Source organism: Cinclus cinclus, chromosome 3, assembly GCF_963662255.1.
Source record: "Cinclus cinclus chromosome 3, bCinCin1.1, whole genome shotgun sequence".
Lineage (NCBI taxonomy): Eukaryota > Metazoa > Chordata > Aves > Passeriformes > Cinclidae > Cinclus > Cinclus cinclus.
The window spans coordinates 95,930,145-96,209,365 of NC_085048.1; the positions used below are offsets into that span (position 1 = coordinate 95,930,145).

The 279,221-nt window shown below is 39.4% G+C and overlaps 2 protein-coding genes across 5 annotated transcripts; one reads left to right on the plus strand and one right to left on the minus strand.

Moving 5' to 3' along the window:
• The first annotated feature begins 7,179 nt into the window (after window positions 1-7,179).
• COQ8A (coenzyme Q8A) lies at window positions 7,180-37,714 on the plus strand. Its single transcript, XM_062489339.1, has 14 exons — window positions 7,180-7,356; window positions 9,554-9,964; window positions 10,933-10,999; window positions 18,710-18,784; window positions 25,124-25,246; window positions 28,879-28,964; window positions 30,005-30,145; window positions 31,247-31,328; window positions 32,729-32,822; window positions 33,643-33,784; window positions 35,233-35,340; window positions 36,068-36,133; window positions 36,873-36,959; window positions 37,427-37,714. The coding sequence occupies exons 1-14, from the start codon at window positions 7,180-7,182 to the stop codon at window positions 37,712-37,714; spliced, it is 1,947 nt and encodes a 648-aa protein (XP_062345323.1).
• Window positions 37,715-46,401: 8,687 nt separating this feature from the next.
• On the minus strand, window positions 46,402-221,917 carry CDC42BPA (CDC42 binding protein kinase alpha). 4 transcript variants are annotated; one of them, XM_062489341.1, is made up of 40 exons: window positions 221,722-221,917; window positions 165,077-165,168; window positions 158,815-158,898; window positions 154,449-154,544; window positions 149,832-149,980; window positions 120,348-120,441; window positions 119,380-119,580; window positions 118,549-118,797; window positions 114,824-114,903; window positions 113,634-113,800; window positions 113,061-113,183; window positions 108,647-108,780; window positions 106,769-107,011; window positions 106,409-106,519; window positions 101,614-101,861; window positions 96,863-96,968; window positions 94,987-95,111; window positions 88,200-88,305; window positions 87,466-87,614; window positions 86,254-86,345; window positions 83,622-83,698; window positions 82,414-82,461; window positions 78,603-78,641; window positions 75,391-75,510; window positions 74,600-74,680; window positions 72,473-72,578; window positions 71,591-71,727; window positions 70,806-70,945; window positions 69,871-69,952; window positions 68,498-68,714; window positions 67,614-67,676; window positions 66,147-66,740; window positions 64,150-64,247; window positions 62,625-62,709; window positions 60,990-61,113; window positions 59,561-59,678; window positions 53,366-53,551; window positions 48,572-48,689; window positions 47,690-47,847; window positions 46,402-46,533 (listed from the first exon to the last, which is right to left on the minus strand). In XM_062489341.1, the coding sequence occupies exons 1-40, from the start codon at window positions 221,915-221,917 to the stop codon at window positions 46,402-46,404; spliced, it is 5,568 nt and encodes a 1,855-aa protein (XP_062345325.1). The 4 variants fall into 4 exon arrangements, with proteins under 4 accessions (XP_062345325.1, XP_062345327.1, XP_062345326.1 ...); XM_062489343.1 differs by lacking the exon at window positions 53,366-53,551; XM_062489342.1 differs by lacking the exon at window positions 82,414-82,461 and having other exon boundaries at window positions 221,722-221,899.
• Between the last annotated feature and the right edge of the window lie 57,304 nt (window positions 221,918-279,221).

Consider the following 279,221-nt stretch of genomic DNA (forward strand, 5'->3'; position numbering starts at 1 on the left):
CTGCTGCTCACCGTGCTGACAGAGGGATTGTTCTCAGCCCAGGGGGTGTGTTTGCCATCCAGACAGACCTGTGGGAGCACCACTGACCAACCTGGTAGCAGCCACTCGGGGTGTGCTGTGCAAGGGTCTGTCCTGGTGTACGCAGAAGGTGGTAAGCAAAATGCCTTCTCATACTTGAGCAACAACAGGGGTACAGCACAGTTACAGGTTGTGTCTAGTTCTTAGGTTCTGGCTAGAAGCCACTGCTTAAATGCACATTAAATACTTGGCATTTAATGGTGACTGTTGGCAACACATTGTTTAGGTGGTCAGCAAACCAGGTCTAAATCTTTGTTTGTCTTTGATCTATAGAGGTGGATATTTAGATGACTCTTAGGGACAGGCTGTGTGCTGTAAGGATCAGTGTACTATGGAGAGGCTGGGATTCTCTTCCCAGCCCCATGCCTAACAAGCAGTGTAAGTTTGGGTAGATCACCTGTTCTCTTCCTCTAAAGTAGACAACTGTGATATCAGTCCCCTTTCCTGAGGTTTTTGAGAGTTATAGGTGAAGAGGGGTATGTGTTTAAATGCAAGAGGAAGAGCTGCTTTTTTTCTCAAGACTTTTGCTTTAAGTAGTGGTGTGTTTGAGTCTAAAGTAATCCTGCACTTGTTTGTGAGGCTTAGCACTTTATCGGTTTCCAGTTCCTAAATTGGACTTGGTGTGCTTTTGGAAAGTCAAAACTTCCAGTAAAAACAATTGTAGCATAACAGTGTATGAAAAAAAAAAAGGCTGCAAGATGATAATGTCCTTCATTTATTACTAATTCAGAGTACGTGTCCAGTGGGGAGCTCTGTTGATGTTGGTGCAGAACTGTGTATCAGAAGGAGCTGAGCTTTGGTGGTCTCTTCTGCTCTAAGTGGTGAAGTGACTGAGAGAATAGGAGTTCCTCTGCAGACTTGGGGAAGGGGTTTGTAGTGTTCAGATTTGGTTTGAAGATCAGTGTTTGGGTTTGATGAGTGAAGAGCTTTAGTATAACCTTTTTATAAATACTGCTAGGTAGAGTTTTCCATATAGATGTGGGGGATTTGTCTTCTCAGGTAATGCTGTATGTTACTGTTGATGGGGTGACTTGGAACTAGTGAACTGTGCTTTCGTGTAAACTTGCCATAAACCTAAATAAAGGTTTCATCTTGTAGTAGTTCTCTTTCTTAAGTACATGCTTCAAATATTGCATCTGCCAGAATCTCATATTAATCTATGTGCTTGGAGCTCATGCTCTGTTTTGATTTTAATATACTGTTGTCCTTGTTGCTGATTGAATGATCTATGTGCATGGAAAGCAACATTAATCCAGAGTTTATCAGAATTATTCATGAGATTAAAGTTACACTTAAGGCTTTTGAACTATTCAGAAGATGCAGTGCAAGGCACTTAAAAGCACAGCCCACTGCATAAACAGAAGAGAAACTTTTTTTTTTGTCATCTTACCCTTTCTTCTTTTCCTCTTGCTAACAGAGGTAATACAAAGGTTGTGTGTTGGGTATAAATACAACTCCAGATTGAAACCCATCCCAAGGGCCCAAAATTTTTTTGCCTTGCAAATGAGATTAATGTTTTTTTTCTTTGGGGGGGGGGGGGGGTTTGGGTTGTTTTTTTTTTTTGACCCCCCAACTGCAAAGACTTAATTCTCAGGAGCAGACAGAGATCACGTTCTTGGGGAAAAGTGAACGAGCAGTGACCTTAAAATGACAGTAACTGTTTCGGATCTACCTCAGTGTAACAGCAAAGAATGTGTGCCCAGGACAGGATATGTTAGTGTACTGTGTCTAGGCATATGAGAAGTGACCTGTTATGAGGCCTGCACTCTCTTAATTGTGGTAAATCTTAATCTTGGCTAAATTATTTCTAGATCTGTGTAGATTATTTCCATCTGTGGCTAGGAGGATACTGTGTTAATTCCAGGCATGTGGGCTGTGACTATGCTATTGCATGTCCCCAGACATTGTCCAGAAAGAAGTAAACAGGTCTGTTGGTCCAGAGCATTCACTTTGCATGGATATATCTGTGCCTAAAATAAAGCAGGCTGTGCTTACTTTTAAAGTGTCCAAGCATTCTTTTTACTCTTATGTGTGTCAAACCATTTATGGGGAAAATTGGGTTTTGAACTAGCTGTCATTTGCCAAAAATGAGTGCTAAGCCTTCTGAATTTTGGTGGAAAGAGGCATTTGTCTTCCAAGCAGCCCATTTTTATAAGTGTGTGTACTGCTATTGTAGTGATTAGGGAGCAAACCAGTTCTGCTTGCCCTTCAAAGGTGTTTATTTTAAATGGCATTGGCAAACTGCTTTGTGGAGGGGTGGTTGTAAAGCAGCTTTCAGAGACTTGATGAATTCAGCTTAAGGGGGGCTTGAGTGCAAGCCACGGGGCAGGATCAAATATAGGGGTCCTTACTTCTGTTACAGGTCACATCTTTAAAGACATTTCCTTTGGAGCTGTAATGTATAGGAGTTAGGGAGAAGGGAAGAATGAAGGATAAGCAAGGTGGATTTTCAGTTTGATTTAAAGGTTGATGGCAACTTCTTCCTTTTAAAATGCTGGTTTTATGTCCTGCATAGTTAAAATTTGGGTCAGTTGCAACCCAAGGAATCCAGCTAATGAAAATACATCTAGGCAGAGACCTGGCAATCTGGTATCAAAGGAACTGGTGGGGTGGTGTGTGATGGAACTGAAAAAGGCTGTGAATGAAAGGATCTCATGAAAGGGTTGGTATGGCAACAAACATAAAAAGAAATGGAAAAATCTGTAAAAGAACAGTTACAGAGAAGCTTAATGAATAATAGTTATACTGAACTTAGTCTGTTGTTGGTTCATGGCCATGGAACAATGTCCTGGTAATCAGGCCTTTTGCATCTTGTTTGTGGTGTTTATTATTTTTATTTCAGTAGACTCTTGCCACACTTGCTCTGATGGTGTGGGTGGTTATAACTGAAGCCAGGGTTTTAGTCCTTGTTTAGATACAACTAAGATAACAGTGATTGTAAGAAAGGATAATGGAGAGAGGGAAGATAATAGAGGCTATTTTCTCTTCCTCATATGTAATACCTAATTATCTGCCTTACTACCTGTCTAAGCTAGTATTATTATTTATTTTCATTTATTTAGACTAAAAGTTGAAGGTAAAGAAGGCAGCTAAAACTGCAGACCTGAGAGGGGGAATATGGTCTGCTGTAAACCTGCTCTGGTTTTCTTTGGGGGATTTTTCAATGTTTTTTAATTTGGTCAGTTATTTTGTGTTATTTTGTTTTTTAAATTATTCAACAGTGCTTGGGTGTTTAGCAAAGTGTTGATAGCAGAAGTAGTTCCCATAAACTGAAAGAGGCTATGTTGTCGTGCACAGAAAACTTTCAGATATGTTTCTGCTATTTGTATGATTAGAAATTTTGTGTTTAAACTTGGCCCATCGTTTATATATCTCTTTATATATATATGCATGTGCATATATATATATCTGAGTAAGACCTCACTGTACAAGCATCTGGAAGAAAGTTCATGGAGTCTGAAGCAGATCTGTGTGTAGGAAGACATATTAGCACATGGAAAAGAGAGAGAAAGAATGGAAGAATGTGTTTTTAAAGCAGGAAAAGTACATGATTTCTTCTGTTGCTTGTAGCAAGGCTCTTGGTTTTTGTTATTGGCCTCTGATAAGCTGAGTATCTTGCTACACTTGCTTAAACCTCCAGTCCAATAATCCAAAATAATGTTGAAAAGGGGAGGAAACACTTGGCAGCCAGTCACTCTAGAGAATGATGGGTTGTGAGGCTCAGGATTGTTGCACACAGGAGGCATTGGTTTAGTTTTGCTGTTAAAACAGGGCTCTGAATCAGGTGACATCTAACCTGTAGAAGCCCCTCTGCCTCTGTGCAGACCTTGCATGGTGTCAGAGGATGACTTGGCTCAAGCTTCTTCATGCTGGAAGGTGTGGGGGTTTTCCAGGGGTTCGTTCAACTGTGAGAACCTTACTAAGCCAAATCTGTGACCCTGCCTATTTTTGGAAAAGGGCTCACAGTCAGCACTTGTCAGCCCTCTTCAGTCCAGGCTAGAGGCACTCTGACAGCCTATGTAGACATCACTGGCTTGTTCATGCTCTGTTGGTAACAGTGCCCCACTTTGCTAGCACTAGATAAAGAATCCTCAGGGAGCAAGTCAAGTGTCAAAAGTCAAAGATACAGACTTTGTACACTTGGACTCATTCTGTTTGGAACCACTCCCTAAATCTCCTTCTGACAGAGCTTGCTTATGCTGCACTTATTGATTTAGCAGGGTATGAATAGAACTTTTCTTCAGGGGGGAAGAAATGCTTTGCCTGCTGTCTGTGCTGGTTATTAACACAAGTGTAGTTGTTGGGTACAGTACCAGCTTTCTCAGAAGTATGTGCTTCCTGTCTCAGGTTTTTTTTGTCCTTGCTTGTGCTTACTGCTTTTTCATTGGAGAAGAAAAGGTACTTTTCTTAATGCTTGGTTATTTTTTTTTGTGTAGTCTTTTACCTTCTTGATTATCTAGCATATATTTTATTTAGAATGCTTCTGAGCTATCAAACCACTTAGCTGGTACCAAGGTGGTTATAGCTGCTGTGCAGAGGGAGTGGGGCTGATAACATAGGAAGTCAGAGAGAGATTGGTAAGAATTTGCCCAGTGCAATGTCTTGTAGCCAAATCTGTGCAGGGCAATAGGTCCTCTTTGCTTGTTGATATATTTAGCAATGGAGGGTTGAATGAGTGTTGTGCAATGTAAGTTTTCTACTTCTGGTTGCATTAGCTTCTCTGAAATTTTGTTTGGAGATTTATTTCTTTTAAAAAACATGTATTTAGCATATCATAACTGTCTCTTCATGACAATGTCTTTGGCTGTTTTTGGATGAAAGGGATGTATAGTTTTACTACTGTCGATTAGTGAAAATGCATATTAAAAGTGGATTTGTGTGTGTGTGTTGTCCAAATGTGGGCTTACCTTTTGTTGTTCTTCTTGGGATGGAGGAAATGAACTTTTTTTGCACTCAAGCTTTCCTTGCTGCTAATACTTGTGATCACAAAAGCACTTATTTCTTAATAGAGGCAACCTCTGAATGGTCTCGTTTCAGCTGGGACAGTACTGGGTTGTTGGCTGGTTTCTTTGCCTGACTGTGAATTGCAGGGACAGCCTGCAAATAAGTGCTTTGAGTGAGATCCATGTGGAAATTTCCAGTGTGAAGATGTAGGGATGGAAAAACACTTCCTGTTGACAAAAGTAGATTTCCTTACCTGAAAGGCAACTTTTGAGTTTAAAAGTGCATTACACAGGATTAAAACAGGTCATAGTGGTTAAATGCAGAGATGCAGGAGTAACACTTCTTAGAGGTCTGGAGACTATGGATAGGTCTTTTAATGAGAACCACAGAATAATGACCTAGGTGTGCTTGATTTTTATTTTACAGCTAACCTCTTATGCCCAGATTAATTGTAAGCACTTGACTGTCTTTTTAATTTACACATGTAAGTGTAACACTTCCTGGCTGCAGTGCTTGTTCCTTATTTTGATCAGTGATAAAAGTGGTGGGACAAATATCCCAGTAACTGGGCTTTATCCTGTATTTGCATAATATTGTCTCCCTGAAGTTCAGCTGTAGTAATCCATGCATTTCATGTGTGATTTCACCAGAATTGTGTACTTAGACACAAATTTAGCTTTAGCAGTCCATTCTTCTCCTTCATGACTAGTACATGACTAGCAGACAGGGCTTGTGTTTCCTGAGAGGGTAACTGCATCCAGCTACTTGTGGTGTGCAGGTGGGTGTAATGCCTTGTGTGCTGTTGACTCAGGACCACTTGTACCACATCAGTGTATTAACATTTATAGTTGAGTATATGTGTATATGTTGACAGGTTACTTTCTAGAAATGGATTGATACCTGATTGGTACTTACCTGGGAAATTACTTAAATACGTGGCCTTAGACTAGTGCTCTGCACCTATTGCAGTCAGAACATTTATTTTCTCTCTGGATTATTACAGAGAATGCTTTATGGGCAAGGGTGGACCTTAGTCAATATCTTGTTCCAACTACATGCCTCTGTCTTCTGTGTCAGTAAAGATGGGAACATGTGCAACTGAGCCATGGAACTCTCCTGGCTCTTAAGGAACTCTCGTGCAACTTTCCTGGAACTGTGACCCTGTCTGTACTTTAAAGGTGTAGCAGATGAGTGAAACAAGCAGGTGAAAATATCCCCTGCAAAATAGTTTTGCACCCCAGCCACTGGATTTCTTTTACATGAACCACAGTGACATTGGAGAGCCAGTGTCCTGAGCCTGAGCTTGGTTCTAAGCTGAGCCAAAAGATTTGATGGAAATTACTCTTGTCAGACACACTGTCCTGCATCCTGCGGTGCCCAATTTGTATTTGAAGACACTGAAATGGCACGGGCTATTACGGGCTGTTATAAATCTGAGATGGAATGCCTTGAAAAGGAAGGGGGGTTGGGGGGGGCTGAGTCAAAATTTCGCTGTAGCACTTTGCAAATGCTGTGGTAGGTAGGTATTCTGAGCATGCATAAATTTCCAATTAAACATAGCAGAGTGAGATACAATTTGAGGATGGAACAGATTGTGGAGCAGGCTACCTTTGGAGGATGGACGAAGCTTAATCATTGGTGTGGGAGTAAAGAAATTCAGCTATGTAAAATGAGCAAGCACAGCTCGAGAGCAGGAATGGAATGTGGCAGTGAACTTGATCAGTGGTTTCAGGGCCTGAGAACATGTTCCAAGGCCCCATAATAATTAAAGGTCAAATGTTAATGTGTTTAATCCATTTCTAACATCTGGAAGGAATCAAGTGAGTCTTTGCAGTGTTTTCTGACATTTACCTGTTTTTACTTGCCCTGGTCAGTGGTAACTTGGATATTTGTATGGAGTCCTGGAAAGTCATCCTAACTCGTAACATCCTAATGAAGACAGGGAGAGTTCTCTTTTCCTGGTAAGATCAGCTAAAGAGGCACTCCAGCTGGGCTGCAGACAAGTTCCCATGGTGCCTGCTTGCCAAAGCAGGAAGAGATTTGCTGGGGCATGCTACCAGCTCTTAGGGGATGTGAAACTTGTTGCAAGCCATTCTTGACATTTTGTCTCCCTGCTCCCTCTCCCTTTTTATCTTTCAGCACAGAAAGGCATCAGTCATGGCAGGTGATGCCATCATGGTCATGAGGGGCTTGACCAAGCTCAGTAAAGCAATCCTGGAAACCCAAGCAGGACAGCTTCGGCAGGTGCTCCTTGGGGGAGATGTAGTCACCATTGCCAAGACTCTCCAGGCTGCTGCTGAGGAACAGTTCAGTTCTGCCTTGGGAAAGGTGCAGGTAAGCAAAGCTCTTTGTGCAGTCTAGTCTCATGTTTTGCTTTTTCTCCAGGTACTTTTTTGGTTTTGTTGTGTGAGTGTCTGGAAACTCACATCTTGAGTGAGAGCCTAGTTCTGAAATGCAGGATTGATAATAGTAATAATATTGCAATGCTCTGGGAATTTTTTGGAATCTGTGTGGAAGGTGCTTGGACAGCAATGGGAGGGAAATTTTAGTGTTTTCATTACTGGGTGTTGAAGACATTCTGAATAAGAAAAGTGCTCTGTTCATCTCTTCTTGTCAAAGATCAAGCTCTTGCTAAGACTGGTCAGCAGCTTTGTTGTTTAGAATCTCTTTAAACTTTGAGCACTGATTTGCCTCTCTTCTACAGTGCACTGGATGAAGGAGCTCTTTTAGAGTGCATTGGATTTATTTCAGTGCTGCTTCCTTTCTTGGCAGAATTGCTGCACGTGATATTTTTCAGAGTGGCACAGGGTCAGGTGTTTTCATGTTCCCCACTTACAGCCCAGGCTGGATTTTTCAGAACTAGCTTTCAAATGAGGAACATAAGGAAAGCCAGACAGCACCTTCTCCCATCAGAGATGGGGATAGATTTGTAAGAGCTTCACATTTGCTGTGCTGCTATCTTTTGAAAGCAAGGGGCTTATCTGTGGTACTTCTCTCATGATCCTTTAGAAAGAGTATGTAGCTCATTTTTGAAACAGAAATGAATGGGATTTTGATGATTTTTATGCAATGAGCTTAGACTACCATGGCAATCTATAGCTTCGGTCCTAGAATCTGGGCCTATGTTTTCTTGGTTCTGTTTAAGCTTGCAGTAGAACTAACTTGTGTTTTTATGGGGATAGTGCTTTGTCTTGTCATTGTGCTCCTCTTGCACTTAAGAGGAAAGAGATGTTCTGTTCCTGTGCATGTTTCTCTGCACAAGAGAACCCCAGTGAGCACAACTGCCCTGCTTTCTGTAAATAGGTTGCAAGAGAAGCTGCTGCCAAAGCAGGGCTCAGTAAGAAATCTAAATGTACAGAATTCTGATTTGAAGAGAAGAAGATACTTTACATTAAGTGATGGGGTTTTAGCTGTCTGGCATGTTTCGAAAAATCTAAATATAGAAGTAAGGTGGCTTTCTTGCTTGGTAAGTATTGTGGGCCACGGTCCCCATGTGTAAATATTTCTCCTCTCCTCCCCCACTGTGATGTTGAGGTTCATAATAGCATGAGACCTGCTGAATAACAGGAAAGAGCATGTTCTTGTTTTCTTCTCTAAGGAAGGGAAATTTAATTAGTGTTTAGGAAAGAGCCTGAAATATGCTGCCTGCTTGCCTGACCACAGCAGGGTTTAAAATCCTCTTGATTGTCTGTAATAGTCATCATTTATTTTATAGTATTGCCACTGCTGAGATAGGCAACTAGAATATGTCAAGGAATAAGTGAACAGGAGATAATGCTCTGCTGTTGATTTTTGTTTATGTATTTTTTTTGACTGAAAAGTATTAAGGAATATCTGGACTTTGTATGGCAGCTTTTGCAAGGTTAGGACAGAAAAAAGTGTCAGGAGAAGCTTGCCTGGAGTGTTGCTGTGTGCCCAAAGCTGTTATCCTTGCTCCAGGCACAGAATTTTATTTATTTTGGGATGACAACACATAGTTTAGTGGTTGAATAATGGAATGTGTTTTGCAGTTTAGGTTATGCCATGGCTGTGAAAGGCTGAGCTTACTCTGCCTCGAAGAAGGTGTCTGGTATTGCTTCAGGTGGCTTTGGGCTTGGAATTGCTCATGTTGTGTGACTGAAAACAGGATGGGAGAAGGGAAAACAATGTTAGTCTTATGTGGTATTGCATCTCCCATCACCTGTTGTTTCTGAGCAGTGCATTGCTTCTAGTGAGCTCCATATTTAGTGACCCTTTCTGGCAGTGTATGTAAAAACAAGGTGTCTCCAGTTATGGATATTTCAGAAAATGTTTAAGAATTTGTCCCATCAGTGGAGTTAAAAGGTTGCCAGAGATTCCAGGCATCCTCAGTGTCTCTTCCTTTATTTTTTGACTCTTTCTGTGAATGTCTGCTGTGCTGAAGTGTCTAAGTCTTTATAATTGCTGCTGTGGAGACATGACACCTAGCTGCATGCTCATCTCTGAGGACCGTGGGTAGGTAGGAAGCAACGTTTAAGATCTTTTCTTAAAGTATTTCAATTATTGTTTGCAGGAACTAGGCAAACAGCAGGAGAACTTTACTGACCTTGGTGAGGATTTTGGGAAAGACTATGACTTCTCAGCCAAAGAGCCATCAGATGCTCCAATGGACTTCTCCACTGCCCCTGGCAAGCCTCGAGAACACAGCGCTGAAGGCCCTGCTTACTCCTACACAACAAATGGACCTTTTAGAAATGTTGATGAGACTGGAGTTTCTGGCATGGGTCAGAAGCCTTTCCCTCCCAAAATGGATGCGAGGTTATTTGGAGGCATTAGGGACCCTGGAAATCCTTTTGCTACTGCCTTTGGACAAAATAGAGCTTTTCACCAAGACCATTCCTCTGTTGGTGGATTAACTGCTGAAGATATTGATAAAGCCAGACAGGCCAAAACAGGTTCAGGGCAGAAACCCTACAAACAGATGGTATGTTGTTTTAATTAAGGATACTCAGTACTGTGGTTTCTGTACTAGATTGCCCTTACTCATCTTCTCCTATGTTTGCCTCCTTTCTTCCTCTTCCACTATTTCCTTTTGTGGGGGCAAAAGAGGGAAATGTCAGTGCTCATTAACTCCATGGTACTTGTTCTGTCAATAGCTTTTCAGTCTCTTTTTCACACTTACTTCCTCTATATCAGATAATCTGATGTGAGAGGATGTTTAAGCAGTGTACATAGGTTTAGAATTTGACCCAGGATCCTCACAGTGGAGACAGTGGCTTCCTGTGTGGCATCTTGCAGTTGTAGAGGTGGAGGCAATGCTGCCCTGAGCATAGGTAGATTGGAGAGTAGCATAGCTCACAGTTGTTGCTTTAGTGCTTCATGCCCTTGTGTGAGTGTGCAGAACCCACAAGTGCAGATACTGGTCACATCTCTGACCTTGTGCTCCTTCCCCACATCCAGTATCAGATGCCACTGTGGGCTCACTCAGCATATTTGATGAAACTGTATACTTAGCTGCTCCTGCTGTTGTGTGTGGAGGAAGTGTCTACAGTCCTGTGAATCTGGTGACCTTCCATGAGTTCTAATTCCCTGTGTGGAAGGCAGTTTGGGTTAGCGTTGTGCAGCTTCTCCAAGTTCAAAATACAAAGGGCTGCTGAGTTGAAATTGAAAATTTCAATTTGGGGTTTGCAAACATGGTTATCAGCTCTTCTATCTTTCCTACTCTCCTTCCCTCTCCTCTGCTCACTGTTTCAGTTCATGACTTGTCCATTCTGCTCTGTATTCGCTTGAAAATCTCCCAATAGATAGAAGGCTTGGGTTCAAGGAAAGCTTTCTGCAGCATGGAGTTGTTCAGGTGCTCTAGCTTGTGCTCTGGATTTGCAGGTGTCTCACCATGTTCCCAGTTAATTTGTGGATTTCTTATTTTGTTTTTCCCCTCTCTCTCCTCTTCAGCTCAGTGAGAGGGCCCGGGAGAGGAAGGTTCCTGTCACCAGGATTGGCCGACTCGCCAACTTCGGAGGTCAGTTTGCACTCCCACATTTGCTGTGGCTGGTTACTGGCTGGCTGTGACAGGGCTCCTGCTCTGCAGCATTGGGTGGTTTCATTTGCCAGTCCAGCTTGCTAATAGGAAAGTGCTTTCCCACAAACAGCTTGATTTAGTTCAGAGCTCGATTTGGGCTTTGTCATTGCTCTTAAGAGTTTGGGGCAGATGGTTTGGGAGTGCATAGTAGAGCTGTATGTCTTCATGGTGACACATACCATGTGAGCTGTGTTGTTTTAGTGGGAGACTGAGGTGCAGGTTGTTCCCCAGCCTGTGCGAATACCCTGGTCTTGCATGTGTGATTGCACTTTTAGGAAACTCCCAGTTCTTATAGTGTGCTGTTACTGTCAAACAGAGACAGCTGGAGCAGCTGTTATTTTAAGAAATCTTTTCCCAACCTTACCCTTGCTACTTCTTTGAACGGTGTTTAAATATAAAACATATCCTCCTGTTTTTCCTTTTTGAGTACAGGGAGATGATAATAGTCAAGGTTTGATTTACTTAGCCATTGATTATAGACCATTTTCTCCCAGGGAAGATGTAAATTTTGAGCTTGTGAGATCAGGAGAGCTGAAACTTAAATGAATTTGACATGCAGAATGGGACTTACTATATCAAGAAGCTGCTCAATATCTTAAGTAATATTGACAGATGATGCTTATTTAATGTCTTGTATCCAAAGCCATCAAAGGACTTAACATGTTGCTGAAGAAAAAGGGACCACAGTATTGCAGGTGGAGAGATGAACACAGGTAGTGCTACGTAGGTAGTAGGCTGTGGTTGGGTTTTTTTGTGACTGTACTGTTTTGAGATGATAGTGTCCTATCTAGGTTGTGAACAGTCTCTCTTGTGGCTCTTGTGATTCTCTTCCACAAAATTTGATAGAGAAGCACACATACAAGGTAAACATCCTTGTGTTACAGATCCCAGAAGAAAGAAAAATAACCTGTCAAATGCAATTCAAATCAACCATTTTATAAAAAACAATAGTTATTCTTTCTCTGTGTCCTTTTGTCAGACTAATACACACACTGGGAGGAGCTGGGGCAGGGGCTGATCCTATGCAGTGAAGGAATAAACAGCAAGTGAATTTTGTGATGTTTTTCATGCTTGTCAGATCTCTTTAACCCTCTAGTCTGTTGCAGGCATCTGGCCTCACATCATGCTTAGTATTCCTTAAGGGGAAGCAGGGTTCATGATCTGCATTTTAGAGTAACAAGACATTACTTTAAAACTCACCTGAATATGCTCTTAAGCTCTAGTAGCACACCATTCTAACCTAGCCTTTAATGTTATGAGAAGTATCACAGCACTTTTATCTGCCATCTTCTGCGTTCATCTTTTGCTGCTTGCTGACAGCTGGTGGATGTGAAGTGGCAGATGACCAAATTTTCTGTGAACTTTGGGTTCCAGTGCTCTTGCTTTATGTTCCAGCTTTTGGCACCCAAGGCTGTTGTGTGAGGGAAGACTAACTTATGCTTCTAGGGGAAGTATAACCTGTCCTCTCCTAACCTCAAGGTAAAAAACAAAACAAATAGCCCCAGCAGACCAAAACCACTAAGAAAGAGTAGGAAAGAGGGGGATGGCTTATAAGCAACATCACCAGACATCTGTATGTATTTTTTTTTTTTTTTTTGGTCTTGCTACTTGCCTTCAGTTGTCAGCTTTATATGATTTAAATGGCTGGCAAGGCAGACTGCTTGCTTTTAGAGGGCTTCTGGGGGAAAATTCTTCTGCAAAAATTTTTCAGATTCTCTGGCCTCTGCAATAATGTTAACATTCATTGCTTATCTTTCCCTCTGCATTTTAATTTGCAACAGCAAAGAGAAACAGTACTGTCAGTACAGTGGCTTAGCAAACAACAGATGTGATCTATATGTAGTTTATTTCAGTTTAAGATACCCCTTGGTAATATTTTGGGACATTTTACAAGGGCCTGTGGTAACAGGATGAGGGATACTGGCTTTAAACTGACAGAAGGCAGGCTTAGATTAGTTGTTAGGAAGAAATTCTTTATTCAGAGGGTGGTGAGGCACTGGCACAGCCTGCCCAGAGAAGTTGGGGATGTCCTATTTCTGGAAGTGTTCAAGGCCAGGTTGGATGTGGGAGGGTGAAGAAATATTGCAGGAAATGTCACTGTTAACCTGTGGAATATTAGTGAGCCAGCTATGTCCTTGCTTCCTAGGACATTCAAATGATTAGAATCAAATAGGAATGGCAGAGGTGGAGGGTGATTATTTCCTGCTCTACTGCCTGGTTCTTTACATTGTCTTAAAAATAATTAAGGGCAGGAGGCTGCTCCATCTCTGTGAGGGAATGTAGCTTAAAACAAGTAAACCTTTTGTGCTGGAATTTTCTTGTGTGCTTTGGGAATGCCATCTTCATTTGAAGACCACAAGAAATCATTCTGGGAAATAAAGTGGTTGAGGTGGAATCTTTTCCTACCATCTCTACACTAGTCAAACTAGCATTTGATTCTTCTTTTAACACTTACTTTTTTTAATAAAACCCACTTTCCCCCTTTATTTCTGTATTAAAACAGTATTTTAGGGTTGGATAAGATGGAATGATGTTGAGTAGGTCAAAAACAGAGTTCATGTAACTATTTCTGGAGTTCAGATAGCTGAATTTCCCATGCTGTTGGTATGATCCCATTCTTCCTCCTGTCTTTGCATATTTTCTTTTGTCCCTTCCAGTGTTATAGGGAGCGTAACATGGCTGTGTCTCAGCCATGATGTCAGGACACTCTGGTGGGTGATGGAAAAGCTAATAACAGGACATAATACTTGGACTGCTGAGTCTGCCTAGCTTCCTACCTCTTCTGTGGGTAAGAAGAGGAAAGATTGAACGATTTTACTGGAAGGATTGAACATCGTGTTTTCCAACACTTGCATGCAATACTGCTCTGTGATCAACACAAGATCCTCTAGTGAACTTGTTAGTCCTTTATATGTATTTCTGTATGCTTCTTGCAGCAGCTGGAGTGGCTGCTGGTAAGTGTATTTTTAGTACTAAACTGCATCTTTGATTTTTATTTGTTCTTCCCAGGACTGCAATTGACAAAACAGATTTTTCTGCAGTTTTCTTGTTCTCATGTTTGTTTTGTAGCCTGATCGGTCATCAGTTCAACCTATTCAGGTCTTGATCTTTTTTTAATTTCAAGTCTCCCTTCCTTGCCTTATTTGACTTTTCTAAGCTGTTCCTGCCTCCCTTAATCATATTCCTGGTTTCCAAGTTTATTATTTTAATGATATAATAAGATTCTTTTGCAATAAAGAAAATTCAGGAAGCTTGTGGTGAAGTCTAGATTTAATGTGATTTTAACAATTTTGAAAACAAAAGAAGCAATAATGTAGTCTGTTGAGGTATGTTAGTGAAGTATATCCAGGCCTGACAGCTGCAGGATTCTGATTGTCATGTGAGTGGCAAGTGAATGTACTGGGTTTGCTTGTCAAGGGTTTGGCTGCGGGGTGACGTCTGTCAGAAGCTGCCAGAAGCTTCCCCTGTGTCTGACTCCAGGATGGATCCAAGCCAAGGCCATCGGCGACAGTGGCAGCGCCTCTGGGATGAGAGTTAAGAAAGGGGAAAAAACCTGCACAGTTGCAGCTGGAGAGAGGAGTGAGAGAAACAGCCCTGCAGACTCCAAGGTCAGGGAAGGAGGAGGTGGAGAAGGTGTTCCAGATGCTGGAGCTGAGATTCTCTGGCAGCCTGTGGTGAAGGCCCTGGTGAGGCAGCTGTGACCCTGCAGCCTGTGGAGGGCCACAATGGAGCAGAGTTCCACCTGCAGAACGTGGAGGAGCCCACAGTGGAAGAGATGGAGGCTTGAAGGAATCTGTGTGAAGCCCCCACTGGAGCAGGTTTTGCTGACAGGGCTTGTGACTCTGCAGTGGGCCCGTGCTGGAGCAGCCTGTTCCTGAAGGATTGCACCCTGTGAAAGGGCCTGTGCTTGGGCAGTCTGTGAAGAACTGCAGCCCATGGAAAGGACTCATGCTGGAGAAATTTGTGGAGAACTGTCTCCTGTGGGAGCAACCCCATGCTGGAGCAGGGGAGGAGGAGGAAGGAGCGGCAGAAAGAGCCGCTGGGGGACTGACTGTAACCACCATCCCCTTCCCCCTGTGTTGCTGTGGGGAGGGCAAGGAGGTAGAGAATTTAGGAGTAAGTTTAAACTCGGGAAGAAGGGAGGAGTAGGAGGAATGTCGGTTATGATTTACTATTAATTTCTCATTATCCTACTCTGATTTGACTGGTAATAAATTAAACTAACTTCTCCAGGTCAAGTCTGTTTTGCCTGTGATAATGATGCTGAGTGATCTCCCTGTCCTTATCTTGACCCATGAGCCTTTCAGTATATTTTTCACTGCCCTGTCCAGCTGAGGAGCTTTCAGTGTGTGCTGTGTGGTGACCGAAAGCAGGGCACAGGCTGCTCCAGGGGAGAGTCTTGCTCCCTCTGTGCTTGGCAGCCTGAGCAGAGTGATAAGAGCCCATTCAGCTCCTTTTTGTTTCGTTGTGTCAGGTGCTGAGCAAGAGGTCTTGTCCTGAACAAAACTGGTTCCAGAGCATCTCTAGATAGGCTTGATTTGAAGTGTACCAGATGCTGCAGATGCCTGGAAAATATTCTAAGAGCTACTCTGCTGGTATAGAGCCAAGTGGCATTTTCCAAGGCTGAAATAATCTGCATGAAGTGCAAAATGCAGGAGAATGACTGTATAGAGGTACTTAAGGATATTATTTTTTCAAGGTGCTGAACAATGTCTGTTGAGCAATGCTGAGAACTGTCTCAAAATTACTAATCTTGGAGGAGATACACATCTTGCAGACAAGGAAAGTGAAGGACATCTGGAGTGACCGTGCAAGTATATTAGTGGCCGAGGGGAGGAGAGTGCTTTTGCAGCACTGCAGGTTCTTTGGAGGGGTGACTTGTTCCTGGTAACAGGTGAACAGCAGCAGCTAAGCCCCATGTAGCTGCTTACTCATTTCTTCCCACTGCAGGAAGGAACAAGAAGGAGTAAAAGGGAGAAAACTTGGGATCTGAGATAAAGACAGTTTAAGAGGGGAAGCAAAGAAAGCACCGTGTTCAAGCAAAGCAGCAAGAAGACTCCCTCTGGCAGGCAGATGTCCAGGTACTTCCTGGGAAGCAGGACCTCAGCGTCTGTAGTGGTTACTTGGGAAGGCAAACACCTTAACCCTAAACATCCACCCTTACATCTTCCTTTTCTGCAAGCTAGACTGCTGAGCAGCAGCAAACACTGTGATTAGAGTTTGAGGAAGCTTTGAGGCCTTTGTTTTAACTTTAGATCTTTAAAGCCTAGCAGCTGTTTAACCATGGTCTTGGTTTTGCCTGATTTTAATTTATTTAAAACTGTTGTTGACTGGTGATTGGAGTTCATTTTTTTTCAGAAATTGGATAGAGTGGAGCAGTGAGGAAACTGTAAGAACACCTATTTAAAAAGCTCTTTTTCTAGTGCAGTCTACAGTATTAGTGCATTTGTTCAACTGTGTACATCCATGAGAGGGAAGGTGCAAAACACATTCATTTATAGTTTGATCTTGCCCACACTGATGTAAACCCAAGCTGCTTTTAAACAAGCTCTGTAACCTTTCTGGCTTTTTTCTGCAAGACCGATTAGAATCTGGTTCCTAGTGTTTCATTTATCTTAGAAGTGGTTTGTGTCTTAATGATGAAGAGATTAGAAACTTCAGATATGGTTTCTTTTATATCCGGGCAGTAAATCTGGTAATTTTTAATTTTAGACATTGTACATAGAGCCTTTAGAAGACATTGTGATGTTTTTAATTTGAAACCAATTACTGCCAGTCTAGCTCTGATAATGACCAAGCTGATTTATGGTGGGGAACATTGTTTTAGAGGTGGTGAAAGTGGGATCAAGGCCAACAGAAATATTTTGTGAGTGGCATTTAGTCTAGGAAATGACACCTTGTTGATGAGATATGTCTTTATTGGCTTCCTGTCTGATTTGGTACTGCTTGCTCCAAGTTACTCTCCTGCACGTGGGATCTGATTGGAAATGATTGTCTATCAGCATTTTAGTAGGTGTTGTTTATGCTGTCTTTGAAAAGCTTATTTGCTTGTTTTCTGTGAAGCCTAGGGGTATTTTTCTCACTTTGTTTAGCTAATAAAATCTCTGGATTTCTGGTGCAAAACGCTCATTGGTGATGAATGATTTGGCACAATTGAGGGGTCTGCATAAGTAAGTTACTAACATCAGACTTCGTTCAGTGCAACTGCATAGAAAAAATTGCAGAAAATACAGAAAAACTGTAAAAAGCCCCAAACAGAAACCATCCCACAAAAACCCCCCAAAATACCCAACCCCCAACCACCTTGTAATGTCACTGATGCCTCCTGTGCTTCACCTTATGCAGGATTCTCTGGCCCCAGTGCATATAGTGTGTAAGATTGAAAGTGGAGTTGTTTGTGAAGCAGACAAACTATACAAGCCTGAAATTGTACTGGGAGAGGGAGTGTTGTAATTGCCTGATGGGAGAGAGGAAAAGCTGCCATGTGAGATGAGGGTCACCTTGTTTGTGGCCAGGCTTTCTCACTTGAGTCTGTAAAACCTGTGCATGTGGTTCTTCCTGCCCATGTGCAAAATGCCATGTGCTGGACAGCTCTGCTTGCTTCATTGTGCTGACTTTGTTGCCTGGTTGTTTTAGCTGAGAAATTTTCCAGTAGTGCCTTGAGGAGGGCTTGGGGTGCTTGGAAAGCAGGTGCACCCAGTACTGTCAGCAGTGTGGGAGCGCAGCAGGATGCACCACTGCTGAGGAGATGTGGAGCTGCACCATCTGTTCTGGTTGCCCATGTCATGTATTATCCAGAAAAATAAATATTTTGATATTGGGAAGGCAGTGAGACCTTTGGTAGTACAAATTGCTGCATGATTAGTTCTGTGCCTCATTTAATCTTCAGTGCCTTTGCTCTGGTTATCAGAGGTAGATAACACTGCTTTTGTAGATGTAGCTTCACCTGTGGCTGTCAGACAGCACCCTGGAATTCCCTGCTTGTCAGGGTGATAGTGCATGTGGAGTGCTGGTGCTTTGTCTCCTGGTCTTACTGTTGCTGTGTGGGATTACTGCCCAGCCCAGCTCTTTGGGACTGCAGGTTGCAACACTGCTGAGGTGAGCCTCAGGAAAGAAGTGTTCTGTTCATCACAGTAAATGAGCACATGGAAGGAAGAGGCAGCTAATGAGAGCAATTAAACCTAATGCTTTGACAGCAGGGTTGCAAAACTTTGCACTCTATTGGCAGTGGCTTCATCCTAAATACGGTTTTTCCTCCTGCTATTGTGGCATGGTGGTAAATGAGAGGAATTCTGTTCATTCTTGAGAATTGTACTTTGAGAACCATCTTTAAGAGAGTTTTGGCTTATTTTTTTTTTTCTTTCTTGAAACTCCATGATTTGAGTCTACAGCAGGACATTAGCCAGAGCATAAAGTTCTGAATAACACTTGTGACATGCTTTACAACAGCCAGATGTCCCAGACTGGCCTAGCCCATGATTCTTGGCTGGCATGCTGAGCTGAAGGAGAGCTCTTTAGTATCGAGTGAAGATGACTCCATTGCAAAAGCCAGGATGTTCTAATAGAGCTGTTGTTACTAAAAATGCCTCTGTATGTGGCTTGGAAGGTTTTTTTCATACTGACTTGAGTCTTTTTCTTCTTATTTTAAAGGACTAGCTGTTGGTCTTGGCATTGGGGCGCTGGCAGAAGTGGCGAAGAAGAGCCTTAGACCTGAGGAACGCAGTGGTAAGCCCTTTCTATATACTTCCATTTTATTTTCTTCCTCTTTATTTTATCCCCACAGTTTACCTGCATTTGCCAGATTTGTATTATTTTGAAGGCTGAGTAGTGGGACAGAATAATAGGGGATATGGGTAGTTATTTTATTTTCATTATTATTCTTCATCTCTTACCTCTTCCCCATCTCAATATTCCACAGCTTCACTACATAGACAGAGGTCAGAGGAATATTCCAAGGAATGTGTTTGTGCCAGCACAATTTGTACAGCTTTACTTTCCCATAGCCAACCTTGAGATTGAATACTATCCCTGTGCCCCATTCTTGGATTGTCTTGACTTAACAGTTATTTTTAAACTGTTCAGTGAAACCATGCATTTCTATTAGAACAGAAACTTTAGATGAGCCTGTATGTCTGAAAATTTTGTTGGTAGTTGCATTCTGTTTGAAATTCATTCAAAGATGTTCTGCCTAGGAGGAACTTGGAGGATGGCTGCTCTCTTGTAAGATTGACAAAGCACTTCATGTCCCTGTTAAATGGAAATTATCTATTTCCAATATGTCTTTTGCTGCCTTCTAAAGGATTCTCATAACATGCAAAAGGCTGTGCAAATTGAACTGATCCTCTTTCCTTTTCAGCATATTTGAAGTAGGAGGTAAAATGTTCCTAAGTTGTACCTTATCATGTCATGGTGGCTTTCTTGTAAGCATGTGTGTTAATAAAATATTGTGGGGAGTGTGTGGGTTAATGGTTTAGGGCGTAGAAAATTCAGGTGCCAGAAAGCATAAGATTGCTCTGAAGTTTATGGTTCCATTCACTTGTTTGTTATCCAGGAAAAGCTTTGGTGGGATACTGCAAAATGTCAAGGTCTGTTACATTTGCTGCAGGCTGTTTGGTTTTCAGCTGGTCTCTCTGGTTTGGTATGGTTGTGTGTTTAGGTTACTTCCAGTGACTGGAGGGAGCTGATGAAAACTTGAGGTACTTGTAGCTAGAAGTAAAAATGAAGTCTAATTGTTCCTGGTTTAGAAGGTTTACTTTCAGATAATGACAACTGCTAAGTCCTTGTAATTGTACTCAGTGGGTGGTAGTATTCTACTACAAAGCCAGTCTTTGTGTCTTTGTCCTGGTCTTCTTTGGGGGTGGAAGAAGGCTGAGAACTGAACCTCTGTTTCAGGAGGTACTGTGGAGTGACTGAAGAATGAAGACATTTGCGGGGACGGGGGAGAGATTAAAAAAACAAAGCAACTGAACCAAAAAAATCCCAACTGAAAGAAATTCCCAAACCATAAAGCAACACTTCAGGATATGAAGCACATTCCCATTAGTAGAAGGCAGGGGTTGTGGATGACCCAGGACTCTGCTTTTATTTGGAATACCAAGATGCAGATATTAACAGCAAGGTAATACAGAGCAGCCCAGCAGAGAAAAAGTATCCTTGGCAAAGAGTTCTTGTTTCTCTCCAAGACCTGAGGTGTTTGAGGATGGGTGGGTTTCTTTGCTTTGATTTAAAAACATGCACTCAGGCAAACACAGCTCATCCTGTAGAGAATCCTTCAAGGCTTTCTGCTTTCAGCACTTGGGCTGTTTGACAGGTTGTTGATACCTGTGGGAAGCTGATAATTTGTGTTGTTTTTAGAAGAGGTGGAATTGCACAACTGTTGGTATTTTTCTGCTTGCCAGAGTATTTTCTAATTGGGTACACCCCAAGTGAAAACATGAGCTTGCAGAGCTATGAAATTTGAGGGAACAACATGAGCTTTCTCAACATAATCTCTCTTACAGCATGAGAAGGATTACCTTTTTTTTATTTCAAGGGCAGAAGACACTTTCCCCTTTCAATAAAGCAATTGCCCCTCTAAACTTTTATCTTCTTGATGGGGAAACTACTATTTTTCTCAAGTCAGAAGCCTGTTCTACAGTCTTGAATCCTCCTTTGGAAGAGTGATTTTCTTGAACAAAGACTGATTAAAAAATAAGGCAATGAAAACTGCCAACTTCAGTGCCAGGCAGGGAATTAGGAAATTACCTGGCTTTTATTTTTAGGTGTTTGTTTGTCTTTTCTTGTTGCTTTCCCTCTTGCTGTCAAGTCTGCTTAGATAAGATCTTGGAGCATTAGTTGTGCTGTAAAGAAAAATAATACCAATAGTGGAACTGAAAATGGGCAAAGAGCAGCAAGTGTGGGGGTGAGGCAAAAGTGAAAGACTTCCATCCTTTGTACTCTTCTGCAGCTTCTCAGGCCAAAGACACAGGTTTGCAGGTGACTCAGCTATAGCCTTTAACTAGTGTCCTTGGATGTGTGTTTTCCACAGTATTTTAGAGTGGTGAATGAGAGCTCTCTCCATGGGCTCTCCATTCCTGCAGAAATGCACAGCACAGGTACACAGTGGAAGTCCAAGATTCCATTTTCTTACTGTTTTTCTGACAGTACCAGCCTGAGCTATTCTTGGGGAATTCTCATGATATAAGTATCACTACATTTCTTTAAAAATACCTCTGCACCCCTTTGCAGATTTCAGATTAAGGCATTTGTTTCCAAGTTTTGTGGCTGGCACAAGCTCAGTGCCAGGAGTTTGGGCTGAGACCGGTCTCTTTTGAGAATGACATATTGTACTGTTCCTGGGAGGCTGCTGGAGGATATAATTTCTCTCCCTACTGTTGCAATATTAATAGTAACTTCTTAGCACTCCAGACTTAAACAAGTGGAACGTGTGTGTATGCCCAAAGGCATTCCTAAGAATTTCACACTCTCACTGGTGTCCAGGAGTAATGAGGAAGAGCTTTCTCTTGGTTGCCTTCCTCTTGCCTAGTTAGTACAGACTAAAGTGTCTTCACACCTTTAAAATGGAGTTAGGAACACTGGTCCTTTTGTCCCACCTCCTTAGCCAGACACTCCTGAGCTACGCATGATCCTGACAGCACATCTTGTACTTCTTCTTTCCATTGCTGTTACCAGAGGGACTGCAAATTCCTACTCTCCTGCACTTCTTTAGCAGTTGAGCTAATGCTGATCTGTCTTTTCCTGCTCAGCTTCCTCATCTTTGCTTAGTAGCCACAGGATGCTTCTCTCCCTGCTTTGGAATGTCTGTTTCCATGAACAATTCACTTCTTCAGGGACTTAGCCTAGAACAAATACATCTGGTACAAGAGTTGGTGAATTTCTTCCTTTTCCATCCAAGCCTGATGTCCTGGACATAAATTCATTCTGCTGCCAAATTCTTCTAAGAAGGTGCAGGTTTGGATTTTTAAAAGTGCTTAAGGCCCTAATGCTGCCATCTTTAAGTGGTTTGGCTCATCCTATTTTGTTAAAAAGAGGATGACTGACTTGATTGCAAGTTTGAATTTTCCTGGTAATAGGAAAGGCTGATAACCTTCTCTGTCACTGGTGACCTTGATGGCAGCCTCAGTATTTAAAGTGTGTATGTAAATACACACTTGTATGTAAATACAATGTAAGGCCCACACAGGGTAGGAGTGGGAAAGTAGAATAAATTCGCAGGAATTAGAATGAGAGTGCCCAAATAAACAGCTGCTGTTACAAGTATAGAGACTGGGTTCAAGGACAACTTTGTCACTTATTAATGATCTGTCCTGGGCAGTTCTTCAGGCACTGCACAAATGCCAGGCTGCACAGAGCCCTGACAGGCTGGCACTTGGCCTGGATTTGAACACAGAGGGATTTTCTTATGAAAGGCAGTAATGCAATATCCTTGGGTTGTCAGTGTCAAGTGCTTAGGCCATATTCTTGAATATTCCCTTGCCCCAAAGTTTCTGTGGCAGATGGTTCTAAAGCAAAGTCCAGTCACTAGTTTTCCATTTGACAGTGGCAAAGAATGTGGAAGAGGAGTGATGCAGCAGTGAGTTGCACACAGATTTGGAAAGGTTCATGCTGATTCTGAATTTGGAAAGGGAAATAAAAAAAAGTGGGTCAAGTACTAGTGAGGGTGTCTGCCTGCTACCTGTTCTGTGGAAGAACTCACAGGCCCAGGCACTGTGACTGCAGGAGCCTTAATTTCTGAGGTGTCCACGTTGCCACAGCCTGTATGTGACTTCTGTCTGCCTTTTTTTTTTATTTCCCTGATGAAATAGGTGAATCCAGCTTTGTGATCTGAAGATGGGGAGGAAATAATGTGAGGCACCAAAAGGTGCCAGTCATCTTTGGGTAAAATGTTAACTCACTGAAAATTGGTATATTTTTTAGTGAACTTGGGGTGGGTTTTATCCTCACTCCCTTTCCACTCAGCCTTGGAAGCCTGTGTCTGTTTTCTCTCTGCTTGCCATTGACATAGTACTGCTTTTCACTCTTGCTTCCAGGTCACTTTGTTGTTCATGCACACTTGCAGCGAAGCACATGAGCAAGAGCTGCTCATGTGCTGTTGGGCTGCCTGGTGATCAGGTATTGCCCCTGGAGGCTTGACTTAAATGAGAAGCCTGCCAGGAGAAGAGGATTTGGGACTGCCTGTGTTGGTTCTTTCTCTGATAAGAGTTGAAATTGCCAGGGTTCACTGGCTTCTCAATGTGGCTTTAATCATTAACTAACCCCTTTATTCTGCTGCTGACTCAAAGGAGCATACTTTTGTGTGCAGTGGTGAAGATTTTGATTCATTGCTTTCCCTAGCTCCTGTTTGTCATCTCATACAGGGATTTGCCTCATCATTGCTAAGACAGTTTTCCTGATAGGACACTTTAGAGACAGCTTTTCAAGTGTGCAAAGCCAGATCCTTCTGCCCCGGGTAGCTCTACCTGTTTAGTTTCTAAGTCTGCTTACATCCATTATCCAGAGTTAAATGTGCTCCAAGGATTGCAGTGTGCTGAAAATGGTGAATTCTGGACCTATCCTGCTTTTCTATGTCCTGCTCTCAAGAGCAGGATGGCTGTCCTGTGTAATCCTTGTGTTTTTATTCCACTTTTTCCTGTATATTCTTGACTTAGGGCAGGGATTTGTAGAGAGAGATGTCCCACATGCAATGCCATCTTGCTGCTATCCCACAAAACAGATGAAGGAAAGAGGGGGGATGAAGAGCAGGAGAGTAGCCTGTACCTGACACATCTGTGCTCTGCCAGTGGAGAATTCTGTGGAATCACTTCTGCAGGGAAGGTCTGTAAGCATCCCAGCTGCTTGCATGGACTGAAGGGTGTCTGTCAGATCAGTAACATGCTTGGCACCTGAAGAAATGGAAAAAGTTGTGGGAGCTACCAGAGTTTAGACAGCAGCTACTTCAGTCTGTCAGTGTTGTTTCTCCTGTCCCCCTGGCCAGTCTAAGTCCCTCTTTTTACCTTCCTGAGAGCTACCAGGTGATGGAGGATCTCTGGCTGCTCTAGTCAGCATGTGACACACCAGTAATTTCCATCTGCTGCCTGAGATCTGCAGGGCTGTTTTCATCTGCTGTGCCTTTTTGGGTGCTGCTTATTGTTTATGGGGACTTCAGGTGTTCTCTCCTGTTCCTCTTAAGTATTCTAAAAACGATGTAGCTGCAAGATCAGCATATTAGCTGTGAGCTCTGCAGCCTGGCTGCAAGGCCTGACCTTCCTCCTGCCTGGCTCTCTATCAGCAAGAGCTGATCTGCAGTCTCAGCAGAAGAGGTGGGTGGGTATCTGCCTGCCCTCTCTGTCCCTGGCATTGCCCTGGAAGGTAGTTCTGGGTTGCTTCTCCCAAAGGGACCACAGACTAGAATCAGAATCTCTTTCCCCTCTCCCTTAATAAAAATTGAAGTGGAGGGAAAGTGCTTCTTATGCCACACAATCCCCCTGTTGCGTACTAGGAATTGTGACGCTGGTGTGTACTGGGCTGAGTGACCTCTCTGAGCCTGTCAGGCTTTAGACATGCTTGGGGACAGGAAAGCATGTGTTTGAGTGTGTATATTTTGGCCTTGTTCTGTGCAAGCTCTCACAATAAGAGGTGGGAAGAGGCCTGTTGGTCTGTGCCAGCGTGCTTCCAAGGCTTTTGAGGATTCCCCCTTGCTGTGGCTCACTCCCACTGCCCTTCTGAGGCTATGGCTGTGCTGCAGCCCATGTTGGGGGACTCAAGACGCCTTTGCACAGTGTTTTAGGCTGTGCTGGCTGGCACAGTGAGTTTGAGCACCAATGTCTACCCAGGATCCCAGACAGCTTGCAGAGCAGCACAGACATTCTTGGAGGCTGTGACTTGCTGCTCCTGGCCCTCAAGCCAATTATGTCAAAGTTGTCTCAAGGCACATGTACAACTTCAGTCCATGCTCTGGGCTGCAGTGAAGGCACTGTAGTCCCAGTTTGATTTCCCTAGGGAAGGGCAAATCTCCTGTTGAATGTGGGCTAACACAGTGGAGTGAGCTTGCCAAGATAAGGGTTCATCGTCTCTCCTTGCCCTCAGGGAAGAAAGCAGTGATGGATTCTAGCCCGTTCCTGTCAGAGGCCAATGCAGAAAGGATTGTGAGGACGTTGTGCAAAGTCCGGGGAGCAGCACTGAAGCTGGGACAGATGCTAAGCATTCAAGGTAAGTGGCTGCACAGGTCTTTGGCTGTCCTTAGTCAAGCGTGACACAGGGTCAGCTGTCTGCAGTCGGGCAGTGTCAAGTGAATGTGGATGGAGACTCTGAACAAATGGCTTTCTCCTGTGAGAGCAGTGATGGAAATGTTTGAGTTCCATCTAATCCCAGCACCAAAATAAGTAGATGCATGCACTTATACACCACTGATCTCTCAATGTCCTTATTGTGTGTAACTGAAATTGGCTGACAGTAGGGTGACACTGAATTTTAGTGTCTGTGTTAGCAGCAATTGTTAAGAAGCAGGGCTGTTTTACACTCTAATTGCAGGTGTCATGCTAAAGGAGAAGGATGAAAACAAGAATGTGATCCTGTTCTTTGTTCACCAGAAGTGAAGGTTATAACCACAGTGCTCTCTCCCATTATAGCAACCTTTTTATGGTTTACATGCTCTGTGGGCACTGAAGCTTTACTGGGAAAGCTAGTACAGCTGATCATCTTATCAGGTATAAAACACTTGTTTCCACCCTGAGAAGACTTCAAACTGCTATTTAACCCATCGAGCTCTGAGGCCAGTGACCACAGGTGAAGGCACGAGTGACATCAGTGTCTGCACTGAACTGTTAGGTTACCCCTGGAAGATGGCAAGTGTGCTCACTTCAAACCTTATCTGGATCTTTCCAGTTTGCCTTTCTGCCCAGCCTGATAGGGAAGGAAAGAACCAGCCAAACATATCTGGAAGACTTGTCTGGAAATAGCTTTCAATATGTTTCTGAAATTGAGTAAGCGTCTGAGTGTTTGAAGTACTCACTTTGCTTGGCTTGTGCTCCTACTTGAATTTTTTTAGGTATTAGCTGATGAGACTGGATCTAGTAGAGTTTTAAATACTTCGGGCTTGCCAACAAAACAAGATCAGTTCACTGTCCCAGAGAGCTCTGATTGGCATTTCATTTGCTAATCAATTGCTTTAGCTGGGTGCCAGGCTGATGGCCACCTGGCAGAGCCTAGTGGGAGGCATCAGCTGCTGCATCAAAGGCTGCCACCCACATGCTGTTTTCTGACCCTCTAGAAACTGCCGGGTGCCACTGATGGCTCACAGTGCAAATCCAGGAGAAGCTCCTGTGCTCCTTGCTTTCTAGTGCCTCTGGTATGTGGGCTGAGTGAGCCATGCCTGGAAATAAGCTCTGCAGTTAAACTCATCTAGCATTGGTGAGATTAATTTCAGATTCTTGGGGCACCACTGAGTTGTGCCTGCTGTGTGCCCAAGCCTGGTCACACCTGCCCTAGGCCTGGATGTGAGTGCAGAGAGGGGAGCTGTGCAAGGCTGGCTCTGAGGAGCAGAAGTGCTCTGGATTTTTATAACTGGCCTGCTGTCTCCTAATGTTACGGTGCTCTGGCAGAAGTGTCAAATACTTGCTGATTGACTTCACTCTGGTGTCAGGAACAGGCCTTCAGCTACCTTGGGACAGGAGTCCAGCCCTCATTTGGACTCTTGCTATAAGTATGTGAACTCTGCTGTGCCTGGCAGGAACACAGACCCATGGTGACCTTGATGGAGGACAGCTGTGGTGAAATAAATCAGATACCATCAGCCAGCAGAGTGTCTGCTTCTTGGGGTGGCTGTTTGGACAGGAGGGCTTCATGCAGGTCCTGCCACTTCATGGGCTTTTCTGTGGCCTGGTGAGTTTGAATTCACTGCTTCTGTCAGCAGGTCTGCGTGCTAACTGGGGCAGAGGCTCCCTGTAGCTGAGCACAAGTTATAAAACAGTGTCCTTAAAACCCCTGATGTCTGTTGTTTCCCTGATGTGAGTCAGTGGATTTGTGAGGGACCTACATTCCTAAAGGACACACACAAAAAAGATGCCAAAGGCCCCCAGTCATCCTGTGTTCTGGGAGATGTTGGAAAGGCAGCTGCATTTGCCAGCTGAGAGTGCCCTACCTTGGCTGCTGCTGCTTCATCTTTTGTTCCAGTGAGGCCTCACCAGTTGACCACAAAGACGTAAAACCTTATTATTCATCATCATGTTGTAAGCCTGGATTTGGCAGAGTTGCTTCCACTCTAAGACTGATTTTTAACATTGCTGCTGAGTTTCTGTACAGTCAGCCTGGACTTGCAGGTTTCTTGGCTGTTTGACGTCATGAACAAAGGGTGGGGGTGGTCCAGCACCCCAGTTAAGGATGGATGTCCTCTCAGACCAGGGGTTGAAACCCCTTGAGAGGTTTATGGATGTCAGAAGTAAGCAGAATAAAGGAAGATGATCCTTAATGCCTGTGGCAGATGCTGATGCTTTGACACAAATGACTTCTGGGGGTGGGAGCCACTCTTAGTGAGATAATTCTCCTTCTGCCCAGTCACCCTTGGCAGTGCAGGTAACACATTGCAGCATGATGGTTAATGCCTTCACATAGCCCTGAGAATATTCCTTAGAATGTTCAGAGGCTGGGCAGTGATACACTATCACTAACAGAGCAGATGTTTTTTTCAGTGTTTGAGGTGCACATGCAAATGCAATGTCTCACCTTCTTGTGGGTTTGTAAGGTCACAGCAGGAGTTCTACTCACTGTTCCTGCAAAGCCTGCTTTTCTCCAGCTTCCAGTGATGGAATGGGAGAGCCTCTTAAAAACTCCTGTTGGTTCCACAGTGGGGTTTTGTTAGTACTTTTAAATGCTGCTATGGCTTCAGTGGGAATTTGTAAACAATGCTGAGTGTTAATGTTACACCTCTGCATTAATTTTCTTCTCCATTCCTTTGCACCCTTCTTCCCAGGAAGGTCCTCTTAAGGTCACTGTTTGTTTCTTATTTCCTAGTATAGACATAAGGTGGTTCATGTATGTGTGTTTGGAGAGGAACAATAATTTTTTATTAGAATATCACAATCCCATGTGCAGGTTCAGTTCTCAGGATCAAGGCCTGTAGCATGGACTTTTCCAGTCTGGGAGAGCAGCAGAAAAATCGGATTCCTCTATAATAATTTATGAAATGAAAAGCTTGCCAGAAATGGTAGTTTTCTTCGGAGTTGTTGCAAAAGCCTTTGCTCAAGCAGAGGACTAATCTTTCAAGATGTCCTAGCCCTTCATCTTATGAATGTGAATATTTGCTTGCTAAATCCTTCTGACTTGAAAGTTTTGGTTCAGCTGTGTTCTCCTCTGCCCACTTATAGTTGCTCTGCCTTTGGGCAGTTGTTTGCAGTAGATCGGTTGTTTACAGTATCAGCAGATGCTGAATCCTGATTTTTTCAAGAGTTCAGTACTTGTGTAAGTGGTGTTTTACCATTGCACAGCGTTCAATGCTGCTGCCCCTTCAAATGAACTGGATTAAACCACGTCAGGAACCTTGGAGTGTTGGGATGGGGTCCCTTCTGTGACCTGTGTTTCCACGAGGCAGTGGCTTCTCCTAGACCTGGATGTTGTACTGCTGCCAGCCAGAAGATGGGCTGCTGTGTGATAGAGGCAGATCACTCTGCTCTTGGGTCTATGCTGTCTGTAACCACACCAAAAGAACTAAATAATTAGTTCTAAAATCTTCTCCCTGGGGTGTGCCTGGGGCAGGACAGCCTGACTTGAATGAATGCAGGAGCAGTTTCTTTGTGTGTTGAAGAATGCAATGCCTGCACTGACTGCTGTATGCTTTTCCTTGGCAGATGATGCCTTCATTAATCCCCACCTCCAGAGGATTTTTGAGCGTGTACGTCAGAGTGCTGACTTCATGCCAATAAAGCAGATGACGGTGAGGAATATTCCTGAGTGCTTATCAGAGAAAGGGACAATGGAAGAAAAAATGTCACCTGTGACATGCTCTAGTAAGGGAGGTAGATGGGGATCAATAATGTTACATACTTTAAGTTGTGGGTAACATGTGATTCCTTCTTGCAATTATGTACTGTCTTTTCTATCAAAAAAATGGAAGTTTGGGTCTAGACAGAGGGAAAAAAATGTGGAGGTTTTTCATGTCCTGAGATTAACGTTGATGGAGCAGAGTGCTGCACAAAAATATGGTTATAAGGCCTTGTTGAGTGTAGCCTCCTCCTGTGTTTCCTCTTGTCTTTCTTGTGGGTCTTAAGCTGGTGTCTAGGTATGTCTATATCTGCATCCCATTTTGGAAACAGACGTACAAGCCTTAGTCTGCTGGAAAATTACCAGCAGCTTTGTCCTTACCATTGTGGTTAATTTGACATCAGGAAGACCCAGAATGAAGCAAACTAAGTTTGCTTTCCCCAGTGTATATGTTCTCTGTAAATTAATGTGTAAAGGGTGGTGGAGAAGGAACTGCCAGCACTACTTATCTTTTGAAAGACACTAAGCAGAGCTAGAACTGAAATATGGCAGTCTGGCAGGGTAGCAAAAAAGATGTTAAAGCAGGCTGTGATGTTTAATTGTCAATATTGCCTTAAAGAGAGTCATGTCTGGATTGCTTCTGTTCAGGTTGGCAGGATGATGAAAGAGAAGAAATAGCGAACTCCTTGCTCATTTTCTGGACGATAGCAAGTGGCACCTAAAAGGGGATGTTTGTATTGCCAAGGCAGTAGTGTTTGTGTTCAAGATTTATGTCCTTAGGGCAGAGATCTGATCAGCACCTTTTCAATGCTGGGGCAGTATTGCTGGCTGGACCACTCCTTGCCTTGGTGTGCAATGACAAGGCACAGAGGATGATCTAGAAAGCAGGTTATAGGTACTCAGAACTCAGTTACCTTAGAGGAACGTGATTTCCAAGACTGAAAGTCTTAAATCTTTGTTTCCCTTACTCTGATCTTCTCTATTTATTTGTAGAAAACTTTGAACAACGATCTCGGCCCCAACTGGAGGGACAAACTGGAGTCCTTTGAGGAACGCCCCTTTGCTGCTGCTTCAATTGGTCAGGTTCATCTGGCACGCTTGAAAAATGGGAAAGAAGTTGCCATGAAAATCCAGGTGGGCTTTCCAGACCAGCCATGTCTTGTTTGTAGTTATAGAAGGGCAGGGGAGTTATGTGCTAGACAAATAGGAAACATTTTTTAATGCAAGTGAAGGTGTGCTGTCTTACCTAATGCAAGCTGAGTGGAAAAGAAGGGAAAGGTTTTGCAGCTTGAGCCAGTCTGAGTCCAGATGAGCAGGAGACATTCCATAGATAATTCATTGCAGTATGGGGTAATGGTGCTGATGGACTGCCTGTACTTTTAGTGCTGTGTGGGAGGGTCCCACCTGCTCCACAAGTCAGTCACCTTTCTGGGATGTACACATACTCCGGGCCCCTTTCTGGGTGTCAGCAATCTCAGGTGGTTGTTTCCAACAAAATGAAGTTCTAGAGCTAAAGCTCCTTGTACAGCATGGTTTATAATCCCAAGGAGTGAGGTCCCCTGCTGACTGAGCAGTATCCCAGGTAAAGCTGGCCAACTCATTGGTGGGTTTTTGTAGTATGGGGAGACTTTAAAAATAGTATCAATGGGTGCTGATGTCTTCTCAAGCCATTTCTGTCCCAGGTACTCGCTGAAGTCAGGCCAAGGTAGCAGCAGCAGAAACTCAACCCTCTGGCATCAGCACACATTCTCCTCAGCAGTGCAGGCTCCTTCCCTTCTTGACAGACAAGGCGAACACAGGAGGAGCTGCCTTTGCCAGGACTGGGCTGGGGCCTCACCACTTGCCCTACTGCTGGGAATGACACACTGGGGCTTCCAGGGGTGTGTGCTTTCAGCTGTGGGAGGGAAATGACTGACTGCCATGGCTGTTGTGAGATTTGTGCATCTGAGAACCTGTCATGTGTTGCAAGAATTCCCATCAGAGGATCTGAACTCACCATTCTGATTGCAAGGAGCTGCACCTTAACCTTTCTGTCTGCCCCCCCCGGTTTAGATGCTGGGCTTTGAATAAGCTTTTAGAGGTGGGATGTGTGGCTCAGGGATGCCCTGGCTCATTGCCAGGCTATAGGTGGCTGTGATGTAGGGGCAGTGGATGCTGAGCCAGGTGGTTTTTATCATACCCTGTACAACCAGGTCATTTAATCTCAAACCTGCCTTCTCCCATTCTGTCCTGCAGTACCCCGGAGTTGCCCAGAGCATCAGCAGTGATGTCAACAACCTGATGGCTGTCCTGAGCATGAGTAATATTCTCCCTGAAGGTAAAAAAACAGAGACCCTGGCAGGCCTTGCGTTCCCACTGGTGCGGGTTGAGTTCTGCCAACCCCTTTCAAGCAGCGCATTTCACATGTCCCTCTGAAGACTGGGGCAAAGGACTTAAGGATACTAATCTGCCCAGGAGCAGATTTCCTGCAGAAAGCAGGAGAGGGAGCAGATGTAGGCAGAGGGTGCAGGGCCAGCTTGGGGAGCCATGCTCTGTTCCACTGTTCTGCTGCAGAGCTGCTACTGCTGCCTTTGCTGGGCACATGCCTTGCTCTAGTGCCCACTTTGTGGGTTGGAAAATGCACCTGTGTGTTTTCTGGACATGAGTAGGCACAGATGCACCAGAGTAACCTGCACTTGTCTCTGTGTATCCTGTATAGAGATAGACCCATAGGGATTCTTGGCAAACTAAATAGTGCCTGCGAATACTCAGTTTTGATGGCTTTCTGGGTTTGGACTGGTGGGCAGTGTTCAGGTGAGGTAGTCTTACTTTATCCTGTTACTTTCTGGTACATTTGGCAGAATTCATTCTTCTCCACATTTCCTTGTAGCTCCCCATGCGTGTCATTCTGTGCTCTTCCCAGATGTTCTGTATTCTTTCCAGTCAGAGTTGTGGAGAACTGTGAAACTTAGAACTTGCTCAGTGTCCCAGCATATGGATAAGTCCCTTTTCCCACAGGGAATGCAGAACTCAGTACTATTCCTTTTTCTGAATACCTGCCTGCAGAAGCTGTAGATATTAGTGGGACTGTACAAATGTTCTAAAATCAGGCTGGATTCTAAAATTCTGGAATCTAAAATTCAGGCTGTTCTAAAATCTGGGACTGTTCTCTCTGGTGGCTGGGCAGGGCCCTGCAGAGGTTGCTGCAGCCCCAGCTGTGTCTGGCCCAAGAAGTAGTTTGGTTTCCAACTTCAAAACTAAGAAGACTGAGCTTGGCATCTCAGGCCCTGGCTACGTGCTGCTGCTGCAGTGCCCTGTATTAGTCATGCTGACTGTTTCTACCTGGCAGTGCCTGCTGCCACTTGGAGGCAGGTATGGTTTGGAGCCTGCCTTTTGCCCCATGTTCAGGTGCTTGTCTTTGGTGTGTGTCCCTGCACAGTCATGCCAATAGAAGGAATGGACAGCTTGGGCTGTGGGCTGGGAGAGGACAGAGCTCTGCTGCATAAAGCATTGGTGTATATGTACCTTGACTTAGGAGCAGCTCTGTAGCCTGGGCCTGGGATTACTACACAACCTACATCTATTGGGAAATATACCTTGGCTCTCTGGGGCCTCCTGTACTCCTCAGCTCAGAGCTGGCTGGATAGCAGGCTGCTCCTCAGCTGCAGCTCTGCAAGGTTAGCCTGAGGAGATCTTTTTTTCCTAAGCCTGCTCTCTCCTGTGCTGTTTGACTTTCAGGTTTGTTCCCAGAGCACTTGATTGAAGTTGTGAGCAGAGAGCTGGCCCTAGAGTGTGACTACCTGAGAGAAGCTGCCTGTGCAAGGAAATTCCAGTATGTTCCCACCATTGCCTTCAGCCCCTTCTCTCTCTGTGTGTGTGTGAGAGAGAGAGGCAGGAGAGGCTGCTTAATTTCAGGAATGGGGAGCTGACTGCTGTGCCCTGCCATATGGGTGCATGGTTGTGGCCTGATCTGTCCCTCAGAACCACCGCCTTGTCTCACCTGACTGGGCATGGCTTCAGTCAGCTGAAGTGTGATCACCTATCCTTCCTTCTCCTGTGCAAGTCTGTCTGCTCTGCCACATGTGAAGGTGCTGCAGTAACTCCTGAGGCTAGGTTGCGGTGCTCTTCTGTGTGCTGTTATCTCAACCTGTTGTGAACTTCTCCCATCCTTCAGCCTAGGAGGTTTTCAGTTCAGTTCCCTTAAAGCAGTTACCAACACCAGTGCTGCCTGCTCCCTTGGCCATAGCATCCAGATTATTTTTATATGGTGGCTGGATGGTCTTCCTGTCCTGCTGCAGAGCTGCCCCTGTGGCACTGCTCCCCTTGGCAGAGTAATTCTTCCATGTGTGTAGTCTGGCTCTAAAGCCAAGTGGGGTGAGCAAAAGAACCCAGTGCCCCTTGATGCACTGGCCTGGAGCCTTCTTAATATCACTGCTCTGGCAGGAGATGGGACCTCAGGAGCTGGCAGCAGCTGTAAGTCACTGGCAGGGTTTCTGCTGACTTAATCCCTACTGTAATTGCTGAGGAAAACATATCCTGGCAGCCTCAGCCAGGGAGCAGGGTGGTGAAGGGCTGTCCAAGAGATGTGTTGCTGATGGGTCCATTTGCTCTCAGGGCTCCTAAACCTTTTCCTCTCCTTCCTCTATCCCTAGGGAGCTGCTGAAAGACCACCCCTTCTTTTATGTCCCAAGAGTAATAGATGAGCTGTGCAGCAAGCACGTGCTGACCACAGAGCTGGTGTCTGGCTTTCCCTTGGATCAAGCTGAAGGGCTGAGCCAGGAGATTCGAAATGAGGTAAACTGGGGATGTTGTGCTTCTGCCCTTGCTCAGAGCCCTGTGCTTGGCCTGCCTGTGACTGCCAGACTGGGGGAGGCCTTGTGGCACAGAAAACCTTGAGCAGGGCTGGAATCAGGGACTCTCTGGAGTCTCTACAAGACTTGTTTAGGGAAGGTAGCAGTGACACTAGAGTTTCACCAGGCTTGTTTGGGCCTTGCAAGCACCAGCATTCAGGAGAGAGGGGTTGGAGGGGTGAATGGCAAGGGCACCTAAAGGGGACATAGCCTCACTGTATCATGCCATTTCTGATGACCTTAAGTTTGGGTGGGACTGTCAGCAAGGGAAAAGGGGTCTTATGCAGTTGCTCTCCTGGGCAGGATTGCATAATCGTCCCAGTGCAAGAAGTTGGGTGTTATTCCTGCAGGACTGACCTGTGCTGCATAGGGCTGCTGGAAGAGTACCTGTCAGTAAAACAAGAGCAGGGATGTGGGGATAGGTGGGTGTTGGTGCTGAATATAGCCAGGGATTGGAGTGCTGCAGTAGGACAAGCAGCTGTTCTAGTAGCAGAAATAACTGTCCTGGTATTTGGATGTCTGTGTGTGTGTTTCTTGGTGTGAGCTGTCAGCTGTTAGCAGGTCACTGGGGAAGAGGGCAGAGTCTATTCCTCTAGATAAACAGATCTCAGTGTCACATTAGATTTGAAGCTGTACCAGAACTGGCTGCCTATTCTTAGGGACTGTCCCCAGCAATAAGCTGCTCTATCACCAGGACTCGTTTTAAAAGGCTGTGAGCTGGGGTGTAGCTGCAGGAGCAGCCCTTCTTTTCTATAAGCAACTGGCCTGGCTGACCCTCTGCCTTCTGATGAAAATGGCAGTGTCCTGTAGCAGGGTCGGGCTTGCATTTGGTGCGCTCTTCCTTCCACCTTGGATATGATGTTTCACTCAGCTTTGCAGAAGCTGGAGAGGGGTGGAGGAGTGAGGCTGGCAGTTCTGCTGAGCAGGCTCCATCTTAGCAATTCTCAGAAAAAAGCTCTGCTGGAGTATGTAATTCAGCAGGGGGGTCCTCAGGGACTGCTACTCTTGCTTCTCTGTGCCTGTCAGTCCTGAGGTGTGGTGGCTCTGCTGCTCCTCCCTCAAGCTGGATCAGTGCTGAGCCCACAGAAGGAATGCATGGTGGGTCTGTGTAGCAGTGGTGCACCCATTTCCAGTCAGTGCTGGAAAGTTAAAAGGCAACACCAGAATGCAGTTGGATGAGCACTGGAGCATCTGTGCCATCTGCTAAGGATGTCCTGTGGCAGGTATGGGCTGGGAGTTGCTGAGAGGTACTCCTTCAGCTCTGCAGCATAGAGCAGATGGTTCCTGCTGGTCTGGTGGTGTGTTCCTGTTTGCTGATGCCTGTTCTAAGTTACAGGTGTGAGTAGGGGTTGCTGCACTCCTGATTTGTTTGTTGTCTCCTTGTTTTTCAAGATCTGTCACAACATCCTGGTGCTGTGCCTGCGGGAGCTGTTTGAGTTCCGGTACATGCAGACTGACCCCAACTGGTCTAACTTCTTCTATGACCCACAGCTGCACAAGGTAAGCCTGAGCAGCCACTGTTCTGCCTGTACAAACATTGGTTCTCACCAGCTTTTGATTATTCCCCACTCTCAGGGTTTAATTAGCCCTTACTGAGATTGTCTCAGATTCCTGTCCTTGAGGCATAGGCAGATAGCACAGGGAAGCCTCCCTTTGCCACTTGCCCTCACTGGGGCTGGGTAGGAAAGAAGGGCTGCTGTAACCCTGGCCCTTGATCAGTCACAGCTACTTCCTTAGCCTCAGGATCTGTTTTGAAGGTGGTCAGTGGGAAGCTGCAGCTGGCAGTGCTCTACCAGGACACACCTGAGCCCAGGACTCTTCAGTTAAATGTTCTTGTGCTATGCTGAGGATGAGAGTAGCAATTCCTGCTCATTGGTTTGGCTGCTTGTTTGTGCTCTGTAGGGCAGATGGAATTGTGTTTATTCCTGAGATCTGTACTGCAAAGTGCTGGGAAAAGGTTCAGTGCTGCTTTATCCTTGCATAGGAAGCCTGAGTCGAGCTGTCAGCAGAGCAGGTGTGGCAGTGTGGGCACTGGGCATTGGCCATTCCTCCTCAGCCCTGTACTGGTGCAGCTGCAGACTGGGAACAAAGGAGTCTGGGGCTGTTGGGGTGCAGAGGAGAGCTGGGAAAGCCAGCTGAGCTTTCTGAAGAAATCAGGAGCACTCTTAAGATCAGGTTCTACCAGAATGGTTGACTCTCCAATACAAACAGCTTTGTCCATTTCCAGGTGGCCCTGCTGGACTTTGGAGCAACAAGAGGGTTTGATGAGAAGTTCACAGATGTCTACATAGAGGTAAGGACTGTCCTAGAGAGCTGCACTTGATTTTGCAAATACTCTTATCTCTTAGCTGTTATCACTTTCTACTTGAATACACTTTAGGTGTGGAGGGAAACAGGGCTGGAAGCAAGGGAGTGATCTCTGTTCCTGTTTCATCCCTTGCCATGGGTGTCTGCATGTGTACTGCAAGCTGCTGGCTCTCTCAGTAGGGATGTTCACAAAGGTGAACTGCAGAGATGCTTGCTGGGGGGCTTGGCCAACAAGGTGTATCAGAGCACTCCCAGTTCTGTGATTTTTATATGAGGATATGCAGGAATTTCTTGTTCCCCACCTCTTCCTGAGATTTCTAGCTTTTCCACAGATAGAGAAATTGATGTGAAGTCAAATGTGCTTCATTTGTGATTACCATGTTTTGCACATAGTAACTGAGCTGCCATGGCCAGCAGCTGCCACCTAAAGCTGCTCTCAGTCAGCTCTACTACTTCTCTGGGGGAGGGGCTGACTATTTGTGAAGCTTTTTTTGCTGTCCTTTACATTCTCTGGGCCATGTGTAGCCCTGTTGGTAAGAGCTGGATCTTTTAGCCAGTAGCTCTTAACCTGCTCAGCATGCAGGTCCCTGAAGAGAGGGCAGAGGCAAGGGAGTGAGCAGGTGGGTGGTGTTAAACGTGAGCTCCTGTGGCTTGTGCAGTAGTCCTGTGCTCAGAACATTATTCAGTCATCTCCTGGCTCTCCTGAAAGTATTCCTCCTATTCAGGTAATCAAGGCAGCTGCTGACATGGACAGAGAGAGAGTACTGAAGAAGTCCATTGAAATGAAATTCCTCACTGGCTATGAAATCAAGGTATGGAGCAGAAGGGTCTGATTTTGGTGTTGGCCACAGATAAGGTGGTTGTGGGTCTGTGAACTTCCCCAATTTTCTGATGTGGTAAAAGTGTCAGTCCAAAAGCCCTTTTGATAAGCTTGAAGGAAGAGGGTAAAAAAGGTTTTGGCTTTTGTTCTCACTTTCTTTTGGTAGCAGGAAAAGTAATGAGAATGCAGCTAGCCCCCAAACCATTGTCCTTCCTTCTCACCCCCTGCAAAGACCCTGCAGGTGATAACAATTCCTGAAATTTCATGACTGGGTAGATAGTCTTCTGGAAGGTTTAGTTGCTCAAAACTATATGAACTAAATGTTCCTCCGTCTTGCTGGAGGTTCCCTTTGTCATAGATAAGGCTGTTTCTCCTGAGCTGCTGCTGTTAGCATTTCTTTACCTCCCTGGTAGTTGTCATGGCTCGAGATGTTACTTATCCCTCTTTCCTTTTGGGCAGGAAATGGAAGATGCCCACTTAAATGCTGTCCTCATCCTGGGAGAGGCTTTTGCATCTGAAGAGCCCTTTGATTTTGGCAACCAAAGCACCACTGAAAAGATCCATGGTTTAATCCCAATCATGCTGAAGCATCGGCTAGTTCCCCCGCCGGAGGAGACCTATTCTCTTCATCGGAAAATGGGTGGCTCTTTCCTGATCTGCACCAAACTGAAGGCCAAAATCCCCTGCAAAAACATGTTCCAAGAAGCATATAGCAAATACTGGAGCAGTAGGGGCAAGAAGCCATAGGAGTAGTAAGAATGAACTTGTTCTGGGGGCCCGGTTTTTTGCAGAGAGCATTCTAAGCCTCCCTTGCATTGCTCCCCAGCTTTCCATCCTCTTGAGACACAGCAGCCCAGTGCCCTGGAAGCCAGGGGTGCATTCTACGAGGACAAAGCTGCTCTTTCCAGATGTGTCTGTCCTACCTGGACTGCCAGCACAGCCCACAGCTTGCAGGAAACTCTTCAGTGCTTCTGTGCTGCTTCAGGGCACCAGCTGACTACTTTGAATGCATTTGTAACATTGTGACGGTGGCTGCATATTGAGAGAGTTTTATAACAAGCAGGGGAAGAAGGACAAGAGCAGAATTTAATATTGAAACCTATTTGTAATTCTCCACAAATTGTTTTTAAAAAACTTCCCTCTTTCAAGGTGAGGTGGAATTCAAGTAGTTTTCATACTGTGAATTTATAGAAGGAAATACCAAGGTGTTCCCTACCACAGACACATCCTGCACCTACCCCACGTTTTTGTAAGTCAAGTGGTGGCAGTCTGAGAACCCTCCTGTATTCTAATGACATTGATTTAATCCAAGAGGTGTATGTGTAAGTAGAAGTTTTATGCTTTCTGCCTCTTTTTGGCTTGCAAGCTAAACATAGGAAATATTTTAAAAGTCTGAGAATTGAGTGCCAGTCTCTTTTAAACACACACACACAGACACTGTCACAGCCCATCTCAGTTTGGGGAATCAAACATGTAATCAGCAGAGCTATATCTGAGCACAAATAGTGGGATTCTGCACTGTCTGGTACGTATCAGCTTTCCTGAGGGCAAGTTAGATAAGCTACAACTCTGACATCCACTGCTTGCTGGACTCCTGCCTAAGACCCTCCTTTGTGTGTGTCCCTGTAAGGCAGAACTTGCAGCAAGGCAGACAAATGTCCTGCCTCTGGTGAGCAGGTCCAGCTGAAAGGTCACACAGTTCAAACCAGACGCACAGTTTTAAAGTCTCGGAGTCAAGTTAGGAAATTGACTTTTGTAGGTTTTTTTACAAAGCCTGTACCTGTATGACTTCCTGATGTCAATAAACAAGTGCTTGTGCAGTGGGCCTGCTGCCTGTAGCTGTGTTATCTTCCGGTGTGGGAATGGACACTCAAGTGTTTATCTGGGGGATAAACAGCAGCTGAGCAGAAGCAGCAGCTCCCAGGTCTCCTCTTACTGCAGGTGTTTGCTCCAGGAATTGCTACTGCACTTACCTGACCATCCACCTGTGGCCTGTTCATGCCATGAAATCCCTGGTACTTTACTTGCTTTTTAATCTTCCTTTGTTCTAGTCACTCTGCTAGCAGTGAAGGAGAGGCTGTTGGAGTTGAGGCTTACCTGGTGCTCATGAGGCAGGTGTCTTTCCCTGGCAAGTGCCAGGTATTTATTTACCAGCAGTCTCAGCTGGTCCTACTCAGTTAAGAGAGCTCAGGAATACCGAGGTTGTCCAACCTTACACTCCAGCATGTGTGAAATCCTGACGGCTGACACTTCAGAGGGAAAGAACAGGTAAGTGAGTAAGTGGTCTTGCTCAGGAGGGCCCTCTGAGAAACAGGAAGACAGGTTATGGTATTATCTTTATTCCAAAGTCATAAGCATAAGCCACTTCATTTAAGACTTTGTTGAACAAGATGCAGTGCAGTTTAATTCAAAATATGAGTCAGATTATTCGTAACCTCTTGAGAAGAGTTAACTGCTGTTCAGTGAAGTAATAGTTTTGCACCAAGCTGTTTATCAGTGTACAAAGTTACAGTAACTTTCCTTGTTTGGAGTTCTGATAGACATTGTTTAGTTTTTCTCCTTTGGATCTAGACCTTGCAGCTGTAAAAACAGTGGAGTTGTTTGAGCTGTTAAATGCTTATGTTTAAGTTTGAAAAGCAAAGTATAAAAAGCTGACAAGGGAATTAGATTAGGTGAGTTTCAGAGCTGATTTTCTGAAACTAAAGATTCAAGGCCAGCAAGTTCAGAGAACTTTCAAAGGTGGCAGAGTAAGCTAGAGCATTACAGTTCACTTTTCCAAGTAAGTGCTTGTTCATGTGAGCCCAGATCTTGTGTATACCATGCTGGGATAAGAGTGTTCAACTCCTGGCAAACATTCCCCTTCCCAAGAGTGTTTGGGAATGACATCCAGCTGAACAGCAGAGTTGTTTTAGCATTTGCAAGAGGGTAGCAACTTGTAGAAGCTGAGATGTTGCTTTATTAGGAGAACTAATTGGCGCTCTCAGTCCCTAATTCTCCTGGCCTTGTGTATGCTCTGAAAACGTTATTAGTGGCTGTAGCTTTGGCCAGAGATTTGTGACAGGAGGAACTGCATGTCAGAGGAACAGCTGTGTAGAAAATGTGAGCTAGAAACTGGCTTCCAAGTCAGAGAAGTGACACTGTAGAGCGGGCAGGAACACTTGATCAGTGCCAGCCACTGCATTTGCTTGAACTGTGCTTGCAGGCTTGAGGATGTGACTGTTACTATGCTGCAGGAAGCTTCTATGGTCTAGAAAAATCTCTTGTAAAAACATTTCTTCTTTGCACAGGGCAGGGCAAGCTGGATAGTAAAGCTGCCTCTCTCATGACAGTGATTTTCCATTCTTAAAGGATCAAGAAGAGTCAGGCTACCTCTGGTAGCAGTGATTTTCCTACCTTCTTTCTTTAGGCAACCTGGCTGCTGCATCAAAACAGGAAATGAATGCTGAGGAGCTGAACAGGAGGTAAACATGCAGTTCAATTTCTGCTTTTCTAATGCTCAAATCCCTGACACTACAACACCTATTTCCCAAGACCTTCACAGCTGTGATGTGCAACTGGACCCCTGGGAAATCAGAAATAACTTACTGATTGAAAAGTCAGAGCACAGAAACCAGGGTATGTCCCAGAGCTACAGGAGCTGCCTCAAGAGGATGAGCCATGGGCTTAAATCCACATGAACTGGAGTGAAGGGCTGAGAGAGTAAACATTTTGACTGAAGGAGAGGGACAGGAATAAGGCAGCCTAAAGCCTGGGAAAAAGTGAGGATCATGGTGCCTGTTCCTGGAAGGGACTGTTGGCAGGCTTTGGTAATGGAAGAATGCCCAGGCTGGCAGTTTGGGATCAGTAACAGCCCAGTCCTGTATTCCTGCTGCAGGGTGTGATTGAAGCAGGTACCGAAGCCAGGATTTACCCCAGAAGCACTAAGGCTGGAAAAGACATCTAAGATCATCAAAACCAACCCTGTTCACCATTTAACTATGTCCTTAAGTGCCATATCCCTACATCCTTTGAACACTTCCAAGGATGGTGACTCTACTTCCCTGGGCAGCCTCTTCCCACATTTCATATGCCTTCCTGTGAAGAAATTTTTCGTAATATCTAAACTTCCCCAGGCCCAAAGAGGCCATTTCCAACATTACACCAACAGGGGAGTGAATGAAGAGGAAGATGTACCAAGACTCTGGTACAGGGAAAATTCCAGGCTTACATGTGAGGAAGGGGTGGATGACAGGAAAGGGTCAGGGCACATGCAAAACTTCAGAGGTATTCTGAGATGTACTTAAAAGTGCATCAAGGTCAATGTGATGTTGGTAACTCAAGACTAACTAACAATCCAGCCTCTAATACTAGGACAGCTGAAACAGTTGATGTGCAACTACAAATGAAGCAGGAACACCAAAAACACAGACTACAACTACCTCTTGCTTAGGTCATCACTGCACAGCTGACCTAAGAAAAAGGTCAGGAAAACTGTTAGTTCAATATAGCAAAGTATCCAGTAGCTTTGTATTTTCAAAAGGATGTGGTTATTTTTTCTGAAAGCTATTAAAGGGAATTTGATTCTCTCAGATACTCCTTTTCTTCGCCCTGTGCACTGGTGCAGATGTGTTAGAACCAGCATGTTGTATCTTCAAGAGCACCATCATTCCCCTTTCCCTTTCCTCCTCAAAGCTTAATGTGGAGAGGTGGGAAAAAAAGACAGAACATCTGCATTTCTAACAGTTCCCTGTTTTATTGCAGTACATCAAAGTAGGTTAATATTAAGTGTGTTACCAACATAAAATATTGGTGGTAAGTCATTTTTACATTGTTGACTGTTCCACCTTAAATATTTCTGTGCAAAAGAATCTACATCATTGTTCTGTAGCAGAGAATCTCTTACAATGTCCCCTACAACACTGAGGGCATTAAACAAAAGAGTGAGAAGAGGCAAAAAGCAGAATCTTTCCCCCACACGCACACTTGTCAGCTTTTATACTCTAAAACAAAAAAGTGATTACATCTATGCCATGCAAAACTGTACAATAATATTACAAGGAAAAACCTAAAAAACATTTTAAAAATAAATGATATGAAACTGTCATACATAAAAAGGCAGGTATAGCAACACTGGTTTGTTTTTGGATTTCTTCCCTGTAGATGACTGTCGTAAATGGAAAATGAAAACAGGTTGTAGTGAGCTGCAGCTGGAATGGGAAGAGCTGGAATTCAGACTGGAAAGCCTGCAGCAGAGTGGCTTCTGGGGCTGTTTATCAAATAAACTGTGAACACAAAGTGCACAGAAGGGTGCACTTTATGTTAGTGCAGAAAAGTTGTCCCATTTCCTTCATGGAACAGACTCATATTAACAAAAGAACCCACAGCAGGAGTTGCTGTGTGCCACTTTGATTCTCAGACTAAGGCTCAGGAGCTGCGGGTACTTGCACTGCAGTAAGTTTTACCCTTAATGCATTCATTTAAAATTAAACAGCATTCATAAAATGGAAAAGAAACCTTTTTTTCCACCCAAGAGCATGTTTGTCCTGTCATTCAGGGTCTGGCCATGCAATACAACACAGGGCCAGAATCTGTTTCTGTGTTAATAATCCAACTGTTCTATTTGAAAATTCTGACACACTGTGAACCAGCTAGGTGCAGATACACTACATTTCTATAAATAAGCTATGCTTTTTGAACCCTTTTGGTATGGCAAGACCCTTAACTTCCCTCTGCCATATACCTGAGAATAACACACCTGTGTTGTATCTTATCAGAATCAAATCAAAGAAAGAACATTCCTGACTCAGTCTTGAAACTCATTTAAATGGGCAAAATACACATTCATAACAAGCCACAGCAATTAATGGAGGAGAAAAGAAGCAACTACTTCACCCCAGTCTCAGGAATGTTTTTTTGAAACCACCAGCTGTCTTCTACAGGCCAAAGGCAAGAGATAAGAGAGTACTGTAACCCTACTTTTGGGTTTATGAAACGTGGGAGGAAGCCACATACCTGTGTGTGCACACGTGCAGGGGAAAACTATTTACCAAACCTAATCCATACTATATAACCTGAAATCCTTAGTAGCTGCCCAAATCTGTTCAGATCCTTGTTGCCATCAAAAGAGAGAAAAAAAAACAAGGGCAAAACCCCAACAACCCATCTGTTCAAGCACTGTCAAAAATGCAAACACACACCTTCAGTCTCAGCCAAAAGGAAGAAAACCAAGCTAGATACAGATCCTGCATACAGAGAACATGTGCCACAGTCAGGAATTCAGGGGGAGATTTTAAGCTCCCAGAACAAAATGCAGCCCTCAACCTGTGAAGTTGAAGCAGTGCTACAGTGCAAAGGAGCAAACATCAAACCTCAGGAGACAACTGCCTTGGAGATACCAGTCAAGTGTCTTACAGTTCAAATGACCAAGTTACTTTTCCTAGCCCAATGAGTCCTTAGAAGGCTCAGCTGCAGTATGCATACCAACAAAAAGAGATGAGTGTGGTTTCAAATTGAGTCTGTAACCAAATGGTCCCCAAATATATAAAACTATTAAGTCCTAGGACAATTTTTCTCTTTTCAAATAAGTGATGTGGTCATTTGCTTTTCAACTGAGAGAACAGTTGCTGTTTCTCTTCTGAACAAACATGTATAAAAATGCACAGGACCAAACTAGTGACTAAATAAATCCTAGAGAAGACTGCTGAGGCTAGGACATTGTGTAGTGTACAAACAGTGTAGGCCTGTGGAGCTCTCATCCTCTGAGCATAGTGTTGTAACACAGCTGACCTGTGCTCTGCCTGAAGATGCCAGGGGTTGGTATCAATAGATTGCAGGCACTGGAATGGAGTAAACACAGGGCTTTACTCAATTTAATTGCTGTGTGGTGGCTCTTTGGGTTCCATTTTCAGATAGAGCTTTAGCACAACTGTGGAAAAAAATGTCCATGGAAAACGATCCTGTGACCTTCTCTCAGGGGACTGCCATGCAGGCTGCTCTGTCTTTAATGACTACTGTTTAAATGCCTTCTCTCAACATCAAAATAAGATTATTATTTAAATACAACATACAGTAAATACAAAAGTAGTCTGCAAAGGCTTTGAAAAGTGTGTGGACATGCTTCACCAAAACAAGGGAATTGTGGGGAAAAAGCAGTGGCTATACTTGAAGCAATATGCAGCCTTTAAAAAGAAGCTGATGTGTAATTTCAGTAATGCCAATAACGCCCTGCCTGTCCCTCAGAAATACATGAACTTTTCTGGGAGGAATTACTTTCAGATGCTTTACTGTTTGCTAAAGCTTTTAATTTCCAATGCCAGGCTTGCAAAAGTAGTAGGTTTGAAGTGAAAACAAGCAAGACAACCAGCTTGCTACTCTGAAATACCCAAATAAGAGAGAGACTGGCTTTTGATATGATGAGTTTCTACAATAATTTCTTGAATTCCTGTCCCAAAAATAACACTGAATGAGCTTAAACTTGGATAAGTCTCTTGATTCAGAGTGAAAGAGTAATCTTACCTAGGAGACCCAGCATGATTAAATGGATTAGATGATCTGTGTCTTGTTCCCTATGTCACGTTTACATCATACCTGGAAATTACTGTACATGGTTTGAACTTACCTACAACTTCTATTAGGGAAGACAGAAACTGCAAAACTCCAAACACCTCTGTGTGGGTGAAACTCTACATAACTGCTGACTGCAAGAATACAGAATGGTTTAATGAGAGCCATAACAAGTTTCTGAAGCCCACAAACCCCAATATGCTAAATACAAAAAAGCCCTTATATGTTTGAGTATGGTCATAGTATGAAGTCAGCAACGATATTACTGGGAAGAGAGGCTCATCCCGAATGAAAAGCACAATCTGCCTTGCTAACTAAAGAGAAGAGACATCTTCCTCTTACCATACAGCTGTGTATCAGTTTTTCATTTATTCTTTCAACTGGGCGACCACTTCAGCTTTTTATTTATTTTTCCAACTTCAGCAAGCTTTGCCTTCCACTGCAATACTTCCTGCCCTCCAACCTGCCCTGCTTTCGGAACCAAACAGCAGGTGAGCACATAGAAACAACTGCAAATTGCACAAACCCACAGCACAGGCAGGGAGCAGAGGAAAGCCAACCTTGCCAGTGCAGCAGTTGTGGGTCACCAGGCATCTCTGACTACTTCAGTGTGAACAGTGTGAGGTCAGTCTTCAAGGTTCGTTGTTGCTACAGTGACAGCAAAGCCAGCCACGGCCAGCTTTGGGCTAAGGGCACTCGTTTGGCTGATGTGTATTAGCAAACAGTATTTGGTAATGACAGTAGGAGTTTGCTGCTTAGGGATGGTCAAGAAGATGTGGAAGACTGCTCCCTTCTGAGTCAAACCAGATCAAAGGCGGACCCAGGGAAACAGTTTTCCTGCTGAATCCAGCTGCACTGATGCCTGAATGCACCTCTCCTGTAGCTGCTGCAAGGCTCCAGCTCACGGGGTGCTATGCATGGAGCCAGGGCAGCCACCGGGCTGATCGGTGCCCGTGGCTGCTGGGACAGGGCCTTGCTGCCAATTGCTATCGTTTCTGAAAAGGATGGGGACTATAAGGAAAGTAGGAATTACAGCTTAAGTTCTGCTACGACCAGAAAGAGACAAGTGTTGTGAGAGCACTGCAGGGGCTATCCCGGCAGTGCAGCGAGCGCTGCACACACGGAATCTCTGTCCTGGGGGAGGTTTTAGCCAGGCCTCCAAGTCTGTAAATCACCGAGCATGAAAACAGGGACAACACAAATCTTAAATTAAAGGCTCTTTAAATAAGCATCCATCTTCTGCTGCATACACAATGCTTTTTTTCTTTGAATATATACATACGTATTTTAATCTAACATCTGCATATTTATTTAAACTCTGTACTGTAGTAAAATATGCATCATTTTAATCAATAAGGATTTGCTGGCGACAATCAGATTGACATTCAAACGTGGTGGCTGAAAGCTTTTATGTGCCTCTGACATACTGATCATTTCCCATGGAGGGGAAGGGGTCTCTGTGCTACTTTTGTACAGTACAATGAGCTATTGTATGAAAACAAGATCCCTCTGAATTTTCTCTTGCTGATACTGGTCAGGTCTACTTATGCTACCTTTTGGGGAGTGGAAGGGGAGTGGGATAAATACGTCTTTAAAAATGAAGCAGCTGTAACCACAAAAATGAAACCAATACTAATACAAATCTACAGCATCTGATATTTACCAACACCCTAGCTTTGCTCATTTGCTGCTGTCAGATCTGGGGAGGTGAGGCAATGCCAAATGGTGCTGAAGGCGACCAGCTTTTACCTTCCTCTGTGCCCACTCCCAGATCCTTTTCAGACAGGGAACGGGAAGGATTAGGAGGATGAAGGTGAGAACTGGAGCAAGTGAAGGGGACAGCCATGGGGACAGCAAGCTGATGTGATGCCAAATCTGAATGCTGAAGCAGTTCATGAGTCCCAACTCACGTGGTCAGAGCTCTCCAGGGAGAGGCTCTTGGTCTTGTGAGGAGAAACAGGGCTGGGAGGGCTGCTGAGGTTGGAGCTGTTCGATGCCGTCGAGTGTCTTGGAGAGTCAGAGTCCTGCAGCCCACAGACACACAAGAACACCAGTAAGTACCAGGATAGCAAGTCTGGGGGTGACTGAGAGTGTCTCAGCAACAGGGGCTGGATTCAAAGGCCTCTGCAGATTTCGCATGTGTCCAAAAGTACTGAGGGATCTTTTTTGCTCACAGTTTCCAAGGAGACATGACATTAAGTGGTCAGGTCACTCTGCTTTAAGCAGGCATAAGTGATACTGACATAAGGATACAGCACCAGAGAGATTCTGGAAGTCTGTGTGTTAACAAGGGCTGCTTGGCCAGCAGAGTGTGCAGCTTCAGGCTGCCTGTGAAGATGCAACAGCTCCTGCCTTTTCACAGATTATGATCAAGATGCTCTCGCACTAAAATGAGAAATCTTTGTGGCGTCATCACAGCTCCCTCTTCTATGTCAGCCCCAGGGCACCAATTCAAACATCCTATCAAATTACTTGGATCTTCCAGAGTACAGCAGAATGCAACTCTGAGCCTGAATTTGGGCTGACAGCTGCCTTCCAGCTTCCACTGGCAGGATACATTCAGTACCATGAAAAGCCTGTGTTACCTCTCAGTTTCACACTCCTTAGTAAGAAAATGGGAAAGTTGGGGAAGTTTTGAGGGTCAGCTTCAGATTGAACCCTCCCATGTAAAACATTCTTAGCTGGAGGGACTGAGGCAGAATTTCAGTCCTATAATAATGACAGTCTCGACTGCACAGAATAGAAATTACTAAATCCAGTTCCTGCTCTAAATTAAATTATAATTCCTAAATTACTTTGTTAACTTCTGAGTACAACATGTCTCCTGTGAATGGTTGCTAAGACACCTTACACATCTTTGCACTTGAAGGTCAAAAGGAGTATCAGCACTTCAAGCTGTGATATGTCATTATCAAGCTGTTACTTTACTGGCTCGGTATTTGGGGGAGCCTTGCTACCCACACATCTCCAGGTAAGGAATGCAGAGAGCTTTTTCTGCATCTTAAATACCGGGACCAGAGCTGACACTTCGACCAGTCTTTTGTAGCTTGAAATACAGGAAATCCACCTCTCCACTGTCAGCGACTCCCACCCACACTTGTAGCCAACCTCAAGACAGGATTGAATTGCCTCATCCTTATGGACACCCTTGAGATTTCCCCTCGTGCTGCTGTCACTCACCTCTCGCTCGTAGTCCCTTGTGGGTGCATCGCTGCCTTGGTCCAGGCCCCCAGAGGACAGGGACCCGTCTGAGGGCGATGCCATGGGCTGGCGCTTCGCTCCGTAGCTCCCTCCCGAGAATTCCCTCCGCAAAGCGCTGCCGTTCTGTGCAGACGATCCTGCAGCAGGGGAATTGAACTGTGTTACGCACCCCACTCAACACACTAGGAACTTGTTTAGCAGTTTCTCTGGCTTGTTCTGCTCTCCTGCAGGGTGTCCCAAGATCCCAAGCTCATGACTTGCAGGCTATGTGAGTCTTCATCTTGACTGCTGCAGTTCTTGTGGATTGTCCAGTCCCTCCCTTGGCATGCCAGTGTAAGAACACATTACTTCAGTCACTGTGTTCCCAACAAAGGTGCAGTTGTAGAAACAGCTGTGGTGGCTGCCTAATTCCAGTGGCCTCTTTCAATGAAATGCCACTCTTCCATTCCAGCAGCCAGTTCTCTACTGCTTTATTTTTGCATTAGGGGCAAGAGAGGCATCAAGAGCTACACACAGCTCGGCAACAAAATTAATAACCATGGAGCTTGTGAACAACTTGCCACTAACTTAAAACACTTGAGCAGGAGCAGAGCAGCCCCAGGGTTAAGAATCTTATTTAAATTCTAAAATCAATTAAAAAGAATTGACAAATTACAAATGTGGGACTCTCAAAAGCACTCCCTGCTTATTCACATGCTCTTTTGAAAGCAACATAAAATACTCTGCTGGCCCTCAGCAGCAACGCAGTCAGCCATCACTTTGGAAAATCCTTATCCAGCATGGACAGAGGCAACTGCAGGCAGCTCTTTCTGTGAAACACTTGTGCCCAGCCCCCAAAGCAACAGAGCTCTGTTTGCTTACGTGCTGCTAACCCGCTGCTGGCGCTCATGGACCGCCCTGGCTCCGTGCGAGATTTCGTGATCGACGGGATGCTGACGGAGCCGCTGAACACCGTCCGGCTCTCCTGGGGCCGAAGGTTCTGAAATGCACACACACACACACACACCACATGTTCACTTAGCCACCGCTGGCTTGACCTTGCAATTCTGTGCTGTAAGGCCCCAAAACACCTTAAACCCCCGACCTTACCAGAGCTGAGTATCTGGGCAGCAAGTCAGCAAAAATTGCAAAATAATATTCTGCAGTTTAGGCCAGAGACTGGCAGCACACGCAACGCGGCAGTGAAGGGCTGAATTACATGGACATATGCAGGCAACTGAAAGAATACATGGAATAATTCCAGAATTTCCCTGAAAGAATGGTTTGCAAGCCTAATTAAGCTATTGTAGCTTATATTTTACAAGTTACACTGCATAACACCACCTTTCTGAACACAAGCTTCTAAAGATCTCATTACAATTTCTCCTTGATGCCATCATTTGTGCCATAATTGTATAAATTGAAACAACATCCAGGTTAAACCTGCTTTGCAGAGTTATGAGTAGATAGCGGATCAATCTGTATAGCAATTACTTATGAAATTCCAAAAGTGTTAACAGCATCCCTCCAAACCTACACTAGACGAGCCAACGTGAGAAACAGCCTCCTCTTTCCAGCCTGCACAAAGGGAAGGACCAGAGCACATGCCATTGTGGTTCTACGTATTTTGATTACCACTCCTGTTTTGAATCCTGAGAGTTCCAGTGTGATTTTTCTAAATTAATCAGTTACTGGACTGAAGTGGTCCTTTACTGAAGAGATAAACCACAATTTCCCTACTTGGATATGGCAGTTCCTTAAACATAAATTACCTTTAAAAGAAGGTGAAAGAGTACTTTGAAATGAGTTCTGGAAGATTTTATTTATGCTTCTGTTAACCTACAACTGTCCTCAAGGGAGAAGACTTCTCAGATTATTTAGCCCCTCTCTCTGTGTATGAACTGTCTTCCTAGCTCAGAGGGACTTGCCCATGTGTGTCATTTCAGCTCTAGCTAAATATGAGACCTCATCCTGCTCATCAACAGAGTGTGATTTGCACTATTAAGTCAATACCATTAACTAGAATTAGGTTCAGGGAACCTTCATAGATGCACAATGTGAAAGAACTGCACGTAGCTCTAAGAATTATTTCCTTTATCCCTTACAGTCCCCCCTCTGCAATAACTGTTAATTTCTTCCTATTTATATTTAATTATTTCCCTACCCTCACACTGAGATGAAGTAGCCATATATAAAACAATAGTTGCAACTGCAGTGCTTCTTTAAACTAGGGTGTTATGAAAATTTCAGACCAGAACAAAAATTCCACCTGCACAAGGATATTCTCAGAGAACCTTGGTACTACCAATGTCTCTATCTGTATTTTAAAATTGGTAATTAAATTGAGGCTTTGTAAGGAACAGACTTTATACAGGTCAGATTTCATCAGATAAATTTTACCAACCTGCTGCCAAATCCACTCTTACAATGATCCTTGGAATCATTGCTCTGACAGGCCCCTTTGATCTAACAGTCAACTCTTGGCTTTTCATTCTCCCAGGGTGCCAGAAATGGCTGATTTTTAATGTGCAGCAAATAAGAACTAAAATCTCTCATCTCTTCCCAGATCTCTCCCAAACACCAGCAAAAGAGAATCACAGACCTTACCAATGAAAAAGCCCTTTTTACTTCTCCCTTCTTCTACTGCTGCACCAAGAAGACTTACACCTAGAGGCTTGAAACAGTCTCTTAAAATATTAGTGGGATTATATTGCTGTCTCTTGCTTAGCTTGCCCCCCTTCTTTATTTGTTTTTAAATGTGCATAACCAACCTACTTTGCAGTACAAAACACTGAGCTTCTGGTTTTTCCCCATGCAATAAACTGAGATGCAGAGTTTGAACATCCTGGCTGCACCTAGACCATGGAGGCTCACTCCCCTGATGATGCACAAAGGAACTGAGGGGCTGAGGGATGAGTTACTGCTGTGTTTTGAGAAAGAAAGGAAAGCCAAGTGCAGTACCACGTGTGCACTGGGGTTAGTACACTGGGGGTGCAAGGCTGGTATAAACCTACAGTGCTTCATTTTGCAAAGAGAACAATTCTGTTTAATGATAGGCTGATTAACCTCCTTTACAGTGACTGAGCAGACAACATACAGGCATCAGGGGAAGGAGGGAATGGGTGGATGCACATAAAAAGACTCATTTGTTTTAACAGTGTGTTCTAAAGATGATTACTTTTTGTGAGCTCAGTTTGCAGCGTCCATGTAATTCCTCGTAGAAAGTCTCTCCACAAAGCAAATCTTTCATTGTTCTTTGTTCTAAAAATAAAATAAGCACATGCCAGGGATGCTGGCATTTCGGACCAAACCTCCTGGAAGTGGTGTGCTCACGATGCAGGAAGGGAATTCAAAGGAAAATAAATGGCAGTTATTAGCAGTAGTTACAAAGCAGCACAATGCAGCAGGTTAAAAACACAGAAAACAAAAGGAAATCTGAGCTTGCTTTACTTAGAGAGACAAAAACCCCTCATTTTGAATAACAATTCAAATCCTAGCAGGAAAATTCATCCTCACTGCTGGATCAAATGGAGAAAGATGAAAGAAGCGGGGGCAAAAGCAGCAGCTGCTGAGAAGCTGCTGCTGAGCAAAGTGAATCACTGTGAAATAGGGTGAGAGGCCCAGATTAGTTAGGTGCATCCCATACCAGAGCCTCTGCTCCTGCTCCCCTGGGCACTTTCTCCAACACTGAGATGGGGGACAAGGTCTGACTGGACAGGTACAGCACCCACAGGAACTGCTCTGCCTCTGCTCCTCTGTCCATTGTGCTGCTTGTTCTTGTTTTGGGGTTTGTTTTTTAAGTAGTGCTCTGTTCATCACACTACAAAACTCAGCTTCCAACTCTTCCATGAAATAATATGACAGACTCTAAAAGCCTACTTTAACAGGTCACTTTTTAACTCCCCTGTGGATTCCACGCTGTCCTGGTTCCACTGTCTGATCCTACCTGGGACTATTGCACCCTTCTTACACTAAAATCTCCAAACATAAAGGGAGGATGGACAGACATGAAACCAAACTCAGAGCCTGGCTTTCCATACAGCTTCCAGAACCTCTACCCTCAAGCCACAGAGCAGACAAACCCTTTTCCTCATACAAGACTAAACCTCTACTGCTCTAAGGGGCTAATAGGGCAGGATCTTGACATTCCAGGTTGCCCGCTTCATTTTTTTCCCCTCCAATTTATGCTAGGAGGCTGCAACATTAGGATGAAGGATGCTCCTAAAGAAAATATTGAGAGCTATTGTCTGAAGCACCAGGGGTCATTCCTCACTGATCCCAGGTAGACTACTCACATGAGAAAGGGGAGGTAGAGGGAGGGTCACAGTCCGGTGATACACCACTGCATATTAAACACAGACAATTTCATAGTACAGTTGGATTGAAATAATCCTGTTAAAACCCAGAATTGAAATACAGCTCCAGTGACCTTATAATGACCCTCTAGGAGAGAAACAGCTTTCAATTCAACTTAACAGTTTTTTTAGTCTTTTTTGCATTTCAACAGAGCATTCCTCTTGTGTATTAATGGCTGTGACAACTGGGACTTCACAGCAGTGACACATGACCATGCATGTAACCAGTCAAAGCTCAGCTGTGCAAACTGGTTTTGGAGACATATAGAGGAGCTTTCTTTTTCTCCTGCATATTTAAATTCTGTCTAGTGTCAGATGCAGGTATGTTTCCAAAACTTTCCCAGTGACAGGGCTCCAGCACAGCAGCCCAGAGGCACACGAAGCAGCCTGGCCGTGAAGGTTTGCCAGAAACCAAGAGCAATGTTCCCATGACAGCAATGGGCATGGCCTGGACCCACACAAGCCCTGAGCTAACAACAACATCACACACAACTGCCTACAGGTTATTCCTGATTTATCTGTCCCAGGCAGAGCGGCGGGCCCCAGCATGGTACACAGCTGTGATGCACTGCAGGTACCTTTGTGCCTGCTTCACTTTGGTTTGTATTTCTACAGGACAGACCAACCCTCAGGTAGGCAGACCTGGATGCAGAATGCAAGAAAAAAAGGCAAGACCACTTCTATCCCTCCAATTTACACTGCAACTGGAAGGATGCCTACAGAACAGCATCCTACCTCAGCCTCTGCCTAAAATACTAGGGTTAAGAGTCTACATCAGCAAGTTGCCATATCTTTAATTTCTATCCTGTTTCTACATGTTCTGATTTCACTTATTTACTTTAACCTAGAAACTGCTTGAGGCACTACCTGTGTCTGTGTCTTTCCATCTGTGTACAGTACTGTGCACAAATTCTCACATTCCACACGAATTCATCATAAACAAACAGCTTGTAAGCTTGGTCCAACACAGACAGATCCAGAACCTCTTCCTAATTCAACCTGGTACGCAGCACCCTGACTGCTGGAGGATGAGCACTGTGGAGCAGAGAGCTTATAATTCAAAATTCCCACATCCTTCCTGGTGATTAAAAATATTATTCTAATAGCAAAAGGTTCAGCCCAAACTCTTCTTTTGTTCTGCCACGAAGTGTCAGAGCAGTGGGAAGACCCCAGCTGACAGCAGAAAGTAAATTGTCTGGGACAAATGAAAGGGGAGGGGGGAAGGAACAACTTACAAGGGGTTTTCTGCCACATTAATAGCCAGGCAAAAGGAAAACCACACAGTGTTAGTAGAGTGAACACCTGACTCAGCCGTCCATACCCTCAGGGTGACAAAGTCTGGAGTACCGAGGACAGAGCGTGGAGACGGGGAAAATGCAGGGTTTATGGAATCGTAAGAGAGGAATTTTTCAGCTGAATTAACAGTCATGTGGTAGATGTGCTCAAAGTTGCTCGGAGAGGAGATCAGACGGGAGTGATGATGAGGGAATTGATAAGGGGAACGCTGCTATCAAAGACAACAGAGAGAGAAAGCAATGAAGGATGGTCGTACAGGTTACACGGGCACGAGCAGTTCCACAAGAGCAGTGAAACACAGAGCAGGGACAGCAGACAGCAAACCCTGCTGGCTGTCAGCACGCAGGGTCTGACACTGCCACCCCCGGTCCTCTGAGCACCTTCCTGACACAGAGCCTGATGGGCCTGCTGCCCTTGCTGCTGCTAAAACATTAGAAACAAATAAAACTTTTAACTCATTGGGAATCGATTCTAATATTTATTATTTTTTGATATTTCAAAGAGCACCACAGTTGTAAAAGGTGCTTTACAGACAGTTGAAAGCATCAATTCCCTGCCTTGAGGAGCTTACAATCTAAAATAGATATAACACAAACAAAGGAAGGTGAACACAGGTGAGGTGGTGTGGGGAGAAGAAAAGATGAGCATACACAGCAGTTAGAGATAATTAAGAGGTTTCCTTCTGTTATTCATGCATTTTAGTGATTCCATTAAAATTATCACCCGTACAACAAACACAGAGTATTTCCAACAGGAGGGAGCAGTGTTTTGACAGGGTGGGAAGGTGAAGAGATTAGTGTCAGACCACTGGGACAAGTCCCTCTCAGCAGACAGGTGACCAAGGCCCATGTCCTGCTCCACACTGGCTTAAACCCAGGGGAGGAGGTTTAAACTTGGCACTGCCACCCCTGTGCTGCAGAGGGTGAGGCCCTTCCTCAGCACAAAAAGTGTGAAAGCATTGGGAAATTCAAATATTTTTAATAGGTCATCTGAGCAGCATGCTCCCAGAATGTGATGTAGAGAAGGAGAGGGGAGAAATAACCCTGCAAATTAAACAGGAACAATTTCTAATTAATCTCTACAGAATGTGCTGACACAAGTGCTCGTATAATTTAAAGTCATCTAAATCCAGATTTAATGGAAGAGATTTTCAAGGCTCGGTTTCCCTCCCTGTGCCATCTGTACATACTCAGTCAGCCTGCAGCGGGCTGGTTTCCTACGGACACCAGCAAATCAGAACACCTTTTCTTCTTTCTAAGTTCCTCTTCCCCTCATCCAATTGATTTCATCACCTTAAAACATATTTCTGAGTAACATTAAAAATGTTAGGACTTAAAATATAAAATATGGTAAAAATATAGTTTACCCCTCCACTAAACCTAAGGCACTACTTTTTGTATGTGGAAAGTATTAAAGTCTGGAAGAACATTAAGTCACATCCCAATACATATTATATCAAACATTATTGTTACTGTTCATTTCAGCTGGTAAAATCCAACTTTTTTTTTTTTTAACACACGGTTATTATGAGGCTTTGCCTGTTAACCAAAACATCAATTACCACATTATGGCATATAAGACATAATATACATTAAATTGTTCTCAGTAACTTAAGCAGCATCTAAATACCAGTACAAGAAGCCACCATTCCAAAATGGTCCAGGACAGCAGACTTTGCTGAGGTCTCTGCTCAGAACAGAGAACTGAAGCAAAGCCAGCTACATTCCTAAAAGCCAATAAGGGAGATATGGCAGTGTCTAAAACCACAAGCTAAAAAAGCAGAGGGTAGGCCAGCTGCAGATCATGAAAATATTTAGCCAGCATTCATGAATGTGAGAAAGCCACAATATGGCAACATTTTAAAAATGATACTCCATGGAACTTTCTCCATAGATTCCACCATTAGATGCATGCATGGGGTTCCCATTTTCTTTAAAGAATACCAAATATAGATAAATATTCATTTACTCTAAAAGTTTCTCAATTGAAACAAGCAAAGCTTCACACATCATCTAGAATGGAAGTAGAATGGCTCATGTATAATGAGGTCAAACTGAAGCATAATGTTCAAATATAATGGCAGTCAAGACCAGCTTTTGCATATAAAAATACTTAGGCATGCAGAATATGAAAGCAAAATCAATCCTGTACATCTGATGTACACAGAGAGGTGGTCTGTGCTGCAGTAAGTGCAGTTCCAGATTTCAGATCTTCACTACAAAGGAGCATCCACGATAAAGTGGCTTCAAGGGACAAGAGGGCAGAAGGGAGGCCAGACTGTACGGCCAGGTTAATTGGTGACAGGCTGCTAGGGAAGAAAAACATGTAAACAAATAAGTTTGGGGATACACTAACAGGAACGATTCTAAATTGTACAGAACAAGACAACGACCCAGATGCACAGGAATAAAACACAAATATGTACTGATTACTGCTCTGCTAATAGGAAACAACAGCTTCTGGTTTCTGCTGTGGGGCAGCTCACAAACTTGTGCGCCAAAGCCAGACCGTGAGTGCTCACCATGAAGAAAAGAAGGATGCACATTTACAGTTGCCTGAAACCTCCTAAATCTGATCTCTCTGAGCCTTGGGCATGGTTCTGCCCAAACACCAGGGCTCTACTGAAGTCAAGGGTGTCTGTTCATAGAGAGAACAATGTGGGACAAGGCCAATAGACTGCAGCTTCCCACAAACACACCTGAGTGTCTGGTGCATACAAAGAAAACTGGAAAACACTGGAAAAAAACACAGAGAGAAAGCATCTTTCCCCCTTGTGTGGCTGCACCAGCAAGGGCACACAAACAGGTGGATATGGTATACACAAACAGGCACCTGATTTAATACATCAAATAGTGCAAAAGACTTTTAAACACTCTCTTTATTCTGGTTACAACACAAATTAAACTCTCTACAGCTGGTCTTTTAAAAGACATCATTAAAACAGTGGTGGGCAGAAAGCAGGCAGGCTCTGCTCTTACCAGGTCAGGTTTAGAGCAGCACAAGTGCAGGTCCCCTCCTGCCCACAGACACAGCCCAGCCCACTCATCAAGGGCCAGCACTACCAATTCTAACTCTGCTTCTCTCAGTTCTTGGCATTGCCCCTTAATAAAAGGCAGCGGGGTTGAAAAGATTTGTTTTTTCCTGATTCCCACTGCATCTGTGAAGTGAATATGTGTATATTAATTAATAAATATAAATACATATATACAAAATTGCCATTTGATTTATAACATTCGTCTATGTGTGCTGGATAAAAGCTGGGCTGGGCTAGCTATTTAGTTTGTGACAATCTCATTTAACACAGACATTAAAACATCTATTCTCTATTAAAACCTATTTATACCTAAGACCTTTTTGCCCATACAGCACTATACTGACTTCAGTGACAGCTCATGCAGGGTGAAAAATTTCTGTTGGTAGATCCAGCCAAATTTGAAGGTGCCCAAATAAACCTGAAGAAACTGCAAATGTAAATCCCCACTCCACTCTTTCATGCACTTTCTGCACTCCAGTACCCCACAAAAAAAGAAGCTGCACCACCTAAAATAGCTGGAGGAAGACAATTTCAGAAGACTATTAGCCTTGCACTGCTTGCTACCCCCAGCCTCAGCCCCAAAAATGTATTGTACCATTCACTTCTACAAACAAGAACAGGCATTCCCAGAGTAAAGTGCTGCAATCTTTCCTGAAGTTTGTTAAAAACAAATACTTTCTCTGCTGAACCATGCTAATCTATTAAAAAAACCACAAAGAAGATGTTCGAGCTGCAAAATCAGGACGCACACTTAGCAGCACAGAAATCTCCCAACTTCTCACTTTTTGGGAATAATGTATAAAACTGGTGAAATAATTCCATGTCCTGGAAAAGGAACCACCATACAGATGAACTGTACACAGGGTTGGATGATTATTCTTTACCTTGTGTACTGATTCTCCAGGAAACATCCTCTGTTTCCATGCCCTCTTCTGATTTTAAATTTCTTTCCAACAAGGGTTAGATTCTATATATAACAGCAAATGCCCACACAACTCCTTTTCTTCTATTTTTGTGCCTGAGAAACAAAGTTCTTAGTCTGGAACAGATTAAATGAGAACTCAGTCCAGGCAAATACTTTACAGGAAGCTGTTAGAAAAGAAAAAGCTGCCTGGACTGAAGTAGCTCTTGACAGAACATTTATTTCCTAATTTCAAGTTACATTTTCAAATTCACACACTTTCAAGTCCCATACTCAAAGCAATTCTGCACCAATTAAGTTAGGAATACAAATACAACATGACATTGCAAGGAGCCAATGGAAAAATATGCAATTAATTTGCTTTGTCTTGCAGTGATATATCCCAGCATTAAGATTGATACTTGCAAAAAGGAGGTTTTAATAACTTTTTAAAAAGAAGCTGAAACAGTGGAACAAGTGCAGGAATCAACAGTTGTACACATTTTCTAAATCTTCTCATCACTTTTAAGTGTGGAAAGTGACTCATGAATTTTTTTCAAAGCATCATATTGGTTGTTAATAGCACAGTACCAGTCCTAACTTGAAACAGGACCTGTGAGCTAATACAAGGAAATCAGAATGGATTCAAAGCTGAAAGCCATTGAGAGATGACATTGTTGAAGAAATTACGTAAAAAAAATCCCCTTCTATAGATAGAACCATTCTTTGTTTTACACTTGTCAAATGTGGGGCTGGACTAAGAGTCCTTGCAGCTTTTGATTGCCATGTGTGTGTGACACAGGATGACTTTTGCTCTATCTGTAGAGGTAGCAGATTATTTTCTCTGCTTACGAAAAGCCACAAATAGTTAAAAAAACTTACCAGAAATGAAGAAATGAAGAAAGGCTCAAATCTACATTCTACCCAGAGAATGATCATTCTCTGTCTAACATTAGACACATGCAATCTTGTATCATGCCAACATACCTGCCAACATCTCTTACATCTGTCATGTGCTTTCTAGAAACAGTTCCTTCATTATGCGTTCATTTATAAAAATGATTATCATTTACACACATACAGTACTGTTTTTTCTCATTACACCAAATATATTTGTTGTTGAGAGGCTTTTCAGTGTGTCTAATACAAGCTTTAAAGTAAATCAAACTGCAGACTTTACAGTCAAGTGCAACATAAGATACCATTTGCTTCAAAAGTGAGGTAAAATGAGTATCCAAAGACCAAAGATTAGCTCCTAAGATCCTAAACAAGTGCAACCGGATGTTGCCCTTTATTTTCCAGTCCTATTTTAATTTCCTTTGCACTTTTCAGCATCAGAAAATCCCAATTTCAGCACCTACTTCCTGCTTTCTTGCACAAACTCCAAGCAGTAATGATGATCATTTTAGACAGCAGCTCTGTGCTAATACCTGAGTCCTATGCTGGAACAAATTGCATCTGTTTTTATCATAACATCTCATCTTTCTTACAGTGCTAATTAGCATCTTCTGAATCACATCTGTATCACTGCAGATGTGCTTGGAAAACAATACAGAACACATAAACACACAAAAGATGCTCAAGGTAGCTTGAAGCAAGCAGTATGGCACTTCTTATGAGCAAAGCATTAATTAGTCTTTAGCTCGTCACAGATTTCAGTAACTTCCAAGTGATTATTTCCTACGTGAGGTTTTATGGAAATGAACATGTGCTATTACACATTTCCTTTCTCCATTTTTCAACTTAAAAGGTTAGCTTTTATGCAAGAAGTCCTATTTCACTGAGACTACTTAGTTTGGAGAGAACAGGAAAGATAGCATGTTTGGCATGGAAAGAAATTTGAGCAGTACACATTACTGAATTGCTACAGCAAAATAGGCTGTGAAGAAATAGTCTAAGTTGGTGCTAAAGATGGGAAAATAAAAAAGGAATTGAACTACAGTTCACCAAGAAAGGAATTTCTCTTTCCATACCCAAAGAGAGCACAGGCTCAAATAATGTAAATTTTGCCCCTTCACATGGGTCATAAAAATTATCACTGTGAGACTGTCTTAAAACTCCAGGGGCATTAGGCACTCCTCCTCCTCCCCTACTAAATGCCTGTCATGCTCCTTGCGTGAATTTTATTACATGCAGCAGAGCATTTTTAGCTCCATTCCCCTCGTTACACTGTTCCTGATAGGAAATACATCACTGATTATACATTGAAATTGCACTTGTTTTTCTCTCAATTATTTGCAGCCTCTGCAGCAGTCAGTCACTCCCACATATCCTTTTGTACTTACCATTGGGAGATCTTTGAGAATCTGTATGCCATCTCCTGGACCCATATGTGCTATGTGGTTAAAATTAGTTGGGTTAGAAATTAACTTATTTCTCATTTCTGGATCGCGTAGCATCTCCCTGGAAGAGAAGATATTTGTTTAGCTATTTCCTTCAAGGTGAGGATGGACATTTATAAAACACATACAGCTTTGATTATCAGATATTTTAAAATGGAAATTAACCAGTCCTTTCCAACCTGAACAATTCCATGAGTCTATGACTGCATTTTACCATATTAACTGTGATGAACCCCTGCTGTCAGTACTGGTGTGGAGAGGGTTCCAGCTTGAAGAGAGGGCAAGGGGCCAAGATAAAAGAATGCTGTTTGGGGCCTAACAGCCCATGCCCAGTAGTTACTAACATTCACAGAATGAGCTGATAAAAAGCTCTGTAAGATGAATAAAAGTCAACTTACATTACAAAGTGGAGATGAAAATGAAGTATAAAATATGAAAATAGAATTAAAATAATACTGCACTACCTTTCTCTGTCTCTGGTCAGAATTAAAAGCTCTTCAAAATGACAAGGATGCATTTCAGAATTCAGAATAAATAAATTTTAAAGAGACCAAATGTCAATCAACTGCAAGAACAAGAAATGGAATTTTTTTCTCCACTGCATACAGTTGTTACTTTCCTTAGAGTCAAAAAGAAAGACCAACCTGCAGCCAACCAACGGTACAAGATGTTGGAAATTAGAAAAGTGAAATACTCAGTTCATGAAGTGTGGCTTAGCACAGTAGCAGGTCACTTCTAGTGTGTGACAGCAAAAGGTCAATAACATCCTCTGTGAACACTGCGAGTAGTGCAGACCTGCTTCTGTTGCCATTTAGGAAAATATTTGTAAACCTGCTAAACACTCCCAACAAAAATACACCCTGAAGTCCTATGCCCCCCAAAGTGGTGAGTTTTGTCAGATTTATAGAAACTTCATGCAGTTATATCTATAAATCAAAGAAACAGATGTCTTGGAATATTGCTGAGAGGAGAATCTCCTTCAGAAAGAAAAGCAGAACCAGAGTCTCAGAGAAATTAATCCATATGCACAGTTAGCAAAATACTCTCCTTTTGCAAAGTGTTTATTGGAGAACTTTATATATACACAGTGTATGTGCACACCTATGCACCTGCATACAGTATGTGGAGGCATGCATTCCAAATGACAGCTGTTTCACATAATTCATCTGAACTAATTGTGCATCCAGTGCATATCCATAGCCAAACCGGTATTAACACAACTTAACACAGAGGATTAACAGGGTAGAGAAGAGACAGGAACACTTGAAGGGCCATTCCAGAAAGCCACACATGAAGCACGACCCTGGCATCAGTCAGTGTCCATCAGGGCCTACAGGCATGGACAGAAGACAAGTACAGGTGGAATACAGACCTCCTCTGCTGCATCCTCTCCTCCTCGGGCACGCGGAAGGAGTAGCGGCGCTTGTTGTTGATGTTCCGAACCATCTGCTTCCGGCTGTTGTCTGATGTCTCAGGCACCACCAGTTCATCCCCCTCTGAAATCAGCACAAAGATGGCAATGCACTGGGGCAGCTCCTTAGGTATTCATGGAATTTGAGTTTCAATACTTTCTACCTCTGCTCTGCAGAGGACACTATCCCTTTCCCATCAAACCTGAACAAATGTTCTTTGGTTTATGGGTTTCCTTGGCCACTATCTACTACTCTGTTAAGTAGCAACAGACTTAACCCTTCTTCAGACATGACCTGCCACACCTGTGTTTTCAAAACACAACTGATACATTCTTGGAAATAAATATTTTGGTGGGTAGGAAGGGAATCTGAGCCTTGTCTCAAAACTCCCCTGGCAGTTGTCACTGAAAATCACTAGAAGAGTCTTGTTCTGCCAACTGTCTGGAAACTGAATGCAAGAATCTCATTCATTCATTCATTCATTCATTCATTCATTCATTCATTCATTCACTCCCTGCTCCAAAGAGAATACTGCTTTCCAAATGTTTGAACCTTGATGTACTTTGATGAAACTGTGGTAAAAGGGAAGATCTTTTTCCATGTGTGTACATCTGGCCAAGGGATCTTTATTAAAGACATGAAAACAGTGATAATCACACGATAGCTGTGTGACGTCGAATGAACTCTGTCTTGTTTTCTATATATGGAGACAAAAGTGACACTTAAGCTACTGCTCACTGACAAAACAGTTTTTGTATGGAACTCAAATATCTTCTTTCTTTAAGATCAACTTTAATGTTCAGTCCTTATTAGACTTGAAAATTCTCTATACATACATCCAGAGTATTTCTCCTCTCGACCACTGCCATTACTTTTGTACTAATTTGCTGGCAATTTAAATAAGCACTGAAATAGTGCCAGCAGCAGTACACTTTTCTAGAGTGTTTCTTTTCACTGTTTTCAGAAAGCTATTAACAAAAATTTATAGCTTTTGGTTGTTGAAACAGAGCAAGTCCCATCTCCACCTACCAGGTTAACCAAAAGTTGAAGGAAACTCCTCAGGAGCATGCTTATGAAACGAGCTCCAAAAAGTAAAATAACTCAGAAAGACCCGTAGCAAAAATTGATTTTTGAAGCTAAAATTGTGGCACACAGTCATAGCTGGCCCTACTAACAAGTTATGAATATACTGTATTACTTTAAAATGCTTGGGAAACATTTGTTTAGGTTCAATGTGGTATTAATTTTAATCTAGTGCTGCCAAACGTACTATTTAAGCCTTTAATTGTGCAGGCTTTTTTAGGCAGTATTCTGGCAGGTGATCCCACATTTGGAGGGAGCACCCAGTCATTCTAGTTTCTATTTCCAGTCTTCATTCAAGTCTCCATTGAATATTCAAAAGTAAAAAAAAAAAAATTTCAGAGCAGAGACACCATTGCAATCACTGTGGAACCCATAAGCTTTGGCTTCTTCCCAAGTTAACAAGCACACAGACGTTTGAGAGATCTCCTTCTGCAATGAACAGATGCAGATAAAGCAAAACACTTTTTCAAAATGAAAATGTGCATGATGAAAATTGGCTTTTCTTTACTTACCTGCCATTTTGTTTTTGAAATATATTAATCTGACCGTCTCCAGGCCTAAAAGGTTTAGTGATCCTTCTGTATTCAAGGGTCGTACCTGAAACAAGGAATAACAGTCCTCGTAATACTCTCAAGAGTAACAATTCCAAGTCATTAAAGCCATAAAGAAGATTTCAAAAGAATTTTAAACTCTTTTATTTGAGAATGAGCACAGAGAGAGTTGCTTAAAATTCCACTTTAAGATACAGGCTTAACACCATTCCTCCCAGCATTTAAATGAATAATTGTGTTAGAAAGTCTACCTCATATATCGAGTAAATTTTTTTCTATTAGATGTACAAAGCAATAAAGCTGAGCTTTTATTCTGTGTTAGTACCATGTCACAATAATGCTCTGCAGCTTGATAAGAGCACACACAGACTGCTAAAACCTACTGGTATTTGTGACTTCCAACATAAAAATGAAAGAAGCATTCCACACTCTGTAAACTGTGTTAGAAACAGATAATAATAAGCGGCCATAATAATAAATAGCCATAATAAATGGCCATTTTTGAGACTCCTAAGTGTAGTAATTTTGTTTGCTGAAAGTAGCTTCATCCATTAAAAGGGAAGTCTTGAGCCAAATACTAATCAAAGCACTAAATCACATTCTACTGTGTAGGGAAAAAAAAAATGCTCCAACTGCTTAATAACTCAAAGGAAGAACTTTCCCATAAAAGTCCAGATTGGTGTCTCTCCTTAAGACCGTAAATAGATGAGCACCTTGATCTTTGCATTATGTATCCTCACATCACTGCCAGAATATCCTGGTCTGCATCTGATGTGTGGGAAATTGATATGCAGAGACTGAATGACCAACACAAGACCACAGGGGCAATGTCCTGCAGCTTTGTGTCATTGGAACACCAGTAAAGGAATTGTGTTGACCCTGATACAAAGCTGAAGTCAGTCTAAATCACAGGGAAAAAAACTGACTTTTCTCTTTTCTTTCCAAATACAGCTGAGCAAACACCTTCTAAATACCAAGCGTCAGTTTTCAGAAACATCATCCTTTTGATAAAATATCCAAACCGGACATCATCCTGTTTTTGGTGTTTCTGCTAAAAACATCTAAACATTTCATCTAAAACAAAATGTTCTAACCCTGTCTGTCTACAATATGCTCCAGCAGCAGGAGACAGATTTTTGAAGGCCTGTTTAATTATGTTAACATACACCATCCTCTGGTAATAACATCGACATAATCAGTCCCAATGAAGCCATATATAACTAGTACTAACTAATTTCTCTCATTATTACAACAGTATCAGTAAATCCAACACAGCCATATGCTCCAGACTGATCATTCATCTAAACAGTGCAACCACATGAGAAACACATTTTGTATCTTCTATTTCCAAGAAAAAACACATGTGTTTCTTTCCGTAGCTCCTCCTTTAATTCAATTATGTACCCAAAAGTGGTTTTAATGATGCCTCCTACAGCAGCATTGAGTCTGGACATATTCCTTGGCCCATACTGAAATGAGAAGTTACCTTTTTGAGAGGAATAGTTTGAATCCACTCCATGGAGTTCACGTCGAAGATATCAATTGCATTTTCACTGTACACAGAGAGGTATGGTGCATTGTAACCTGGGAGGGAATGATGAGGTATTGTGTCATGTGTTTTTAGACACCGCCCAAAATAGACAATTTCTTACCATATTAGTTTAACCATATTTATTTAAGAAAACAAAACCAGTGCTCCACAATCCAACAACAAGCTTTGAAAAATGTGCTTTAACTTAAAAATGACCAAGAAATTTATTCTGAAGGGAAACAGCACCACCCAAAAACTTACAACCTTCATGACTTTTAACTTTGCTGAAAACCTAACTACCTTCTGAATTGTAAGACATTAAGGTATACTCTGCCAAATACTGATGTATTTCAAAGGCTTTTTCCTCCTAAAAGCCCCATTTTTAATAAGACCCCACATATTGCAAATTATGTGGTAGGAAAATACACTGTTCTATTTAATAGCTGTCACTTGAATGAACTGAGCTCTGAGTCTTTAGACTATGTGCTAAATGAGCCTCACTTGGTACTAAGCACCATGACACAGCCATAAAAGTCATGTTTCCTTAACCTTAATTCTTTCTTCTCATTTTCTGGATTGTAAAGAGAAATCTTCTGCAACTTATCTGGCACATTTCCCCAGGATGAAATTTGTTTCACTGGGATGACTTCTAAAGGAGAATTCAGTATTTCCATGTCAGCAACAAGACTGTCATAGTCTGCCAAGACTAACAACAGCATCCAAGATGTGTTTAAATGTAACAGCTTTTCCTATAAAATACACCTCCATTCAGAATTGGAGCTACATCAAATCATTTCAGGCAATCAAAAAACTGTCACAAATAACAGTGGCAAGTATAGATGAACTATGTGTGAAAAATACACATTTTGCAATCTATCACATAACCTCCTGTTTTGATTCATTCATTATCTGAGTCAGTAATCAGTTGTGTAAAATTGCCTGAAATCCAGAAGTGGCAAACACCCTGTAGATGTTGCTCCCTCCATATTCAGAAGGGCCTTCACTCAAACAAGGTGAAATATTCCCCCCCTTTACAGTGTGACTGGACTGCTACCAGAGCAAGGTAAGAAGGCAGACTGTTCTAAAAATCAACACAGAACTGGGCTCATTCACTACTCTGAGTGCAGATTTGGCTAATCTTTATCTGCATGCAGAAAGACTTTAAAAAGAAGAAGACAGACATTCAAGCTTGGTTTCTTTTCCCTTGAAACTGTCACAGAGAAAGCCCCAGCTTTGAAATAAGGTACAATAAATGTTTAACAGACCTTGGTGGAAATGAAAATCTTGAAAAATTGCAGTATTTTTCTTTAAGTTTATGAAATGTATTTTTTATATTGCCTGCTATGCATTGTATTTTGGAATGGAAGAGAGAGACAGAAGAGAAACTTAGAAAGTGATTTTTTAAAGTGTAGAGAGGAGATGAATAAGAAGGTTGTTGAAAAAAACCCCTGAGCATGAAAGAATGAACAAATAAAGAAGAAAAGAAAGACAAAACAGACTAATAAGTAGGAACAAATACCATTAAAGAAAAGCAAGTCAAACTACCAGATCCTGATGACTCTCAGCATGAAGAAAGTTGGAACCACAATGCTGAGATAAAGTACAATCACATTCCACAACTTTAAATAACGACAATCCAGTGGTAGCAAATACATAAAGTTCCTGTTAGCCTCTGCTGAACCTGAAGCTTTTGGCTGTTTTAGAATTAGAAATCCTGACTCATGATTCCTCTTTGTGTTCCAGCAAGTATAGGTCAGTGCCAGAGTTGTTGAAACTATCATAAATGAGGATTAAACCCTCTGACTAGATTAAAAATGGTGACGGGGCCGAGAGCATTCATGAACCTGGCAGGTAATTACCTCTGAACTTCACCTCCTGTGGATAACAATACAAGCAGAGATCACTTCAGTGGAGAGCACCAAAGACATAGACACACACAGAGCACAACTCACAGCAAGAAGATGGAGTTGCAGGCCACATCAACTCTTGTTGCCTGGATCTTCGGCCCTGGCAATCGACGTAAACACCGACGCTGCTAAAACACAGCAGGTATTCTTTATTTGAGATCTCGACTGCACAGATGGCATCAGTTGGCTGCTGTGAGATAAATGAGAGCGTGTGGTCGTCTGGATGGAGCAGGCTGTACGGGCTGCCCTCTCCATGAAGGGGGTATTTTAGGAAACCTGACTGGTAGCCTACACAGAGACGGTCACTGAAGATCGACATCCACTGGACGTTCCCCTGCACCTGGATCTCCTTGATCTTTTTGTGGCGAGTCTTGCTCTGATTTAGTTCGTAACAGAGCACCTGCCTTTTCATGGCTACACACAGGCAGGTGAGAGCTCCGTGGCGCACGTGTCCAGAAACTATTGACTGGCAGCCTTTGGTCTCGGCCAGCTTATAGAACTCAGTCTCCCTTCCATCCAGGGCAGCCATGGGGAAGAGCCGCACGTGACGGTTCCGTCCTGAGATCACCGCAATGAGCTGCTCGCTTGGGATAAGCTCAATCTGATGGACCTTCTTGTTGTCACCAACTCGGATAATCTCTGAAACAAACATCAAAACAACCCCCCCGCCGATTTAAGTAAGTAATGGTGAAGTGTGAATTGATCATAACATGTATTTGTAAATATGAACTAAGAAAGAAACCCAAGAAATCCCCTTTTTATTGCTTCCCTGCAATATTAAAAAGTACAGAATCAAAACTGGTATTTTAATAACACCAGATGTGGCAATTCTGGATAAACCTTCAGCTCCTCCTCATCAGAAATGGGAGGAGCAGATCTGATGCAGTAACAACAACTGTATTATTTCAGCATTAATTTCAAAAACAGTTTATAGCAAAAAAAACCTACTGAATAAAGGAAAAGCCTCAGATCTGAAACATACAACAAACATGTCATTCATTGAATTAACTTAGGCAATCTGTTATTACATCTTGCAATACTGCACAGAAGTTTTTGTTTCCAGTACCAGGGTGGAGGTTATACAAAGGACTAAGACACAATTCTTGCTGAGGTACACAGCAGGAAATTCAAATGAGAGAGGTTCCTGCTGAATACACAAAGGAAATGTTTCACTGTGAGAGTAATTTGTAACAGGCAGTTCAGAGAGATCATGGAACCTGTGTTCTTGGCGATTTTCAACACCCAACTGGACAAAGCCCTGAGCAACCCGGTCTGAAATCAGGATTGAGCCAGCTTCCAATGGGGGAAAAACCTTCAACTGCATTCCAAAAGCTGTATTGTTGTTATTGGAAAGGATACCCAAACCAGGAAGCACACAGAACACCTTCTGATCTCTCATGGAGCTGTCCAGCTGATAATGTAGTAAATCACAAAAAATGAAACCAGAAGATATTGAATAAGAAAAAGGTGAGTTAGAATTAGGGAAATTATTACCAGTTCCTAGTTTCTTACCGTCTTTAGTGACATGAACAACAAACAACCCTTCTTCGTTCCCCAGAGCAATTCTTTCATGGTCTATGACATTAAGGAAAAAAAAAATATTTTTCTATTGAAGTACTTTATGAATCTATTAAACAATACTGATAATTCTCATTAACAGAGACAATTTTTATAATATATTGAAATAACTGTATATAAAGCCAAACCTAAAATATTAATGTATTAAAAAAAAACGGCAACCTCCCAAGTCTTTCAAATTTCTGAAAAAAGAAGTTTCTTCCTATTTCTCCTGATAGTTAAAGTAACAGCTAGAAACATAATTCTTAACGAACTGTTCAGAGAACTTAAGCCTAAACACCAGCTTTGAAGTAACCATATTATTAAATTGAAATAATTTAAATTATCAGAGGTTAACATATTTTATGCAGTAGTATTTGGAATTACTAAATTCAGTCTCTGATCTTAGATTTCTCTGTGGTCCCACAGCAGATTTTGAAATGAGTGATTGACACCTACTCTACAGTGATAATTTTGCCCAGTTAGGGTTTACAGAGTAACAAAAGAGAAATGTCCAATTCTCAGTCAGAAGTACTCATAATTATGAATATTGGTGAATAATTATGAATATGGGTGAAATATTAGTGATTATGAATATGGGGGAATAGAAGGAATAGATCTTAAAAGATCTTAAAAAGTGCTTAAAAGATCCGACAAAAGTGCTGGGTACTAACTTGCACTTTTCTCTTAGGCCCATACACATTTCCCTGTGGGATAAAACCACGACATATTACTCTCTATTCAGTAGATAACCATCTCACACATTTTTTTTTACCTTAAAAATCATGCTTTTAGCATACCCATTTTTCTTAAGAGCTTTCTTCTTAATAATTTCATACCTATGATTGCTGCTGACTGTGTTGTTTTGATGAGGGGCAAGGTGCTGTCATAAGCTTCTTTGGGAACATAGACTGAGCGGTCTTTGAGTTTGTTCTTCTTCAAGATCCTATGCAACTCATTCAGCACGCCCACCCACTTGCTTTTTTCATTCTCACCGTCTGCTAGAATCAGGATTGAACACTTGTTACTGGATGCAGAGAGCTGGGAGGCTGTAACCTGCAAAAAAAAATAAAAACATAGTTTTAAGTCAGAAGTGATAAATAATTTCCTCATGATCATTTTTACAAGGGAAACAGATGGCTGCAAGTGCAATTTAATTAGCTGTCTGAATTAAGGAAGCAAAAATTCCTCCTCAGTTGATAGAAAACACTCTTATCTTAATCAAGGACCCACAGCAGAAAAACAGATGTCAATATCTTCAAGAACAGAGAAAATGCTGGCTTTATTTTACATGCATTTGTATTTATTTTATAATTCATGAATGCTCTAAATAATATAGTAATTTTTTACTCACAGAAATTTTATAACAAAAGCATTTTTATACAGCATTCTGTATTTTTAAGAGGTATAGGTTTCATTAATAATTTAAAGCAAAATGAATGGTTTTTATTGAAAGAATGCTCTGTGATCCTTTTCATACATTTGATGCAGCTATTATAGATAAAATGGAAAGACCCTTTTGTAGGTTTTATCTCCCCTCAACACACTGGGTGATAAACAGTCTAAAAACTGTAGAACAAAGAATGAAATACAAAAGCATAGTAAAGAAATGACAGCAAAATTGATAAGACATCAAGGAGATTTAACTGATGTTAAAGCTTTAATAGAATATCTAATAAAAATAAGAATATTAAAATAAGCCAATGATGGCAAAAACCTGATACCAAATACTAGACATAAATTTTGACAAGCCTTTTGCACAAAATTTCTATACTGATTATCTGATGAATGGAAGTTTTCAGAAATCCAATGCATATGTAAAAAAAAAGTATATAAAATTTCAGCAATAACCCAGTCAGTTAAATTGAGAAGCAGAGGGCAACTTGAGGAAATGAAAATGTACAAAGTCATGATGAACAGGAGAATTTCAAATAACTAAGAGGAAATAGAGGAAAATACATCTTATTGTGAAGATTAAAAAATACAACCCTCATGGAGATGAATGCTTGTCTAGAGTACCAGTGATATTTTTATCACAGGAATGATATATGTAGAGATCCCTACACATTGCTGCTGCTGCTGCCATGGATACCACATGGGCAGAACTTGCCCAGGAAATAAAATACTGGCAAGCTGTCAGTGAATGCACACCACACATCTCCCTGTGAAACCCTGCATGTCTGGGTTAGTAGGGTCAGGATGCAATACTTACCCTAAAGATACAGGGGATATCTTTCCGATTTGCATGGATGACATCTGAGGCCAAGACAGAACTCACTGAGAATTCTTCATCCCTTATAGAGACCATAAACATAATTGGGAAAGAGTTAATGAGCAAAAATCTGTGTGTTTGGATTTTACTTTTCCAATAGCCTTGTTTAGTGAAGGACATAAGTCAGCACTGAGATCTGATTTTTAAAATTATCCTTTCATCTGTATATGCAGATGAATTTAAAAATGCAATGTTGCATAATTAATTTCTGGTAAACACTGATGGATATAAACCTATTCAGATATGCTGTAAATGTTTATAAAGTTTTTTCTTTAAAACATTGAAAGAAAAAAATTCAACTTATAAAATAAGTGGAATGAAGAACACCTCTCCAACTCTCATAAAAATATAAACTCACCTAGAAGCTATAACCTACAGCAGTTTGGGGCTTCCCGGATGAACTAACTTAGATCAGAGATGAGTTTTACTTAGTTGCTATGTTAAATATTCCCAGCCTTCAGTGAGGCTCGTAGTATTTTGATAATAATGAAGACAGTGGGAACAAACTATTTAGCCCTTCTCAAGCAAAAACTGCAATACATTTACCGTATAAGTTTTGTGTCTTTCAAAACCCATTTCAACCCCAAAATGATGTTATTTTTAATTTTTTATTCATTCAAGATCTTCTACACAGCTGAACAGTAATGGAAGTTTAAATATCCATATAGGAACAAACAAGCGTAGTTCAGGCTAACCCCAAATAGCTGCTAATGGCTCTTTTATTTTTTTTATCCCAGAAAATAAGTGGCTGTCAACATGGACTATAGGGTTTCATAAAAGCTCTGCAGCTTGCTTACTGATTTGACAAAAAGGAAAAAGCAGAACAAAACCTCCCAGTGCCTCTGCAAAGCTCCCACCAGCAGCAAACAGCTTACCTCATGTCTATGACCTGACTCACTACCACGCTGGGCTGAGATGCTTTTCCTTCTGCTACATCATACAGGAAGAGTTTAAAATCACAGATCACTGCCAGTGCTCTCTGCCAACCCTTCTTTACTCCAGCTGGCTTTGGGACCTTTAGAAAAATAAATTCTGATCAACTCTCTGTAAGTTTAGATGCAATCAGAAAATCAATCAGCACAAAAATCAGTTTGCTTATCTGGGCTGGAAACTTTCAATTCAGTGATGATGTTAAGCAACATAAGCAAGAGCCAGGAGCAGTAAGACCAACAAATACAGACACACAGACAATATATTATTTAATAAATCATTAGCATCACAGATTCTTTTTTCTCATTTCATGAATTCATTTAGAGCTGTATTAAAAAAATACAGAGAAAGAAATCTGTCTCTAGTTGGTCACAGAATTATGACCAAAACTATGTTGAGTAAATATTTCAGTATTTCTGTGCAAATATCCCCACCAGTGACCACAGACAGTACTAGCAGAAAGACTCAAAAACTCACAGGGCCTGGAAGATGATCTGATCTCTAGAGATGGAACTATTCAACACCAACCCAAAGCACACTAGCCAACAGAGGGGAGAGAAGATCACTGCTGACAATGCTTAGAGTTGCTTTGTGAAAATTTAAGTCTTATTTTCCAAACTGCTACCTTAAGATGTAATTGAATCTATCCCCCCAACATTCAATGTAATACCAGCTCTGGAAAACAATTAATTTAATGTAAGTGTCCCAAATGCAGCCACCTCATACTTACTCGGACATGTCCTTCATAAGCTGTTCCTATGCCTTTCTGTGGATCTATTCCCAAAGGTCCCTTAGTCTGCTCAGGAGGGATTGGACACACTGCAGGAGCCTTGTCTGCACAGGTCACATGGCAAGAGAATCCACACACTTGTGAGGAGGAGAAAGAACAAAAAGATTTGATGGTTATTTCTTGCGGAATGCAAAAGTTGTGATAATGATGATGAGATTTACAATGAAATTCCCTTTCTATTTTTGTGACCAGCATCTGAATAATCTCACTGAATTTTGCTACAAACAGAAGTAAAAGTCTGCACAGAGCAGCATTTCATGTTTTTATCTGCTCTAAAATTCAAATTTCTCTTTTCCAGATACTTTATGGATACACCTGGTTTCATCCAGATAAAAAAAGAGCCCAAGACAATCTCTGTGATGTTCTCTAGGCCCAACTCTACTAGTAAACAAAAAACTGAAACATCCTCTAAATAATAAACATCATTCTGTGTACATACAAACAAGAATAACTGCCATTCAGTACTGGTTTTGCTTCTTTCTGGATTAAGTCAGAATAGATGTCTTAAATTTTGCCCTGCAACATAAAGCAAAGCTGCTGAGTGTCTACTTGACCACTCACTGTGGCCCCTTATTGCTATTCAGAGTAAAATTAACTAAGCTTTTCTATCACCAAGTGGAATAAGAATGTCCCCAGAAAACTGGGCAATCTGTTATGTATGTTCAGTGTTTGGCTTCTACTGTTAAAAGACTGAAGCATGAGAATATACTGGTATTCAAAATATAAGCAGAAGACTTCTGCATCACCACACTACATTTCCTATAACATTTGCATCTATAAGAACGTCAGTTCACATTTGTTTTTGCTCTCCCAAGTGCTTACCTTCACAAGTACAGCCCTGTCGTATCAGACCAACCATCAGGGATGTGCACTGATTGCATTTTGTTGGTGTGTTAAACGATTTCACTACAAACTGGTGAGCTTTAGGCTGTGAAACAAGCAGATAAGGATATTACTACATGCAACACTTCTCAAATACAGTTATTTCTTTCACAGACTAGAGTGCATAGGTGCATTTAATAAGGCAGATTGTTTTATGTTTGCTGAAATGAAATCTGAAAAAATTTCCTTATCACACTGCTCACAGTTGATAACTTAAAGCATCCTCTGTAAACAAAGCCATGGAAACTGGACCCTGTCTCAGAACATGAGTTTGCTTCCACTACAGATAGGAAAACTGCCAAAATGATTCTCCTGCTTTAGAAGTTGAACTTGTATAACCGTGTGCTCTGTGGGCACCTGCCTGTCAGCCCAGGTCATCCCATAACAGTATTTTCTAAGCTGCAAATTCACTGCTCCTCTGTCAGTATTGCCTTAGTTAAAAGAAAAATAGCAGACTTCCTCAAAATTTGAAATCTTATGCCAGAAAGCCCTGACAGAGCCCCTTTTAAGTTGTTTAGAAGAAGCAATTTAGAACAGCCAATCTAAAGTCCAGAGCTGAAGTTGATAGATGAAGTTGATTTTGAAAGGCTTTCTCTTCCTGTCATTCCTTGGAACACAGAGTACATGAGTAAGTGGTTTCATTTGCTCCCTCTCCTCAAGGATGGCCGTGCTCATACTGCTATATAAAGGCTAAATGCCTATGTAATGTGGCAGGATGATTCACAGATGGCTTTATATAAAATCCAGGAAGCTGCTTTGCTTTTCTATAAAAACTCCCAGTGAAGTAACTACTGGGGAGAAAAGCCAGAGCATAGGGTGAATGTCCAAAAAAACCTGATCATGTATGTGATCTGAAACAAAGACAATTTTGCAGACTACTTTGGAGAGTAAGTATGTTAAAAATTTACTCACTTTCTTGTATTTCAGAGAATAAGATATCACAGCTAAGGGCTCAAACTGATCCATATTTAATGACAGCTTTACTGTTACAACAGCAGCTTTCAGTCTACAGAATGCTCTGTTTTGAGACTTGCAGGGAAACAATACCCAGCTTTAAACAGTGATGCAATCAAAAAGTAAGAAGGTTCTTTAGGGGACAGAATAAATTATAAATCAAGTCATAACTTATTGAGCAAAATGTTTGCAAAAATTCAATTACCTGCACAGTAAAGTCCATTTCATGTGATTCCAAGTGCACTTATTTTTTTTCAGTTGATCTATTAAGATGTTGCCAACAGAACACTGTTCAAAATTTTTAACTTTCCTTTACACAAATGAATCTTCTGCTTCTTTGTAATTTACCAAAGCAGAGAAACAAATCTATTAGAAAGCCTCACTTACTTCATTATTAGTTGCAAGAAAACCTGCCATTTTTAAATATACAGAAGATTCCTAAACCACTGAGTCATTTTCAAAACTTTCACAAGAAATTTTTTTCTTTAATAGCGTGTATTTATTCTTAATTTGCTTGAATAGACATAATCCACTAGCAATGAGCATACACTGGTTTATTCAGCACCCACAAAATGATTTCAACAACTGATGGAAAATCAGTATTTATGCAGGTAAAAGCCAAAAGACAGAAAAAATGGTAATCTCTTCCTGTAGTGCTCACTTTTACACTGCTTAAAACCAGGCAAATCTGTGGTTTTGTTTTTAAGGTTATTCTTTGCCTTTTCTCAAGAATAAACATCTAATTAGCATACAGACATGCTAATCTGTATGCAAAGAGTAGAAAGGCATGTTGGTCAGACACAGGCCAGAAAACACTCTCTTCCTAGGACGGCACTTTCCTTTCTTCACATTCTGGCTCATTTACCTCTTTCTAATGTCCAAACCACTGTTTTTCCTACAGTCAAATGCCTGTGAAATTCCTAGTGGAGCTTGTCACACCCCATAACGTAAGAATGAAGGGTTTAAATTTTAGAGAGCGACCAGCTTGCACATAAACATCCCTTCTAGGCAGTTCTGGTAAGATCAGTGTGACAACCAGTTTTCCTGAAGCTGTAGCCCAGGAGTGACACATTTTCCTTGCTACACAAAAAGTGTGAATGCTTGACAGGGTACCTTTGGTGCAGAGAGTCCCGAGCCAATATATGCTGTCCTCATGGTCGGTGTGTGAATTGAACGGGGAGGATGATCTGTAACCTGAACAGAGTCCCCAAAGGATCAATCAGACATCAAGAACACACTATCAAAGAAAGCCTGGATAAAGGAAGAAGAGTATGTTGTCCCACTCACCCCATCCCCCACCATTCAAGCCATGAAACCAAATTGATTAATGCAGGACTCAGAAAAACATATCTTAGTTCTCAGCAAGAGTCATCTTCCAAATGTCAGAAGCTACTTCACATTTTCTGAAACATGTGATTGGGTATTTTCTAATATAAAATAACCACAACATTAATTTTTTAACAGGGAAAAGGAATAAATTATTATATAAATATATTATTACAGTTGTGGAGTCTGGCTAACATTTTGTAATGACAAGACTTCCAGCAGGACTTCAAAGTGTGTTTTTACAAACTACTTTATAACATAATCTTTGTGCCAACATTTCTTAAATACTCATGACTGAGGATATGTTATGAAGAAAGACCATAACTAATAACTGAATCATGGTTCCCATCCCTGTTAAATTAACCATAAGTGAAAGGAAATGCAATGTTCCCCAAAACACAGTTCACCACTAGTGCAGAAGGCTTTATTACAAAGTCCTAAACAGTTTTGCTGCAGAAGAATGAGCTTCACCCTAAACAAAAGGTTTGCAGTAGTCATTTTTATACAAGTGAAACTGTTACTCCTAAAAAAAAAAAAAAAAGACAAAAAAAGACAAATATCTTTCAACAATGAAGTACCTCAATTGGTTCAATCTCACTGGCTGTAGAAGGAGACCTTGATCTTGAATGGAGGTGAGACTTGCTGTCTTCATCCCGTGATGGAGTATTAGACAATGTAAAATTCTCAACTGAATCAATCTAGGAGAACAATTCAAGAGAGGAAAAAAAAAACAAAACACCAAGCAAAGAAATAAATCAAAGACATAATTAAAAAACAATTCACAACTCTTACCAAAATAAGATATGGGAGCAGTAGAATTCATAAGACAGAACTCAAGAGGATAAAAATTCAGTCTTAAGCAACTTTCTATCTAAAAGCAACAAAATGGAATGAAAATTGTTGCATGTAAACACACCAAGGCTTCTGCTGAGAGGTGAGCACATGCATAAGAGCTGCTAGTTCAGGGCCCTGATAACTACTCAAAGACACTTGTAATTCAGCTTTTTTCAAGGGTATTTTCTAAACACTACTGGGTTTTGTCTACTGGTAGCAGGGATTTGTTAGAAGTGAATTTCCGCACAGCCCATGTAAATTCCCGCAAACATATTCAGGAGAAAACAAGGAGAAAATGCAGAGCAGTGCCTATCCTGAGAACTATATTCACAGAGAATTGAGGGGGCTTTGCACCCCATTTGAACTACAGAAACGTCCTTACCAGGAACACAGTTTCTTCTGGGGAATATTTTTCTAGTCCTTGATATATAGAATGAAACTGAGCCCAACACAGAGCTACACTGAACAAGGAACATAGGTACAAACAGGTATCTTGGGTAACAATTCTTCCTTGAAAATAGGAGATCTCCAGAAAGTTTTCTATGCAAAATTGTATTGGGGAAAAAAGAAAAAAGGAGAAAAAAAAAGAAAAGAAAATGCTTTTTCCCACTAATAATAAAAGAAAAGCTTCAGGCCTGCAGAAGGTTCCATGGAATGCCTTTATTTTCTGAAGCAATGCTATCATCAGTTCTCCATTGCCAAGGGTTTGCCTAGCTTGCAGACAAACTAAAATATGCAGCCATGTTTACAGAAAGCATTCGAACATTCCAGTGTTTCTCATCCCATTTGCCACTGACAATACTAAGAATTCCACAAACTTCACTGCTTTTTTGGGAATCAATTATATTGTCAAGCCAATTTTACACATGCACATACAGTCCTGTTCTTCAGGAGCTCAGTCATGGTAGCGAACAGGTGCAGTTGCTAGTTTTATATATATATATATATTTATATGGTTTTTTTTAAATAGTGAGTTAATTTTGATGTCTTCTAGTTTTACCATACACTTCAAAAATTATCTATTGGAGAATGCTCATCAGTTTAATCAATTTAGGCATATTACCATGCCTGCAAGCTTTTCTGAAATAAAAATGGGAAATTGTCATACTGGCAGACACCTGTTTACTACACACAGATTATGTGTTTCAAGCATTGAGGCAAAAAGTAGCAGTAAAGCAAACATTTTGTGCTCATATTTATTAGAAACAAATATTAATTGAAAGCTTTACTCGACATTAGAAACAGTGATGCCTTAAGTAGTAAATCCTCAAATGCAACATGTTTCAAGTATTCTAAACTTCTTTTTAATCCCTGTCTAAACATGTGATAACTTGGAATCCACACAAAGACTGTTTAACCTTCAACAAGTCTAGCTCCTCCTTAAAAATGTCACTAAAAAATAAGCCAAATGAATAACTACAGGCAAATTGTTTCCTAGCAAGAAACAGACACTTTTTCTCCTCCAAGTTAAACTCAGAGATCTAATCTATCATTTAATAAATGTTTCCAGACACTCCAAGGGCTTTCCCTTTCAAAGCAGCATCTGCATACCAGAGAATTTTCATGGTGCCTATGAAAAAATGTAGTACAAGCCTGATATCAGTGATGGAACCTTTCTGGAATGTGCTACAAAGCCTTTGTGGTTGAAGACAACTGCTGAAACAGTAGCAAATGCATTTTCACTTTACTTACAAACATGAAAAGCCCACAAAACACACAGAACCTGATCCACCGTTGCAGAAGGGAATTTAATCACCACCTTCAGTGCAGAAACAAGGGCCTTAAGCTGTATTGCTGTAGTGATCTTGGGTTCCTGGCTTTAATGAGAAGAACTAAGTACAAAAGCAACCTGACTCTGTCAACAGTTTATGAAGGCCATGTCAGCACCTTTCAAAATGGTTTTAAAGTAATCCACTGGATTACCCTAAGCAGATCTCACTGTTTCCTACCAATTGTAACACAGGGGCAGGTCTGAGCCAAACCTGGCCAGTGTAAAAACACAACTGGAGCAGAGAGAACTTCTGAACTGGAGGTACCACCAACAAAATCAACCAGTTACTGTAAGACTGCCTGAGAGACTCAGCAGTGTGCTTAGAACTGCATGGGTAAGGACATCATTAGAGCTGTTGGGCATTACAGCTTATTCATTAAAAATTCAGCAGAAATGCTTTGCATGCTTACTTATCCCTTCCATCACACTGGTATAAAAGAAACAGAAGTGGCAGCATGAGATTAAAATGGACATAACATAAGTGGTAGGAATTCATCCTCACCGAGTGTGTTTTGATAACGTGTAAAACACATTTAAAAACCCACCTTGACTTTAGAAACACCATCGACTTTTCCAGCTTAAGCAGCTTCAACATAACCATGTCTGTTTTCTTTGTATGATTTTTTTCCTATCCTCCCTGATGCTCCATTTAGTCAATTCCCCACTTCATGTTTATCTTCGTATTGTGATATTTTCCATAATTTGCTGTGATGTGCCTCCCAAATGCCAAACTTTGACCTCCTATGGGCAATTCCCATGACTTAACACATGCCCTCTGTTAAGAGCAATGAAACAAACAGGCCTTCATTTGATGTTTGCTCGTCTTCCCAAGCTGCATCTGACTGATCGGCTTCCACAAAGAACCTTCACATTAAAATGAGAAAGCACCCAAAGCATCTTCTCCAGTTTCAGAGATATTCTGCTCATGGGGTTCAATGAAATGAGAAAGCACCCAAAGAATCTTCTCCAGTGACTGTGATACTCTGCTCATAGGACTGCCAAATGAAATAGCCCAAAAGCTTTGAGCCCACGGCTGTATAACAACAAAAAGCACAGCAGCACCAGCAGCAAACAGCAGCAGCACAAGACATGCAGTGAGGTAAATACACAATCCATACATTAAACATAGGCATGGACACAACAGGCAAAAAATACAGGGCCACATAGAGTAAGACAGCCTCTTACACGTCTGCCTTTGTTAGCTGGAATACAGGAAGGAGAGTGCTTTAACAAAGAAAGGAGGAGAATATGTTACAAAACCAAACAGTGACACATACAACACCTCAGAATTCCTCACTGTATCTCCATAGGGAGTGTTTCGACACACACAAGCATGTTCATTGCTACAAGTATTTTAAAAACGAGCTATTCTGGGCCAACAGGAAGAAAGAAACATTTAAAAAAATAAAAAAGGAACAGCTACTCCAAGTCCATAACCTTACACTGGACAATAGCAGTGAAACTGCAGACTACACTGCACCGTTAATTTGCAGTCGGCATCTCTGTGCTTTGAACAAGATGCATGAAGTCATCTATGGGAGGCACAACATGTCCAATTTAAAGTATCATTATGAACCAGATTTACTCAATTATGAATGTGCAGGTAAAGTCACGGTTCTCACCGCACAGTACTGTGACTTACTCTGTTCAATATTAGAATTCAGAACACCATTTATTCTGTGGCTACTTAGAGAATTCAGATTTGTTAGTCTAGCCAAAGCCCATGGGGACTCCAGGTGAAGACAGACTGCAGGAGGACTTAAGAAATCTATTTCTAATTTCTAATGTGTTAGCAACAGGGTAAAAAATAGCATTTTTGATTGTGTGGGAAAAATAATTTTGTCAAAATAAAGGGAAAATGGGATTCCATTTTATTGTTATGAAATAATCACAACTTAATCCTTAAATAAAACAAGTTGATCGCTTCTCACAGTTAAGTGAGAGACACAAAGATCCACCTAGCAAAGAAACAAAACCCAACACTTCCATTTTCAGACACTTCCAGTGAACACAGGAGATTTAACATCTAGACAGTGTTACTGAGACAGCCTGCAACACACAGGAGAAACAGCAGAAAGGGTTTAGTGTCTTTGAGTCACTGGGTGTGACTTCCCTTCCCACCAAGACTGGAATTCAGGGACTGCAAACACTCCTACTGCTCTGTGTGCAGAGGACATACAAGGATTGTTTCTGAATGTCTGGGCTGTCACAGCCATAAGGATTTAGGCACCAGTTCTGCCAAACTGACCCAGCAACTTTTCAAGGCAGGAACCAACAGCGAGTACTACTCATCTGAGTAGTGAGCTACCACTTTCCCCTCAGCATCTGCAGGCTACAGAGGCAGCAGGGCATCTATTTTTATTTCTCTCCAGCAGAAATTGCAAAACTACTGTTTTCCCGATCGGAAAAATTAGAATTAACTCCAGTCATTCAGAGAGTGCTATAAATAATTCTGTTACTTGGATGGCAGACACACAAGACAATCTACCCTAGGAAACCTGCTGTGTACACATCTGTATGCTAAACAGACTTCAGAGATCCTGCAAGGAATGCCTTGCAACTGCATCCACACATTATTTCACGCATTCTCTGTCCTTCCTTAATGAAGCAGAGTCTGAAGAAACAATCCAGGCCAACAGAAATATTTATTTGGGCTTCTTGGTTTCATAGACCCCATGTAATATTGCAGCAATGCATGAGCCTGACCTGAGGACTTCTAATTCTTCCTTGATCTTAATACAAAAAACTCAATGAACCCTTACATTTCTCAGGTTTGACTGAGAAGTTAATTCTTCTGGACATGCTGCAAGAAATGCTGCCCTTCAAGGTAACCTCTGCAAAAACAGTCATTGGGAAGGGAACGGAGGTCACATCCAGGGGCAGAGAGTTTTAATACCCTTATTTTAATTTAAGTCCATCCAATATATTGATAGTAAACCAACTCAATGAGCTAAATCATAAATAACCATTCAATTAGATAATTCGGACTGTAAATTATGCTATGTATGAATAAAGTGTGCAATAAAACAAAGATGCAGAACTGACTTTCACAGCACATCTGAATGGTATTACTTTTCACCTACTAATACAGATAACAGCTTTATCTCTCTTTCTAACAAAGACAGAATGTCTTGTATTTCTCTGCAAGGTGCTCTTCCTATCTTTCAGCAGTCAACTCTTCTTTTTCTGCACTTTTGCCAGAAAAGAGAGAATTCTGCCTTAGTGTTAGAGACATGAGCCCCTGGCCAGTCCAGCCCAGAGATACACTTTTGCCCAGTGCAACTGAGAAAAAAACCACTCCTATTGGACTCCAATTGAAGATGCAACAGGGGAAGTTTGAATCCATGTGTAGGAATCTGACTACATGCAACAATATAAATAGTAATACCTGAAACTTTACCCAAGACTAAAAGGGTATCTCCAAAGATCTGATCTGGGTGGACCAATCAAGAAGAATTGGTATTAAAGGAAGTATGCCAGCATACAGTTGAAAATTACTCACTTGCATGAAGAAAAAAAAAATTGTCAAAATGCTCATGGAAAAAAATGCTGCGTTCTTAATAAAACCCCCAAAACCAAAAAAAACCAAGCAACAATAAATACAGAATAAAGAACTGAAGTCCTTCAAAATTAACTAGACAGCAACCTGGAAAATGTCCTAAGCTTCCCGTCGTAAAATAGAACATTATCAGCAACTGCCACATATGTCCTTTATTTCTCTTTTAATAGGTTTTAGGGCAGTGTTTTAGGTATTTTTAAACATAAATTTCTGTTCAATAACCTGCTGATACAAATGAAGTGCTCCTACTACTCAGGTAACATAAAACATGTTTTCTTTAATCCAGGTAAAGAATATAAATACTATTCATTTTTTGTGGATTTACATGACAGGAAACTGTACTTTTGTGTGCGTGTGTAAGAAAATTCCAACAGTATCAGCAAGCCAGCAACTTTCTGTATGCTATACAAAAAAAGCAGGTAAATGCCTTCTACTATGACACCACAGATGAATCTTCACGTTTTGTCTGGGGTATAAACCCGATTTCCAGAGAAAAAGCATCGAGAAGAAAAGCATTTTTTCAGAGTATATAAAAGGAAACGAAAGCAGCAGAAAAGGGCCATATACCTCATCCTCTTTGCTATACCATTCACAGCAGACATTTCTCAAACAATAATAACTTTATCTAATTTCAATGCCAATAGGATACACCGTGTTAAACACATGTATAAGTATGCATGAATGTATATATGTATAATATGCATAAACACATCCACAAGCACAGACACACACACACAGTTATTCCTACAGAGCTGTAATCGATGGAGCTTTATACTCCTAGATTTCCAAAATTTTATTAATAATTGTTTTTATGGGCATACTTCTTCAGTTTGGAAGAAATATAATGCAGTCAATTTTCAGCTTTTAACTTGATTCCCTTAGTATGTAATTAACTAGTGGGAATATTTAAACAAAGTCCTGACAGAAAACTTGCATCTCAAATGGCAATAAAAAGTAGTAAGTTCATTTCAGAAAATGACTTCTCACAATGCAGGCTAAAAAACAGACAATATTTTATTTGGGCAAACAGAAATTAACTGTATGCAAGGGAAACATTTTAAGAGAAGTGATTAGAAAACTTATGGAAACAACTCATGATAAAGGAACAAGATGAAGCGAAAGAATTAAATACATAAATGTGCTGATTTTGAAACTGTTTTTCACAGGCCATATCAATAGACAAAGCCTAAAAGCAGCTTTTCCCCATCAGAAAAACCATTTGCAATTAAGAATTCTTCACCTGCACCTAAAGAAAAGTATTTATTTCATAAGAAAACACCTATCTATATAAATAGGTGTAAGATTGCTATTACAGAAATACTTTGTTCTCCACTGCACTTGCAGACTTTTTAAGTTGACTGCATTAATGTCTGAATATTCCAAATCAATCAACTGATCTGTTATTGAGGGATTTACTGGGTTGAAAGTCAGACTTACGTCATCCATAAAATCAATCAATGAGGATGAAGAGGAGGAAAAGGAATCCTATTTTAATGAAAACAGCGGTAAAAAAAAGAGAGAGAGAGAAAGAAAAGGATGAAGAAAACTGTTCAATATAAATAAAAGTGCAAAAATAAAGAACTGTAAATAACCAGTGGCAGTAACAGTTACCTCAGTAAGGTTTCATTAATTGCCTTTCATAGACAATTAATTAATGTACTATCTGTAAAGAAACCAGCATTTTTCCAGCATTTACTCAATAGAGTATTATTGCTATACTCTCAACAGGATTCTTATATTGACAGTAATTTATAAGATAAATTATTACAAAGGAAATTTAAAAACTATGTTAATTATGAGGACTTCAAGAGAGAACAATGAATTAGTGAATACGTAATAAGAAGAAAGAGAATTTTGGGACATCAGTAACAGCAGGGATTATGCTCTGTTACAGCTATATGTGATGATCCTGTATTTGCATCAGGAAAAAATGGGCAAATTTTAGATTAAAGTCTAACTATAAAGGTGGTGCCTTGTATCCTCTGAATTTAGTTTTACCAATATTTCACCTCAGCTGCTCTTTTAAAAGAAAGATGATACTTTGCTTACTGTTGATTAGGAAAGAAGATAATGAATGTATAGTATTGTTTCAATTTTTTTCCTGCCAGGCTTTCTACCTAATCTGGTCTTTCGTCTAGAAGTGACAAAGGTATTAAACAGATTCATTTTTTAAAGAAAAGGATCTGTGAAGAGGAGACAAATAGCAATTATCTGGCTTTTACAGATCTGTGTAAAATGAACAGATGATGAAAACAACCTAATAAACTGTACCAATGACTTCATGGGATACAATCAAAGATAATTTAGCATTTTTTGTTTTTACCAAACCACTACCTGCATTAATTAGCATTTTCCTGAATACAAAGAAAAGCCATTTGAACAACTGTGCTTTTCATGCTCCCTGCAAAATCAGGCAAATTTCTGCATTCAAGATCTGAGAGAGAATTCACTGTGATTACAAGCATTCAAGAGAAGACAGCCAGCACTGTAGATGATAAACAATTCTCAACTGGGTATTATTATTCACAAATATTATTGGTGCAATCCAATTAAAATACAGGAGCAAACACTCAGCAAATATGCACAGAACCTGCACACAACAGCAGTTCCACCAACTAACAGAGTTAGAATAGCTGTGCACTTACTTCAAATTGATCCAGAGCAGAGGTAGGCGCATTCAAAAATGCCAAGAAAGAATTCTGTGAGTCTTGGTGCTTTACACCTAGAAAACAGCAGCAGGTTTTTAAGCTACAGAAAAAATGACCTTCTCATGGAGGACCTTTGCCTTGCTGAATCCGAGTTTTGAGCGCCCACCTGAAACACCTACGTGTTTTGAAATAAGCTGCACATTTGGTCTATTTTCCAGAGTAAATTAAGGACAAGCATGTGTTTAATAAACCTTTCCCAAGGTAGGATACGTGTGGTGTGAGTTCCATGTGGAAACACACTCTGTGTCTGTTATGCAGAGGGCGCTGGTTTCTAAGGTGCTCGTGTCCATTTGCACCACACACCAATGCAGCAGGTGCCACACCTGCTCTGGTGACATCTGGGATGTCCCACCATCGCAGGACAGCTGCAGCCAACAAAAACATGGCACTTCCAAACAAGGTGAGCTCCTAGAGCCATGCTCCGTGCCTGCCTGTCACCTCTCCCTGCTGAGTGCCCAGCAGTAACACAATGCTGGGTGAAGCTCCAGGTGCTTCTGTCACACCACTCCATATAAGTGATGCTCAGCAGGAACCCTGCTCCCCCCAGAGCTACAGAGGCTGGCACACCCCAGCTCTTATTTTAACTTGCTCCAAATGGTATTTTTTTATTTCTTCCTCTTGTCTAATTCAAGTTGCTGTGGGGGTGTTTATACTTCACAGATGTGTACAAACACTGTTCTTCTCAATGCTATAAACACATTATATGCACATACATACCTATATTTATTATAACCAAAGCCTGCAGGACTGTGTGCATCTCAAAATAATGATGTTATCAGAAGTTGCATACTTCTTTTTAAAAATGTCAGTGTCTTGCTCTAATTATCCATATCACCCTATATTTTCTGAATGTAACCCATAGTGAATGAAGTTACAAAGAACCCTTTCCTCTTTAAAATAGAAATACACTGAAATCACAGGAAAATACTAAAACTAGTTTTTAAATTAACAACAACTTTATGGAATACTCTCAGCAATCTTTTCCCCACCTGTCTAAATTTCTGGAACATATTTATAAACAGGAAAGGATTAGGTGCTAACCCAAACAATCCCTTCCTAGAAATCAATTTCCACACACTGCAAGTTGCTCTACCACTGTACCTTGACTGCATTTGAATCTTCTATGCAGCTCATAATTCAAACAGCAATATATTTCTTCTTTTATGAGAAAATCAAATTAAAGATGGTACAAATTTAGATCAAGGTGTATTTCTATCAGACTATTTGAGTAATTGCAGTAGAATATTACTAATATAAATATGTTAAGAAACATGATTAATGTTTCCTTGAACAGTACTTTTTTTTTGCTTGCTTGCTTTCAGCAAAGAACAAATGTTTATTTCACCAAAACAATAAGGTTTTAAACGCTGGAAAAAATGCAGGGTAAAATATGAATTATAAATTCAAAACATCATTAAACACAATGGAAGATTTCAGAAGTTAAGTAATCATGCATAGTATTTAAGGAAGTTCAAGAACATATAAATGAAAACTAAACACGACAAAGTATTTTTGTCTCCGGGGAGATGCTATCAAGAGTTTCTCTCCAAGCACTTGGAGGAAGCATAATCCTGATATCAGTGCTAAGCATCAGGATGAGAAAGTATTAATTCCCTAAGTCTTATTTGCTAACTGGCACTATTTTTTAATATTTTGTATAGGTTTGAATTATTTTACCAGTCAGTCAGCACTGGGAGGCCTATATATAGGGGATGAATGTAAACTATAATACTTTATTGACTGACTGGCCATTAAGTTGGAAAAGTTGAAAAGTATTTGACATCCCAATTCAGCAATTGGTGACAGGGTGTTTAAATTCTGGAGTTAATATAGTTCCCTACAGAAAATTAGATAATTCCATTTGGCCTGAAAAATACTTCTTCCCATGTGACTCATAAGACACAAATATTAGAGCTACTACAGAAACTGCAAAGAATCAGCCAAATGATTAAACAACTCTTAATGACTTTTTTTTTCATTGCAGAATTACCAAAAGAAGTCTCTTCTCCCAGCAACCATGAAAAATAGTGCTGGACAGATGCAACAGTAATCCCAGAACACACTCTTAATACCACAGCCAAGCACTCATGACCACATTGCTCACTATGTGGCTGCAAATCCTATCAATGAAGTTCTCCCAGAAACAAACAAATGCTATGAATTTCTCTGCAGTTGTTTACTCCCTGTGTAGACAGGCCCAAAACACTCAGAGATGAATTACACTATGATCAGTATTGATGTCTAAATACCTTCATCCATCATAAAGCACAAAAGGTTAGAAGTATATCTATGTTCTAACAGTTTTCTGACAGTAAATCACCATACACAGGCCAAATAAAAACAATGCAGTCTCAACTCAAATGATACCTTGCTGGTTCAAAGGTACCAACAAAATTCAGGCATATTACAAATATCAGAAGTGCAAATGCAACAACTCTGTGGGTACATCTTGACATGCAAGTGTTGTACTCACATGTTGGTATCATATTTTAATTTCATGGTTTTTTTTGATTGATAAGATGCACCCACCAATGTGACACACTATTTACTTGGATATCAGTTGCCATACCCTTTTCTGATCTAAGCTCTTCTGTCTCCTTTTTCAGCCTTTCGATGTCTGCCAAAAGCTCCATATTCTTCTTCTCAGATTCTTGCAATTTACTTCAAAAGAACACAAAAAATGTATATAAGTATTGAGAACCCAAGATACAAGTCACTCTTGTTCATGATGTCCTCAAACAGCAGAATAAATCCATTGGGACCTGTATAGTTTACAGAAAAAAAGCCATTTATCTATTAAATAGGTTTATGTTTTTCATATCGCTAACTTCCAAGTAATTGCATGAGCTTGTATCCTGTAAATGAGAAAAAAAGACTATATTTTTATGTAATGCTTTTCATTAAAATTTATTTGATAATTAAATACATGTGATGCTTATAGATTGAGATGAACTGTTTTTTTCTCAGTTCCTTTACAGTTAGTTGTCTCAGTGCTTTCTGATTCACAGCTGAGAGGTTAACACTACTCTGCAATTTCAGCACATTTCTCATTCTTGCCTGTCAAAGCAAACACTGTTTCTCCTGTTCATGTAGAATTTCCAATGCTGCCTGAATTACCTGGCCTGAAAAACATTCAAGGCAGATGAACCAGATGTTCCCGTTTTACAGGTAGCATACTTGAATCTCAGCTCTGTCCTACTGCTTTCCTAAAGCTGCAAAACACACCAGTGCTCTGAGCTGAAGCTGGACACCTAAAAATGGAATGACTTCCTACCAACACCTGTTTCAGGCATTCGTGCAACTCAGAATAAATTCTGTTGTGGGGGTGGTGTGGTAGAATGAGAAAGAGAGGGGTCTGAGGAAGGAATAAAATAATTCATAATATCTCATTGACAATTTTTACTTCTTACTGTGCAAATCAGTATGCAATAATTGATTCTAGTAAGCTAACCCAGTGCAGCTATCAGCAGAATGGAAAGGAATATATTCTACGACACAAACCCAAACTATGGATTTGGGTTTGTTATCAAAACTAGGAGAGATCACATTATTAAAGAGAACGTGTTCCCTCTGAAAGTCCTCAAGATTTCAACTTTCCCCATTAAGTGTTCAGCTGTTCAAACAACGAAGAGAAATGTTGGGTTTTTTTCTCATCTGGGTGTATGAAACTGGCATGTCATTAATGATCAAATTTACACAGACAAGGCAGATAAAATAATGATTTGATGACATTTCCTAGGAGGTATTAAAGTAAATTTACATCAGAACAATTCAGTCTTACCACTCTGTAGAGATACAGGAAGCTTTGACTTTGTTCAGCTCATCTTGAATAGCCTGTTTGGCTCGGATTTCAGCATCAAGAGCCGACTGGAGCTCCAACCTTGCAGACATATCCAGCTTTGCAAAGCGTCGCATCTTCCAGGGCATGTCCTAGGAAAGAATAAAAAAAGGGAGTAGAAAGAATAAGAGGAAGAGAAGCTGAACATGAGGAATGCAACTAACTTCAGCAACTACATTTCTCAGTCTATTAAGTCCTTAACATAAGATCTGATTAATTCCAAAATAATCTAAAATTAAGAGTAGTGTTAGTAGTAGTATTTCTGAACTCAAGTAACAAATTTTATGCTTTATTATGATCTCAAAAGCAAAGAGATTTTATAAAATCTGGTTTTGATGTGCCCCAATTCAGATGACAGCTCTGAAGGACATCCACATTTCACAAGTGAAAGATTTGAAGGTTTTCATTAACAAAAGCATGATTTCCTTCAACAAATTCATATACTATTATAAAATAGCTACTTCAGCTATAATACAGATAAAAACACATTATAAAGATACTGGTGTCTAATTAATTCATACACAGTAAGTTTGGTATTCAGTTATTCAGAAGCTCTAGGAAAGTTTAACTTTCAGTTAACATAGACTCTACAGACAGATTATTGCTGCAGCTGTAACTGTCAAATTAGTGGTTTCTTAAAACAAAAAACCTTCTGACATATGGAAGTAAAGTCTTACGGTAGCTCTTGCACCCAAACTGGAGTTCCTTAGGGCTTCCAGCTCTTCTGTCATTTTAGAGGCCAAGGCCTGAAGATAACCTCGAGCATCTTTTTCATCGCTTACCCTAAATGATTACATAAGAAAAAAATGTGTTTTAACCGAAGAATCTTAAGAAAAAGTAGAAGTCCCTTCAACAAGTCAACAACGAGAAACAGATAAATACAGAATACAAAAAGAGTCATAAAATATAAGGATAACAACAACAACAAAAGCCCAAACAGAAAACCACACAGAACTAATTCTTTGCTGCTTTGTGGAGTTCCATTAAACAATATGCATCACTAAGACAAAAAATGGAAATTGAAGAATTACCTATCAGCTACCTGAAATTGAGACTGTGAGAAAGAAATCTTTCAACTTATTTTTAAGGAGTAAATTAAGACAAAATTCACAACCAATAATTAACAATTCAATTGTCCAGATAATATTGGAAGTCGTGGTTAACTTAACTGTACCAATTGACTATGAGAACTAGTAGTTAAACAGTGATGTTACTTCAAGAAGTGCTAATTAAACAGGGAGAGTCTACTTCTAATGTTATTAAACAGCATAAGCCAGAAGAGCTGTCTCATCCACCCAGCTTGTTTTCTATCCAGACATGTTTTCTGAGTGTGAAAACAACAAGGAGACATGTCGGTTTTTCAGATTCTTTGATCATCAGTTACAAAGAAAGAACAACAGCTTTCTGTGATTAATCACAACAAAAGGTTCTTCACTTTGCCTCAGGTGTTACCATAGAAAAGAAAGTTGCTAAAAAAACTCACTGAAACTAAGTAACTTATGAAAAACCTAAAAACAAACAAACAAACAAACAGAAAAAAACTTAACGCCATCCCTCCCACCTCACTTCCTCACATGCCTGGCTCTACACATACTCATTTTGACCACAGAAGAGCAATCCCAGTTTGCAACACCAAGCCTTAACCAAGTCCCTGAGCTGCCACAGAGAGCAGCAGATAATACCACAGCTTGATCACAGTTAAATCTTACCGACACCAAACACTGAAATATTTAGGATCTGCTCAAAGTGAACCTCAAACAGCTTTAAATAAAACATAGGAAAGTGGGGAAATAACTTTTCTATTTAATGAGAATTAACTTATCCTTGCTTCCTGATCTTGAAAAGTAACTCTAATCCTATATCTGTTGGACTGGAGATAAGAGCTCTCCAGATGGCTGATGTTGCCTTACAATGACCTTCCAAGCAGGAAGCGTTTCCCCCTTCATGCCTATAAGGCAATATACGTTTTTCTGGCTGATACTACGGGGCTCATACACACACAGAACATGGCAATGGCACTACTTGCAAGTTTGCCATCAACGCTAAAAGTTTCAACGCGGATTTATGGATAGTTGCCAGGAGGCAGGGAAGACAAGAAGCACATACTCTGAACTGTCACGGGCAAGGGAGAACTAAAGAGCTTTCCCACAGTGGCCTTAGGGCAAGTTCACACAGTGAAAGTCATGGGCTAAGTATCTGCAGGTTGTGGTGACTTTTTTGGGCGTGCAGTTGAAGATTTATTTAAGGAAGACAGACTACTGTAATACAGAGGAGCCAAAAGGAAAATTAGCAACCGTTTTCCACAAATCTCACACCCAACATGAAAATGCAAGCATTTATTTGACTTTCTCTACTTTGTCTCCTGCTTATAATTTAGTTCAAGAAGTGGGGAGGAATCTAGGAAAACCCTACATGTCCTGGCTATTAAAGTCAGTGAGTGTTTCTCTATTCATGAGTCACTGTTTTTCCCAAGGTACATCAGAACTCGATGGAAGCAGCAAACCAACTGCTTTTCCCATAACATTCTGGATGACACATTTTGACAACCAGATAATCTGAGCCTACACAAACGACTTAGGCTGCAACAGTGGGCAAAAGATGTCAGAAGTAGCTAAAGATGTTCTTTGGAGGTGGTGAGTGCATAATTAAACACACTGTAAAAAGAAAAAAGCCTAAGCAGGAATAACAAGAATGTAAAACTCTGAAGGTGAGAGTAAGCTTTCCTGACGTATAAGAAGGGGACAAGATTTTGGAATCAGCATTTAATTCTCTCTATTGCCGATGACACACAAAATCTTTGCAGAAAAAAAAAAAGGGTCCAATTTCTGTGTCGAATTTTATGATGCCACACAGATCCTTCCAGATGGAAGGTGAGAAAACACTTCAGTTATTTGGTTTATGGTGCACAGAACTCTCAGGCTCCAAATGCTGAAAAGATGTACGTGCAAAAACCTCAGAGAGATGTTCCACAGACAAGCAGAAATCTAGAAAACGAAAATATAAAATGAATTTTTACAATATCTATGCTGAGTTCAAGGGAACTCATCAAGCTCTGGAAGACAGCAAATTAAAGCAGCACAATGTGGAACTGAGGTGGTTTTGCTGTCCACTAGATGGCAAAGTTCTCTCAATAATGGCACACATCATTAAACATTATGTGGACCCAAGAGCTCTTGGAGCTTTTATATTTGTTACTGTTTTGCTGGGGTTGTTCTATTTGGTAGGCTTTAAAAAACGAAAATTTAAGAAAAAAAGAGCAAGAATGGTGAATTAACTCTTACTAATGTTGCTCTCCTTGTACTCATTTTGACAGGGAGCCCTGACAACCACAGCAATAGACCGAAGGAAGAAAAGTTCTTCAGGTCACTTCAGTCACTTCTTTCTTTACTGAAAATTTAGATAAACTGTTCTGTTTTCAATAATATTGCACTTGCAAGCTTAGTTCCTTAATGCAAAGAATCCAGAGGAGCAATATGGTACAAATTTCTGCAAAATCAAATTTAACTTTTTGGTAGTAACCAACGTCATGACAACCTTCACATAACCACTGGTTGCTATCTGTATGGTGTTTTTCAGGATGCTCAGGAAGTCAGACTCAGGGCTCCAGCTGGGATACTTTACAATATAAAATGGACCCAGAGGACTAAAGAATTTTGCTCAACAGAGTGGTCTTAAAGCCCTGGGGCCTTACACCAAGTTCTGTTAAATCTGATTTTAAAACTCCAAGGAAATCTGAGAGTCATTACTCCTCTAGTCTCTCAATGCTTTTAAATTTCTGTTGTTGCACCAGTACGCTCAAAGTCCCCAACTCCATTTTTAATTTTTCCCCTGGTGTCTCCAATAAAATCTGTTTCTTAAAACCACTTCTCTAAAACTTTTTAACACTTCCCTCTGCTCCCAAGCCCTGAAATTTCAACCTGCCCTCCTGAATTTCTGTTTTAGAGATAATTAACTTCTGACTATTCTTACCTCAAACACAGCACATCTCAGAATTTTACATGTTTTGGGTTTCTTGAACTGAATATGCATAAAATTTAGCTATATTTTGTTCACAATTTTTGTGTGCTTTTTTTTTTCCTGAGAGGAAACAGATTTTAAAGCAACCAAACAATCCCAACCCTAAATTTTGGGGATTTTTTTTAGGTTTGATTTAGTTTAGAAGTGCTGGGAGGGGGTAGTTGGTACTTTTTTTTTTGTGGTGATTTTGTGTTGGGGTTTTTTTCAACGAAATCAATTAAGATAAAACCAACAATAGTACAAAAAATCTGGCTGATAAGAAAAATATTAACTAAATATAGTGGTAAACAACTGTGACAGCTTCTGGGCAGCTGAATCTAAGCCTAACATCCATTCTATAGGTAGAACAGGTAAGATCCAGCTCATCCACATAAACATAACAACAAAGAATCAGCCATCTGATGTGAGTTGTGTAGGCTTCCTTTTCAAACTGTGGTGAGAAAAACAGAGTTCTAGAGTATTAGTACACAGGATTTATTGAGTTGTCTACCTTAGGACTTCTACAACTAGGTTAGACTAATGCCTCCCAAGTTAAGATTCTTGCCAAGTATGCTGGGAATCACTACCCAGATTTCCTGCAACCTCCTTTCTGCACAGCACAGAAATAAGGTACCACGGCTATTTAAAATATTCCTTTTTTAAGTGACTGCATTAACCTCCAGTGCAATTAATCTCTTTCCCATCTCCCATAGGAAGATTTATAGCTGACTATAAAAGCCTCAATATTTCTTACTCTTGTCAAGGAATGATGAGTGATTTGGCTAATATGAACTCATCAATATAATAGCTCCATTAAGGCTGAATGATCTGTGAGGGTCTGTTGAGTCCCCAGTAGAATTTGCAGTGAAAGTTTGATTCAAGTGTTAATATTAAAATATTGCCTTGCTTATGGTATTTTGAGATAACAACAACAAGTTTAAAAGGTTTTCATACATTATCCCTAAAGATGCAATAAAGCAGAGTAAGGAAGCAGGGAAAGGCTAAAGGGAATGTGATAAGCCATTAAAATTACTCACAAGTTACAAAATCTGAGAGAAATAGCAATTTAGGAGGGCCCCAGGAATCATGAAGAAAGTGACAAATCTTAACCATACAAAGTGTGAATCCAAAGTAATTTCTTTAGAGGTATCCTTTAGGTGGCAAAGCACTTAAAATAATTTAGGGACTTCTTGGGCTTGTGTTACAACAGGGCTAAAACAAATCCCTTGAAGTACTGCAGGCCACTGAGCAAACTGTTTACAAACCCAGTAACTAATTCCAGCTACTGCTTCCTATCCTTCAGTTTATTCCACTGTCACACTGAAGAGGTGGACATGTACAGAACTGCATGTTCTTCTGAGGAAAACACAGGTTTGTGACTGATTAAGTAAGACCGATTTTCTCCAATCTTAGGTATGGGGTTTTTTTTCTTTTAAAATATTTATCATTATAATAGATGCTTAAATACTTCATATAGTACCCCATGTTCCCCAGAGAAGGGCCTAGTTTCAGTATGCAGTGCTGAACTCTAAGAACAGCAGATGGACATGACCAGATTATCTGGATAACACATGGAAAAATCTAAACATAACAAGGAAAAAATGTGACCTAAGATAAGGCCTCACATAGCTGAAAAAAATTTAACATAAGCAGAGAAAAATATGGAGGGAAAATTGAGATGTGTTTAGTGATGAAAAACTGGAACCAAGCCAGACTTTTTAAATTCCCTTAATATTTGCCCTCAGTACTTCTATATTTTCCTTTTCACATATTTAATTTTTAGTTCTACTTCTACACTATTTAGAAGACACTATATTATCACAAAGGATCAGTAAAATGCTGCCTGTCATTCAGTAAGTCTTGCACTCTCCTGATCTTTTTTCACTAAGTATCTTCAGAAATAACAAAAAACTCAAGCCCAAATTCTTTTACCCTTTTCAGAAACATCCCTAACCACCATAGCCTGAACCATCAGTAATACATCTTAAAATACTGCACACTCTCATAAAAGCAAAGGAGAAGGCACATTCCTACTGGCTGTCGGCACATTCTTACGTTGTGTTAAGTGGAACAATCCACAGTTAACTTTGATTTGTCTTCTCCTATAACCGTCAAGTTATATGCGTGTTTTCACACATTAATCTGAAAAATTGTGTTTGATTTCCTTAGTGCAATATGACAGATAAGCACTACCTTAAAGAAATAAGGCAAGTGAAATTATAGACATGTCTCACTTGTAACCTTGATTTTTTTGTGAATAAACATTTACAGTTGGCCAGAAATTAAAAGCTGTTTAAATTACCAGTTAATTTTCTTTTTTTGTGACTCAGGTTGTCCACTACTTTAAATTTTTTAACTTCTGCTACAAATGCAATGCCTTGAGACAAACTGGACTTTTTAACACAGATCAGCATTACATACTTTTATGCAACAAACATTGTTTAAAACACACTGGAAACCCAGAGGATGGCCCTTATGCCTTGTTATGGCACTATTCAAAAGCCAAACCTCTATATCTGGACAACAAAATTGAACTAACATTACAAAAATACCAAACCAAGTTTCTCTAAAACAGTGTTTCCCATTTTTGCCTGGACACAACAAATTAGATTTTTTCACTAACATGAGACAGCAAAACAGGGAGGGATTAATCAATCAGTAACAGAAGAATACTAGTATATCATGATGAAGTCTTCCTAGAAGTGGATGATCTGTAAAATAAAATGTCTGAATGTAAACTGGTTTTGTAGATGTGAAACACTGCAATGGACCATTAAACATGAGGGGAGATAAACAAGCATGAAGAGGGAAAATAAAGACAGATGAAAAACTTAGAATACACAGTCTTTTTCTCTTAGTACTTTCAACCTTTCTTCTTCTCTTTAATTTACTAGAATTGGACAGAAGAATCTAGAGAGATAACATCATTCTTTAGCAAAAGTACCATAACAAACATCACTTGACTGGCTTTGAGACTACTGAGTATTTGAGACTACTCTCCTTATAAATAAATAAATAAATAAATAAATAAATAAATAAATAAATAAAATCATGTACAAGTTGCACTGTATTTGTTTCATTCTGCCACATGCCAAGCAGATGAAGGAAATTAATGCTGAGACACAAACACTCAGCCACTACTTTTCCCAGGCTTCTTCCCTCTCAGAGGTGTAAGCTCAACACGATTCCTTTCAGCATTCTTCCATAGCCACAAAGCCACACCCAATGGCCACGATTCTTCTGCACTTTGAAAAGCTGTATTTGGTGAGACACTTCCACTCTTAAGGAAGAACACAATTTTCTGGATTTGTGCATTATTAAAATCTCAGCCAAAACCTCAGCAGAATCCCAGACGGGTGTGAGGTTTCACCTCAGCACTTCCAAGTGCCATGTGCAAAGCCAAAAACTCAGCACCAGCCCCACCACATACTGAGGGGTTTCTGTCATGCATGAGAGCAGAGCACTCACCACTGGATGATCTCAGTGATTTGGGCCTCCCAGTGAGCCACGGACTCCTTCTTATCAGCCAGGTCTCTCATCTCTTCCTCCAGCTGCCGATTATTCATACTCAGTCTCTCAAACATGGTGGTGAGCTGAAGGAGAATTTAAACAGCTAGTTAAAAGTGTAAACTGCTGTGACTCCATCTCTGTGCAGGCTCAAAATGATGTTTCCCTCTTCCACACCTTGTATATGCTTTAGAAATTGGTACTGGCCATTACAGTGAACACCACATAATCATAAAAAGCCAGAATCTCTTCTTAGGAATAATCTCAGCTGTACTGAAAAGACACTTTTAAGGACTTGAACAACATTTTTACTCTATCAATTTAATGAGTTTTCTGAGAATTAAGTCTCCAAATACCTCTAAAACTCTTAGAAGGTTTCTGCTTTGCACCATACATGTGTGGAATGTTCTGTATAGAAAAATCTACACTAGAAGAGCAAAGCAGGGGCATAAAAATTGTTATGGATCAGATAAGATTGCTGAACCTCTCCCTTGTTTAGTAACCACAGAGAGGGAGAGAGAGACTGAACAGATATAGGCATGAGACAGCCCTGAGATTCTCCAGGTGTCTCACATTCTCCTATTTTTTGTTAGACTTACTTGTAGACAGGAAAATTGAAATTAAATGCACATCTCCAAGTACAATATGTTATACCTAGCAATTAACCTCTCTCATTCAAATTGCTTCCATTCACACAGGCACATTCTGCAAGACAAAAGCCACAGCTAACCCAAGCTGGTATTGGGAACTAAACCTTCATTATGTCAAGTAATTATTCAGAAAGTCAAATTGGAATCAGAGACCAGACAGACTTTATAGGAAAGCCTGCATAGGAGAATGAAATCTCAGATGAAAGCTTCTTTTAGTACTAAAATATATTAATAATTCAAATGATAAAAGAATGGCCAATTTAAAATCTATTTTGCTTTTTATTCCAAATATGAATAACTCCACACTTTATCTTTCATTCAAATGGGCTTACAATTTAAATATGCCTACTTAGTATATGTCATTTGACAAGAAAAATACAAAGGTAATGGGGGAAGAGAGAGAGAGAGCTGGAAAACTATCAAAGTGACTAGGCTCTTTCTTAGTTTTCTTGGACTAAGCCCACCTATAGGCATATATATTGTCTGCCTTATACTGGTATGAAAATATACTGTAATTTGAACACAGACATGCAAACATGCTTACTTTGAAGAACACTGTACTTTAATCATATTTTTAGAAAATCTAATGCATTACAAGAGGAATAGACAAGTTTAGCAAGATTTGAATAATGCACACTTGAACTTGAATAACCTGTCAAAATGAACAATAAAGACACAATCCAAATGCACAAATCATAATTATTTCTTGCTCAATGCACTTCAGTTAATATACTTTTATCATTTGTATTTTTTCAGTATCTCAAAGTAACACTTAATCTCAAAGGGTAGGAAGGGCCCTGGTATTTCAAACGACTGACGTGCAAATGTACTCTTAAGTAATCACATCATTAACTATGTATTTCTATATTTGGGTCATACAATGAAATAATCCTTTTTTTTGTTGGCTTACAGTGCTGTCTAGAATTAATCTTACCAAAATGTAAGACCATCTAATTCCATTCCCACACATAAATACTCACATATGCATATATGCATACATATGCCTTCTCAAGTTCAGATGCATGTAGATACTCTAGTTGAATCTAATATTAATCACCAATGTTTCGTGTAACATCAATTTCTGCTTTCAGTTAAGAGTTAGTAATAACCAATGCAGCTCCATATTGTCCAATTTGTACACAGGATATAATAGTTGTAAATTCAGGGCTCAGCTAATCAGTACTTACCTTATCAAGTTCATTCGTAAGTTTTTTGTTTTCCTCTGTCAGCAGGATCTTTTCTCGTTCATACTTTTGTTTGAACTCTGTTTCAAATTCCTCTCTTTCACTTTGGCTAAGAAATAAAGTGAAGCAGAATTAGAAAGTTTCCTATTCTAACTCACCCCATCATTCATTTAAACACAAAGAGATCAATGCACACACATGTTGAAGTACTACATTGATAATAGCACAGCCTATTAAAATTAAGCAGCTCAATATATCACCATCCTAGGACTGCAAGCCAGCCTGCTGAATTTTAGAGTTAGTACAGAATCCTTCAGTACAGAACTAAGAGAGCTCCACCAAGCCAATGTTTATCAACCCACTTATACAAATTTTGTTCTTCAGATGTATCCTTTAAACAATGAGCAGCTGTAACCTGCAGACCAAAGCATGTGTTGACACTAAAATGCTCAGGGCACATTCTCAGGTCACATGAACATTACTGTAATACACACATTTCTCTGTAACTCAAAAGTTTCACACAGAATGACAGGCAAAAATGACCCACAATACAGAAGCTAAACTACAGCACTTGGGGCTGGGTCTCTGATGAGAAAATCTTCCATGGGCTAGTATTTGGGCAATTTAGAACAGCCCAGAAGTCATATCTGTTAATTCAGGTATCATATACTCATTAAGAGCAAAAAGTGGATGGGATAACTTATATATTCTTAATATCCCAGATTCTACAGCAAGATTGGACCATTTTTTCTGAAAAAGTCTCACAGCAGCTGTTTCCCCCAAACTTTCCCATCCCCCATGGATGTCATTCAGTAAAGGAGAACCCCTGGCTGATCCTGCTTAATATTAACTTTGATCTTGCACAATGAATGCGAGAACCTGAAAACAAACAAAGCTGCAGGCCCTCTGTTTGCCAGAAAACCCATGGAATGCACACCTTCAAGTGGTGCACAGCAATGTTTAAATGTGCAACTCCCACCTTGCATCTACTGTTTTTAGATTCATGAGCCTTGTATCTTGTATCACCTTTTTACCAATTATTCTGGTTCTTGGCACAAAGTTCATCAGTAGGTTGATAGAACTATACTGTAAATGCCACAGATACAGAAAATATCCACTCAGCAAATACCACTGTCCAGTCTGAAAAGACTTGAAAAAGTGCCCAGTATTAAAGGTTAACTGTGTAAAAATAAAATCCAGGGGAAACCTTGTCTTGAGTACTGCATTTTTTTTTTCCTAGATACTGATCAGAATTTTACACAATGCAGACATAAATTCCATTCTTTCTTTTTCTTCTGAGATGCAGAACTACTGCAGTTTTGCCTAATTGAGAGAACACCCTTCAACGATGAGAAATGTCAGTGGTTACAGTGAACCCAGTTAAGAGCAATGCTGGTTTGAATTTCCTACTCTTAATTCGAAATTCATTTAGTACTTCAACCACTCTGAAATCTAGTAAAACATGCCAGACTTACAGTGAAATTCTGTTGCCAGGCATCCTTTGAAACATAACACTTCATCCTAGTAAAGTTACATACTATCTCACTGTTTAAATGCCAAATTTGAAATTCACCACCACTCCTTTTCTATATCAATAGATTTCATGCATATGATGAGCAGTGTAGGGAACAGACAGGAAGAGATTAAAGCACTGGCTGTCATAGGAATTAATAACAGGTCCTGCTGCTGTTTTCAATGCGTACATTGACAGCTAATTTTGCAGACAGAAGACCAAAGTAACTTTTAATAAATTTCTTTTACACAGCTTTCATAGGTCTGTTTTGGAAGTTTTTTTTTTCTGTATTTGTCTTAAATTTATTCCTGTAAGGCTTTAGGGCTGAAAGCAGCCATAAATGGTAGTGGATTAAAGATGCTATGGATTAGTGAAAGAGCCCAACGTACATGTAATTTTCTATGTTTTATGTTCTTAATTCAGCTGGTGATTGTCATTACCTCAGTAAGTCAGATTGCTACACTATAATACAGAAAAGAAGATAAATTTGAAACAGAGGAGAATGTGGGCATAATCCATTACACCCGAACAGCTACTCAGCAAACAACAGAACTGTGATGGACTCCACAGGACTACCTTGAACAGGCAGCAAGATCAAAATAATGCATTTGCTTTGAAGCCTGGCATCCTCCTCTCCCATCAAACTTCTTCGCTCATCTAACATTTAGCTATGTGTCTCCTCTTCAAGTTAGGAAAATATACACAACCCAGCTTTCTCTTTATCAGTAAAACTGCAGCAAACCACATCCAAGCAATGTGAAATACTGCTTTATGGTATCACTTTGTCACTCCAGCTCTTTATTGCATCTGTACAAAGTGGCCAAATATTTTATCTTACTGCTTTGAAACTAAGAAAAATACACCTGAAATGAACACCACCCCCCAGGCTTCTTTATATCACACAATTTAAAACCTGTTTAAAATGCTGTTCTATAAAGCTCTCTGCTTTATAAATCCATCATGAAATGACAGGCCTAAAAGAAGTTTCTACAAATGTGATTTATTTTACACAGTTCCTTGCATCTTCTTCTGTAATACTTCCTAATGACAAGTCTAAGAAATAGAATCTTGTGCTACACAGATCACTGGCCTTGATACTGTGTTCCTCTGCTTCCAACTTTAATAGCATGCAGTTTATGAGACTTCAGCAAAGCGCAATCATTTTGCAATCATATTACAGGAAGGTAATCTCTCCCTTGAAGACTTACACTTTTGAAATAGCAAAAGTCAGAAAGCTTAAAATGGAAAGAAACAAAAATATCTATTTAGAAAATGCAAAATATAAACCCCTAATATGCAAGTTACACAAAAATCTACATAGAGGTTTTGTCAAAGCTCTTACTGATCCATGCTCAGAATAATTCACTCGTCTTACACAGTATAACAACCACATCCTCTTACCAAGATCTTTTCAAATATGCACTGAAAATTATTTTTAGACTACTAAAATATTTTTGCCAAACTGTATAAGCACACTTCAACTCCACAGCCACCCCAAGTCTATTGTGAAAATAATTCCACTTATTTCAGCACAAAGCCTCCAGGTGCTTCCTTTTCAGTGCTTATTCAACATCTCTCTACTTGAAGACTCACAAAAAGCTTCTCATGCCAAACAATAGAAGCTAAAAACAATATGGATAAGCAGAAGCAGAACATCTATGTTCTTTTAATGAAAACTACCAAATATTGAGTAGCAACAAAATTCCTGCATTCCTAATGCTTCAGCTTCCCTTCTAATAGGGAAACTCTAATAGCAGTTATGTGACACATTACTGCTCACACTACAAAATGTTCTCTTACACAAACACTTGAAACACAGACAGAAACACATGGATATGACAGCACTCACTTTGGATTTGTACCCAGTTTTTTTTTTTTATTTATAGAGAGAGACTAGACTGAAAGAGAGTTTATGAATGAGCTAGAACAGACATCTAGTTAGAATGCCTGCAGCTTTACAACATTAGAATTGGTAAAGAAGGAGTGTTTTGTCCACCCACTGCTTGGAGGTATGATCCTTAAAAACAGTATAACCTTCAGAAAGAAGTATTAATGATTCTTTATTGAATATTCCTCCTTCTGAGACTCTGCTGGATTTAAAAGTGTCATACTATCACCTTTATATTTTACAAGACAGAATAGCCTTTAGTGCATTTGTAACTCATTGGTCAGCAAGAGCATTAAGTTGTGTCACAATGAAAACACGCTGTTGAGGCAAGTTCTGCCTCTCCACCTAGAACAAAGCAGCAAACTCCTGTCCAAACTCCTGTCTTGTTAGTAGGTCCAGCCTACTGAACAGCTGTATGCTAGGAAGAAACAGTTCATGCATTACAGTCTAGGCCGTATGACCTACAATCCCTGCTGAATACGATTTACCAGACAAACACCGTTTCCACCTCTATTTGCATAAACTTTTTGGAAAAAATTTGAATTTAATTTACTACTTATATTTAAAGGTCTTGCTATAGTTTGGCTAAGCTCTCAGCAAGGACTCCTCCATGGTGTCTCTCATCTGTGATCTTGCTACAGCAGCAAAGAGACTCATTTATATTAGTGTCTTTGAAGCATTCTGAATTTTTTATGAATGAACATGAGCATGTTCAATTTATAACTTATTCCCACTACTACACCATCCAACAGAAAAACTTGGGTTTTATTGATGAATGCCTCAAGGAACAATCTCAAGGCCAGTTATAAGCTCCACCATGTGGGAGAAAAAAAAGCAGGTCTGACAAATTACCATGTCAGAAGAGATAAAGCAGCTTACGCCCACAGTAGTCTGCTGGCTGATGTTAACACTGGATGGAACCCAGCATGGATTAGCCTCAGCTCACATTAAGTGACTGTTCCTGTGCTGGCAGAAATGTAAACAATACTTGATCTCTAACACATTAGTTCTGCATCAAAAGATGAAAATACCAAATAAAAGAAAAATGTTGAAAAACCGTTTTAAAGCACAACATAAGCTTCAGGGGTCAACATACCCCAAGCTGCAAGTCTGGAACTCAAGTTACATACCTTGGAATGGTCAGCCAGTAAAACAGTTCTGATGCAAAATTACCTGTTTCAGCACAAGGATGTGGAGATTTTTGTTCTGTTCTGGTTTTAAAGGTGATTATTTTCAACTCTGGCATCAGCTCAGCCAAAATGCATTAAACTTAAGGAAGTGACAGTGTATTTGGAACAATGCTAGGAGACTTCAAAGGGTAAAAAAACAGGGTAAATTTCATACAATACTCACTTTTCTCTTCTGGTTTTCTCTAACTTGTCTTTCAAAACCATGATTTCCTTCTTGAGGGCAAGCTGCTGGCTCTCTGCATCCCGCAGCTCTTTCTTCAGACCTTTTATTTCATTAGCATGCATCAGTTCACGTTTAGATAGCTCCTCTTCATAGAAAAGACTCTTCTTTTCCAGGTCTGCCTTTAATTTAGTGATCTCTTGCTGGTGTTCTATACTGCTTACCCCAGGTGAACGACCAACCTGTTTTTGCTAAAATAAACAGCCCCAAATTAACACTCAATAATGCTGAAAATGATGCTTAATAACAACTCAATATTCCAAACTCTTTGTTTAGAAATATCTCATTAGAACCTTGAGTTAAATACATCTATCTCAATTTTTTCAACGTTTGTTAAGAGCATAAATCTGAATTACTCTATTATTTTGTTATTTAAGTGCAGTAACAGTTTTCAAGCCATTGAAAAATTAATCATCCGTTTGAATGCCTTAAATGCAGTCAGAAAGTGACCGCAGAATTAAAGACTTTGATGCTTCCACTCATGCAGTTGACAGCAACTTGTGTTCAAGTGACTTTCAGAAATGCAGACTAAGGACTAGGATATACAGCTAATATATTCTGAAGGACAAAGTTTCTGGAAAAGCTATACTAAGACAAGCAGAGGCTTAACTAAAGGCTAAAGTCTAGCTACATAAACACTATATTGATTGTATCAGTCAGGAGGGAAACCTGACCTATTTTACTTAGACTGACCATTTCTATCATAGTGGATTAATAGAAAAAACAAGCTTTAAACAATAAGAGTAATTACTTCACTTTTCGCAGTTTCATAGCTCTCTTAGTGAGGTCTTCAGGCATTTCAATAGTCTTTACACAGTGCTTCAGGATACATACACATTTGCACCAAATGCTGCACTCACTAAACTCAATGTCCTGCCATAACATAGAGGAGGAGCAAGATCAGGTTCAAAATGAGGTAGTGGCATGACATGCACTGAAATCCAAGTACGGAAATAACTTTTAAATGTCAACATATGGACAACTTGGTTTGCAATTTCTTCTTGCTTTAAAATATTTAATTAAAGGCATTCTAAGAAAAAGAAATTTGTAAAAACACTCTTTTGAGAAAGTGCAGATAACTGGAAAACCTACTTGCTTATGGTAACTGTGTCACACCCTCTAGAGGACTGAAGGTATTTTGTTAATTATACCTCCATTCTTGCCATGATATGGTAAAAACCTCTCAGTCACCCTTAATTTGTCATGGCTTTGGGTAATTTTCTTTTGCTGATGTATGAACAGGCCTTAAGAGATAAATGTCATTGTAAAACATTCCAATGAGCTGAATTTGTACCACGACAACTTCTGTGAGAAAGTTGGGCCTTGCTGTTTGTGTCAGCAAAAACTGCAAAACCCCCTACATGTATGAGCCAGAGACGTGCTGCTACTGCAGTGTTTTCCCTAACTCATCAAAACAACCATCTGTTTTCATCTAAGAGTAAAATCCTGGCCTTAGGATGCAGAATTATAAACTGGAAAAGGAAGATGCCAACCTAACAAGAGTTGTTTTGGAGAAAGAAAGTTTAAAAAAAAAAAAAAAAAAAAGCAAGCACGGGAATTTTCTTTCAAGCACAGGAATTTTCTTTCATGCAGAGGCAATTAACTGTGGAGCTTACTTGTTACTGCCCAACATCCTGAATTGTTCATATATAAGGGTAATGGAGCACAGAAAAAGTTTAGGCTTTGCAACATCCTCTATCAGGTACATAAGCTGTTTTAGTGGAATTGCACATTTTTACCACGATTGAAAGATACTATTGAAACCATAAGAGAGATGGTACAATAGAACAGAAAGTCGAATGGTATTGAATAATGCCTTAGAGAACTAGAGAGATACAGTAAACAGAGAATACATTTTTAATTGATGTAAGCACATATTCCAAATAGATGTTTTCATACATGCCTACTTCAAATGGACAAATGGTGCAACTGAGGCATAATGCATCTCCTGGCACACTGACAGCTGTTTCTTAATGCACACCTCTCAGCTAACAGGGCACACTGCTGACTAATATTGAGTCTGATTTCACTAAACATCTGAATATATGACATCCACAGTCTTTCTGTCCACACACTTTACTGACAAGTTTGCAGAACCCCAGCAGGTCAGTGCTGCAGCACTTGGCTGGACAGAAGGCACACTGCCTTCTACTCAACAGGCTCTGCTTTATCCATGAACTCTCTGACCTTATCCTTTACCACGGCCCCTAATCCTTTCTTGAAGAAGCTGCAGCCAGGCCTCTGCACCTCCCCAGATGTTCTGCAGGACAGTTACAGGGCAGAGTGGGCTGCCTCTAATAAGAGGGTTCACATCCTGGCCAGCAGCTCTCTTCTCATTTAAGTTCCTTCAGAACTCCCTCAGGTGACTTCACATCTGACTCACCTGCCAGCTCTCCTGCTTTCTGCAATCATCCCAGACACATCCAGCTCATCTGCTCAGCCTGCTGCAGAGAACACACTGTGTGGCAATCTCCCCTCCTTCAGCAGTGAAGTGTGACACACCGAGAGCTTGTGGAGCATTTTTTACCACAGCTCTATTAGCTCAGAGATTGCCTTTTCCATTGCCAAGCAGCACCATGAGTTTCCTGAGGTTTTCTGCTTTGGATTTAAAGAACTCTCCACAATCTCTGAGGATCCCCCGCAAAATGCTTCCTAAATTCTCTTTATTTAGCTCTCAGCATCCCGTTTACACTTAACCTTCTGTAATTTATGGTCTTTTCTATTCTCGTCATTGGGAGAAACCTTTCTTTCTCCTTTAAATACTTACTTTTGTGTAGGAGAGCTCCCTGAATTTAACTAAGGAGTCATGCAGAGCTTTTACTGAATGGACAGCGCAGTATCACAAAAACCACGCATGATCCAAAGTGTGCTTACTGAATTGTAAAATATTACCAAGAAAGCTAAAATTCCCTTTTCCTCTTCTGACAAACTTGCCCTGCTGTTATAAATCAGCATATCATTTGTTCTCAACAGATCTCCCATAAATTCTTCTTGCCTCTTAAACTGTCATACAAACTCTGCTGATGGGGAAGATTCATGGAAGCAGAAGAAACACATGTTAATTTTCAGATAACAATCTGAATTCACAGCAGTAGAAACTTTATAAATCCAAACTTCATATTGAATGGATTTCCTTATCTTCTTTTAGCAAAGGAAGGCCAAACAGAAGAATGATTGCAAAAAGCCACCAAATTTTCTGTGCCATAACTCAATGTTGACAAATGTCCCAGAGAATTCTAAGGATAAAAGATTTGGTTGTTGTTGGGGGTTGGTTTTTCCTTTCCTCTTTGCCTGTGGAATTTTTTCCAGGCATTCCATTGACACGCTAAGAAGCACTGATGGCTAGGTCCTTGAGACTGGGGAGGGAGAACCCCTCTGGATTTGGGGAGTTTCTCTTGGAGGGTCAGAGACACCATGAGATCAGAAGCAGGTGAAAGCAGAGTGGGGGGAGTTGCTCTCTCTCGTCCTTGGCTTCGGAGAAGGAAGGTCACTGCTAACGCCGCCATCCCAACGCTGGGAGCTGCCTCTTCTGCTGTTGGATCCCACACCCCGGCCTTGCTAGGACGCCCTCCCGCTTTCAGCTTGCTGTTTCCAAGCATCCTGCCTCTCTTTTCCATCCCTTCCCGTCTGGGACACAGCTGCCACGCACCCGCCCTGCCGGCCGGGAGCCACCAGCGCCCCTGGCGGCTGTGACGGGAACTGCACCAAAGGGAAAAGTGCCCGCGGCCGAGAGCGCTCAGCTGGGTTCCTGTTCTGTTTGTTGTCAATTCCATTGATGTTGCTGTTGTTTGTTTTCCTCTTTTTACATGTTAGTAAAGAACTGTTATTCCTGTTCCATTATCTTTGCCTGAGAGCCCCTTAATTTCAAAATTATACTAATTCAGAGGGAGAGGATTTAGTTTTTCCATTTCAATGGAAGGCCCTGATTTCCCAGGGAGACACCAGTCTTTCAAACTGGGACAGTTGTTCACTTCAATTAAGACCAGATTATGACTACTCTCACATTTTGCCCAAAAAGTTTAAAATTACGCTACTGCATAAACATTTGGAACAGAATTTTGCTGTAAATGAACAGCAATCCACATAAATAAATAAAAAACTTTATATTCAATTTTTGAGAAAGCCTAAATTCTCAAGAGCACTGCATAAAAAGCTAAATCACAGAATAAAATTACAGCTAACATTCTTGGCTGCCTTAAATTTCTTCTTTCAAAATCATATGCACATGGGAGCAATCTCATCAATATAAACAAAGCCTTCAGGCTCAATGCTCTTCTTGGGCAAAAATGCCTCATCTTCTGGCTGAAAGTCAGAATGTGCTAGAGCTGTTCCTTCATGGTTACATCAGTTGACATCTATTGTGCAGGAAACACAAGGAACAACACAAGGAACAACACAGCAGACAGAACACCTATACAGAAACCTGCCTAGACTGCAGGTTTGTCTTCTAATATCCAACCATCCTATGCTAAAAAAAAAAAAAAAAGCTTTTAACAGGTAAATTTAAACAAAGTATTAATGGCAGCAAGGTGATAAGACATGGTTGATTATTAAGAAACAGCACATCAGGCAAATATTCATTTTTCTGGGCAATAATGCAACGCATGCCTGCGTTAGCATTCAGAGCCAACTGAAGTGATTGACAAAACCCTTTTGTCCTACATCTGAAAGCAATCAATCAGATCCAAGTCCTAGTTGACTAGTAAGTTTGCAGGTGTTAATATCAAAACAGACTAACCTTTAGCCCTTCTACTTCACTTTCCAACTGTTTAGAGTACTGTTCACTCCTCTCTCGCAATTTCCTGTCTTTGGATGCCTCAGCAGCTGCAGCTTCAGCTTGGACTTCCAGCTACAAAAGTACATACGTTTTTAAGATAGGATTCTGTATTTTTTTTTTCCCCAAATCTATTAATGGTTTTCAATATAAGAGAGAAATCTTCAGCACCAAACTGAAAACACTTCAATATCTTAGAAAACAAAATTGGTACTGTTCGAAACGAGAGACAAAAGGTTAAAGATTTACAAATAAAAAAAAATACTCCAAAAACCTTAAATATAACTTATTTCATAGAGTCTAAACAGTCTTCTCACCACTTACTTCTTTTTTAAGTCTCTCTGTTCTGCGTAACTCTTGCCTTAAACTTTCTACTTTTTGCATCACCACTTCCATTTCTTCCTCCTTATCTCGGAGCTGGCGGGCAAGCTTTTGTTTTTGAGAGTGCAAGTCTGTCAGCCGCTCGTTCATCTCTGAGAATTCCTGCATTGCCAATTTCCGCTGGCTGTGTGCATCTTTCAGCTCTTTGGCTTGGGATTTTAATCTGTCACTAGACTCTGCCAGTTCCTATAGTTTAGAAAAAGAATTAAGTAATAAACCTAGAAAGCTACAAGGCCAATTCTGTCTTTGGATGAGCATCTAACACCTTCTCCAGAGTGAACAGAAACTACATATTCTTCTTTATTTCATGAATGTATCTACAATACATATTGCATGCCTCTATAAATATGGAATGAGGCATATTTTACATTACTAGAGTTAGTAAAACTGCATAAATGGAAACCAAGTAGGAATCTACTCCATTATTACAGGTAAACACAATGGTTTCCAAGCACTTGCATTACAATATAAAAATACCTTATTTTCTTAATGGAATAATGTCATAGCCATGGTTTTTAAAAATTCCTTAAATAAATTACAAGAATCTCAAGTGCTAAATTATTAAATCTGAATGGAAAACTCTGCTCTGAAAATTTCTACTCAAGAAGCTTTTGAAAACTGGCCTGCATTGGCAAATGTAATTTCCATACACTGTACCTTAATAACAAATATCTGAGTAAGTTTCAGGCAACAAAACACTGTAGTGAATAAAAGGAATATATGATAACTATTCTTTTCAAAGAACCACCATGAAATAACACTGCTAGTGCAGTGATAACCACACTACAACACCTTCATAAAGCTTGCTGTGCCCTAGGTTCGTGCCACCACACTACCAATGAGGGACCACAACAGCTTAAATAGTTCAATAATGTTCAGTCAAACCAGAGCAGAAAAAAGCAGCAAGGAAAAGCAAATTTCAGGATTAAAAAAAAAAAAGACCAACAGGAAGAATTAATATTTGGCACTGCTGACATTCATGTAAATCTAAAAATGTTTCTAAGGATCTTAAAAAGAGGTTCTAATCCCTGTGATGTGGTTTAGAAGAGAGATGGTCTTCCTGGGATAAACTGGCAGGTTTCAAATTTTTAAGAGCCCTAAGGGTCAGAAGAAACAGCGTTAAACACAGCTGACACATCAACTTTAGAGTGGACTCTAAAATACTGGGCCAATATAATCATGATGAAAAACAGGTTTTACGTATTTCACACCTGATTACAGGTTGATTTAATAATGAATACAAAAAAGGGCCATGAAATAACACAGTATGTTATAAATAAGAAAATGAGGGATCAGAGAGATAGAGAAGAAGAAATAAAATTCAGTATTCTTTAACTGTAGTTATCTCAAATTACTTTTCAATCTTCATATTTGGGCAACTTCTCACATCTCCCTTCTGGAAACACTTCTGTGACATAGCCTTAATACCATATTCTTCACATTTTTTCACTGTTAAAATCTCACCCATACTTCAGATTAAATTGTCTGAATAGTTCTTTTCTACTCAGTCTTCTAACCCCTATCATTATCACCTAAATGTGAAGCTATAAAACCTTTTTTGCAGCCGCCATGCAATTTGGATTACGGAGCTGTTCACTATCTAGAAGCAGTCACTTAGGGAGCAACCAGCAGTCATACAGACAGCATGTTAAATTATGTCCTTTTCCTCAACAAAAAAAAGGGCAGACAGCTAAGTAGGCCATGCTACACACTTGTTATCTGCTCATTAGTTTTACACTTGAAAGTTATTACAAGCAAAATGAACAAAAATAAAACAGTCTTGAGGGTTTAGAACAGTCACTGGCAAAATGATTTTTTTACCTTATTAAGGTCTTCTCTCTCTTGCTTCAGTGTTCTGACTTGCTTCTCAAAAGCCTTTATTTGTCTGGAAGCATCATCCAATTCCCGCCTTGCGGTGCTGGCCTCCTCGAGTTGCTGTTCCAGCTGACCAGATTCTAGAAAAAGCAGCAGAACTCCAAATATTCTACGGGAAAAATCGTAATTCTAGAATAGCATAGCCTAGCTGCTTGAAGCCCCTTCAGTGTTTTTTCTGGTCTCCATTTAATCTCAAAACAAGGCAATTCTTATCTGGTTTAGAATAGGGAGCAGGTTGTTTCAGCTGCCATTATCTGCTTTTAAGGGAATAGAATGAAAGGTCACAGCTTGCAGGAATACAACACAAAAATGGTAGTGACAACTCTTCTTCTCACATTATAACAAACATGCTCTATACATAATTCTGTAATGTATGCTTTAACATGACTTGTACATCTGATTTTACATGCTGTGATGTAGTAAGTAATATGTATTTTACTAAACTGCAATTATAAACAGTCGCTCTCCTCCTCCCAATTTTCCCCCAAAAGAAACAGTAAAAATAATGGGTCACTCAAGAACTGGCAAGTGTTCTCCTGTCGATACTCTTAAAAATAACTTCAGCTGATTTTACTTATTTCTAGTGTGAAAACCACTTGTTTTTATGTGATCTGCTTTATTACTACTATAAAGAAAGAACTATTGCAGCCAGTTTCTTACCAACAGTCAGTTACACATTGACAGTATATTTCTATGGTACAGTTAAATAATATCATATAAATACCAGCAAATTCTACAAGAAAAACTGTAATTCATAAAATACAGCAACTGAAATTTTCTAGCTAGTGAGTGATTTTTTTTGGTTTTTTTTTGTTTTTTTGCCTCAGTCTTTACTTTAAAAAAAACTTTAAAGCAAGATATATAGGAAGGTAAGTTAATTCCAAGTTCTATGAAATCACTGGACACATTTTTTATCTCAGTTGTGGGCAGATCTTCAGGCCACTTGTATTTACCCAAAGAACAGGAACCCATCTATACTCTCAATAACAGTCTTTAACTACATTTTCATAAATGTAACCCTAAGAGACTGGCTCTTGGAGAAATCAAATATAAAAATACATATATTTTTAAGAGGGTTAATTTCTGAAACACAAGAATTTTATAAGCAAATAAATACCATTAGTTTGTACCCAGAAAAATATTCACTATTGTTTCATTTCACTGACTCGTTTAAAAATTTAAAAGAATGCACTTAAAAAAGAGATGCAGCTCAAAGCCAGAAATTATTAACTGCCTCTCTTATGTAGTCTACTCTGAAGTCACCAGTGAAAAGAAAGTTTATATATGGCTCTGCTGAGCCAAGACAAATCTCTCTTCTGTGCACGAACTACTTTGTTCCACAGCTCTGTTTTCTTCTTGCATTGCTGCCCTTTACATATTTGGCAATATTAAAGATTCCTCAAAGTTTTCTCCTATGTAACTTAGCGAACAAAAATTATAACTTTGACCTCAAAAATTGAAAGCATATGCTAGCTTGTAATTTCCTGGAAAACCAGATAGACCAGAAAAATGTATTTTTCTAAGCCCTACCGGTGACACTCCTGAATTTGACACAATTTTGAGTTCATTCTTTATTACCTTTTTAGGCAGGTGTTTACTCTTACAGCTCCAGAAAAGGCAGTAAAACAGGTTAAAGAATATAACAAAAAGCTGGGTGTGACATATGTGTTTTAAATGGCAATTTTTCATATAATCACCCTAGGTGTAACTAACATTTTAGATAATATATGCAAACACTCACCGTAATATATTATTACATTACATTTAGGTGCCCAGAAAATGAGCCCAAAGCATAAAAAGTTCAGCTCTGCACCTGAACTGAACCTTCCTATAGTTCATCCGACCTAGTAAAGAAATTAGATCTTTTAAAGGCTATCCAGAAAACCTGGAACTAGCTCCCCTGTATTTGGAAGCATTCAGACATGGCCATCACACGGCTTATTTCTGTATTCTGCCATAAATACAGTTCTAAAATCTATCTCAAAACCTCCATAAAATCAAGTAAAAGAGAATATTCTCTTTTTATTTTATCAAATTTGCTTTTATTAGTTATAGCTTAAGGCACAAAAGAGTGTATTCTAGCAAATGGCTGGATGAGACAAAGCATTCAAGTATATACTGGCAAAGTTGTGTGGTGACTGGGGATGGGTTAGACAACTCTACACCTTCCTCATTCAATACCATTATTTACTTCCAAACCAAACTCCAAATGTACACATTCTGTTCAGGAATAAATACACAAATATGTATGTGGTGTGAAGCAAAAAATTACTTTAGGAAAAACCTCAGTATTGACCACCTTCACCAGACTTTGACTTCTTTTCAAATTGAAAAGGGTTAACAGATGTGTTAGGGAATGTTTCCACACCTTCACTATTTTTTTTTTTCATTACCACAGGAAGTGAGTGATACTTTCAGCAATTAACTAAGTTGCAGCTCAATAGTAATGAAGAAAACATAATTTAAAGCTGATCCTGATGTTTTTCTGTGAATGACGGGTCTCATTCAAAAGCTGTTCTTGTAAATGTTGCTTTTCAGTGGTCCCAAAGACTCAAAACATGATCTAAGGATTGTTGCAGAGAAGGGATTTCTGTTCTTGTTGTCTTTATTCTCTTTACAGCAGCAAGAGGAGGGACATTTGGCTGTAGCAAAATTTCACAAAAGCTTTTGTCCTGATATAGCGCCAACATGGCATCACTCAAACCAGAGTGATCCTCCCTGAGCTAGCTAAGCCATGTTCCTATCCAAAAATAATGCCTATGGTACAATACAAAACTGCTGCATCACGCCAGAGCAGCTGTCCAACTGTGTATCTGTAACAGGCTTTTTTCAGACTGCACAATTTTAACAGGCTGTAATCTATGTGCTGCACTCTGCAGTTCACACATAGCTGTTCCTGCCCCATAAGGCAGCTGCAGAGTCTAAACACATCAACTCAAGTGTCTGCAACCCAAGTTCAAGTTACCCTTTCTGTGGGTGTTGCTGCTGGCATTCCTGACACTTTCAGGAACTGAATGAAGTCCTGTCACAAATACAAACCAGAACAAATGTTTTTTGTAGTTTCCTCCAACCATACTGGCTGTTTCTTTTTCCCTTGCCTCAGGCAAGATATGGACATATAATAGAGATATATCTACTACTATATATGACTACTTGTCACTGATTTTTCACACAAAACACAGACATTTTCTTATTCCTGAAAGATTAATTAGGGTTTTTTTTCCCTGTTTCTCTGATTTCAGACCTGATACCTACCAGTCTCTTGTTAGTATTCCTAAATTAAAATAAATCTTGCTGTGCTTCCTTTTTTTCCTTTTTTTGAGATACCTCTGCTCTCAAGATCTTATTTTAAAGATAGCATTATGGAAATGGATAGCAGGAGTCCTATGCTATGAATCACCATGAGAGAAAATTCCCTTTAACTTAATTCAGAATATCAAATCAAGAATACTGAATACTAGCCTTTACAGCAGGCTAAAAAGGTATTAGCTAAACAGATTGCAAATCAGTTCACTCATAGCTATGTTCAATACAGTGCTGCAATATAAGCCCTCCCTCTCAAAGTTCTTAAAACATGAATTGTCCAGAATCTGGGAAAGTAAGGCTGGAAAAGCATGGATCTTTCCAGTTGCCTCTGCAAAACACACATACTGGGCTAGTTCTTTGCTTTTTGACTACTTTGAGAGTCCTGATGAACAGCTGCATAACATTAATTTTGAAAATCAATCTTTTTGGCTGCACAGATTTCAAAAACACTTTTCAAACTTAAAGTACCGAGGTACTTGACAGCCAAAACTTTAGTTTTCATACAATCTTCAATAACTCTCAGAAGCAAAGAAAATAGATGGAATGGAATGACAGCTCATTGACAGCAGAGCTGAAACGTGAAAGAGCCCCTCTCCTCTTCCTTTCCTCACATGGTTCTATTGCCCATCTTGTGCTGATTTATCTGATCATAAGTTGATTAAATTTTCTCTAACAGCTTTTTCCTTCTTTCATCAAGTTTATTAAAGTCATGAGAGAGTGCAAGGAATGCACAGATTGAGAAGGGGCCATGCAGCTCTAGGCAGGACTTATTTTGGTGGCAGTTTTCTTTCAGTTCTGCTGCTGGAAGTGCAGCCTCATGGCCCATTGTATCCTCTCTCATGCACTACTCCTTGCCACTTGGAAAACCCAAATTGAATTTGGAGAAAATGCTGAGGCACAGTGGAAGAGCAAGGGGTAAAATGAAAAGTAAGAACAGACTGGAAAACTCTTTTATAAAGCCAAGGAAAACTAGCATTACAATCGGAGAGAAAAAACCAAACTTGACAAAATACAGTATCCTATCACAGCTTTTACATTAGTATTCATAACACACCTGTTATCTGTTTCTTCAACTTTTCAATTTCTTCCTTCAAACTTTTTATTTCTAAATCTTTGCTTGCCGTTATTGGGCCATCCACTGTTGAATATTGCAGAGCCTGCACTGTCTGGGTGGACTCTAGAAAAAGACGGAAGAGAGAGGGACAAATAACAACTCTGACATCTGAGGAGATCAAAGAGATACTACTGATAAATTAAGACATGCCAACAGATCCTGCACTAGGCATTCTACAATTTGTAATTTCCAACTACTAAGTGCCAACTTTTCAGTAACTGTCAGCTGGACACACTAAGCTCTTAGAAGTTTTAAAAATGAAATGTTGCTGCCATAGTGACCAAGGTACAATGAGAACAAAGTTAGTGTAAGAAGTTACATACATGGTGTATTTCAGGCATAAAGAGTAACAGAAATTTGTCAACAGAAATAATGAAAGTAATTCCTTTCTGCTACAAAGTATCCCAGGATGCATACTTAATTTTTTTTCCCACAGTATAAATAGTGCCTTACAAAACTGCAGGTTAATCTAAGCTTAAAAAGTGATGGAATGCTTTTCTTAAAAGGTTATACCTTGCAGTTTTCTGCTAAGTTCAAGCTTCTCCTGTTCTAGACGTCTTATTCTCCTCTCATAAGCTTCTGTTGCTAAACTGTCCTCCAAAGTTCTTTGAATGCTGGCATCAAGATCCATGGAGGGTGGTCCAGCTGTCAGTCTTAGACAGCTGCGGTCTGAAAGCACACTAGGGGAAAAAAATAAATAGTACTAGATTTTACAACAGTCTGGTTTAAAATAGTGCTATAAAAACATCAACCAATAAACAGTTTGTTTAAGTTGTTAATTACTGTGCCATTTATTATAACATCAAAGAATACCTTGTTAGTACGTGCTCATTGGAAACCAAAATAATTTTTACCTAGCATGCCTGATCTCCTCAATGCATTTTTTGTTACACAGAACTGGATGAACTCCTAATTAAAAATCATTATGGACAGTCTACAGCAAAGATAGCAAAAAGCAATAGCCTAGACAGTAAGATTACAATAACAGTTCATTTGAGAATAGCTAATCAAGTACCACAAATGCTTTAAAGACAACAATCACTAAAAATGGTGCAAAATTATCCCATAATAACCAGGGCATGGACATGTCAGAAATGCTGTGGCTACACATGTACATATGATACTACTTATGCAAATAATCCTTTTGAAGTCTAGGACATTCTAGGACGAAGTCACATTCCCAGCAGAAACATAAGCCTGTTTTTTCAATGGTTGGAAACACTTTGTTTATTTCCATAAACAAGGAGCATACAAGGGATTTCCCTGTTTAGTTTAGCAATGGAAATGAGTGAAATAAATTCTACACTAATAGCAGGTATCAATTAAAGTAATTTTTACGAAGTTTCTATTCAGACTTACAGAAGTGTCAAAGGGTTAAAAATAAAACTGGTTTTAATGTCTAATAAACTACATTCTGACAGGGTCCACACATCAAGTCTTAACTTTGTCATTTGTCATTAGTATTATACATTCTCTAACAACAACCTTTCTCATCAAAACTCCCCCGAGCACAGGTGCTGACCTTTACATGTATGTAAATTTTACCTGCATAGAAGTCATATTTTTGAACAGACAGCATTTTAGATTATGGTAATTTCCACAATAAAAGACATTCTTTGATATCTGTTCAATACGTTTCAAAGGCAGAAAGTTAGAATACACATGTAACTAGCCTACAGACAATTTTAGAACTTTTAACTTACCAGCTACTTGTATATGTGAAACCCACAAATGGTAAATGATGGCCAGAAAATGCAGTGTGGGATGGTGGAGGCATTGTTTCCTAGAAAAATAATAGGACAGTTGAGTAAGCAATATCCTACTGGACTTAAAAGAAACAGATTTTCCAGTTTAACCATATGAGAAGTGTTAGTGATAGTATCATATTAACTATATTCACTATCATTCTTATCTATAGTCCAAATATGAAACAGCAACTAAATCTATTTATAATAGCATTTAACATACACAAAAAAGGAGCATGCTGACATAAAAATGCTTTTCTAATTAAATAGGCTGTTGTTGGAGTAAAGCAGAATATTACACATATATTCCTTCTTTTCTTCCAAGAAGCTCTTAGCACAAAGAGCAACACCTTTTATTCCCTGCTATACTCCTCTCTGCTATTCAGTCAACAGGGCTTCCTGCCTGTAGAATTACCAGCCCACTTCTGAGTGGGCCATCTCTATTTGGAGAGAAGAAAGAAGTAATACACCAGAGTGTTCTAATCCCATTAGTGCTTTGACCATTCCTTCATTCTTTGCTCCTCTTTCTTGCCAGACAAAGAACTACAAACCAAGACCAATCTTTGAGTTTCTCTTCAGGCTAAAATAACGCTGTTGTTATTTTACTGGGACTATTTGAAGTTCTAATACTTTTAAATATTCTGCTAAAAGCTTCCTGTTGAACCCCAAGATGCAAGGTTTATGTTGCTCTACTTGAGATGACCATAACAGTCACCAGAATATGATAATTGCACTGGAAGTACTAAGATCCAAATTGTCAGAAAAGGCATGTAACGATTTCATTCTAAACCTAAACAAAAATAATGAAAGGAACCAGATGTACATTTCTTTCTTGTAAAATTCAGCAGGAAAGGACAAGGAGTAAGAAAATTTGAAATTACCTTTCCAGTGGTTGTGTCAGCTATATTACATCACAACCTTGTCCTCTTAGCTGACAAAAACTTTCATGTTATAAGAGTTCCCAAACAACACTAATGATATTGCTAGATTGTGTAAACTCATGAAGTTGAGCATTTTGGAAACTAAGGACAAGACCAAATTACAAAGCCTTTTCACTGAATCATAATAAAAATATCAATTATTACAGATTACTACGGTCAGAAAAAGTAAAATTTTATTTCTCCTTTACATTTTGTTTTCACCTTCCATAGATTTGAATTTCAAAACTGTCTTTACTGATAACTTTAAAAGCATCAAATGCTTAATTGCATGATTTAACAGCCCACATGAAAATTCTCAGGTACCATATAGGTTACTTTTCTAAAATATCATACCTATTGATAATAAGGTTAAGATTCTGTGAAAGTATCTGTTTTGCAGAGATCAAAATATGTATCTCCCACTGCTTGTGTGAATTTAACTGTACAACCACACTGAGAAAATTATAACTCAATCTATCATACCTCTCAATAAGGCTACTAAACCAAACAGTTAAAAGCTAAAACCCAGCACACCTTAGGCTGCCTGAACAGCACAGTTTTGCCCTTTATGCTTGTGTGTATGCTCAACATACTTTTTACATTTCATTATTATGTATATAATTTTTCCATGGGACTGTAGTATCATTCAAAGTTCAGGAAGAATAACAATCATGGCTTTTCAACACTGTCTTTTATCTTCAGCATTGGGTTTTCCTCATTTGTTCTGTGCAAGTCAAATCTTGCCAAGAATTTAAAAGAAAAAAAAATAAGTCTCATGGGCTTATCTTCTGTGGTGCTGACTTCTGTAACAGCAGTGCGAGTATGTGGAACTTCATCAAAAGATATGTATGAAATATGGAGGAGAAAATACCTCCAAGTTATATATAAGGAATTTGAGGCAAAGCAATATGAAATACAATGTCTACCAGTCAAAGCAAAAATGTAAAATATTCTCAGTCATGCAATGCCTTAGGCTAGATTTTTTTCAGCAGTTCTGAGATAATAGGTGTGAAAAGAAATGGCAAGAAAATAACATCCTTATATTAAAACAGGACAAAACCTTCAGATGTTTCACATTAGGAAACTGAAAAAAAAGCTCTAGAAACTGGCATTCATCTCTAACATTCAGGGGCATAGCTTTTCATCCCCAGATGTCTAAAGCAAATTAAGAATTGGACTCTGTTTTCTCAGCTGAGACTCCAGTAACTCAGCAGAGGAGCATTCTTTCCTCACCTCCAGGTCCCTGTTTCTTCACAATGGTATTCACACTGCACAGGCACAGTTTGAAAGCCTCAGGTGGGAGACTGGGCTCTAAAAAGGAGGAGTGGTGGAATGTACAACACTAAAATGTATGAACAACCTTCAAAAGATATTTCAGCTTCATAAACAAAGACCTGCTGTATACAGCATCCACTCCAGCTACTCCATCCTCATAGCTGTTGCTGGACAAAACAATATGCAAACAGGTATCTGAAGACTGTATAAACAAGTTTTAAGATAAAAATACTTCAGTTGTCAAGGGAGGTGGAAATATCAGAGGCAAGTGAGGAAACAAAATGAAAAAAATGCAAGTCGTCCTATGCAGCTACACCAATTTGCTTAATCTGCACATAAGTTAGAGGGCTCTAAGATCTAATCAGCAATCACAGAGTAATTTAGATTGGAAAAGACCTTCAATATTATTGAGTCCAGCTATTAACTGTCAGGTCCATCATTAAATCACTTTCCTAAGGGCCTCATCTACATGTGTTTTAAAATCCTCTAGTGACAGTTGACTCCACCACTTTAGTAGGCAGCCGTTTTGGTGAAGAAATTTTTCCCAACATCCAAACTAAACCTCCCCTGGCTCAACTTGAGGCCATTTCCTTTTGTCCTGTGGCTTATTACTTGGGAGAAGAGACTGACACCCACAGAGTGTTTAAGCCAAAGTATTTTCCATATATTAATGTGCAGCTGGAGAAAAGGGAATGCAAATAATGGTCATCTTGTCTATATCAATTCATGTTGCCTCTTATCTGCAGGTTCAGAAAACTTAGTGAAACTGAGATGCACAAGCAGTTCAGAAAACAAAAGTGGTGAAAATGCTTTACCTCACATGTAAATAGCAGGTTTCTACAGACACACACACAGACACACCCAAAGGTATTCCTCCAATGCTAAGAGATTTATCATCTGTCAAAACTCCTTTACAAAAGCATAGAAACAGAAAGTTTGGTAAAATCAACAGTTGCGGAGGATTTTAAGCAAAGGTAAAAATATTTACTTGCACCTTAAGAAATGGCTGTAATATTTCTCCTACATTTCCCAAAACTCAAGTTGGAGAAAAGGCTGGAAAAATTTAGTAGAAATGAACTGAATGGAATCCAACACCGATATAAGCAATTAGAGTAGAGCAATAAAATACAGTAAAATGCAATACACAAACTTATACTGTCTTAACAACGCTCTGCTAGAAATAGTCTTGCAGACTATCTGTAAGTAAATTTATTATTCTTTATAAAACATGGACACTAATCTTGTTACTGCAACAGATGTGTATTAGCTAAAGACACGTAAAGCTACAATGAATTTACAAAAGTTATCTTAATGCAAGTATTATTTTAGGACCAGTCTACAAACTATGCAAGTATTCCCTTCTCAATTCTTCAAAGCAGCACCTAGATGTTACTTAGGCAGAAGAGAGTGAAATAAACTCCCTTTTCCATACATTTTGTTACAAAGTACACTACAAAGACTGGTTAACCAAAATGTTAATATACTTACAGAGTTTTTTAAGCAATCATCATCCACATCAAAGTTTGATGTATCAGTAGGGCTGCTGACTTCTGGGATGTAAGGTGCCTCACAGTTCCTAATGTTGTCCCAATCAATCCCAGCAAAAAATGGATGGTTCTTAAAGTCTTCTATTCCATTTTGTCCAAGTCGATGCTCTCTGCTACAAATGAGCCTTCGGATGAGGTCCTTTGCACTTTCAGAGACATCTGTCACTTGAGCAGGAAACTGAAACCTCTCCTTAGAGATTAAAACAAGAGGAAATAGTTTATTACCAAGACAAAGTTGGAAAAATTACCTTCTTACTGAAAATCATTATATATAAAAATAAACGTGCAAATACTCCAGCTCTGAAATACATGCAGTAAGGTTTCAAGGAAAAGACTTGTGCTAAGGATAGAAATAATTAATATTTTTTTGTCTTCTAGTTTTTCCCTTTTATTTGAATTTCTCTTACACTACAGATGTTGAATTCCACAACTAGCTGCATGTGGAAGAACATTTGAGAATCTTCTTCATAAGCCAAGGAATGGGTTCACCAGAAAAAAGAAACACAACAGGATTGATGCCATGTAGCCAAGACAGACTCCACAGAGTGAATTAACATCCATGTTTCCAAACCCAGATTTTAAGTTTTAGCCTTATCCCAGAGCAAAGTCATCTGCAATCCATAACCATTTACTTGCTACATGAAAACATATATTTTGTTTTACATTCATGAATGCTTAGCATAACTAGTACATAAAAACTCATTTTTAGACATGTGTACAAGTTACTCCATTATTAAAAATTAGCTTAGAGACAGACAGAAAGTGCACTAACTTTGTGGTTCATTATTTTCCCATAGGTCTCCACCAAGGACTCAGCATAAAAGGGCGTTTCTCCATAAAGCATTTCATACATGCAAACGCCCAGGGACCACCAGTCACACTCGGGCCCATACTTCCCTTTTCCATCTTCCATGGCCTGCAAGATTTCTGGAGAGATGTAATCTGGTGTTCCAACTGCCACTGAAGATTGGACCTGAAGAAATTACATTTTTGGGATTAAAATCAGCTTTCATCATTACAGACACTGTGCTACTGTGCCCAGGTATATATAAATTTAGCCTCACATTCTTATCATAACAGAACAACTACCCACAAGCAAAAGCTTCTAAATTCATAAAGCATCCAAGGCACTGCATTAATAGGCATCCCAATAATATAGTTTTGCTAAACTATTATCATTATTTAAAAACAGATAAAGGACAAAACTGTCAATTGTCAAGATTAGAGCAAGTAAGCAATTATAGATTTGGTAATCACATATATTAGGTCAAATGCTTTGTAACCCCCTGGGGCATGATCAAATATACTGGAGTTACATTCTAGTCACACTTACTATATACTGTGCAATTTTAATGTACTAGAAGAACATCATCACATTTCAGTATCTCATCCTGCTCATACTAAAGCTTACATTTTCAATAAAGATTAGCGCTCCAAGCTTAAACCAAGAGATTCATAGTTCATAAACACCTGCTTGGCACTGACAGCACAGCTTTTTTTTATTTATTCATGAGTTGACTGTATGCTGAAAGGTTTTTTAATATACTGCAAATCCAAGCAGGCTGCACTTGTATTTTCAATACAATTATATACCAGTTTCAATACAGTTATATACCAATACCATTAACATTCTATTTCCTTTGCCATAAGGCACCTTTTCCCTTTATTTAGCACACATTTTGTGGCAATCAATGGACAGAAAAAAAAATATTTTGGAATGTGCAATTCTTTCTAATTTACCGTTCCATCTTCCATCAGTTTTAGACAAGAACCAAAATCTGCTAATCGAATATGTCCATTCATATCCATCAAGATGTTGTCTGGTTTTATATCCCTGCAATTGAACAAATTTCAGGATTAGTACAAAATGTATTGTATAAGGTGTATTCCCAGCATTAACTCTGCAACAGTCTTTTCATTCAAAACCAGCAACCTGTCAGTACACAGAAGACAGTCACTTAGGATATGGTGAAATTTGCACTAGAGACATTTCATGACAGGGGCTGTAGATCCGTTGAATCCTACAATGCTTCTTAATTTTAGTAAGAATTCTGTAGTTAAATTCCTCTCATGTCTCAAGGGTAGACAGGAGAATCTACTTGCTCTGAGCTTTTGTATACAAAACTTTTAAATCATCTGAAGCATTTTAGTGAAATGCTCCCAAGTGGAAGATGGATGCTTAAACTGGAGCTGGAAAACAACCCCTAGATTTTACAACAGAACAAAGGCCAATGAAATCCTGACCTAGTCAACACATTTTTAGATTTACTGTCTTTCATTGACATTCTCCTCTCACATGCATCTCAGTTCACTATGTGTATCTGTCATACTTCTGCTGACATGACCACTGAACACACTACTGCAGCTCTTCATGGCCAAACCCTGGCTGCCTCATTCAGGTCATGATGCAGATGGATCTACCCTTCCAAGCAGGCAATATAATAAGTACTCCTTATATTGTAAACTTGACCCTTTTGTCTCAGGCTTTTCCTAAGTGTAATGAAATACAGAGAGTGTATGTTCCCAGTATGCAGCTGAGTAGGTCAAAAGCTCTCAGTTATCAGAGGAAGATTTGCTGTTCAACTTGTAAACTAGGTTCAAATGTTGAAATTTCTTTTCAATTACGTACAGATATTAGAAATACACATCAAACTACATTTTAAAATTATATGGCATTATTAGATTCTTACACTACTCTTATCTTTTATATTCAAAACATAAATTGTAAATATATGAATACAGGTCTACAAATATTTTCTCAGTGAATGTTTTTAAGCTATAAGAACAAATCTCCTAAAATAAACAGAAAACAGGTGAAGTCCTCACTTTGCTTAATTCCCCAAACAACTTATAAAATCAATGTCACTGATTGTTTTTCAGACAAATCTAAAAATAGTCACAATCTAAAATATTCACATTGCACATGAGAGCAAATTTTGTTGTCTGGGTTTTGGTGGTTCCTCCCTTCCCCCCCCCCCCCCCCCCCCAGCTAGAAATAGAGTTATAGACATGGCTTACTGCTAATTTACAATGGGGAAAAAAAATAGAACCTTGAACAACATTATAGAAGCTATGGCATAAAGGTGTCACAGTGTCACACACTCAGTGACAATTCATACAGTAACAATTTGTTGTTTGGAAGAAAAGTACTTCCTGAATTTGTGTTACTTAAAGACATGCGGCAGCAGCCCATGCTGAAAACAAACTTCAGGCACCTTTCAAATACACAGAAATATTTATAAAGTACAAAGCAAACACTGCAAGAAATCATACTTTCACCATTTGCAATTGAGCATAAAGACAATTCCTTACAAAGTAAATCAGAAAAAATAACCAAGACCATTCTCGTAAGACCATTCTTCCACCTGACTTTTGCTGACACTTGAGATAGTTTTGTTTGGTATGCATTCACCCACCAAAAACATTCCTTAAAAATGCTTCTAAATAAAAACAAACACATGCCACTGAGACTGCTGGGGTTATAACTTCAGTTTAACACTTTGCAAAAACATGCACCTAAAATCCAGTTCCTTCTAGAAGCTGGACCTAGTTCAAGCTAAACAAAAACATGAGTCACCCTTGAGGCTCCATTTATCCATGTTCTATCTTTTAATATATTCCCAAGAGAAAAAATAATAACATTAATAATCATCGTCATAATCCCACCTCTCCCATTCCATCTCACAAAACAGAAAGAAAACATGAAACATCTCATTGTGTTGTCAACACAGTGCAAAACCAAACCTGCAAACACCAATGAATGCACTTGAAGGAACAACAGTTTCTTGCAGAGTGACATTTGTAATGCTCAGTACTAACTTCATAAGAACAATTTTTACAGTTAAGGAAAAAAGACAAGACCAACTTAGTAAGTACAAATTCTTTTCAGCTTTTGTAACAGAAGCTATGGGCTATGAACAACTGTTCTGAATTCTGAACTACATTAATAAAAGACAGTTTGAAAGACAAGAATTTCTGGTACCTGCAGAGCAGAGTAACCTATAAGCAAAGGGAAAGAAAATTATGAGCTACAGAGGGGAACAAGGAATAGGAGCAATTACTGCCAGTGTAACTGAACAGTGTGAAGGTGGTGATTATGGGAAAAAATAATGTCTTAAACCCTGCATCTCTACTGAGCCTGCAGCAGTCAGATTGCATGAGAATGATGAGTTTTGTTCCAGCTTTTGTTTTGAATGACATTTATTTACTCTCTTCAGTGATCAGAACTCATCTATCTCCTGTTCAAAAGAGAATATGGTGTTCTTTCTTCACATTCACTTCATCTTCCCCAGCTTATCCCAGCTTCTTCACTGTATGGGCTGATTCCTTCTACTTCCATCTCAACTTCATTTTTATTCCTGTCTCTCCTAGACTCCCCTCAAAAGCTGAGATGTCCAATCCTCCACAGCCTATCAACCCCAAATTTCCTCCCCTTCTACTGCCTTCTTTCTCTCCCAGCTTCTTCACTCCCAAGTCCTCATCTCCCTGCTTGTTCAATTTTAACCCATCTTTCTTTTCATCCTGTCTCAATTCTCAGCAGTCACTCTTGACTCACAGTCCTGTTCCCACCAGCTTCCTATTCCCATGAAAAGACAACTATCCTTTTTCCTCATGTCCAGTTCCTGTCCAGTTTACATAGCAATCTTTGGCCCCAAAAGGAAGAGAGCTATCAGTAATAGACACACTCCATACTGTCTCTAGTGTCTATCAGCATCACCCCAAATTCCTTCAATATTGCAGCTCTGAAGGAGTGCAAAGCTACAGCAGAAGAAAACTAAAAAGAATTTAGGGGTCAAATTTTGCACACAATTGTTTGGAACTCGTAACAACTGAAATATTGAGGGAACAATTATAACCTGAAAATATCTAGGTAGGGGGCAGAGACATGAAAATACATCCATGACTCATGGAGGAGTCTCTCCTGAATTCAAGTCTCCACATCCCACAGCAGATTTTCTCATTAGTTTTGTAATAATTCTTTTATTAATTGAAAATCCATATAGGAAAAAAGCAATCCACATTTCTTGATCTTGTTTCTGGAAAGAGGAACACTTATTGCTTCAGCAAATACTGAAGGAGGAAAATTCTAGACCAAGCAGCTAAAATCTGGCAAAACTTATGAGCAAATAATGAAAAGTTATATGGCTTGGTGAATAGACCACTGGGCTGAATCCCTGTAGGTAAGAGCTACCAGGTGATTGTGGGCAGACCATTTCAACATCACTCAACAAGAACCATAGTGTTCAGTTAAGCAACTAATATCATCTGGCTAGAAGGCTATGGAGCCCAAACACCCCACTACCTCTGTAATTAGTTCACTGCAATAAAAGGTCAGCTCAATTGTAATATGAAATACTAATTCACCTTCAAGAAATATAAGCATTTGAAAGGCATTTTATAAGCCAGATTTATAGGAGGAACAAGTACTGAATTGGAGCAATTGCTCTGACACCACTGTGCTCTCTCTCAAGACCCTGAGCCTGACCAAGTCCCAGACAGTTCAGCCCTGCTCCGAGAGCAGCTTCTGGGGAAGCTCAGTGTTCAAGAGGTGCAGGTTGCCGGAGTTCAGCACAAGCCAGGCTAGTACAAATTCTTCAAATATGCTCCACACTGAATTAAGGGAACACAGGAACTCAACATATCCAAAGAATTTCTTTTTTCAATGACTGATTTAACAGTGCCAAGGGGACTAGAAATCTGGACCAAATAAACTTCTCTAGAAATACATATGTCCATTTAAACTTTGACTCCAACAGAGTGTCTAAGGAGCAACTTCTACTTTTCTGAGCTTTGTTGGCCTTGACTGTAGGAGAAAATCAGCACTGCACAGCAGCTTTGCTGCTGTTTTCTGGAGAATGCAATAGGAATAAACAGTGCATAACAGTGAACACTTCACTTGCGCCAAAAATGAGTGTGAACGCTAATGAAAAAAAAAAAAAACTTAAAAAAAGAAAGAAAAGTCTTAAACGAATCCTTCCTTACTTCCTTATAATGCTTCTTAGTTTAATTTGGGAAGCTGTTCTTCAGACTGCCATGTTTACCCAGATGACTTCAATCACCTCTCTTTAAAACCATTTACTTTCCTAAGCTGTAATTAAAACCCAAACATTTTACATACTAACTGTGTTAATATAAACAATATTCTGAAATAGGACTACAGCAGATGCCTGGATTATTGCCATTTATTTTGATTTCTTTGTTAATGAGCCAGAGTAGAATTTCATTTATTCAGTAAGACTCAAGAAAAACTATTCCCTCTGAGACATGCTAAATCCATAGCACATTCCAGCTGTAATATAAACTAAAAAAGAATTTTTCATACATGTGAATATATATTTTTTTCCCTGGATTTATTTCTGATACTAAAGGAAACTTAAGGAACTATGAGGTCTTGCATATTGAAATTTGGACTAGAAAACTCCCATAAGTTCCTTACAACTTGAATTATCTCACCATCTTATGGTTTCAAATGCATATGAGTCCCTGAAGTTCATCTATGTCATTCCTTGAATCACTGAATCAGTGCAGCTCTGTTACTTGCAAGAACATCTGAAGTTCCTCAGGTCTACAGAACAGGAAGCAGCAGATTTAGAAAAACCTTAATTTTATTTCAACAGCAGTTTCACGGAGGCAGGGACCAGACAAACAGAATGGAAGATTCATCAAAAATAGAGGGACAATTATTTCAAGAACTGTATCAGAATGATTGACTAAGAGTTGTATTAAACACTACCAAAGACTGTGCCAGTGGGTCAACCCACAGGCTTATATCTTCTAAGTTTATGAGATAAAATCCCTAGTGGTATTAAAGATTTTGTGACCAGTAGGGATCCCTCTTCTTGGTAGCTGTACAGTTATGATGCAGAATTTACTTGGTTTATTATTCATCCATATTATTATTTTTTCTTTCAAAACATAAATGATCAGACAGAAATGGAAGAAAAAGCAAGTTCTTCTCAAGATCAACAAAAGTCGCCAGGTGGTGCAAGTGGGAACCTCTTACTATGTCCAACATATTCTCCTTGGAATAAACATTTCAGATGCTGATGGACTGTCCTTGCATACACAGCTGAGCTCTTAAAAAACCAGCAGAACTGAAATGACAACAAAGAGACTCACACTGTTCTAAGGCCACAATCACGATGTGAGCTGAGCCTGAACAGAGAAATGGACCTGTCTGAAATCAAAGGAGCAGTTTGATAGCTGAGGTACTAGTTTATTTGAGCCTAGTAGATAAGAAAGAGATAATCTGGAGAACAAATTTTTATTCCTAATGCTAACATTAGAAAAGCATGGAAATGAATTAATTTTCCTAAACAGGTCACATGCCTCAAGATGTATTATCCTTGAATGGCAAGGAACAAAGTGAATAGCTTACATAAAATTATTTTTTTGTGAAAAATTCACATGAACCGAATTTTTAATTTGCACTGGTAGCATTAAAACACCAGCCTATGAGAAAAATAAATTAGTTTCAGGTGTAGCTGCTGGCACAGAGAAGCTTATTACTAATACCTATTAAAGATTTCACAGCACATAATTTGCTCACTGTACATGCAAGAGCATTCCCCAAAAGTATAAATCAAAAGGTTAAAAACAGACAAATCAATTATTGTAATTATTCACTGTTACAATAAGAAATGCCACCCTCTGTCAAGTTACCTGCTTTAAGAAAAAACACAACCAAGACTTCACTGCCAGAATGCCTGGACTTTTCCTCCAAAATTCCTTCAGAATACAGGATTATCCTTAGTCAGGACAGAAGTTTGGCAAACTGCTTATTTCACTCCCTTCTGTTGTTTCAGGCAGACTTTCCCTCCATATACCTCTCACAAAGAAATAATACATTCATGATTAAAAATGAAGATATTTGGTTTGGGCAGCACTCCAATGAAATGAGAAAAATTGGTGCCTGTGAAGTTTTTGTTAAGGTATTCAGTGATGCTCTACTGACAGTTTGCTTTAGATACACAGAGTGAAATATCTGGTGAACTTCCAGCAAGAATGCTGGTCAAATAATGCCTTTTTTCACAGTCAAATGTATGGGCATTGATGTTTCTATTTTCCATTACAGTGGACTGGGTTCTATCAAAGTCAGCATTGCCATACTCTGCCAACTACGGTTTATCTGAATTCTGATGAGCAAAAGTAGAAATAGGCTCCATCTGGCAGAGAGACCAATGTACACTGAGCCAAATTAGATTTGGACAGTTGGCAGCTATTCTTTAGCAATCCCAACAAGACAGGCTGTACAAGATAGCAGCATGAGAAAACTGGGATATGTTGTACCTCATTAACCGTGCCTCTTATCAAGAGTCTACTGTACCTTCTCCTAAACAGACACGCCTTCATTTCTGGGTGAGATCCAAAAAGCGTGTATTCTGATTGAAACCAAAATAATTGAAATAACTTTGATCTTAGCCTTATTATTTATATAGCACCCAAACCATTGCAGCATGTTTGTATACTAAACAAAACCTGCCTCATGAAAAGCTGACAAACTAAAGCATACAAGCAAATACGATGTGCTTATAGCCCTGAAGTCATGAGGAATAGCCAAAGACTGAACACTTCAGAATTTAAACCTTAATAAGAAGAGCAACTACAGAGAAAAAATAAATGCTATAATCAACCTTATTTTATAATTATTTTTTTCTTAAACAGTATCTTAACAGTGTAAAACTTCCTTGTTTTCTCTTTAACTCTTGATAATAAATTATTGTGCATGTGTTGTTCCAGGAACACCCAGTAATTCACCTCTGCTAAAACAATCTCTCTACTTTAAGCAGCAGGAGATTCCTCTAAATCTCATTACATTCAATGGACAGACTCTCATCAATTAGTTGGAAACATCAACCAAACCACAACAATAAAGGCTCTAGATTTGTGATATAATCATTATTTATTGATCAGTATGGACAATTTTATATTCATATTGTAACACATCCTAACGAAGTTTAATTCTTAGTAATATCACAAAACTAAATGAAAAACACAACAAAATTCAAGGTTCCATGTACTGCATGCAGTACATTTAGTGCAGCACCTACAGAATCAGATACTTCCAAACTAACTTAGCTCCAGACCACACTTTCTGCCAAAGTGTACTTTTTAAAATCCATCATCCAGACTCAGAGAAATAATTTCAGTTTTCACTAAAAATAAAGTAATTACATTACATTCCTCTCTTACTATGAAGAATTTGCACCACAGACTTGAAGTGCATAATGCAAAACAGATGAAATTGAATACTCAGCCCCACCGAGTGTGGTAACACAAGAAATAATGAATTTAAGTACCAATGAAAGACACTCAGATGGAACATTAGAAAACACTTCCATAATAATGACAGTAGGACACTGGAACAAATTGCTTCAGGAAATGTCATCATCTCCATCACTTTTCTTTTAAAACCAGTTAGACAAATGTCTGTCAAGACTGGTTTAGCTACAGTTTGATCCTGCCTTGCAGCCCAAGGAAAGTACTAGCTGACCTCTCCAAGTCCTCTCCCAGTCCTTTGCTCTACAGTCTTTAATATCTGCCACTCGGACAAGTATTCTGGACACAACACAGTGTTTACCTTGTGGTATCCAATGCTCTTTATGAATTTCAAATGCTAATAAAGGAAATAATAACAAGCAACAGGGAACGAGTACATCAGCCAACACATATATATCTTGAGTTTGTTCAGGCACTCATATTCATTCCTGAACACTTGAACAGAGTGTAGTTACTGGCTTATAAATATATACTCCACCACATCATATTATAATATCCTAGAATTAATTTACCTCAGAAAATGTCTCCCTGTGGGCTTTGTGCATATGTATTTGTTTCCAAGTAATGGATATCTCAAACACGATAACAATTGCAAACCAAGAATAATTATTTTTAAAAGCTTTTTCCTTCTTTTGAAAAGATAAGTAAAAGGGGTGATTTGAAAAATTCTTCTGGATAAATGCTTGGCTGCTACATACTCCCCACAGCTACTGTCTTCATCTAAAATACTAATCAGCTGACAGAACCAGGTATCTACGGTAAAAACCCTCACATGCAGGTTAGGCCCTTCATGCAGCATTTTAAAGAGATGTCAGGGCAAAGTCACTTGTGACTGCCTAGGGATTTTTTCTATTGTCTTGTCAGCTTTACAGACTAAAAGGAACACACTGCTATTTGATAACTATTGTAGATTCAGTACTTTACAAGGCTGATTTACAGATGTGATTTTGAACACCAATGAAATAAGAATAAAAGAGAGGTAGACATTATCAGAAAGACAATTCCTTATGCTAAACAATCAAGCATGCAAGAGAAAGTCCAACACATTCTGAAACTTGTAAAAGTTCAAAATTTTAAAAATAGAAGTTAATTGAAACAGTTTGACATAGAAACTGTTAAAAACAAATTTAAAAACCCAATCTCAAGTTAACTGGCCTCTCACAGTGGATCAAGAATATAGAAGTTGGTAACTTTCCTCAGGGTTGACTTGTAGCTGAGTTACTCATATGAGACAAAAAAAAACTTGTAAAGATTCAAATATAAAATTGAGCACATATAAAGTATTGAACACTTGAATGTTTAATAATGCATTGATCTTGAACAGAATAGTATTATTGATTAAAATTTCATGCATGAAAATATGAGAGCCTTGTACCTTTTTTCTTTTTGGGTAATTTTAATGGTTTTTAATAGCTTTTTATTATGGCCTGTCCTGCTGCAAAAGATTGAGGTACAACCATAAAGGTTTTGAAAGAGGCACAAACATAAGATGGAAGAAACAAAACAGGAATGTTTTTAACTATTTCTTTTTCAGAAACAAAAACTGATTTGGTAAAAAATACTTGGTTTGAGAAGTCCAAGAATCAACACAGGAAATTAGTAAAAATTGCTACGAACCGAATGCAATTTGTAGAGATCAAGGAGACAATACTTGGGAAATGAGGTAAATATTCTTACATGAAACAAGTTGTAACAGAACTCTAGCTCAGTATGGTATAGCTCTGCAGGCATTGTGTCATTCAGTGATCAAAGCCAATACAGAATTATGGTTAATTTGGAAGGACTACTCAAAAAATCCAATGGGAAATGGGAAGCTGCTCTCAGTGACCTTGTTCTGAGCAGGAGGGTTAGATCAGCTGACCTAAAGAGGTTCCTTTCAACCTCACCCGTGTCACCCCTGTGATTCTGAAATTAAGACTAAACCACATTTTCAATTTTATTTCACTAATAACCTTCTGGTTATGTTCTACCAAAGCTCCTCAAACCTAATTCTTAAATGTAGCAACACCGAAGTACTACAGGTTCAGTTGTAGTAGCCTACATACTTCTGACTTCTTCTGGCTCAAGACAGAAAGTATGTTTAGCCTTCTAGAATTAAGAACATGCCTATTTTTGCACTGGAAATTGCAGCTCATAAAACAAAAATGGGCAAAGTCTCTCTCTCTCTCTCTCTCTCTCTCTCTCTCTCTCTCTCTCAACTCTGCAGTGCTGTGACAGGTAAAACCACAAAACTGTCTTGATTTTATCTTGCCATTCAATAATAACAGTCAGGCTTAAAAAATTGTTAAAATTAAAAGCTTCCTTTCCCTGATATAAACTCCCACTAACAGAAAGCCCCTACTTATCCCAAAATGCACAGCAGTTGAGGTTAGTCTCTGCCATTGCTTACACTGTTAAGACAATCAGTGCTGGCAAGATTGGCCTGAAGCCATCAGACACCACTCCATGAGTAGCCCTCCACACCACTGTTCTGTCACACAAGTTTTCTCTGTGTAAAAAGTCTTGGCTATCAGAGAAGACTCATCTCCTCCTAAGAAAGGCTACAGCACACACATATGTATGCATATATATATTTAAAATAGCCAGGAGCAAAGCAAGGTTTATAGGAAGACTTTCAGGTGGCAAAATCCATAAGAAATTTGCTGAAGATGCAAACTAGGCACTATCCGGGCCTGGACTACTTATTACAATTCATGGATTACTTTTCTCACCATGCTTTCATGAGCTAAAATGTTTTGTAAATTTGCAGTATGCAAATTTGTATATGCATGCTTTTTTATTACTATGAAAGACTATTCTCAGCAATCCACATTCCCTAGAACAGAGCACTTCAACACAAGCAGAAGAAAATTATTTTTATTAGGACTGTTCAATTACAGAGTTCTGAAGAACCCAACTACTCACAGGCAGAAAGATTCAAAAGAGGTGTTTAAATTATATCCTTATGCGACTAACTAACTGTGCCTACACTAAAAATACTGAAGCAACCTGAAATGAAGGAGCCTCTGGGAAAAATGGGATAGTAGGAAGTGGATTGCTCACCTAGTAAGGAGCCCTACAGTAAAAGAACACAATTAAAAATAGGCCATGAACCAGAAGCTGTGCCATGGTAGGCTATGTACTATTCATGAAGAAAGAGTTGGGTACCTTGAATTTACACAAAACTTAGAAAACAAAACAAAACAAAAATGGAGTTCATGTTTCTATCTCCATCTGGTGTTCTACTTTTCTAATAAGCTACAAATACATTCAGCAGAGGACCCGGCTGAGGGCACTCACTATTTTTGCCTTTCTAACCTGTCCAGCTGTCACAATGCTTTTTTTGGACCTGATCACTCTGCTTATAATTTCACATTCCTCAACAGAAACTCCACACCAACAACATTCATCAGGGAAAACTGCCGTTTGAGTCAACATTGTAAAGAATAATGGCCTTCAAGCCCAAAGTTGCATGAATATTGAGGAATGACACCAAGTACGTGACAAAAAACGTAACTATCACAAGAAGTGAATTCAAGTATCTTGAGTACAGTTTGCTCTTTTGTTGAGGCACCCTATTAGATGATACCTTGAAATACTAAAAACCAAACTAATTTAAGCTGATGGTGGTAGAAACAAGCTTCATTAAGCATCCAACATTAAATATTAGGTTTATTCACTTCAGATTTCAATACAGTTACAATGGAATACCAAGCAAATTGCTTGAACTCTATGAACTGCAGTTGACAGAGCTGTTTCTGGGTTGTCAAACTCTACTCTTTTTATATCATTTCATATTTTTCCTCCAGAATATAAGAATAAAAATATCATCATGACAATTCAAAAAGCAATAAAATGACAGTACATTTGCCATGTTTTGCCATGTCAACTTTATTGGAATTCCATTTTGGCTTCTAAGAACTTAAGTAAACAGATTAGGAACTCCACAAGGACTACTACCCTGCAGCATAGTCTAAAGATTAAAAAATTAAAGTCTGCTAAGTAAGGCTAATTCATGTCAAAGCTTTTTAGATTTCTAATAGTATCATGAGTTACTGGTGGGTAAGGGAGTAGAAAGAGTAAGCTCCTTAAGAATATTATGTCCATCTGTGAGTGCCATCTGTCAAAGAAATCCTGAAAGAAGAGGCTAACATGGAATCCAGAATATGCTCAGCTGTTGCACTTAAATTACTACCTATGTTAAAAACCCTTAACACGTATTTCAAGGCAGATAAATGTTTTCTTTCCTTTTGATCCTCATTTTAGATATGCAGTCTCATCTCTTTGCTTTTCAGCACAACCACACACGGTCCCTGAAACAGCTCACAGTATTGAAAAATTCTGAGAGTAAACAAGACTACATAAACTGAAGACTTGCACTGGTTTGATAACAGCCAAAAAAAATTTTGCATATTCTTTTTTTTAAATCCACTGATGATACAAAGAAAGCAATTCACAGAAGAGTGTTTACTCAGAAGCTGTCCAGGCAATCTAACAAAATTTTAATATATATATTCTTAGATGCATCTTTGTATGTATATCTGTATAGGGCACACCTGCATGTATTTTTATCAGGGATATTTATAAGTGCTCTGAGCTTAAGCAAGCTATTAGTTGTAGATCACTGGAAAATTTCTGTGACTGATCCAGAAACAAACTAACCTGCTGGGCCCATACTGCACCCCACAGCAACTCTTTCTTAGTCCTCTTCTATCTTCCCCCAGGAATAAATACACAGATATAAATACAATGAGAATTAATGGAGGTGAGGGCAAGGGAGGTCTGTGCAGAATTGAGTTCTGAGATCACTTAATTCTTTTCGTTTTTCCAAAAGAAGAATATACAGTCTTAATAGGAGGTTGATCTTATCTCATCTCTCCCCCATCAATTAATTTGATCAGCAATAAAAAACCATTAAAAGTGTATTAAAGGGAGAGGGAGAAACACAGAAGAAAGTGGAACATATTTTAAGGACACGTAAAATATTCAGGAATAGGGAGCACATTACAAAAATCTAAATGAATTGTTTGTTGTTCCTGAGTTGTGTGGGAAACAGAACAAAGATAAGATACAAAGCTTCAAGTAAACCCGGGAGACTTTAAAAAAACAGTTCACAAGAAGAAAACTAATGCCATCTGAAGCCATTAATCACATACATCAAGCACTTGCCATAGCTCTTGCAATATGTGAAGAAGCATTGCTATATCCTATATGTTTTACTGCTCTTCTCCCAGTCTAGCAGGGCTTTAGGTTTCATATATTTTTTTGAAAGACTGCCCAGCAAAAGAATGTTTCTGAAAACAACACTACTATACAGCCATTTTAATGTGCTGTACAGAACCTTTGCTTTCTTCAGCCTTCGCCCAATAAAGGATTATTCAGCAGTTACAGAGGTACTTGAGATTCCTTTTTTTTTGAATGGAAGTCAGTGTTGTTAAGAATACCCCTCTCCAAGAAAAAAAAAGGGAGGTGGGGGAAAAGAACAAATACAACAGAAAAAAGTATAGCTTTTCCAAATCTGCTTTTCACTTAACTGTGCCCTAAATTGACAGTACAGAGGTTAAATGCTAATTGGAAAGAAGATTCCTTCCTAGTGAGTAAGTAAAAAAAGTAGAACAGTGAGGAGCAAAGAACCTATTACTCCTGAAATAATAGAACTAGATTTAGGGCAATCTCTCTTGCTTCCCCCCAGCTTGAACATGTTCTTTACTCTGTTGCAAATACAGCATAATATTTATTACCTCTTGGTTATCTGGAAAAAAAAAAAAAATCTCTGTTGAAGGAATTCTATTCACAAGTTGCTAAATACAGCAAAAAATACTGCTGCTGAACACAAGAAATGCAAAGTGACTGTTTTTAGTGACAGAGAAAAGGAGAGTAAAAGCACCTACATATGTGCAATGGAAGGAAGGAAATCTGTATTTTGTTAGAAATTTAGATTATTTCATACTATTATTCATTCCATGTCAACCACCAACCTGACCAATGCTGGTATAGGTTGACTTAAAGCCTTGCTGGAGGAAGCAAGAAAAAGAGTGAGCTCCTTACAGGTGTGCACACAGGCAAGGCTGTACACTGACAAGAAACAAGCAACAGGACTGCATCATTTCCTGTGTGCTATTCCACAGCCAGGTGAGAAATCGCATCACAAATCTCTCACGAAATTCTCGACCAAGTCCTCCAGAGGGAGATCAGCCCAAAGGGTGGAAGAACCACCCAGCGGTGGAAGGAGCTGAAGAGGGACATAAATGGCTCCAAATCCGCAAGGAAAGCAGAAATGAAGAAACAAAAATCCTCTCACCTCTGTCATGATGTGATTTTTTTTTTTTTTAATTTGCTGTATTACTCAGGACTCCAAAATACTTTTGTAGAGGGTGAAAAGTAAGCATTGTGCCTTGCTGCTCAGTTCAGAGTCCAGGTGGGAAGGCAGCCCCAAAGCATTGCACTGGTCACGCTGGGCATTTCAAAACACAACCAGCCTGCCCAAACCCTCAACACAGAGGAGCAGGGCAAAGACTCATTTCTGGCTGAAACCCTACACAGACTGCTAAAAGAAGATACATTGTACACTGTTATTTGGCATTAGCTTCTCCTTTGTGTAAAGTCAGATCCATGTGAAATTGTAGAGCTTTGCTTCTGACCATGTCCAGGGGGAGCACAAGGTGAATTAAGAGACTCCCCAGAAGTCTCCTGTGCCAAAATGAAAAACAGTTTTTATTACATCTTACTTTTTTCTTTTATTTTGTTATTTTGGACGGGAAAAGGGTGCTTTGTTTTTGACACTAAAATTGCATTCAAAATAACAGATTTACTGCCTATATAATGAGGTTTTAGCTTTTCATTTTATCACCCTATTGTCAGAGGTTCTTCTACTCTGTCAGTTTTACTGAGAATTCTGTAAGAGACTGAGGCTTTTATCCTTCATCTGAACCATGGGATACCAAGCAAGATGTTACACACTAGGAATTTTTTCTCCTCAGAAAGACCAGCTCCTTGACCCTTCTTTGCATTACAGTATAAACATGAACGGAAGTAGAGAAGGAAGGACAGAAAACAGTGAACAGCAGGATGTAAAGATGTGCTTCCAATTCCTAGCCTGCCTGTTGATTATTTAGTAACAACCAATTATTTTTTTTTTCTATTGGGCTTTTTCACGTTTGACATTCATACAAAAGCCATTAACTACAGAAAGGAGGAGTTCGTCATAGAGAGAAGTTTTAAGTTTTGAAAATGCTGAACAAGCAGCACCTTGTGCAGACAACTGAAGGGGAGGGTGGTAAGAGTCAGCTGGTGCTCAGGCAAGAGTCAAATTTGCTGAAGCACTCAGGTGAACCACAAGCCTGCATCTCAGACAAAATAATGGAAAGTGATTCCAGCTTTTTAATTTTTAGTCCTATCACTGAATGCAACAACAGAATTCATATCAATAAGTTAAAATGAGAGAACATATAGTAGTAAACTACACACTTCACAGCATTGCTGATTTTTTTATTAGAGATTTAGAATACGACTGATGTGCCTCATTAAAGAGAGATTCAAATGGAGTACTGCAGCTACTGAGTGAAAACTGTGGCTGAATTCACAATTTTTAAATAAAGTCAGAGAATACTATCATAGAAGAAACAATTATTTAGGGATATTCAAAAGTACAACAGGCACACCATCCCTCAAGCTCTCAGAAGTCACCCCTATCTTCCTCTTCGTTTCCCTCATGCCCATGCTTATTTTCTGTCTGGACTCTGCACCATTTAAATTGCTGGTCACTTGGAGGACCAAAGCTGCTATTTTGAGTCACTTAACCTACAGTTAATCTCATTGTTGCTTGCCTGTTTAAGCAGAATTAGTTGGCTCTGGTGTACCTAGTGGTTAACAAGGAGTCTGACAGGAAGTCTTTGTCTATATGTAATGTCACAGAAGGAGCACTTCAGAACTTGCATAATGAACAGTTTTAACTAGTTTTGACATTAATTCTTAAGAGGACTGAGGGATATGTGAATTGATGAATGATGAATTCAACATTCTTGTCTGGCTAAGACTCAAGCATTGCTTTTCTATCTGGAAGCCAAATGGAAAGCAAAAAATTTAAAGCAAGGAACAGCAATTTCCAACTTAAACTAGCAAGTAAACCTGTTGCATCAATAAATGATTTATTAACATGATACATAGGTGGAGTTAATAAAAAACTTCCTTTGGACATGTGCTATAGTTGATCTGAATCAGGCAAAGTTTGAATCAAAAAAACCAAAATAACTAGTTTTACTTGTCTGAAATTTATTCAGAAGTGTGAAATCAAAGATCTTTGTGCCTGCACTTCATCTCCAACCAGGAGACCCTTTCCTGAACTCACCTCCAGCCAAATGGCTTTCAGCAGAGTGTTTATTTGAAAAACGGAGACTTTTTTTCTACAATTCTTGACATTATCAACACCATTACCAAAGCATTATGAGAAAACAATACTTCCTAAGTAAGCAAAGCTACCCATGTGCCTAACACTTCTCTTTTTCACAGGTTTAAAGACAGGCTCCTATTCTGTGTTGAAACATCAGGCAGCAATGGCCGCTACTTAAATATTAAATTTTAAAATTTAATTTAAATTTTAAAATTTTTAAAATATTAAATTTGAGATGACCTGCTCTAAACAGATCATAGAATACCAGGTTGAAACAGACCACAAGGATAATCTGCTCCAACCCTCCTTGGCAAAAGCACAGTAAAGGTAAGACACCACAATTCCCTGCAAAACTGATAGCCAACTCATTGCTGGTTCTTTTAATATACACAACACTGCTTAAAATGTCTACATAAATTACCTTATTTCTTCCCATGGATCTGGAACCAAGGAGTATATAAAATTATGCAACAGTGGTTAGGTACTGCCTGCCCAGAGCTGAGATTTGAATACCATAAATGTTCACTGGAATAAAACTGTGGTTCAAAAAGATCTATTAGACTAGAAATGGACAAAAAAAGTAACACACAAAAGATAAGGTATTCAGAGGTCTTCTATTTAATATATTATGCTAATGTAATTACCAATTTCAGTAAGATTATTACTGGTGCTATTTCAATGTTGTGCAAACTACTATCTCACCATCAGATACTTTCAGCCAAGAATTCTCATTACCATAAAACACAAATTAAGTCAAAGCCTGTAGTATGAATCCAACACTAGCATGTGTATCTCAACCATTTCACACATGAGCTGCACTTTTACCTTAAATGTACATTTGCTTTTCAGTAACTCTTGCAATGTGTTCCAGCAGACCAGTTATAGAGAATTTCAGCCATAACAGAACCCAAGAACCACACCAGGATTGTGTCAAAATTTCTAACAGGATACTACTTAAATCCAATTCAAGATGGTGTTTTCATGAGGGAACAGGAATTTCCTGACATTGTCAGAACAATTCTATTATTTCATCACTCCATAACAGAGAGATGAGAAAATTATTTTGATGCTGTCAATAATCCACACACGTTACAATGCAATGATCTGGTATTAGAGAACTGAGCAGCAATAATGGACACAAAACAAGTTTCTGAAATGCTTATTGATCTGAATCACACAAGCACAGACAAAGCACAACATTTCCTAACCCACAGAAATCAGCACCTGCAACATGAAGACACACACTTGATATTAAAGTGAAGATCTAGATTTCTTTTCTTCTACATGATATCCTCAAAAAAGCTCCAGTTTGTTAGAGGTTTCATGGTAGTCTTGTAAAGACACTTTAAGATACACACATTCAAGTTAGTGCACACTGGGTGGAAGGAAGACAAAAACATTGAGACAGGCAGAGTTTTGGCAGGCACAAACATAGACAGGTTTTGGCAACACATTCATAAGGTAAGTAGGGAAATCAGCAATCTGTTTTGCATTCATGTAGTGTAGTTACTGGCAGAGGACAGAAGTTACTCAATAATTTTTAAAATCATGGGACAGAAATTTGTTAGTTTTGGTACACTCACAAAAAATGCAGGAAAATGATGGAACAAGCAGAATGGGATAACAGAGCTATCTCACCAGGCAAACTGCACTGAGCAGCTTCTGTTTGTGTTTCTAATGAAGCTGGCATAATTCTTGATTAAAGACTTTTTAAAATTTATCACAGACTGTTAAGGTCAAACATCATCATTTATTATAAATCAGATTTCTTCAACTGGAATTAAATATGTGAGAAGGTATGCAAAGGTCTGGATTTGAATCAGATACCACATCAGAAAAATATTGCATTAATTTCCATGACATCCTCAGAACTCAGATTCTGATTTATTTTGTTTTTTTGCAAGAGACAAGTTAATCCCTCTTAGAATATTCAACTGGCAATCATGATGTTTTACATTTCAGCATTCACAACTCTCCTAAGCATTTGATTGTCAAAAGCAGCCATGACATTAGTAATACAGACTCTCAAATATTTTCCAGAAATAATGGTTTTAAAGAAACAAGGTAAGCAAAAGCAAACTCAATGTTTAAGTAGGAGTTGTGACTTGACAGTAATTTCTTTTTGAGTCCATTGACAAGTGCTGTCAACTGTAAATCATACTATTCTTACTTAAACTTTCTACCTTTTTTTGATTTTACATTCTTAAAAGAATTACCAGCTTTGTGACACAGATGAGTAGAAAGAGAATGTTATTCAGAGATGTTGCAATTAATCAGACAGAATTTCAGACAGAAAACATGTGGACTCTACTGACACTAAACAACTTTCACTTCTGTAAACATAATGTGTAATACTTAGAATGATTACATGGAATACCACAATATGCCATGAAAACACTGGGAGCAAAATCTGAATTCCTTTGTGTGCACAAGTCACCTGAATCAGGTATTATGGACTGAGAAACAATTCCATATTAAAATATTTTATATTTTTCTCATATGAGAGAAAGTGTTACAGAAAAAACAAACGAGAGTACTAGGAAAGGTACTGATAATAAACTCGCTAAAGGAGAGACGGTTGCATAGCACTGGAAGAGATAATAAAATCAGAGGGAGATTATTACTGCTGATCCTCTGGGATCAGTTTTGAAAGTGATTTAACATTTTAGCTTTAAAACCTGGCACAAAAATAAATGCACACCCATAAAATGTGTAGATATTACAAAGCTGAAAAGCAGGAGTAACAGCAGGGAGGACTGGAATATCACACATACAGAAATTACTAAACTGAAGACTATAATAACAGAAATCATATTGCACTTAACTGTGTAAAATGTAAATACCTTCCTGGTGAGTGTAACAGCAGAAACTTCTCTTATACACCCAAGAGCTCATCAATTGTGAGAGAGAAGGAAGTGAGTACAACAAATCATTATTTTACATCTCTACCTTTACAGTATGATGCAACCATGGCTCTTGGTTTAGCTGGGAGAAATATTCTAGCAGAGTGAGAAATACTGCAGCTAGAACACAAGTCCTTTCCAAAATGTCATCTTATATAATATTTACAATCCTTGACATTAAAATTTCATCAAGTTGTCTGACAATTCTAAGATTAAACAACAACTTGAAGAATGACCATATTCAACAGTGTCATGAAACACCATTTTAAAAGTTCTTATTCGTAAAAGAAATCTCTAAAATTTTGACTTGCATATAAAGAAACTCCAATCAGGCTACCAAATATGTCAAAATCTAATTGCTGCTCCAATAGTATGAAGCAGACCAAAACCAAGTGCCCATGGTGGTACAGAACTTTAGCTCTGTATCATCAGTACTAAACTCTTTAAATTAAGATGCACACATAAAGAAATGTTATATTCTACAGTTCTTCTTTTTGTTTTGCAACGCTGTCCCCTGATCAAAACCAGTCCTTGAAATACAACACATGTGGATTTTTTATTTTACCTTATTTATTGCAGTCCCGAAACCTACTTGCCTTTTTGGAAGTATTCATAATCATAGAGTTCCACTTACCCTCAGCTGTAGCTTGGCTGTTACTACACCTACAATGTCAGAGACGAAAATTGACCTGAACTCCGACTCCACAGCTCTACTGCTCCGCCATAAAATAGAAAATATGCCCACCACATGAAATTACATGCTGTGCTTATTTTTTACTATGCCTGTGCTCCACTTTCTCTATATATATTAAATGAGGATATGATAAGCTATCTTCTAATTCCCAGAGTGTGTAAAACTCCAATATACCTAAATGGGATGTCCAGTTGACCCTATTCACCACCTCATTGCCAAGAATTACTGTGAGACAACTTTCAGTTCTTGCTTGTTTGGTTTTGCAAAGCTTTGTAAAGCTCTCATGGCTTCTGCTCATCACTGTGTCTGTGTGGCCCTCTGCAAAGTCACCTCTTTTCAGTCACTGAGCCAGCCCTGCAAATACAGCTGTACAAAGACTTTGGTGTACCAGATTAAGCAGTACGGAAGTACCGGTAACAATTTATCTTTGGTTAATTAAAACTACTGCAGCATATAGACAAGGAAGCATATTAAAAGTGAAGCATGCTTGTATAAATATATCCTAACAAAATATTTATATACAAAATCAGCTTTAAATCAGCTTATGGTATCTCTGGCACCTGAGGAGGATTGTGAGCATATGCTTTTTTCAGAAGATCACTTCCCTAGAGATCAAAACCACACTTTCATCCTTTAACACAGGAGTATTTTAATTTTTTAAAAGCAAATCTTCTGAAAAAAAATAGCTCAATTAATAGAAAAGCCCCTATCATGTTTAAATCACAATAAAAAGATTATAAAAGATAATATAATGAAATTATATGAAAACAATACATTAATTGTTACAAAGCAGAAATCAAGGAAAATAATAAAAATGTATCTTGAAGTTTCTCATCCTATAAAGCATTCAGAATGTGTTTGGGCAGGTTCAACATGTAACATAATGTTTATTCCAACCAAAAGGCAAGGAAACATGAGGTAATAAACCATACCAAGCTTGAAGCATATGTCTACAGTTTCTCTACCATGTCGTGCCGCGACAGTCATACGACATAAATTGTTCACTATGTGATTTTTGCTTTTGTTGTTGTTAGAAAACAAACAAACCATATTGACAGGCATGATCCAAACATAATAAGCTCTGTGACACTGGCATAAAACTCCTGACAGCAACAGACTAAGGAAGGAACTGTAGCCAGAGGCTACAAAGGAAGAAATGCATTTGGTCTAAACATATCCCAGTATATCCAGTACTTGCAGTAGCTTGGCAGAAAAACATCTCAGATATTTAAAAACAATTAAAAAAATAAAGACTGTATACTGTTTGCTCAAAAACATTAAAATTACACTTATTAAGAATAAAGTGTTATTGGAAAAAGCCTTTGTATTCAAATTGCATATGTAAAAAATAATTTCCTTTTGACATAAAGCACAAGGCACAAAGCTTATTTAAAAAAAAAAACAAACAAGCAACAAATATATCTTTTAAAAATTATCTTGGAAAGGAACTTAAGGGCTGAATTTTCAGCTCTTAAGCAGAACTCTGAAGGAGCTGCACTTACCTAGAAGTAAATTCCTCTCTGCGCTAGTTCAACTTCCTATGCCAAGAAGACATAACTTTGCTACTATTGTATCAAATCAGATTTTAGCCCCTCCTCCCTTTTTTCCTTTCTCCTCTAAGCCAGCTTTCTCTTTGTACCTTTCTAATGCCTTTTTCCAGGACTTCTCACACTGTATCTGATTAAGAATTACTAAGTTACAGTGGCAGCAATATCACTGCTTCCTGCTGCAGGAGGAAATGCTAGAGGCTGCCCCCCAATAGCTAATAAAGAAAAACTGAACAGCACAAACATCACGGCACCTGAGTCAATAAAGATTTTAATACAACTTTTCAGATAAAGCTCCACAAGGTCTTGCTTCCCTGACCCCAACCATGGAACCTTCCACAACTGAACCAAGCCTGACCTCATGCAAGCATCTGCTTGGTAAGCAGTATTCTAATTTGCAGGATGTTAAGTGACTGATTTTTTTCTCATTTAAGAAGTTAAAAGCCAGCGGTATTTTGATGTTATTAAACAGAAACACAAGGTAGGGCTCCTCTATCAATGCAACAACAGCTCTTCTGGAAATGCAAGAGGGAAATGTTTACTGAAGAACAGCTTCAATGCAGACAAGGCTATTTGAACAAATACCTCCTTAACTGTCCATCCAGAAATCAGATTCTTGCCCTGATATCTTATTATAATAAGATACCTTGCAAGATTATCTTAATTTACTATGAAAAAAGGGAAGTACTACATTTAGTGGTTGAGGCAACAGCCATTCAACTCAGAAATCCAACATCAAATTTCTGATTGTCACATCTGAAAGTTCAGCTAATTAAGATATTTTCACTCTAAACTGACCAAATATTCACTGGGAAGAATGCTCTAGCAAGAAAACAGGTTTTAAAATACTTCTTAAAATACATTCAAGCATCTCAATGATACAGTTTTATATGAACACTGCAGGAATACCTGACTCTAAAGCCAAGTAATTATTGCTTATTTTATGCACTGACAAACCTACATGACATTCGAAATCAGATAATTATAATGAATTTGTTCAGTGCAGCTTCTAATCTTATGTAATCTAATAATACAAACTCAATTGTATTTCAAATACTAAAAAGGAAGCAAAGGGCACATAAAACAAAGGTATTTCAAAAAGGAACTTGAGGAACACACAACGTACTAATAAATAAAAATTGGAGACACTATGAAAGAAGGTAGTTATTAAATAAATACTGTGTTCACAAAAAGAGAATGAAATGGAAGGTCTGTAGAAGACAAAACACAAGGCAGATAGTTTCCTTTCCACACAACAAAACCACTTGAAAATAATGAAGACTCTAGCACACAACTGCCATCCTCATTTCTGTCCGCATCATTCTGAACTTTATAAACAACAACAAAATCACTGAAAGTTAATTACCAACTCTATCTTGGTCACCAAACAAACAGCTAATTATACCCTCAGAGCTGCAGTCACTGAAAGAAAAAAATTCAGAAATAAGAAAAATGTTTTTGTCCTACTTTCCTGATGTTGATTTTGGATAACTAATAAAGTAGTATGAAAAAGTACTTCCAGGTCTGAAATAATCAGAAGAGAATGAGTGTAAAATTATATTAACTTACATAAAACAGCTTGCAAATAGGAATGTTTTGTCCTCAAAAGAAGTCACTAAACTCTCTGAACACCTCCAACTTCATTAAACATTGAAACAGATCTCATGTCAGAGCTATGACTGTTCTAACATGGACTTTTCTTCTGCGAACACCAAAGTCAAATCAACCTTTATGCCAGAGGCAGCAGGAACTTTTGGAAAGTTCCATCACATTTAGCATCCTCTGAATGTTGCTTTAAACATTATTTGGCAGGGAAGACCACAGGTTTTTCTATAGAAACTTCAGGCATTAATAATTTTCCCCTTAAGAGTTAAAAAGTACCCTGTCCAGTCAAACTTGATTTCTTGTCTCTTTCATTTTCACTTTTAGGAGGGTTTAAACACTTCTGTTTTGCAACAAGCACAACCAATTCCTACCTAAGGAGGATTACATACCATCTGGCAGAGTGCTCACATCCATCTGCCTTTCAAGCCATTGCACCCAGAAGCTGAACAAATTGACATGAAAAAGTAGGAACTCTTCATCTGTGTACTCCTCCTTTTCCTGAGTCTCTTTTCTAGTAAAGGAGAACGAGCACCAGCTAAAGGACAGGTAGGGACTCAGAAAGAAAAGAGGGGTGCAGTCCTGTCTTGCTGAGCTTCCTCAGCTGACAATAATCAACAACCTCCTTTGTTAGGAGGTCAAACATTAAAGGGGAGGTTTTACTGTAAGCTGAGGATATCATACATTACATTTATGATACTCAAACTATTTCTCATGCCCTTTCTTCTTTAAAATCACATTGCCAGATATCGCAAGTACATCTCAAGGGATGTAGGGGAGAAACAGGCACGATGTAATGAACGTTTTTGTTCCCAAGACCAGCTTAAAGCAACTTCCTACTATTCTCTGTAAGATTGAAGAATTGACCCAGGTTAAGTTAAAATGTAAAGTTACTTCTCACTTGGCCCAGCCACTTCAGTTCCCTGCACAGTGCCACAAGCCTTTGCTTCAGCAGAGAAGGAGGAATGCCTGGAGCTTGGGGAGAGAGGAACAATGGGAGGAAAAATGTCCAAAGATACATTTGTAAAGGCACCTCTGCGGAAAGGACTACTCGAGGCTGCTATCGCTTCAGGGGCTGGATTTGGGGTTTTTAAACTCCTTCTGCTCGAATAACACAGAATATATATATATATATATATATATATATATATATATATATATTAACTCTCCCACGAGACCCTCTAAGGAACCCTTTGCCTTCCCCGTGATGTACAGCCAGTGTGATCCACTAGCTCTTTCTTGGCACTCCAAGCATCTGTGGGCCTTTTATTTCAAAATACTTCTAGGTCATGGCAGGCTCCTTTGGAAATGCTACCGATGAATTGTAGTCAAACAGCATTAACCTCATCCAGCCCTCAGTGCAGGTCAGGTGCCAGCCCGAGGGCACTCTTTGAGAGCAGCTGCCAGCGTTTGTACCATAGGAGGCTACAGAGCAGAATGAAGGCCCAGATAACCTTTGTATCCAGCCCTTCCTCAGTGGAAAAATGGAGCGGAAACAACTCACAGAGCTCTCCCACGTTTGTCACAGAATACCTTGTAAGGAAGCACTGGCTTACCAAACCCTCACTAAAATAACTTTCTGTCCTGCAGTTTTCCGTGCAAAACTAAACCATGCCACATTTCAAAGCAATACATTTTCAGTAACTATCAAAATAATCCAATGTTATTTTTTCCTTATTTTTCTATCCGTTTCCTTCACTCTCAGCACTTTGTAAGGACATCTTCATATGTGTATTCCACATTATGTTTCTTGCAAAGTTCGGTAAACACTTAAAATACAACGTTGCTTTCTTTCAAACCCACAATGAGAGCTCACTTTACCAAAGGCCTGAGCACTTGGCTCATCCTTGTGCCAACTCAACTCCGACACACCGTGCAATGTAGCTCAACTCCCAAGATGGGCCTTCCACCCCTAAATTTTCCACTTAAGCAAATTAATGATCAGTAAAGATGGGATACACCCAGAAGACAGAAAACCACTTATTCAGCAAGTCAAAAATGGATACACTGGCACTGAAACTTACAGTTGAAAGTGAAATGCATCTTACACAGGATACCAGATTTCAGCTGCTTGCTGACAGTAAATATTTCAGGGATGTCCCTGACATCCCTAATATGATTTTTACTGAGGACAAATAGTACCTTCTTGTTAAAAGCAAAGAGTGTGGCTTGATAGGGAATAGACAGTTCTTTTATGCCTCTAATGGATTTATTCCCTCATGTTCAGTATTTCTCAGAAAGGATGTCACTTCCCCAGAGAATTCTGCTGCTCTACATTTTAAGAACTCCAGTGAAGCTCAGCTTGAATTTTAGAAGCTGAGAGAGAAATTCAAAAGCAAAGAGGAAAAAAAAAAAAGGAGAAGAAAAAGGTATCTGGTGCTTTAGAATGCTAAAATTCTTCTAACTAAAGGACAGCAGCAACCAGAAATTCAGAAGCACCCTGATGGAGCGAACTGTAATCTCACACACTTTCTGCAAGTGGGTGTGTTTAGGCTTTGCATGCCTATTTTTCACATGCAAAAGACAACACCTGACATGTATGTAACTTAATGAGTTTGCCCTGTAGTCTTAACTATCCTCTCATAAACTTAACCAACAAAAATAGTAATTAACGCAGGTGTTTCATAATATTGCCAAAATATTTTCTTAGTAAGAAAGTAACTAAGGATTGCTTTACCATTCAATAGAAAAAGATGACTGTTTAATGTGGGTGTGTGCCAATATATGAAAACTATTTTAAATTAATATTTTTGCAGTGGTCTGGAGGATCATGAGCCTAAATGTTGAACACTCCCTAGCTGCAAATTGGCTCTGCCCTGAATCACTGTGCAGCCCTGCAGAGAATAAATAGGTGGAGGAAAGAAAGCCAAAATGAAAATTATTTAAGCACATTAACACTTACAATTCTCTACTTTTCAAGAATATGTAATGCCCCAAATTAAATTTAGGACAGAGACAGACTTAGATGCACCCTTACCAAGAGGCCACCTCAGAAGGCAGCACAAAAGGCAGCAGCACAAACAGTGCAGAGGTGTGCAAAGTCACCAGTGGCACACTGAGTGTGCCCAGGACAAGCTCCTGTCAAGAGAGCATCTTCTGCAATTCTCAAGGAAAACTTCCTCCCATAGCAGCCAGGCCTTCTCCAGTCTTCTTTTACACTAAAGAATTTAGCCAAACCCAAGAATTTCTACTTTACATAATACTGATAGAAAACCTGGTTCACCAATAAAATCATAAAGGTATTGTAGGAAAAAACAATTTTTATGTGTTTGAGATAACACAACATGCTCTAAAGAAAGTGCAGCTACCTAGCTTAAACTGAGAAGAGTTTTACTGCAGTCCACACCTGGATATTTGATAATACATGCAAATATAAGCTTTTAACATATGTCATGAGGAATGAAGTAACAACACAACCTTGAAGCTAAAATTAATATTAATGCATGTAGAGAGTTTTTCAGAGGAGGGGAAAAAAAAGCCAAAAGAAAGGTCCTAAAAATATATACAAATAAACGGCAAATTGTTGTTGATTCCTAATAAATGGGAAATGTTACACTGTATGATGCTACAATTTGAAGAAAACTGGCACAAGACAGAATTTAACCTTGGCCTAAAAGTAAGCATCACTTCACCAGCACAAATTTTAATTGAAGATATCAGGGTTAGGTATAAGCTTCCCATGAAAACTGTGCATTTGTGAGAGATAAAAATATGTACTTTCTCATTTTGAACAGCTGCACATATATTTGACTTAGATGAAGTTTCCCTTCTAAAGCTAGCCTTGGAGCTGTCAACATCACTTGGTAGGTGCCAGTGCTAGTGAATTCATACCAATGGCAAAAACTAGGATACTAAAGAAGAGGCCATTTTCTGTACATTCTGAGCCATCATTTAGCTATCAGGTAAAATACCAGAAGATTTGTTCAAGAAAATAATTAGTCAGAAATGAAAAATTATCCAAGGTTTCTGTTCTGATTAATGTTATCTCAAAAAATACTGGATCACATATTTGTTGACACTAAAACGATGACACAACCTGAGAAAACATTAAGGATACCCTCAAAAATGGTAGTATTAATGTCATTTATAGCTAGCAACTCTTCCTTTTTCTTAATTTCATTAGGTATCAGGACACAGCTTCAAAAACATCATGCAATTTATCTGCACAATTTCAGTAATACATAGATTTTGATCTCCTTCCATCTATAAATTCATCCTGCAATCCCACAATGCTAGTGCAGAAACAGCATTCAAATTTGGAACTGAAAACCTGAAATACAGTCATTTAAGTAACGCTGAGGTTGTTTATATTTGGCATTTCAGAATCTTGGCTAATGTACTTTAGGAAAGGAAAGTGTCTTGCATTTGACATCAGAGTGATTGGCACACAAACAGCCACTGCAATCAGCATCACTCCCAAACAAAACTAATTGACAACTAAAAAGTGATTGATGCTGGAAAGGCACAAGAGGAGTGACACACTTAGAAGAAAAACAGAAATACAAAAACATTCACAGAAAGCCAGAAAATTATCATTGAAGTACACCACCAAGAATGGTTAATGTGAAAATCTATCCTGAAAGAACTGGGGCACTAAAAGGAAACAAAACAAAGCAATCTGCTATCTTACTGTGCGAATAGAACCTTGACCAAAACATGCCTAAAGCATGGTTTCTAGTTCAATAGCAACAACCCAGATCAAATCTTGATGCACACTGGCTATTCATCTGAAATACCACTACTGCAGCTGCTACATTAATCCAGCTTTTAGCACTATTTCCTCCTTCTTCTCCTACACCCTTCGCTGTGTGCAAGGCACTCCCAAAAAAGGATGTGGCCACCATGGTTAAGCCTTCAGGAAAAGAGCATTAGTGGCATTTAGATGATGTGTTTTCTTTTCCTTTCTTTTGTTTTACCAGTTGCAAACATCTTAATAAAACTAACAGTGAAATGGGTCTCATTTCAAAGGCTGATCATTTAACATATACTGAAGTGGTCTTTACATTTTTAATCTTGCCAAACATGCCTTTATGAACAGGCATTGCATTGCAGCAGCACTAATGACAAAATGCCAAAATGGCATTTAAAACTTCATGAACGGGAAGCTCACTGGCAACGCCACTAATCAAACAACAAAGGACTGAGAATGCATAGGAGCTTGTTTTTTGGGTTTTTTTAATTCACATGAATAAATATGCAAGCAAAATAATTAGCATATTGTTTTCAACTGCAATGCTACTATTTTCATCTCAAATTTTATACCAGCACCTATTTCATCTTGGAGATGCTACTGTTTGAGGATGAAAACATCACATCTGTTGCACATTACGTACTACCAGTATTGAACTACAAACATTTTGATCTGTTTGGAGGAAAAGGTAGGAATATGTGCTTCTGAAAAGGGTTACTAGTGCATATGCAGATTTACTGGGTAAAAGACCTGGCAACAGTAGATGGTGTCTCACCAGTTTACCCACAATCACATTTTAAGAATTAGCTCCAAATTAAATTTAATGCAAAAACCTTTCACATTAGGTCCCAAGCAAAAAAACAAAACAAAACAAAACAAAACAAAAGAATAGGCAGAAATAACACAGTTCTAATCTTCAATAATCAAGGAAAGTACTGTGGGTTTTTCCATAAGAAAATAAAGCTCTCTCTAGCAGACAGACACAGTTCTTCAGAAAAACTAGCAGACTTCAATATATTCCAGAGGAGTGATTTGCAGTTTAGCACCACCATACCTAGAGCCCTCTCATGAGAAGCCAGAATCACGAATGAAACAATACACAACCCAGGAACACACCAAAAACAACCACAATATACCTCTTGGACAAAAAAAATCCCCTGAGCCCCTTCTCCCTCCTCACACATAGCTTTTTTGCAGTGAAGCAGCCAAGTGGGAAGAGTAAAAGGAGCCATGGATAGTACAGACTCTAATTAAGGGCGATAGATGGATGTATCACACAAGCTCATTCTGCCAACATAATGATTCAGCTTAAAGAACGGGGAGTTTTCCTCCTGACTTCTGTCAGAGTCAAGTACATCTGTCAAGTGCATCTGAAGATTCTGCCTCTGGTAAGATAACCTTCTTCTCTGCATACAAGAATTACCATGGAGTCCAGCAGAGAATGATACATCAAGGAAAAGATAATGTTAGTTTTGTGGAAAAATCAAACATGGTTTCCAAAAAAGTTAGACACAAATGATTTAATATTTTCCTGTGAACACAGTATTTCACATATATATAGACATATATAGACATATATATATATATATACACACATATATACACATACACACACACACCAAGGTACAGATTTAAGTACTTCTTTAAGTGCTACTTAAGTACAATTTAAGTACTTCCATTCATTTAGCTGTCCTCACTTTATTTTAAAGATGGTATCCTGAAGCCCAAAACAAAATGCTGAAAAAAAATTCAAAGCAGACAGTGGTGTGTTTTCAGCTTCTGTATAAATCAAACAGATTAATGAAGAAACAGAATTTGACCTTCCACTATACCTGTTCGAAGCTGATCACATTTCACAAACAGGTTTCCAGTTTTGCTTTTATAAATTATGGATTGTTAACTCTCAAACACAGCAGTGTGCAAGGTTCATGAGATGCACTTGGAGGTTCGTTCATGCCTCTGACCATATGTACAAGTTTAGCAACAGCTCTAATAACCACAATATACAGGAAGATCAGCTCTATCATGCTCACTATCACAGCATGCACTTGTTACCACCTTAACATCTTTTAACAGGAACTAGTTTCACTCCATCAAGTAACTCTCCATAACTCCAACAGGAATTTGGAGCTCTCACTTACCTGTGAACATAATGCAACTGATGAACAGAATCGATGGCTATCACCATTTCAGCCAAATAAAAACGAGCCATATCTTCAGGGAGTCTGTCCTCAAACTTGCTGAGTAATGTAAGCAGATCTCCTCCAACATAGTAATCCATAACCAGGTACTATGGAGTGAGAATGATAAGAGAACAGAGTGAGGGGGAAAAAGAAAATCACAATTTATCGCGTGAATAAAGGACTAAGTACTCTTTGAATAAAAATTAATTCACTGCAAAAATTATTATGGACATAAAAAAAAATAACCAAGATGCTTAGGTGCTCTGAAAACAGTAGTCATTTCAGCTGAACTTCAGCATTTAACCTACTTGAGTATTTTTCATATTTATACCTCCCCCAATACAGTAAGCCTCATGACAAAATAGTATCAACTTCATCCACAGTCCCATCACCAAACATGAAATACTTAGATCTTCTGGATTCTCTTATGAAAACTACACCCTTTGTTAGAATGCTAAAGGAGTAAAGGATTAAAGTACAGACCTATAAAAATAAACAAGTGTGTTAATCTGTAATCTCATTTACATTGACCTAATTTCCAAGGCTTTCCCTTCTCTTTTTTCCTACCATCTTCCTTTCCCATTAAACAAATTACTTTGGAGAGTAAAGTTTTTAGACTATTGGGATTAAGGCAAACTCTGAGAGACTTCCAGTGACCCACAGCATAATTCCATAAACTGCTGACATTACACATGATACAAGACCTGGCAACATAAAATACAACATGTCACATTCTCTAATTGAAAGGATGGAGAAAAATATTGATTTCTTATGTATTAATGAAACATAAAACTTGCCAGCCATAAAAGTGGATGCAAAGACTTTAAAGAAATCAGAGCCCTTCTGCATTTTACTGTATTTACAGAATAAAATGCCAGTTCATTTAGCAGCATAGTTCAAATTACTGGAAAAAGTGAAACGTAAGTGTGAAACTCAGAATTAATATATTTTAGCTTAGTTTTAAATTATTTAAAAGTGCCTGAAAGGGCTAATGGGAGAAAGAAAAATAAAATCAAACTAATTATAGCTAACAAACTAATGATAAACATTCTAATTTAACATGCACAGCTAAGACATTACATTCAAACATCACTGTGGACAGGGTAATTAGAATCATAGAGTACCCTGAGCTGGAAGGGACCCACAAGGATCACCAAAGTCCAGATCCTGACCCTTCACAGGACAGCCCCAAGAATCAAATCATGTCCCTGAGAATAAATATCCACTAGACTATCTGAAAGTTTTTGCTCAGAGCTCCAGTCTGCTTCCAGGAAGGCAGCCTATCTGCATTCGAAGCAGTGACTCTTAAGAAGACCATAAATAATAAAAAATAGTGAAAATGCAATAATGTATACCTCAATTTGTTTCTTTAAAATTCTGAAAACGCAACCTAAAGGGACTACTTATATTAGTTCCCCTAACATGTTTGTCTTTCCCATTTTCAGAAAAAGACAATAAAATATGAAAAAGAAACCCAGCAAAATTATGGGAGCTCTATGGAAGATGAGGGACAGGCAGAAATCTTACACCTGTTTCTTTTCCCTCAGATTTTCCATAACAATACAGGTATATTTAACAGCTTGATACAGAATAACATGTGCATCCTCATTGACTCCAAGCGTAAGAAAGGATGAAAGGTATTTCCACAAGATTTAAATGTGTTGATAGTCAAGTTGTCATCTGTTGCTTTGTGACTGGAATAATAAGCTTCTTAAATTATGCCCACGACCTTTATAAGTATCTTCTATTCAGTGGTGCTCCTACGCTCCTTCTGGAACAAGATTGATTATATTATTTTCTTGTGTTTTACTGTTTTAGAAAATGCATTAAGCCTTTGGAACTTCAGATAGGAACTTCAGATATTGATTATTAAGTGATGCATTTTACAGACATCTCCAAGAGCTAAATGTATTGCTTTCAAAGCATATTGAAAAAAAAACTCCTCAGATTCTCCTAACTGATATAGGATCTCTACACTCATTCTTCAGTACTTTTAAAACCTCTGCAACTCGGCTACCAGATACAGTAAAATAATGGAATTTTGGCTCTTAAAACACAGAATTTTGCACCTCCTCCTATGTTTGCAGGAGTAACATAATAGCCTTACAACACAGAAACCTTCAACTCCTTGAATAAGCCAATACTTTAATTGTAACTCAGGGTATTAAGCTGTGCAAATGAAGTTAAAGACATGCATAGGAATGACAATTAAATATAAAAACTAAATTTTACATTAAAAAATTCTGTCAAATATCCATATCCTTATAAAAAATATGGGCTTTTAAAGCTTTAAAAGTACTTTCTAAACGTATACAATCATCCAGATCTATCCAAGTCTCAAATGCTTATCAAAATACTACTGTATGACAGCACCATCTTCCAAGAGAAAAAAAAAGCACAGAATTAAGAACTCTAAATTCTAGTAATTAGTGGAAGCTTAGCACAGGCATTTAATCCTAAATCATGGGATTCATTTCATGGAAGGGAACTTTTCAGACATCATCTGCTCAAGTAGGGTCAGCTAGAAAAGACTCATGATGGCTGTCTCCAGCTGGGGTTTGAGGATCTCTCAATAAAGAAGGGTTTTCTTGTTTTCTGATGAAACTCCATGTACTTCAGGTCGTATCCACTGGCTCCTGCCTTCTCCCTGGGCACCACTGAGAGGAATCTGGCACCCTTGTCTTGATTCCCTCCATGGGATGTTTATACACATTGATGATAAACCCCGTCTCCATCCTGTATTTATTTGGGCTGAAGAATCCCAGCTCTGTATAGGAAGGATGACCCAGTGCCTCAATCATCTTTCTGGCCTTGCAATGGACTTGCTCCAGTAGTTGTATCTCTCTTTTGCCCTGGGGAGCTCAGACCTGGACACAGCACCTCAGGTGCAGCTGGGGCAGGGCTGAGCAGAGAGGAAGGACCTCCCCTGACCTGCTGGAAACACTCTTCCTTGCAGCCCAGAATACTCCTGGCCTATTTTACTGCGAGAGCGCACTGGTGGCTCATGTGATGCCTTGATTAAGCTTGTTACCCTCCAGGACCTCAAGTAAAGCTGCTTTCCAATCACCTGGCCCCCAGCATGTACTGAGTTTCTTCTATTCCACCCCAGGTGCAGGGCACTGCCTTTCCCTTTGTTGAAATTCATGAGATTTCACTCTGTCCCGTTTGTTGAGGTCCATCTCAAGGCAAACAACAGCCACTGCACAGCCACATCTACTGCTCAATCTAAAGAGATTTTTTTTAAAGGCCACTTATGTTCCATGTGATTTTAATATAAAGCATATGGAGAACTAGTGATGGTACAAACTCCCAGTATTACTGATATTTTGCCCAGCAGGCTGCAAAACTAGCTCCTGTCAGCATACTATCAACGATGAAGAACAGAACCTGCTCTGCTCTTAGTGAAAACAAGGAAACTGGCAAGAATAAAACAAATTCTAGCAGGCTGCTCTGGAATATATAATATATCCCTTGAAATGTTGTTAATGATAAGATCAGAATTACACAATACATGAGATTATTTTTACTGTCCACATTTACAAAGCAGGAAGCTGGCTGGGAGGTATTTACGCCAACAGTTAGACAAATGCAGAGCCCAGTTTCTAAACAAATCTACCAAAATCCATGGATCCCCAGGCATCTGAACTGACAGAAGAAAGTGCAATATAACACTGCAAGTCTGCAAGAGTTCCATGTATAGCACGTTTTTACTGGACAGACTGGGAGGAAAAAATTACTATGGCGGTACAGCAGATTTTAAAAAAAATTATTAGACTTGCTAATGATAGAGAATCCAAAGCACAGGTCAATAAAACTCAAATAATCGAAAGTCATCAATCTGTAGTTATTTACTTTTTCAGGCATAAATATTACTGACACTGTATCACAATCAAAATATTTTTGAAGTGAGAAAGATTTCCCACTTCATAGAAATGGCTACTTTCATAGAAAATTGGCCACTTTTCTACATATTAGTTTCTTTTTGCAAGTCATTCAAAATACTCAAGAATTAAGTAACATAAAAGAGACACTTTAATCTACAACTACAGCTTCCAACGCTTATTTATGAGCATTTAGCGTCATTCTTCCATGCTGTAATAATGTTTTATTGTTTTGTGACCGTTTAATGAGTTTAAGTCCTCAAAATAGTAAGTTGTTTCCAAACAGGGCTACTCCCAATTTCTCTCTGTAGAGCAGCAATCAGCATGGCTAATCATAAAAAATTGAAGTAAAATAGAAAATCCATGTTAGTAAGTGCACTTTTAATTTCATGAATCCAATTAAACTGGAATGACAAATTATAAGAAAGAATCTGGAGAGAGACCAAGGTTTATCAACAAATGCAAAGTGGCTTAGAAAACAAACCTGCCTTCCTGAGGTATTTATAGCAAAACTTTCAAGTTTCTGACCAGTCTCCACCCTTCTGAATTTCAAGGAAAAATCAGATCCTCACATGGTATGTATGGTCCAGAACACAAAATATAAAAACAAACTACTTTTCTGTCTCAAACCATAACCAAGACTCCACATTTCCACACAGATATATAAATATATGTATATAAAAGGAACACTCACTAAATAGTTTTCATCCTGGAATGCATAATGTAATGTTGTGATCCACTGGTTATCTCCATTCACTAACACATCTCTCTCTTCTCGAAAACAGGCTGTCTGAAGGGCACAAAGATAATTACAGACTTTAGGTAAAATATGTAAGGAAAAACATTTAGCAAGTTGATTGTGTTTTGACATCATATCTGGGGGGAAACAATCAAAACTACCTCTCAGTTAAAAAGTTCTTTATTACACTATCCAAACGTGACTAAATCTAAAAAAAAATAAGAAGAGGCCTCCTTCTTCAAATCTAAACAGTTGAGCTTTTCTGTACTGTTAAGTGAGGCAAAGGGATAAATAAGTTAAATTGTCTTAAATGTCAAAATCTTGATGTATCAATAATGACAGAACAGCAATATATGATTAAGAAAAACAATCAATAATGGCATTAGATAATTATAATTGTACTAAGAGTCACAGATCTGGGATCTGGAATCTTGTGTTATCATCTCATCATGCTGTTAGCCTAGTTTTACACTTGAGCTTTCACATAAGGTCCTTTTCACTTGAAAGCAGCTGCCAACAACTCCTTGTAGTCATCACTTGATAATCATTAACCATTTTCTCCACACCCCTTGCTCAGGAAAAGCAGGGAGAAGTGAATATTGCTCTTGCCAGTTATAAGCTGTTGATCAGAAATCCCAAGAGGTTTCCCCTTAATACACTGGAAAGAAAAACAGGAGGCAGGAGATGCTTTCATATCAAGTGGAACAGAGGATGAACAAGAACTGCCAACAAATGTTTCAATTGTGGAACACAGGTTTGTATGAAACAAAAGAAGATAAAATGTGAAGGAAATAACCAAGTGCAAAGCAACAAGGCATTTAATCCAATGAAGGTCTTGCAACCTGCCCTGAGTAGTGAAAAAAAATACCTCATCAGAAACGACTTTCCAGAATGACAGACCAAAATGACCAAACAGATGAAAAGCCAAAAAGAAACTGTAGCAAAGAAATCCCATAAACATTTTGAAGGGAGCAGGTTCTGAAGTGAATATCACAAGAAAACAAAAAAGGAACCAAATAACAAAGCCAACACACAATTTGGTTGAGAAAAAAAATCTAAAAGACAGTGCAAAGGAAAGAATAATATTCTACAGGCTCTATTTAGAAGGCAGATGGAGAGCTTCAGAAAAACATAGACCATGTTTTATTCCAGCACACTCTGTTCTTCACAAAGATGTTTCACCATTTTGAACCTTACTCTGTCTCTTCCATCTTCGAGACAGCTAAGTTTAAAAGAAATTCAAACCTTTGCTTTTTATTTTTTCAGTTTGATTTCCAAATCCAATAGGAAAACAGCAGAACTCTGGCATGGCTTTTGATGGCTGTGAGATTTAGAAAGTGAAGAATGAAAAGTGAAATATCATTTGAGATTGAGATATTCACAAGAATACATGCAGCAAAAACAGAGCAACAAGTAACTTCCTCCTCCAAGCAAACAAGCCATCACAAGCCCATTTTTTTGGTGAATACAGTGAGTAAGAACTATGCAGACCAGGAAAAATTAAGATAACATACTTTAATCATTGTACAATGCAGGAGATAAATCAGTGAAATTTGAAAAAATAGTAAGACATAATTAAAACAAATACCTTTATTGAATGAAAAATAGACTTGGGGTAGGAGAATGAGCATGGATCATCTTCAGAAGGAAGAAAAGCTGTTCCATGCTTCAGCTTGATTTTTTTCCTTCCTTGTTTGTAAACTTGTCATATTTCAGAGAGAAATACATATCAACTCTTGCTTTCACAAGGATAAATAACAGGTAGTTTCTCTACTTGTTATGACAATTCATACGATTAGTTACTAGAGAGTTTATATAATTCCACTTGTTTTTGCCATGATTTGACTGTGCATTCCTTGAGCACTCCAGACACCCACCTCTGGGCAGCATGCCTAGAGCTGAAGCAACAGCTACTATCACAGTAGATCACAGCTAAGACAGCAACAGCCAGAGCTGAAGTGGTAAAAAAACAAAAAAAAATCCAACAACAACAAAAAAGAGATAGTGGCAGTAGTTCTTTTAATTACTATAACATTGCTCAATCAGGCTTTTTTAAAATAAAGACTTTTTTGTGCCTCCCATTATTCTAGCATTACATTTCATCTTCCCTAGGCAGTCTCCTTGAACTGTTGGCAGAGGCTTCCAGAGGTCATCTGATCCAGCTCTGGCACAGCAAAGACAACTCAGTGCTGTGGTCATATCTCTCCTGCTATCGTGGCCTTCAATCAGCAAAGAATTTGACCTGTTGGGTGCTCATACTGTCACAGCTCAGAGTCAGCACCTGCTGGGGGTGCTGACTGCTTCCATGCTGCTCAAAAAACTGTCCTGGTCTCTCCTGAGCCCCATCTGGCACCAGCATAGTACACTCTAAGTAACTCTAATGTAACTCTAAGTGACTGTCAACACTCAGGTAACAGGTCTGGGAGTATAACAGCAAGATGTCACACCCTTTCAGGTACTCCTTGTATCAGTAATTTTCCCAGTTCTACATCCCATCTCAACAGTGGCGAGTATTTGGAAAATTTATGCTCTGTATTATACAAAAAAAGAGCACTGACTTTGCAACCTGTATAATTTTATCGTAACAAAGTTTTTGCTCTCAGAGCTCGCAGTCATCAACCTTAATCTGGCATTCTCAAGCCTCTTTTGAGTACATCCTCCCTTTTTCCTTTTAGAAGGGACTCCCACTTTCCACACTGTTGATACAGAGGTATATGAACATATAGATCTTTCCAAATGCTTGTCTTGTGTTTTTGGACTGCACGATTTTCCTGTGTATCTCAGTGTTAGTGCAGCATGCTGTTAATGGAGACAAAATGGGTTATTTTCCCCATCAGTAGTAAGAAGAGAATTCATGAATGTCTAAAAATGACAGGTTACAGTTGCTAAAGGTCATGCTTTATAATGCATTTTCACTCCAGATGGTTCTTTCCACTAATATACCCATGGGTTACAAATACATGGAAAAACATAGCTGCAATTCTTTTTAGGCTAATGGTTCAGACTCTGAGAAATTCAGCTGGACCCATGGGAAGAATATTTTTAATACCTTGCATAGAGAAAAAATTTTAAAACCTATTTATAACTGTATATTAATGAAAAGAAACAGTTTTCAAACTCACTTTAAAAGGCTACATTTAAAAAAATAGAGTGGAGCTTTATTCCTGGTGTTTTCTTTTTCACTGAAATAATAAAACTTACAGTAATGACATTTGTCTTGGAGAGAAATACCTCTTTGTATCAAGACTACTGCCAGATTGCTCAGTATCTGAATAATTTCTGGATAGAAAGGAAACACACTGTGCACATCTAACCACAATCTGCAAGCTATTTATAATTCTTAATGTGATAACATTTTCATTAAAAGAGACAGGATGTGCACATATCAGAAATTGGCTTTAATTCATCTGAATACATTTTTTTAAAAGTATGATGGTTTTCCATTGATCTCACTTCCTACCAAGATGCAATTAAAACATAAATGCAGAAATCAGAATAAACTTGGAAGCAGTTGAACAGCAAGGCAGCCTGAGAGCAGCAAAGCTGAGGTCTCAGATAAAAACTAGATATTTATGTGTATTTTTAGCATGCATAGATGAAGAATTTCAAAGCAAATTAGAGAGTTAGATACATGTTCCATCTAAAATTAATACACAAGTATTCAGGTGCAGACTGCATTTTGTAACCTTCCTTTCAAAGGAATCCAGGGGAAATATATCAAGGACTTTATCAAGAACAGAGTTGTATAATGAAAGTAGGCAGCTAAGGCAAAAGCAAGGCTGGTAAACGAGCTGTTCCACCGTTTTCAGACACAAAATGGACTCCAGCTATAATGAGGAACTTTTTGTCACATGTTTTTTGCAGAGAACATTTTTAGGAAACATTAGTTTGAAATTTTTTCTGCCTACCCATTGGGCCTTTATTAAGTTCTAACTACTGATAAACTAATAGGCTTGATGAGCTATAGCTTCTTATAGCTCAGTAACTACCCTCCAGTATGGAAAATACTTGGTAAAAGACTACATTCTGAACTAGAACAAATTCATTAAAAAGATCACTTGTGTAGCTGGCAGTTCTTGGGCAATTACAGAAAAGACTTAATATGAAAAACATTCAGCCCCACAGAAGTCAAGATTCCAGGCCATTTAAATCCTTCTGATGAACTGCTTTAAGCTTATTTAATATTAATCTTTACGCTGTCAGTATATAGTGAAGCACTTCCTCCATCCCTCTAATAAACATGGAGACTTGTGGACAGAGCAATGATAATTCAGCAGAGTAAGAGGGGACACAATCACGGAAAACATTACTGTAATCTTACTTCAGCTCTCTTCAGCATCTCCCACTTATTAAGTATCTTCATGGCAAAAACCTTATCTGCATTTTTCAGTTTTACTACTGCAACCTGGAAAAGAGAAATTAAAGAGAAACAAGTTAAAATAAGAAAATGCATATTGTTTTCATTTTAATGTAACCTTGCAGCTTTGGAGGCTTTTCCCAGATTGTTCTGGATGCATTTTTTCTATGCACACAATACCACACCAAGACAGAAACACCTCAATAATACAGGAAAATTCCAAGCCAAGCTTTTGTCACCTAGCACATTTTCCCTATTTATAATTTTTTTTCTAGGTCAATGGAAACTGGCATTTCTGACCATCACACTTCTGGCTCTATCACAGCGTCATGAAGCTCTCTCTGGCTCTATGCTTTATATTCCTGCACTTCAGTGATACACACTAATTTCATTCTCAGAGCCCTCATGAAAAAGTAAGTGCATCAGATTCTAAATCAAGTTAAACAATGTGGTTTTGGTTTTAGACACAAATAAAACTGTAGGTTTTACCATAAAACAACTTCCACTCTCATTTCAAATAATGCACTAGATTTTCTTCAGATGGAATGACTTCACATTTTTCCACCTGAAGTTCAACAAGCTATTTATCATGTCTGTTGTAATGAAATGCACAATTTCTAGAGAAGTAAAACTTAACAAAATAGGCCTGCCCAGCTGCCCCTCCTTCCCTCATAGCTTCTGAAACACTAGATGCCGTAGGCCTCCGCAGTAATAAATTAACAAAGTTCACTGACACTATCCTTTTCTGAGAATATTAGTTTTGTTTTGCTATAAGCTAACATAGAATATTTTTAGGAAAGAGGGAAGGAAGAAGTTTACACAAACTTGTTTTCACAGTTCAGGCTTCCCTGGATATGGAAAGCTCAGTGTCTTAACCAAAATGGGTAGTATGAAAGTGTCACAAACTCAAAGCTGCTGATCAGAACTAGACCAGCATTACTATCCCAATTATAGAAAAGTTCAATAGTCACTACGTTTTAACAATGATTCTCCAACTATCCTGTTCTGCCTATTCCCTATCAAAGGAATCTTAAAACTAAAGCAGATGAAAGTTTATTTCTGTGTGTATCTGGTTACAAACCAAAATGGTGTCACACAGATTATCATCATCTTCATCCTGCAGGCCAGTGACAAAAAAAATACGAAGGTTGAATCCTACATTCCTTTGACCTCTTTCATAATCAGAAAACCAGCAATGTGTGAAGACAGTGATAACAAAGAAGAAAATACAGGATCAGACAGTTTGAAGAAAGTGTCATGCAAACCTCTTTCAACCATCTTCAAATGTGTCATCAGCTGCAACAGCTTCACAAACGAGGCAAAAGCGCAGGTTGAAGGACTGCAATACTCTGATGTCTAAACCAATCTGTATCTCACAGTGTAGCTCTTGCCTAGCTATAGCTTCACAGACCAAGCAGCTGCCACTTCCCATCTGTGCATTATCAGCCCTGCTCTTGACACTGCTGCCTTCTGGGGTTGCAGGGGGAAGGAGTGGTGGGGAGATAAAAACAGGAGATAAGACAGAAAGGCACTACATTTATTTGTTTAAACTAGTTTATGAAGTGACATTTTTAAAGGTTACCTCACATAAGATTCAAGTTCAGATTCAGAATCCATTAAGAAACTTTCAGATTTAAAAAAAAAGTAATTACTACTTTAGCCTATGATGCAATAATTTTAATTAATGAAGAATGTTTGCTGTGCTGTGTATGGTAATCCAAGATCGAGAATCACAATTCTTTTTTGAGGGAAAGATGAATCCTCTGCAGTGATACATAGCCCAGGGTGTGGATTTGATCTTGATTATTCTTTTGCTCTACTAGCTAAATCTTACTTAGAAGCTCTGGAAAGCCATTATCTGTACCAATTTCTGATGAGAAATGGCAGGGGGAGAAAGCCTGAACACTGCACCTAGGCAGTACTCAAATTGTATCCGATGTAAGTGTGAAGCTACAATGCAGTTGTGCCCCAAAGTCCTTTAAGGGTTTTGGGACTCTTGCAAGGAAAAATTAAAAGGCTACTGCTCCTAAAGCTGAGTAGCTCCTGCTGCCCGGCATGGAAACTAAGTTTTTCCCCACCATTAACCATTGGAGTACAGGCAGCCAGAGGCATAAGACAATACAAGTATTTCAGGGCCAATGTCAGGATTTCATTTCTTGCCTGTAGCATGCTCAGTGCAAGGCTGTGTTATTCTGCAAAGGACTTGGTTATTGAAAGACACACAGTAAGACTGCACAGCTGCCTAAATTTCCAGTCTCCTATTCAGCATCCACTTGGACACAGCTGCAGGAGCCACAGCACTGCCTCTGGTGAAGATCTGGAACACAGGCCTTCTGTGGCCAGAACGAGGGCTTGGTACCTTCTGCAAATGTGTAACAGCATTGAAGAATGACTACAGAAGAAAAATAGACTCGTGTTTACCAGCTGTGTTTACAATCAGTCTGAAGCTTTTACTCTGTGAAAGCCATTAATGTTATTGCCTATCAATAACCACCAAACACAAAAGATCAGACATCACCATCATCTTTGTGCAATCACAGCATGTTTTTGGGGGTGTCTCAGTGCTTAATGAAAGTAAATTCTAAAATGCTTATTCCAAGACTGCGAAAGCAAAACCTGGCACTTCAGTGATGAACAGACTGATGTAGTTTCCAATTGTAACAAAGCAATTCTGAATCATGATTACAAATCCAGGCAGTGTTTACATACACACAGGGTATTTACTACCTACACAAAGGCACAAATACACACGTAGTTTCGTTTTGATTTTTTCCCTTCCCCAGCGAAGCTGTCAAGATCGAAGAAAAAGTAATCATTCCTGTCCTAGTGATCCTGGAGTACCTTGCCACTGGAACTTCTTAAAATTAGACTTTTAAGATGGGGTTTGTTTTTTAAATTTTATTTTCCTGTGAGCAGCCCCCCCCCCAAAAAAAAAAGATCGGTATGTGCTGATGTAAAGATGTAACATCTTGCATTTAGTTAGATATGAAGTATTTTTCCCAGTCTTCCAACCGTTTTCCATATTTCCCACAAACAGCAGTCTAGTTTGGCATCCTGTCAGACACCTTCTGCCCCGAGCTTGGCCATTTGTCTCTACAGTATTTGTCTGCACTTTCTCTTTGCTTAAACAGCAACAGCCTTACAAAGAAAAAAAAAAATTAAAAAAAAAAACCAACCAACAAAAAAAAACAAAACAAAACAAAAAAAAAAAAACAAAATAAACCAACCAAACAAACAAACAAACAAAAAAACCAAAAACCAAACAAGAACAGAAGCTATTAAAGTTGAAATTAAGAGAAAAAGAAAAACATTAAATTAAAAAAGAAGATTCAGCATTGGTTTTCTTGTCCAGCATGAACAAGGAGACAAGAAAGAATGTTACTGTTCATAACTGTATGACAAAAATAAGGAGTAACTAGCTGATTCTCAAGCTACAAAATTCATCATCTTCAAAATACCAACCACATAACAACCTAGTATTTGCTAGCATAAGCATGCACAGATTTTTTTTCAAACCTGTAATAGAATCAACTGAAAATGTTGGTATTAAATAGAACTTTCACTAAGCTGCACTTTTATACTGCTGAGGCACACCATTAAGAGCTGTTGCCCAGTTGCTTCACCTTTCCTAGAAGCATTTTTCAGCTCCCAAGTTTAAAGTCTTTTTGTTTTGAGTTAGGATTTTCAAGCCCTGCTGCTCAAAGCCAGCACAATGAAACACTTGAAGCCCACATTATTAATTTTACCATGATAATCCCGCTCCTCCCCCAAGCAAAACATCTGTGTTTTCTAAAGACAGCACTTACATATAATTGTAAATAAGTAAATGTATGCATGCAGAGGGAAAGGGGTCTGTGTATAATCTGACAAAAAGGAAGCCTTCTCAGAAGGCAGAAAAAAGGGTAAGGGGAAAAACAAAACTATGAACAATGAACTCTTACAGTTATAAGCAGTAACTAGTTTAAACTACTTTTTGTCTGCATTAAACTTGTAAAAACAAAAAGAAATATTTCTTGACTATGCAAATTGAAGAAACTGAGTAGCATAAAATCAAAATAAGAACAAGTCTGAGAATGTGCCAAAGAAAACTTGCACTAACTTTGTAGTCTACAGAATTTCAGAATTATGTTGATTCAGGAGACAAAAATTACCCTTCCCAGTAACCTAGAGCAACCTTGGTCTCATTTATAGTTTGCTGGAAAGAAAATACATTCTTTCAGATTTCTTAATCTGTCTCAGGAAATACAAGTATTGTGCAATTTAATATTAATATAGTTTTTTGCAGTTTAGGTGGCACTAAAATTTGGTGGTCCTTTTTTCAATCTTGCTCAGATATTTACTGGTTATTTTACAGGAAAATTAGCAATTTCACATAGAACTTCTTTTCTTAGACAAGTGTCCATGTAGAACTTGTCTTTCCTAAACTAGCAAGATATATATATCCTTCTGAATATTTATTAAGTCTTACTTTCAGAACATAAAAACACAAACATTTTCACTGAAAGAATTTCAGTTTTCCCCTTACTGAAGATTTTGACAATTAATAGAGTCATGCTATCTTCCCCAGATAAGGAAATAGAAAGAACCACTGTCCTAGAAGGAAGGACTAACCAATTACACAGACTGTCCCCAGAAGAGGATGGGGAAAGTTACATTCTCACTGCTCTTGGGATGATTCACCACAAAGAACTTCCTGAGAAAGAACTACTCTTTCTTTGTGGTTTAGCTGCTATGGAGCTTGAGGCTGATTTAGCAGACAAAAATTAGTTCTCTTAAAAATACAATAATAAGGCAGGTTTCACGTTCATCCTTCTGACAAGAAGGCACCAACATCAGTAATTTTTCTTATATTTAACACAGTCTACATGAACTCAGCTGCAACTCCTATGGTAGCACTGACCAAGGCTAATCTTTTTAAGCAGAAATGTTTACATCAAAACAGAGATCACAACAAACTCTGTGGCAGAGGTTTAGTCTAGAGATAAATTATCCATGCCTAACTTCAGCCACCAGTCTCCTTTATAAAGAAGCTTTACACCACATGGAGCAAAACTAAGAGTGTTAAAGCAGCTAAATAAATACTACTTTTTTGTTATTTTTACAGCTGCCCAATGGTTCTACTTGCATATAGGGATCAGAGTATGTAGTGGCACACACAACAATAAGAATTCCTCTTCCTTGCATACTACCTACAGGAGTCTGCTCTTCTACAATCATAGACTAGCAAAGACTGATTTTTCATTCAAGATGCAAGCATGTAAGTGAACCTGAGAACAGCTCTTCTCTGTCACATGCCAGAGCCTCCAGAAATCCTCTCCCATCAAAGGAACTTCTATTTCCAAAGGCAATAAAGACTTTGATCAAAAAATCATTTTTCTTATTCTTCAGGTTTAAGTTCATGTATATTTTCAGGCAGTATGGAGTACCTCCTGCAGCAGTTTTACACACTACCCACAGCTGCAGTATATTTGGCTAGGAAAAACTCAAGGCACTGTTGTACATTAGATTGCTCTTCCTACATTGTACTGCATGAAAAACAAAACTCATGCACCCAACAGAATTAAGAGAAATGGGGCAGAAAGCTAACATTTTAAAGTTCCCTTCACCTAGTGATCAACAGGCTTGTTTGGCAAGTTCAAATCAGAGCTTAATCAGAAGCAGCAAAAAGTTGTACAGTTTGATAGTAGGTGACTACTGAAAAAAAAAATAACATCTTCTGAAGCCCTTAAAAGAAATACAGGAAAAATATTCAAATGTTAACCAAAATAGGAAACTAAATGACAGGAAAAGAGAGATTTCTCTGTGTTGTTGGAATGTCAGTGCCAATATTTGGCTATTTAAGCTGCTGAAAACTACTTTCAGGCTGTATAGTTATTAGGAAAATTAGCAATTATTAGATCTCTACACCATCAGCTACATACTGGCCTAAACTTTCTGACTGGAAAGAATTAGTCAAGCAATTGATTTATCCTCAGACAGTTAAACATGGTCTCTAAATCCATGAGAACCTGCCTGCTCTCAAAATTCACAAGACTTAAAAAGAGCTGTCAAAGAATGGATAAAACAAGATGTACTTGCATCAAACATTTGGTGGGCCTATAATATCCATTACAGCTAAATAACATAAAAACCTGTGTATCACTGTATTGTTATTAACTGTTTCTCCTCAGTGCTGCAGGTTTGCAAGAGAATTATCCAAAATCTTCCACCTCCTGCTCACACATACCTCCCCAAAGGCTCCTCGACCAATCACCTTCAGAATTTCAAAATCTTCCTTATGTAGTCGCATCTGTTTCACTTTAGATGTAAAAGGTTTGGCTGAAACAAAGGGGGGAAAAAAGAATCATTTGAAAAAGCCCAAAAATCAAAAAACAAGGTAACAGTAACACAAAAGACATGCAGTCAGAGGCCTAAAAACAAGGGCTCATTCTGCTTACATATGTGTATATGGTAAAGAAATATAATTAAGTTTTAAGCTAGAAATAATGAAGTAAGAATTAAGTCAAAACTGCTACGAGAAAAAGGTTTACAAAGTAAGCCTGCTTTTGCCTTCTTTTAATTTAAGAAAAAAAGAGTCAAGGTGTCTATATTTTTCCACAGACTTTTGAATTCACAGACATCTACTGCATCTGTACTATATAAACCTGGCTGCAAAAAAGCAGAGTATAATATAATGTGCTCACTTTGGACAATATTTATTTATTAGCCAATCAGCTAAACAATACTGTATTCAACAAAAAATTCAAATGGTGATGAATGGTAAGTGGAAGGGTAATATTGGCCTACACAATGTATTATGCAATGTTTTTGAAAACTACTTCTTCAACATAGGGAACATTTAACAGTCAATTCTTGGCTTCTGGAAGGAAGAGCAGTTGCACTCAAGACATTATTAACACATTCAGTGAGAACAATGTATTTTCAAGTTAAGATTCATTTTCCTCTTCTTTTCCCCCTCTTTTTTTTTTAATATATTTGAAAGCAGAAAGCAAAATAATGCATTGCATTCCAGACAGGTAAAACCCCAGCACTATTGGCAGTAAAACAGTCTCTGGAGCACTATTCCTCTCTTTCAGTCCCATGCAGCACTACAATTATCCAGTCCTGGTTCATTAATGCGTTCTCTCTGCAAGCATGCAAAACATCCAAGTTATTGATAACTCTACATCAAAACATACATAGCACAGCCCTTGGTAAAAAAAGAAAAATAAATAAAACTTAAAGCAAAAGGAAAAGGAGTTATTTATAAAATTATTGTTTTAAAGGCACGTTCAAAACTTCACACAAGTGAAATCCTATTACTAAAACAGATACTTCAGTAAATGTGGTTCACATGAGAAAGTTGTATAACCAGAATTGGGATGGGTCTCAGAAACACAAATTCAATTTCTGGCTCAAAGGTAGTCTAGCTCAATGATCCCAAACAAGCAACTTGAGATACTTCGCCCCATTTTGCATCTATGAAAAGGGGACAGTGTTTTTGTAACAGACAAGGCACTGACCATCACATTCCTGAATCACAAAAACCCCAAAAAAAGCACATTGTAAAGTCACCATTTTATAAGGCCCATAAAAACCTTATTAGCTTATGCTTTCAGGGTACAGGGGCCCATCTATGTCCATTTCTCTCTCTACAGAAGCTGATGGAATCAGTGCAGCTTCATTTGCAGGCAACTGTAACAAGCATCGTATTGCAGAACAATTTGTTCAGAATAACATTTCTAAACAGAAATAGGGAACTGTTTTTTTCAAAGCTCTAAAAGCAAACGACTCTAAGCAAGAATCAAATAAAACAGACCTAGACACATATAAGAAACCAAATTTGGGCTCTCTTAGGATTTAGTATTTTCTTTTTCTAATGTTATGAAATAATCCTATTAAAACCCTGCAATTCAATTTTGATCTTTAATATTAATCATGCAGCCTTTCATGGCACGACAGCAACCTTGTCCAAAAGCCTACTGACTTCTGTTCAGCAAAGCAATCTTACAAACTGAGTCAAGACATAAGCTAGCTATAATTTTGATACCCAAAACCCCCCAGAAAATGTTTTCATCCAAGTCCTTAAAGCAGCTTTCTAAACCACATCTGAACAACAATGACGCAAAAATGCAGGGATTTGTTTACAGCACAGCTCTACTAACATTTGTGGGTACAATAAATGAAACCCTTTAAAAATCCCAGTGGTTCCAAAGTCTGAACCTGGTCCCTTTTTTTCTGAAATTTATCAGATACCAGGAATCAATTCTCTCCCAAGAATTACATCTGTTCAAACTACAGGAACATTAGCTTATGATTAAAAAAACCCAGTGTTAGGTCCAAATAATAAAGATGCAGCCATATAACACTAAGATTTTCACTGCAGTTCTACTTTTGCTTTGCATTTACAATAACTTTATTCAAAATATTCAACTGCAAAATTAAAACAGAAGTTTAATATTACATTTTAAGTACTGCTAAAACGCAATTTAAACAGAAGTATATTACTGAAGTTCACAGAAGATTCCCTAAACTCTCAATAATCTTTTATTCCTTAAAAGAAAGGTCTTGCAGCAGAAAAAGTAGTAAGAAAATATAAACTGCCTTACTTGGACAGCCTGAGCTGTGCTACACTAAGTGACTGAATACAAATATTAATACTACTGATGAATACTACTGAACAAATTAAAACAAGCCATTAGAGCCTTTTAACTTGAAAAGTAACTGATTGAAAACAAACATGTAGTTCTCAACTTCAACATTTTTTGACCATTATAGGCCTGGCTAGAGTACAAGGAAACATTTCTTGCTAACAAGCAACAGCATAGTTGTTTAAACCACAGAGCTCTTCCTCACTTTATATTGCAAGGAAAGGCCTGTCATTCTTTAATTATTACATTCTAAAACCTTCCAGGGTTCCCATAGGGACTCTGGAAAAATAAACATCACTGTAACTACTTCAGTAAAATAAAGATGACAAAAATAGGTTTGGAGTAGATTAAATGATTTGTAGCATCAGCATTAGTGGAAAAGTTTGTAAAGCCTCCCTCTGTAACTTTTTTATCACCTCTAGCAGAGATGTCAATGTAGACCCAAGCAGCTTTTGGAAGAAAGATAGACCCCCAGGAAAAAAAAAAATGCTCTAGGAATGTGCTCCAAATAGCTTGTTCCAAAAAAGGTCAATTTGCTTTATCATCAACGTTGTTTGTCCGCTGTGCAAACATCTGCCGCTCTTGTGGCAACAGAAATGTTAAGTATAGAAAACTTGGCCTGGCCTGGGGTCTTGGAAGGCTTCTCTTCAGACAGTGTTTCATCCATGCAGCTTTCCAGACTAGGAGGTTAACAGGCAGACCTTTTGCAACCAGTTTGGAAGTGTTCTACAAGCCTTACACACGGAGCAAACAGTCAGGCCAGGGAATGCTTTTCAAAATAGAGTGCTCCAAGGGGTCCCTGAAAAGCAGATTTGCAGGAACACAGCCCTCATTTACACCACTGTCTTCCTAAACAGATCAGCACAAAGTTAACAGAAAACAACATCCTCTTTTTCTGCAGGAGCTGCAGTTTTCTTCATGGCTGATATAAGAGTGACACACTTTTTTTGCAGATTTTTGAGAGCAAGAGGCAGTATGGGCATTTCCTTCGGTGCTGCATTCAGCCTACAGAAATACAAAGGGGCATAGATGATTTTTTCCACACACACATCCCTTTTCAAAGTTGCTAGCCATGTGTGATACAGATTAGGGAGCAGCAGTTTGCTGTGCCAAAGAGAACTCTTCCTCCTCCAAACGAGGGGTAAGAGTGGGCAGCCTGGCCACTGCCTCCTCCTGCTGGTTTTCAACTCAGCAAGATCCAGAAGTTCATTATATAAAACTTTCCAGTATGTTCTCTATGACCACATGTTGACAAGTCATACACAATGTTCATGAAGGCAGCTGCTCTGAAAAATATTCTATGTTATCAATCTCTGTAGAGGAGATGGAGAGATAAGACTTGACCTATAAAATCTATTCTGTGAAAACACTTGGCCACTCCACCTGGCCAGTACTTCCGATCTCACCCTGCCTGGGAAAACTGTGCTACCACCCTCTTGGCAAGATTCCTTGCACTTATTCAATCAATTACACATGGCAAGGAAAAATAATCTCCCAATTCACCCTCAGGTCAACCAATGTACTGATGGAGTAAGCTAAGCTGTGTTTTTAAACAAGGTGAACCTGCTATGACTATTCTTTCAATTTATTTAAGTTTCTATGGGTCTTTCCCTACATCTTATGATCTAGCCATTCATTCCATTTATGCCTATGGTGCATGCAAACGATAAAATTCAGGAAAAGGAGAATACTACAAGTATTATAAATTCGGATTTTTTCTGGTTGAAATTTAACAAGAACTCCATCAGAAGTAGCATGTTAAACACATAGAAAAACACTCAGGAGGAGTCTAGTTGCCAAGCCAGGCATGCAGAGGAACATATGTTCTACCCCCTGGCCCTGGAAAAGCAGGATTTTATTATATTTACAACAACCATCCAGCAGAAGAGAGGCATAACAATGGGCTCTGCAGTAGTGACACTGAGCTTCAACAGTCTGTATATCATATTTACAGTGGGGAAGCAGTTATTAGCATTACTTACAGCCTATTTAATACTAAGGGAGTTATCTTTCAAACTCTTGGAGATAAAAGTCCATACCTTCCAAAGAGCTGACACAGGGATGGCAGCAACATGGTTGACAGCCCAATGCAGTTTAGTATTAGGATTATACCAAATGACATCAAAATAGTAAAACAGCTGTGTTGGATGCTTTATTAGCAAAGTAAGTCTCATGCTCCTGCCTTGCTCGCTCTCCCTCCAGCTCCAAGTTCCTGTCTGCAGAGCTTGGGCAGGGCTAGCCCTGGAATTCAGGTATTCCCAGGCTAACCTGCTTACAAGTTCCTGCTTCTCCGTCCCCTGCCAGTGCCCCTTCCCCTCCCCAGCACAACATTGCAGGGAACCAGGGCTGCTGCAGGCAACCAGGGCTGCTGCAGGCATGGGTTGAAATTGAACCCAAGTAAGATGAAGATCTCATTGACTGTTAAAGGAAGTACAGAAGACCTGGAGCAGCAATTGGGAATGTGTCCCCACAACCAATTCAAACAGAAAACAAAATGTAACAGGACAGCGTTCAAGAATTCCTCCTGGTGCCTCGCTGATGCTGTATTTGCTTTTGGATAAACAAGCTGGCTTACTCTGCTAGGACTGTACCCTTGACTGACAGGTTGCAGTAAGATATCCGTATCTTCCCAAATTACAAAACATGCTTCCTTAGTGATCTGGGCATCCCACAGCAAACACAGCCTTCTGCCCACTGCAGTGTTCAATCCAAAATGCCAAGTCAAGCCAAAGGTATAGAAATTAAAAACTGCATCCACCAAAATTGCCAGCAACAATGGTGAAAGTTCATTCTGAAGGAAATAGATTCAGAAAGAAAACAATCACCACGGGAAACTAGCTGGTTGCCATTTTAAGACAAAATCCCCTTTGCTTCACTAGCTAAAAGTATTTATTAAAATACATACAGAGCTTCCCCATGTAAATGAGAAAAAACAAATAATCTAAGAGATTGTAATTTAACTGAATACCAGAAGGCTCTCTAATTCCTCCTAGTGCTGTCTCTGGGGGGGGGGAAAAGCCCAGAACTCAACCACCCCAACAAAAAACCCAACCACAAACCCAAAGCAGAATAATACACTGACGGTTCTTTTTAAAAAGTGATCCGCAGTTTTGAAATTTCCTGAAAGAAACTTAAGAAGTGTTCCTATTTTACAGGTTTGAACCAAACCTAAAGTATTTATTTTCCACTGACTTCTATCAGCTGTGATTATGAAATGTATAAATAGCATTTTTTGAGTTAAGATAGACCATAATCAAAGCATTCAAAAAACTCCCAAAAGGAGGTGTGAGAGAAAACCACTCCCAAAATAAACAGCATTTCTCTAAACAAAGGGGAAGTAATTGACAATCAGCAAGGCAGAGCTGCTTAAAGAATAATTTGAGAGGAGATGGAAAAGAAATCTCTCCACCCACCTAAGGTTGGCAGAACAGCCAAGAAGGCTTTGCTGCAGTTTCTGCCAACTCTCTGGAGGAAATCAGGGTGAAACACTGGAGTCAACAGTGATAGCAGCTGAACCACAGAACATTACTCAAGACTATGAAAAAAAAAAATAGCCACAAATACCCTTCTCGGTTTTAACAGCTAAGATTCAGTTTTCACTCCCTCAGAACATTTATAACATGTTTTCCCTGATGAACAGTTAAGTGCCAGCATCTCTAAGTACAAGTTAAGAATCTGGCATTTTCCAGGAATGAAAAGCATGTCCACAAATTCCTGTACTATGGTATAGACAGATACAATATTCTAGATCCTACTGTGTTCACATCAAGGTCAAGTAGAGACCATCCAGACACCTTTGGTTACAGCTACCACAAAACATTCTTCAACAGGAACTTTAAAATCAGGGAATAAAATAAAATACCTTTCCCAAACATACTAGAGTAGTTCTGGTTTTTCCTTCTCCAGAACCAGACAAAAAATAATCCCTGTATTCACGAAACACCCACTAAAGATCTGGACAACACTTCCATACCACATCAAGATACAGCCATTATTTTTTTATATTACCATTCCTTCTGGTCCCAAGAATTTCAGTAAACCACCCTATGTTTAAATATTATTATACTAGCAGCAAAGTGAAATACTGAATTTTAATTAATCCTGCTGTGGATTAGAATTCTAAAGCAAGACTTAACTGGCTGTGCTACATGACTCCTGTTCCACCTATTAAAGGGGGAGGAAACACTCTGGGAGCAAATCAAGAGCAGACAGGAAGAAAGTTTGTGATATTTAAAAACCTTGAAAGGCCAAAATAAAAGAGAAGGAAGAAGGTGGCCTTACAATTTATAAAGCAGAATGCTGCTTTGACTCCGTCCCTCGTGCTGTCCCAGAGCTGGAAACAAGTCAATTAAAATCACACTTCCGAGAGGCAAGCTTAAACTTCACATTCCTCAATGACTGAGAAATAATTCAGTATTCTGGTATTTCACTGACAAAAATGCTGGCTTAATGTTTCAGTTGTAAATAAAATCAATCAGACCTGTGTTTAGAATTATTAAATTATCTGAAAAATCAAAATAAATCAGGGATCAAAAATGAATACTTTAAGGAGACTTCTTAGTTCTTCAAAGAATTACTTTTATTATGTAAAGCAGATATAACACCTTCTAGTCTGACTAGACTCTGGAAAAAAGAGCTGTTTGCAGAACACTGTGTTGGTGAGTATCAGAGAAACAAACAGAGCACACAACCACACTTCAGTGAGGGAGTGGGGAGAAAAGCAAAGGGGAGGTAGAATGTATCAATTAGCAGCACTCTACTCTGAAGACCAGCTACTGTTATAACCACAACTAAGGCTTGAAACATGTACTCTATTAAAGCAGTTGTGAAAGCATGAATAATTTTGTTGTTTCCTTTGTTCTGCATTTGTTTTTGCAGCCCTCATTAAAGAATTGTTCAATACATATTTGATTTATAATTCAAATAATCTTCTCAATTAAAATATAGAAATTAACCCTCTCTAGAAATTCTGGTGCATGCTGTACTAACAAAGAAATGTTTTACCAGAAGAAAGCCAGCAACTTTAGTCCACTGAGTCCCCTGCTCAGCTTCCCAGGTATTTCACAGCACTGCAGAAGTCTCCATTTCTGAAGCTACAGAAAGAAGGATTTTAAGGGATACTGCCTTACACTCCATTCCCTTGCCTCCCTTTCACCTCAGAATTTTAATTAAAAGAAAATATCAATATAAAGCAAAATATACTCCAGTCAGACATTTGGTTTTTGGGGTTTTTTTTGCTGATACTGAGAATCTCATTACATCTTACATGAGCAACTAACATCACAAATTTTTGGTTTTGAGGAGGAAAAAAAAAATCTGTAAAAGCTCTGTAAAACTTAAAGTACATTTAATCTTCTTTGATTAGTTAAACGATATGCTCTAATCCTTGTGAGAAGGGGAATGAGCAGACTCTCACAAACCTTTCTTCTCTAAAATAACTCATTTGCCTAGCCATATATTCTTAGCCAACACTTCGACCTAGAACTTGCCAAAATGACACACCTGCCAAGTCCCACGCAGCACACAAATCATTTGAGTCCTGTCTCTCACTCCTCCACTATGGTGCTTTTCCCCCTAAATTCTTCACACATCCCTGCAGACACTTCCCACCAAGCTGCAAGGGTGTTAGCAGAGGGACAGTAATGCAGCCAAACCCAAAGCAGCAGGCAAATTCCTCTTCAGGATGTCACTGGCACAATGAGCTCGTGTACCTTGTTTCCTCTATAAGAGCATGGCATAAACCTGCTCATAAAGCACTTCATATACTGCAGGTTTCACTGACACTTGTTTGGATTTGCATTGCAACACAGATAAAAAGCCCCAGGCAGAGCTAGAGAACTTGTACAAATGCACACAATTACACACCTGTTTAGGCCTTTATAGACAATATTTGAAATGAAAATGTTATATCAAATTCTACATTCACGTCATTAAACTGGATTTCAAATATTAAAATAAAGTTAAAATTCAGAAAATCAAAACCAATTTCAATATAACGTATGTCAAATGGAAATACTAAAAACTATACTGAATAAGAACTTGGTGTCCTAAGAGGGAATTTTGCCTAGATTAACGTAAGATTCATCTCCACAACTGCTTCTTCTTGAAATTTCAAGTTCCCAGTCACAAAAGAAGAAGAAACACCTTCCCTATGTCCACAGAAATTGTTCCACCTGGACAGCTTAAGCTCCTCTTCCACCCATACCTCATGCCATTTTAAATGCCATCACCCTGTACTATAAGGACTGCAAACTACTCATTTGCTCGCTCCTTGTAATTCAAGCTGGTTAATCCAATTCAACAGGTACATTATTGTCTGGGTTTTTTTGCACTGACACAAGGCAAAAACAATTGTAATTCAAAATTAAGTCATGTTTCAGGAACTGTCCTTAGTTTTGTGACATTTCAGGGAGTTATGTCATCAACACCAGCCCTTTATTAAAGAAACCACACTCCTTAAAGGTCTCCAAAGATCCTGGAACTTCGGCACTCTTCCAGAGTTACCTTAAAACTAACTCAATTAAAATAAAAAAATAAATAATCATTTGAAAGTTCAGTACCATTAAGATGTAAATTGCCTGTAATAAACTTGATTTGGCCCACTTGAGAATAAAGACCGTATCATAAAGCTTAAGTACCAAACTGTGCACCAGATCCGGCACTCTATTTCTCAGCTACAATCATCTTCACTTTCTTCCTGATTAAGTGATCACTGTAAAATAATGCTGATTAAGATATTTTTATTTTGACCGCACTTCACCTCATGGCAATTTTAATAATTTTACCTTCAATGCAGCTGAATCACTAAAAGCTGTTGCTATTGTAGAGAAGACAAATACTTCTCCAAATACCTGCAACCAACCTATAGTAAACGTTTTCTGTAAGCAGGAAGTTCCTATACAAACCACATTTGTCTGTGAGCACACATGCAGGTGTCAGGAGATTGCTTCGATCCACACCTTCTTTGTATCACCAAGGTTGCAATAAAAAATAATTCTGGAACCCAGAGGATGGATTTAATTATTTATAAAACCAAAGAGAAACTTGAGCTTATTTTTTTGTAGGTATCTTGGTTCTGGTTTTAGGCATTCTTAATACTTGTATTACCTACACATAAAATGTTTTCAAACCACCCTTTCATGGCATATTATCTCAAATTGTCCCTTTAAAATTCCTAATGAATCAAGTGAAGGGGTTCACTAATGGTCCACCCAAACTGACTTTTTGTGCTTCTGAGCACATCACTTATTTCAGTATCCCTGCCCGTACCAGAAACCTCAAATCCATGAACTCCTACACGCGCATATTTGCAAGGCTGAGCCTGAATGAAGAGTCATCTTTGAGTAATTTTATAATACAACTATTTGGTTTTATTTATCAACTTAAGATAATAAGAAGAGGCCACAAGTGAAATTAACAATCTTTCTGTAAAAGATTGACTGGTTCAGTTTCAAACTATAAACTAACCAAAAAGAACAATTAGGCTCAATACAAACTGTTCTTCCTCTTCAAATTCTAGACATATTTTCAAAATTTTGTAAGCATTTTTTCCCTAAATACAGACAGGAAAAATATTCTTATATGAATCTAATATACTGGAGAGGAAATGTTTTGCAAGTTGTGATCCTAAACATACAAAATATCCACTGAGTTCTGAAAATTCTTTGAATGCTTTTACCGAAGTTTTATCTCAAAAGTCTTGTTTACAAGAAACTTAAAAGTTATGGCAAGACATAGCACATACAAACAAGTTTGAGATAAGAAATGGGATAATACAGATGCTGGATACATTTTCAGAAGAGTGTAGAAAACAAATTCTTTAATTTGCAAAAAACAGCAGCACTTTTAAAGAGTGAATCTTTTAGTTACCTCAATAAATCAACCCCACTTCAGAAGAAGGCAACATTCAAAAATTTTAGTTAGTGATCAAAATTTTGTAAAATTACCAATCTGGATACTTCATAATAATACTCAAATGGAAACTGCACTCTAATCAAAATAGATTCCTGGGAGTAAGACATTTTGCCAATATAATTCATAATTAAGTCATAAGTAAAATGAATGCCAGAAATTCATTACTGTTCACTCTAAAATTAGTTTATAGAAGGTTTGTTCTATGAAAAAACTATTTGCAAGGGCATAGATTCTTAGCTCACATTTTTACAAATGTCTTGTTCCACAGACCACAAAGGAGCAAGTTAAGAAGTAGTCCACAGTAAAATGTAAGCAAACAAATGTTTATTTTTGGTATGGATAATTTATGTTCCACATGATATGATAAAACCCATTTCATTAACCTCACCATCTTTCCCTGCTAAGCAAGAGTCCTCAGTTCAAACACCTGGTCATGACACCTCTTCTTCCTCTAGACTTGAGCAACATATTAAAGTAGTGAAAGCTTAACAACAAAGATGATTCTCCAAAGATTCTCCAAGAAGAAAGATTCTCCAAATTCTGTGAATTGTTAGTAGTTTTCTGCATGAAAACAGTACTTTTTGGCAATTGGGTCTAGCTCCAGGTCAAAGCTAGATTATTTGCATGATAACCCAGTGCACTCCTACCTATTACAAAAAAACATGAGAAGTGTAACATTTCCCTTCCCCCAGTCTGAACTCTGGGGGTTTTTTCTGATCTCAAATCCTTAGTAAAGGCAGCTCCTGCCCTCATTAACACCTATTTTTAGATTGTTAGTCTTAACTTACAGAACTTATCACAAAACATTCCTATTAGTTCAGCTAGGTTTCACAACATTGCTCACAAAAAAAATTTTAAAAAAAGTTAAATCGCTCTTTAGTAAATAAAACTGATTTCTGAAACTAATGTCAAACATAAATGGAAAATGAGCATTCAAATGCAATACATGCAAGAATTTCAAATGCATTTTCCCCCAACAACTCTGAATTAACTCATCTACAATTGCTATCATTCCTATCTATACATTGCCAACTTTCTACTCCAAAATAATATTTCTTTCCACCCAAATCTTTATTTAACCTAAAAATGTAATATGCAACTGATTGTTTGAATATTATCAATTTATCTCGAAGTGCATTCAAAAACCATCTGTACAGTAAAAACCACACACCTGGAAAACATGAATTCAGTCCGGATACGGGATATTTAGCAAATATTAATTCAGAGGAAATAGGCTGCTCATCTAGCTGCCAAAATGGAAAGGACTTTCATACAATAAGGTATTTTGGGATTATTCTCTTGTTATTTTTCAAATAATGATGGCACATAAATTAAAAATCTTACATCCAGCAGCAAATGGAAGGCTGGTGTTTACAATAGCCATTGTGTACACAGTCCACAAAAAGCAAACAAACCAAAAGGGCAGAATGCAGTCCTTACAAGGACCTGTAACAGAGGTGGTATTCAGAAACATTTGGGTTTCATCTTCTAGATTTACAAGGGCTCTCAGAGAGATGTGGGTTTATAATTAAATTAATAATTTTGACTAAGCATCATCACCACCAACAAAATCTGTTACACATAAATATTCATGAATTGCTGTCAGGAAGGTGACACAGACTGGAAACAAGCATCACTTCTGCAGTCACTGCACGTGTATCTGCATCCAGGTGTCCTCATACCTTCTACCCTTCACCTGACTTGAATCAGCTGTGACTCAGGGGAAGCTGCTGCAAAGACAGTTCACTTCTTGCACGCTCTACAAAGGTAGGTGGGTGGCAGGAGAGACTCCTAAACCCACTCAGCCTACAACAGCACTGCTCCTTACTCCCTAATTCCAAGGGAACAACACCCTGGGAACCAGTCACAGTGGTGGGAGCAGCCATCTGCCCACACAGGTGCTGTAACTGTGATAAACCCTTTAACTCAGGGACTCCAGTCAAGCACAAGGCACCACAAAACAAAAAATCAAGTTTTATTACTCACTTCTGCTCATAGAATTGCTTCTGAGGGTTTGTTCTTTTCCTGTTTTCTGGGGATTTTTTTCAATCAAGAGTCTGTGCCCAGACTCTTAGGGAAAACAGCAGATACAACTGCATTAATAGAGTATTCCCTCCACATCTTTTAACGAACAGATAAATACACAAATATTTTGCATAAAGTTTGGACAACTCCAAGGGTCACAATTTTTCTGATTTACTATTTCTTCTGACATACACATATAGAAAAGATGATTCACAGGAAAGTGAGATCTCACTCTATAAAGCTGAGAAATCTTTTTCTAGAAACCTCATATCCACAGAGTATTTCTGGAAACAAGAAAATAATTTAACACACAATAATTTTAGAAATTACTGCAATGGGTTTTCAACATGTCTTGGGTCCAAATGCTCAGAAGAATGCAAACATTTATCAACCAGACACCTGTGACTGCATAACTGTGAACTCCCATGCAAACTGCAAACTTCAGACACAAATTACAGAGTTGTGAAATTTACTTGTGCACATAAGGGCTCATTATAAAAGAAAGGAAAAGAAAGGACACTTCAGAGAATGAGAATCAATTATTCCCTTGTATACTAGAAAGAAGTCCAAGTCCATAAAAAGGAGTAATGAATATACACAACACTCTCAACCTCCTCACTTCTCTTTTTGTTAGAACTTAATTCCAATTTTTGCTTAATTTTTGAAGAAGGATAGACAAAACTATGATGACAGGGAGCATCTTAATGTGATATATCTTAAGAAATGTTCAATACATTCATTTTCTTGCTTTTAATTGTAATTGTTTCCTGACTTAATAAAGCTAGTATTTATTTACATTTAACTACAAAGGTCTCACCTTCCAATGATAACACAGATTGAACTTTATATATAAAAAGATCACATATTAGAGTCAGTTCAGTTCTGTATGTTAACTATTACTACTTCTTCATGTCTTGCTTCTGTGAAGTTACCTGGTGCTAAGTTTAACATGAAATTACCTTCCTATTGTTTCTGAGTATTTCCAAGTACATCTCTCATACCTTTTCATCAGGTACCCACCTTACAATGAAGTTGTTGAGATCTTCAATATCAAAACTCATCCAAAAATCAAGCTTCCTCAGACGACTTCTAAAAATCTTGCAAAAATTCTTTCTACTGGAGTCAAGTACTGCATGTTCTAAGTCATTATGAGTTTTTCCCAGCTGGGATTTTTGTCCCCTCCCTGTGCTTTCTGCATCAGCCACAGCACAGCTCTTCACTTCCACATGTGAATCCACAAAGCACCGACATTCATCCCAGAGATAAATCTTACTGCTTGCTCCCTTATAAATTTCAAATAATGAACTTCTCAGTACTATTTCAAACGTCAACAGAATCTCTGGCTCAACAAAACAGCTAATTTAAAATCAACTACTTCTGTGTGAGAAAGAATAAAAAACGCATTTGTTTCAACCCATAACTAGCACTTGATTTAATTCATGCTCAAAGATAATTGCACCAACATAATCACAGTAAATAGAAAACCAGCAGAGATTAACTTTTCGTGTGTTAGAGTAGTTCTTTACAAACCCCGGGATAAACGGATGCCTCTTCCTTAATATTTTTCTGGATCTCAAGAAGATTCCAGCTTGAGCTGGAGAAACTGTCAGTAATTTGGGCTGCTAGTCATTGGAAAAGACAGCACTTGCTTTGGCTTCTCCTCACTCTTACCAGTTGGCAACACAACTTACCCAGGCTCCATCTGTTAAGATAAGAACTACTCATGCTGCAGTGTTTTCAGTTACAATTATTTAAGTACATTTTAGAACAAATGTAAATTCAATATTTGAGAAAGTTACTGGACTGACAAGTACTTGCTGTCTGAAATAAGGACAGAGCACGTTTCCCACAATGCACTGACCCATGTGCCTGATCTGAGCGGCGTTCCTAAAGATAAAGGCATTTCAGATTTTTGGGCTTAACTAAATCGCAAATACCTCTGCTGATGCTAAGAAAAATATTAAATAAACAAGAAAATGCATTAGATACACTTTAGTCAGCAAGGCCTAATAAAATCTACTCCCAAGGGCCTGAGGAAGAAAGGAAAATAATTTCTGGAATATCCGTTTAGATATTCTAGTCAAGAACACACAAAGAATGAACACAGCTCCAGAAGATCTAAAATGAACCAAAAAAAAGGACTTTTCATTTTTGTAAAATCCAAATTCCACACCCAAATCCACCTCCTGAATATATCTGTCTTGCTGCCTGAAAGCGTAGTGGCAGAATTCAAGCCTGAGAGCTGAGTGCCACTGCAGGATGTCAACAGCTTACTGAAATTAGCAGTCTAATCACCAGGGGACTAAAAAATGTACACTCTCCAGCTGAAAGTCAACCTATTAACTTCCAAGCATGTACAGTGAAGAAGAGTGGGTAGGCTGAAATTTGCTTACAGTGAGCTGAATCCCAGTAAGAAAACGGGCTCCTGCACTCAAAAGGAAGGAACAGGGACAAGGAAATTATGATATAGCCAAGAGAAGGAGTTACAACCAAGCTTGCTCCTCTATCTATCCCCTTTCCATGACTGACCTTGGATAATAGGGAACAGTCTGTGTTAACTGAGCTATTAAAAACTTATTTTATACATACATATATATATAGGAGTGTGTGTACCCACACATACATATATAAATAAACATATTCCATACAAAGATACATATATAAATATATACACACATATTCTGCTAAATGGAAATTTCCACAGCAAGGGCATGCCTGTAAGTAACACCAAATCTCTTAGACCAGTTCCTTACCTCCAAACAAATCTCAACAAAAATTATCACAAAGGGAGTAAAAAAACCCATTCAAATTTAGATGCTTTCTTGAGTGGCACCATCTGTTTTCTATGGGAGATCAAGGGAATAGCTTGAAACCACCGGGGTATCTATTGGAGGGATAACACAGCAGAGCATAAGCAATCCCGGAGGATGCCAGAATGAGCTGATAATAACTTCCTTTTCCAAGTGACAGAGGAGCCAAGAAGTGCTATTAAGGGTGTTGTGGCTTAACCCCAGCCAGCAACCAAGACCTTTTTCTCACCAAGAAGGAGGGGCTGGTAGAGAATGTGAAAACCAAGAGCACCCTTGGCTGCAGGGACCATGAAATGGTGGTGTTTAAGATCATTTAAACAGTACACAGATATTTTTTTTAATAAGAAAAACTTCCAAAGCCTTCTTCCAAAATGTTCCTTTCTCTCACAGAAGCACCTAAATTCCTATGAATCTATACAATTACATAGCCAGAGGAAGATACTAATATGTAAGTTACATAATCCTATGCTAGAAAAGTAGTAAGGAAATAAAATAAAAACCCACAACAAAACAAGAGATGTCTCAGCAGATCTAAAGATGAAGGGAACAGTCAAGGAAGACCTTTGCTTTTTAAGCCCTAGCTGAACCCAAGCACAGTTGAGGCAATTTTGAAGCACTCTAAATAGACTTCATCCCCTCAGCCTGCACTGCAGTCAGGAAGTGTAGACACATCCAAATTCTTGTGGCCCAGCCTCTGGAGATACAAGAAGAAATCAAAGAAAACCAACACCCAACCAATGTATTTTGAACACCTGGCCTCAAACCCAGCAGGCAACAGCAGCCCTGATGTGCTGACAAAACATGAAAAAATTCTTCTGTGCCCAGTGTTACAACTGCTTGTTCTCTTCAGCAGACGCCATCCCTGTGTTTCCACACCAGGTGGGAAACATGCCTCACCTGTTGCAAAGCTACAGCAGAGATGGACTGAAATCAAAATAGTAGATTTTAGGATTTGGCAGGGTTTCTTTAAATATAGGTTCAGCTGGAAGTTGGAAATGTAAGCAGAAGGTACCAAAGACAACAGGACCAAAACTAACAACCAAGATCCCATGCTGTGCTATACCCAATTTTAGAAGCATATAAGACAACACAGATTACAGCCTTTGGGCTGTAAAGCAACAACAGATATTGCCAAGTTTGACTGTCTGTACAACTGCAAACAAGTTTACTGTATCTGAAAAAAATAATTTTAGTAACTACTTAGTGTTCTTTTTTTTTTTAAGATTTAAAAAAAGTCTGTAAGTTACGTATTTTCTTGAAAGATTATGAACTTATTTCTGAAAATACGACTGACTTAAATACCAAAGATTACAGATTTAAAAAATATGTAAATGTAACTGCCCAGACATCACATGCAAGAATTTCCTAATTGCTAACAGTAAGTTTTCTTTCATTCCAAAAACTGACCAGTACGTTAGAGAATACTAACTGGTAAATTAACCTAAACAAACTAGGTGTACAAAAAGAAAATATCCCTCTATGTGATGGCTAGAATCTATGAAGCTGTGTACATAAAAGCCATCAAAGGAAAAAGAACCACCTTCCTCATGCCTGAAGTCTCATATCACTACCTGCACTTAAAGAGAAAGTACATCATGGAAGGAGCACTATGAACATATCCTTATGCACAGTTTCTCCTCAGAGACCATAAAATGTCTTCTGGGTTTGTTTTGTTTTGGGTCCTTTGTTGTTTTGTTGTGGTTTTTTCAAAAATTTTTTTTAAGGAACTAAACTCTAACTTCCCTCTTTGAAACACTGTGGTCATTGGAGCTTTGATAAAGTGTAAAAGAGATTTAAAGGAAGCACTCATGACTGATGTCACCAGGATGCCTTCGAGGGCCTTTCCACATATAATCTGTATGATCTGCCATTTTTCCCACTACCTAAAGCTGCGGAGAGAGAAGGAAGCATTACCATGACTTACTGGAGTTATGCAGGTTTACATGGTGATTTGTTTCCCCAGTTCTTTCCTTATCTAATATAGGCAGTAGATAAAAATCTCCCCTGAATCCTGCTTCTGTGCCTCCAGGAAAAGGAAGTCTTACTTTGTTCCCCATCCCATAAATCCTGAAGTACACGTGACAGAGAAAACAAATTTTTGCCCCATGAATAGTAATTTCTCTCACTGATCCAAGAAACAAACATTTTGTGCTTATTCAAAACTGCAAATAGCCATTTATCAACTCGCACATGGGGAAAGGAATTATTTCCTGGCCAGTTTTATTTGAGAAATACTTCAAATGCCATATATACACATGCACTGGCACACAAATTTGTTGCCAAGATAACACACCTGAATTTTTCAGAAGCTGAGAGCAGGGTGGCAGCCAACATTCAGTTCTCACCTGATATTCTCACAGAACCCCATGCACGCAGTTAAGCACAGCCTGTATGCAAATTTTGAACTGTCTTTTCAAGATCATATTCTGACTTATGAAAATAACATATTGGAATAAGTGGATGGTTAAAAACATTTAAGTAAATAGATAACAGAGCAATTTTAATAGAAAAATTCTAGATGTTTTGCATTTTAAAATTACTTCATGACACAAAACAGCAAACCTGTGTTGTAAGGGAAATCTTACACATTTCTGCCTCACTGGGGAGAGAGACTTTAACATATATATGTGTTGAGTAACAATGAATTATATTCTTTTCCTGCAATCAATAGTATATTCACTCAACTGAATTATTCATTGACACAAAATTGCAAGATAAAACACAAAGATACAATAAATAGGAAGAAAAAAAATTTCCCATTGCAAAAAATGATCCATCTCTGACAAGATGCACGCAGTCTTGTTGAGTTCATTACATAAAAAATGGGATTTCTTGTTCAGTTTTCTCATGTAACACATACACCAGTATAAACATGTCCTTTCATTCATGAAACAAGAACATTTCACTCTATTTTTGAAAGCTAAATAGCTAGACACCATAGAAACAAGCCAGTTATTATTTAATCAATAATAATAGGGGACTGTTAATGACATGATTGACCATATTTCCTTCCAGAGGAAATAGGAAAGCCATCTAAGATTCAATTTCTTCATTTGCTTGCCACCTTCTTCCCTTTTAGGCAGTGGCTTCTGCTACTCTCTCCTTTTCAAAGTCACCTTATTTTCTATTTAGAAGTGCAAAAGGACCCGTGCAAAACAGAACAAGGCTGGATAGCAGCCAAGGTGGCAAATCTGTGACTGCCCTGCTCTCCTGCCCTCCAGCCCCACATGGGCTGCTGCTGCTATTTATATCATTGTGTGCACACACAGTAAACACAGCTTTCAAATTCTGTTATGTTTTAAAAGGTCATAACCATTTCCTTGCTTCTAGCTCAACTTCTAAAACAGCACTATCTTCTTCACAACACAAATAATTAAAACCATCTACTTGTCACATCCCCATTTACTCCAATGATACGCATTTTAAAAGCCACTAGTCTAAAATCCGTCTCAAATCAAACACATACTAACTATGTTTTATGGCTCTCTAAGCATATTACCAAACATTCAGGATAGTCAATCCATCAATTAGGATTTTATTTACTTAAATTTTGATTAATTTTTAATGCTTTCATTCGTAACTCATAGCAGAGATCATAGAAGACAGAATCAAAAGAATAATCAAGTATCAATTTAACCATTAAAGATACAAAAGATAATGAGACATCCATTTATTTTTATGTTGTCATGAAGTGATATAAGAAGCAAAGTTAGGTACAAATATAAATACAGTGCTAGCACTCCTGTTAGTACAATGTAGCAATATAAATGCTTTTTAGTACTGGTTATAAACAAAAGTTACCAAAAAGTGAAGATGAAACACTGTATTTTCAATTGCCTTTTTAAAATTAACCTCCTCTAATCTCAAACAAATATATAGCTAAAATACCCAAAGTCACATGCCATAAACCTTACTACCTCAAAAAATTTCTCCCAGGGTGCTCTCCCCAGCTACAACCTTGGCACTATGGAGCTCCTCTGCTATAAAGGGTGAAATAAAGCAACTGTCACCTCCAATGTAAAATACTCTGAAAAAAATTGCCTTCACAGCACTAGCTTCCCCTTTCTCCTTCAAAGTCTCAAACCAAACTTGACAACAGTAAGATTGCCCCTAAAAGAACACTTAGGCATTATCTAAACCATCTTTTCCCAGCACTACCTGCAAGCAACACTCCGGAACTTTGGTCCAGGAAAAAATAAAAGTCTCTGCTAAGGAGTTAACCATTCTTCTATGGGAAATGTGAAAAACTTTTAGTAGCTTTTTCTGTCTATTCAATTCTGCTATTCTGTTCTAGGAAAGACTTAAATACAATGCAAATAATATACTTTTCTTTACTGGAGGCAGTAAAAAGACCATCATATTTGATGCCCAGAGTCACTCTAAAGATGGCAGAATTTCATTTTCATATCTCTTCAGAAAAAGCTCATGCCCCTTTTTTTCTGGAATAACCTCTTTTGGCCTAAGGGAAGTTAATGGCAACAAATCCACACTTTGTAACAGTCGCATGCCCACACAAAATAATAATTTGTGAGCATATTAAGTATTACACAAGTCAACAATTGAAAACCACTTTTTAGCTAAGAAATTATTTTGCATCCGAGATAGCTTACAACTCATACCTGCAAGAACACAACTACTTATGGGAGAGTTGTTCAGAACTCTACACATTCAAATAAACAAAAGAGAACACATCACTGAAACACATGGAGACACCACCAGGTTTGGTAAATAAATCAAGTTACTATTTAATGAAAAGCATCGAAATCAGCTGGCTATTAAGATAGTGCTGTATTGATGAGCCAGAACATCTCTTTTTGCCCCACATAAACTTGGAGGATACCTGCCAGGAAATCACTGCAGCGGTGTACAAACCAGAACTGTCTGCATTTGGATTTCTGACCTACAGCATCAGACCAGCCCTAGCCATGAAGGCACACAGTCATGTAAGAAAAGCCAGCAGCTGCTAGAAATTCAACCTGACAGTCTACATTCAGTTGTCTGTATACACCAGGCATTCAAGTCAGCATATAAATAAGAGAATTTAGCTTTCTAGATCTGTGTGTCTGAACTCAGGGCCTGTGCACACTGGATGCAGTGATGCAGTAACACTCGTGTAAATGCAGTAGAAAAGTCATCAAGCCACCACAAGCCAACACAGCACAGCACAGTGCACATTCCCCCACTAACAGCAGTGAAGATGCTCTGCTAGCATGAATGTGGTAGCACAGGACCCTCTGCTTTATATTACAGCACACTGTTATCTCCTGGTCCCTTACTACCCAAACAACTCTAAGATTCTACAGTCTGTTCCATCTTTGTAGCAGTTTTCAAAAATAGGCAGGTCCTTCACAAATCTCTGCATACTTCTCATTCTTACTTAATATACACGAGTGATCACTATGCAAATATAGTGATCACTTCTGCCATCACAATACTTTCATTTGACAATCATACTATTAGCTAAACTTGAACAAACTAATTTAAACACCTGCTTTTTAAAACAGCCTGATTCAGTCAGGAGAAACAACTATTAACTGTTGCCAACCTGAGGCAAATAAAAAGTTTAACTAAACAGCTAATGTTTGCAATGTAAACTGCAAAAATTTGATTTAGTGTTCTCCCTGAAAACAGCAACTTGACCTTCCTATAGTGATCAGAAGTACATGTTCAGAACTGAGCAACATTTAAAAGGAATATGGGAAAGCTCCTGTTATACCTCAAGACCACAGAATACTCATTTTAAATACAGATACATCAAGGACTTAAACTGCTCAAAAAGTTGCTTTAACTACTTGTTTCCTGGGGTTTCTTAATTATAATATGAATGACCCCATGAAAGAACACTTCCAATAGGATGTTATTCCTTGGTTATTGTGAGGACTTCTCAGCTTCCTTCCTGCACTCTACAAGATCTCATGATTAAAGTTGGGTGGTTGACCTGGAAAATTCTGTCTCATGTGATAAGACATTAAATTTCAAAAAAGACACAATAGCTAAGCACACAAGCCTTCTTTCAAAAAAACACAAAGAACACAGAACTCTTTTTGAATAGGCTTTATTGCTCTATTAATAGTTGAAATGCAGAGCAGTCGAGGGAGCAAAGCTCTCTTTTCCTCATTTGAACTCATTCAACTGGCACAGGATTTCTTTCCCACTCTCCCAATCCCCTGGGTCCCTACAAATCAAGACCAAAACAGGACCCAGCTGTCTCAGCTTGTTGTTCAAGCTCATTCAATTACAGCTGGAAGGCGGAATATTTCCTGGCACAACTTTCCTCTGGGATACTTAGCCATGTGAACAAAACCTACAGACTGATCAGGTACACTCACCCACTGCTGGGTACTGTTAAATGTACTTCCTACCCTGCAAAGAAAGGGAGTAAGTAGTTGGCGCTTTAATTAAGCGCTAACAAATGAATTAACATAAAAACCATGAACAGCAAAGAAACGACAATGATGTAGCTGTCCTGACCACCAATGAGCAGGAGAGGATCCTTCTGCCACTCAGAGTAATCAGACTCTATAATCAAGATACAGTAATCCTTTTGACTATACCAAGCTGGTGCTAAGCATGCACAAGATGAGCTGCTATACGAAAATAAATACACAAAGCAGCTGTGTTAAATTTGGGGATTCACTGGGGAATATTTCTTAGAACTTAAAAAAAAAAATCAACTTCTATGTTTGCTAGCCTTCTGTCAGAGGATTTAAAAACATACAAGTAAAAAATACACAGTCACACATGCTCCTGGAGTAGTCATAAGAGTGTCATCCCTGTCTGTGAAAATACAAGAGAATACTAGCCAAGACCTCAAGCGAAGCAACAGCAATATGTGAAAAATATTTCCAAATACACAGTCATTCCAGTTGTTTGAGTCAAAATAGAGGACAAAAATTCAATCCTTAGCACTTTACTCCTATTTAGACTGCTCTGAATATTCACAAATGGTGTTGGGGATTGTCCTTACAAACATTATTCGATTTATTTTTATTTTAGTCATGAACAAAAATTCTTGAAGGAAAGAAAAGACATATACACAATTTCTCTTCCTCTCTTTCTTCCATCTGCTGGTGAGACAAGTTTACTAAGGCACACTACTTTTTGGCCTCTGGGTTGTGGGCACTGCAAAATTACACAAGTAACTGAAAGAAATCATGGATATCACACACTTAAATGTTCTGTAGTAAAGTCCACAGCTCCAGTAGAAATTCTTTGTCAGCCCAAAAGGTAGAAAGTTACTACTAAATGATACCAAATACTGTTTATATTATCCCTACAAATAACTCTTTTCAAAAACTCTAATGAGACATTCAGTTCACTGTCATTACTTTAATATTAAATTAAATACAATGCCATGCTCAAATGCATGGCTTTGCAAAAAACCAAAGCTTTCCCCCACACTTATTCAATGTTTTAACCTCACAATGCTTTGTTAATGCATACTGATAACAGTAGCACAGCAGAAAAACAATGCCACTCCTGACAACAGCATAAGTATTTGGTGCCACTTCTCCAGAGGTGACTCTCCTATGAAAGCTGATAACAGACATTCCCCAATTATCTTTCTAAAGTGCTCAGAATCAAGACAAAAAACCTCAACAAAAACCAAACAGGTCAGGAAACCAAAATAAAGAAGCCACAACGTTGTTTAAACTATCTACAGCCTATCCACATTAACTGATACCAGACAAATACTACAATTGCATTGTAACAAGCTATTACATACAACATTTTTTCTCTAAAAATTAAAACAAACCAAGAACATTTGAAATAATTATGTTCAGAAATACATCCTTTCCAGATACAGGCTGATATTAATGCTCAGTTACAGTTTAAACATCTGTATTAACCAAAATACCCCATGCTTTCTTTGTGTCTAGGATCTACCTTCCCTTACAATTTCCTCTTTGAATACTGATTAGCTTTGTTAGCTTCCATGCTAATGAGGATATGTGAAAAAAATGAGCTGCACAACACTGGAATCCAGCTCAGGAGATTCAGCTTTGCACTGATCTGTCAGTATCACTTCTACAGGACTAGTAAAGCCCTACCCAAGAGCTGTTCCAGCTACCTCAGAAGACTGCTGATACAGAATCCGATAACTCAGGATATAACTGATTCTCAAGCTGAAACCTGTCCTACACAGCAATTTGCTCTGTAGCACAACTTTCAGTGCTGCTGTTAGGATGCCTAAATGACCTTCAAGCAATTAGAATTGTGCACGGTGGCCATACCATTTGCTTGGTGTACAAATAAGATTTTAACAAACCGAGACAGAATATGATTATTACTAAAGGAAACCAGCATTAAGCACATTACATTTGGTATCTCATTTCAATTATACTTAGTACCTCAGCAACATACTCCTTTAAAAAGCCTCAAGTAATGTATAATTTGAAGTTATAATTTATGTATGTATAGCACCCAGTAAGAAGCAAAAATTATTCATTAGCTCTGCAGCAGACAAAAAAAAATCAAATTAGCTACACAGCTCTGAGTAAATAACAGCTGCAGTCTTTTAAGAAATGGTCAGCTGGTGTTAAAATTAGAGATGAATGATGCTCCTGCAGACCATTAATGGGCATTACTCTTCAAAGGCTCCACCAGCCGCTGGATCAACAGTGAAACACATCCTCACTTTCTTCAACAAGGACACCTAATGGTCACAAAAAGTGCTCACTTTAGAAACTTGATTAACATTAGTACTGTATGGTCTCGACAAGAAAGAAACAAAGTTCACCAACTAAATCATCTTGTCAGTATTGTATGCCCAGTACACTCATTCTTCAGCCAGTGTAAAGTACATATCCACGTTCCAAACATGTATCTCATTATGAAATCCAGCTATCACTGAACAGGCCACAAAAGTTCACATAGTGCTGAAGATTTTATAGCTATAGCAGGAATCTGGAGATTTTGCTTTTTTTAAATCCTGTATGTTCTTAGCCATATATCAAAGAAGGCCTCACAACTTTAAATAAAATTCGAGATAAGCCTCAAAGTCATGTTTTACCTGAAGACTGCAATCTCTTGCAATTACTAAGTATTACATAACTAAATAGCCCCAGTATCTGCAAAGATGTATTTCTTGTAGAGAAAGCACAAATTGAGTAACACTAATATAGTACAAAACAATATTAATGTCAAATAAAAGGCCAAAGTGCAAGAATGACAAGTTAACATTTTCCCAAAATGCAGTACCTTTTTCACAAAGCAGAGAAACAAGACAGGGGAGGAAAAAACTAATAAAAATGGCACAAGGCTATAAAACACAAAGGAACCATTCCCTGGCTCAGTCACTGCCAGAGTGGCAGCACTATGCAAGACCCAAAAGAGAAGATTTTGCCTGCCTCTTCCACTCTTCCCCAGGCTGTTCTCCTGACCTCTAAATTCCATACCTCAGCAGTGCCACTGGGACAAATGATCTCCCAGTTGAGCCAGCAGGATGACATACCTGGCAGCTACCACAGTGCTTTAATAGGAACCCACACATAAAAACGTAGTTGCACTGGCAGAATCAAGGACTGAAACAGCATTTTATTTTCAGAAATGCTGGGTTGCCATCACATTTACTACTAAGTGCTACAGCCTACAGCTTCACCTAGGAAACAAAAAATCTACAGCCTCCAACCACCTTCATCTTGTATACTAAACTCTGACTCAACTGATGACTGCAAACAACAAATGACTTCCCTGTCTTTGCAAACATCAGACTTGTCTCATCTTAGACTGGGACATCTATAAGAAGAGTTCACAAGGTGCATTAGAGCAAAACCAAGCATTTAGTTGCATAATAAAAAAAAAGCAAAACCATTTAGTTGCATAATAGACTGGCACGAGCAAACAAAACCAAATATTTCTGGAGGAAAGAGGTTTGTTTCCTGAGTATCTCCCTACACAAGGACTTGAATTATGTTTATGGAACGAAAAATGTTCAAACATATAACAGTTGCAAAGCCTCAACATAGTGTTATTTCAAACAGGGCTTCATTAGGTAGATTTGCCAACAGTTGATAAATACTGCTCTTTTAACCTTCAAAGGAGTTAATATTTATGATAACTTGGTAAAGAAAAATGCCATGCAGAGTTCTAAACCTTAAAAAGTTTATATGGTAAAAAAAAATCAGTTAAAATATTCTAAAATAACACATTCTGAGCAGTATAGATATTTATATAATATATCAATATATTATTTCAGGCAGTGACACTTCTTTTTAAATGAAAACTTTCTCAGCAGTTCTCAGTAAGAAGAAATTGTGTGTACACTATACCTGTGTTTTATCTCTAATGCCTTTCCCTTCCCTCTGACAGCTTGCTCATCTTACTTGATGCACAGTGTTGAACATTAAAATACATATTCCATCTTATACTGGTATTAAAATAATTTGATATCATTTCTGCCAAGCATGTGCATCTGTGTAAGACCTTCTTTAGCATTCATCTGTTTTTTTATTATATATCAATTTTATGTTTCCATTTCTAGAATTCAGGTATTAAAATATATTTATTTTATAATATTGATGTTTTATACCAAAAAGGAACTGACTTCACAGTTAAAATGCTTGAACAACTATTTTTATATGTATGCAAAAAGGTAGAAAACAAAATACCATAAGCACCTGGAACATTACTGTTTGTTCTGATAAAAACATTTTCCTCTGAGTTTACTAACAGCATGATCTTAAAAGCTTTCTAAGCTTTTTCAGTGGCCCTTATATCAGACATCAAAAACTTAATAATAAAATTTTAAAAATGTAACATGCACAACATATCCAGTAATAAATCACAGAGAAAACTGCTGGATTTTTCCATGTAGCAAGCAGAGAAAAATCTTAATTCTTGCTGGGAACAAAGAGTTTAAAACATTTTTAGATGGTATCAGAAATTTGTGCAACTGTGTTTTAAAATTTTAACCAAGATCAAGTACTAAAGCATGTAGATGGCTTTTTCAATGTGCAAATACATACATATATATATATATATATATATATATATATATATATATATATACACACACATATATATATACATGTATATATATCTGATACATATATATATATACACACACACATATATATATGCATATATATCTGAGTATACATGTGTCTGTATACATACCTACACACATACATATATATATGAATACAGTGTATCTATATTTACATGGAATTAGATGAATAATTGAATTCAATGAATTAAAATAAATGCAACCTACAGATTCTGCAGGGGCTTAGTCATGTGAATTCATTATGAGCTGTGTGTTGCATAATTAGATACTACTGTCCTGCGCAAGTCCTGGCAGGAGTCTGCACTACCTACAGATTTACACCAGTTAGAAAGAAGGTTTCCAACATGAACCTGTCCTTCACCTAGCTGATTTCCAGTATTTACTTTCCAAGACACTTAACTTGGGAAAAAAATAGTTGAAAAATATCAAAACATTAACACCACTAAGTATTGCTTAATATTGGAAACATGCTTGATTCCATATAATCTCACATACTCTACTCCTTAAGGTAATATAAACAGAAAATGTTTCCTTCTGGTCATTAAAATCCTGAAGCCTTAGGTGTTGTTGGTAAATCCACTGAAGCCGTGTTTTGAAGAGAACAGATTCCGTTTCCCTGAAGAAAGCAAGTTGCTTTTTCATTAACAAGAAATATACTAGATTCCTTACTAATAATATGCAGTTTACTATGTATCCTATACACTAGTGATTTACTAATTATTTGCATCCCATATCATCAACAGGCTTACACTCAATGCTAAGCCTAAAAGGCAAATCGGCTGCTTGCATAGAAACCCCTGTCCTTGCTGAATGCTTAAAGCAAACTATCTCCACAAAACTACTGAACAGCTTTGATCACCTTCTTATTTTTAGACTAATCACACGTACACAAAAAAAAATCAGCATCTTTGAACAGAATGCTAAGGGACACACAGTATTAACAGCAGCTTGTAATAATGTTTTATTTAAAATCTTGCGCTTTTAGAAATTGCCACTGTGCAAATATGTTGTGAGGGAAACTTCACACTGCCATAATTTTGTATTTTCTACAGCTTCACTTTTTCCATGTGTAAGTGCTATGCAGAGGTACTTTTAAACCAGCATTATTTTCACACTGAGGTGCTTTTACTACTTCAACTTGATCAGGTGAGTCAAGATTCTGTAGTACATGCATGAACAATCAAAACCAAAGGCAATTTCTCAAACTGCATTTGAAAAAGAAATTTTCTTTCATCTTTCACTACTGCACAAATGCAAGACTAACTTCATTTGAGTTTAGGCTAAAACTTAGCTTATAAACAAAGATGAAAAGCTTGCTTTAAAGCTACAGCAGTATTGCAGGCATTCATCCTACTTACAAAGATCACACTATGAACAGAAAAACAAAAAGGTACACTTAACAACTTTATTAATATATGAAGTCAACATGACCTCAGTCTTTTGATCCAAAATACTCTGCTGTACTAAATATTCTCAAAATATTTTATCCTAAAGAGTGCTGAATAAAGTTTCTCATGATTTTAGGTAGCTTCTGTTTTTGTTATTTTCCTCACAAGTTTATTCACATATATGCTACAAATTATTTTCTGATTGTTTGGATACAATTTTCAACACACTCACTCATGTAGCATATTGGAAGAAATTAGTAAATCTGGTTTAGGAATTTAGCTCCATGTATAGGCAAGAACTGCTCACTGTTTGCTCTGCCTGCTCTCCACGCCCACATCTATGGCTTATGAACATCTTCTGCAGAATTGCTACAGACAGACACTCTGTCCCGCCAAGGAATTTCTCTTCCTTCCACCAGAGCTTTACTTTTACTCCTTTCATCCACTTCCACCCAACCCACAACTGCTATGAAAAAAAAAGGCGTTTCCTCTTTGAATACAAATTAAGTGTTTAGACCTAATCCAGTTTTAGTAATATCTTTGTTTCTGATATACATGTGAGGAAAAGAATTGCACAACTTCATATTTTCTCATGCTGCTATGGGTTTTTAATGCTGTAAAATTTTGGGGTGGGTCACAGCAATTAAGAGGTGTGAGAAACGCAGTGTAGATATTAATTCTTGCTGTTCTAGGTGACAAAACAGCTAATGAGGCCATTTCAAAAGAATCCCATAGATTGGAAGAAAGTGCTCTTACTGAACATTTTCTCTCACTAACTAGCAAATCCTTAAATAACCTTGAAGGAGAGGGGAAAGGAGGAGATTGAGAAAAGAGGTACTGTTCTGGAGTTTGGGTGTTTCCACCCTCCCACACTTATACAGTGTTATTGCTTCTATGTGCATTAGAAGAAACACAACAATTAATTGCTTCAGTTAAAATACTGAGTCAGACCTCCAGCTGACATAAACCAGCTCAGTTTCATCCATTTCCAAATCTCACAAGGTTCGTGCTCAGTGATCTCCTTTAAATGTCACTATGGTCAAGGTGGTTTTGGTTTTTTTTACTGGGTTACATTAAACTCCTTGCATGACCACACAATATATTTTATAATTAAATTAAGGTAGTCTTAAAACTTCTCTGAAGTACTTTACACAAAGCGCAGACAATTCTCCAAAGCTTTAAATTATGCTGGATGACAGGAATTCATTCAGCTATTTTGTCACCTAGAACTGCATAGAATCAAATATAAATTTTTGCTCTCCCTTCCAACATCTTGATTTTCCACAGAAGACTGCATAAAAACATAGATGACGCTTTTATGTCAAAAAATATCCCTACTTGTTGCTGTGAAGCAAGTTCAAGAAAGTTCAAAGAAGAAATTTTCCCCAAAACCCCAAATCTAGACTACTCTTCTAGATAAATTTAATGGACACTCTTTGATGACCCAAGCACACACATTCCCACCTCTGGCCCAGACTTATGAACTAGATAATTGCTCTTCATAAATCCCTTTGCCAACAGCAGGCCTTTTCCACAAATTTATTACTAATGACAACAAAAATTATTACATCACAGAATGCTCTTGATGCTTCAAGCAGGGAAGGAAATTAAGCAAATTCAGTCCAGACTCTGCAAAGTCATTTTCAATCATCTTTCAGCTACTACTTTTTTCAATTCTACTGCTACTCATTCCAAGAGACACTGTACATACCGGCCTCCATGAGAGAGAGAAAGAATTACAGAAACAAAATTTAAATAAAAAGGAAACTGAAACTCCTATTAAATCAACTTCCACAAACTTCCATGCCTAGTATTGCTATCCCAATTTGTCCCTGCTGGTGCTGCCTCCTTCCCGTCATTGTTCAAGTCTCCACACAACTTCCCAGGAGATGAAGGTCCTGAGGGGGCTTTGGAGATGTATCCAAACAAGCAGTACTGAGGAACACTGCTGCAGCCATCCACATCTCACACAACAGCGAGGGACCAACACCTGCACCAGGTGCAGACACAGGACAGTGACCCAAAAGCTCAGGTCCCCAGGCAGGCTGGATAAACCCAGCTCCAAGGCTGTATATATCCAGTGAGCAAACAAACACAAGCTGTACTGGATGAATACTTGCTGCCCAGAACACAGGAGTTAAGGACTTTAAGGATATCAATACTTTGGGGGTGCTCAGCTCAGCATTTCCTGTCCCTTCTTCCTCATCCTGCTTGGTTTTCCAGCCATCCTTCCCTTCTGCCAGTCAAGCATGCCTCAGTCTGGAAACACCAACAGCTTCCCTCCTGTTTGCCACAGTAACCCTCTGTCACAGAGCCTGTCAGGTCAGGATAACACCATGCACACTCTCCACCAGGACAGAAGAGATTTTTTGAAACATTTTATCCTTCTTTTTACCTTTTATCTCAGGGATAGATTTGGGACAGATTCATTTCCTATATTTATAAATTAACCGAGGCCTAACAGTAAATGCATGTGCAAGCAAGAAAGTAAATGCATTCTCCTGAAATTTGTCTTTCCCTATTTTCACTTAACATGCTAATAAAGTCATTTGAAGTTCTTTCAAATGAAAAGGGGGATGGAGGGGAAAATAATCTGCATTATACTTGAAGACACACTTTCCCATTACTTCCCCCCGCCATTTTTTTTTCCAAGAGACTGACATCCAACATTATTAATGTGCCTAAATGTCACAGAAGAGCAGGTCCCGACCACAAATTAATGGGGAACTTACATATTGCTACATCTTGGTAATAAGGGCTTGAAAACAAGGTATAAACTACTGTTGACCAAGAATGAAAGTGCAGACTTGTTTAAATCAATTTAAATGTGTTGTGTGCTCAGGATGATTACACTTTCCTGACACAGCCTTACTTCATACAAGCACAAGAGCTTGTGCAGCTGAACCAAATCACTGCTCCAGCTCATGGAACACCAAGCAGGAAGTCCTACATGCCTTCATGCACCTCTTACCTTTTAAAGACTCCAAATGCAGCATACACATCCTGTATTTCTTTTTCCTTTGCTTGTGTTTGCATTTGACACTCAACTTTCATTTTGTTTTAAATTTACACCTACTAACTCTCATCAGCAGTATTAGTTACTCTTATTTTTTTTCTCAAGAGATGCCTCAGCAAAAGAAAAAGTTAACCAATTTTTTCATATGTTACAAAGAGCATCACCTTTTTAGAGTCAAAGTCTAACACAGTCCTAATCCAAAGACAGTACTCTGCAAATACAAAGTTATTACCAAAAGAAAGCAGAGAACAAAACTGGTTTCAGCCACAGGATTTCCTGCGGTTGCATTGTTACTCTTCAGTCACATAATCAATTTAATGTGACTTCCTATGACAAAGAAGGAGGAAACCAAGGGGAACTTACTCATCTGTCAACCAACACCAAAAAAATTTAGCAAGTCTCAGTGATCTCATTGCCCACAAATAATCCACGAGTTTCTACAAAGAACGCTTAGGTTTAGTGAAAGCGGAAAACCGCAGTGATTAGAAGAACAATTGCAGATGAGCAATGACTATGTGTTAATACAGCAGCTGCACTTTATTTCTGCCAGAAGTGACTTTTGCAGGCCATGAGGTGTAACATCAGGTGCCTTTCAGTTTACCTGATTTGATGAATGTACTTAGAATAAACAGAAATTACATAATCCATATGCTTGCAACCTGAAGATCTGATCAATACAAATGGTAAAGTAATACTAGCTGATATCAAATTATCAGCATGCATAAAACAGCCATTAAAAATGTCCTTTATGGGTTCACTCATTAATTATGAAAACTGAGATTTCAAACTAAAGACAAATCAAGACCGATATACTGCAGATATCTTTGCCCTGTTCTCAATTACCACATAAGGTATAATGCAAAAATGCAAGAGGAGGGAGGGAGGAGAAATTGAATATAGAAATATTTTCCAGTTATCCCATGTAGTATGGGATATGTATGGAACCTACACAGGACTGAAAATAGGTATCTGAAAAGACCAAGTTGAAGACGTTTTAAGTAGCTAGAAGTATCTAAAACACAGTGTAAGAGCAGCATTTACACACTGGCATACAAAAACTGTTGTGTTACCAAAACCTAATTTTAACAAAAATCAATAAACAAGCCTCTAGTAGAAATGTCCTTAGATTGACTCCTTCCACCTCTCTATAAACACTATTAGTCACTCAAATAAAAATCAGCACCATAATTTTTGCAACAATATTCCTACTGTTGAACTCATGCTATTTACTGCCTTACAGAAACAAGATCCCTCAAATAAACCGCCAATAGGCAATTTTACTTACAGTAAACGAAGAGTTAAAAATAGTTCTGCCTCTACAACTCACACAGTAAATTAGCCTAAACAGTCCCATTCAATTTCACAGCTCATTACCTGGAATAGACAGTTAAAGCCTATACCAGATGCATTCCACACAAGACAACACTTCCAAGTGTACTTAAAAATCCCCACTCAATTTCAACATGACATATGTGGCGTCTATGTACTTTTTTTTTTCCTTAGTATGGAAACCACCTTTAGGTTTGTTTACATTTTGTTGTATTACTTATCACCCAGATAACTAAACCCATTAGTACAGATAGGTGGGGTTTTCAACTGATAGGTACTGACTACAGGTAAAGGGTTAAGCAGAGATAACATCCAAACATCATTTCTGGTCAGAAATTTATGTATGTTAACTATGTAAAGACAATACTTGCACCTAATCTGCAGCACTGCCTTCAACAACATTCTTTTGAAAGAACATGAAAAGTCACAATGTATTTGTGTAAAATACACAATGTATTTTATCTAAACCCAGACTAAATGACATTGATCTGGTATGATGCTACAGTGCTCTGATTCACAAGAATTCCTTAACAGGCTCCAAAATAAGTCCTTATCCAGCTTCCCTTTGGCAAGAACATTAATTAGGTTAGGATACAATAAGGAACTTCAGAAAACAAGAAGCAGAAAAAAAACCACTGAAAATCCCTCATCGGCAAGGAAATGTGCTGGATGACCTAATCCCAATAGACTTTTGCTATTTCTAATTTCTACAAGTCAAGAAAAATGAAAAGGATGAACCAAATCCACATAACAACCAGAATTAAATATAATTTACCTATTGGTAAAGATTCTTTTGTATCATTTAAATTAGGAACACATACAAGACTTCACATTCTCTACTGGAGTATTCTGTAACTGTTCTGCTAAACTCAGTTGAAGTCCTTGAGAGCAGCCCATATACATATCTAAATTATTGTGTTCTCTTATCAACTCAGGTCCTGGCAGGATGTCATCTAGCTACCATGAAAAATCAGTTTTGTACATTAAAGTCTGCTAAATGGAATATAGATTTTAGTTTGGATAAGACTGCATGGATGTAGAGAAAGGCATGCCAGTACCCTGAAACAACCTCCCTTTCTGCTCCCCTTGAAACTTTCCTTGAATTCTCTATTACAGCTGTTTTCCTATTTCAATCAAACCTCAAATTTACCACTATTTACCTTGTCCTTTTGGATCCTTAAAAAGAGAAAGCACTTAAATTTCTTTATTCTTAATATACTTCTGGGTAATAATTATAAACCTTGCTATGATCCCAACTGAAGAGCTTATCTTAGTCCAAAGAGCAGTAGGAGCCTTGACCCAGATTCAGGAAAGCATGTGGTTAAATACATCCTTATACGCAGGAAAGCACTTTATAATGTGAATAAAGGCAGCCACTGATTGATGCTCATTTACACCTTTCTTGAACCAATTTCTTTTAATTTCTAATTTGGGACTTTTTCTTCCTCTTCCCTCTGACCACAAATCCAACCATGGCAGAAGAAAACAATCTCTTCATCTTCTATGTTAACAGGATACAAGAATATCTGAGGATGGCTCTGTGCCAGAAACCACACTTGACTGCTGTTTCAGACCATGGCATAGCTCTCACATTTTGGATATTGACAGGGATTACTGAAAAACAACTGCACCATAAGAAACTGTTCTGCAGGCTATTCCTCAGCAGGGTTTTTGTGAACACAGTAGTTATCAGAGCAAGTGCTAATTCGTATTTCAAAACAATTATTCCAGTAAATACAGAAAACTCTTTTTTATAATTAACAATTACAGAACACTTCTTTATCTCTTAAGACCAGTGGTGGAAAGGTAAGTTCGGCTTTCTGAGCACACAAATTTTGCATACATCATAAAGTGAGGATCGCTAACTAGTGCACAAGTCTAGAAGATTTTCACATCCATTTTCAGCATTTTCTCATTTAAAATAGATAAAGTTTAAAAGTCAATTATTGAGCAGAAGGAGGGAAGGAGGATTTTGTGGTTGTTGTTTTTTATAGTCTATGTACTTTGCTCCTATTGAAAAAAGACTAACTTCTACCACAGCAACTGCAAGCTAATTTTGACTAATTTGTGGGCAAACCAGTAACAGAGTTCACATGCCAAAAATCGTCCCTAAAGGGATTTAAAAACAGCTGACATACTTTACAGAAAAACAGGAAATGGTCTGGTCGCTACTGAACACCTATCAGAACTGTTCTTTGGTCTCAAATTGATCACATGGAAAATTCCCTCACAGGAATGAAAAACAGAAAGCTAATGAAAAATCCACACATACCATCCCAAATTTTAACTTATTTCTGTCCCGTATATATCAGGTTAGAAAAACTATTTATATCTGGGTTACAGGGGAAAGAAGTCTGACAAATGTTCAAATGGTGCTAGAGGTAGTGTGGTTGGCTTAATATTTCCTCTGCTGTTGCTGTTTATCAGCAGGACACCCATAAAGGGAGGCAGAGGATGACAATGGCTCTGTACTTAATGACTGCTCAGATTCACAGTAATCAGGTGATGCTTGGGCCAGACAGAAGACGGCCTCTGAAGACTACCAGTTGTATTGCTTGACACAAACCCGGTGCATAGCAAAGCAGCCCTCCAGACGCTGGCTCTGCCAGCGACAGGGACCAGACGGGTGCATTTGAGAGCGTAACTGGATATAACAAATCGATCCAAGCATCAGGAGCTGGGGGGAAGCCTCGTCTCCAGGACAGCCCTGCGCCTGCAGGAACGCAGGTGACAGTGGCACGTTGTTTGAATGTGCGGGTGGAGAAGGGTCAGCGTTTGGTGCCTACCAGCACTGGGTAAATCCTCTCTGCAGAAAGGCTGTAAGGACAGCAAAGTGTACAGAAGGACACCAGGGCCGGGACTCAACACCAAACCTTTGTACTGGACAGATTTCAGCTCAGTGTGGCAAAGTGAAGCCCATTCATAGCCTTAGAAATTAACTTTCAAACTCTCACTTGTCAGGCTGAAAGGAACAATGATAAACTTTAATCTTAACATGTAATGACGTAAGGTTCATAAGGTTCTAAGACCTAAAGGTTCAAAGTTGATTCCACAACAGATAAACAATTTTCAACTAGAGCTGCAAGGTATCATAGGGAGTGAGGGGAGAAAAAAAAATCATTCAGTTGCTTGAATTAGTAAGATAAATTTTTGTTACAATTCTACATCAAATTATAATTCTATTTTTGCTGCATTGCAGGCTAAGAAGCAGCTGTGGGGAATGCAGATAATTTAACACCAGGTAATTTCAGTGCTAGCCATCTTGACCTGCACTCTTCTACTTGCCTAATTATAAATTTACAAAGGGATCATTAATCCAATGTAACAAAACCAACGTTAACCCAGATTTTTGACCACTCCTTATCATTTTCACCTCTTAAGAAGCATTGGGTACCTGTGGGGGGGGGGGTGTCAGGATTTGGGACACTGCCCAGCCCCTCAGCCACAATGGTGGTGGCACCTGAGGGGAAGTATGCAACAAAAGGGCAAAACACAAATTTGGAGGGAAGTGAGGGGGGCAAAAAAGAATGGAACAGCCCTTCCAGCATCTGGGTCAGGGAAGGAAGAAGGGAGGAGGTGCTGGGATTGCCCTGCAGCCATGGGGAGCAGAACACCATGAGCCCTTTCTGATACATACAATAAATAGAAGAGAACTGAAATAAAGGCTTTACCATACTGCCGTGTAAAAACATGTATCCATCACAATATGCAAACAGGATTTGTGAAAGAAAGCCCAGCCATTTGGTGTCTTTATTGACCTTACATTAGCACTAGCTTTGATTTAGAAAATAAGGTCAGTGGGCAGGCACTTCATTTTCCTTTACATTAGGCTCATCAAACATCAAACCACCACCAAAATTTCTCCCTTTGGAAACAGCCATTTATTCAATATTATCTATTGATGCTGTGGGCCAGGCTTCCAAAACCAAAGACATCCATTAAAATTAACCCAGGTGAGTGAAACCTAAAACATTTAATTACTTCCTATCTGGACCCCCACCATCAAATTCCACTTGGCTGCAATCTGTTTATGGAAAGTTGTACCTCCAACATCCCATTCACAATGCAAGAATAACTCCAGAAACCAAATTAAGTGTGGCCATGCCTTCCTGAAAAGGAAACTGATTAGGAACATAGAGCATTTGGACTTGAATTTCACCACTATGGAATAGCTTCTCCGAACTAAAAATAATATATTTTTTTTCCAAACTAAAAATAACATATTTTTATCATTCCAACATCTTCCTCCAATTTTTTTATCCATGACTCAATTTCCAATACCAATATATATTCATAAATTATCCAGATTTTAATTCACAAAAATTCTTTACAGAATTTTTGACTGTAATCCTTCAGAAATAATGAAACAAGAAAACATGTAAGAAAACCCAGCTAACAGTCTATCTTAATTGTACATCTGTATTAAGAGTGAAAATCACATTTTATTTGAATGAACAGCCGATCAGCAACCATTACTATATAAAGCCTAATTTAATAACATCTATTTTTCACATTTAAGCACTTCACTTTTATATTGGCCCATGCTTTGTTCTCACACAACTATCCATCCATCTTTACATGCCCAAAAAGGTTTCTAAATAAAAACTATTTTAAAAAATCAATTTCTTCAACTGTTTCATTAGAAAGAGGCTACACGTAACAGAAAAGCCATCTGTCTTTGGTTAGAACAGCTAGAAAACAGAAATTTATATTAGAAACAATTTTAAAAGTTCCATTTAGTTAACAAACTTTGCATGATACTGCAGTCATAGCTGAGTATGCAGAATAACTTGTAAATATTATGAATTAGGCAATGACAATTAGTACCTGTTAAACACAGAAGTTCTAAATAAGTCTAGTGAAGTAACTGCCTTTGGGATGTAGACAAGAACTAGAATAAATTCCATCCAAAAAACCTCTTCTCTATGACATGGCAATTGACATTTCCATTATTTTTTAAAAACTTTGTATCTTTAGAATTTGAAATAATCAAATTTCATAGGTGATCCTTAAACCAATATTTTGTTTATAAAATATAAATGTGGACAAGATTACTGCATCACATTGTTACAACTGCATGAGATCAACAGAAGATAGCATAGAAGAAAGGTTGCAATTTGCCCTTATTTCAGGAGAAGTCAAAACTGATGTCTCAGAATACCTCAGACAGCTCTTTGATAACAGCAATGTACGATCAGGAAGATTTTGCTTTTCTTCTTAAGAACAGAAATTTTCAACTAGAAGTATTCTTTTCAGTACAAGCTTTACTGTTTCCCCACAAATAAAAATCAGTTACGAAGTTCACAATATTTATAAACATTGACTTCATCTGCACACATCAGAACATGACATAGACTGTCCTCTAAAAGATGTGCCAAGATATTTGAACCATTTCAGATTACTTTTGGATTCTGTCCCACTTCTTATATATTTAAGAGAAATGGGCTCATAGCCAGAAAAAAAATCAAACTCCATAACCAAAACACAGATAGTCTAAATACCTTCACTCAGGGTGGTAAGCATGGATATATTTGTAGGTTAAATCCTTCTCACAGAACTAAGGAGGCAGCAACATTTCTTAAAAACCTCTGATTAAAAGGTGACTTTTGTGCAGGTTAAAATAAATTAAACAGCTCTGATGCACAATACAGGACTAGTCCTTCTGTATGTACCTTGTCTAATTCCCCCATGGACATGGGGAACAGAGGCCATGACCTGGCCTCTCTGTTTATTCTGAGCATCACTCACTGATAACTCCACAAATGCACTGATTCTAAAGATCCTTTCTGCCTCCAAGGCTATCAACAGAGAAAGGTAAGACAGAGATCCAGGTTAAATTCTTAAGTTTATGGCTTTCAATATTACACATTATATTTTACATAAATTCTCCAAAGCCCCTCACGTACTACAGTTGAGACTAAGGAAGTCACAGAACTCCTGAGAAGCTCATATCAACTGCCACCCACATTCTGCAGCTAAAGAATGGAGATAGTAACTATCAGGAACACAATTAGAATGAAACATGGGGACTGATACTGCCACAAATAAAATATACACTGCAGAAATAAAATATAAGGCTGTGCCAATTCCTTTTCATATTAGATAACCTTGATATGGAAAAAAATAGCCCCTCAAAATTCAAAGACCACCATTAAGAAGGTCCTGTAGACAATTTCCCTATTACCCTGCAAATCTAGTGTCTGACTGAATGGAAGTACTGCTTTTCCAGGTTCCAGACTACTTTTAAGAAAGTAGTCAGAAAATATGAACTGAAAAATCATATTAATTTACCCATAAAACCACACTTGAGTTTCCCTACCTACATCTGCTACATGACTTGCATCATTCTTCACAAATTCTGGAATTGGCACAAATTGGCCAATTCCAGTCATCTTTTTGCCACCTCTATAATTATACCATAATGACATGTATGTCCCCAGGGACAGCACTACCTCCATACTGAATACAAACAGACTGTTAGGAACTTCATGGATAGAGTGTACAACACTGGCATTAAGGCTTTATCTTTTTTTCTTAATGTGCTTAAAAGAGATCTCATATCTAGAGCAAGGTGGGAGATGTACAAGCTTCCAAGTTTAGGGTGTGAAAAAGACAAGAGTAATAACTCATCAGGGACAAAGAAAGCTTCAAGTAAGACACAGTGATGTTGAAAAGTGACATATGAACACTGTTTAAATTATAACATCTATACTGCTTGTTTCCTTTCTCCAAAGAGCATGGAGGTAAGGATTAAGCATTTGGATATTACTGAAGGTATTCTCTCTGTTACCTCTGTTCAAGTTCTTTCCCTATCCTGCACACTGTGAATCTGAGCAAATGCAACAGGGCTAGAAATGCATCCACCAAGACAGAGAAAAAGGGATCAAAGTGCCCACATCTCTGTCTAAAGGAAATATCTTCCTATACCACATGTGAAGCACAATGACAGTGGTGCACCTTTAAATATATGATTAACTGAAAAGCAGCTTGCTTGCTTTTTGTTCTGAAGAAGTTAGATTTTAAAGGAGGAAAGAATAAAAAGCAAAACTTTGGATTTTGTAAAGACAATTGGTGTTATGTTGCTTCTTAATTTAACATTTAGAAAAGTATGTTCCTACTACAAAGATGACCACAGGAGAAAGAAAACACAGTGCTCTTTTCCCAAAAATGGTGAAGCAGAAGCAATACAGAATGTCCTTTATCTCAGAGCCTGGATGCTGTGGTCTAGCCACAAGTGACTGGAGCAGGAACTGAAACACTGCCTTCCTTCCCTACTGGCTGAGGTACATTTAAACACTGAAACACGGTACAGCTATAGCTTCCCTGCAATAAACCCCCACTCAAATGAACAAGAAGAGAAATACTCTGACCTATGGCTTTAGAGTCACCTTTGTGTGCTCAAGCTACAATAGCATCAACCCCAAACTTCAGATGAGGCAAACTGACAGGTGCACCACGCAAAAGCTGAGCTGTGATCCCATAAAGGCTGAGAAAGCACATGCCAGAAAGCCTTTAATTCAGGCAGACAGGATCCCTCTCTGGACGCCTTTAAACATATTTACATGCTCTCACTGAATCTACAGGAATCCTGAACATGTGCTCTAAAGCACTCTTCTTTAACACACACATGATCTTATTTTAAGCACAGCACGCCCCCTCCTTCGCTTTCTCCAAACTGTGACACCGAGACGAAGCCAAATGCAACTTGTCACCACTTCTTTTACATAGATTTCTCCCTTTCCACATCTACCAGTAGCTCCACCACACCTCATTTTAATTCAGAAAAATTCTACTCATCTCTTCCGAAACAGTATTTGCTATGTTCAGACCAACTACAGCTGCAACAACAAATGAAGTAAATATAGATGCCTTGCAACATGCAATTAGCAGAATATTCTATTTAAAACTGAACTAAACGATGATTCACTGGAATGAAACTGGCACTGGATAAATGTGTGTCAAGGAAAGAAAAAAAAAACAACAACAAAAAAAAAGAAGAATAGGATAAGACATCGGTGCTGAAGGAGATTAAAGTTTGGGCTGGTGACAAACTGGAGGGCACAGACAGTCAAATGATGACAGTCTGCAACTCTTCCAATATTCAGATAAGATATATTCAAGTGGCTCCTGAAAACACTCCATCCTTTTTACTGTGCAACAAGACTTGTGACTTCTCACAAAAACTGTTAAATGTATTCCATGGCAAGGTCCTAAATACACTTCCTTTCAAAACAACCCTTGAAGAGCACGGACCTTTTGGCCTTCATGAGAATAGAAATTGGCATATGATAAATTAAGGGAAAAGTAAGTCATCCAATATTAGCTGGTAATTTTAGAAATCCATATATGAACTTTATAGAGCACATAGCATTATACAGAGCTTTAGAGTTTAAAACAGAGCTCCAACTGACTTCAGTGACAGCTGAGAGTTCTCAGTATCTCTTCATATCAAACCACAGGAAACCAACTAACTGATCCATATAGTGATGAATGCACAATACTGGCTACACACAAAATATGTGGTTAATATGCAGCATTACATTAGAAAATAAAAAGCAAAAGAAACCTCTGTAACAGCCAGCCGGCAAGAAAATAAAATTCTCCATAGCATCATTCAATTCCCTTGCAAAAAAACCCCCAAATTTTCCCTTCCAGAAAACCACAAATACATCCACTAAGCAACTGCTTATTTTGACAGCTTAGTCCCCAACAAAATAGGAATTAGTTTCCAGAGACCTACTGTCTTATGGGATATGAGAAACCAGTCATGGGCGGGGGGGGGAACAGGCCGGGAAAACATCACCATCATACAGCTACAGCTATTTTGGCTAAAACTACAAATGATACTCACATACCCTTTGTTTCAGACTAGGAGGAATTCTCTGAGCTTTCAAGCAAACCCAGAACTAGCTCAAGCATTATGCAGCCAAATTCCTTTACAGATACACAAAGAACATAATATAAATTTCTTCATAACACCAACACTGCCATTCCTTGCTCCATTCTTAGGCCAATAAAATCTGGTGTTGCATTTCTGGGAAAGAGATAAATAAAAATCTCCTGTCCACTCAACAAGGCACAGTTACACAATCCATCTTCTTCACTTCTTAAGTCAGTTTTGCTGCAACTGCAGATATCACCCAACAATCAGTTCACTCCCTGCAGGCGTGCAGATTGTCAAACTGCAGAGCTGCACCGTAAATCTTTATCACTGAACTACCACAAAAAACGCTCAACATCCAGTGAGTGTAGAAGGAGTCAAAAGCTCAGCAGATACAAAACTAAAGAGCAGAACACAGTCATTGCTTAGGCCTTGCACTACCAAATCACCAGCAGGACTGGCTTCTGATCTTGAAAGAGATGCCTGAGATAAAGACATCCGCTGGGCAGTGGGAACGCTCTCATGTATGACGCAAACTCCTCAAATTCAAGAGAAACAGCATCCCAGCCTAAAAAGCTCAAAGACAATCCTTGTAGATTGCTCAACTCATATTCAATGAACAGCACACTTGGAACACTTCTGAGAATTAGATAAGCAAGATTTGGTCCCACCTGTCCTATCATCAAGTTGAAACCAGTCAAAAGCAAGATAACATATCTCAGGGGAGCAGAGGCTTTAGGGTTCATGGTTAGTTCAGGACAAAATGCTAAGTTTTAAGGATGAGTCAGAACTCTGAGCAAACATGGGAAGGCAGCTCTGAACCACCATTTATTTGTTCTGCACTTGTGCAGGAGCTAAGCAGAGGCCAGTGCCCTCAACATGACCAGAAGGTCATTGCTCTGCAGAACCACTGCAACAGCAACACATCAACATCCCTTCTCGTGGTAAAGTTTCCTCCCTGAAGCTACCAGTCTTGAAAGAAAAAGGAAAGAAAAATAATCACATGGACTTCTCTTGTGTTTGTCTTTCTCCCAACACTGTAAGCAATGTTAAAAAAATAATAATGCATTACTTCAAGTTTCTAAATCCTAACTACTCTTCTCAGCTAATAAGCTCCAAAATTATGCACCCTATGCACTTAATGAAATCACAAGAAAGCAACGTGCCTCTTTTCCAGTGCAACCATCTGAAGTAACATTTTTGAGGAATTAAACCAACTCACAGGAAAATTACTATCATGCTTGGTGCAGAAAAATACCTTAAAACAAAGAAGTTGACTGTGCTAACAAAGTCTTGGAGAATTTTGTGTGTTGCCCTTTAGTCACAGTCAGCAGTCAAAGGCACAAGCAAGAGGGGAAAAGCATTCAAAGGGATGAGTAAAGGAATTACTCTCCATTTAATCTTCAGCTCACCTACTACAGAACTGAGCTCACAAAATGGAAGTGACTTACTATACTAACCTACATAAAATAAAGCTTCCTCTCTGACATGGAATTGAGATGAGAAGGGGAAAGAGACTCAAGAGCCTCCAGGAGAACACTAAACTCTTCTTTGCAACTTGGGATTTAACTCAAGAAATCACCAAGTAACTTGCTCTGTATTCTTCCTTAATATAGTTCAGAGAAGCAAAGACATTAATCAGCAGAATCATAAAATGAATAAAAACATTCAGCAGGAGGTGGGCTAACTACATTATTTACAAGCAGGAAAACCACAAATGAGCTATTTCAGCTTTCCAGAACAAATACTGATGTAGGATCTGGTTTTGTACTAGCTTGCACTTCATTCAGATGTCACTGTTCCATACAAATAAAACAAAACAAATTTTAAAACCCACTACTGTTCTGTCTTTGATTTTACACAGGTGTGAATGACTGCCCGTTATTTCAGATGTCATGTGGTCAGGCTGAAGCCTAATTTTTTTTTTTTTTTTAAAGACAGCTTCCTTTAAACAATCAAAGAATTCAGTAAAAGTTGCTCTTTTCTATATCCATGTGCTAATGAAGCCAAGACTGGACTAAAACCCCAAATTCCACTGCCCACAAGCCAGTAAGAAAACAAATTCATATTAGTAAGCCTACCACACCAGAGCACCAATTAACTGGTGACCTTCCACACCTGTAAAAGAAAGGAGGCAAGTTTCTAAAGCCCTGCTGTAGAACATCAAGAATAAGAACCCTAAGTCACTGTCATTTTAGAAATATTAAATGTGCAACAGCAGAGCAGAGGAACAGTTAATCCTTTCCCCTCTTCCAGAAAGTACGCACAAGAGCTGGCTATGGCAAACTCCAACCCTTGCCATACTTTCTCTGAAGAACTCTGAGAGACTCGATGCCAACTCCTATTCCACTATTCCTGGTATATCATAAATAGCTACCTTGGGACACTTGAAGAGCTTTTGCCATTTGAACATGACAGAGCAAAAAGACAAATTACAGCAATTTGTACAAAATGTTTCTGCTCAAATGAAACACAAAGTAAATGCAAATTATAATGAGGCAGCAAAATCACTCAGAAATATCCTTATTATTCAAACTGCCCCATAAATAACTTCTGATGCAAAGCATTATGTACTACATAAATCACACTGTGTCTCGGAATTAGTTGCTATCTGCAAAGTAATAGCTCATGAATATGTCTTGAACTTTTCTTTTGCAGTACTATATAAAAAAAAAAAAATTCCACATTTCTCGTCTGGTATGTCATGACTAAGTTGCTGCAAAAACAGACTCTTCACTAACCAACCTCCTGGCACCCTGCAGAATGTGCTCAGAAGTTCTTAAGCAGTAAACACCAAAACAAAGTCAACAAAAAATGCAGAGCGCCCAGTCTTGATGGAAAGCTGACTTTTATTTAGCACACTTGCTCCAAAATCAGTCCTCAAAGGGCAGTTCAGAGTGCTAGTGAGACCAGGCAGGAAGCAGACACTCAGAAGCACCAGGCAGAATAAAAGGAGGGGTAGGAAGGGGGAATTTCCTGATCCACAGAAGTGGCAGTATTATGAAGCTGCCTACCTATACTGTCTTTTTCACCTTAATTGATGATTAAGTACAAGGTTTTAAGAGAACCTGCCTCAACCTTCAATTGAAACTTTTTTGAGGAATACCTATGCAGATACAACTTTCCAGGAGGTAATACCCAACATTAGTTGTAGATAATACTCAAAGAGTTTCTGGTTATCTCCGTTGACATCATATTTGACTTCCTAAAAGAACATAAAGTTTTATGGGTTAAGTTTCTAATGTAGCAATGATCTGAATTTTGCAGCCTGACAGTTACTTTCTCCAACACCACAACCACCAGTATTCCTCAAAGTCCACTCAAGCTAAATCCTAACATGCAGCAGGACACAGTGCAAACCTCTTCCATAAACAGGAAATATGAGAAAAGATTTAAATGTATGCATTTCAATTTATGTAAGACATTAAGACATTCCAGGAAAATTTCTCTGAAATGTCAGTGGCATGCATAACACAGGGCTGCAGGAAAGATTTTGAAAAGGTGAGGTACAAACAAACCACTGTATGAGTTAAAAGAAGATTAATTTTTATGGAGGTCCAAGTTCAACACACATAAACAGTTGCTCAAAACACAATTCTGGCAAGCATCCACCTGACCACTGCAGCAAAGAGCACTTCCCTTCTGAGAAATAAAACAATTGCCACTGCTTTATGCCATACAATGCTGAAGGTACAGGAGAGGGAGGAAAGAAGACATCACAGCAGCAGAAATAAGTTCACAGAAATAAGATTAGAAAGGTACCCAAACAGTATGCTGGAAATGTAAGCAAATAAATAAAGCCCTTAAAAACACAGAAGTTACAAGCCACCCACACCTTCAGGAATTTCCACAATAAACATTTCAAAAAACTTTGAAGAAAAAAAAAAAGTAATAGGAAAGAACACAAACATAAACCTGGATCCTAGAAACAGCTTTTCCACTGAATTTTTAAATCATCTTCACAAGTCACAGCTGTATCTCCATTTCTTTGCAGAGATATTTCATATGCTAATGACCACATACTTTTCTCAAATAGGTTTTCAAGGTAATATATGCAAGTACCCAATATTACTGTAAATTATTTTCTCACCAGGAAAGTGATTGAAAAGAAAAAAAGTATATTTACAACCCTCACAACCAGGAAATAAACACACATTTTAAAAGCATACTATAAAAGAGTGAAGCAAAATAAAGAAAACATTCTCTCTTGATATCTAACAAAAGCTACAGTAAATGACGTATAAATATTAACCACATAATGCCCGCAAATAGTTTGGCTTTCTTTAGAAGCTCAGCAGCAAATATGAACTGCTTTAGTATCATGAGGGCATCAGAGAATCAACAATCTCCATTAACTGGGAGCAATATTAGGCTTAGAAATGCCTTCTTCCTACCAGAGAGATATGGCAATTTTGACTCATAGCTATTAAAATCAATGCCTACCACATGATGAATCCATTCCCATTCAGATGCCTAAACTTTCTCAAATCTTGACACACCACCTGGGAAATGGTCTTTCAGCAAAGAGGCTATTTTTCCCTCTAAGATAAAAAAGCAGCAGGGAAAATAGCACCTAGGTCTTTAAGTGGCTGGCACAGAAGAATATGGTCTGAGACAGACACTAAGACAAAGAGAAAGAAGAGAATCTGGCTTATTTGTCAATATTGAAATCCTGAGTCTGAAAATGTCACCAAGCAGCACACTTATAGACTTCAAATATTCCTGTCTAATGGGAATACTCTGAGAAGGGACATCAGGTAGTAGCAATGTAGCTCTTCTGCACTGTGTTTTACAAACACACCCACACAAAAGACCCCAAGCCCCTGAGGTAAGTTATTATGCTTAATTCAAATGTGCAGTTTGACCCTGCTTCTCTTGACAGTAATGAAAATTCTTCCAGGAGCTTTTAGGAGGGTGTTTGGGGGTTGTTATTAAAAACAATGATCAGCATACCAAGAAGAAATCCTTGTAGCTTTGCCAAAATTACTTAACTTACCATCTTCCATCTCCTACAAATTTCCTCTGACACTTCCCATAGGAAATGGATTTGTACCCCTGATGTTGGAACCATGCTAAGAATGACCTTTGCACCCTGTCACAGTAACAGCATGTGATTTCACATGCCAGGGACAGGGAACACAGAGCTGGAGAAGGTGTGTCCCAGAGAAACTGAGAATCTAAAGTAAAGCAGTAATAAATGATAGCCTAACATCAGCAAAAGTGCCATGCAAATCTAGCAGTCATAAAGTTTTCTTTACTTCTTTCAGAATAAGTCGGATAACATCAAAACTACTAAAGAAAATACTTGCCCCAAACACATGAATTAATTTGACCAACCTCAACTGACAGTGACATATTAAATTGTTTCTTTAAACTGGGGAAAAACAAAAACAAAACAAAACAAACAAACAAAAAAAACTAAGAACAACCCACACCAGAAAAAAAGCACACCACCAAAATTCCCAAAAAGATGGAAACTCTCTCTGAAGTGAAAGAAACAAGACAAGAATCTTTCTTTTAGAGACAGAATTACATGTGCTTAATACCTAGGTTTTAAAGTGTAAAATTTCATTTTGCTCATCATGACTTGCCATCAGTAAGGATTATCAATAAACATTCTACTTCCTAATTAAGGTAGATGGAGAAAAAACATTCACAAGGTCACGTGGAATAAAATTATTCAAGTTTCGAATAATCATATGACATTTTGATGTGAACTAAAGATTTTAGTGCCAAATTCAGCCTGGTTAAGAGCTGAATGCATTGAGGTTTTAGAACCCATCAATGGCCAGCAACATATCAGGTAGAAACTTTTGTATTTATAACTATGACCGTACACATGGTTAAATATATTTACTGACAACATGAACTACATGACCAAGATAAAGCAAAAACTCTTTAGACCGGCTTGTTTCCTTATCAAGAAAACTTAATGGTGAAATTAAAGCAAATTTTTAAGTAGTAATATCAAGACTTTTGTTGGAAGAGATTGCTTCCTTTTGGTAGTGCCAAGGACCACAAAATGAATGTAATATTGTCAGTAAGTAATACAAAGTCCATAAAACGATCTTAGCTTTGGAGAAGAAGAATGTAAAAAATTCAAGAAGAACATATCTAGACAATCAGCAAAGAGCAAATCATCAGCTCCTTGCCCCTGCTGCACACTTTTTTCTGCCCCAGAAAGTTTAAGCACTAGGCTATTACTGGTAAAATCAGATGACATCTCTGCTGCATCAGAGGAAGAGACTTTGGGGCATTAGCAGGAGCTCCTGCAGCATATACTCAGCAGTGTAACTGCGCAGATACTCACTGAAGTAGCTAAGAAGCTACACCACCAAAAGCAACTGGTTCCCAGACCATCTTCTCTGAAGTCAAAGTGTTGCTCAAGGATAAAGTAACCAAAAAAGAACAAGTTAATGAAATAACACACACCAGCTGTGGTAATACACACTGCATACCATTTTCTCTTGGCAATCTTAACTCTAAATAGTGTTCGCATTTTCAGAGAGTGAATTATCATTCGTGGAGATATTAAGTCACCCCTTATTTTCAGAAAAACCAGTAACATATAAGAAAATAGACAGTGCATTTTTTTAGCCAGGCTACTTAGATCCAGAAAAACCCACTCAACTAATTTAACTTCAAGAATCAAATTATGACTTTTGCAAAAATGCAGAAACTTAGAAGTAAATCTTCTGTTACCCAGAAGTGGCTGTGAAGGTGAAAATAGTTGATATTGGAGGTGGAATGACACAACGGCAAAATGATAATGGTTTTCTCTGCAAACTTCTGTTTGCATAGGAAGCAGCTTCTATAATTTCCTCTAATATATCAGTTCAGAGAGAAAACAAGTCTCTTTTGTGTCCATCCCTATCAAAATTATAAAAGGATCTTTTAAAATAATCACAAAACAGTACATCATGTGTTTTCTAAAAGTTGGGGGAAATAGAATGAAACTATTCCAAGTGTGTTAACATAAGAATCCTTGTCTTTCAGTTACAAAGTATACAACAAAAACAGTGTAAAGACATTGAGTGATACTCTGCCAAATACCACAGGACACACAAGACCAACACTTTGCTTCTGCAAGGAATTACCATCATCAAAATCAGATAGTTAATTTGAAGACCCCTCTTCATGATTCAAAACCTTTTCATAGCAAAAAGAAAAGTCTTGGAAACTGTTATGGGAAAAAATAAGGCTCACTGAATTTCTACACCAAACACCTATCAGAAGAAGCTGGTAGCCTCAAAGCTTGTTTCAAAATTGTAGCTCGTCTGTATGCTAGAGGGAATCTAAGAGGCAACCAGCCTGGAACACAGGAGCTGTATGTAGTAGGTGAAGCCACAGAAGTCTGGGCTGCCATAATCCCAGCCCCTTTCTTTTATACAAACACCACTATAATATCTTCATAAAACAATACTGAGAGATTTCAACGTGCTTTTGCAGGTTGGTTGTTAACTGGACTGTGTCCCTCTGCCCATGCAAACACCAGCAGAACAAAGATCAGTGGATTTAGTCAGACTTAAGACACCCTCAAGTCAGCCCCCACCCAAGATAAAACCAGTGAGTCGCAATCAAAATGTGACTTCTATTTCCTCCTCCTCCTCCTCTTGTTACTATGTGTCCTGCAAAACATCCAGACAACACAGCGCTTTATTTACAAAAGGCAGCGTGGTAAAGGTGAAGGAACTTTAATGAGCACGACCAGGAAATACCTTGGGACTGTGGTGTCCCCACAGCACAAATTATATTTTCTTAAACCACTGAGCAGACAAAAGCGATTGCCATCCTTCCTATTACTTTTTTAGTTTAGGTTCAGGTATTAAAATGATAAAGCTGTCTTCACACTTAAGTCTCATCCTTTTGAGACTACATGAGTAAACAGATCACTGTCTCCAGTCTCAGTCTCCAGTTCTACAAAAGCCCAAGTCTCCAGTTTTACAAAAGCTAACATGGCAAAATGATAAATAATAGTAAATCAATCGATCTAATAAGAAATGTGTAGGGTGTTTACAGGAAACACTGTATGGATGCACCTGTGGGTAAAGCCTGTGTGTATTTTTCACACAGGTGACAACTTTCTACTACCATTCTCCACACACAATCTCTGTATTATGAATCCAGCCAAGAAAATCATGAAAGCTTGGGGATGACTGAGGAAAAACAAAGAAAAAATACCAATCCAAATCCAGAAACCAAGATTCTGGCAATGGGAAGATCAGACTGACACATGGATATCCACACCATATTAAGAAACACAAACTGAGATTCAGATGGGATGCAAAGCAACAGAATGGAAGCAAGGAAGAAATGCACAAGGCCTCATCCGAGAAGGTAGTAAGCTCCTTTGGAATAACACTTGCTATGGAAAACCACAGAGAAAGAAGAGGAAAGACTCAGAAATAGAGACCTGCCGGCCCTCTACCACATCCTCCTCCAAGCCTCGAACTCTGAGACTGAAAGGAAACTGAACAAAAGACCAACGAAGAATTGCTGCTCTAATCCCACAACATTTGAAGGAAATGTAATTGCTTTTCTTAGCATTTACATTTACAAATGCTTTTTCCTCTCCCACTTGGAATACCACACTAAACTCACTTTTTATCTCGAAGAAAAAAAATTACTGTACATTTCTACTAAATTGCTGAGCAAAACACTCTTTTTCCCTCAAAACGGCCTACAAAAATACCACAGTTCATGACATCTACAAGGTCCCCATGAAAAACTTTTCAAAAAGTTGCCAAGTGAAGGTGAAGAAGAAGCTGATCCCTAAGAATAAAAGAAATCTGCAGTATTAACAAAGCTAATTTAAATCAAACTGGAAGTCTGGATATGGATAAGGAAGAATTATGAAACACAAAGTCATAGGAGTCTGGATATACCTCATGTGGATATTATCCATAGTGACTGCTAGTAAACCTAATTAGGCTGTATTACTAGAAATAAAGCAAACTGACCTGTCTGAATAGAAGATTTTTGCAGTTAATAGTAAGCCTAATGTCATGTTTAAACTATTTGAAATAAAAATCTTGTCGTTAACAAAAGATTGCACATGACTGACCTAAATCACTTGCATTTTTTAAAGATTTTGGTCCACATTAGTGGCATTCCCAAGCTTAATGAGGATTTTAGAAAAATAACGTGTTGAGGTAAGTTAGACTAGAGCAGAACAAAATATTCCAGTTTTTCAGCCAGAAAAAGAAAATCAAATTGAACAAGTGCAAATGCTTATGGAAGGAATGCCTGCTTTGCCAAAAGATAAAACTTAAAGAGTCTAGAAACTGGCCTTTTCTTTCAATCCTTCCTCAGCTATCCATCTCTTTTAGTCAGGTTTTAGAGCTTAGCAGCAGGATCTAATTGCTTCTGGAAGTTTTCTGCACAAATGGAGACTGTAATTTTTTACAGGATAAAAGCAATTAGGGATGCTAAGAAGATAATATTTTTCAAAGACACATCCAGGATCATTTATTACAGTTCACTTTCAGAAAATAATATGGGAAAAATTATTTCCAGGATAGAAGCCTACACCCACTTTATTCATGAGAAAATTTCAAAACAACACTGGTCTCTCCAGCCACAGGTATGACTCAGTAGAGAAATTACTGTTATTTGCTGAGGCTATTCAGGATTCAAGCACTCATCTATGGGTGTAAGGTAGAGCTTCAAAAAGAAAGGGCTTCTACTCGTCTTTGTAAAAAAAAAGAATATATATATATATATATATATATTCTAAGAACTGAACTATTTTGGACCAATTAAGCTCATTGCTTTCAGAACACAATACCCACACTTTAGTCAACTGTGACATAATAATATGCTGCAGGTTATATAAAAAAAAAAATACATCAGTAAAGTCCAGGAGAGATGGGCCAAAAGACAAGGAAGGTACATACACAGCCTCATATCCTACAGAGAGGTTAAAAATTCAAACACACCTTCAGCAGTATATCTTACAGTTACAATCATACCATAAAAAAAACTTCTACTGGATTAACCCTTAAACATGAAATGTCCTAGCAACAGGGAATTTATTGTGTTGTCATGAGGTTCATAATGCCCACTGAGCAGACTAACTCAAATAATTGTATTTCTCCATTTGTCCCCATTAGACCAAAGCATGCAAGGAATTTCTGTACAGAATAAAGGCATTTCTAAAATTCCTGGAAACTAAGTATTAGTTAGCTTTCTATCTAAGCAAGCCATGCTCCTTTGCAACAAACAGGACATTAGTGACAGAAGTCAGTCATCCTGAAGGCACATACCCCAAATATGCCCCAAAATAGGCAGCCTTGGTGTACTTCCAAACTTCCCCTGCCCAACAGAACAAAAAGGCCAAAAAGAACACCCTTTAAACTTACTTCTACTTAAAATTAAGGAGGTTAAAAAGAACCATTTAGAGTCATTAAAATGTGCAAAGAAACAAACATGTTACAATGGATTAATGCCTCGCTTTACTGGAAACTAATAAAAGACAAGTAAAATTAACTAGATAGTCTCTCAGCTTATTTGATCACATCAGAAGCGTTGATAAACTTACAGTAATTAGTTTGCTGTGTTCAAGGAAAGAATCGAAACTGAAATAAATGTAGGGGAAAAAAAAAATCACAATTTAAAAGGCATGGACCTTAAACACAGAGGTACCTAACACTAAGGCCTGCATGAGCAACCATTCTTCTACATATTTCCCTGACATTACTGTTTCCTTCTTTTTCAAGTAATTTGGTATATAGAACTGCATCTGTATAAAATATGTTTATACAATATTCTGAAACAGAGATTTGAAGGTCATTTCTATTTGAGAGTACTAAAAGAACTTTCTTCTTTCACCCAAATCAATAAAAAACATTTAATTGTTGGCTGCAGCTGTGTAACAGAAACAATAGATTACATAAAATAAGCAGTAAAGTGTTACTGTAAACAATGTCAGAAATTTATGTGTCAAGAATGCCACAATGTCTTCTACATTGATGGAGCCCCATCAGTTCATATGGCTCAGCCGCAAGCAATGAAATAACTCACACTTAAAATTACAAATATGCCTAACCACATTAAGTGGCCTTGACAATCATGATGCTCATTCTTTCCCAGAAAGAACTGAATAACTGGTTTTTCTTACATCAGACCAGGAGGTATTCCCATTTTTATGACTAGAATAAAAAGAAGTTGATAACTTTTAGAATGCAATTAGGGGAAAAAAAGAAGTATTTCTAACAGGTTAGATAGTACTAAGGTCAGAGAGCACTGAAGTCTTTTAAGCAGTAAAAGTCTTTTAAGAATACTTTAAAAAAAAAACCAAAACAACAAAACTTGAAAATGTTGATTGCTAAGTCTTTTACTGTCTGCTAAGAATAGGACCTAAATGAACGTTCTATAACAACCTGTTTTAAGAACAAAATATAAACAACTCATAGCTGAAAATGACCATGATTTTGTTCAGGACCTATATAGAGATGAAGAAGTGCAGTAGCCTGGAGACAAGATTTTGTTTTCTTTTGTAACTAATACGCAAAAACAAACCTAGCTCAAAAAGGGGCTTACCATTTTTTCTTAAGAAAAACCATGAGAGATCACCAGAAAATAACACAATCTCTCCACAACTCATTCTTGAAAAGTTGGTTGTATGGCTCATAGAATCATTTTCAATATCCAAAACACATGCTGCACAACTGAATAACAGAAGTATGAGACCGATGATGACAGTCTAGTGTATGACCATACCAGCACTGCATAAACACTACACATTTCAGTTCTACTAGAGATTAAATGAGAACAATTTAATCCATCTTCTAAAGCTTTCGTCAGTAGGAAAAAAAGAAAGAAAAAACCTAACAAAAAACCAAACCAAACAAAAATAACTAACTGAACAAAACCAACCAAACAAAAATTTTTCTAAAGGACAGTTTACATTTTCCAACAAGAGCACAGATTTAATCAAGTCACTGACCTCACCACGGTATTGGTAGAGCCCTCCATCTTCCCTCACTTTAATCACCACATATTTTGAGGTTTATTCTACTATTCTCTCAATACATCCTAAATAACATTGTTTTCGTTTCTTTTTAAAAACAATTCAAACTGGAGCCATTGGAAAGAAAGTTTTCCCAGAACCAAAACAACTCCAAAAGATCTCCAAAAGCTTATTCTTATCGCTATAGTTCTCTCTCAAGTTCACCTTATCAGCCTTCGTTACCTCCCTTACACTCCTGAGTCAGCATGGCAACTCACACACAAGTAGAAAAGAAAAAGCAAAGTGCTTGGAATTCTCAGCAGCTTTTTCTGGTAAGCTCCAGTTGCTATAATTAGACAAGCCCTTTTCTAGATCACAAATACAACTATCAATAGAGATAAAAATGAAAACTAGCATCAAATACATACAACAAGCCAAATCTAAATGTTCCAGTTTTTTCCTGTTATCTCAAAATGTGCCCTGATTTAACCCTCAGAACACAAATACAATGGCTGTTTCCATGGCTGTGGTAGCATATAAGATACCTATGTAGTATAAACAACAAAATAAAATCATCTTATTAACAAGTCACAAAACTAATACTGTATAAGAATAGGGAATGCAATTATGTTTTCACTTAAAGCCAAAGATAGGATTTTAGATGCAAAGCAGCTTCTGAATCACAAAATAATTAACCTGACACTTCTAACCAGTCTAATGTTATTTCAAGCAGCAAAAAAGACTGAAATCCTACAAGAATTTAAAACTCAACTTCACATTGAAGAGACCTTACTTTCTACACTTCCTGAGTTAAACTTGCAGTATCAACCCAAAATACAAACAATCAGTTCAGATCTCAGTTCTTTTATCCTGATAACTTATTTTAAAAATAAGTTATAGTTCTAGATTACAAGTTCATAAAGTAGCCCTAAAAGATCTAAGCACTAGAACATGAAGCTTCTTAGTTCCCCTAAATATAGCAGCAGTCACATGGCTGTCATTAAGACATTAGCCTTTTCCACGGCAGAATACCTCCTAAACATTTCCCCCAAAAAATCAGATTATGGCTCAGTGTTACATGAAATACAGCAGATAACATCCCAGACCCAGAACAGTCTGTATAAAAATACATATCCACAAATGCAACCTCAGCTCAAACCCTCCACAAAACCAAACAGTACCACCTCAAAACTACATGGCTGAAAATCAAGAAAAAATTTGTTGTTCAACATGAGTCTGTGATCATTGAACAGCTGTTTATTAGCCTTTTCTTAAAATTAACAGACTATAAAATAATATTTACTTCTAGAAAGAATAATTTATTTTTTAAAAAAGTAGTTTAAGATGAAAAACAGTTCTCAGGAGTAAATTTGCACTGTGCATTTTGTAAACACAGAAACATACCAGTTCTTACCAGTACCCTGACCAGTTCAAAAATATTCAGATTGCACTCTTCAGAGTAACTGAGCAAATCTGTGGATGTTTGGCAGAAACCCACAAAATGCCAGCATCCAACTGACATCCACTAGTAGATATACCAGGGCCCAAGTTTTATTCCACTGATGGAATAAATAAATTAATACCCACTATTTTATATGGTACATTCAAAACCTAGAGCGCTTTACATGCAGCAGCTTTCAAAATTCCCTGGTGTAAAATCTGTGCTATTTTCCCTGCTGTTCAAATAAAGAAGCTGAAAAAGCTGAGTTGAAAGCACTTCAACACTGAGTCCTTTAGAGAGGTGAGGGCAGAGTCCATGATTTCTGGCTGCCAGCCTTCCACTTCTGCCACTACTCAGCACATCTCTGACTTTAAAACCACATATAACCTCTTCCTAATCAACCACTTGCATTGTTTCTCCTTCTGGGGAGAGAAATACGAGAAGCCATGATTCTATCAAAGCACAGGGTACCCTCAGCAGCTCCACTGCACCAGAGCACTGGAGGGTACCCGACCTCTCTAAGAGCCTGATTTTGCCAACTCCCTGATTCCAAGAGGAATGCCAGAGACCGTCAGTTTCACTTGGAAGGCTAGCCCTCAGAGGAGACAGACACTCCTGCGAGTGTCTGCAGGATAAAGACATCATTCACACAGACATTTCCACCAGCAGGTACTAGCAACAGCTGGCTCTTCCATGACACCTCACAAACCCTTCTGAAAAAGCTCCCAGGGCAGAAGCCTGGACAGCAGAGCTGGGAGCAGGCAGAGGACCAGAGCAGCTCAGCCCTGCAAACAGGAGCAACTGTTCTCTGAAGCCTAAGAGTCCTGCTAAGACACAGCTGGAGCATGAGAGTGGAAAAATAGCAGGAAAAATTGCCCAGCAAGAAGCCTTATTCCAGTTCAACCTTTCCAAAACAGTTTATTATTTCCATCAGCAGACGGGAAAGCTTATTACAGAAATCTTCAGGTACTGTCAGAGCCTTGCAATGATGCATTTACCCATCAAACAACCACCACTGAACACACCAACACCCAGTACAATGGCTCCTAAACACATTGCTGCTCTGATCATCTGATCAGATCATTATCATGGTTAACTTGGGTATTATTATTATTATTATTTACAGGGTATCAGCTGGCTAGATCCAGTGCAGACTACACTAAGCTCCTGCATAGAAAATGCCCTTGGAGCCATCATATTTTCCCAGTCTTTCACAGCTTCTGTATGCCAGTGACAGTTTTAGAGGGAAGATTCTTCAGAAGTACTTTTAATTACTATTTCCTCCTTAGCTAGAATGCATTAATTATAGCCTGTTCCTCCAGATAATAAGAAAACAAAAAACAGTGCAATATGAACACTAAAAGAAACTTAATTACTGAATCAGATGTCCTTTAGATGTCAGTATGACTACAGAGAGGAGCAGGAAAATAAAACACACACATATCAGCCTCAAGTTGTTAGATCAGTTATCAAAACAATGTCTTTCCCCAGCAATTTCATTTTGAAGAGCTCAACGACCTAATTAATCAAATGCTTGTTACGTGTTTCAAAAATATGCTTTTTTAAATAAAGGAAGCCTGCTGATGTATTTATTACAAAGCAAATGTGAGAAATGGTTCTGTATGCAAGTACAGAAGTGCAGCATGACTTTGAAGTTTGAAGGTCAGATACACACCATTCTCATCAAGGTTCTTATGTCAGACTGCATCTTCTGGTTTACATCTGAGTTGAGGAGGAGGAAGAAAGGGAATTTAAAAGAAAAAAATAGAGTCAACCAGCTCTGTGACAACTTAAGAAGAACTGGCACAATAGCATTCATCTGCTTTCCTTTAAAAATCTACTAATACCCTATCTCCCACAAAATGAAAAGTCTGCCAGGGACACACAGTTTCATTCTGCTTTTCAGTTTTGTTTTTGCTGATTAAAAACACGATCTATTTAAGTCAGCAACAATTTAATATTAAAGAAGAGAATGTCATCTTCTCCATTTTCACAGATGTCTCAAACCCTTATAATTTCAGAAAGCTACAGGATTTTCTTGTTGATCAACATATTTTATTTTATAGCAGTATAGATTCAACTGGAGAAGCAAATCAGGGTATTGTGCACTGATATTTTTCCAGGCATCACGGAATTTATCCCTCACCGTTCCATATTCCCAGCAACGTTAGGATACAAAACTCAACAGCTGGGCCTGAAGGCAAACCAATATGCTTCGAATACAAGAGCTCGATCCATGTCAAAAAAGGAAAAATAAAAATACGAAGCATGTTTTACATGTATACCTCAAAGACAAAAAAAACCAATATAGATTTCTTTTTAGCACCACCACATTTAAATACAGTGAAACTGATAACACTTCCCAGTAAAACACTGAGTTTTATAAACAATCCCCTCTCACACATAAATAACAGAGACATTATACAAAGCAGACAGGAACATGGACGGATGTACACAAAATAAACACATTCAAACTTACCCCACTCCAGATACTCAAGGATGTTCTTCTCTCTTCTCAGAGGGGAATTATTACATTCATCATAAAGGCAGATGAGTATATCCAGCAAGGTTTCCACACTGAAGCATTGCCCATTAGTCTGTGTTGGCCCATCCAAAATAAACTGCTCCAACTGCTTCAAACGCACTTCTCCAGACATGGTTGTTTCAGTTTGCATTGGGGTTTCTTTTTTAATGATTATTATTACTTTGTCAGAAAAACAACAACAATAAGAAAAAAAAAACTTTTGAGGGTTTTGCTGTTTAAAAAGAAGTCAACAGTATTTTTAGCAAGTGTCAAACTGTGGTGGTCCTTAATTGCCAGCCCACCTCAGTGTTCCCAGCCTGAAACTAAACCCTTAGTTTCAGACACACACATACAGTGTGAGTATCTGTGTACGCATGACATTTAAGAGGAGAAAATAGTTATCTTTCAAAAAATCAACAGGCTTAGTAAGAAGCGGGGCAAAAACACATATGGGCATTCCTAATGCTTTAACAATAATAACTGCACTCAAATTCAACCGAGACTGCCTGACACCGATTTCACCGTGCGCGGACAGGCACACGCACTTATATATTTAAGATCTTCTCCTTCATTCCCAATGCAGATCATGCAGCGCGATCCTGCGAGGAGCCCCGCCGCAGCACCACGGGCTAACAGCCCCTCCGGTTCCGCTTCCCAGGACGGATGGGAAGGGAAAAGCAGATGTATTTACGTACTTATATAAGCGATAGGCAGCAGAAACGAGGGCTCACACGGGCGGAGAGGGAGGTTGGGAGGGAAGAGGGGCCGCGTAGCCCCGCCGCCCCCCGCCGCTCCCCCGGCCGCGCCTCCGCGGCCACCGCGGGGTGGGGCGCAGCCCCCCCCTCCCCAGAGCGCAGCCACGTCCTGCCCCGGGCAGCCTTTCCCTTCCTTCTCCTCCTCCTTACCGAGTCTCCTTTTAAGGCTTTTCAGTGATTCAAAAAAACTAAAGTCTTCATTGTCGCCCCCTTCTCCTCCGCTGCGCCAAGGGGCGGCGGGCGGGACGCGCGCCCCGACACACCGGCAAAAGCGCTCCGAGCCCTGTCAAATCCTTCCCATGGCTGCGGCGGCGGCTGCTGCTGCTGCAGAGACGGTGCTCTCCTCCTCCTCCTCCTCCTCCACCCGGTGCACGTCCTGAGGCGGAGGGAAAGCGCCGGCGCCTCCGCTTCGGCCGCACGCTGCGGGCCGGGAGGCCCCGACGGCGGCGGCGGTGCCTTCAGTCCCGGCGGCGCGATGGTGTCCCGGCTTCGCCCCCCCGGGCAAAGGGCATCCTCGGGCGGTGTGTGTGCGGGGAGCGTGTGTGTGTGTTTGTCTGTGTGTGTGTGTGTGCGTGCGCGGGGCGGCGGGGAGGGGTAGCGGCGGCGCCCTCCCTCCCCGGCTCGCCCCCTCCCTCCCTTCGCTTCGGCGCCCTCCTCTCCCCCGCCGCTCCCTCCCTCCCTCCCGCGGTCACACGCGGCAGCCGCCGCCGCCGAGCGCGCAGCAGCCCAACATGGCCGCCGCGGCGGGGGGGAGCCGCCGCCGAGCGCCGCCGCAGCGCGGGGAGCCGAGCCCGGGGCCGCCTCTACTGATGGGATTGAGAGGAGGAGGGGATGCTGCAGCAGGGAATGCAGGGATACGGGCGGACCCAGGGATACGGGAGGGAGGGCGGGAGCGGGGAGGCCGCAGCGCCGCTCCCCGCCGGCTGTGGGCTATCCCGGGCGGACCCGCCGGCCCGCCGCTCATCCCTGCGGGCTTTGCCCCGAGCCGAGGGGAGCAGCCGCCGCCGGTGCCCGCCCCGGTTCCGCTCAGCCGCCTCCCCGGCAGTAAGGCCTTTGATTAAAAATCCCGGCCTGGTTATGGAGGGCTGGCATGGGGAGCGGCGCCTGCCTGCTCTTCCAAGGGGATCTGCCAAGCTCCAGGGGCGAGCAGGAACTGCGGCTCCCTCACACTTCGGGGCCTTAAAAAGGTGACAGAAGATGCGTCGGCTCTTGGCGGTTCTGTTCCCGCTGGCCAAGTACCTCCCCTCATCGAGGAGCCCGCCGTGCCACCAGAGTACACGCCGGAGAAACAAGCTCCTTTCGCGGGCATTTCAAACCATAACCTTTAAGAGAGATGGAGGATACTCTTGTTCACCAACGTGTTTTATTTTAAGGCGATATAGACTCAACTGCAGAAGCACGTCAGAGGATTTTGTGCTCATCTCTTTGCAGGGCCGCCTGTGGGGTGGAAAATGGCAGCTGCCCACCAGCACACCGTGGCAGTTCTCCTGGCCAAAGGTGTCAGGGGTGTGCTGTGGTGCTCAGGGGGTTGAATGTCACCTCTAAGACAACGTGTAACTTCAGTTCGTCCTTCCTCAGAAGTCAGGTGAAAGGGGAGGAAGGCCGTACAGCCTCCAAAGGTCACTGACTGTAGGTGAACTTCAGCATTCTCCTGAAGCCCACCAAGTCCTGCATCTTTTGGAGCTCAAGGGAAGGAAAAAGCACAGGTGTCTGCTTCCTCAGTTCAGTAACCAGCAGATGACACTCAAGTGGGTTTTGCCATACCAAGCATCTATGTAACTTTTTTTTTAAACTGGCCTTTTTACCAGCTGATATAAAACATAAGTCTTAAGACACCCAGTAAGATGTAACACATAATATGATTAAAGTCCCATATGTTTGTTCAGAAACACTCAGCTGTATGTAAAGTCACTGCTGTGAAGCTAGAGAGGACAGTGACTCCCACCCTGCGCATGCAGAATGGCAGAGCAGACTCTTGGCGAATGAAGAAATGTGCAGAGAATTTAATTCTAAAAGCTTTTTGTGCAAAAACCCTCCACGAAATATTAGAAACCACTGCAACTGTAAGTGAGCTTGTGATGGGTAGAAGATAGGATTAAACTAATAAGGAAAGGGTTTCCTTCCTGTGCTGGAGTACAGCCTTGGTATGACAAGAGCCCTGTTCCAGTGTCCAGAGTGCTGCTGGTCCTTGACTGCTACAGTCACAGCAATGTTCCTGTGGTAGAAGCCTGCTCCAAAGCTGTGGCACACAGGCAGTTTTACAGTGAGAGTAAGGTATTTCCTGCTGGCTCTCTGCTGAACCTGTGGAAAGTGGGATTGAAGCTGGGAGTGAGGGATGCCTGATGACAACAATAAAAATAAATCGCTATTGCAGGGGTAGGTGGCCCAGATCAAATAGCACTTCCTATAGGGATTGGGGACACTTCATCCTTAGCATAGATTAACCATTATTAGGGTTGCACAGGGAAAATGAAGAAGAGTAAGAGTTAAAGGGATGTTAGCTCCTTGGACTTTGGCACCGCTTGGTAGGGAAGTGAACTGAAGAACCAGAGGCAGAGATATGATAGGTGTGGATATTTCACTTATTTACTTAGCTTACTGTGTTTTCCTTAGCCAATTATAAAGTCTTTCCTTGTTTTAATTGCGGATCAAGTGTTTGCAGACAAGGATGGGTACCCAGCAAAGGCAGTCACTTTCCCTGTGTTTCTGGTTTTAAAACTGAACCCTTTTTTCTGCCAGCATTGCTTGACAGAAGTTGCATATCAAGCCTGGTTTTTTTGGATTTCTTTTCAGCCTGAGTGAGGCTACATGTAAAACCATGTAAGCTGTAGTTGAACACAAAACTCAGGAATTTTTGTTCTCTCCTTGTTTAATAGCCTGTCCAGAAATAAAAGAGGCATCCGCATAACAGCTGGTGATACACCCACTGTAGTCAGCTGTCACACCACAGAAGCTGTGAGGAACAGGTAACACCAACAATGACTGGTGGCACTTTTATTTGCTGGGAATTATCTATGTACCAGATGAGTAATTCTCACAGTGCACCCATGGGATGGAAAAATATTTTCTCTGCCTTATAAGAAAGACTTTAGTCCAGAGTATTTAGAAAGCCAACAAAATAATTTGGTGTAACATGCAGAAATTCCTCCTCTCTCATCCATTCTGTCACTAAGATACCCTGTCCTAAAAATATACCCAAGCTGTGCAAATATACCCCAGTATCTTTTCCTAATCATCTTGTGTTTGTCTCACCCTGTTCTTGTTTTAATAATACCACAATAATATTTTCATCTTATTGCTTAGCTTTACAAATGTTTACAGTACCTAAAACATAACTAATGATAATAAGGAATTTATCTCTTACAATAAGTGAAGCAAGCTGATAGCAGCAGAGGGAATAGTGTGGAATGAGGAGGATATGGTTGAAACAATGTCGTTTATATTTTAACAACATATATGTTGAGTGTTTCAATAGTTGGTACAGTAGAATAAACAGCCTTTTCTCTTCAGGGACAAAGGTTTGTTGTTTTTGGTGAAGTATTGTGGATATCTGTTTTTGGTGTGCAAACCTTTTCTAAAGTCGAGAGAGACCCCACATGCTTCCCAGCAGATGAATAATGCTTGTGACAGGTAGATCTACTACATACATAAGTACTCAAGAATGGCATTTCTGTGTTGACAAAATTTTGCTTCCAGGTTTTTTGTTCTCTAAAACTTCACTTTATAGATACATGTTGCTTGTACTGATACCGTGTTTCATCTCCCAGGCAAAATGTTCTATTATTCTGCAAAAACGGTGCTGGCACCCGATTTAGGGGGTGTGTTTGTAGACATGGGATGGTACTATTTGAAAAGGGGTCCTACAGCTGTTGCCTGAACTGCAGTAAAACTTAGGTTATGGGAAGAGATTGCAGGTAGCTACAGATGGTGCACACACTGGTTACACTCTAGGAGGACACTGAAGACCAGCATGTGTGAATCGAGCAACACTTGTTCTATAATCTGTTTCACTGTAGTTTCACATAAATCTTGCTGCTGGGGAAAACTTAATCCTTAATCTCCTAAACAGAGAGATCTTTTCACTTAAACTGATGGCTGGTGCAGAACTTTAATTAGTCTCAGTACCTATAATAATGCATTCAGTAACACACTTTCCTATTTTTAAAGACTTGTAAATCTACTGTTCTTTCCCTCTCTAACTTCCTTGCCAAGACCTATTTCTCCTGTGAGGTCTACAGAGAAGTCCAACTACAAACACTGAATGATACCTGGCAAAATTGATGCTTATATTTACCTAATCCCAAAACAGTAATCATAAATGTGTGTGTGTATATATGTATATATATGTATATATATATATATATATAGGCATTGTAAATACGGAATTATCTTTCTCTTCCCTCATGCTTCTTTTATTGGTCTTTGGAGTCTTATTTGTAGTCTTAATGACTTTCTGTGAGTGGCTGAACAGAATAATTTTACCTCAGAGAGAAATTGCATCATGCTAATCTCACTACACTGGATCTGTTCTGGCCTCATCCTCCTGGTTTTAGTTTTCATTTAAAATTGATAAGAATGTGGCCACCACCAGCATACAATTTTCTGTGAAGAATGAAGGAGATTTGACCCTGCTGAGGTGTCCAGGGGTGCTGTGCTCTGAGCAGAAACAAGACAGCCTCTGTGATTAAAGAAGAGGAGACAAAGTAATGGAATTACATTTATAACTGTGTGCAATTGCTATAATTTTAATCCTGCTTTTATGATGAAGACTAGGAACTGACCAAAGTCACATCTCATTCTGACCTCCAAATAGGACCCTGTGTTTGCACCCTGACAATGCTGTTTCATCTCTCAATATGTTGTTTTCTTCCTGTGAAAGTGGGGTCAAGGCTGCCAGAGCTCTTAGGGCTGCTGTAAACTTTAATTAATGTCATTGAAGCAGTCTGAGATTTTTTTTTTTATTTTCCTTTCTTCAGTAGCATAAATCTAAGACTGTTACTTTATTTTCTCCCTTGTTTTTGTAGTCTGCAATTGTCTGCAACTTTTCAAGCTCTCAGTCCCTCCATAATCCAGTTCTTTCCTTGGATTTCTCTGTCTTTGCTGATGTTTTATTCCACTCTATCCAGAATCTGTTACCTGTGTTATGCCATCTTCGAAAGTTGAACTCTCCTCAAGATAATTCACGCCCTTAAATGAAGATATTTAATGACATAGAACTCTTTGTCAGGTCAAGTGGCTTCTTAAACTGAAGAATTCTGAGGAAGACCGCATAATTACTTGTGAAACTGTATGGGTGCAAATTTCTGACACTGCCACACAAAGTACAGATAATCCATTGATTCAAAAGCAAAGTGGATGCATTTACATTATCTGGCTGATGCCTATGCAAAGCTAGTGTTGCTAAACTTAACAACAGCAATAACTCAGGACAAGAGCTGCTTCTAAACCTACTCTCTTTGCAGTGGTTCATAGATTCTATTGATCATAATCAAGGACATAATTCAATGTCCTTTGCTCTAGAACGAGTGCCTCTTCTGCTGGTGAACACTCAGTGCTGTATTATGGACTTCTTTTTCATTAAAAGGGTGTATTTAGAGATTAATTCAGTGAGGATCTTATGGTGAAAGTGATTTTTTAAAAAGAGCTGCTACGGTCATGTAAGTAACATTGATGGAAGGGATGAGAAATGAGGAAACTCATGACTAAGATTTTTGATTGGGTGAGGAAACAGGATAAAGTGAGGAAGAATGGGATAGATGAAAGAGGGAGGGAACCCGATGACTAACTTGGAAATCACATGGGAAGGAAGAGCAATTTAGAAAGGGGATGTCAAGGACAGGGAGTTTGGCCAGAAAGAGGGAGGGAAGCTTGTGAAGAGGGAGGGGGGGAAAACACTTACTTGTAAAACTCAGCAAATTCTGCACTTAGATGAAAACAAGACCAGAAAGAGCCTAATTTGCAATGTGAACTCAGGGTGGATGGAGCTGGATTAACTTTATGTCAGAGAAAGGTTCAGAGTGCCTAGCTCATTACAAAGAGAGTACAAGAGATCACACACTGATCTCAATTTCCCCAAGGTTGTGGAATTTTCAGATTAGAGGTCTGACCAATTCAGTTTTAAAATACTGTTTTGGTTTATTTGAATTTTAATGAAAGAATATAGTATATTGAAAACAGTAGTGCCTCTATCTAGTTGCTTATTTTTAACTTAAGAATTGCAGAAATAGCGTCAAAAGTAAATACAAAAATAAAATACATATTTCATTGGGAGAATAGATACAATGACAACAGATGCAATTCAGACAGAGGTCAGTTTTAACCAGAGACAGGACACAATGTAAAGAGACACTTTCATCATGGTCTGCAGATTGAAATCACAATATTGTGTCTTATCAACAGTGGGCATTTTGAGCTTGTTTGCTAAATTATATTTGGAAAGAGAGGCAGCTAGCCCCACCTCTCCCTTCATGGATTAGATTTGCAGCCATCACATTTTAAGTAAGTGATGGCAGTAGCACAGGTAACAATGCCTAGAAACCAGCACTTTTATTGTTTGCCAGTACTACATTTTGCAGATTGATTTCTTCTGCAGTGAAAACTAACAGAAAAAATGAAGTGCTCTGTAAAATTTGAGACACCTGTGGAAGATATTTGTTGTAAGTAAACAGCTCTTGCTGCTCAGAAGGCAACTTCAGTTCACCTCCCAAAGAGAATAAAATCTTGAAATCATGGAACCATGGAATGGTTGGGGTGGAAGGGGCCTGAAAGATCATCCAGTTCCAACCCCTCTGCCATGAGCACCACATTCCACCACATTGCTCAAAGCCCCATCCAGTCTGGTCTTGAACACTTCCAGGGAAGAGGTGTCCACAGCTCTGTGCAACCTGTGCCTGTGCCTTACCACTTTCATGGTGAAGAATTTCTTCCTAACATCTAATCTAACCAGTTTAAAATGTTATGTAGTGTTCAGTAATGATCCCACTCAACCCAATACCAAATAAGCCTCCTTGATCTCAGCAAGAGCATAAGTGAACTCACAATTCTTTCTGAAACAAACAAAACTGTTTGGACTTAGTTTTATGAAAAATAAGAGCCATTTATATCTTTGCATGATGTCAACCATTTTTCTTTGTAAACTGTCACTGCACAAATGAAGATATTTAATTATATGGAAAGGTTAGAAATGTGATTACAAGTGCTTTTTGAGGTAGAGAAAGGCAAATATTTGTACTAGTTTAATCAAAAAGTGTGAACATAACACTGGCTCTGATCCTCGTGTGTGGATAGCTGGGAATAATTGTCCTTGTGGGAGGAGTGCTGGCCAGTGGTACACCTTTGTTTTATTGATAGTGCTCTCTCAGTGAAAGGAACCTCTCTGAGAGAGGTGAGAACAAATCTGCTGGCAGGACTGCTCCCTACCTGCATCCATGTAGGAGGGCAAGGTTAGCCATGCATCACTTTGTCCCTGTTTCAAGTAACCCAGCTCACCTTGGCTGAAATAAGCTGGGCCTTGCTTAGGCCTCTCTAGACATCAAAAGGAGGGGCAGCCTCCAGAATATGGGCTAAGACAAACACCAGAGGTTGTGTCATGGACAAAAATCTCTCCCAGGGGGGCATGCACAGATCAGGGAAAGGACATTGCTCTATAGCCACAGTCATTCAGGGGACAAGTTTATGTGACAGTGAATTTTTATTAAGGCAGGCATGTTGCTATGGATTAATTCAACTTAATCAATCAGTCAATCAATCAATCAATCAATGTGAAGACAAGGACTAGAAGTACTAATTAAAAGCAGATATTTCCAATCAGAAGTTGTTTTAGCAACTCATAACTTGAAAGTAATTTGGCTGGTTTTCCTCAGCTTTTGCAAAAGTGACTAAAATAGACCTGGCAAGCTTCAGACTCAAGCAGCTTTCCAAGACAAAGTTAAATGAAGGGATGGAAACAGGGTGCTATAACAGAAGCTAGCTTCAGCCTTAACCACAGAGATGTTGCTGCCTCCCCTTAACATCCCAAACTATGCCAAAACACACTGTAGGCAAATTAAAATCATTAAATGAAATGGAATGTTTCTGAAACTTCATTCAAGTAATGTCATAGAAACATTAATTATAATACAGCTATATCTCAAAACCTTTTCTTCCCCAGTTAGCTCAGAACACCAACGATTTCCATGTGGGGTGCACCAGGAGGAAGCAAGGGCCAGCTACATTCACCACCTGGAGTCCAGCATTTGCTGCCATCCCTTTTTTGGCTTCCTCCTGAAGCACAGGATTTCATTTTGGAGGCCATGAAAATTTGGGTTCCAAATTTCCAATGGAAATTGGTAATGAAAAGATATTTTTGAAGTTGTTAAAAATATTTGTATTTTTATGATGAAGAGTGATAGCCATAGTTATGTGTTCTTAAAATAAGACAGTTATCAGCTGTTCTTTTGGCTTTTTCAACAAAGTGAAGTTCTTTTTCCTTGACTGAATAATGAGGGAAGTGGTGAGTGGATGCATAATTAGGTATCAGCTATGGCTAGCACAGCTCTATGCAGCAGCAATCCTACAGTCACTAATCTTACTGCTGTCTCCTACAGGAGGAGAAAATGAGTTGGGCTGAGGTCTCTGAACCTCATCCTCCCTCTGGTCAGGGACACTGACAGACCCGGGGTGCAGAGCAGCAGGTTATTCAGTTTATTGCTCCAGTTTGCTCAAGGCCTTTCCTAAGATGTAATTCCCTCTCCCTGCAGTAAAAGTGATAATAATAAAAAGGTCTATGATTCACAGTTGAAGCACTGTGTCTTGCTTAAATTAAACAAGTACCTAAGTGCTCTGCTGAACTGTGGCCAAGGGTGGATTACTGAGAGAGCTGGGCAGTCTTCCCATCTCCAGCCAGTTCACCAAGTAGTCTCAGGCTAATCATGGAGTTTTCTGGGGCTTAGTTTCCTGCACATGTTTCTCATAGGGTATCTATTCTGACTGGTGAAGATGAGAAGATAATGAGGGAACATGAAAAAACTTCAGAACATGGAAAAGTGAAAGTGCTGTAGAGAAAACAGGCTTCTGCACATTGGATATACATTGCATGTTATGTTCTTCTTATTACTTTTCTTTAGTTTCTGAACTCTATTCAGTATTTGTGAAAAAACATCAGGCAGCTTATTAACAGAGAGCCCACTTCCACTTTAAATGTCAAGAGAGTAGTCTGAATCCCATCAGAACCAGTGGAAGAAGATATAGCACTACATGCAACCAGCATTCCAGAGCTGCTCAAGCTGTGTTGCCTTCAAGCAGCCTCATCATCCTGGCAGCACTGTCCTGCTGTAGGATGTGAATCCAGCAGATTTTGTTCAGGCTGTTGCCTTCATGCCACACAGCAGCCTGAAAAAATAATGCAGCCCTCTTTGGAATAGCTTATTAAAGGGAAATGGAACAGCATCTTTGTCAGTCAGTGCCTGACCTGCACTGGGAGAGTTTTTTCTGATCAGATAATGGAGCTTTTAAGGCTGTTTTGCATTTCTCTTATTCCTACCTGGCAGAAAATAGCTAGAAGAGGGCGAGAGTGTCACTGTGGAGAGCTTTATTGACACAGGAGAGGCCTGGTTACCACATAATTGTTTGCAAGAACAGACTTTCCTTTTAACACTTTTTTTCTACTTGGAAATTTATATTTAGTTTTGCAAAGTTAGAGTGAAATAGCTTAGTGTATTGCATGGCAAGAGAGCTATCCTGAGTACATATGTTTACTGTATCTTTTGATACAGAGGAAATTAGCATTACGAAAATCTTTACTAAGGATGGATTGTGCCAGAATATTAGTTTTGTAGCATAACAAACAGGAAAATATAGGCCTGCTAATCCATCCTGTGCAAGTTAAGAGCTGAGATAGGATGCTCTCCGTTTGCAATTGCTACCTGATGTTACAAACACAGTTGTGGAGATTTTAGCGCACATTACAGCATCGAGTGTGGAACCAGAAAACACCGATGCTGCTTTTTGTGGATTTTAACCTCCAGTTCTGAAAGACATTAAGCTCTTTTTTTCTTTATAATAAGTGACCATATTTTGTTTATCCATAGATAAAGCAGCACTGTAGCATATTTCTGCTTCTGTGACCTCTTCAAAACCTTTTTGCAGGCATTTCCTGATTCCTGAGTTCTGCAGATTTAGAACCAAAAAAGACAGAAGAGCAGTGAGTATCAGCAATATTTCCTTTTTCTGTTATACACTCATGGGTGAGTCCAGGAGGAATTAGCACAGACAAAAACAACTGTTTTTGCTCAGGTCCCCTTTCTGCAAGGACAGAAATCCCAAATTCTAATCACACCCACAATTTTGATTCACTTGCTGTGCATATAAGGTGTGAGGTGGCTGGGGCCAACATGCAGACCAAGGATATCTGTGGGGAACACGCTGTTTTCAACTCTCCCTGTATGACTGTGGTTTTAAAGGCTAAATTATTTACCTCTTTTGCAGTAAGTGAAGGGGAAAATCCAGTCAGCCAATGCAAGAAATGGAAATACAGTCAATGGGGAGGGACTGTGGAAAAAGGGTTGTAACTAGGACATATCCCATATGAATGGCTTTAAAGGCCCACCTTCTCATCTTTACTGGGAATGCACTGGAGAACAAGCAATACAAGCCCATTCTGGTGATTTCCAACTATGGCAAAGGTTTCCTGAGCTGCTTGCCAGTTGATATGGCAGTCCATCTTTACCTGACCCAAGGCTGCAGGTGAGGAATTGGTTAAGTTAAAACTGTTCCTTGGCATTTCCTCCAGGGTCGGGTGTGTGAGAAAATCTTAATCCTGACAAACAGCAAATCCAGAGTTTGCCAGTCCTTAGCTGAAAAACTGTTTAGAGAAGACTTAATTCAAGGACAAATACTATGATAGAAAGAGCAAATCTAAAAGGCAAGTATGATATTTAAGACATAACTCAGTTGCAGGAAAAATCCACAACACTCCAAATGCAGGCAGTGCCCACTAAAGGCACTGTTCAGCTAGGATTGAGGTTGGTCCTGGAGCTAATGGAAATGGATATGTATGATTCATCCCTTACAGAAATAACAGTAAAATTTTTCATCAAATGATAAAAAACTTCAGTGTGTGAGTTACATCAAAGCAGACACTCCATCAAGAACATAAAGTCTGTTGCTTAGAGAGGGAGAATACATAGTGTGTAATTACAACATCACTGAAGACCACAGCTTATGTGTTTAGGTATGTCAGCTGTCCTGCTACACTTAAGTATCTTTCAGCATATCCATTACATTTGCATACGATATATGTAAATTAATATGTCCCTTAACTCATACCTATTTCTGTATGCAGAGATGCAGTATGCATGTATATACATGTGTACATACATAGGTATGACATAAGCACATATTCATTCAGAGCATTTTAATATACTTAAAAAACACTATGCCAAAAATGTACACCATCTGTTTTCAATCAAAATAGCCTATTTGAGAGGAAGGGAGTGTTGTCTGGTGATCAGAGTGGGGAAACTAAAGAGTTAGGACTCATGGATTCCATTCCTGAATCTGCCAGGACTTGGCTGCCTGGTTTTGACAAGCTGTGACTCCTGTGTACCCTGGTTTCCCCATTTGCAAAATGGAGCCGTTTTACTCCTAGAATGTTGAAGTGGAAAACATAATTAGTATATGCTTGGAAAAATACAGAAGTTCTTGTTATGTCATCATGGTATGTTTGAAGAGTTGAATTTAATTGGAAAATACAGTACAGGGTTTGTTTTAGAGACATACATGGCAGCTGAGTGTATAATTACAGCTATTTGTACACACTTAAATTGCCTAATTTTTGAATGATAGTACCTGTAATAAAATTAATAGGGGGAAAATGGTGCTCAACACTTTATGGACCCAGCCAGTCCTGTAAAAAGTTTTCACACTCTATTGAACAGGGTTTCCACAGTGACAGCTGTACACCAGTGTGTGCAATATGTGCTGTACCTAATTTTCATCCTGAAGTAGGGAAATACAAGTGGGTGTTGGGATTTTCTGGCAGGTTCCATGCAGAGAAAGTCTAGCTCTGGTGAAGACAATTGCAATACTCCTATTAACATAATTAGGACAAGATTTCAGCCCATCTACTTCCTTAGCTTCAGTGCATCCCTTTCAGGAATACAGCAGGGATTGAAATGCTCATCCCAAAGTACTTGTTCTTGGGCATGTTGGCACTGTGACACAGGACATTATCCTTCCTGTGCTTGGTGGGCGGTGCAGGGTTGGCCCCAGGTAGGTTTGGTGGAAGTGTGCTAAATGTCAGAGCAGGCAGAACGCTGAGGGTGCTCTACTTATCTGTCAACTCCTATGAGCTCACACTCCTTCGCTTCCCCTGTAGTGTGCACATCTGTGCGGTATTAAGGATGTGCCTTGCCTCTGGAGAGAAAGATCAGAGGTACTTTCCATTGGGATGAGGCGTACCATAGAGCAAATTCAACAAATGCAGCAGCTGCCTAGTGTTGGAGAGGAAAACGAGAGGTGTTTGTATGTCAGGGTTTGCCTGGCTGCCAGTACCAGAGTAGCAGTGAGAGAAATCGTGTGCTGAATGCTGCTTAGGTATGCTGCAAACTGAGGCATTCAAGTATGTGATAAGTATTGGATGTAAATATAAATGTATTTCAACATCTGTGTCTTTGTCACAAAGAAAAATGGGCTGAGCTTGTTTGGTTTGGATGTTTTTGACAGCTGCTGTTCCCAGGTTGCACCTCATATCTCAATAGTGCTGTTGCTTAAGTGCAGCTTCAAAAGTACATTTAGGATCTTACCATGCACACACCTAAAATGAGCTGGTTGCTCATCCAAGTGAGCTGGTACAGTGACATACATGATAAAGCAAGAAAAAGACAAGGCAATATGAATCTCACAGCTATTAAGTGGGTTTACAGGTTTGTCACTCAAAGAAATACTTCTACCCAAAGGAATGAGGACAATGTGCAACATAAGGTTACATTGGAGACATGAAACAGCTGATTGAAACACCAGTTTTGGAGAATTGTATCTCCCTGTCTGAGATCTTAAAAGCTATCATCATTCTGTCTGTGTCTGTAAACATATCTGGTCTTTGGGTCCCACCTGCTACATTTTAAAGAAAGGGTGTATTCATGTGGTGCCCAGGAAATGCTTTGTAAATCCAGCTTTCAAGACTCTTTCAAGCCTGCGGAGAGTTTCCATCATATATATGAAAGTTTCCATCTTAGATATGTGCCACCCTCCTTTTCAGCTGCCTTTAGTCAGAGCATTGAAGATAACAAACTTGCTAACCAGGATAAACTCTTCAGTTCTTGATCTTCTGTAAAATGAGATTCCTCTCTAAAGGAGGTACAATTACCAGCCAAATGAGACAGCAGCTTCTAATGTCAGACTGACTACCAGTGGCACAAAGAAGCAACCAGGGAGAATGGAGCAGGGAAGGAGGTTAGGGCCTGGTTCGAGAAGATCTAAATTCTGCCTTTTCTTTATAATAGTCTGTACCTGGAGGGGAAAGGGGGAGATAAATCTCTCATGTACAATAAATAAGAGCAGTTAATTCCATCAATTCATGCAGTAGGCTCTTAAACATGCTCCAGAGGCTCTTCTTATGCACAGATTTATATTTTGGGAAGAGAGAGGTTTTGCTCTTGTGGCCCATTTGTTTTTCTGTCTCTCTGCTGTGACTTCTAGCAGGGAGGCTTGAAATAGGGGGGTATTGCCAAATAAGTATCAGCCAGTTCTGGGGCCGGGGCCAAGAGGTAGTGATAGGGAGCTCATGAAGAGTGCTGCCTCTTGGCATACCCCACGTGGAGGGCAGTGGATTCCTGGGTCTGACCTTGAGCAGTCGAGAAGAGAATGAGGAGGCTGAGACAGGCAGCCCAGCTCCCTGCAGAGGCCACAGCCTTGGTGCAGAGCAGGGCTTGCTGTAGGTTAGCAGTCACTTCCACCAAACCAGGCCGAACAGAGTCTGGCACAGCCTGGCTTGGAAGGCCTGCTGGGTTGCCTTGTTTTTGAGGACACTTGTCTGACCCAAATAACAAGCACTTTGCACATTGCCAAATGCACTAGATGTGTCAACAAATGCATAAAAGTGTTTGGTTTACCACCAGACTGAAAAAAATATTTAGAATCTGAAAGACAATAAACTGCAGATTTTTTTTTTTCCCATCATGCCAAAGAGTATGACTTTTAAATTATGTATCACTTCCTAAACCCAAAAATTGTTCCGCAGTCTGTTGGCAATGGTGTTCTCAGGAATTTATAACTGAAAAAAACTTTATTTTGTTTTGTAATTCCTTTCACTATATTCAGGGATTATTCCTGACAGTGCCAAAAAGAGCCTCACAAATTCAGTTCATGCAGACTTCTCCTCAGAGGAGAAAAAGTGACAAGAATAACTTACTTAAATTCTTTACTCACGTAAGATAGATGCAATTTGTCAATGACTTTTTGACTGTGGAAATCTGCAAGTTTTCCAAGCTGTAAGGCAGCGTTACCAGCACATGTGAGTTGAGGTGGATCATCAAATGGGAGATGCTCTTTAATGTTTCACATATAAATACTCCACATTGCCATTGCCATTCTTAGACAATGCAATGGTCTGACATAGCTAACAGCTGTTGTGTCATTGTTTGAAATATTAAGTCATCACAATACACCACAATATTTTCTTCTCATGGATTGAACTGAGCTACTATACTTGATCTTTTCCTCCAGTTCCTGCTGCTTTCTGTGTCAAACTCTTTTTCACACATGAAGTGCAAAAGCAGGCCTTGAGGTGAGCAGCGCCTAGTGCTACAGCAAAAAGTAGCATATGTGATTTGAGTCTTGTGTGGGAATCAATATTCAGGTTCTGATTTTGTTTTCTATCCATTCCTCATTGTCCGGACTGTGACAAAATACATCTCAGGTGAGACAGAGGAGAATGGGGGCTTCTCTATGTCAGATATGAAACTTCTACTGTTTTTACAAAGAAAATGGAACAATCCGCAATGAGAGTGTCAGTGCACTCTGAACCACAGCCCTCCTAGACTTCTTCAAGTCTGATGGGGATCCAGATGCAAAGGAACTTCTCCAAAAAAACAGACCTTGGCTCTCAATGCTTCATGCTGCAGAGAATTATGCACTTTCTGAATTTTTTTCTTTGAGAACATTTGTTTTCCTGATGGTGTTACTTCATGGACTGTATTTACTTTTTCCATGTTGTTCATAGTTACCAGTGTGTCTATTTTCATAGTCATGGTCTAGAAACAGAAGTTCCTTTCCCTCTCTCCACTAATCCTTATAACCCTCACCAAAGGTAGGGGCAGTAGCCAAAGCTTAACACCTAATTTGGATAATGATTCCTGCCCACCATGTCCCTCCTCCCACATCACTCTCCCCATTATTACATTACTTACACAGAGTGAAGCGCTAAAGGGTGCTTTCTAAATGCTTTGAAAAGCACCGTCATGAAAGAAGCAGTTTTGGAACATTTGGCGCCAGTAACGGAAAACAAAACCTTTTACCTTCGCCCATGGGTTTGAATCTAACCCAACTCAGTAACAGCCCAAGTTGTTAACATGTCAGGGGCATGTGGTAGCCTGAAATAGTTCAGGTTCTTAGTCCATGTTATCGGGTTTGGGACACAGAACCCTGGACTCCATGCATGGTCTTGAACGTAATCCAGTTCTGTTCTTACTGCCAGGGTAATGTGGTTTGTTGGCTACAAACAGTCCATGTTTTTAGCCCATTTTCCATCAGAAAAGCTTCTCCATCAAAGGAACACTCAGGACAAGTAGCTGCCTCACCACATTTGCCATCCAGGTGGCAGGGAATGGCGAAGGGTCAGTATACTTTAAGAACTTTTAGAGGCACAGGAATTCTGCCGCGTACAGCACCAGGAGGCACAGCACCCCTGGAATTAGTAAGAAGATTGGGACAAATGAACAGCACTTCCAGGAGATCCTGACGTTTGAAAATTATGTCCCTTGATGCTTTTCCTGTGGAATATAATAGGAAGGATTTTTTTAAGAACCTTGTCTTCTCTAAAGAGGCTGACTTCCAGAGTCTGTATTAGAATTGTTACCCAAGAAACTGCTGCCTCCATCTGTGACTAATGCTGCTGTACAGCACAAGCATACCCTTTGGGTAAGGCTGCTCTGGAGTGTCTTTGCATCTGGATTGCTGGAAACTCCTGCAGAAATATAGAGATTCAGATGTGTGTCTAAACACAGAACAGTTCCTGAGCAGAGACGCGACCCCAGTCCTCTACAGTGCTCTGGGCTCGTCAGAGTAGTCTGGGAGTCCCCTGGCTCAAACAACACCAGTGCTGAGGATGCTCAAGATGTCACAAAAAGGGCTTCAAACCAAAGTGAAACACATCTCACCTTGGCTTTCAGAGTGTTCGATTCATTTTATTTTGTGCTTCCAGTAAGAACTAAATGTCAGTAATAGATCTTTCTAGTCTAAGAATGTTCCAGTTGTATGTTAGCTTTACACAGCTTTTCTTTTTCATACCCATCTTCTTTGCCAACATAGCACAGGCCTTCCTCAAAGAGTTCTACTGGAGAAAGTTCTGTTGGGGCATTTTTGCCCCATTTGCAGGTACTTTACCATTGTCTAGAGCCAGAGCCAAAGCGGTGAAAGAGAATGAAAGGTTAATACGACCTGCATTTTATCAGCCTTGGATGACTCTTTTAAGTAGCATTTACATAAAGATGTTCCTGAATGTCCTGCCTCCTGCATTAAGAGGCCTTATCCCTTACAGACCAATTCTTGGTCTCCTGTAGATTCTGTGGTATTCCCATGAAGTGTCTCTTTTAATCATGGGAGAGCCCTAGTAAAGTCTTTATTTTGACCAACTTTGCCACAGCTTACTCTCTGTGAATATGCTGTCCATAGTTCAGTTGGAATTGTCTGCTGGATTAAAAATGGATATCCAAGCAAGGCACCTAGTCTGATTTCCCTTGTTCCCCTTACAGTAGCCACTAATCCCAGGATGGGACTGTAGTATTTTTCTTCAAAAGGACAGAATTTGGTTTCAGCTTCGTGCCCCATATAATGTATGTAGAGTAACATGGGAGCAACTCCAGTTAAATTAAATGTTTCCTCTACATAATGATCCATTCACAACAGTAATTTATCAGTATTAACATTTAGAATTTATTTTCAGAACCCATGTTTTAAAGTATGATTAATCTTCAACATGATTAAAATAATTGCTTGTAACATTTTAACTGACTGCCAGGTGACAAGAAATTTGTGAATGTCCAATTCCCATCAGAGTTTCAAAATGCACTCACTTACTGTTTCTACATGTCCAAAACAATCTTAAAAAATAAATGGAAAATGTCAGCACTAACATCTATCAGCACAGAAATCATCTTTAACAATGTCATTAGTTATGCCTTTAAACTTTTTCAGGAGATCTGGAAGAAGGGCCATTTATCACATGTGCAGTCCACATTTGCAAGATCTCTCAATATTAGAACCCTAGAAAGTAGTTTCTCTGCTGTATTTGAGGTGATGGCTCTGAGAGGTCAATCTTCCTTTATTTTGCAAGTTCTTTGGACTTTACATATTCCTTTCCACCTCTCCTTGTGCACTGCATCCCTGAGCAAGTCATTATTCAACTATCCCAAAGCAAGATGGGGACTGATTTGGAAACCATATTTAGAGCATATTATCGTAATTCTTTATCAGCTTTCATGGGCATGAGCTTGAGAGATTTTTCTGTACTAGTTCTTTGAAAGCACAAATCTAGCTAGTCCTGAATTCTTATTATCCTTGGTGCAATTGCAGCCTTCTACTCTTACGCTCTCAGTGAAGTGAGATTTTCCTTCCACCCTCTTGAGCTTCAGAGAAGATAAAATCCCAGTCCTTTTTTATGTTAAGCCCTTGTACTGTATTTTGCAGGACTGGGGGCAGAGGATCTAGGATTGTGGATCCTCCATGGTCACCTCTGACTTCACTGAGTCGGCATAATCCACAGTGCCTACTGCTCTGTCTTGGGCAGAACTTTGATCAGCACATTTGCAGAGATAGCTGAATTTTGGTTTGACATCTTGCTGATCTCTGCTGGATTTTCAAAACAGTGTATGAGTCATAAACTGTTCGCTCTAAGGTAAGCCTCACTGGTTTGGGAGCTGTAAAAGAATCCTGTCATTTTTAAAGGACAGAATTTTTGTTTCATTCTCTCTTCCCCTCCAGACACTCTCTGTTTATTTTTCATTCTGTCCCAAACCTTCTTTGTTTATATCCCACATTTTGGAAATTTCTTTCTTCTCCTTCATCTAACTGCTCTTTTATTCCACACCATTTCTCTGGATAAGGCAAGCAAGATCTGGAAAGAATCAGACATTTACACTGATAATGTTCCAGCCGGATTAGCAAATGTTTGGAAAAGACCTCATGCTTTGGGCACCAACTTCTGTCTGATTGGGGTAAAACACTTTAATGACTGGGGTTATTGCTGGATAGAGGCTTTTTTCATTTATGGTATCTGGTGCTAGTTATTATCAAAGACAGATTGTTGGATTATGTGGGCTGACACTGGGTTAGTCCAGTCTGGCAATTCTCATCTCTATGAATGTGAATCCAGACACATTTCAGTCTAAGATGGGTGTTTTTTTTGATGCATACAGAATAAATAATGAGGTATACTCAGTAAAATTAATAGGCTGCAAGAAGGAACTGGGGATCTCTGTATTCATTGCCCTGTATACTTGCTGAACTGAATCCCCAGTTCCACTGGAAAAGAACGAGCCACAGAGCCTTCCACATATTTTAAAATATATGTAATCACAAGCAACAAAGACTTAGCAGAATATTTCAGTCATCTGGGTTGAGACACAAGGCAGGGTTAAATTTAAAGCCCAGACAATACACTTGCAGCTAACTTCTTGACCTCATTCTATATGTGGATTTTCTCCATTGCAGAATCCGTGTCATGAGGCTGAGGATGCCAATACAGTTTTTAGATGGGGAGTTGATCCCCTAGGCACTTATCTAGCTGAACTAGAATAATTGCTTCCTTTCCTCTTGTATTGCTTCAAGGCATTCTTATATGTTGTATCTTAGTGTTTCTGTTGACCAGAGCAGGAAGCAATACAGCAAGTTGCAGCCAGATTTCAGGGACTAAGCAGATTAACTGGTGAAGCTCTAATGCAAATCCCATCCCATTTAATTCCTCAGCTCGCCTCCACGCTGCATGGTATTCCATCCACAGACACAGTCCCACATTACCAAGTGACACAACACTACCAGCAGCCTCACATAAATCTTGCAGAGCTTGGGGCTGCCAGTCACACTGCACAGTTTTGAGGTGAAATTTCCATCTTAGCACAAGGGCCAAACAAATGACACGTGATGTTCAAGTCACTCAGAGCTTTGCAGAGCAAAAAGGGTTCATGTTTTGCAAAAGGGAACTTTCTGTGGGTGGTTTCTTGGTCTGCTGAAGTGTGTTAACTTATTGTATTGCCTAGATAATGAATTTATAAGTGTTATCAAACATGTTCGTGTTTATTTATGTTTATAAGAACACACCTATAGCTACAGAAGTGTGCTCCAATGTAAAAGCTGTTCTGATAATACTGGTCAGAATAAAATTGAACTGCTGAGGAAAATAGAAATCATGGGATTTCTACTGTTATAATCCTTTTCCTGTAAAGACCTTCTAAAATGGCAGTTGCTAACACAGTGAAGAGGAAAATATGACAGAAAAATACCCCTTCTGCTGACATCTCTACGTCCACATCAATATAAATTAAATGAGAGTTTAGCTTCTAACTGTTAAGAGATTGTTAGGCCCATGTTTAATAGAAAGACTGATATTAAAGTCTGATTTTAACAAGGTTTGAGTTAATACCAGCCAGCTGAATTCCATAGCCATTGGCACACCTCTGGGAGCTGCATATTCACAGACAGAGACAGTTTGACCTCATCCAATTTATATATTTGATCTAATGGACTGGAGGCCATCTAAAAATAATGTTCTGGAGGGGAGGACGGATAATGCTCCTGAGCCACAGACCAAAAAAAGCAGCTCTCCTTCTTCCAGTCTCTTTTCTCTCTGTATGAAGCTTCAGCTCAAACTTTCTTACAGTAAAAACAAATTGCTTTTATCACAGATCCCCTCAGAATAGATAACTTCACTCTCAATAAGTTCAAAAGAAAATTTGTCAGCCTTTTCATGACTTACCAGATGTTGGGAAAATGATGGTGTGTCATTTCCCTGAACAAACATTCTTGGCATTTATGCATTTCCTCCCGTATCTCTTTAAAAAATGATTATGTGTAAATTTAGTGCTGACAAAACTGAGGGCCTGGGAGAAAAGGGATTACTCACTTATTTGGTAATTTTACTTGGTCAAGGCATGGAATTTTTGTTTTCTGGGAAGTTTGACACTGAAATATTACTTTTCATTCCAATTCAGAATATTAAAGCATAAGTATTACCACTAAACAGAAAATAAAAAATGGCATTTAAGACACCTCTTTGTTTGAAAATTTTAAGGTGTAGTGTTTCTTTCACAACATTTTTAATTCTTGTTACATGATGTGACCACTGATGGAAACTTGCTTTTAGATCAAGTGCCACTCCTATGCACTGGAAAGTTAAGATGGTTCATTCAGTACTAGAGTATCTGGCTGTTTAGTATTGAAAATGTGGGGTTTTTGAAAATGTGTTAAAATATTTCATTTATTCACAATCATATGCAATCCTTCAGTTGTATTCTAAGGTGCTGGTGATAATGAGTCATTTATACTAGCACAGCTATTGAAATTAAGTAATTTTAAAACCCCTTAGTATAAAAATTTAAAAATGTCCAAAGAAACCCACTTCCTTTTCAGCATTTCCCCAAAAATCCTAAGTGTAATCAATTGAATTTCCCATGTAACTAAATAGTGGCTCAGAAAATACTTGTACAATTCGGGAACATTACTGGAAATGCCTGTTCCAATAAAAAGGTCAGGTAGTTGTTATCCCTGTATTTCTAGAATTCTGTCCATGTCCAAACATATGGTTGATAGTTATGAAGGTTTATGTTTATTTGGTGTTTCCATTCATATCATTCCCACAGTTATCTGCAAGATTTCTTCTCTCAGTACTGGTACTCTATTGATAATTTCCACAACGAGATGAAACAATTAATTTACATGGATGATGGACTTCAGTGAATGAAATCTCAGTTGTCCCACTGCATTCCTCATGTATAGAACAGAGATATTGAAACACTGACTATGAAAAAAACATACCTGTGATTTACCTATATTGCAAAATGGTTGAACAAAATAACTGCCTGGGAACCAATATACCATTACCCTCTTTTGGAATGTCAGTCATTTTCCTCTCTGGGTTGTGAGCCTGATTTGAAGAGGGGACAGAGCAGCAAAACCTGTGCGGCTCTGCCGATTCACTAATGTACTGGCAGAACCATCAGTTGTAAAGAGAATTATTCTCTCTTCGCTGAAGGAGGCATAACATAGTGGCAGGAAGGAAGCAGAGCCAAGAGGGCAACTGATAGGCATGGCTGTTTTTTATGTGTGTGGGAATTTCTCTGCCATGTGGTTTTTGCATACTGTGTAACTTAAAAAGTCATATGTCAGAGAGAACCCCAGCTCATGGATCCACAACTGCCTCTAGTAAGTACTGTCATAGAAGAAAAGTGAAAGTTAATGGACCACGTTTTGTCCTCTGTTAAAAGTCACTACACTGGAGTTTCCATGGGTAAAACCAAGGCTACTGTACCTTTGCCAGGGTTTAAAATGCTCTCATATGTTTATGGTATCAATTTGGATTTATTTTCATTTATGAAATTGATCTGAAAGAATACATTAGAGTAGAGCATTTATCCTTCATCTGAAGCTGAATCAGCAATTCTGGTGTGCTGATTACATCTCAGAAATCCTTTGTGCATCCTAACAGTGCCCTGCACTCATGCAATGGATGTGCTTGATGTGGGTCAATGGTTGGCAGGGGAGCGTGGCCATCCAGGTGCTGTCCTGATGCCATGTGGCACGTTTGGCGAGGAACTTACCACCTTCGTTGTACCATTTGTGCATCTTTGAAACAGGTTTTCTTATCTTGTGTGAGGGTCTAATGATGTGTGGATGAGAGAGAATGTAACTAAATGACCTGCCAGAAGTCTCTGTGCTCTAGCGCTGTGCATGACAACCTGAACTCAACAGTTGAACTGAGTCCAGCCAAATGCACTGCTGAAATACCGCATTCACATCGCTTTCTACTCTGCACTTAAAGCATCTTTTTCTTCCATCCTCTTCCCATACAGGCATTCCTTCCAGTGAGGTACCTGCCGGCAAACTCCCTTCTTCAGTCTGTTGCCTGGTGACCTACAATGATCCGTTTGTCCGCCGCACTTTCCCAGACACTTCCATAGTGGCCCTTTCCCTTAGTCTAAAGCGATGCTGCCCTCTCCTGTTCACTCTTGACTCCAGCGGTCTGCTTCCAGGCAAGGGCTGCAGATGTCTTTGTGGCCACTTCGAGCTAAAGCGTACCCAGGGGAAAAGGTCCGTAGTTTAACTGTCCTTTTATCAGTCTTTTAAGATCTAAATGGATAGCACACTGTTGAAATGTTCTTGGAAATTCTATTCCTTGCAAATTCTATTCCTTGAAAATTTTCTCTTCCCAGCATTCCTTCTCTTTTCCCATCTCCCCTTATATTCTTTGTTTACAATTGTTTTGTTTTGTTTTAAATACACCTGCTCCTTAACAATCCCTTCTTTCCCAAACACTTTCTAAAGACACGTCTCCTCCAGACCCTGTTAAAATAATGCAGGTTCTAATTGCAACAAACAGTTCATTAAAAACCAGAGGAAACAGCCAAAGCCTGGTTCCATTAATTGGTCCCTGAGATAAGAGTTTGACAAAATAATTGTGCTAGCTCAGACAGCTCCCCAGAAGATCCCATCAGGGAGCTAAACCCCTCTTCAAGGGAAAAGGCAAATGTATGACAGCACTGAAGTCTAAAGAGACAAAATAATAATAATTTAGTTTTTCTATTGTTCTTGTTACCACTCCTCCTGCTCAATAACTTAAAATATTCACACAGCTCCTTTTAGGAATAATGCCTTTAGCACTCATTCAAGCTATTATTGAATGCATGTATAGTTCTCTCATTCTGAAACCAGATTTTCCAAACCATAGGCTGTGGGGGAAATTCAAAAGGACCACTGGAGGGCTAGGGGAAAAAATAATCTTATTGTTAATGTAATTGTTTAAATTGTGATTGATTTAATATCAAAAGAAAACATAATTTTATTTCTATTGTTCTTTTTTGTAAGTTTTATGCTGACAGCATCTCATTTTTCCCAGGGTCAGGTCAATTGAGAAGTGGCTGTAAATGCTGACTGCAAGCAGTTATACTAATCAGCCTTTAAATGCTGGCTGCAGCTCAATCCCTGCACTACCAGGGAGAGTTCTGTGCGCTCCTCCTGTAATTATGGCCAATTGTCTCTCCTCTGCCCTGGAGGAGCTGAAGTACTCCTGCCTTGGAAAGGTAATTAGCTATTTCCTGCCTAAGGACAGTTGAATGGAGACAGATGAGCTCAAAACCCTTAAATATGCTCAGCACCAAACACTGCTATTCCTTACACACTGTTCCATTCCTTGAACAGCCACAACTCTTAGTGCTACTGGATTAATCCTTCTAGGGGTCTGCTTGTTGCCACCCCTCTGGCACCGAGTGTGTTCTCTGCAAGTTCTCTCCAAGTTCTCCAGGCAGGCTCCTCACGTCCTCAGGTGGGGAACTCGGTGCTGCCAAGTGTTGAACATCTCTGCACAAGAGCTGAGGTCTGTCAGTTCACAGAGCTGAGAATGTCAGCACTCTGCAAACACTGCATTTGTGTGTCCTGATGTCTGTGCTCATGTCTTACCTTGGGAGCACTGACCTGTTTAAGCAAGGGGCTTGGCTACTGTCTCTCTTCGAGCTCTTTGGAGGAGCACAGTCCTCCGTATATTACTTCAACCCAATTGCTACTGAATTTTGTTCCTTTAAAACTAGTGTGTATTTTGATAAAATTTCTTCAGAATATCCCTGTTTCCTTTTCCTCTGTATTCGCAATTCCCCCCAAAATCCCACGCACTCATGTCTGTTTAACAAAGAACTCAGATTTGCTTCCTGAACTATGTACAGACACATCTTAAAATATCTTGCCAACTCATCTTTCATTCACCTGGAAGCCATATAACAAGTCAGACTGCCTTGAGTACTCACTGTCATCTGTCAGCTCTCAAGGTGTTCGTCAGGCTCATCATTTGCAGTCTTCATTTCGAGGCACGCCTGCAGGTCCTGTGATGTGCTGCAATGGAAAACTTTTTGCTTACATCTGGAATCATTGTTCTTGACATCTCAGATGGGGGTGAGGGGAAACCTCTATAAGGGGAAAAGGACAATGAAGCAAGATGTTAAGGCAGCTGTTTGGTCAATGAGTCACAGCTACTAAAAATTTGGCAGCAGCCACAAAGCAGCTAAATGTAACCAGCTCTAAAAGGCCCACAGGATGTCTCTTTCTCATTCACTCACACATGCAAACACACAGAGTTTAGACAAGCAATTCCTTGCTCCTCATGCTCTTGAGATGAACTTGTAAGCTACTTGGGCATAGGGTTTAATTTCTACAGAAAGTATTTATTTTGCTTTCCTTTGCTGATTTTCTAACCTGTATCCCTCCAATGGAGGTTTCTGAGGGTGTCTTAGGGTCTGATTTGAAGGCTGCTGAACCCAGAGTGAGTCTCTCCTTGATGTTCAGTGGAGAGACCACAGATCAAGCCCTTAGCAATCAGTTTGGGCTTCATGTCCTGGTGACTAAGAAGGTAGATGCTGGCAGTGTAGAACAATAGCTGAGGAGGCATAAAAGGGGACTTACTGTCTGTCTGATGCTGTGTGATGGCTCCTAATGTTGACTGTGGCCTCTTTGTTCATCATATATTTACTGCTGACGTGGCAACAGCTTTGAAGAGAAGGTAAGAACTTGAACTCCCTAGAGAAAGAAGACCAGAGAGACAACAGGGTGTTGGAAAAGAAGGGTCAGGAAGAACCAAAGATGAGCAGTTGTGATGGGAAGTGAAAAGGAATGTGAGGAAACTGCCAAGGAAAAAAAATCACTTGAAACAGAAGGCAGGTTTTCACACCCACTCCTATGGGTAAAATGCCAATAACAGTAATTAACAACAGCAATGTACTAAAAAAAAGAGCATACAGCATGACCCATAACTAAAAAAAAGACTTCTGAAAATTCTTGCAGTGGTACTGTAATAATGATATAATATTGGTAGACAATTATAACTAGAGAAAAAAAAATGTTTTTATGAGCTCCAGATCAGCTACTCAAACTGGGAGGTGTCCACTTTTGACAGCTGTGAATTTGGTCCCTGATTTTTGTAATGTTTCAGATCTTTTGAAGGCTGTTTTAAAAAGGGAGTTCTTCACTCCTCTTTCTGCAAAATAAGAAGGTTTATCAAGGAATTACTTATTTCAAAACTGAATGAATAATACACTATCAAATTCAAGTGTTCTTTATTGTAAGCCTGAAAACCTTTTGTTCAAAATGTATTAAGGTTGGAGAAAAGGTTTTAAAAGCTTAAATCTATTCCCAAACCACCATGAATGGTTTTCTGGGAAGGAAAGATTATATATTACACTTGGTTCCTCTCCAAGATTTGTAAGTCTTACATGAATACTCCTCTTTCTCCTTCTGTGGCGACATATCTGAGATCAATTATGCCAACAGTAAAGTCTGGAATTTTTATAGTCCTGCTCTTTATGAGCATTTTCATAGAAAAACTTATGAAGACTGAGGCATAGGAAAAGTCCAGTGATCCTGGCCTGCTATCTTCATCATCTCCAGCCCTCTGTCTTTTCCTCTTTACCCTCTCCAAGTGAAACCACTGGCTCACATAGTACACATACTGCATTGAGGTGATTTAAATGGCCATCTGTATGTTTATCTGAGGCCTCTGTGAATGGGCAGCCTCATTAGTGCTTGTGTCATGGGTGGATGGGCCAACACAAATTCTGTTTGTGTAAGATAAGGTCTCCTGGCTTTATCTCTTTTGTTCATTCCTTTTGCACTCTCTCATTTTTCTTTTCTTTCCTCTCTGGGAGTTTATCCCTGCTGGAACTCACTTTCCTTATTTTTTTTTTTATTTCTGAGGTTGCCTTTACTTTCCTTTTTTCTCTGCACATGCTTAGGAGAAATCTATCTGAAAAGAAATACAATTTTAACCTGATTGTGGCTCTTCCTGTGGGAGTGATATTATTGACATTAGTGGGACTAATTGGAGAAAATAGTGTTATTCAGGACAAGGGAGTACCAGGAGTAGTTCCTTAGTAATAACCTTTTAAGTGGTGACTGGGGACCTGGAAGTTTTGAAAGCTGCCCTTAGATTTATTTACTTCATGGAATGATAAGAAAGGGTGAATCTGTATTATTTGTCTATAATTAATATCTACTTTGTATCATCTCCCAAATCAGTGATGGAAGGATTAGGAATTATAAGCAAAATGTATTCATTGGATTGATGTGCTTACCTTTGGCTTTAGATTTTGAAAAACATGTTTACAGGGAGGATGCTGAATCTGTCATGCTTAGTTGCACTGACTAGCCCTTGACTGCTCAAATGCTCCTGCTGGGTGAACTAAGTATTTAATAAATTCTGAGGAGCAGTGTTGTGCTTCACTGGCTGGGAAATTGGGAACTGGAGAGGCAATTGTATTAGTCAATACGAAGGGAGGTCACTGTCGGGGTTTTAAATCGAGGCTTAAAGAAAGCAAATTTTAATTCAGACAAGCGGTGGCTCAACCACAGGTGGGGTTTTGTCCCTGTAAGGAAATCACAAGAATGGTATGTTGGCTATCCAACATAATGTTGAATTTTCCATGTAGTTTCTGCTGCATTTAGTTCACTGCCTATCCCCCCCGCTGTCTGCAACCTGAGTGCTCTGCTTGATCCTTCCTGGTTTATTCCTCAACATTAGTATCAGCTTCAATGGGAATTTTGAACAAGAGTGAGGACATTAAGGAGAGACATGAGTGATGGTTGAAAATCACCGAGAGTCAAACTATTACTCACTCCTAAGTACTTTTGGAAGCCATCTGCAGAAATTGAGATAACAGAATCCAGTTTTCTCTTTTATCAAAGAGCATGTCCAGGAAGGGTAAGGGCTAAGGAAGGATACATTTGCTTTCAAAAATAAGTTATTATCTCTGACTGAAATACACATGTAGCACACATGTGGGAGGAGGAGCAAGTGTAACTGTCTTTTAGTTGGTAAAAAATGCATCTGTAAAACTTAAAAAGGATTCCCCAGACTCTGAGAAGGCATTGTACCCTTTTGATAGCTTTTTACAACTGAATTTCAGTTCCAGTGTTCAGATTGTTTCAGCACAGCTGTGGGAAAATATAACCCTGGTCCTAGGAATAGGAAGGAATGTCTATTTTTCATCCTCACGTAATTGAAAACTGACTGAAAACAATTGGCAGGAATCTTAATATTCACATTTGGGCAGACACCAAACATGGGAAATTTCAGACCAAGGGAATTTTTTGGGGGAGATTATGAAGAAGTACATAAGAATAGGGTTTTATTTTTCATTTTTCTTATTATTTTGTTGTTGTTGTTTTCTTTTTAATGGTGATAGTGTTTCATTAGAGGTGACTCAATATATAAGTTGTCCAATCATTTTTTCCTAGCGCTTGTTCTTCATACCCTGCATTTATTACTTAGTCTAAAAGTAACAGACAGTGTATCTTTAAATAGAAATTACATTCCTGTCAGCTTACCCAAAGCCCAAATATGGGACAGAGTGTCAGAGAAAAACAGTAACATGAGGGATTCAGGGACTTGACAAGGTTACAGACTCTGCTCCTGCCTGATAAACAACTTAGACTGAGTTGTTCTTCCTGAACTTGTATCTCAGGACATAAAAGTAAGGGGGAAGTAACCCCTTTCTTGACCAACAACAGAGAGAGAGAGATCTAATGCAGGGTGAAGTGTGGAGTATCTGGACAGAACAGGGTAACAAGGTATTAATGTCCCATTTATTTTGGTTTATTGACACCTTAGGCTGAGGTTAATAAAGAGGCACATGGCTTCACTGGTGGAAAGATTTGGCTGTGTGCTGTAAACTATTATAAATATTACATGGTGTAGTTGAGGACCCTACACTCCAAATGTAATCTAGTATGGCTCTAACACTGAAGAACCACTCCATAAAAATGGCACTTCTCTGTTCTGCACATCTGTTTCTTGCGTGCATTTTAAGAGTAAGAGCTGCTTAAATAACATTTAAATGAGGGTTTTACTGTGGGGGTTTTTGTAAGAAAAAAACATCTGCAGAGTTCTGTACAGCCAAGTCTACTTGGAAAGAGAGCTTGCTCTTCTTCAGCATGACTTTTAACTGCAAAATCATTGCTGCTCTCCTTTATTTCTGTGTGTGTGTGCAGTGAAGATGTGAGGTCAGGAGGAAATGCCTTGCACTTGTGCAGGACTGGAGAGAAGAATAGAAGTTGCATGTGGGTTCCTGCAAGCTGATGTCACAGGAAAGCAGCAGCAGCCCAGCCTGTGCAAATGCTGAGGTCAGCCTGTGCAAATGCTGGGGTCCTCCTGCAATTAGAGGCCTCCAAGGAAGTATATCCATGCACCAATAGAGTACCATCAGGACTCTGTGCTGACCTTCTCCTTGTTAGCAATCCCAGCTGGACCCACATCTCTTCTCCCCCACTCCTGGGGAATTCCCTCCTCATCTTCTTCATTCTTTGTTTCTCAGCCTCTGGGACTGGAATGCTTCCTGGCTAGCTCCCTTCTAATTGAGGGCAACCTTGGCTACTCCCACTGGTGGGAGATAGTCACACCCTTCAGAGTGTCATAGGCAGAGAGCAGCTGTTCGTTTGACTCCCAGTGACCCTCCTCTCCCTTCCCTCCCTGTGGCCTGGCTGTTTTCACCACGAAGCTCACACCACGAGCAGCATCCAATGTGCTGCTGTGATTTGAACTCGGGCAGCAGGAAAAATCTGACCATTCCCCGCCTGGTGGCTCACTGCACTGAGCCACCACATCAGCTGGAGTCTAGCTCCTTATTACATCCAGATGCACAAACAGTTTGCCTGCCAAGAGCATGCTTGGTGCTTTGTGAAACCCTATCACCGAGATGGATTAGTGGTAGGACTGCCAGGAGTGGCGTTCAGGAAGGCATCAGGAGGGAGGGAAGCCTCCGTAAGTGTGGTACATCCACTTCCTGAGATGGGCTTGCTTCTGGAAAATGTCTTTCTACTCAGAGGTAATTATAAGCACAGAAGGAGGAAAACAAGGAAGAGAAGAAGGTTTGCTAAGTGGTTCCAGGTTATAAATCAAAGCTCCACAGATCTGTTCCATTTCCATAGTCTCACATCCAATAGCCTTCATTTCTGTTCTTGGTGCTTTACTGTGCAACTCATTTCCCTCTGGCTCCACAGCTCTGGGCAGTTCCTTCTAGAGCAGCACGAGTCTTCTCTCACAGGTCCTGTTTTATAGTCCACTGTGCCTCTTTCTGTGCTTCTCACTTTGCTGAGGAGGGACTCACCCTCCCCAAACCTTCACACTTACTCTATCTGTTACTATAGTGGCAGTTCAACTTAAAATTTAGAAAATGTTAATTGAACTTCCTGTTCTCTGCATAAAAAGGTAGTGGCTGTCACTTAATGCAAAGCTGTGCATGCATGTAGCCCACATTGTGTGAGCTTCCCCATGAATGAGAATCTGTGAAACAGAATTGTAGGAGGATGGTTTGTAAGGATAGTGCTGAAGGCAATTTTCCTCAATAAATTACAGCTGTCCTGATTACTGAGGAGTGGAAACAGCCTTGCCTAGCCAATGAGGATGGGTATTATAAAAGAGTGGGCTAGCTGGTTGTTGGTTTGAGATTTAGTTTGCTGCAGTTTCAGATGGGGGCTGCTGGCTGTGAGGAATAAGGGCCATGTGGTTGTGTAAGGGGCAGGTTGGGGTTAGTTGGTCATGAAGAAGGAAATTTGCAGAGAGAAGGAGGGAAGAAGTCAGTGCTGTGTGGAGCTGCCTGAGAGAAGGCACAAAAAGTTTTTCATAAGGTACCGGTGATGGTGCTAGTTGTGTCTGTCTTGACAGCAGAATCATTATTTCTGAATTTGCTCATGCATCTCTACTGATTTAAGGACCAAAATTATTAAAAACCCAGGCCTGGATCCCTGTTTTGCTTGCAAATGGACAATAGCAGAACCCAGAATTCAGATATTAATGTGATCAGTTTTCAGAATATTCAAAATGGGAATCTGAGTTCTGCGGACTAAAATGACTTCCATGATAGTTAAATCTTAGGCTATCTAGGGACCGTTATCCGTGCAAGAGCTTCCTTCTTCAGTGAAATAAGCTGTTCCTTCTTACTCAAGGCAAAGGATCTGTTAAATCTGTAGGCTGGGTTTTCTGTCTGGTTTCTGGCCACCAGGGGACAGACAGTAACTGTCACATAAAGACAACACTGTGTCCTTGGTGCCTCATGTACATCATAGACAGCCAGTGCCTCAGCGTTAACTATTTCTTAATGTCAGAAAAAAGTATCCTAGCCAGTACAAATCAGATACCAAAATATATTTGCTGAATTAGCACAGCGGAAGTATTAGAAATAAAGCACATATATATTTCAGATGCGGTATAGGAATATTGCTGTAATTGTCTAAGTGTTTATAGTTCAAAAATATACTTGATGTTAGGAGATTGAAGTAACATGTGAAGTGGCATACAGTGCCTTCCAGAGGCTTTAGCCCTATAAAACTACTTAGAGGAGAAGATATGAAGACTTGATAGATCAGTGATAAAAACATGGTTCTTTGGGACTTCTTACCTCATGTTCATAATAGATTCAGGTCCATAGTACACTTAATGGCAGCCAGGTACTACCTTCTGAGCATAAAAAAAAAATTAATGTCTTGCAGCACCATTGTTTGCAGCTGAGTCATGAGAAATGATGGACTTCTCCCTCAGCCCTGCAGGACCTGTCCCTATCATGCTGCCTGTCTGGGTACTCTGCAGGCAAAGAACTTCATCCACCCTCAAACACATCAGCCTAGGGCTCCATCTCCTTCCTCACTCAAACTGGGCTGTTTTGACCTCTGAAGGATTATTCTGTGCAGTCACAAGCCAAGTCTCACTTATTGAGATAACTCAATCACCCTGAAAACAGCTAAGTTGGGTATTTCATCATTCTTGCTTGTGAAGTTGATAAAACAAAGATTATCTTCAGTGCTTCCTGCATCATAAATACCTCTACAGATACTTTATTGCATTTTCAGTGACCTTTTGTTTATATTTTTCATAACGTACCAGACTCATTCACAGGACTGTTAATTATCACTGAATTTAGTAATTTTGGATCATTTTTGATGATTGTCATCCAAAGAGTGGAATATGATCTGGTGGAGGAACTTGCTTTTGTTTGGTCCTTGGCAGGGGAAAATGTGCTTAACCAGGAGAAGTCAGCAGTAAATTGAAGGGAATAAAAATTGACCTTTCTTGACAAACTGAATTTTCATTGCTTTCTCATGTCTTCATGCTCTGAGTAATGTAAGGAATGCCAGAGGCGTAGTGTCTGCAAGTTCTGATATTAAAAATAAAAACTTTATGTAAGCTAGTTGTGTTTTCCTCTGTCCACTTTTAGTTTTCTCATTCTCTCTGTCTCTCTCTTTTTACTCATTACAAGAAAGCAAAGCAAATCCTGGAGATTATAGTCCTACATGAAATACTTCCCCTGTGGGTCTCTGAGTACTGCCAAGTCACTGATATAACATCCCACTGCTCCTAAGAGATCCATGGACAATCACTGATAATAGTTTTTCAGGCTTTTCCAGTCTTATTAAAAAATCTGTGAGAGATTAAATGAAAACTTAAGGTGTTAGACAGCTGCAAAAATCAGAAAATCCTTCCAGCTGACCAAGGGGGGATTTTTGAGCATCTTCTGCCATCTTGTGGGCTTAAGGGGAACATTGGCTTTGCTTATTAATGACGTGAGATGTCAAAGCTTTCCTTGTGGCTTCTGCTGGCTAGCAAGCGAGACACAGCCCACGGCAGTCTCTTCTGTAGGCACAGGTTTGGGGGAACCTGCTGACCTTCATGGGACTGCCCTAAGCCTCTCCCAGTATGCCTGTGGCCAGGATGTCCAATTATAGGTTGGTTATCTAGTCATTGTTAGAGGAAAGGATCAAGCTACGTGGGGGCTTCTCTTGCTGTCAGTTCGTTTTGGGGGATGCCCACGGTGCTATCCAGGGAGAAATCTGCACCAGTTTCACCTCTATATGCAGCAGAGGTGCCAGGGAGCTCAAGAAACTGAGTGTGGAGCTGGAAACCAGTCTTCTACCTGCAACCCTAGCTCACCCCAGCTCTGGCTGTGTGGGTGGCCTCAGGCATGGCTCTGAGCACAGAGAAAGAAGCCGATCATTTCTGAGTGATAATCCCGTGTTTGTCCTTTCTTAAAACTTCCCACTGCAACGAGCAGCAGCATCGCTCTGTGTAAATAAAGTGACTGGCAGTACGTGAACCGCACAGTCCTACAGAGCTGGGTGGTTGTGCAACAGCTGAAGCACAGCAAGGTTTGGATACCAGAGGCTGATCCAGGTCCACGCTCCCACGTTTTGACAGTAAAAGCACTGCTGTGACCCCTGAGTAAGTGGCAACAGTATCTTCAGTGTGAGCAGTTTGCTTTCATACCCATGCACACCATCAGCCTTTTGGTCTCATTAGCTAAAGACAGCCAAAATAGAGTGTGCCTTTGTTTGCTTTAGGCTGCTTTGGTTGAGCTCCTCTGCAGGTTTTGGGATTGATTGGGGGTGATTGATTCTGCCATGTGAATATGTTCCTTTCATATTCTTGGCTTGTTTTTAAATTGGGTGTTTGAAGCCACAGTCAGGCAGAATAGAGAGAGTGAGTCCTCACCAGGAAGAGGCTATTAATGACTTTTGCAGATGAGGGGTCAGGGCTCATTTCAAGTAGATTTTATTGGTAGTCTCTTACAGTAGGGAAGCCATGAGCTGTTGCTATCCCAGGCTTTGGAGGGGAATATTCTTGCGGATGTAGATTTTTTCCTGTCTATTACCTTCCATCTCTGTGGTTCCCAGACATAATATCTATAATATCAGTTAGTTCATTTCTCTCTTTAACCTACCTTCCTCCCTATCCTTTGTTCTTTGCTACCTCTCCAGTTCCCATTATTCTCTGTGGACCTTGAAGAGTCTTTGCCGCCTTCATCCCAGACGGGGTTGCCCAGGCTCTTTTTCCCAGTTTACATCCCAGACTATTTCCCATGTTCTCAATTCAGGCGTTGCTGTAGAATAAGATACATGCCTTCTCCATAGTGACTATCAGCTGGTGGGACAGACAAACTGCCACCTTGCTTTCCTTTGCTCTTGTACCACTCAGTCCAGAAGATGCTGCAAACAGGGAAGTTGCACATGGAAAGCACAGAAAACCTACTTTTGTCACATGGAGTCCCAGGCTGTGAGTTTGTGAGGATGGTATATAAACAGAGAGAATGGTAACACAAAAGATCTGTGAGATTTAAGCATGAGTAGTTACTCTGTATGGTGGCACAACCTCAGCAGGCAGATGAATTGGGTGAATGCACAATCAGGAGGAAATTCCAGCCATTAGATGAATCCATTAAACAACTGTACTGAAGATGAGCAGATTGCTGTCTTTCAAAGACTTTGTATTTTGTGCAAACATGGACAGATCTTCTGGGGAACACCAGGTCCAGGTCAAATTTAGTCTCTCCTCTTCATAGAAAATGCTTCTTTAGCTTTCCTCTAGTAAAAATCAAAACCAGCTGTCCCGCACCCCCTGAAGAAAACAACTATTAACGCTAATTTTTTTAACATCAAAGCCAACCCTTAGACTTATTTTAGAAAGGGATGGATAGTTTTGATCAAACATTTCAAAATATTGGGGTACTAAGGCAACTTATTTTAACCATATGGATATTTGCAGCCCAGCAGATTTGGTTGACAAATGCACAAGACATCTCACAACTGAGATAAGTGTTCTGCACAGGTTTAAAAATAAGGAGTTCTGTTAACACTATTTATTAAAAAAAAATAAAAATGTAGCTCTCTCAGAGCATGCATTCATTACCCTAGTGAAGTAACTGTGTAAATCCTTGCCATCTAACCTAAGGAAATCTTTTCCTGACACCCAGAATTGTCAAATAGGAAGGCCTGCCTTTAGATTGTCTTATTTACAAGTAGTCTGTATTACACGGTGATATTATTAGGAAGTTCAATAAAAATGCACTGAGGAACTAGTGTCACAGTTCCTGCAGTAGCCAGAGATGTTTGTCTCTTATTGGAGTGTCTGTCACGACTGAGAACCTGTGGCATATGTTGCCATATTTTCACTCATGGAACCTGACAGGAACTGGAAATAGTTATGAGGCTGAGTGGTGCATATGCAGTTTCTTTCTCTGAGCCTGATGTTTTAATCTTCCCTTTTGTCATGTTGCATGTTGCCTGGTTATGCCATCACTTTGTATCTTGGGACTGCACAAGTCTCTGGAATCAGTTTGGTGGCATCTGTCATTCTGACTACTTACCTGTCCTCTGCACACACATATTGGGGAAGACATAAGGGACACAAGTAATACTGAAAATAATCCTAAAAGCTATGATGTTTTTGAATGCAGCATAGAAGGTAATTGAAGTAAAAGAGAATCTAACCCCAAGGCTGCATGAATTCTCTGAATTCAATTAGACTTTAATGATGTAGCTTGTTATATGTTGAGAAATTAAAAGGCATCCCGGGAAAAGAAAAATCACAGTATTTTAACAGATCAAGATAATTAATGGATCTAGATATATGCAGCATTCTTTCCTGTCACCTCATGATAAGCAGAGCCTCATATTTTTTTCTGTTTTTAGGCAAAGCTGCCAATATGACATATTAAACAATTGTAGATTTGCAGAATCATGAGCAGAGGAAATTTGAGCCTAAAATATTTGCCTAAAATAGTGAAGATTTATGGCTCTGTTGATAGTATTGAATCTTTCACGTATAGATGCTAAGAGGGTCAGTTATTTTTCTGGCAAGTCTTGAGAAAGAATATTTTATAAACTTAATGATTTAATTTTGCTTTGTATGCCAGTAATGTAGGTGCTTTGTGGACAATTTGATATTAAATGCATAGTTTAGAGACAAAGAGGCTTTGAACCAAAATGCACACTCTTAGAGAGAGTCCTGATTTCAACTGTTATTTATTAAAAATATGTGTTGTCTCCCTTCCTTGGTTACTTAGAAATTACCAAGGCTATCTCTAGTATCAGTCAGAAATATGTAAGCCTTGTTGGGAAAGAGAGGTAAGAGACAGAAGGGAATTTAATCTGTCAAGGTCCCTCACATATTAACTAATATTCTGTACGTGTACTAGGAAAAGATTCAAAGTAGTTCAGATGTACCAAGGAAAGTGCATTTTGAGAATTTCACCTTGGTGCAAATACATTGCCATTTTTTTAACTTTAATTTCCTCACCTTTTGTAAGTATTTGTCTCTGGACGTTTTTTGTTTGGCTGTTTTTTTAGTTTTTTGGGGGGTTTTCTTCTTTATACCTTACAAACATATTTGTTTGCAGTTTACATTAACCTGATTTGAACCTCAAGGTGACTGCCTACTGGCAAAACATTTCCTAGTCCCAGAGTATGGTGAAGCTATAAAATAGGTTACTGAGGCCTCAGTGTTAACAAACACCTTCTGTCCTCAAAGAGGCTGTGTGAGTGCCTTGTGGGCTGGTGTCCTCAGCTCACTCAGGGATCAGAAAGAATCCCTGAATCTGAGAGTTCCTCTGGAATTTTCATGAGTTGGATGTGTAGAAACTATCCTCTAATCAGAATGGCTCATCCAATGATGCTTGATAGCTAGCAGAAAAAAAAAAAAATATTATGGCTTTGTAAATAGGAATGTTTTTAATACGGGAGATTTGTAATAGCTACACTGAAGAAAGTAAAATCACACAATCAAATACATAGATTGCTTGACTTCTTAGTAGCATTTTAGCAGTGGAGTACAGCAGCTAATTAAAACTGCACTGTCATAAAGAGTGTTTAAAGGTTACCCCAAGGCTGGACAGGATGCAGTCATTTTTCTTCCCCATTGTACAGCTCATTCTGCTATTACTGCCTAGTAAAGGAACTCTTACAGTTTCACAAGCAGTAGGTCTGGGAAATCTGATGTCAGTTACTTTACAGGCTTTTTGAGGAGACTTTTTGGTGGTGGCAAATGAGATCACATCTGTGATGCAGCACTGTTGTTCTTCATCCAAATCCCAGTAAATCATGCCCTGGGTTTGAACAGGGCTGCAGGCTGTAAAAACTATTCAAAAACACCAGGTGGAGAACATGACAAGGCAAAACAGGGAAGACAGAGACACAAACCCTTATTGAAATGGACAACTGTAGTAACATAACAGCTCCTAGGACTGTGACATGTGGGCAGAGTGGGCAAGGAATTATAATTCAAAAAAGAAGGAACACTAAGGAGGAAGAAGGCAGGAGGCAAAAAGCATCTCAGATGTACTGTCTGGAGATGAGGCAATGAGGCCACTGTGTTTAACAACTAGATACAGACTCGGGTTTTGTTCTTCAGCTTGCCACAGGCCTCTTGAGTGACCTTGGGAAAATAATTTGATATCTTATACCTAATTTTCACACTCCTTTTCTGTCATGCCTACTTAAATTTCAGGCACTTAGGGCTGGGTCTGTGTACTGAGAGAATGGAGGGGCTTACGATGAATTTATTAGAATATATTGATGTGGTATGAATAATGCATTGGAATGATGTACCATCCTAATGACAGTTTACACAGGTCCCCTTCTTTCTGCAGGGAAGGCTAAATAACCTCTGTGGCAGTGATGGCTCTTTGAATTGCTGTGCTTTGCCTAAAGCTGCTCACCCAGTTTATGACAGGAGCGCAGTGTCTACCCAGTTTGTAGGGTCAGACCAGTGCCCCCCAAATTAACTGAGCTGTCAGGTTTGAAAGAGTAAATAATTTGCTGGAAGCATGTGTGTTTAAATGCAAGGCATAGCTGTGTGATCCTTCATATGGGAAAACAGAAGAATAATGCATTTCTGCCATAGGAAAAGCTTTTTCTTTGGCTAAAATTCCCATCAGGATTCAATGCCTCTTGGGGGCTTATGAGTTCAGGTTTAATGTCTGCCCCTTGCCTGCCTCCCAACATACACCATGACTGTCTTCACAAGTCTTAGCATAAACATTTATTTTCTCTGACCCCAGGAGAAGGGGAAAAAGGATCAGAGATGTTTTTGCTGATCCTTTGAAGTGGAGCTGTGGAGCAATGATAGGAACAGCAGATGAAGGGGGCACTTTAGTGTGCTCCTGACTCACAAAGTGCTGGAATCAGAGTGAGGCAAAGCATCCATATTAAAAATAAAAGAAATTAGTACAGAATGATAGGGAGAGAGGAGGCTTAATAAGGCTTTTTATCTTCAGTGGTACTCTGAGGGTTTTGTCACAGATGGGCTGCGTTAGTAATAAACTGAGTAGTTAATAAATGCAGAGGAAAGAGAGGAGGAGGGCTGGCTGGTGGTTTCACCTGTAGCTGTTCTGATATCTCCAGGTTTTGATGGGAAGAGCTGTGGCATCTCTGGAGAGGGGAGAGTTGTATATTACCTCAGCTGGGATAGCTCTGCTGGTGATCTGAGCAGCCTGGCAGCCCCTGAAGCTCCTTGGCTAGTGGGGTGCTGTGGCCACCACAGGTCCTGAGTGCTTGCCTCCTGCGGGTGGTAGAACATGCAGAACAGCTGCATGCAGCTGGAGTCCTCTGCTTCCTCTGGGGAGGCTTTTGATGTCTGTGCATGTCCTCATCTTCCTGCATTTAAAAGCAAGCAAAAATCCCTGGTTTCCAGTGGTGCATCAGTAGATCAGCGCTCATTCCAGCCCTGGGCAGCTTCAGGTGCAGGCATTGCTGCAGCACTTTGGGCAGTGGGCCCACCTGCAATGGGCCTAGGTCTCTGGCTGTCCCTGTTGGGAGCAGGGTGAGGGTGACATCCCTGTAGTCAGGATGTATGCCACCTGGAGCTCTGCAGCCCTCTGTCACCTCTGCACTGCAATGTTCTGGGAGCAGGGCTCCAGAAGGCCTGCTGGAGGCAGTGCTTTCTTGAAGAGCCAGCGGCTCCCACCACCTTCCTCCCAGTGTGGGCTGCCTCCCTGCTGTAGAGATGAGGTGTGTCCATGGGCTCCTTCTTGGGAATCCTGCCAGGCTGGGTTCCTCCTGTTGAGGAGCTGGCCCTGTCAGAGGGATCTGTGTGTTCCCCTGCATGGAATAGCCCCATGTGTAAAAAGGCAGGTGCCTCATGTTCAGGCCTTTCAGAGGGATGGGGCAGAGCAGTTTCAGGTAGTATGTTCCCTCCCTATGTTCAGGGTATAGGTCCTGGGGACTGTGTCTTGCTGGCAGCCTGCTTGGTGTGACCTTACCATAAATGAACTTCAGGTGCTTGAGTCTACACAAGGGGGTCTTAAGACAAATGAGGGGAGACTGATGTGTTCTGTAACTCCCCTGACTTGGTCTCAGCAAACAGTTCTGTGCTGCCGCACCTGTGCCTTAACCCTCTGTAAGCAGGAGCAAAGCCTCTTCTTCCTCTGTGTCTGGTTCTGGCCCTGGATGCTTGGAGTACCTGCCTGAGCATTGCCAGAAGTTTGGCAGCTTCGGTCAGAACTGCTGGTCCCCTCCTGCCTGTTGGACAACTCTGGCAGCTACTGGTGAGTACAGGAATTTGAAAGAGCAGACCACATCGGTACTGAAGTAGGAGAAATTTGGTAATAGTTAATATTTGTTGTCTTCAAAAGGCACTCCTGGTTTCATTGAATTAATCTGCCTATGATGTAACTTTTTCTCTTGTTCAGCACATGCTTTTCACTGCTATCAAAGGGCAGTTAGCTACTAGGAGTCTCCTTTAGGAGCTAGAGTAAGAAAGTCTATTTGTTTCCCTTTGAGAATGAGAGCAACTGCAGTTGCATTGTCTGAATCACAAAGCTTCCGGGAAAAGTGAAAGCCCCAGCCTGTAACCTCCAAAGATCATTAGTGAGGTTTTTCTGTATTTCTGTGGGAATAGAAGAATGTCTGGGGCAATTATCAATATTGTAATGCAGCAGATTTCTCAGTGAGTACGGAGAAGCCCTGATAGCTGTGCTCCTTTGTAATAGCAGATGAACTTTTTTAACCATTGCTTGACAAGTTCAGCTGAGGAAAAGCTGCATGATATATTGCCCAGGTATAACTTCTGTGAATATTCTGCAAAGCTCATTAAAATATGAGTTAGAGACTTTAATATTAGTGTCATACTCCATCTGCCTACAGAAATGCAGTTATAGGATATGCCTTTATGGTAGGCTGGTGTAAGTAACACACTGCAAAATCATCCCCAAGGTTCCATATGTGTGAAGCGCTTAGGAAATGCAACTGTGAAGTTATAAAAATTGCCTACACATAATTGCTTCAAACTACATCCCACTGATAGACTAGTCCTGAAGGAAGTTAATGAGAAAGTCTTTTGGCAGTCTGCTCAGTTTAATTCTGGTTCTACATCCTGCTAGGTCAAAGTGCCTGACTGCTATTACTAATTGTCTTCTAAAAACACTGGCATATCTGAGGAGCTGCATGTCATGAATACCTACGCCTTCACTGCAGGTATTTTTGCATATTATTGGATCAGATTTCACAGTTAGAGATGCAGTTGCACTTACCTGCCTGGAGAAGTAGTGAGTGGGTTGAACTAATGTTGGGAAATAGGAGGAATGATCTTTCTTGATTGGTTTAATTAAAAAACAGAACAAACAAAACCACAAGTTTCTCCCCCCCCACCAAAAGGCCTTAAGATCACGACTTTGTTAGCAATTCTGTGGTCTGACTTGCCTGAGCTTCTTAAACTGAAGGGGGAAGAGATGCCTGAAACAGCAGAGTATCCAAGAACTACGGGACATTCCTAAGATCTTTGATTTCAGATATAAGGGGCAAAAGTGCTGTCTCAAACAAGTAGGAAAGCAAACCTTTTAGGCTGAGTGGCTAGTGTAGTCTGTACATTCTACATATACTTTCTTTAGGATATCTAGCAAGAGAATCTGAAAGAGGTGTGATCAGTGTAGAATAAATCCAGGGTAGGATCTTGTTTTTCTGGTGTAGTCTGAAGCTGGGCACACTATCCCTTGGCTCGACTGATGCAGCAAGATGTGGGATGGAAACCAGGCCTCCTGTACTAGCTGCACAAAGCAGTTTTTGTCAGGCAACCTTTTCGTGGATGTGGTCAGCTGATTTCCACTGGCTAAAAAGCGTTAGTACTTCCTCTGCAGTGAATATGGGTGAGATGTTCACTGCATCCCATGGATTAGCATCAGAGCCATGTCCTTGCCTTGGGCTTAGCTGAATTTCCTTGGACAAGTAACTTGGAATTTAGGAGGACTTGGGTTTGGGAAGGAAATTCCAGGGTACTGCAAACAGGTGCCTTTGCAGAGAGTAGAACCTGCATTATCAGCATGGATAGGTGACACTGCAGGGATGTGCTTCTCTGACATTTCCAGTAAAGCTGCAGGAGCTAAGTACCTTAGTGAAGAAAATCTGTAATGAGGAAATGATAAAGATGTGCTTGCACATGTTTTGGTGTTGCAAAGTCAGTGAAATAGGAAGCAAAGAGTAGAACAAAGAGTTGTATAAAGAGCTTTTGAAGGGTAGTCAAATTGTCTTTTTGAGACAGGATATTAAATGGCCCAAGAAAGAATTCAGGCAGTGTTTAGCCAGAGTAAATACTCATACTTGCTACTTTCCACAGCTTACCTCTGGTGATAGATATTCACTTTAGAAATATATAAGTACCAATTTTTCAGCGAGTGCCTGTCTCAAAAATAGATTACTGTGTCCAGGAAATGGTAGGTGTGACACTTGAACTTGCAAGAAGATGTGACTAGAAGGTTTGAAAAACTGCGTGGTGGAATATGCTTCCGTCATGAAATAATCCAACAGTATGTGAAGTAGGAAGATATTCAATACCAGTTTCATTTTCTTTTGAAGGGCATTGTGTGCTTTTTCCTTTTCCTTTATCACTGACGTGAGAAACACATACAATGCTTTCCAAAATAGGAGAGCATATGCATATGTCCCCAGACATGGCTAAATTAAGTGTTGTAAGGAATACTAAACTAGGTGATAATGCTTTTCCTAGCAAGCTCTGCCCTGTAGGCATAAGGTCAGGCAACTGTGACGCTGCTCTTTCATCGGATTGTGCTTTGTAGGCTCTCACTGCATTTGAACAAAATTTGGCTTTTGGGAGCACTCTTAAAAAGCTCTAATTTCAACATTTTCTATTTCTGCCATTTGCAAAGAGGATTAGTGACATGGGTGTGCCTGTCATGAGGAATCCTTAAGCCAGCTGTGTGCTGTGGGAACCGTGAAATCCTTGGTGAATGCTCCAAAGTGCATGGGCTCTGCTCAGGTTGTGCAGTTCACCCCAAGTGAGGAGGAGGCTGGAAAGGTGTTGCAAGCTGCAGCTGATAGATCATCTAGCTGTTTGCTACACAAGGCTGGATCAAGGTCATGATAATTCTTCACATACTTGTCTCAAGACAACAGGTTACTTTAATCAGACTGTGTCTGCTGCTCTGTGATTGTGAAGGGAAAGCATACAGCCATCTGTGAAAAGTTGGGCTTTGAGGTGTCACTCAGCTGGAGGCTACTGGTTTAATTTGTTGCTCTTGTGGTGAAGAGCAAGAAGAGACTGGTCAGATAATAATGAGAGCTTCCATGTGACTTATTAAAGTGTAGCATTGATTATTTATTGCAAACAAAGGATTTGTAATCTAAAAAGATCTCATGATAATTGGCATTCTTTTTATTATTAACAGAAGTGGGGAAAAAAGCAGAAATTTAAATTGCTTCCGTTTATTGTGGTCTCACCAAGGGAGTAAACACACCTTTGTAGGATATTTCATCATCTAAGCTGGGTATAGAATTGACACATTACCTGTAAAATCATGTTACTGGCTTGGTGCCACTAGTAATTGCCTTTATTATAACAAGGGAATCAAGTGTCATCTCTAGGCTGCACTTCAGGCACAAATTCTCATGGTACTCAATCCAGAATAAACATGAGTGTGCTGTTGATTATGTCAGTATCAGGATAAGCAAATTTAAGGGTGTCAAACCTGTTATTGCCAGGGGGAGAATAAAATTTTGAGCCTAACCACAATGACCGAGGTTGTATTAATTGTCCAACCTAGAACCACAAAGCTTTATGTAGAACTTCTGAGTGTTAAAATTCGATTCAAAATCTTAGTAGGTATCTTGTTAATTGCATAATCTTGCTGATTTTTATCATCATTAAACTGAATAAACACGAGAAGTCCATCACTGGTATAAATCTAGAAGGGGTAGTAGAAATAGGCACACATCTCTTTCCAACAGCAGCAAATCTTTTCAGATTCTTAATTGGTCACTTTGGTTGGTAATGTTCCCTGTTTAAGAGAAACTTCAAGAGGCAGAATTGCCAAACACTGGAGAAATGAAAGGTAAAATTTAACTGCAGTAGAACAGGTTTAACTTTAGATAAAGGCTCTAGTTATCTTAGATGAATTGGTAAATTACCAAAATTTAAAATGAAACATTAGCAGCTTAATTAAGTACTATATACTGATTTTTACAAATGCTTTTGTTTTCACTTTAATTTTTGTTTTGTCTTTGAACCAGAGGCAAGTTACCACTGGCCATCAAACTGTAGGAGAAATTTAATCAGCCCCATTGTTATGCAAATAATTTGGCAAGATAAAATGACAAAACAATACCCTACAAAGCTTGTGCAATTGGCAGTCTGTGGAGCAATCTGCATAACTGCTCAGTCCTTGGTAAAGGAGACCAAGTTTTTGCAGTTTTTGATTGAATGGACTTTTAATAGTCCAAAATTAAACCTTCAAAATGAGTATAAGCACATGTGACAGGAATGTGTGAACTGATGTGTGAGCTGGATTTGTTTGTGCAGGACAATTCTTCCTGGTTGGCAGGGCTTATTCTGGGAGGGTATTCATTGTGTCTCAAGCACTTGTGGGGTAGGATGAGACTGGGGACTCACTTTTCCCTGAGTTTGTGCATGCCAGGTGCTCCTCTGAGGAGAGCTCTAAAGGTAACAGCTATGTTCTGCTCTAAAAATGCCAGAGCAAGTGGACATACTGGTATGTGGAAAGGTAGAGCTATAATCAGAAATACTAGAAGATCTTGGGTAGTGCCTGAACAAGGTAATGGCTGAGAAAGAGGAGGAATTTGCAGGCAAAGGGAGAGTAAAAAGCTCTATATATAATCAGCAGTTTCTCCTGTGGTCTGTTGCTGGATCAGCTGAGAGAGTCTGGTGGAAAATTCTTCTTCCCTTCCCACCACACCCCAGAAGCAGGTGGAAACATTCTTAATTTTGCCCTGAAGTATTGCATTTGCTGTTTTCTGATAATTAAAGAAGGAACCTGGATTTTTCCTGTAAGAATCGAGATTAAATGAAAATCAAGATCAAGCCCATCATTACTGGGTAAAAAGCTGTAATATCAATTCTAGCAAATTATTTTGAAGAAATATTTTGAAGCTATAGAGTTAGTTGGATGGTTTAGTCACTTAAAAGGCGCTTGGCCAAGACATTGTAGGAATGAGTTTGTGGATTTGTTGTTTTTTTTTTTTCCTGTGCTACTTCAGATTCACTATATGATCTAAGCATTTCTTTTAGTGTCTCAGCTTCTTCTGTGTGTAAAACTCCATGTAGCCATATTACAGGGTGTTGTGCCAGTGCTTTTTAATGTTCATAGATGTTTTTAGCTCTTTGTAACATAGAAACATGAAGTTACTACACAGAAAAATATGAAGCCCAGCACTAGTGATGTGCAAAAATGAATTAATGTATTTGTTAATGTTTGTAAAGCATAGATCAAATCAAATCAGCCTTTAACTCTGGGTAAAGTAGGCATAAAGGAATTCTGCTATTCCCTACAGGCTCGTCTCAAATCTTTAATATGCACACTGAAGATTTAAAATTTCTGATTTGAATTACAACTTGAATAATTGACTTTGGAAGCCTAATTGGAAAGATAGGGGATGCATAAGGCCAGCTTCATAATTCCCTTGGGGATGTATACCCTACGAAGACCCAATTGAAAGCTGCGATTAGTGGTTTCAAGAAAAGGGTTTCTGTATGTGGAGTTTTTGGGGTTTTTTTCAGGAAGCAGTTCAGCTGACCAAAACTACCCTTGGTAGTGCTCTGATGGTTCCTCGATGATGATCCTGTTCTAACAGCTGTGTACAGGTATAGCTTTGAAGTCTCTGCTGAAGTTGGTTTATATGTGTCAGCGACATCTGGGGTGTAACAGTATGAATAAATGCACAGAAGCCTATTGTTTCTTGGTAATTCTGCGATTCTTTTTGGTAAATAATTTTTTCCTTGCAATGTTTTCTTTGACAAAACGTCAATATTTTTGTATGCACTCTTTCATCTGTAAGATATAACTTTTTGGCCTGTACCTGATAGGTAAATTGGGTTCCAGTAAGGTGGCTTTAAGTTTACTGTTCGTATCCTATTAATTTCAAATCCACACTGGGAGTATACAAAAGCATTATGCTGTGAATAGGATGTCTCCTTTGGTTTGCCAATTTGTAAACAGTTCCTGTAATTATGAATATTTGTACAAACTTTCCAGAATTACACATCTGACAGTACACCATTGAGTAATTTGACGCATCTTATTATATGAGTGAGTCAGAGCAGAATTCTTACACGCTTTGTTTCTGGTGTACACTTTGAAGAATTGGTCTGTGACGTATAGGATCCCACATCTGATTTTACAGCTCCTCTGCCATGTCTGTATCCCAGACAGGTTTTGTCATTGTGGGGTTGCATAATTTACTTTGAGAGAGGAATGTGCTGTTTCCAAATTTCCCTTGCATCACCAGTTATGCTTCATGGCATCCTTCATTCTGTTCCAGTGGCTGTTGAGATGACGCTCCAGCCTCCTGCTTTCCAGCAGCCATGTAGCCAGCGTGGTTCACTGAGACTCAATCTCCCCATCAGTACTGGACTTGGGCCATGCTGGCAATCCATAAACCTCACACACATTCCTTGCAGTGGTGGTTGTGGAGCCGCCTCGCTCCTTAACAGCATGGGGCCTGTGTTTGGAGGAGAGGGAAATAGGTGTGGCAGAAAAAACTTATGGCCTGCTAGAGACACACAGAAGGGAGGTATCCAAGCATTCTATCAAGAAGAGGTCCCTTGCCCTTTGGATTCCCACTGCACTGGTTTAACTGAATAATTTTGTGGTGTGGGCTGGGATAGAATGGGAAGCTGTAACTGGCAAAGGTGTGCTTTATTACAAGAAATTGTCTGGGACTAGAGAAATCACAGCTAGCTCTCAATTTCTCCTCTCTTAATTGCATGCATACTGGAGAAGTTGCAGAGGCTGGGCAAAACAGGTATGAATGCTTTATTTTGGGGTTACCTGTCTAGCAGAGCAGTGACCTCAGGCATAGAGTTCACAAAATTAAATCTGTATAAAAAGTGAGAAGCTCATTTAGGGTCTGTTGCTGTTTCAGGCCTGAAAAGCTTGTTGTCAATAAGCTGCTTGCTCTAACAAATAGAAAAACAGCAAAGTATTTTGGAATGTAGACTTTTTTCTTTAGACTACTAAAGACTACTTTAGACTACTAAATCTAGGGTAGCAAGGAAACCAAAGTTAACTATCATTTGTTTGGCAGAGACTATCTCTCTTCAGGTAAGAGAGGACAGTAGGAGCCTCTCTGTTTTCTACCTCTCCAGGGGAAATCAAGGCACTCTGTCTCTGCTATTTCTGCTTCTGACTGTGTCTCTGGAGTTCTCCACCTTGGTTTTGGTCCTGACTTGTTGGGCATGTAGTTCTGGTACTTTTGTTAAATGGTGCCCAATAAGAGGTACGACACAAGGTGAAACGTGCCAGTTGCTACAGCTACTGTAGGTAGTGACTGAATTGCAAAAGTGGCCATACATGGTTGCCACCTGCAGGACACTCAGGCTGGAGGAAGCCAGCTGGCTTGATCCTGGAATGCAGGAGCACAGCTGCAAGGAGAACCCACTAGTCCACACCAAGGAGCCACTGACTATCCCACTAAGCAGATGGTGCTCTTTTCTGCAACCAAGTCTCCTCTACACTGAGGTCCGAAATAGGAGGTGCAGAGGAGCACTACGTAGCCAAGGATGGAGGTCTGCTGCCTTCACTCTCAAGGAAGTCAAGAAGGGTAGTGACTCCAGTGTTTGATTTGATGGACCATTTGATGGGCCTGGGGTGATACTCTGCCTGATGGACGTACCTGTGGGTTTTTGATCCCGATGATCATGTTCTTGGCCAGTTTCCTGGGTTCCTAAACTGCTTAGAAAGTACTACAGTGCTCACATATTATGGTTGGAGTTGGTCAGGTAAATCCTTTATGCTGACATAGAAGCCTAGGTGAGGAATACTTGGTTGAGTTAGAAAAGCTGATTGGGGCTGTAACTTGTTTTGTTAAAGGTAAAAGTATTGGCAAGAAAAAGACTTTAACTGGGGTTAAAAGCACGGATACAAGAGAGGGCTTAAATTTCTTTTTCAGATGCTGAAGACTAAGAACCACAAGAGGAAAACAATGGAGTAATCAGCGTACAAGCAATGGAGAATTGATGAATAGATAACATGCTACAGGTTCGCTTTGGACCAAATGGAAGAAGCTGGTTATACTTGGAATGAGGAAACTAAAGTTACTACCTGAGGAAAAGAAGTGCAGAGAATCTGTCAAAATCCTGTGTGTGTTAGGAGCACTTCCTATTTCAAAAAAATGTTTGAATGTTTTCCTTCATGGAAGAGGAACCAGCTGACAATAAAAGAATGGAAGTTAATTCCAGTGAATGCAGTCATTAAACATTTCCTGAGGAGATCTCAGTGTCATAGGAACAGGAGGGAAAAGAACAGAATCAGACGTCTGATGAATATCTAATAAGAGATTAAATGTAAGTATCTGGTTACTCAGGTACGTAGGTGTCTCAGTTCTTGCTGTTTAAACATACTGATCAAAGAGCTGCTTCTGCAGTCAGTCTTTTTTTTAAAACAGTGTATGCTTTTTGTATGTTCACAACAGACCTGAATACATGTGCTTGCACCATGTTTTTAGCCTATCTGGGAAGGTTTTGGCTGCTGTTACACCACCTTAAGAATGCCCAGCACTAATCAAAAGGGAAAGGAAATCTTTGTTGATAAAATGTGAAGGGTGAGAAGCACCAGCAAATAAAAAAAGAAAAAAAAAAAAAAAAGAAAAGCCGCAACACCTTACTGATCACAAGTTTGAAAAAGTCAAGTAAAAGACATTGCTCTGTTTAACATGGTCCTTGGGAAGCACAGCCCAGGAGAAGGAAATTAAATGAGGGAAAGACATTCAAGCAATGTCAGGAAGACTGTATGAATGGAGCAGTAAGCCAGCCTTGAGTCATTAAGCTGCAGAGCAGAAGTGGGCAACTGAACAGGAGACAAATATAAGGAAGGAAAACATTTCATCACCTTCCCGGACAAACAACCTATACCAGAGGGGTAATCACCCTTCTGTTGGCAGCAGGGTCAGAAGTTGAGGCAGCAGTGATCCACTCTGGAATGTGATTCAGCAGTCTAGCATTGCGTCTGCTCTCAGATATGGGCTGAAGAGTCTGAAACACATGACACAAGTCCCAAATCAATTTGGGTTTTCAGTGGAGATACACAGGATTTTGGCATATATATTGTAGTCAGATCAATTCAAGAAATTCCTTCAGGGGAGTCACTGTCAAAGCCTATTTATTTTTATTCTGTTTACATACTTCAAAGGAACTTCTGAAGTCACAGTTCTGTATGAATCAAAGACAAAGTGGATTCTGAGTAAAAGCTCAACTGAAGGCAGTAAGAGTCATGGTCTTAAGATAATTATTATGGAGGAGATAGATTAAAAGCTGAAGGAATGAAAAAAAGGAAATACTAAATTCATCTATCCTAGCCTTTCCTTTCTTGCACCTGGAAGTTCTGTGGTGCTAAATGGTAAACTCAAAATACCTGGTCATAATCATAGATGAGATGTCTGACTGTGTGAACACTGTAACCCCTGCTTGGCTTAGTCTGTGGACATATTTGTACAGCAAGTCTTCTCTTGAACTTGGGTGCACTCAGCTCAGTGTAGTGCTGCCTCCAAGAGTGCTGTAAAATCAGTTTGCCTCTTGTGGAACTTCTTGTCCCAGGCTGAATGCCGTGCTAGCTAAGAGAAGGCTTAAAATGCAGAATATGTCATCAAATAAGTGTCCTCTGACATCTCAGTGGAGAAAAAGCTGTAGGTCTCTTAACTTCATACTTGGTACATCTTCATCAGAGCATTGTCATCATTTCAGAGAATGTTGTCTGCCTGTGCTTTTCCAGGTACGGAGGGTTTGTCCTGTTAAAGGAGGTGGCATTTAGAGTGAGTTTACTTTTCCTTGAGGAAAGGGAGTTCCAATCAGTTCCATAACTTGGCAATCAGATTGTCATTCTAACTCTCATTTCTTTACCTTGAAGGTGCTTATTTAAAATAATGTGTGAGATGTGGGATAAACAGATCAACAGTTTTAATAGCTCTGATGCGTGCAGTGATCTTCATACATACTTAACATTGAAAGTCTAAAAAAAGAGAAATGCTAAATTTAGTCTTGAATTTTTCTTTGGGAGTCAGTGGAGAGGTTTATAAAGTCTCACCAGGCAAGAGTAACAAGAACTTGGTTTCTCCGGGCAATGAAATTAATACTCTCAGTTGTATGATGATACTCCAATGATTCAATAACATACATAGTCTGTGAGTTGTCTCAGTCTTAGTGGATGAGAGGCTGTGGATGGACAAAAAACCTGTCAGGATGTCTGGGCCCAGAGAGTGGTGGTGAAAGGAATTAAATCCAGCTGGTGCCCAGTCACAAGTGGTGTTCCCCAGGGCTCAGCACTGGGGCCAGCCTTGTTTAATATTTTTATCAGTGATCTGGACAAGGGGATTGAGTGGACCCTCAGCCAGTTTGCAGCTGACACCAAGCTGGGTGGGATGTTGATCTGGTGGGGGGTATGAAGTCTCTACAAAGGGCAGGACAGGTTGGATTGCTGGGCTGAGGCTGGCTGTATAGATTCAATAAGGTGAAGTGCCAATCCTGCATTTGGGTCACAACAACCCCAGGTATCACTACAGGCTGGGGGCAGAGTGGCTAGAAAGCTGCCTGGTGAAAAGGGCCCTGGGAATGCTGGTTGATAATGGTGGCCAAGAGGGCCAATGGCATCCTGGTCTGCATCAGAAAGTGTGGCCAGCAGGACTGGTTGCAGTGATTGTCCCTCTGTACTTGGCACTGGTTGAGGCCACACCTCAAGTGCTGTGTCCACTTTGGGGCCCCTCACTGCAGGAACACATTGAGGGGGCTGAAGAAACTCCAGAGAAGAGCAATGGAGGTGGAGAAGGGGCTGGAGCACAAGTCTGATGAGAAGCAGCTGAGGGAGCTGGGGATGCTTAGCCTGGAGAAAAGAAGGCTCAGGGGAAACCTTACTGTTCTCTACAATTACTTGAAAAAGAGGCTGTAGCCAGGTGGGGGTCAGTCTCTTTTCCTGACACAGGACAGGAGGAAATGCCCTCACGTTGCACCAGGAAGGTTTAGACTGGATGAATTTCTTTCCTGGAAAGGGTTGTCAAGCCTTTGGAACAGATTGCCCAGGGAGGTGGTTAAGTCACCATCCCTGGAGGTATTTAAAACATCTGTGAATGTGGCACTCAGAGCCATGGTTTAGTGGACTTGGCAGTGCTGGGTTAACAGTCAGACTCGATGATCTTAGAAGTCTTTTCCAACCTAAACAATTCTGATTTTTTAGTTGTAATTAGCCAGTCATAATTGTTTAGAAACTTCTTGTGTTGTGGGGAGCACTTGTAGAAGTTTGCATTATTAATACATCAGGAACAATTTGCTGAAATAATTTGTGAAGAGTTTTTTTAAAATAGGAAGCTTACAGGAAAACTCTCATCTTCTTACCAGAACATAAATTGAAGAAAAAAAAAAGATTATGTCATTTATTTATCCTAGTTTATCTGGATTGCCAGCTCTTGTATCCTTTTTAGTTAATACAATGGAATAAATAGCATAAACAACTATTGTGTTGTTTTTTTTGTTGAAGTTCAATATTAGTAATGCTGTGTAGTAGAATGTCAATGAGTAATTTCCAAAATGTTTTTTTTTTCCCCAGTGTAGGAGTTCCACATTTTAAATCAAATTTACCTTATGCTACATCTATTTTCCCCATGTTGTCCATTTCATGTATAAAAAGTAGAAGAGGCCCATCAGCTTGCTGAGGTGTACTCTGGGTGTCCCAATGTAACATCTCAGTTGCATCGATGGATTTTGTAATCTTTTGCTGTGTTGCTTGCACAATGTGGATTAAGTTAATTATTTATAGCTTGCCAGGGCAGCTTTTGAAGTGACCTGTCAGTGCAGGAGAAGTTGCATTGCACAGGAAACCATCCTACTCTGCCTTGTCTGTCTGGGCATGGCCAGAAGACTTTTTAATTGATAGCTGAAATAATTTAACAATCTTTTTCTTTTCCCCAAAGAATTTATTCTCTTTGTCCCATCAATTAATTTTTCTTTGCTCACTTTTTTTCCTGAAATTTAACTTTGCTTTTGGTTAATTTTCCCTGTAAATGCATCTCTAATCTTTCCTAGCCATTTCTTTCTCTTGCCCCTGGTTGTTTCAGCTTTTGGTGGTTATGTTACCTACATGTCTCTCTCAGGGTCCTTCTTGGAAGAGCAGGTGCTCCCAGTCCAGATAGTTGAGCCCATGTCAAGCTGGAAAGAGCAGCCACTAGGCTGAGGTAGGGACAGGGGTCACTGAGGCTCCATGGAGTGTTGGTCCTTGCTCACCATTGTCCTTTATACAGCAGTGGGATGTCTGGGCTTTTTGCAGGTCCTCTTTTCTTTTCAAGTCCGCTTCAGAGAAGGTTCACTGCATTTAAGCTGGTCTGCACCAAGTCAATCTGGAATAGTGGTGCTGGTCCTTATCCTGGTGTCCTGCTGGAGGCTGTGGAGTGACCAGAGCAGGGTAGGAAGGGAAATACCCCGCCGGTGCCCCATTAGCCATCCCTGCCTGCCCTCACTGGGAGCAGTGCCCAGGCACTACCTGCCAGGCCCTTGACCTCCCCTCCAGTCCTGCTGCTGACCTTTCCAGCTGACCAGCCCTGGGATCCTCTCCCTCTCCTCGCCCAATAGGGACCTGCTTTTTTTCTTCAGTCATTGCTGAGTCAGGGTTTTCACAAATAAGCGGACCCTGACCATAAAAGCTCTAAAATTGTTTTCCCCTTTCATTTATCCTGAACATCATGTCACCTTTCTGCATCCAAACCTTTCCTGATGTTGATGTAGGGAAGGGATCAGGGACGATTACAGTTTTTTCTTACAAGGAATGCTGACATGAAACTGGTCAGGCTAGGAGACCTGAGAAACTCAAAGCATGGCAAAATATAAAACCATAGAGGTCATCAACAGTACCCCAAAACTGGTGGGTACTTAATTTTATCTATGTGTGTTTTTTATGAGTTGTTTTTTTCTAAATTGGTTTTTATTTAACCATTCCATTTATAACTTAGAAGACTGAAGCATTACTTAAAAGTCTGGACTCACTGGAACTCTTTAACCAAATAAGATACAGCAGACATATTGGAGTTGTGATAAGAGAATATGCTTTTAACTCTCTAAAATCTCCTGCCCTTGGAAATTCACTGGATTATCCCTTGTGGAATAAACTACTTTATAGTTGTTTTTCTTCCAAAGAGCAAAACAAAACACTCTTCCAGGAAAATTAGTAGTACTTTTGTTATTCTTCAAGCTTATGTTGTTTTTGTGCCTCTCAGGTCAGTGTGGAAAAACAGTCTAATATGTTTACTTTTGCTTAATTGATCTTACTTTGACTTTGCATCATTTTTTCTGGGACATCAGTCCTGAGAACTGTAAACAAAGTGAAGATATGTACATGTTATGTACCACAGGCTACAGGTTCTGGGTCCAGATTCTAGTCTCAGTGAAAGCAGTGGGTGGTTTCTCACTTGGTGGAATTATTCAGAAAGCATTTGATGTTTATTTAACTTCTCTCCCACTGAGTGTAGTGAGAAAAGAGCTCAGCACTGAGTACTCTTGAATATTTCACCCTTGGTGTCATCAGTGTTTGTCCTGCTGTTTGGGCAAGTTGTCCAGCTTTTGTACTGCAGTGATTTCTTTTCTAAGGTGAAACTAGCTTTTTTATGCACATAGAATTGAGAAGTGTAATGTGTATAACAGGCTGGTTTTCTAAGAATCTTTCTTTTATAAGGATGGCTATGTACACTTTAAAGAATGTAATAGGTAGATATAAAATGACAATGTATCTTTTTTTGTTTAAGTATTTGTTCTATTCATGGAAAAGTTGATACTCGATACATGACTCCAGTAGATGGATCAAAGTGGGGGTTTGAGGGCCAGCTTGGTTCAGGTCTTCATTTTGTAAAGGAAGAGGCAAGTATAAGAAATGGCACCTGTCTCTGAAGAATAAATACAGGTTCTGGAGCAGTGTCTAGTGGAAACCTGTCTAGCGGAAACCTGTCTAGCATCACATTTAGCTGTTTCTAAAGTAATTATTATCACATCTCTAACTGGCTGCCACTCCTTGGTCTTGAGTCTTCTGCTAGTTTGTGTTTCTTCCCCTATTCTGCAGCTGCTCTGTCTAAAGGGGAAGTGGCAGAGCAGGGAGCAACAGTCTGGGGCCTTGTTCCTCATCTTTGTTCACCATCACTGCAAATGTGACTGACAGCAATAATCTTCTGAATTAAGGAGATTAAATTGGAACAAGTAAATACTAGGAATAAATATTTGCTGACCAGAGCAACAGATGGATTCACAGAAATAAAGATCTGACTTTCTGCTGTGCACAGCTGTGATATGGGATGGTGTGATGACTGAAGAAAGGGGGTATTTCAGATGAATATTGAAGTTCCTCAGGATGTGGCTAATTGGTATCAATAGCTTGGTGACAGTGATGCTGGAATCCTGTCAGTTTTACTTGGGGTATTTCAGCTCTAAGTGCTGGCAACTGTTTGCATCTTTGTGCTTAATATTCTTTAAGGCATAGAACATGCAGGAGGTTGAACGTTACAGGCTCCACATTAGTCCCTTCTAAAAACTATTATGTGCTACAGTAGTTACCACCATAAAAATAATAAGAAAAGAGCTAGGTCTTTCCTCTGGGCTATCTTATCAAGGGGAGATGGATTTGAAGTTCTGAATTCCACTCCACTGTGGTTTTGTTTATACAGAATAGCTTATACTTTGTTCAAGGGAATAAAACCTTTTCTTTTGTGTTGTCTTTAAGAAAGTGGGTGGTGTTGTCTCCTTTAACTACTTAACTTGAGTTGCTCTTTTAGAGCTGATTTATCTCCTGGAAGGATCACTAAAAAACCATTGCAAAGAAATCACAGGTTTACTTAACAGAAGCCAGACAAGTGTGATTGGACATTGCTTTATTGCTAATAAAGATAACAGAGCAGGAAACAACTAGCAGTCTGGTATCAATTTCTGCAGTCCTGACCTTGTTAACCCTTAGGACACAACTTCCCTTGGCCTGGGAAAAGAAAATTTGAGAATTTCTGTATACACACATCTTTATCCTGCTCTTTACCATTTGTCTCAAGTATTTTTCTAAGCTTTTTAGTTAAAGCCCATCTTGTCATCTTAATTTAACAAGGTTGTTAATCATGTTTACATCGAGATACATCATCAGCATTCTCCTGAAAGTACAGGTATATCTACACTCTAGTGAGGTGTCTTCATTAGTCATACTGGGTATTTATTTTATTGCAACAGCCTGTAATTATTTTGTCAGTAAATATCAAAACCTCACAGTGCCTACTTGAATTATGTAAAGTAGCCACCTGCTAACCCAAGAAAACTATCAGCTGTATCTTTTGTTCTCATATATAATAATATTGGATATAGAATGACAGTGGGGGAAGCCTTTTTTTTATTAGAAAAGGAAGCCACACCAATTCAATAGGTAGATGAAAACTTCATGGTATCTGTTATCAAGTGGTATAAAGGGCAGTCATGGTAAAGGATCAGAAATATTTGAGATCTGCAAGTTCATCATGCAAGTATTTGAAGAAGCACAATGGAAGTAATGTATTAATCTTTCTTTTAACTGTTTTCAAATGTAATTCATTAAAAGTGGAAGTAACTTGTTCTTCATGAATTAGAAAACTTCAGGAATGATGGTATAGGACTTTTGTTCAGTGTCCTTAAATGTTCATATGTGGGCATATCGCTGAAAACAGCAAGTCTGACTATGAGGTACTTCTGTTTGAAATTAATTCAGGCAATTAAAAATATATTTGCTGAGTCAGGGATTCAAAGACACATTTTAGATGTACATCATTACAGGCTTTCTACATATAGTCAGCTTGCTTCTCTGTCCATTCTTAATAAACTAAATTTGACAATATGAAGGCTCTTTTACTTCAGGTTGAGACTGTAGGATAGCAGGAACATGACTTGAGAAAATCTGTCTTGTGGATGCTAGGTAGGATTGGGTAGGAAACACAGGACTTGAAGTAATTTAAGCTTCAAATTCACAGTATGTGCTTAAGATATTATCTAGTTTGTAGGCTGTTCAGTTTTCAGTTTTTAAGCAGTTAATATTTTTTTTTTCATGCACTGCTTCTCTTGGAATGACATTCCTCAATGTGCATGGCTTTTCTAATTTTTACCTTAAATGATGCATGCTGGGTTTATATCAACTGCTCTTGGGCTAGAACTGTGTTTTTAGTTCCTGCCTGATATTTATGGTTTTACTATTGTTTAGTGGAAAATTATTTAGAATTAATTTGTTTTGAAGAGAAATCAAGAGAGTCTGGGGGATATGAGCTGACCATGATGGCTGCAGTTTGAGACAACTGGCCTGTTTCAGTGATGATGGTGGCATCTGCTCTCATGCACTATGGTAATAATAAAATATTTATTAGAGTCTCTGTGGGACTGACTTGCCGTGCTTGTCCAGTGTAGATAGGCCATCTTAATGGTAGGAACTAGAAGGAAGTCGCAGTACTAAGTGGTTCAGGTCTCAGTTTAGGCAGGGTCTGTGGAGAGAGGCAGCCTTTTCTTAGGCAGACTTAGATGGTTGGGGGATGCTTACAAGCTTTTGGCATACAAATCCCTCCTAGACAGAACAGTCAAATGTTTGGTTGATTCAAGAAAACCTTTTTGGTTCTTTGTTAGCAGAAGCAGCTGTAGAGGATTTCTTGTCTTTTGAGTGAACTGCCCATCAAAATACTACATTCTGAAATGAGAAAAGAATTACCAGTGAGATACACAGGGCAGCCAAAGGATTTGTGCAAATGCCCAAGCAGGTTCAAGACAGTATATGAAATAGAAATTTGCTTCATATAGCTGCTGTCAGAGTCTTGACAAGGAGCCACATGCTAGACTGCATCCTGTGTACAGACAAGAGAAAACTAGGTATTGCCGTCTCCCAGAAAAAATCAATTCATACCTTCACAGGGGCAGAAGAAAACAAGCAAGACAGACTTCTGTGTAGAGACTCTCTCCTGTGAAGAAAAGCAGTGGAAAGTTAGCCATGCATGGGTATAGTATGGGAACTAATTTTCACTTAGTTAATCTGGCCCAGAACCTCCTACTTGCCTGTGCAGGGATCTTGGAATATCATGGGATTAATAGATGCCAGAGAGACAGTGCTTTAGCAGCTGTTCAGAAGAATGAAGAGCCCCATGTTGTTCTTGCAGCTGCTTCCTTGGAACACTTCTCTTTCCTCCTTGGAACACCCACTGGAGACAGTGCTTCTACCTGTGACACAGGCAACAACCAGTCTCTGTCTGCAAGTGAATTCTGCCTCCTCTGGGACAGAGATATAATGTTTAAATACAAAAGATGCTCCTAAAATGTAAACAGAAGAAAAGGAAAGATGAAGAAGAAGGTATGACTTTATTGAGTTAAATTATCAGGACAGAGATAGGAATTTTTTCTCACATGGTACCTGGAAGCAGGTAAAAGCTGAGAGGTGTCAAGTTTGGTGCTGCTAAAGACAAGGAGCACGCATTAACAAGCCTGCTTGAAAAGAATTGCTTTTAGGTCAGATATCTGAAACATCCTTTGTTTGGCCCACTGGAATTAGACAATGGAAGAAACACTGAATGGATTGAAACAAGTCATACTTTGCTAATTGTTGTGAACAATAGTGACAACCAGGACTCCTCAAGAGAAGGCTGAATTGGCTAACCTTGCTCTCATAGGAAGACAGGTGGTAGGACAAAGAAAGGAGCTATAATTTAACTCCACCCATCTTCAAAAGCATGTGAAGAGGTCATAATTTATGCAATAAATCCAGACAATTAGACAGTATTTGTACAATTAGAAGTTGAACGTTGAATGATTAGTGATTCATGAATAATGAGCTAGATTCCACTCACAAACCTCAATGAGGAAATCAAATTTATGTTTGCTTTGTAACAATGATCTTTTCAAATCTCTATCTGTAACCAGAAAGGAATCTAGATATTTCATAGGAAAGTGCATGAACATAATTTACTTTAATTTCTGAGAAATGCCATTGAAAAAATGTGCAGTACCTTACCTTCATAATCATAGGGGAATTT

Coding starts and splice junctions, on each gene's coding strand:
- CDC42BPA (XM_062489341.1), bottom strand. CDS start 221,917: ATGCAAACTGAAACAACCATGTCTGGAGAAGTGCGTTTGAAGCAGTTG. Junction 113,184..113,633: donor ACTTAGCAGAAAACTGCAAG/GTATAACCTTTT, acceptor GTCTTTTTCTAG/AGTCCACCCAGACAGTGCAG. Junction 53,552..59,560: donor TTCTCAAAGATCTCCCAATG/GTAAGTACAAAA, acceptor TGTCTTTGATAG/CAGCGTTCCCCTTATCAATT.
- COQ8A (XM_062489339.1), top strand. CDS start 7,180: ATGGCAGGTGATGCCATCATGGTCATGAGGGGCTTGACCAAGCTCAGT. Junction 7,357..9,553: donor CTGCCTTGGGAAAGGTGCAG/GTAAGCAAAGCT, acceptor TATTGTTTGCAG/GAACTAGGCAAACAGCAGGA. Junction 31,329..32,728: donor GAGTAATATTCTCCCTGAAG/GTAAAAAAACAG, acceptor TTTGACTTTCAG/GTTTGTTCCCAGAGCACTTG.